Source organism: Myotis myotis, unplaced genomic scaffold (genome assembly GCF_014108235.1).
Source record: "Myotis myotis isolate mMyoMyo1 unplaced genomic scaffold, mMyoMyo1.p scaffold_m19_p_6, whole genome shotgun sequence".
Lineage (NCBI taxonomy): Eukaryota > Metazoa > Chordata > Mammalia > Chiroptera > Vespertilionidae > Myotis > Myotis myotis.
In genome coordinates this window covers 58830204-59118561 of record NW_023416368.1, presented here as the reverse complement: position 1 = coordinate 59118561, position 288358 = coordinate 58830204, and the positions used below count along the sequence as shown (strand labels likewise).

General features: G+C 40.4%; 3 protein-coding genes, 2 non-coding genes and 2 pseudogenes across 7 annotated transcripts in view; 5 read left to right on the top strand and 2 right to left on the bottom strand.

Annotated features, from left to right (window-relative positions):
- FGB (fibrinogen beta chain) overlaps positions 1-196 on the bottom strand; it is a 7337-nt gene extending 7141 nt beyond the window's left edge. The window contains exon 1 of the mRNA XM_036315205.1: positions 72-196. Coding sequence (XP_036171098.1) covers positions 72-134 — 63 coding nt within the window. The 5' untranslated portion in view covers positions 135-196. The remainder of the gene's footprint in view (positions 1-71) is intronic.
- Positions 197-9872: 9676 nt separating this feature from the next.
- Positions 9873-26244, top strand: PLRG1 (pleiotropic regulator 1). 3 transcript variants are annotated; one of them, XM_036314112.1, is made up of 16 exons: positions 9880-9995; positions 11472-11589; positions 11707-11813; positions 13254-13396; positions 14095-14148; positions 15101-15194; positions 15404-15470; positions 17980-18081; positions 19034-19126; positions 21282-21431; positions 21903-22004; positions 22520-22622; positions 23578-23686; positions 24639-24778; positions 25270-25463; positions 26041-26244. In XM_036314112.1, exons 3-16 carry the CDS (start codon positions 11767-11769, stop codon positions 26098-26100), a joined length of 1458 nt encoding a protein of 485 aa, XP_036170005.1. In that variant the 5' UTR covers positions 9880-9995; positions 11472-11589; positions 11707-11766; the 3' UTR covers positions 26101-26244. The 3 variants fall into 3 exon arrangements, with proteins under 3 accessions (XP_036170004.1, XP_036170006.1, XP_036170005.1); XM_036314111.1 differs by lacking the exon at positions 11472-11589 and having other exon boundaries at positions 9873-9995; XM_036314113.1 differs by lacking the exons at positions 11472-11589; positions 21903-22004 and having other exon boundaries at positions 9873-9995.
- On the top strand, positions 21492-21571 carry LOC118659499. The gene has a single exon (XR_004968609.1). It is a non-coding gene; the product is annotated as a small nucleolar RNA U2-19 (small nucleolar RNA).
- Positions 21736-21805, top strand: LOC118659498. Its single transcript, XR_004968608.1, has one exon. It is a non-coding gene; the product is annotated as a small nucleolar RNA U2-30 (small nucleolar RNA).
- Positions 26245-55205: 28961 nt separating the features above from the next.
- On the top strand, positions 55206-263235 carry DCHS2 (dachsous cadherin-related 2). Its single transcript, XM_036311800.1, has 20 exons — positions 55206-57864; positions 165887-166078; positions 179236-179467; positions 188600-188836; positions 189907-190923; positions 193524-193711; positions 195058-195157; positions 196190-196347; positions 197619-198462; positions 201143-201382; positions 211502-211636; positions 211850-212059; positions 218020-218877; positions 241038-241151; positions 246369-246580; positions 247156-247307; positions 255270-255400; positions 257591-257877; positions 258843-258975; positions 259908-263235. The coding sequence occupies exons 1-20, from the start codon at positions 55843-55845 to the stop codon at positions 262523-262525; spliced, it is 10080 nt and encodes a 3359-aa protein (XP_036167693.1). The 5' UTR covers positions 55206-55842; the 3' UTR covers positions 262526-263235.
- Positions 132583-133137, top strand: LOC118657601 (annotated as a pseudogene).
- LOC118657808 lies at positions 173062-173851 on the bottom strand (annotated as a pseudogene).
- Positions 263236-288358: the final 25123 nt, after the last annotated feature.

Genomic DNA, 288358 nt, shown 5'->3' with positions numbered 1-288358 from the left:
CATATGATTAGGATTGTTATTTTACATTAATAATATTAGTAATAATATAATAATAAATTTTAAAAAGTCACCTCAGAGTTATAGTAGGACTGAACTACAAGAGCACATAATAGTAGCAGTAATAGATGTTTCATGATTTAAAATTTTTGGAAGTTCCAAGAAACCGTCCTTTGCTTGTGAACTTAACTGAGAGCTCTTCAATCTATATATACCTGAATCCTCTGTTGGGTATGACTTTAGAAATGGTTACCTTCCTTAGTTAATATTTAATTTTTTTGTACACTTGTTGGTTGAACCATTTTACCACTTAAGCAACATCTTCCCGGCAAGACTTATTTACTTGTCATTCAACTATTCTCTGTTGACCAAATTTAGAAATACCAAAGTTCTTCAATTCATTTAATTGGACAATATGATGGGAAATTAGGACATTCCTAAAAGAGATGTGTATCACATTTCCTGTAAATTAAAGTGTGAGGAAAAATATTTTTAATCCAAGCACAACTAGACCTACTCACAAAGCATCCACTACCGTTGTGAGCTCACTAAAGGTATAGCATAAATGCTTATGTTTTGAAGAAATCATGTAATTCGGTTTTAAAAGAAGCCATTAAAATCAATAATAATATTATATCACCATGTGTTTATTAATAGACATTAATCAGAACAAAAAATTACAATTCATACATATGCTCTGATAGATAAACATCAAAAAGAAATGTCTTGCCCAGTCAGCATTGCTCAGTCATTGAGCATCGACTTATGAACCAGGAGGTCATGATTCAATTCCGGGCAGGGCACATACCAAGATTTCAGCCCGGGTTGGTGTGCAAAAGTGAAGTAACTGATCAATGTTCTGCTCTCTCTCTCATTTCCTCTCTCTCTAAAAAGTAATAAAAACCTGTCCTTAGGTTAAGATAAAAAAAAAAAAAGTCTTGTCTTCTATTTTGCTCTGACCAAATTTCATATTTTGTCCTTAAGTTAAAATACTTAAGTTAAAATACTCAACAAATTCTAAACATCATTAAAATAATTAGTAGATTACAGATACCCAGGTCAAAATCATTATTACAGTGACTAGATACATATTTGACATTTTAGTTATATTATATTATACTAGAGGCCTGGTGCCCGAAATCCGTGCACTGTGTGTGTGTGTGTGTGTGTGTGTGTGTGTGTGTGTGTGTGTGTGTTTTGGGGGGGGGGGGGTCCCTCAGCCTAGTCTGCACACTCTAGCAGTCCAGGAGCCCTGGGAGGATGTCCAAATGACTGCTTAGTGGGCCATCAGTTGGGCATCCTTAGCATTGCCACAGAGGTGGGAGAGGCTCCCACCACTGCTGCTGTGCTTGCCAGCATGAGCCCAGCTTCTGGCTGAGTGGCGCTCCCCTGTGGGAACACACTGACCACCAGGGGGCAGCTCGTGTATTGAGTGTCTGCCCCCGGTGGTCAGCGCGCATCATAGTGACTGGTCATTCCACCATTAGGTCATTTGCATATTAGCCTTTTATTATGTTGGATATGCTGTAGATGAGGCCCCCTAGAACCATAGAAATGCCAAAAATTCACTGTTAACTCATTCTCGAATTGCCCCCACTTAAAATCAAATTGCCCCACCCCACCGTGGTGCATGTGCTGCACCTTGGGAACCACTGGGTTTGACACTTTTCCTCTCTGAGCTTCATTTCTGAATACATTAGCATATACCATGGGAGTTGTAATCTCTTCTCCGCCTACCTCACTGGGTTGTCATGAGGAGGTTCTGAGCTAATAAACCTAGAAATGTTTCATCAAGTAAGTGATGTGTAAATGGGAAGGGATTGTTATTTTTAAGCTCACGGGTACCCTCACAGGTAGCAGGTGCTGATTAGGGGAGGAGAGTATGATTGTTTCCTGGGACTATAGCTATGGAAGCTTTGCAGAGGGTTCCACAGGCGTTGGGGCTCTGGCCAACAACCCTGTAGCGGTAGTCATCCCTGGAGGTGCTGATGGGGGGCAGGGAGTTAGGGGGGCGCTAGGGGGGCAGTGAGGCTCAAAGGGGGAGTAACTGTCAAACCTTCCCGCTTGGTGCCATTCTTTAAATTGCATGTGGCTGTTTTGCAGCTGTACCTGCTCAGGGCGGGGCTCCAATCTCCTGGAGCGGGGTGGGGGCCAGGCCAGGGCGGGGCCAGGCCAGGGCAGAGCCAGGCGGGCTAGGAGGGCGGGTTTAGCCGTGCCCCCAGCGAGGTTCAGCACACTTCTGCTGCAGAGACAGAGCTGCTGCTTAGGCCTGCCTCCACCCAGGTCTGGAGTTGTAAGGAGGAGAGGCGTGCCCAGCCCCAGCAGCAGTGGGCCAGACTTCCGGGTGCCTCGGTGTGCTGACAGGTGGTTGCTGGCGTGCTATTGTTGTGGGCGCCCCTGGCAGGGATGGCAGTGGAAGAGATCAGGAGTCAGAGGCTGCAGCTACCCCCGAGGCTGAGTCTTCTCCCCATCCAGTCAGCCTCCCTGACCCCTGGGGGTGCAGGGCTGGGGTAGGGTGTCTGTCCATCCCGGGGTGGGGGTTGAGGGGTTTGGGGTAAGGTGTCCGTGCAGGGGGATTGGAAGAGCTCCCCGTGGCCACTTCCTCTTCCTTCTTTGTAGTCCAGGCTCCTGTCAGGCACTCTCCTCAGACACCCTGGAACTTGGCTCTAGCCCTTGCCCTGTGCTGCGCATGCATCAATATGCAAATTGGTCATTACGGGGACACCATAAGTGCAATTAGCATATTACCTCTTTATATGTATAGATTATAATAGGGGCCCTTATAGATTATAAGAATTTGTGCACCTTGTGAAAGGAATTGTACGCCGTGAGTCTGTGGTGGGCACAGGGGCAGGTCTTGGCCCAACCTCCATGCCCCTGCTTGGATCCTCCTGCCACAACCTCTGGTCCCCTCCCTGCCAGCAGCCCTGCTCCCACCACCTCCGCTCCCACATGATGATGGTGCTGGCCCTGCTCGCATCCATTGATGGCGTGAAGCCATTGGGGCCAGCGCCAGCAGCAGATGCGAGTGGTGGCTGCTGCCCCAATTGCCCCTCAGGAGCAGGGGGAGATGGAGAAGCCCTCAGGTGCAAGTGGCAGCTGCTGGCCCCAAGCGATCAGGGCAGGAGCTGGGCGCCGGCAGCAGGTGTGAGTGCCGGGTAGGATCTCGGCGCAAGGGAGCAAAGAATTTTCAGTAACCACCAGAGGCTTGCCCTGATGACAGCGACTGGTGCCCTGCCTTGATCTGGCACCCCCACTCATCTGCTCCACCATCCTGCTGTGGCCGATGCCCACCATGTTCCGCACTCTGCCACCTGCTGCCCACGCCCACCATGTTCCATGCACACCCCCTGGTGGTCAGCCCACATCATAGTGATAGGTTGTTTGGTTATTCTGCCATTCAGTCTATGTGCATATTAGGATTTTATATATATATATATATATATATATATATATATATATATATATATACACACACACACATATATATATAATGTTTTTAAAATTTTATATTATATTATGTTGTTTACAAAAACGTTAATTTAACACTAGTGAAGCCTTCATGCATCTATTTGAAATAGATGCAGAAACACTAATTGTGGCCCATTTCTTTTCATTATTTCCTACCCGCCCACCGCTGCTGGTGGCTCTCCGTGGCTCATGGCTCACTGCCCCGCCCTCCTGTAGCTCTCCACCACTTGTAGATTGGTCGTGACATTATGGCGAAACAGATAATTAGCATATTCCTCTCTTATTATATAGGACTAGAGGCCCAATGCATGAAATTCTTGCAAGAGTAGGCCTTCCTTCCCCTGGCTGCCTGCACTGGCTTCCCTCTGGCACCTGGGACCCAGGCTTCCCTCACAGCCCCGGCTTCGTCCAGAAGGTCCTCAGAAGGATGTCTGATCTAATTAGCATATTACTCTTTTATTATTATAGATAAGCCACCAAATCCATCTCTCTCATCTTATTTGTTTGTTGCAATTAGGATTAACAACTCCTACAAGAATCAATAGGGAAACCAAAATCAACAACACATATCCCAGTAAGTACACTGCTTTGTAGCATTTTCTGGATGTTTTTGTACAGAACGTGAAACAGTCTTACTAAAATCTTTAAGTGATTTTATTAAAAAGATAGCAGGTTTGGACCAGGAGAGTATGCTTTAAACAATGCTTTGAAGTGGACTCTTGATAATGGTATGAGACCCACTAAATTTCTTTCTTCTCTTGGTAGCATAGGTTGCTTTCCCAAATTCCTTTGACTTGGATTTATAGAAACAAAGTATTATGTTTAAATTGAGTAAAAGAATTTATTGGATTTTTTTATATTTGTGTCCCATTTGTTACTTGTACTTTAACATTAGTTTAGTTTTAACTTTTCTTAGAAGAATATACAATCTGACTAAAAAAGCAAATGTGTGTATTAATTAAAATTAGATGCAAGAATACTTTCTTTCAAAATGTAACTGAGGAAAAGTTTATGTTAATAATCTAGGCAGAGTTTTATTTTAATAACAGATTCTTGCTGATTTAAAAAAGACTATTATATATCAATTGTACCTCAATAAAAATAAATAAAATAAAAAGACTCTGTAAAGAAGACTAAAGCATACTTTTTCTTTTGAGGTGACATTATCCTATTATTACTTTATTTTCACGTATTCACATTTCATCAACTATCAATAAAACCATTATTTAATTTCCAGAAGTTTAAGTTTCTTCTAGCATCTTACAAAATCTTGTACAACATTAAAATGTAAACTCCTTTGCATTCCCACTTTTTTCTACTCTGACTGGTCTTCTTGCCATGACCACTAGGAAGGTGGGAAGGAAGGGGATACATTGGTGAGCCAAACAGACATTCAATAAAAAATTGCAGAATGAATGAGTGCACTAGGCTTCACTGAAACATGTCTCAGAGACCAAGTGCTGATCATCACTTATCTGATTTAATTCTTGGAACCACCAAGGTTCATACAGATGATGAAATTGTGGTTGGGAGAAGTTAAGTAAACTACTCAAGACAAACAGGTAGTGAGTACTAGAACCAGGACTTGACCCAGGTCTGTCTGTCCCTCCAGTCCATGCTCTGTGCCCATTACACCATATTGCCTAACAAACACAAACATTATAAAGACTTTCCTGGTATCCTTTTGCTTTGGTGGTTGTTGTTGCTTTGGCTAGCTAGCCCATTGTCTTGGGACTACAGTGCCTCATACTGGCACACACATTCTTAGCCTTTATTTCCACTTACATTTCCACTTTTCCTATAAGGGTGTGGGTGTGGATATTCCTGTCTGATGCAGTGATAATAACTATGAGTTTCTTTCATTCTAGTCCTTGTTAGATATTGTTTTCCTATAGAGTTACTGACAGCTACACTAACACACTAAACTGCCTAATATTATAAAGTACATTACCATGTTTTCAAGGATAAGGAATATATTTGCAGAGAGTTTGCTTAACTAAAATACTTCATTTCTTTCAAATGCTGATGCCATTGGTGGAGGAGCAAGGGAGTACTATTTGTTCAGTTATGATTTCAGGTCAAGAGTGCAGTGTTCTTCATATTCGCTGATACTATTACCTAAGTCAAGGGCAGTAAATCAGTGACAGAAAGCATCTTTTGTCCTGCCCAGCAGCTCTCTGGCGCAAAGGGCAGATTTGCGGGCACTCATTGTCAATGCACTTGCTCTTGACAGTTTTACAGTTCATGCCAGGCCAAGTCTACAGAGCACAAGGCAATTTGTGTTCATCATATACAGCGCCAACTTTGTGGCCAGGTAGCGTGCTAGGGGCCAGGATACTTCGATGACCAGGAGAGACTTGCGCCCTATTTTCATGAAGTTTTATGTCTACATGGAGAAGGGCAAAGTTTTGGCACCCTACATCTGCATTTTGGGGTAGTGATTTTAAGCTGGTTATTAAAGAAAAAGAGACTAACCCCCCCCCAAAAAAAAACCCCACACCTTTAACCCTCCCCCTTTTCTTCCCAACAGATTCAGATGGAAAGGCCTGCGCCATGAAGGAAATCTTAGCTTTTTCACCTTTGCCTAAGCTGAATTAAATATGGTAGATAGAAAGGCACCAAGCAGGGACTGGTAGCTAGATCACCCTTGTCCCCCTGAAGCAAACACTTGCCTGTCATGTGTGTCCTACTCTTCCTCAATTATGTGTACATTGTCCATCTTCATTTTTGAAACCTAAAATCCCATTTTCCTTTTTTCTCCTTTGACCAAAATGACATATACACCCAATTTTGCCTCACTGTCTTCAGGAATTTTCATGCTTATGTATTACAATTTATTTCTCCCTGGTAATCTGTCTCTGTTAATTGATTAGCCCAGCTAAAAGCATTTAGAAGGTGGGAGGAAAAGTATTCTTTTTTAGCCCCCCACAAGGGGAAGACAGAAAATGAAAACTACTTAGAAGATGCACGTTGCCTCAGACAGGGACAGATGAGGCTTTGAGAACAGTAACTTAGGGACATAACCTCCTTCAGAAGGAAAAGAGATATAAATGGAAAAGGCCTTTGGACTTGAAACATGTGGTTTGAATGACTGTATGGTTTATATCATACACTTGACACATGGAAGATATTTGATAAATATCTGTTGAACAAGATCTGAGTGTATGAATCAGTGAGGGAATAAAATAAAATGCTGTTTCTTTCTAAATAGGCATAGCTTTTGAGTAACTTTACTAAATCATTGTTAGACTCTGTGTATTTTTCTTGTATCCTGAGCTACAGTTTGGAAACCACTATTCAAGGGGAAATTAATACTAAAGAGTTGGAGGCCTGTTTGCACCAGAGCTTTGATGGGCAAGCCTGAGGCCAGTGTGGTGGTGACCATTGTAATTGGTTAGCCATCCACAATGGGAAAGCCGGGAAGGTGAGATGGGGGTTAGCTAGTTCTGGCTCTTGTGGAGAGTCTCCCTCTATTGCCTTGGAAGATGCCACTTTGTCTTTCGTAAGGGAACCAATTGCTACAGAGCATGGCAATATGGGAAAAATGGGATATTTTCTTCTTCAACTCAATGCCAATCACAAGAACTAGAGAAAACGCAGAGATGCTCTCTTGCTTCTGTCACATTGGGACTCAAGACCACAAAGGTGTAATGAGCACCTGTTGGAGTTCTGCCCCCTTCTCTTGCAATGACCCCTAAAATGCAGGCGTGGGGTTCCAGTGGTCCTGTTAATATTGTGATACCTGACCTCTTACCCAATCATATTCACGGCAGCATTCTAGAGAGAAGTCTACCAGCCCCAGCAGCAGAAATAACCCACACTTCTAACTTGGATCATTTCATTCTTCTGTGAGACCCCTGATGTCCTTCTAATAGTACCCATGCCCTGTTAGGCTGAGATGGCTTCTTTCCTAGCATTAGTTTGCTAAGCTAATCCAAAGGGAAAATTAAGATCAAATTTTTAGGAATCAGGTTATTTTTTTATAGCATAAATTGCACATTAGGAAAGTAAGCTGTATTTTTCAAACAATAAATCATTAAAAGTTTTTATACTTAAGTATACAGTACCAGCAGTGAAACTGTAGAAAATAAAAACATTTATTTTATTTTAGAGTGTTTTACTGCTATTCATTAAAAGTTTTTTCACTAATAATTATTTCTTGAATTAAATTAACAATATTTTCTGTAAAATGCTCTCAGGATTAGATTAATGGCATAATAGACATATTTATTATTTTGAATCTTCCTATCCAGTTATAAAGTATGCAATTTCATTAATTCAAATATTTTTTAATGTCCCTTAAGTTTTTAAAATCTGCCTTGCACATTTTTCATTTAATGCTGTTATAAGATGGTTTTAAAGCCCATTATATTTTTAACTACATATATGAAAGCTTGTGATTTCTGAATATTATTTTTGTACTCAGATACCTTAGTGAATTTTCTTATTGTTTCCAACAGTTTCTCCAGTTGATTCCTTTTTTTTTTTTTTTAGGCATAAAATTATACCATTTGCAAAGACAAATAGCTTTGCTTCATTATTTCCTGTTTTACACCACTTATATCATCTTTCATCCAGTTGCATGATTAGTACTTTCAGAAAAAAAGTAAGTGTGGATAATAATGGTGATAGTGGAAATTCTAGTTTTGTGGCTGGCTAATGAGAATGTTAATATTCATCTATAACTGGAAAAAATTTCTTAAAATTTACTATCATTAGAAAGACAGATTGTCCAAGCATTCTTTTTTTTTTTGTTTCTGACCTCAGAAATTCCAAAAGAAATGAAAACTTTCACCATTCCTTCCTTTTGAATTAATGAGGAATTATAAATCTAAAAAAATGTGAAAAAAAGACATTGAACCAAACAACTCTAAGAATACTGTGCATAATTAGAGTAGTGTTTGATAAAGATTTTTTAATTGATTTTTAGAGAGAGAGAGAGACATCATTGTGAGAGCAAAACATCGATTGGCTGCCTCTGACATGCCCCCTCCCTCAGAATCCAGCCCACAATAGATGCCAGGGCAGAACCAACTTTTTGACACCTGACCAACTGAGCCACACCAACCAGGGTGGTTAAGATTTGTGATCAAGAAAGAAGAAATAATATTTATCATTTTTATGAGTATAAAAATGAGAAAAAGCTTCCTATAAAAAAAACACACAATAAAATCCGTATAAAAGTTGACAATGAAATCTACTCTTACGATTTCCTATCATTATTCAAAGGCAAAGACCACACATATTTGGAAGAGAATAAAGAGATCTCCGTATTGGTGAGTTTTTTAAAAAGAAGCTTAACCAAGAAGGGAGGACTTCCTTTAAATTTGTATTATTGGTTTCACAGGAACAGACTTAATGTTTACATTTAAGTTACTATTCCTATCAGCTTTAGGGAAAAATCCTCCTCCCCCTAGGAAGAGCAGCAGCGACCCCTACTGCTCAAATAAGACATCCTGGTGTCGGCGAGGACAGGGATTCTCAATCTGGTCCCAGATCCTTTAAAGAATCCGAAGAAACCTATAGATCCCCCCACCAGAACAAAATTTAGGTTTTTATTAACACAAAATTTGCATACAATAGAGGTAATTCATGGATCTCTGAGCTAGATATAAGGGTCACTGAGCTCTAAAACTTTCAAGTGTATAATTCTGTGAATTCAAGAGCTTTTTAAAATTTGGAGCACAATCTAAGTCCAAATTACCAAAATCATTACAATGTTTTCATGAGTCTGGATTTATACATTTTTTTGAGGGGGGGTGGGGAGGGGGTTAACAAGCTAATAGACCTAATAGACTATTATATTTCCAGATATATTAGAATCTGGCTTACATTTCTGTAACTTTATTGCCATTTAAAAATCATGTTCTATTGTATAGTTATTATTGCCTTTATAATTATATGAAATCTAGCACAGTATGTATTTTAGAATTATGGCATTTCCTTGCAAGCCCTGCCATCAGTGACCACTGTCAGAAAAAAAAAATGAGTTCTCGGCAAAACTCACACTCACATTCAGAGTGATTGCATTTTTCAAGTAGGACCTTAATGGGTTTAATGAATTAAAAACTAATGAATTTCTAAATGAGATCATCAGTGCACATCGCTATACTTTCGATAGATTTTTGTCCTCCCTCTCAAATTATACGCCGTACGCCCTGGGGACAAGTTCAGTGGAGCCGATTAGGTTGAGCAAAAGGCAAGGCCAGTGAAACGTTCGTCCATTCAAGTTTGCAGGCGCGCAATTCCACCCGGTTTTTCTTCATTCCTGGAAACGCACGTGTTGCAGGAGCCTGGGCTCCGCACACGCGGGACTCCGCCCCAGAGGAGGCCGGGAGGAGAGAGGCCCGCCCCCGCGCCCGGGCCGCCGGCGGGGACCAGCGCGCGGTGCGGAGCTACGTCACATCCGGCGTCAGGGCCCCAGGTTCCGGAAGAGGCTGCACCGTGGTGGCGGCGGCTGTGTCTGCCTTGATGTTTGGTGTCTTTGCTGCCGGAGCCACGGAAAACACGGCAGCATCATGGTCGAGGTAGAGTGACCCTTGGGGGCTCAGTGTTGGCTCTGGGGCTGCTTTTCGTTGGCGGCGGGCGCGGGGGATCGAGTGTGCTGCGACTCTGGGGGGGGTGGAGGCTGCGAGGGGGGCTGGTTTGGCCGAGGCCGGGTGTCCCGAGGTTTTCTGGAGGGAGAGAGGCGGGATGAGAGCACGGCTTGCAGGTTGCGTCCAAGCGGGAAGCCTGAGGTCCTGCCTGCCGCCCTGAGTCGACCCTGGGGCCCCGGCGGGGGGCACTGTGTTCGGGGGCGGGCCTTCTGTCCTCGTCCGACGGCTGGTGTTCGGCGCCCGCGGGGTCGTGCCAGGGGTTCTGTGTCCGATGAGACCCGTGGTCTTCTCTGGTGCTGTTCGCTGTGGCTCTTACTCCAGCCGATCCCCAGGAAAATCTGCCATTCTTGAATGTGAGCATCTTCCCCTCGCTGGAACAGTCATTGTATTAGCAAGCCTTGCCTCTGTTTTCTCAGAACTATTTCTTGACTTTAGTCTGTATACCCACTGCCGTCACCTCAGTTCACACCGACATCGTCTTTCACCCGGACAGGTGAATTAGCCCTCAGCGGGTCTCCTTGTTTCCATTTTTGTTACAACTCCCCTTCTCCCCAACGGGCATGTTTTAAAATGTAAGTTGGTCCTGCTTTTCTTGCTTAAAAACCCTTTACTAGCCCTTTGTTATGAGATCGAAAATACAGACGGTTGTAATGATCTTTAAAAAAAAAAAAAAATCCTCTGACCTGGTCTGTCCATCCTTGCAACCTTATCTTGCATCCCAACTCATCCTCTCATCAAATAAATGTAAGTGTTCTGCAGCTCCTGGCATTATTTGCGTTACTGAACACCTTTGTTCATGGCATTTTTCTCGCTGCCTGGATTGTTTTAACCTTTTTTTCTGTGCAAGGCTAACTTCCTTTCTGCTTAAATGCCACTTCGGAGAGATCTTTCATCATATCCTAAGTTCTTGCTCCGTTTTCTCGGTCCCTTGCTTCTTTCCTTCATAGTACTTATTAAAATGCGGAGTTATTTTGCTTGTTTTTATTTGTCTTGAGCATAGGGGCCAGATTGTCTTTTCAGCATGCTGTTGTTAGCTCCTAGCAGGATACCTACCAGACATATATTAGTAGCTCAGTGCATTTTTATTAGATGCCCGGTGCACGACATTCCTGCACTGGAGGATTGGGGCGGGGGTTGTTCCTCAGCCCGGCCTGTGCCCTTTCCCAGTCTGGGAGCCCTTGGAGGATGACCGACTGACACAGAGGCAGGAGAGGCTCTCGCCACTGCTGCTGCGCTTACCAGGCGTCAGCCCTGCTTCTGGCTGAATCCGGGAGCGCACTGACCACCAGGGGACAGCTCCTATGTTGAGTGTCTGCTGCTTGGTGATCAGTGCCCATCATGGCGACCGTTGTTCACCCGCACCCTCCCCCCTTCGGTCGATTTGCATATTAGTCTTTTATTATATAGGAGGATAGGATGACTAATCTTAAGCATCACTCACTTGGTCAACTTGGGGCTCTAGCCAAAGAGGAGCTTCATCTTTTCATCTGAACTTGACTGCCATAGCTTGCTATACGTAGCTGTGGTGAGTGGTGCAAAGTTTCTTACATTTTTAAACATGTAATAACTAATTTTTTATTTTAATTTAGGTTTGATATGTGTAGTTTGTAGCTAGACATGTAATTCCACTTTTTCTTTCTAGGAGGTACAGAAGCATTCTGTGCATACACTTGTGTTCAGGTCATTGAAGAGGACCCATGACATGTTTGTAGCCGATAATGGAAAACCTGTGCCTTTGGATGAAGAGAGGTAGGTATAGTTTCCTTCTTAATTGCTAGACTAGTTAAATTTCTAATATTGGGGGACGAGAGCAGGAGAGGGGAACCTTTAAAGTTTAGTGAGTGACACTAACAGACATAAGTGATCTATTCAATAACCAGTAGTGTTAGGGCATAATTTAAGCTGATTTGACCTTTTTTTTTTTTTTGCCTTATCTTGTACATTACTTAATTTAATTGCATTTTACAAATACTCAGTAATTAGGTGAGTCCCTTTTATGTGTAATGTTTTATAATTAGTCATTTTGAATGTACTTCAGCTTCTCTCCCACTGCTCTCAGAGCCTTGCTGAGCTGAACTGTACCTGGCCAGTACTTCTACTCCCATCTTTTTCTTATTAGTATGATGAAGATTTTTGGTAGCATATTTTTAGTTCTACATGTCCAGCTCCAGTATGGGATTTACATTATGTGCAATGTTCCTCACTTGCTATTTACCCTTCTTTTAAAATCTGCTTAATTACTCAAACAAGCATTTATATTTAATTTGTAAAGTGTACTGTTTTGTTTTTTAAAGAATAGTTTATTGGTTTTTTTCTCTAGAAAGAGAGGAAGGGAAAGGGTGGGGGGGGGGGGGAGAGAGAAATGCAAGCACCCATAACCTGGGCATGTGCCCTTGACTGGGAATTAAACTGGCAGCCTCCTTATGCATTGGACAATGCCAGGGCTAAAGTGGACTATTTTTAAAAGTAATATAGGTACAATTTAAAAATAATGTTTGAACTAATTAAGAACTTTGATTAGTTTTAACCTTTTTTGATATATCCAGTAAAGGTTACTAGAAAACTTTTACTATATTTTTATATTTAGGCATTTGAAGGAAAATATATTGACTTCCAGGGTTTTTTAAAGATACTTTAGTTCCTATATATTTTAAAATCAGATCCTTGATAACTCATGAATCATTGATTTACAAACTATAACAATATTTGGATTTGATGGATTCTGTGTGGTGGATTGTGAATAAAAGTGTGGAAATGAGCCCTGGCTGGTGTGGCTCAGTTGGTTGAGCATCGTCCCATACACCAAAAGTTTGCTGGTTCGATTCCTGGTCAGGGCACATGTCCAGCTTTTGGGTTCCATCCCAGGTCATGTTGCATACAGAAGGCAACCAATCAGTTTTTCTCTCCCATCAGTGTCTCTCTCTCTCTCTCTCTCTCTCTCTCTCTCTCTCTCCCTTCATTTCTCTCTAAAAATTAATAATAGCATTTTTTAAAAAGGGAAATGAACTTGGAAATTTTGAGCTTTTTAAAGTGCAGTTTTACTTTAAAATCTTTATAGAAAATTTTTCTACATGATTAGGCAAACCTAATAAGCTATTTAAGTACTTGTTTCCTGGCTACCTGTGAATGTGTTTATATTGGGGAATATATTTAAAGATACATTCTTATGCTTATAACTTTTTAAAATAGTCACAAACGAAAAATGGCAATCAAGCTACGGAATGAGTATGGTCCTGTGTTGCACATGCCTACTTTGAAAGAAAATTTTAAAGAGAAGGGTCCTCAGAATGCATCAGATTCATATGGTCATAAACAATATCCTGCAAATCAAGGTGAGTATGGCATTGTCAGAAATGTAAGGACTTATGTGTGAATTTTAAAAATAGATACATGAAATCTGTTAATAATACCCCTTCTGGGAGGACTAATTAGAGCCAAACCCTCTTTAACACCTATACCTGTATTGATTTCCCCATTGGAGTAGTGAGTGAGGTTATTGGTTGGCAGATTTTTTTCTGTAGGAAATGGGATAATGGTAGTATAATGATGGCAGAAATTCTTAGGATATAGAGAAGGTCATGATGGAGATAAAGAAAAAATTCTTAATATGTGGGTAGACTCACTTTTTTCAGAAAGATGACATTAAGTACTGAAATTGTAATGAATTAAAGATAATCCAAGATCCTCCAGGGAAACCATTTGCTTAGAAGAAAAAACAGTGGATTATTACTTTATAGGATGATCGCTACACATCATTGCCCTATGGTAATTGCACAACTTTCTTGACATGTTAGCAAATGGTCAGGGAAATCACTATATATGTGCTCTTTAGAAGTCAAAACAAAAATGATCAACTTACCTTATTTCTGAGGCTTGGGTTTAGTTGTGAAATTTTTAGAAATCTGGTTGCTAATTTAATATTTAATTTATTAAAAGAGATAATACTAGTACATAAGATAAATTTTGCCATTGATAAATCTCTCTTCCTATCCTCTTCCTATCTGTCTGTCTCTCTCCTTCTCTCTCTCAGGACAAGAAGTTGAATATTTGGTGACCGGTACACATCCCTATCCACCAGGACCTGGTAAGTGATCTGCATATTGAAAAAGCCTTACTGTCACATGTATTTCTGTGAATGAGCTAATAATATGATTCCCATAGCCTATAAAGTATAAAATAAGCTCAATAGCCAGGCATTCAGGCATAGCTTTTTAGATGATAATGAACTAATATTTAGTATCACAAGCATTTATTTGGCAAACATACTTAGCCAGTTAACTGCCACGATATTTTGAATTTAATTTAAAAAGGTCCGCCGCTTGCGTCTATAGACGCTTATGGCGTACACATGGTTAAGCATCTATATTTTTTTATTCACTGTGCTAGGAATTCAAAGACAATAAGACTGCTCCAGACTAAGACAAGCTTATTATTTGGAGGTTTAGGCAGACATAAATATCACTAAGCTTATAAAAATGATGCTAGAAGCATTAGTATAGAAGCAGCTCTGATAGAAATGTTTCCTGCTGTGTGCGTATGGAGGAATTGGCACACAAATGGAGTGGCCAGTATAACGGTAGAAGATAAAAAATCTTAGTATATTTAGGTTCTAGTAATTTTAGAGTACAGAATTCATGATAATGAAAGTATAGGAGAATTACTGCTTCTTGTTGTATGTTATACATTTACTCTTTAAAACATTCTGTTAGTATTTAGGGAACTGCTTAATTTTTATATCTGATGGTAATATCCCAAGATTATAGAAATTTAACTTTACTGTCTTAGACTTTGCTAATACCAAGCTGCTTGAGATTAAATTAAATTTGAATTATATATTGTTAGGCAATATTTGTGGTAAAATGCTAGTGACAAAAGGCATACAAAATGTAATCAGTTTTTGAAATGTCATCACTTGGAGATAATCACCGTTCCCTTTTTGGTATGGTTTCCTCCAGTGTTTTATTTTAAATGCATGTGAATAAAAGCAAAGATAGCTACTAAAAGGTTTTTTGTGCGTGTTTTTTTAATTTTAACAGGGGTTGCTTTAACAGCAGATACTAAGATCCAAAGAATGCCAAGTGAATCAGCTGCACAGTCCTTAGCTGTAGCATTACCTTCTTCTCAGGCCAGGTATGAAATATGCTTCTCATTATAAGGATTTTGCAAGCACAGTTCACTGTTCACATTTTTCCTCATTTTAAAATTTGTTTCTTTATAAGTGTGTATTACAGGACATTTTTCTTTGTCAGTGCTGACAAAAATTTAACATATGAAACTCATTCTGCAAAACATGTGATTGGAGGGATTAAGTACTTAGAATCTGATGTTTTTTGCTTCAGGGTTGATGCCAATCGTGCTGCACCTGCTGGAGGCTCTGACCGCTCACAGCCTGCAGGGATGACTTTGGTAAGTTTCTCTGTGTCTGATCGCACTGCAGGTGTCTACCTTTTGGAATATGTTGCCTGGTTTCCCTTTATTCTATTTAAATTTCCCCAAAATTTAATTTGCTAGTGAATTGACATATTTTTTAGAATTTAAAATTGTGTTAACTCTGTGTCTGTTTACACATTGTTTATGTTTATTTTGGTGAAGATAATGTGACGTTGCTCTTTATTATCCACTGCTTAAAATATAAGAAATTTTATTCTGAGACTTGTATAAGTATGTTTTAGATATGAAAGCCTTTTTAACACATTGCGTACCGCATAGAAATCTCTAAGACATGCTCCAGGGACCGCACGTTTTTGGGCAAACTGCACGTTATTTAAATCATCATAACTACAGATCATAATGCACTTTAGGTGTTGTTTTTCAATAATTATAACATTTTCATTTACATAAACAATTAAAGTTCCTAGTACTTTTTTAATGTATGGTACTGCGTAAAACATTTTCCTCTATGAAGAGGGACCAAACAAAATTTACATAAGTATTTAGATTCGCTCCTTTTTCCATGGGTGGCACAAACTCTGCAGGCTCTCATAGGAAATTTTTTCTTTCCACTCGCTGGAATACATGAAGGTTCATGCTGCTTCATATCACCTGACAACCTTTTGGGTGGATCTTTACGAGGTGCTCTCCTTGCACCCCCAGGGGTAGGGCTGGACAGATTTGTCTCTGGTTCCGGAGAGCCTTCATTATTGTCATCCGTTATCCAGTCTTTCGCCACCGATAGCAGAAACTGTTTATACTTCATTTTTGCTTGTGGATTGAGGACGTTGTACACTCTAAATGAATTGAAAAGTCCACAGTTTATAAGGTACAACACTGTGGACTGTGCCCCCCCAGCACGGCCAAGAGTGGGGAGCGGGGGGGAAAGGATTAAGGAAAGACAGACAGAATAATAGCTGGGTCTCGGTGGGACGCTGCTCCCTGAAGAGGAGACAACGCCAGCGCCCACAAGCCGTGTCTTTATTTTATAGCAGATGCCACAAGGCAAAGTAGGGGCATGATCACGTTGTTCACAGCATTCTCGTGAGTCTCAACCTCACTCAACTACATGCACCCAAACTCTATCACAAGGCACGTGGGGCTACGTGTTCGGACCATAGGTTCAATCATAGCCGTTGGCTATGATTGTGCTGGGAGGGCCCTGCCCTCCAGCTGGGACTTGCACGTGGCAGTGAGAGGACCCTGTCCTTTCATTAGTCCGAGGCTTGAACCTGGCCAAAACACCGTAACCGCGCCCCACAGTGGACAAGCCAGTGTGTTGACATCTAAGGTCCATAACAGATGGCCCTCGAAACACGAGAACACTCGTGGGTGGTCCTTAACAGATGGTGCTCGAAACACAAGAAAACTCGTGAGCGGTACAAAATGTGTTAAAATTAAACTCTCAGTTGATTATACAGTTGAGTACTAAAAGTTTATAAGTAAATGGCAACTACTGTTATTGGTAGAAGTGGTTAGAGAAAGAATACCTGGAAATATGCTGTCACTTGAAATAAGTGTCAGCTTTACTTCAGCATATTGTGCACTCGGTTTGACGTTAGGAAGTGAATAGCTCTCCCACCACGTCCTGTTTTTAGCCTCCATTTGCAGGTCTCTGTCAGGCTTTCTGCCTCCTTTGGAGGAAGTAATGTTAGCTTCTTGAGGTAGGAACTTTATGGGCTTAAGTATTTTTCAATAAATGGATACTGTAACAGTAGATGGTATCTTAGTATATTAGCTAGAATGTCTTTTAAAAATAGTATTGAAATATTTTGGGGGAAGATAGAAGGACCTATCAATGACTCCATTGCAATATTAAATCAATGATGTTAAAATATGACTATGAAGGGCAATGGCATTAATCCACTATGGTCACTTTAAAAATGAGGCACATAGGTTACATAATTTTTACCGAAGGTCAATAAGCTATTAATTGGTAGAGCTGGGTTTTGAACTTAGGCACAGTGATATATGCTCTTCAATGTTCTGCTTCTCTGATTTTTAAATTGCTTTTTTAAATTAACATAATAAAATACAGTTTTTATTAGAAATCTTAGGCTCATTTTCTAGTTATGCAAACATGTTTAGCTGCCCTTTCTCTTCATGGGGTAGAGGGAGCTGCTTTCAAAAATTCCCTCTTCGCCCTCACCGGTTTGGCTCACTGCATAGAGTGTTGGCCTGGGGACTGAAGAGTCCCGGGTTCGATTCTGGTTAAGGGCATGTACCTTGGTTGCAGGCACATCCCCAGTAGGGGGTGTGCAGGAGGCAGCTGATCGATGCTTCTCTCTCATCAATGTTTCTAACTCTATCCCTCTCCCTTTCTCTCTTTAAAAAATCAATAAAATATATTTAAAAAAAAAATTCCCTCTTTGAATTTCCATTTCTGAGAAAACCTTATAAATCCCCTCTTCGCATTTCTATTTTTGATAACATGAAAACTCAAGTGTGATATCTTTAATAATAATGAAATCTGTTCCACACGTAGGCTGTTATGGAGGGTGGCAATGCCAAGAACTCTGCACTCATGGCAAAGAAGGCCCCGACAATGCCAAAACCCCAGTGGCACCCGCCATGGAAACTCTACAGGGTGAGTGAATCTGTATATTATTCCACGACATGAAATGTGATCACTACTTTCCACTTGACAAAAGCTACGAATAGAATAAGGAGGAAAAGGAGTGAAAATGGGAACTGGTAAAGAGGTTGGGTGGGGGAAAGGACTTAAGCACTATCTAAAATATCTTGGAAAGCAGACTTGTATTTTGTATAAAATATTGATAGAAAGCTACTAAATGTGGAGAGCAGGTGAAATAAATGTAGTAATGTGCTTGAGGTATTTAATATGGAGCTCAAGGGGAAAAACAGTATTTAAGTACATTTCTTTAGCTCTACTGATTATCTTTTAAATTATAGTAAATTAAAATGATTTAAAATGTACCAGATCTAAAGTAAAATGTATATAGTAGGGAAGTTGCACAGCTACTTATAATTTAAATATGTTATATTTTACTTTTCAGAATATCATACAGTAAAATAGATTTTCTTTTGGTATACAGATCTAATAAATTTAATAGCTGTATAGATTTGGGTAGCCACTACCACAATCAGGATATAGAAGTTCCATTTTTTATATCCATACCCTTCCCTAACCCTGGCAACCATTTGTTTTCCATCACTTTGTCTTTTCAACTGCATCACATAAATGGAATCATTCAGTGTGTTCCTTTTGGGACTTTCTTCACTCAGCTTAATGCCTTTGAGATTCATCCAAGTTGTTGCAAGTATTAATACATTCCTTTCTATTGCTGAGTAGTATTCCATTGTATAGATATACCACAGTTTGTGCATTCATTCATGGATTGAAGGTAATTTAATACTTGTATCATTCAAAACTCTAATTGTCAAATAAACTTATATTCTTATCATTGAAAGATGTTGGAGGTCAATTTAAATTTGAATGAACTTTAACTTACATGTAATGATACAAAATTGAATAACCTTTAACTTACGTGTCTACGCGTTCTACATTCGGAATACAGGTGATCAGTGGGCATCTTGGCTGGGTTCGATGTATTGCTGTGGAACCTGGAAATCAGTGGTTTGTTACTGGATCTGCTGACAGAACTATAAAGGTAATAAGGAGGGAACTGCTTTGTATTTTCCATGTACTTTTAATCTGTTTTAAGTTATTTCCTGAGGGAATTGCTCTTGTAGTTCCTTTGACTTCTTAGACCTGAGTATGAAGTAAAACTTACTGTCTATACCAGTTAAAAGTTCCATGTGTTTGAAAAGTGGTATTTAAACAACAGTTTTTTCCAAACAATATGCTGACTACCTACCACAAATTCCTTGATATTTAAGTTTTTTCCTCTCTGGTTATAAAATTAAAGCATGGTCATCTATAAAAAATGTGGAAAGTAGAGAGAAATATAAAAAAACATAGACCCATATATAATCCTACCACTGTGAAGTATTTGAATGAATTTCTCTTTAGTTTTTATTTCTGTGCATATGTATCAGTGCATTTTCTTCTGAGTTTTTTCCTTCATGTATATATATGTGTACCTTTTAAAAATCATGCTTGGCAATGTAATTTTCAACCTTACTTTTTGCACTTAACATTATATCAAAGGCATATTTCTGTGAAAAAGCTAACATCTTTTTAAATGGTTCCATGGAAGTACATCACTTATATATCCTATAATCTATTTTCTTTCAGTTTTTTATATTTATTGATTTCAGGAAGAGAGAAAAAAACAGAGATTTGTTGTTTCACTTATTTATGCATTCACTAATTGATTTTTCTATGTGTCCTGACTGGGGATCAAACCTGCAACCTTAGCATATCGGATGAGCTACCCAGCCATGGCCAGCCTTTTCTATTTTTAAATTACTTTATTTTCAGTTCTCGGAAATGGAATTAATGGGTCAAACATTTGTTTAAGTTGGCACCCAAAGCACAAATTATTTTCTAAAATGGTTAATTGATGCAGTGTATGAGAGGATTCTTTTCAGCTTATTGTTTATGTTTAAAATTTCTATTCATATGATAAGCAGAAATGGTTATCCAATCTTTCAAAAATTGTTCATATAGAATTTTTAGTGAGGAACAATTTTTTCATACCTTATAAAACTACTTTTAGGGTTTTTAAAATATTTTTTTATTGAGTTGTAATTGACATATAATATTAGGTTAATTTTAAGTGTACAACATAATGATTTGCCATTTGTTTTATTGTGATATGATCACCAAAAAGTCCAGTTAATATCTGTCGTGGTACATAACTACAAGTTTTTTTTTCTTTTGATGAGAACTTTTAAGATGTACTCTCAGCAGCTTTCAAGTATGCAGTCTAGTATTATTAGCTGCAGTCAACATGCATACATAATGACATCCCCATAACTTACTAATTTGTAACTAGAACTTTGTACCCTTTGACTCCCTTCACCCATTTTATCCATCCTTCACCCTGGCTTCTGGCACCTCCAGTTTGTTCTCTGTATCTATGAGCTTAGTTTTTCAGGTTTTTGTTTCTGTTTTAAATTCCGCATATAAGTGAGATCACGTTCTATTTGTCTTTCTTTAACTTAATTTGTTTAGCATAATGCCCTTAAGGACTACTCATGTTGTCCCAGGTGGCAAGATTTTTTTTTTAATGGCTCAATAATATTCCATTGTATGTATATATGCCACATTCTCTTTATGCATGTATCAGTTAATGAACACTTAGTTTCCTTACGGGTTTTTGTTTTATTTTTAATCCTTACCTGGGGACATGCTTAGGGGGAGAGAGAGAAACATCAATGGCACATCCATAGGTTGCCCTTGGTGAACCTGCCAACCGGGATTGAACCCGAAACCCAGGTCTGTGCCCTGATCAGGAATGGAACCTGGAACTTTTCGGTGCACAGGACATTGCTCAACCAACTGAGCTACTGCAGCCAGACTCCATAGGGTTTTTTTTAAGTTGTTGCCATCCTTGGCTAATTTAATACTATAACATTTATACTTTTGTTAACAATGATATCCTTTCTTTATTAAGAATTTTAACTTTTTGTCATCTGTTACAAATATTTTCCCAGTTTGAGCTTGCCTTTTAATTCTGATTTCCCCCCTGCTTTTCTTTTTTTTTTTTTTTGAGGGGGAGGGGTTTTGACAAATTAAAAAAACAATTTTATATGTTCATAACCTTCACATTTTGGAGACTTAATTTTAATATCAGGATCATAAAATTTTTGTTTTGGGATAACCAACAAGGAGAAAAATGAAATATTCTTTGATTGCAGATCTGGGACTTGGCTAGTGGCAAATTAAAACTGTCATTAACTGGGCACATTAGTACAGTTCGTGGTGTGATAGTAAGCGCGAGGAGCCCATACCTGTTTTCCTGTGGAGAAGACAAACAGGTCAAATGCTGGGATCTTGAATATAATAAGGTAAGCTTGGATATAAGTTTTGAAAACAATGATTCTCTGAGATCTGCTCCTGTTGAAGTGGATCAGTGATGAAAATAGCCAAATCTGAGCATCAGAAGACCTTCCAGTCCACCTGATGCATGATCTCTCTAGTTCTGAGAAGCAAAAGTATAAAGTAATTTAACACAATAAGTGTGTGTGTGTGTGTGTGTGTGTGTGTGTGTGTGTGTTAAGGTGACAGTGGCTAACTGAGGACTTGGTGCTGGATGAATGAGATTGGGGTGGGGAGATAGGGACATGCCTGTTTGAAAGGCTGATCAGTTCTGAGCAATGATGAAAAGGTTTGACTACTGACCTTTGTAATTATGAAGGTTTCTACACTTGACCTGAGCTCAGACTTGAATTGAAGAAACAAATAAAAACTCCACACATTATGAGCCACAGGTTTTCTTTCTAATTATAGAAATTTTAACTTTCCTGCTATATTTGTAGGTTATAAGGCACTATCATGGACATCTGAGTGCAGTGTATGGTTTGGATTTGCACCCAACAATTGATGTGCTGGTAACCTGTAGTCGTGATTCAACTGCACGGGTAAATGGAATAGAGCTTGGTGTTTATCTTTATATAAATTTGGTATACATATTTGGTATTAGAGTCATATATTGTTTGGTAAAGAATTAAATATTGTTACTTTGACTCACCAATAACCAAGTCCCTGTGTTCCTGGCTTGTTTTTACACTTTCATCTTCCGTTCTGTGGCCTCACCAAGTTTATTGGAAATGCCCTGCCTCTGAAATGTGACACTCACAATCCGTTCTGCCATCTCAGGTTTCATTTAATAGTTCCATTATACCTATCCTTACACTTTCAGTCTCCCTACTCTTTTAGGCCACCCTCCACCCCCCAACCCATCAGCTGTCTCCTATCTATAACCCCCAGCCAGCTTTGAAATTATTCTCTCTCATTTAAGGCTTTCTTTATATTCAGGCACTGTTGCGTATTAAATTCCCAACCTTGAGTTCATTCACTTACCTGCCTGAGCTATGAATACCTATTCTCTTTGACAGTATGTCTATTGTGTGTGTGTGTGTGGTTTTTTTTATAGATTTGGGATGTGAGAACTAAAGCCAGTGTACATACATTATCTGGACATACAAATGCAGTTGCTACAGTGAGGTGTCAAGCTGCAGAACCACAAATTATTACTGGTAAAATTCATACTTTCAAGTTTACCATGTATTCATATCAATACATTATTGTACATGTATTTTTCATACTTGCTGTGACTCTCGCTTTGTATTGTGTATACCATGTTTCTGTGTGCATTTGAAATTTATTGTAGTAATATTTTATTCTGTTATGTCGGACTTTTTACATATCATAGACTATGTCATACACAGTCTTAGGTAATGTCTGATAGCATCAGAATTACTGGTATAGAAAAATTAGAAGACAAGATACCCTGACGTCAGTAATCTTTAGAACAGGTTTGAGTCTTGTTTTAATTAAAAGAAGGTTAATAACAATGGATCTTTACTCTAAGACTAGAAAATAATTCTGTGATATATTTTATTAACTAAAATACCATTTGAATTTTTTCCTCCCCTTCCACTAGGGGATAACATCATATATTTGTTTTATCTGTTATTGGCATTTGTTCAAGCTGTTCAGTTGACAGTGCATCAAGCATGTATTACATTCTTGTTGCTGTTAATCCTCACCCAAGCATAATTTTCCATTGATTTTATGAGAGTGGAAGGGAGGGAGGAAGGGGGGTGGGAGAGAGAGAGAGGGCGGCGGGGGAGAGAGGGAGAGAGAGAGAGAGAGAAACATTGATGTGAGAGAGACACATGGATTAGTTGACTCTCACATGTGCCTAACCGGGGCTGGGGTAGAACATGCCCTTGACTGGGAATCTAACCTGTGATCCTTCTGTGCACCAGCCAGTGCTCTATCCATTGAGTCATGTGGGCCAGGTCTACATTTTTTTAAGAATTAAATTTAAAACCAACCTAAAATTTTGGAAGTTCAAAGCAACTAGCCAAGAGTTTATATGACTTTCATTTAGTATATATGTGTCTATGAGAGAACACTTCATATTTTATTATAGTTTTGCATTCTTTTTCCTGATCTGTGTTTTGGGGATATGCATTTTCGTTACAGGAAGCCATGACACTACAATACGATTATGGGATTTGGTGGCTGGAAAAACAAGAGTCACATTAACAAATCACAAAAAATCAGTGAGAGCTGTGGTGTTACATCCAAGACAGTAAGTATGTCTTCCTAATTATTTTCTCCTTCCTTCAGTTTTTGGTATAGTACAGGAATACCAACTTTAGTACTACTTTGTAGTCATTTAGGCACTCATTTACAGGCCTTTTCCCTGTGTTGGTATTTTGCTTCATGCCCTGTATGAGATGAGATTTTCTACATGGTAAATAATGTCAAATGAAACAATATGAATAAGTCATATTTAAAAACTGGATGTCAAAATAGAAGCTAAGAGTAGCTAGATTTAATGTTTTGGACATAAGTGTTGTTTATTGTACACTGAGATATACATACAATAGTTGCGTTCTTAAGGGGGAAGTTAATATACATAGGAAAAAAGGTAGGAACTGTGAACATTATAGTCAGGGTATCCAAAGAGGTGGAGCATAATATCCCAAGCTGTTGTTTGTTATATCTCATCACCCTGGCATTTTTCTGGCCATTTTCATGTGTTTTCTCTTTTTCTTCTCCCTTTTTGCCCTCCCCCCTTCCCTCTCTTCTACTTTTTTCCTTTTCCTGTCTTCCTTACTCCCTTTCTTTCTCTCTCACTCCCTTTCTCTCTCTCTCTCTCTTCCTCTTTCCCTCTGTTTCTTTCCTTGAGTTGTCCTCTTATCCCCCTGCCCCTCCAAAATAGTTGCACAACCCCTCACCCTTTATGTGAATTTAGGGGTTTTCACATTTATTGCTCTAGCTCCGTACAGGTCATTGGGGAAATGAGAGGAGAATAAAACATTAATCTAGGTCTCAAAACACATTTAAAAATACTTTGAAAATCTGATTTAACTTGGAGTAAATGTCTTGATATTTTTACCTCTTGGTATGACAATACTATTTGGCTAACACTGCATAGATCACTGAATACACATGCTAAATACAACCATAATAAGCATCTTTAAATCTACCATTTTTTTACTTGGTTTACTTTGTTGCTGTTTTTAATCTTATTTCAGTTACACATTTGCATCTGGTTCTCCAGATAACATAAAACAGTGGAAATTCCCTGATGGAAGTTTCATTCAAAATCTTTCTGGTCATAATGCTATTATTAACACATTGACAGTAAATTCTGATGGAGTGCTCGTATCTGGAGGTAAAAAGATTTTTATGATAAATTTGCTTTAGTCTGTCATTGTTTGTTTTAGTGAATGAGGAAATATTTGTAAAATTTCTAAGCCCTCACACCTAAATATTATAGCAGATCTTGCCTAATGTATATTTGCATGTTTATATGTGTGTTCATGCATATTCATAATACATGTAGCATATTTCATAGTTCAGCCTTCTCTGAGTTTCCACATGATAAATCTAAGTTTGGGATTTATGCTGTGAATCACCTAAAGTTTGGTTGCATATTCTGGAATTGGATGTCATTTTGTGGTGCTTTTTGAGGTCTGTAATAAATTCTGAATTAAGCACAAATGAAAGTGGGCAAACCAATATTAAGAGAAGCTTGAGTGGCTGTGTCATATATATATCTTTTTAATTATAGTTATTGCCATTGTGCTCAGCTAATGGTTCGTGCTTAATGCTTGCCAAGCTGAATTGTTGAAGGGATACCCAATTTAGCTATTTCCCTTTAAGCTGACAATGGAACCATGCATCTTTGGGATTGGAGAACTGGCTACAATTTCCAGAGAGTTCATGCAGCTGTGCAGCCTGGGTCTTTGGACAGTGAATCAGGAATATTTGCTTGTGCTTTTGATCAGTCTGAAAGTCGGTTACTAACGGCTGAAGCTGATAAAACCATTAAAGTGTACAGAGAGGATGATACAGCGGTAAGTTCTCAGTTTCACGTAAGTTCTCAGTTTCACGTACATATTAAAGTAATTCAACTGTACCAATTTTGCAAGTATATGCTCATTTTAAAGTTACTGAAATTATCAGAAGGAAAAGAATCTTTATAGTGTTAAAGTATTTATCATCTTGAGTAGTGTCAGCTCATAGCTTTCTATATTGGTCTTATTGATGCCAGTGAATCCATACATTGTCTTAATTTTATTCCAACTTTTCTTATTACAGTTACCGGGAAAATGTTGCAATAAGAACAACAGCAAATAGATTGCTATGCAAATGAATTCTAGAATCATCAGCTTTGGTGTTACTAGAGTATCTACATAGCAATTTTATTTGAGATGAAAAGACATAAACTGGATTTGTAGTGAATCTACTCATTCTTTATTAGATTCAGATAATCCCAAAAGTTTGTCAACTGTTCCTGAAATTGTTAAATAACTTAAATATATAATGCCAAGTAATATAATGTAGAACAGGTACCTTATTTTTGTTAGGAAGGAAGTTACTAAATATGAAGAAAACTAATACTTTATTTTCTTATTACTTTCCTATTTTTAGACAGAAGAAACTCATCCAGTCAGCTGGAAACCAGAAATTATCAAGAGAAAGAGATTTTAATATGACCTTGTCTTTATGGCGTTTTTGTTTTTGTTTTTTGTTTGCTTGGTGGATATCCACTCATTTTGTGCTCTGGCTAGCAGAAACTCACATGTTCGAATCATTGCTGCTTCATATTTTACAATAAAATGTACTGTCTTCCCCTCCCCGTGTTTTTATTTCTAAAATAAACAATTTGAGGTCCTAGGAAGATGCAGATAGCAAGCATATGCTGGTTTGTTGACTACAACTATTGTATAACTATTCTAAAGATAGAATATTTTATCAATTTTATTAAAAGACTTTTTTTTTTAAATTTATCAAATTGCCTGCTATAATAGGATTTGTTTTGAGGGAAGCCGTTGGTGGGGTTTTTTGTTTGTTTGTTTGTTTGTTTGTTTGTTTTTTAATTCTTTAAACACTGATAATTTGGGATTAAAGAATTTGACGTTTTAATTTAAATTAGGGATGTTGATTCCACAGGCAGTTTTGCTCCTACACTGATTGACAGGTGCAGCATGCCTGCTGGCAAGTTACTTAACTTTTCTGATTTGTTTCCAAACTGGTGAATGTGGGCTAATAGTACCAACCCCACAGAGTGGTTGTGCCTGTTAAAGAGCAAAGTGGTCATAACAGAACCTGGCAAATAGTAAGCACTCTGTACGTATTAACTGTTATATCCCTGGATACATTGACTTCCATCATTCTTAGTTGCTGCTGCTTGTAAGACTTTATAATTGCCGAAAAAATGTTACTTCACTCTCATTTCTATCTGGAGTTGGTAAATTATTTCTACACTCTAGGGCAGTGATGGCGAGCCTATGACACGCGTGTTAGAGGTAACACGTGAACTCATTTTTTTGGTTGATTTTTCTTTGTTAAATGGCATTTAAATATATAAAATAAATATCAAAAATATAAGTCTTTCTTTTACTATGGTTGCAAATATCAAAAGATTTCTATATGTGACAAGGCACCAGAGTTAAGTTAGGGTTTTTCAAAATGCTGACACGCCGAGCTCAAAAGGTTCCCCATCACTGCTTTAGGGCATTGATCTCTCCCAAAGTCATTGGCAAAGCAGGTTTTTTTGTTTTCCCGCCCTTGACCTGAATCGAACCCATGACCCTACAGTCCACAGGCCACGATCTAAGCACTGAGCAACCAGCTAGGGTGAGACTTCTTTTCTTTAAAGGTTTGCTTCTTTCCATGTACTTTGCTGCAGCCTTTTCATGACTGTGTACCTTGAGTCCAGGAGTCATGTTCCTACTTTCTTTTCCAAAATGTGTCATCTTTTTTCCCAGCCTGCCTGCCTTCTAATGAAACTGGATATAAATATTCCTGTAGAAGAGCTTATTCTTTTTAGCATGTCTTTATTGGTGATTTTTTTTAAAAAAAATAGGGGACGAGCAAGAGAGAGAGAGAAACATCATTTGGCTGCCTCCTGCACACCGACCGCCTCCTGGGAATGGAGCCCACAACCCAGGCACATTCTCTGACTGGGAACCCAGCTGGCAGCCTTTGGATGCATAGAATGACATCCAACCAACTGAGCCACACTGGCCAGGGCAGTGTTTATTTTTTTTGGTGTTTTTTTACTAGTTAACAGAAACTCAAAAAGTGAAATGCTTAAAGCGTGTGTGCTACTTTCAGAGAAAAAAAAAGACATTTAGGGTGACACCTGGCAAATAATAGGTCCACTATAAATATGAACTCTCTTCCTTGCTTCCCGCAGTAACAGGCCCTTCACTACCTGGAAGGAATTTTGAATTGTCCATTTGCCTTTGAGTTTTATTTCTTTTCAGATTCTGAACTTTGACCAGCTTACTTTTAAAATAAGTCATATAAGAGAGTATAATTATTTTTTAAAAAGTTGATATTTTTTTCCTTACAGGTCATTCATTCACCTGTTTTGTCACTTAGATAAAACCCAAGAGAACACCCATTCTGATTTTCAAAATCATTTTGAAATAATGGGAACCCTGCCCAACCCTTTCGAGTAAAAAGCTTACCTTGATAGATTTTGAGGGGTATCCTAGCAACCACTCCATAGTGAAATTTATCAATTTCTCTCAGAATTTGCACTCAACCCATGAAAGGGACACTTCAATTTTAGCTTCTTAGAACCATTCTTTTTTCCCTCCATTGTTCCAAGTATTGGATCTTCTTAGATATCTTCACTCTTGAGATTTATTTTAATGACCATTTAAACCATATTTGATGTTATCCTGCTGAGGTTTGCTTCTTTAGTGGCATTGGATTCTACCAGATGATAGGTAGATAGATGGATGATAGAGATAATTTAAATTGTATAAGCAACCTAAAAATGAAAAAATAGAATATATGTGTGTGTTTTCTTGGTTTTATTTCTGTATATGCAAAATACAAGACAAAACCTTTCTTGATCCTAAGGATATATTGACAAAAGCTGAACCTTGGAAAGCACACTCAGACTTGATAATCTTGGATTTCCTGGGTGCTATAAATGGGAGAAGATTTATTTGGCTGTGTTTTCAGATAGCAGTTGTTTTCAAATTTATGATGTTTTTTAAAAAGGATTCTGAATGCAAATTAAAATAGAAATTTCTCCCAGGTGTGTAGGCAAGGCAGACATAAAAGAGCAGGAACTGAGCACACGTTCTGCAAGCAGCATTCAGAATTGAACAGGCTATTAAGATTAAGGAGCTTTGCAACACAGCTGTGAATAGCCAGGGACTAGTGCCTGCAGAGAAAGATAATATGCCTGAGCGAGACTTACCCTCATCCTTTTGCTATCTTGAAAAGCAGCATGAAATTATAATATGCATTGACCTGTGTGGATTTAGAATCCATGTATTGTTCTACTTGGAAGTCATTTGGTGCTGCCAAGGTATCTATGTGGATGTGTCTATGAGAACATAGATATATACCAGCAGAGACTTACTTTAATTAGCTTTATGATAATTTAGTTACAGGGAGAGAATTTCCATGATCTAGCAGGCTTACTAATAATGCTCCCTTAATGTGTTCTGATGAATTAAGCATTTAGAAGTCAGTATATACAACTAGAGTCCCAGTGCATGGGATTCACGCACTGATGGGGGGTTTGGCCTATGGGGATCAGCCCGCTCCACCGCCGGCTCATCCCAGTCAGCCAAGCGGCAGACCTGCCCTCTGAGCGGCTGCTCTCTGGTCTGGCATCTTCCATGGAGCCGGAGCACTCACCTCTCCAGGGGAGCTGGTCAGGGCTGGGCCCAGGGACAATAGCACTGAGAGGCAGCAGAGTAGGCCTCAGTCCTGAGTTGGCCACAAATCCGCCTCCCAGCCTTTGGGGTCAGCTCTGCAAGCCCAGGCCGGTGCTGCCTGGCCAGTGGGTGTCCAGAGGAGGAGGAACCTGGGGCGAGAAGGTAAGATCGCAGCCCGGGTTCCTGCCCATCAGCCAGGCCTGGGGTTTGCAGCAGGAGCAGCGGCTCATGCTGGTCAGCTGAGCAGTGCTCCCACTGTTTGTAGTGCCCTGACCAGCAGGGGGCAGCTCCTGCATTGAGCATCTGCCCCTGGTGGTCAGTGTGCGTTATAGCAACTGGTTGACCAGTTGTTCTGGTCGTTCCACGGTTCAGTCACTGGGCTTTTATTATATACTAGAGGCCCAGTGCACAAAAATTTGTGCACTGGGGGGAGGGGGTGTCCCTCAGCCCGGCCTGTGCCCTCTCGCAGACTAGGACCCCTCAGGAGATAACGACCTGCTGGCTTAGGCCTGCTCCCGGGTGGCAGAGGGCAGGCCCAGTCCCTAGGTGCAGCCCCTGGTCGGGCTCAGAGCAGGGCCGATTGGGGAGTTGGGGCACCGCCCCCTGTCATGCACAGAGCAGGGCGGATTGGGAGGTTGCGATGCCACCCTCAGTCACGCTCAGGGTAGGGCCGATTGGGGGGTTGGGGCACCGCCCCCTGTCACACTCAGGGCAGGGCCTATGGGGAGGTTATGGCTCTACCCCATCATACACAGAGCAGGGCCCGTGGAGGGGGGGTTGGGGCGCCGCCCTCTTATCACCCACAGAGCTGGCTGATCAGGGGGTTGGAGCGCTGCCACTCTCACACTCAGGGCAGGGCCGATGGGGAGGTTATGGCTCTAACCCATCACACACAGAGCAGGGCCCGTGGAGGGAGGGGGGTTGGGGCGCCGCACCCTGTCACACACACAGCCGCAGGGCGATCAAGGGGTTGGGGAGCTCCCCCCTATCAGGCACAGAGCAGGGCTGATCAGGGGGTTGGGGCGCCTTCCCCTGTCACGAACAGAGCAGGGCGGATAGGGAGGTTGTGGCCCTGCCCCCTGTCACACACAGAGCCGCAGGGCTATTGGGGGTTTGGGCGCTGCCCCCTGTCACACTGATCCCGGTGCTGGGAGGCATATTACCCTTTTACTATATAGGATAGAGGCCGGGTGCATGGGTGGGGGCCGGCTGGTTTGCCCTGAAGGGTGTCCTGGATCAGGGTGGGGGTCCCCACTAGGGTGCCTGGCCAGCCTGGGTGAGGGGATGATGGCTGTTTGCAGCTGGTCACACACCCTTCAGGGTGGGGGTCCCCAAGGGTTGCCTGGCCAATCTGGGTGAGGGGCTGAGGGCTGTTTTCAGGCTGGCGTGTGACTGAAGCTCCCAACTGCTCCTTTTTTTCTTTTTCTTTTTTATCCTGGGCCAGCGTTAGCTCTGGCTCCAGCTCTGAGGCCTCTGTTGCTGAAAGCAGGTATCTGGTTTGTTTGGGTTCTATAATCGAAACACTGTATCAACTCCAGCTCTGAGATCCCGGCGGGATGAAAGCAGGTTTCTGGGGTTTTGTTTAGCTTCTATATTTCTTACAATGTTTCAAACTGCAAGCTCAGAGGCCGGCAGTGGCAGGCGGGGAACGTTGGTTTCCTCCGTCACTGAAGCAAGCAAGCCTCATGTTAGCTTCAAGCTGCCTGGCTGCCGGCCGCCATCTTGGCTGGCAGTTAATTTGCATATCTCGCTGATTAGCCAATGGGAAGAGTAGCGGAAGTACGCTAATTACCATGTTTCTCTTTTATTAGATAGGAAGATGAGAGTCTTCTGGCAAAATGCCCATTAACAGAGTTGGAATTTATTGTAAATGCTTTTTTAAAATATTCCCATATTCAATAATATGGAAATATTGTTGATTTTACCATACTAAGTATACTTTATGAAATTTATTTCTGTATTGTCTGAATTATTAAACATTTTATTGTTTGAGTTATTTTTTAGAGGTATGTTAGCATTACCGTAGCTTTTTGCTTTTATTTTTTCATCCATTTTTTAACTTGATAGGTTTAAAGATTATTATTTCCTAAACTTTTGATGTTTAGCACATTGAATCCTGCTTTATTTGTTTTCTGTTACCTTTGGTTTTCTGGAGGGAATTGAGTATATTGTTGATCATTTTAAAAAGGAAGTCTGGGCGCATGGTGGCAGGAAATGCCCACACTTGGAGGTAGAAAATGTGTTAACCCATCCACTTCCCCCTATGGCCTTCTTCTTTGTTCTCTTTCATCCACAACTCCCTCAGTGTCCATTCTCCTAGCCAGGTTGATTTAAGAATCCTGGAGAGCAGTGGTTCTCAACCTTCCTAATGCCAGGACCCTTTAATACAGTTCTTCATGTTGTGGTGACCCCCAATTTCATTGTTACAAATTGAACATGACTGAAGCATAGCGATTAATCACAAAAACAATATGTAATTATATTTGTGTTTTTCCATGGTCTTAGGCGACCCCTGTGAAAGGGTCGTTTGACCCCCAAAGGGCTTGCGACCCACAGGTTGAGAACCGCTGCTGTAGACTAAGAAGGCTTTTCCATGCAAAACTATCTTATTGTTCAAAAAGCCCATTCAAATTCCTATCGCCTTAGGCCACCTCCAGTTTACAACTCACAGCACTGCAACTATTTACTGAATAGCTATGGTATGCTGAGTTTGTGCCATACATTTCCTGTAAAATGGCTATTTGGAACACAGGAACACTTTCCTCCAAACATTGCCATCTTTGTATCTGGTATCCTAGGTCAGTCAGTAAAAGCCCAGGGAACCTGGACCAGCTTAACCACTGTTTAACCCTTCTCCCTTCTTTTAAACAAACAAACAAACAAACAAAAGGCCTGGCTCCTGGCACTCTGAATTTCTGTATATATTTACAACACTCAAGAAATCAAATTCTTATACAGGTTAGTTTTAAGCCACTCTTTGCAGATTTAATTGAGATAACTACAGGGAGACCTAGAGGTGGCAAAACTTGCCTCAGAAGCCTCCTCTAGGGGCAGACAGATGGAGGATGGGGCAGAATTCCCGCATGAAGGACTGAGGCAAAGATGGGCACAAGCACTTGCTGAGGGAAAATTTCAGAAATCTGTTGGTCACTCTGACGGGAGAACAGATGTAGAGACCAATGCTTTTAGTATGCACTTTATTTTTAAATTTATGAACATCTTCCTAAAATGGCCTATGTTGGAGATCACCAAAAGATTCCAGAGAACACAGGATGATGAACAGAATTAATTAGTGATTAATATTACTAATGGGGTTTACTCTGAGTCTTGATGACCTCAACCAGTTTTTCCTTCGCATCTTAAATTTCTCTAACTCCAATGCCAAGGTAGATTGGACGGTAGACTGAGTACTGAAAGCCATGAAAAATAGCCTAGTGATGTTGCAAAGACCTTAATTCAATGACAAGAGCACTGAACTACATTAAAAATAATTCTGTGTTGTCTTGAATGCTGGTGCTTAAAGGGAGGACAAGTCTAATTGGAGGAGGATGAATTGATTCCAAATGGGACTTGTGGCTACTTTGAGAGCTTAAAAGGCTGGTGGCAAAGATTCCTTTTAACCCTTTTCTTTTTAGTGCTTCTATGAGTCTGGACCCTTGCCCCTTCCCCTGCCCAAGCCTTTGAGTTTGGCTCATAAATGTAACAAAAGAAAGATTCCCGAAATAAACTGGCAGAAAGTGGAAAGAGGAAGAAAAAGAAGGGGATCAAAAGATATTGAGGAGGGATGCCTGACTGGTGTGGCTCAGTGGTTAAGCATTGACCTATGAACCAGGAGGTCACCATTGGATTCCTGGTCCTCAGTGTGGGGGTGTAGGAGGCAGCCAATCAGTGATTCTCTCTCATCGATGTTTCCATCTCCCTCTCCCTTTCTGAAATAAAAAAATATATATATATTTTAAAAAGCTATTGACGGGGGAAATTTCTCAGAGCAGAACTGAAAGTAAGGGAGAGGAGACATGTGAGCAAAGGAGAGAAGAAAGTAGGGAGGAAAGAGAAAGAGCAAAATGGGGAGGCGAGGGGGTGGGGGGAAAGAGAGAAAGAGAGAGAGAGAGAGAGAGAGGCATGACCTGGAAAGAGAGAGAGGGAGAGAGAGAGAGACACACACACACATGAGCTGGGGCCACAGTGGTGCTGTGGACCTGGACATGCTTTAGTGCTGGCTGCACATTACATTGGCCCAGGCCTGCATGCTTTTTTTTTTTTTTTTTTGTATGGCAATTTATGAGAATGCATTTTATTGTATTTTTAAATGTTTCTAATTTATTTTTCTCTTTTTAATTGAATTTATTGGGAAGGCATTGGTTCACAAACCATACAGGTTTCAAGTGTACAATTTAACAAAACACCATCTTCACACTGTATCATGAACCCATTGCCCCAAGCAAAGTCTCTTTTTTCTTTCTGTCCCCATCCTCCCTCACCCCCTCACCCCCTTTCACCTACTTCCATCTACCTCCCACTCCCCTTTGCCCTTTGGCAACCACACTGTTAAGGTGAAGGGATCAGGCCTGGGTGTGTTTTAAAGCTCACTTGGTAGTTCCAGTGCACAGCTAGGGTTGAGAACCTCCTGATAGGTCTGAAAACATAGGGGCAGCATGCAAGGGGCTACTTGTGTTTGCGGAATGCTGTTCATAACCTGGGTGTTACCCTTAGGAACACTTCCGCATCTAAATACTTGATTTGTACTAGTTCCTTTGAGGAAGAGACCCTGGGGGTGGTCTCCAGTGCTATCACCTAAGCCTGCAGTGGTTCTCAACCTTCCTAATGCCGAGACCCTTTAATACAGTTCCTCATGTTGTGGTGACCCCCAACCATAAAATTAATTTTCGTTGCTACTTTATAACTGTAATTTTGCTACTGTTATGAATCATAATGTAAATATCTGATATGCAGGGTGTATTTTCAGGGGTTGCGACCCACAGGTTGAGAACCACTGTTAAGTTGGACTCTTCAGAAGCCATAGAAAAATATGGCATTAAATATAATGATCAAATAGCTTCTTTCAACCACATCATATGTCATTATAAATGTTCTTATTCCCTCTTTTTAATTCTAGGGCTTTTATCATTAGAACTCTTCTGCTGCTCAGAGACACAAAAAGGGAAGGAAGCTCCTTAGCTTTTGACTGTCAATTAACATTGTCAAAGTTCTGAAACAATATAGAATTCTGTAATTGGTCAATACAAAAAAATTACAGAAACTGGATTTTTTAAAGCAGGAGGGGGGGAGACAAGAAATTTGAGGGAAATTTGATTCTTACTAGCTAAGTTATCATCATTAGTATTTAATTAGAGGCCTGATACATGAAATTTGTGCACTCGGGGGGTCCCTCAGCCTGGCCTGTGCACTCTCGCAGTCTGGGAGTCCTTGGGGGATGTCCCTGCAGGGAGTGAGTCTAAGCTGGCTGTCACACATCCTTAGCGCTGCAGCCGAGGTGGGAGAGGCTCCTGCCACCACCACTGCGCTTGCCAGCCGTGAGCCCACTTCTGGCTGAGCAGTGCTCCCCCTGTGGGAGTGCACTGACCACCAGGAGACAGCTCCTGCATTGAGCGTCTGCCCCCTGCTGGTCAATGCATGTCATAGTGACCAGTCATTCTGCTGTCCAGTCAATTTGCATATTAACCTTTTATTATCTAGGATAGCTATTTTCAATGAGCACCTATTATGTGTCAGACCTGGGATTAGGTGAATTATATAGGGAATCTCATGTCATTCACAGGACTCCCTTTTCAAGGTTCAGATGTTGTCTTCAGTGATTACAAAAGTCAGCCTGAACATTTAAGAGTTTTGTGCACATTCCCTGAGAAATCACTGTGGTGCAACAGAATCCTTGTCTGAAAGTTAGAAACCTGTGAGAACTTATTCACTTCTCCAAGGTATGGTTTCTTCCTTTCTTGAATTATCTCTTCGGACTGCTTGATTGCTATAAATTTATGAAAATCATGGTAAGAAGACATAGTGGATGTAACTGAACTGTGAGTGCATTACTAATGTTTTTAATGGATGATGCCTTATACTTTCCACAATCAATGTTGTTATTTTTTATTCCCACTCACAGCTCCCTGTGAGGTAAGAAGGATAAATATTCCCTCAGCATCCTGAGAACAAGGCTGGGAATGTCATTCTTCCTTAAGAAATACCACAGAAGGAGCAGTCAGTTTTTTGTTTTTTCTTGCAGTGCGAGGCTGTGGGAAAAGTAAATGAAAGGTCCTATGATTGCTAAAACAAATACACAAAGAAATGTAAAAGCGTGACTTTTTCACTATGCATTGCAAACATTTTACAAATTGTCATTTTACTAAAGAAGAAAATCATCTTGAATGGTTTCCCTCTAAAATACTCTACTTGAAAAGGCAATTCAGTCTCCTAGCAACCAACACTTCTCCAAATGAGAAAAATGTCTGGAGGAAGGGAGAAACTACAATTACACATAATGAATAGAGCAGAATTCTCATGGGCCTGGAAGAGAATCAGAAAGGGCATCTGAGCCCATTTCCATTCTCCAGAGTGTCAGTTTCTGGGATCCTCAGAGACTCCGAACAGGGTTACCAGCAAGGTCAAATGTAGTGTCCTACCTTCCGCCTGTGCTTGGTACTAGGGCCTCTTCCTTTCATACCGTCTTTCTGAAGGAGCAGCATTTTTATAAGCAAGGTCTGGAAATCCTTATGGATTACATTAAAAATTTAATTTTAAATTTGAATGAATTTACATGAAATGAGGTTAAAAGTCAGTTCCTCATTCACACAAGTCCCATTTCAAGTACTCACCAGCCTCGTGTGGTGATGGCTACCATATTGCCCAGTGCAGACTTGGACCACTGCCACCATCGCAGGAGTTCTGTGCTGCTGCATTGCGCCACTGTGAGTGTCTGCAGAGCGGATTCAGATGGAGACACTTCAGTTAGAAAGGGCCTGGCTGGATGCGGAACCTTGCTATTGCCTCCCTGGGTTTTACCTCCAACTTTTGATTTTTCTCACTATTTCCACATTAGATATGCATTTTTCCTATCGTCCTCTTCAGTGGGAACAGTAATTTTCATAACTGGTGCATTATGTGATGAACGTGACTGAGGGTCACAGGGGGGAAATCCATGAGAGGACAAGCACTTTGCAATCATGCAATTGATGTTTTCTACAGGTTTAAAAGTTTCTAGCAGCAAAAGGAAACGCAGGTCACAAATCACAAAATTCTCCATCAAGATAACTCGGGGGGGGGGGGGGGTTGTCTGAGAGCCTCAGAAGTGGTTATTTTTGGTTCCTATTTTTGGATCCTGCTATTGGCTAGCCCAGCAGTTCTCAACCTGTGGGTCGCGACCCCTTTGGGGGTCAAATGACCCTTTCACAGGGGTCGCCTAAGACCACCGGAAAACACATATATAATTACATATTGTTTTTGTGATTAATCACTATGCTTTAATTATGTTCAATTTGTAACAATGAAATTGGGGGTCACCACAACATGAGGAACTGTATTAAAGGGTCGTGGCATTAGGAAGGTCGAGAACCACTGGGCCAGCCTGTGAGGTGATGCTGAACCATGCTTGGGAATTAACATGGATTTCCAGACAGATTGGGATTTCCTCCTGGATTTCTTCATCTTTTCTTCTCCGCTTTCTTTCTCCTACACTGACTTGATCAGCTCCTTCAGTGCCCCATTAATATAGCAACTTAGAGCCTTGGAGGAGGAGAGGAAGCAGAAAGAGAGTGCAGTGACCCTGTACTTGGAATCCATCTGCCCTGACACCCCAGGGCCCTGGAGCTCAGCACCAGTGAGTGCAGTGTCTGGCATAGACCACGGCCAGCACGGATTCCCCAGCTGGAGCCTCGACTCCCACGTGGCTATCAGGACCCAGCAGATCCAGTACATGCCGGCCCAAATGGACGCTCTCCTTCTTGACCAACTCTTCATTTTCGGAAGGAGGGGCTTCCCGAATGCTGTGATGGATAACTCCACTGAATCCACAGGCCACAAGTTAAAGAGAGTTCTCACGGTAAAGTTTTCCATTTTAACTCCAGAGCTTTCATCATTAAGATCACATTTATAAAAATGTGTCCTATGTCACCAAAACACACTTCCAGGCTGATATTTTCTTTTCTAATACAGAATTGAAAATTGGTTCTTCAAGAAATCTTTTCACTCCCATACAGTTCTCTGGAAGACTTTCAATTTGAGAAAGTCCAAGTCAGCCTGAGAGGTGGAGCAGTAGAAGGAGAAGTAAGAATTCCTGGAAACTGAATTAGTACTATAAAGTGTGGGGTTTTGAGGATGGACAGATGCAAGGGCTTTGTGAGCTGATGTGCCCATGAGAGGCTGGGGGCATCAGTGGTTGGACAGCAATGCCAGCAGGGGGGAGTTTTCTGACATGCTCAGCAAATAATACAGCACCCACATTTCTGCCCTCAGGGAATAAATTTTAAATTAGAATCTAAGCAAGAACTGATCCATACACTGGGGGAGGCTTAAGACACTCTTCTTTCTACATGGCTGCAACATGCAGAGGGGAGACCATGCAGAGAAAAACCAGATGCCTAGACCTGGTTGAGAGACTAAAAGCTGTAGGTTCCTGATCCTGTTTCCATAAAAACAAGTGCTGGCAGCCAGCAATGCAGAGCAAAGGAAAGGAGCACACACCACTTCCTGGAAATCAATTACTTAACAGTAACAAAAGGAGAGGAATTGTAGATAGTCTTTAAGACTCAGTTTGGTTAACATTTTTACACAAGTCAACTTCATCCTCAAGCCCCTATTTCTGCCTACTCCGGGGAAAAAATAATCTTGCAACTCAGCACAACTCAGTCACTTCTGGTATGAAATATAGTCAGGTCAGGATTTAAACAGATTCAAGTAGAATTTTTCTGGGCCCGCCCCCTTTATACACACGCCTAGACATGCTCACACTTCCTTCCCATGTTGGAGCTCTGGGCCACAACTATTCTTGTCTCCTGAGGCTCATGTTATCACAGGGTCCTCCATGAAGCTGTCTTCTAGGCCACAGACAGGAATTGGGGCAGGGGCCTGCTGTGCTTTTGGACCTAAATGTTTGCGGTTTCAATACTGCCTCTTTCTGGTAGTAAGATGCTGATGACAAGGAACGTGGTGGGGTGGGGCACCGACTGGCCATTGTATTGGTGTCTAAACACCTTTGTTCTCTCCCATCTCCATCCTTCTCCTCCAGTCCCAGGGGGTTGTCCTCTCTTCTCTGTGCAGAGGAACACTCTGTGCACCATGGTGTGTTCCTCCTCTTCATGTCATTTACGCATGAACCCAGTACCTAAGTCCTCCGCTCTCTGGGCTTTTGGAGGTACAGATCCTTGTGTCTCTTAACAAAGCCAGACTCTGGTAAACAAATGCTTTGCTTTCCAGTTTGTTATTTCTGGAACAGGTTTGCAAAAATTAATTTAGCACTTTAATTAATGTTAAATGATTAATTGTTCTTACCCACTCTCCTCCTGGAAACAATGAATGGCATTGATTCATTGGGTAACAAGCCCTGGGCAACTAGAAGCTCTGAGGAATCAATGGGAATGAAGAAAATACTTCGATTGTTAGGTGCCTCACTGACCTCCCAGACCCAGGCCGCCTTCACCTCTGGCTTTACAGTGGGCTACTTGTTTATTTCCTCTGATCGTTTATTTTGGCTTTCAACTCTGCCAGGCAAAAAAATATTTGTTTTTGGCCAGGGCTCCGCAGTCATAAAAACATCAGTTTCATAGAACCCAAATTGGGGGAGTTTTATTAATAAAGGAACTTCCCAGAATTCCTGGGCCAGCCAGCATTGCATTGTGTGTACAAGCAAGTCAAACTCAGCTCAATGGAACTGATGTGAGAGGGGCAGGGTGGGGTGAGCAGGAAAGAAGGACCTAGACTCCTTCTGGCGTCTGCCACTGGCCTGGGCACAGTCCTCACTGTGGCTGGAGTTGGCCCTTTGCCTTCAAAACTTTTTTTTTTTTTTTTGAGAGAAACATTTGGTTGCCTCCCGCAAGCACCCTGACTGGGGATTGGACCCACAACCAGGGTATGTGCTCTGACCGGGAATCAAACCCAACAACTTTTGGTGGATGTAACAACACCCCAACCAACTGAGCCACACCAGCCAGCGCAAATTTTTATTTTTTTTTTAATGGGAGAGTATTATGCTAAGTGAAATAAGCCTGTCAGAGAAAGATAAGTATCACCTGATCTCACTCATATGTGGAATCTAATGAACAAAATAAACTGATGAACAAAATAGATCCAGAGATGTAGAAGCATCCGACAGACTGTGGAACCTCACAGGAAAGGGGGGCGGGGGGAGGGCAGAGATTAACTGGGGAACTTAAATGTGTATATGCATAGCCCGTGGACACAGACAATAGTGTGGTGAAGGCATGGGAGGAGGGGGGGTCAGTGGAAAATAAAAACAACAACAACAACAAAACAAAGGGGACATCTGTAATGCAATAAAGGTAAATTTAAAAAATAGAAAATAAATAAAAGAATGGTAAAGATCCTTGAAGGAGAGCAAGGAGAATCGAGTTTCAGAGACAATGTTAAATTGTTTCAAGTACTTAAATTAATGGATTTACTGACAGGATCAGTGCCATGATTTCATTTTACAAATCCTTCTCTTTTTGGCTTATTGCTGAGTGTGAATTCTGTCCATGGAAACTGCTTCATCTCTCAACAACTCAAAAGCCAGAAAACATCTCGGATCAATAATTTTTAAATTCACATCTTTGGCTAATCTGGCCTACCTGCTCCATTTTCATACTTTATCATAATCATGGTGGACAGAGAGGGAGGCAGCTTGAAAAAGAAGTGGAAAGAGAGCAACTAAGCCAAGTAGTCATGCCGGGGTTTGCTGTCTGCTTGGTCAGCCGATCCGTTCCGTGACGAATTCACTTAGACTTACTTTTCAATATTGATTTATTTATGGGGCGTGAACTGGTAATTAGTTATTGACTCTGTGAAAAACAAATTATTTGTGAAGCGTTTATTCTATAATGGCCCACAATACAAATGAGCCTCAGAATGACCAATGACTTTTCAAAACAGTTTAGTTTATTTCTATGTTCCCAAAATCCCCCAGTGGCTGCCACACTGCTTATGAGAAATCCAGTTCTACTAGTAAGTCATTTGAAAGCAATCATTGGGAGAACAGACTTAAAAAAGAAGTATAGGGGGTGGAATATTAACTGAGAAAGAGTCAAAGAAAGAAAAAAGAAGAGTCTGACAAAGGTGGGGGTTTGTGTTTGCTTCAAAGCAGCACCAAAAAGAATTTGACACTTTCTGGGTTTCCCTTCTGCTCTATGCCCACTTGTGCCGACTGAGTCTTTGAACAGTTCCTCTCAACCTGTTTATGGTGTGTCACTGGGCAGGTCACTTCCCCTCTCTGCCCCTCCATCATTGACTCATTTATTTCTAATGATTGCTGGAGCTAGGTCAGGAATTTTCATGTATTATTCTTTCTACTTTTGTATAGGTTTAAAATGTTCCATAATAACAAGTAAAGAAAAGAAATAAATGGATTGGAACCAGATCATGGAAGTTTTTCTAGCTCTAACTTTTTTTTGCTATTTGGAGTGATAGAAGTGTCAGTCAGTGTTTACTCTGAACATTTAGCTTATATAACTGGTTTTGAGTTTATAACACTGATATTTCTTTAATTAATAAAGTAATGTGAGATAATTAGAGTAATATGGTTAATTATGGGCCTCCACTTCCTCCTTCCCCAAATTCTCACTGTTCCTACAGTAATAATGATATTTCTCCACCTTTTTTTCCCTGTGGTCCTATGAACACTTATAGACATATATAAACTTTGGTGTTTTGTTTTATTTATTTATTTATTTATTTTTACAAAATTTGGGCTACTTATCACTTAATTAAGGTAGGGTTGAAAAAAATAATAAAATTAGTTAAATCCATGTCTATTTACTAGGGGATGGCCTTGCTATATTAGGTAATTAAGTGAGAAATAAGCAGCCCAAATTTTGTGAAGAAAATAAAACAAAAACACCCAAGTTTATATATGTATATAAATGTTTGTATGACCACAGAAAAAGGGGTGGAGTGATACTGTTATTGCAGGTTCTTAGGTAATCAAGATGATACGGTATGCCAATATTTCAGGATGGACTGAAATTTCAAAACACAGTGGCTGTTATAAAAATATTAGAACACATTTGCCACTACTTTTGAGTTTGCCACCATATTTGCTGTCCAGTTATTCATTTATTCTTTCAATATGTAGTTCTGTAGGACTTTTCACATTTATATTGCAGATAAAGTCAATACATTGCTGCCCTTACAGAGCTGATAGCTCTGGTCTGAAACTCACGTTAGTTTCTTAAAATAAAAGACTTTAAAAAGTTTTCGAAACCAGTAAATGAACCTGCAAATGGCTCTTATATAAATGTGTCCTTCGATCTCCTTAGGTTATCTGATTTAGGGAAATCAATAGAACTCTACAAAAGAGAGTCACTAAAAGTAGAGACATAATTTAGTGTGTCGGTGGTGATCAAATGCTGTTCATTTTAAGGCCCAGGAAAGGGAAGTGGTGAGAGAATCTTCTAGACCTTAGCTCTTCTTTTTTATAGAAATTTTATAAAGGGAGGATCAGTTTGCTTTCCACCTTCTTCTGTGATCACAAGATGGCAGTGTTTCTGAGCTTTGCTGATACAGCAATTTGACTTAAAATGGCACTGGGCAGAATTGCTGTAGGGAAGTCAGAATAAATGATGTGGAAGAACTTTAGCGTGTGAAATAAAACTCGCCAGCAAAGAAAAATCAACTGACTGTTTAGGAGTTTGCATTTCTGGAGGAGTGAGTGCGTGCCTCCGTCCTGGAAGATAGCGATGCCAATATTTTGTAGGTTAACAGTGGAAATGAGGGAGCCTGTTTAGATTCTTAAGGCAGGCTAGGTAGTCAAGAAGCTATTCCAAAGATTTAAACAAGACCCAATCGTCTCGATTAAAGCAATGTCAGAGATGCAGAAGAGATTTGAACTGTAATTAAAAGTATAGCTAGTAGAACCAGTGATTGTTTTGAAGTTCTAAGTTAGGTGACTGGGTAAATAATCACATTATTTTAACTGAATGGATTCTGTCAGAGAGATAGAAAATAAGTTTAGGGGAGAAAATGGTTTATCGGAGTCAAGAGACCTATCAAATATCATTTGGAGAAGATTAGGCATCAGCTGAGAATTAGAAATTAGCATTTGAGGGGGAAAGACTGTGTAATCTTGAAAGCCACGGTTCGGGGTAACTTAGAGTCTAGAAAGCCAAAGCTATGGGAGTGGGCATGTGCTATCAGTAGTGGAAGACAGTTTAGCCCCCTAATAATAATCTCCTTGGTCATAAACAATATTCTCTTTATGGCAACTAATATATTTTCTGAATCACATGTAAGCCATGAATATATGCATTTTACAGTTGCTTTCCTATAAACTGTGTATAAGGGAATCTTGAAATTTCTTATGGTAGCAATTTGGGAACATGTAATCCAAGCAAAAGAGATGTGTTCACCATAAAGCAGCAGTTCTCAACCTGTGGGTCACGACCCCTTTGGCGCTCAAATGACCCTTTCACAGGGGTTGCCTAAGACCATCCTGCATATCAGATATTTATTTTATGATTCATAACAGTAGCAACAGTACAGTTATGAAGTAGCAACAAAAATAATTTTATGGTTGGGTCACAACATGAGGAACTGTATTTAAAGGGCCAGAAGGTTGAGAACCACTGCCATGAAGAGACAGTTATAAAGCAAGTTGTCTAGTCCCACCCCACCTTTATGTACTTCCCACCCCTCCCCCCCCAAAAAAAATTAAAAACCATCCCTGGACAAGAAAATGAGAAGAGAAGAAAGCCAGGGGAAGTGGTTGTTAACCTTGCCTGTGCACCAAAATACCTGTGGCTCTTAGACAAAAAAAAATGCACATGCTTGGGGCCTGTCCAAGGCAATTTCCATGCAGCAGATCTGGGAAAAGAAAACCAGGAAAGAAAAGTTTTGTGTAAGGAGACACATTTAAAGGAGGGCCTGGTGAGCCTTGTCAAAGGCAGCAGAGGTCAAATAAGGTACATACTTGGCAGTGCCTTAGATGTGGCTGCTGGAAACACATTGAAGCCCTTGTAGGAGCATTGCCATGCGGGGGGGGGGGAGGTGTCATTAACAGAAGGGAATGGGGAGGTGTTCTTATGACTTAAGGAATAAGATTTGTTGATTTAAAGTTTTGTTGAACACCTGTGAGCACCCAACTGAGGTCGAAATGTACAGATTTGAAATGGTGTCAACCTGCATTAATTCATAAGTCCATTCTCTACTGTTGTGGGCACTGATGACAGTGCAGTAAATAAAATACACCAGGATCTTGCATTTCAGAGGAAAGGCAGACAATGAACATACTTAAAGGTGTTCATTTCAGAAAGGGCTAAGTGCTACAGAAGGAAACAAACGGCAGTGATGTGATACAGAGTGAGGAGGCAACCTATGAGGCCAGGCAGTTAGCATCTCCAAGAAGACCACAGGAAAGGAAAAGGCCTTAGGATTAATCCAAAAAGATATGAGGAGTGGGGAGGCCCTGAAGGGGGTTGGGGCCTCAGAAGGATCAAGGCCCGGGGATGTTCAGGTTGTTGCTGAGGGATGGTTGAAGCAATGAACTGCCTTAGCTAGGTTGGGTCTGAGTGACAGCGAAGCTGTCCCAAGTTTCACAGGCTTTTCGGCATCCTTTATTGTAGCATTATCTATCTCGAAAGGTAATTCATTTTTCAGTTATCTGCTTTCCCTAGATTGTGAGTTCTTCTGTGGAAGGGCTTTTATCTTACGAGTTTATTCCTTGAATTCCTGGTGCATAATATACTTAATAGGTCTGGACGGTTTCTTTCTGGAATGCCGGCAGGAAGAATTTGGCTCTCACGCCCCCTCGTGGTAGTTCAGTAATAGCCCTATAATCTGCTTGTGTGGGGATTCCCAAAAGACCAGGGAACGGGTAGATAATTCCTCAAAAATAACAAAACAGAAGTCAGTGACTTAAACTGCTCTCCGTTATGTTGGTAAGATTGCTGGGAGAAACCAAAAGGCAATGAGGAATGGATTTAGTATTGTTAGAAGTCTTTGGCAAGAAGTGAGAAAAAACAAGTTTTATGCACATTTGAAGAAAAAGAGTTTTAGATCATTTAACAGGCAGTCATTTATTCATACAATAACATCGAAGACAGTTATGTATTTTTCCACCCTGCGACACTATTGTTACCGTTTCATGCCTCTGCCTGCAAGCTCAGCCCACCATAGGAAGCTCACTTAGATGCTACATCTTGGGACCAGCTTTGTAGTTTGATAGCTGAGCTTTCTGAAATTGATATAGACTTCAGACTTTTAAAAAATTCTGTTATTTATTTTAAGTCTCTTTAGATTTCAAAAATTACTCATCATAAATTATAAAAAAAAATAGCTGTCTCTAAAGTAAAAAAGATAACATTTAGCTACTTTTTGTATTTGTCTTTAAATGAGATGTCTTTCACTTCCATCAATTAAGCAGTCCAAGGGTTGAGTGTATAACACTTTCTAGATCTATGAGTCCAAATCATGGCTCTGGAAAGTTCTAGAACCTTTCAGTCTGAATTGGAGATGGAAGTTCCCCTCTGACAACGTGTCCAGCTGCTCATAATTTCTCTCAGCCTCATAAATCAGCTCCCTGTTTCCCTTCAGGGCTGCTCAATCCAAACTGTAGATATTAGAACTTCCCTTCAATAGGGAATTCCTTATTTGAAATTCTGAATGCACTTCTCCTAACAAGCCACATATTAAATGGAGTAGTATTTGATTGAACCAGACTAAGTTCTGGGCCCAGACAGATTGGACAGGTGACTTTTTTCTGGGTCTAAGACTGACATTTTCCTGTTGTATTGCTCCCTTCCAAAGCATAGGCAAAGCTTTCTTGGTATCTTCTCAGCTGCTTTCTTATACCCAACATATGCTTTCCAGCATCCTTCTTTTTGTTTTCTTATCCCTTTTTGATAAAAGAGACCACATCTTTTCAGCCCAAACAAAAAAACCCCACAACTTTTCAGCAGAATTTGATGGGACTTAAAAACAAAGTCATGAAGTATTTTTGCTCTGTAGTCCAAAGGCTTCCAAAAAAGTATGTTTCATACTGTGAAGCCTGGAACTGTGACCTGCCTCAGTTCCAAGGGATGCTTCTCCTTTTCTGTCATCTTTAATTTTTTATAATCAAAGTAGCTGGAGATACTCATTTACATTATCGTTTATTGACTTGCTGCATTGGGGGGCAAGAGCAAAGTCATCTTGATATACGGCAATTTAAACTAATTGCTCTTCGTACCGTGGAAGGGAAATTAGCTGGCCTGGTGAATCAGCCTATTGAGGCAATAAGTCTCCATATGTCAGCTCGCTGCTCTCCGCACAACCTGCTGGAGTCCCCTTCAGGGACACAAACTGATGAGATCACCACAGCAAGCTATAGATCTTGGGCAAGTTAAGGGGTTGGTTTTGCTTCGTAGTGAGGAGAGCGTCTTTGGAAAAGGGGAAATTGGAATCTGTCTCCGCTCTGCAAACTGATGAGTGATTGCTATTGTTTTGCATCTCGGCCGGGTAGGACAGTTTATTAACTATTCCTCAGCCCTGAATGTTTAGTGTCATTTTTATTTTATAGGCAAGAACCTGAGAAGTGTGTTGTGAAGCATAATCATTGAAGTCAAAGTGAAGGCGAGCAGATTTCTCTGAGTTTAGGATGCTAATATCACCTATGTGGAGCCAGTGTAGCGATGAGGAGGGAAGGTGATTTTCAAGGTGATATGGGCTAAGATCATAAATCAAAATGCTCTCAGGGAGTGACTCACAATGCCTTGTCCCCACAGAGTGACTGTGTTTCCCCAAATTCCTGAACTCAAAATTCACAAATGCCAATATGTCCCGTTCCCCCTACCCCCTTGCAAATGTGACAATACTTTTTTAGTAATTCCTGATTTGGGTTAGGAATGAATCATTAAAGAACAAAAAATGTCAAAATTATCTTAGAAAAAACATTTATTTATTATTTAAATAAATATACTGGAGGGAAGTTTCCAAGTTGTCCATCCTTGCTTACTCTATTGAAAAAGGAACTTTGGATAAAATAATGTTCCTCTTGAGAAAAACAAAACTACAAAATGATAAACTTGGGAAAGACCTTAAAGGTAAATGAAACTATTATTTCATTTAAAATTACTAGGTGATAATGAAAAAACTCTTTATAGTCATTTGGAAGAGAATTCTGTAGTGATAAAGAGTACCACTAAAATCTGTGCTTTTAAGCTGGAGGTCATGACCACTTAGTGAAAAATAATAATAAAATGAAATAATAAAAATCAGGAAACATTTGAGTGCATTTCACATTGTAAGGATAAGTAGGGTATCATAAAACTATTGTTCTAGTTACATTGTGTGTGTGTGTGTGTGTGTGTGTGTGTGTGTAGTGGCTTACGATATAAAATGTATTTCTTAGAGTGGGTCAGAAGTTTGAAAACCACTGCATTTAGAATGGGTATGAGGAGGCGAAAAGAAACAGATTCTCTCTGTGTGCATTAGCAGGTTTCCTATCTCTTGGGCCAGTGACCCCACCATTGAGTTGATTTCATGGCCCATTATATAACACTTAGACTGTTTTCACAGTCAGGATTTATTTCTCTCCACAATATAACCAGAACCCCATTTTCTGGCTGTTGGGCCAAGCGCTTTGCTTTAAAAGTAAACATCGTGTTCTTAACCCCTTTCTCAAAGATCAGTTGTCGTCCTTAGATAAACTGTGGCTACCTCTCAGTTGTACCCCAAATGCACGTCTAGTTAAGATGTTAACACTTGTGATTGTGTTTTCTGTGCACAGTATGTTTTAATCTTTTAAATGGGTTTTCTTTGCAGATATTTTTCTAAAACATTTTATAAAAGGACAAAACTTATGGAGAGTGTTTAAATCAAAGGAAAATAAACACCCAATGAATTGAAACAAATTCCCTGCAATGAATATGCTCAAATTGCCAGCTGGAACTAATCCCTTGAGATACTGTTGGCTGGAAGCAAGACCAATGCCATGATAACTTCCACCTTCTTTGTAATGAGCATTTCGATGTTTGAGAGATAGCAGGCACTGGAAACATTGCTATTTATCATGGAGGAGGCAGGAAAGAGGGCAAACTGTTCTTGACACTGAGGAGGGATGTATCAGTTTCTTTCTTTTTTAAATTTTTTTAAATATATATTTTATTGATTTTTCACAGAGAGGAAGGGAGAAGGATAGAGAGTTAGAAATATCAATGAGAAAGAAACATTGATAAGCTGCCTCCTGCACACCCCCTACTGGGGATGTGCCCACAACCAAGGTACATACCCTAAACTGGAATCGAACCTAGGACCCTTCAGTCCCTGGCCAATGCTCTATCCGCTGAACCAAACCAGTTAGGGCCGTATTAATTTCTTATTGCTGCTGTAACAAATTCACAAAAATCAAGGCGCTGTCAGGGCTGTGTTCCACCTGGGTGCCAAGGAGAATCCATTTCCTCGTCTATTCCAGCTTTTAAAGGTTGCATGAATTCTTCCTCTCATGGTTCCTTCACACTGACCTCAGCTTCCATTTCCTACTCTGACTCTGACCCTTCTCTCATTTACAAAGACTTTTGTGATGACACTGCACCCACCTGGACAGTCTCAAGATCCTTAACTTAACCAAATCGGACAAGTCCTTTTTGTCATGTATGGTAACGCATTCACAGGTTTGGGGGCTTAGGATGTGGAGATCTTTGGAGGAGCATCATTTTATCTGTCACAGGGGACTATGAGGATGCATGTCTAGGAACAAATAATTCACAAATTCACTGTTTTGCTGCTGATGACATGCTTACAGAGGAGGGACGGGAATCATATCCTGTGGGCCTCTACAAAGTTCAAGGATTGGCAGCTGTTTGCCTCTCTGCGGCCTTGGATGGCTCTGCATTTTTCCTCTTCGGCCACGCTGCACACTTGCTCAAAAATGAACAATTGCCTCTCTGATTGATGGTGGTTGCTTCCCAACATCCCCCTGTGTTTTTGGGTCTTTAAAGCATGTCCTCTATAGTGCATTTTTCTATGGCTGTCATTTTTAAGCTTGCCTGTTTTGCCTGGATTGGAGACCAAAGCTTAAAGAAAGAAAAGAACAGTGAACAAAGCCCACAGGTGAAGCAGGGGGCTGGGGGTCAAAACACATCCCCTTGAAGGCCTTCTGAGGGGATGTTGAAGATAAAGCACACAGCAAAAACTCAGAAGCTAGATTTATAAATAAAATGTCAGAAATAAAAGCCCATGAAAGCAGAGGAAAGAAACAACAGTGACAACACAAAAAACCCCTTATTTACAGACACAGGAAGTAGTAAATACTCTGGAGTTCGGTGTAATGGTGAAAACACTGTGTGCAGTGATCAGAACGGATATTATTGACCGTGGGACTTAGGCTTGCTTTCCAGAAAGACTATGGTTTATTCATTGAATGTATTTTGCCAGGCCAAGAGCTTCTGGAATTTCATCATCTGTTTTTCTCTCTGTTCACACTATACAAATAGTTATGGGAAATAAGGAATTGGCAATCAACAGAGGAAAGTTGAGGAGCGCCTGAGTTCAGGAAGCAGTTTCTACCATGGCCTCTCCAGGGATTGCAATCTCGTTTTCTGGGGAAGTCACTGGGTCGAGGAGACTCTGCTAAAACCTTAGTATTCTAGCCCTAGCTGGTTTGGCTCAGTGAATAGAGCGTCAGCCTGCCGACTGAAGGGTCCCGGGTTCGATTCCCGTCAAAGGCATGTACCTTATTTGCTGGCACATCCCCAGTAGGGGGTGTGCAGGAGGCAGCTGATTGATGTTTCTCTCTCATCGATGTTTCTAACTCTCTATCCCTCTCCCTTCCTCTCTGCAAAAAATCAATAAAATATATTTAAAAACAAAAGAAAACAAAAAAAACCCTTAGTATTCTAGAGCCCTCCAACTCCAATTTGTGATTTCTCAAAGCACAGGTGCTCTCCTCAGGATTAGCTCAGACTGCAATCGCAAAGCATCTTTAAAAATATTAAAGCACTTATTCACTCCTTCTAAATGATAGTAGCTATAAGAAACCTCTGCATGCTTTCAAGCGGGTAAATCACTCATTATTTAATTTGTGCAAATACTAGTATCTGCCTGATTTTCAGATTAGTTTCAGGGCCAATCATGGTATTTGAATTATAAATTGCTGAATAAAATATTTGGAAAATGTATTAGATGCAAAAGAAGTTTAAGTAAAAAAATAGAAACATGTGGAAAATATGAATTGTAAGATAGAAATAATGTTGTTTTTCCCCCCTCAATTCACGTGTGCTCAGAAAGACCTGGAACATTCCTATTATGATGATGCTACTGTGTTATTGATCATACTAAAGAAAAACAAGGTTGACATTCAATCTTGCATTTCTCTGTACATGTACACACTGCGAACTCTGAAGAATCAGGGCAAAACACTCAGATCCTATGTGATCCAGGAAACTTAATCAAGGAGCAGCCCTGCCATGTCCACATATGTTCCATGAGAAAAACAACTGTGATATTGACACGGCCAAGAATCTGTGGCACAAGTTCTCTTCCCAAGTGTCTGTGTATTGAAGGAGTTTCTCACAGATTGTATTTGTACCCAGTACATCCCCATCTGTGTGTGCAAATCATGAACTGTGTTCGGATCCAGCAGGATCCATTTATTTCCAAAAGAGCTGTGTCTTGATCAAATAGGATTCATGTGTGCCTGTCGTAGTGCGGAGACACTTCTGGCCGGATGTGGTTCTTTTCCCCGACGGCCTTGATTCAATGGGATCCAGGCATTTTCCAACCGAACAGCTGTGGCTTGGGGAGAATCCAGGTGTTTTTCTCACTGAATATTTGTGGGATTGGCAGGGTCCTGGGCATTTCCTTTGCTTTCTCTTGCCTGGAATTATTATAACATATATTACCTGTATGTATTTCAGTGAACTTTGCTTTGTCCCAGGAAACAGATCAGCTTCCTTTACTTCACACAAAGAGCAATTACACCTAGAAAAATATGGGCAGAATTAAATGCTACTTACCTTTTTCTTCACTAGCTATATCCTTCACGCTGGCTTATACAAATATGTGAATATTCTAAAAACCCCTCTGAGTGAAAGCAAGTGTTTTATCTTTGCACGCTGAATAATTATCTACTCCGAAGGCATTTCTTTACTGGAATTGGGGGTGTCACACCTGTTCTGACATCCACTTGTTAGGAACCTGTTGGACTTGGCTTTGGCTTCTGACTGAAGAAGTAAGCCTCCCTGGGTTTGGCAGTGTATAGACGCTGCTAGAAAATGGTGTGTGGTTTTGGTTTCCACATCTTAAACAATCAATAGGGAAATTGGAAAGAGTTCAGAGAAGAGAAACAAAATGATTAAAGGGTTGGGGAAATAAGGAGCTGGGATTATTTCATCTAAAGAAAGGCTTTTTGGGAAAAACAAGATGGTGTGTGTGCATCATGCACAAAAGAAAGACAAGCCAAATCTTAAAGGTTATGTGTTTGAGCAGGTTTGATTGGCCTTTGTAGGCCATCTGGAGTTGTGGAGGGAGTTGGGAGAAGTTCGTCTGCTTTAGCACTTATTGGTAAGGAGAATAAGCAATTTAGGAGAAAGAAGGGGATTTGGGGGAAATTTAGGCAGAAATTACTTTAGCTAGGGCTTCTGTCTCAGACCTATTTAAAGGATTATCTTCAAATGTGGGGGCACTTTAGTATCTGTAACTCTTACATTCCAGTTTTTACAGGATTTGAAAAATATGATTCGATACAGCATATCTAAATTTACTTAATGACAAGCTATTATACTTGTCTCCAACCATATGATAAAATGTCAGCATAAAGTTTTTCCCCATCTTCCCAGAGAGCCAGAGAAAATAATTACAGTTGATCCTTGAACACATGGGAGTTAGGGGGTCCAACTCCCACACAGTTGAAAATCCTTGTATAACTTTTGATTCCCCCAAAACTTAGCTACAGTGGTCCCCTGGTATCTGTGGGGAATTATTTCCTGTGGCCATTTTCCTGAGCCATCCACTATTCACACAAAGATGCTGTCCAAATTTTTTTTTTTCCCGTTGTTCTCCCGGGTCTTTCCAAAACTGTTACTCTTTAACTGTTTGATTTCAGTGAGAATTCAGAAGCCAAACAATCTGCTTTAAGCAGAAAATCACAGAGACAATAAATGACCAATGAAGAGCTCAAAAGGCCATGGACACTGGAGCAGGGCCACCTGGGCTTAGATTCTAACACTTACACCTGTGTTGTGACTTTGGTCAAGTTACTTGCAATGTCCTTGAACCTCAGTTTCACCTGTAAGATGGAGATAATAGTTATAATTATTTTCCTAAAAGGTTGATTCGAGATGCTTCAAACACTGCTTTGAACACTTAGTAACTTTTTAGACTATTTAAGTTAATTATTACAAAGCTAAGAACCATCTACCATCTGGGAGAAAATGTTTTGACAATGGACTTCCTGTTCTACTTCAACTGTGTCATTCTGGGTGAAGATCTGCTCTGGGCCTTTCTGCCCATGATAGGGTCTGTTCATGACACTGGGAATTTTACATTTTCCCTCTCCACACCTTAATAGGGGGCTAAAAAGTCAGAGTTTGATATTACTGAGAATCTCAAAACACTTCACCCCAAATATTTCATCACACAGAGAGCAAAAGAAATAATATTAACTGAATGACTTCTATGTGCCAGTTCACATACACTGCCTCATTTAAGGCTCGTAACATTCTCGTAGATTAGATATTATAACCACCATTTTACAGAAGAGGAAACTGAGCCTTAACAAGGTTGAAATAACCTGCTCAAAATTATAGATCAGAACCGGAATTGCTCACTTCAAAGCTCAATTCTTGCCAGTTTCTCTCTGACACTTCTCTCAAGGGTCAGACCTTCACCTATTTCTTGCAGGCTGATGGCTCCTGTGCTATCTAAAACTATTTCTTTTTTGCATATTTGATAATGCTCTTATTTCTTTTACTCAACTAAATTGAATTCTCTATGCTAGAATGCTGCTCAGGACACTCAATGAGGGGTATAGTATTGAGAAATGGGCAGCAGAGCTTAGAAACTAATGGAAAAATCAATGCTGGAAGTTCTTGATTTTTCTTTTGTTTCTAAATGAAACCACTGTTTATAAAGAATGTGTCATTGAAAGATGCAGAAACAATTAGCTGCTTTTCCTTTATTTTTAGACTCAAGTAAATATTTGATAATAGTACAGTTTGCAAAATACACTGAGGACGTTCAAAAATAAGTCCATGAAGCCCCCAGAGAATGGTTAAAATGAGTAAATTGTGAAGATACAATTCATCACAGTAAAGGATCTCATGGCAAATTAATTCTGAGCTATGGCTTCAAACTCCTCCTTTAGCAGACTTATCCTTCATCTACCCGTCAGTTCACTCAACCATTCATCCAGTCACCCAACACATATTTAGTGAATAGAAGCCCATGTGTATTACATGCTGTTGTAGGTTCTAGGATAAAATAGTGCTTAGAGTGTGTAAAGAAGGTTAAGGTCACGATAATCGAATACACAAATGAATAAAATAAGCTACTTTAAGGTACTGATAGGTGCTGAGAATGAAATGTATATAAAGATACAGAGTTTATGGTGCAGGAGCTGCTTGAGCTAAGGTGGTCAACGAAGGTCTCTAAGCATTTGAGTTGAGACCTAAAAGAGAAAGAGCCAAATATTCACAAAACAGAAGACATAACTCCCAGGCACAGAAAGGTTCGAACAATTCAAACTTAGGCTGCCTTAGTCCATTCAAGCTGCTGTAACAAAGTACCACAGACTGGGTGGCTTATACACAACAAACATTTATTTTTCATAGCTCTGGAGGTTGGAAACTGGAGATCAGGGTGCCAGCAAGGTCAAGTTCTGGTGAGGGCTTCTTCCTAGTTGCCACCGCCTGCAACTTTTGCATCTTACAGGGTGGAGGGCAGGGAGCAGCAAGCTCTCTCATAGCTTTTATAAGGACACTAGTCCCAGGACCTCCTCTGATCCTAACCACCTCCCAAAGGCCCCACCTCATCATCATACCGTCACATTAGGGGGTAAATTTCAACATAAGAATTCTTGGGAGACACAAACATTCAGTCCATAACAGGTACCAAGATCAGAGAGAAGGCAGTGTAGCTGGGTCCGGAGTGGATGAAGTCAGAAAGGTGGGTAGGGCCATGCTAGCATGAGTCTTGTACTAGTAAAAGGAGTCTGAATTATAATCTAAGCATAATGGAAATATATTGGCAAGTTCATTTTTATTTATTTATTTTTAAAATATGTTTTTATTGATTTCAATGAGGAAGGGAGAGGGAGAGAGAGAGATAGAAACATCAATGGTGAGAGAGAATCATTGATCAGCTGGCTGCCCCCTGCATGTCCCCTACTGGGGATCAAGCCAGAAACCTGGACATGTGCCCCAATTGGGAATCCAACCATGACCTCCTCGATCATATGTCTAAGCTCAACCACTGGGCCACACCAGGCTGGCAATATATTGCCAAGTTTAAACACATTCATCCAAATGCTTGGCTGAGAATTACTTACAAAGGAGCAAGAATGGAGGTAGGGGGACTAGTTAGGATGAGCCTGAAGAGGCTGAGGTGAAAGAAGACCAAAGAATCGTAACAAATCTCCTTCATGGTAAGGAGACTTTCCTGGTGAAAGGAAGCTGAATTTATTTTAATAACGTCTCCATTTACATGTAACATTATCTGCTATAAAATTGTTTATTATGATGAGGTGAGGGGTGGAGATGAATGATGTGGGTGTAGATTGGCAATAATATATAACTCCACGATGTATTAAAAAGGCATCTTATTGTTGCTTCAAGGAACCACTCACTACACAGGGCTTTTAGTCCTCCCCAAAGGGGAGCCACAGTATCTAGAAAATTAATTCTTCCCTCTAGTCTAGATGCAAAACTGCAGAAGCCATTTGCGGAAATGTGGCCCGCCATTCCTCAGAGGGCACGGAGCCCTTCTTCCGGCATTCTTTATTAGAGGCCATTGACCCATTTCTACCAATTATTATGGACAATTTAGGGAAACTTGCGACGATGGCCATTTATTGGCATTTTTTTCTGGGGCTCAGCCACAAACGACCTTGGAACTGGTATGGACAGTGGCTCTGCTTCCCGACTTCTTCGCTCAGAGGCGACAGTGGAGCGCTGGGAGGTGGTGGGGCCTCAGCCATCCTGTCTTTCAGCCCATAAATCAGCATCTGAAGTGTCATGATGGCGCTGAATATACAAAAAGTGTTCGCCAGCCCAACCCATTGTCGTCATTCCTGGGGGCAGAGGGGAGTGGCAAGACGCTGTCGTGTCCCTGAGCAGTAACGCGGCATAGTAAAGCGTGGTTTACACCACGTGTGCTACAGATTTCTCAGGGTCTCTCGAAGGTTTTTTCAAGTTCCACCTTCCCTCCTTTACAGTTATCCTGGCCCCAGCTGTGCACCGGCTCTTGACTCCATCTGTCCTTCCGCTGGGGACGAGTCTGTCTCCCCTGCCAAATGGAGAACACAAGTTTGGCTCCCCAAAGTGATTATAACCCCCGCCCTCCCTGCTCAGTCTGAGCCAAGCGTCTGGCCTGCGGAAGGGGCCTGACAGTCCAGGGGACGGAGAGGGACGGCACGGAGAGGCTGCCTCCCCCACCATCGGCACTTGGCACGCAGAGCCTGGGCAGATGCCCGCCTGGCGCCCCAAATCTCCGGGTCCTTTCTCCTTTGCTCCCCCCTCTCCTCCGTCCCTGGCCCAGCTGCAAACGCGCCCTGCAGCAGAGCGGGGATTCGCAGGTCGGAATTTGCCCTCGCGTGCGCCGCGTCACACGCCGGGGAGGAGACCAGAGGGGAGGCGCCCGAGGCGGAATCGCGGTGGGCGCCCGGCGGTCCTCCGCTCCCCAGCAGCCCACTGCGCTGCTGCCCGAGCCGCCGCTCCCTCCTTTATTTCCTCCCTTCCTCGCTCCTGCTAGGCGCCCCCGCTCGGCCTCCCTGCCCTTACTCCACCCCCTTCTCCTGCCCGACCCCTCCTCTCTCTGTGTGTGCGCGCATTAGATAATTCCATCCTTTTTGGCAAAAGAAACATGCACCTGACTTTACCAGGGGGAAACGAGCGGCCAAGCAGAAGGAACAGGAGAGGGAGGGGAAAAGGTGAGATTCCTTTAAGGAAATCCCGGGGCCGAAGAGGTGGCCGCAGCGCCAGTGGCATCCAGGGCGCCCCCTCCGCGTGAGCTGCGAGCAGAGGACCTTCTCACCAGTTGCAGATGTAATCTCGGCAACTCCTGGGTCTGTCGGTTTGCTTGACAAACAAAGTCTTTTCTTCGTTGGCTCAGACCCTGAAGAGGCTCCTGGATTTTGCTGTCATCCCACCACCAGCTGGCTGTTCCCCGGGAGCCTTCCCCGGGAGCTGGCGGAGCGATGAGCCCGTCTGCGCGGAGGATGGGCGAAGGGCGTCAGCGGCGCGGGGCTCCTGCCGGGAGGAGAGGGTCGCCCGGCCGGCGGCCAGGAGGCGGCGGGGGCGCCGGGGGCGCCGGGGCGCAGCGCTTCCTGCTCGGGCTCTTCGTGCACGCGTGGATGTGGGCGGCCTCGGGCTCGTCTGCCCAGGTGTTCAACCTCAGCCTTTCCGTGGACGAGGGACTGCCTCCGGACACTCTAGTCGGCGACATTCGCGCCGGGCTGCCGGCTGCGCAGCAACAGGAGGTGGGCGGCTTCTTTCTGTCGGAGGATTCGGACGACTCCCCGCTGCTGGACGACTTCCACGTGCATCCGGACACGGGCATCATCCGTACGGCCAGGAGCCTGGACCGCGAGCGGCGGGACCACTACAGCTTCGTGGCCGCCACCCTCCTGGGCGCCGTGGTGCAGGTGGAGATCCACGTCAACGATGTCAACGACCACTCGCCCCGCTTTCCCCGGGACTCGCTGCGACTTGACGTCTCTGAGCTCAGCCCTCCAGGCACGGCTTTCCGCCTGCCAGGTGCCCACGACCCCGACGCGGGGCTGTTTAGCACCCAGGGCTACACTCTGGTGCCACCGCCCGACCTCTCCGAGGACCCCGCAGGACCCTTCTTCCAGTTGCGCTATGGGGCCCCCGGGTCACCACCGTCGCCGCTGTCCTCGTCGCCCCTGGAGCCCCTAGACCTGGTGCTGCTGCGGCGCCTGGACCGAGAGGCGGCGGCTGCACACGAGCTGCAGATCGAGGCGTGGGACGGCGGCCGCCCTCGGCGCACGGGCCGCCTGCGCGTGGAGCTGCGCGTGCTGGATGAGAACGACAACCCCCCTGTCTTCGAGCAGGACGAGTACCGCGCTGCTGTGCGCGAGGATGCTCGGCCGGGCGCAGAGGTCTGTCGCGTGCGTGCCACGGACCGGGACCTGGGGCCCAACGGCCACGTGCGCTACCGCATCCGCTCCCGGCAGGCGCCCGGGGCGGGGGGCGGCGGCGGGCCATCGGGGGACGCCGCCTACTTCGCGGTGGACCAGCTGAGCGGCGTGGTGCGAGTGCAAAGGCCGCTGGATCGCGAGGCTCAGGCCTGGCACCAGCTGGTGGTCGAGGCCCGCGATGGAGGTGCGGAGCCCGAGGTAGCCACGGTGCGGGTGTCCATAGCCGTGCTGGATGTGAATGACAACCGGCCCGCCATCCACCTGCTGTTCCTCACCGAGGGGGGCGCAGCGCGAGTCTCTGAAGGTGCCCGGCCTGGCGACTACGTGGCTCGAGTGTCGGTGTCCGACGCGGACGGTGACCCGGAGAAGGAAGAGGAGGCAGCTGGGGGACCTGATCTGAGCCTTGGGGACAGGACCATCTCTCTGACCTTGGAGGGCGCAGAGGGGGCCTTCACGCTGAGGCCTGGCGGTTCGCCAGGGGTGTTTTTCCTTTGCGTCGAGGGACCCCTGGACAGGGAAAGCCGAGACCTGTATGACCTGCGACTGGTGGCCACAGATGCGGGGTCTCCGCCACTGAGCACGGAGGAGACGCTGCTGCTCCGGATCGCCGACCTCAACGACCAGCCGCCCCTCTTCAGCCAGGAGCATTACCAGGCCTCAGTATCCGAGGCCGCGGCCCCTGGCACCGCGGTCCTGCGGGTGAGCGCCTCCGACGCGGACGAGGCTGGCACTGGCCATGCCAAGCTGCGCTATGAGCTGGTCCACCTCCCTGAGCGCTGCAGCCCAGAGGCTCAGCGGCCCAGGGCGGAGTGCGCACCATCCTTCACTATAGACCCCGAAACCGGCCTGATCAGCACTACCCGGAGTCTGGACCGGGAAGCCCAGGAGGCTGTAGAGCTGCGGGTGGTGGCCCATGACCTGGGAGAGCCCCCGCTGTCCGCCACCTGCCTGGTGAGCATCACCGTGAATGATGTGAATGACAACGAGCCCATCTTCTGGAGGCAGGTGTACAACGCCACCCTGGTGGAGCACGCCCAGGTTGGACACTGCTTTCTGCAGGTGAGTGCCTCGGGCCTGTGGGTCAGAGGAGAAGGGATGGAGCGGCTGTGAGGCTGTCCAGGGAAGGAGAATTGTGATGGGGTGGTCCTACCCCAGGTTGATATCAGGGAACACAGGCTCTAGTTCCTTCTCTACAGTGAGATGCAGGGGTGGCTACCTAACCTCTCCGCCAGGGGCTTGGACTGAATGAATGATCTCTAGGGTCCTTTCTGTTTCACATGATACTTGGATCTTGCTTTTGCTTGTGGAACCCTGGCTTCCTGAATGCCAGATATGTTTACCCAAATGGGCAGGAACCACCCATTCTCAAGCAGTAGGTGCATGTGGCAATGTCTCACAGTTTTGAGCATCATTATGGGGCATCCTAGGGAAGTAAAGTGGCTCTCACAAATTAGGCTTTATTTTATTTTATTTTTTGGTTGACCCTCACCCAAAGATCAATGCCAGCCAGGGCACAATTAGTTTTTCAAACAAATACATGCCTTTAAATGCTGAAACTGTTTTTGAGTAACCCTTTCCAGAGACTTCCCACACTTTGTCCTACCTTCTTTAGAAGCCTGCAAAGGCTAGTTAAGGACATCGAGTGTGGGGGAGCACGGGACTTGGTTGGAATGTCTGTAAGGAGGATTCTCCGAAAGGTCGGGGGCCTCTGAGGGGACCTTGCCAAAGGCGGCAGCCCCTATCTTGACTTTTCCAAACAAGTCTGACCCCCTGGGGTGTTTTACTAGAATCTCCATGTTTAGTCTTTAAAGATCTGACCTTATAGAAGCATATACTTTTTCAAGGATGCTTAACCTGCTAATTGTATCTAGAGCTTAATTTTAGTTCAATCTGTTATGACAATAAAAGCTAAAGGAGGCAGGTGAACAAGGCTACTTGGTTTCGATAGCCAAGTAGCGCCTTAGCCCTCTCTTTCATAGAAACATGTATTGGAACAATCTGTTCATCCGTCGCTCAGGGTCTGTGGGTCAGTCCCGGCAATCAAGCCATTTTTAACTGTTGTGGGCCAAGTTCCTCCAGTGATGCCTTTCAGGACCGTGAAGAGTAGTGAGGCTCACATCAACCTTATAAGACAGGGCTCTTGTCCTGGCCATGGTTGCTCAGTGGTTAGAATGTCAGCCTATGCCTCATAGGGTTTGATTCTTGGTCAAGGGCACTTATCTGGGTTGCAGGTTTGATCCCAGCCCTCTCATCAGAGCAAGTACAGGAGGCAACCAATTGATGTCTCTCTCACATCTCTCTCTCCTTTTATTCCTTCCTCCTCCCCTCCCTTCTAGTCTCTCTAAAAAGCCAATGGGAAAAAATATTTTAGGGTGAGGATTAACAACAAAAAGGTGGGGTTCTCTAACCTTCTTTTTGAAGGTGTTGCCTTTTGGAGTTCTGATCTCTCCTTCACTCTTAGGATGTTGTGATATGTCCCCTTCTAGCACCACACCACTTATTGATTCCAATTTCCTATTTCTTGTCTGATGTGAAATAACAAGCCAGATTGCCAAGACTAGTTTATTTACTCCAAGAAAACTTGAGTAAATAAATAGAGCCGGAGAGGCTAACTAGTGAGCAAAGCTCCGAAGCTGTAGTTCACTCTCAGGCTGGGTTGTTTTAAGACCTCAAAGGCGTATTTCCTGGTTGAGGGGAAGAAGGGGCCGCCCTTTGGCTTTTATAAGTTACTAGAGGCCCAGTGCACGAAATTCATGGGGGGGGGGGGCGGCGGCACGGGTCCCTCAGCCTGGCCTGCACTCTCTCGCAATCGGGACCTTTCGGGGGATGTCTGACTTCTGGTTTAGGCCTGATCCTGTGGACATCCCTCTCACAATCTGGGAACACTGGCTCCTAACTGCTCACCTGCCTGCCTGATCACCCTTAACCGCTTGCCTGCCTCCCTGATTTTGCCCCTAAACCTCAAGCTTCTTCTTTCTTTATTTTTAATATTTATATTTCTTCTTTATTTTTTATTTTAAAATTCAAGCCTTTTGAGAACATGAGGCACTTAACATTATTCCATATTCCTTACAGAGAGCTAAGCATGGTAAACACAGCAAATACTTAATATTTATAGGCTTCTATATAAACACCTTCCAACCAGGAATGTTTTAATAGGCAGTCTCCAAAAACTTGAACTGGAAAACCTCTAAGTAGCGTGCTCAGATTTCAGGCATCAGGTGCTATTAGCAGGATTTCTATACCAATTAAACTCTAATTCTGAGCTCGCAACAGTTTGGACAAACTGCCCTTCACTGTCTCCAAAGTTTCTTATTCGTCACTATCCCATTTTCCTCCACTTCAAACCAAGGTAACAAACAAAACCTTTAATTCTGATCTTCCTCGCCTCAAGGGAACAGCAAACCTCAATTCAAATAATTTCCCGCCGGAAGTCACATCCAGATACAGTCAGACAGGACTATAGGGCTGACTATGTACATGTGCAGTAACAGGCTCACATTCTAGCTGCAGGCGCTCAGGCGTCCTCCACAATCCCACAATCCTCTAGTCGCACACTTCTGGTTTTTCTAGCTCCTCCTTAAGTGGTGTTTCCTTCAGTCGCCTTGCAACATCCAGGGCTTCTAGAGGGAGAGGATTTTTCTGTTCTTTGAGGTTGATAGCTGTTTACTATTTGGAATCAGTGAAGCTTCGGGAGTCCTGCCGCTGCCATGAACATGTTGGTCCCAAGCGCACTCATGAAACAACCACCCATTCAGTCCACGGCTGGTTCGCAATGAGAAAGGTACTGTGCTGAGCCCTTTTCCAATCAGATCTTCCTCTTCCTTCTCCAGCACACTCCAAACCTGCTCTGGGCCGACTACCCCAACCCCTGCAGACCCTTAAGACCTTCCTATTTCTTTGATTTTCCCCATCAAACTTGCTCCCATTGCCTAGGGACACCCCTAACTGCTCCCTGGGGGGCGGGGCCAGCCTTGGCGAGGGGCCTGGTGTTCTGGTCCCTGGTGTTCTGGTCCTTTCAGCATTCAGGTAGCTAGCTTTATATATATATATATATATATATATATATATATATATATATATATATATATATATATATATATATAGATGTATCCAATCACGTTTAGATAAGCGAGATGCTCCTATATTGTAAATACGAGCTTTCATGACCGCTTCTAATTTTTTTTTTAATCCTTTGGATGATAATAACCTCCATCCTTTGCTCTGGCACAACTGGCAACTCTTTGGGGAAAAGCAATGAATGCTTGCTGCTGCTGAAATGGACAAATCCACAAGTGTCAGTGAGTGACATAATGGAACATTATCACTCAAGCAGGGTCTAATATGGTGCAGGCTTGCTGGTCCTTCTTCATCCAAGATAGGGCCAGGCCCGGGAGTGACTTAAATCAGGTTCACCAACGTCCCATTGTTCAGAGTTTAGCCATGTGGCCTCAGGTGTACTGCAAAGGAAGCTGAGAAATGGAGGGGAGCACATGGATGCCAGGGTATGCTGTTAGTTTCTGCCACAGATTTCTAAAAGTAAAGTCATAATAGGTGAGAGGTTGGACTAGAATTCTTCCATCTGGAAGACCTTAAGGATCTTGATATAAAACAGCATGACTTGGCTCCATTTGAAGGAAAATAAGCAGGGTGGGTTAATTGTGATTCCTTTGACTAGCACTTGTCTTTAGAGCTATTTCTAAAACTGTGAGATGATTCTGCCATGAGGTGTGAGTTTATCCCATTGTTACGACTCGATTTGTGGCAGATCCATTATGGTGAGCTGAACTTGGCTCAAGTATAGGACTGCATCTCTAACTGCAAAAAACCTTCAAGGTCCCAGGTATTGCTGTAGGTACTATTAAATTGTGCTGATGGGAATTTCTGGACATGCCAGTGATCCAGCCCCACCAGATTGCAGAAAGCCTCCTGTTTATGAGGTTCTCTGGTGGCCCCTCCAAAGCAGTGATGTGAACTTTCTGTGTTCCATAAGCCCTCTCGCTGACTCTGTCCCCTAACTTCTGGATAAGCCTCAATGGAGTGTCTTCCATATACTTTTTTTTTCTTTAAAAAAAGTTTATATTAATTATATTAGTTTGAGGTATACAATATAGTGATTCAATATTATATTTAGTAACTGGAGGCCCGATGCACAAAGATTTGTGCAAGAATGGGCCTTCTTTCCCCTGGCTGCTGGCACTGCCTTCGCTCTGGCCCAGAGGCCCAGAGCGGCTGGGGTGGTGGGGAAGGCCTGCATCCCGCCCTGCCCCTGGCCACTGGGAGCCTGCAAAGATGGGTTAACCCATCTTTGTTGGGTTCATTTGCATACTCACTCCTGATTGGCTGGTGGGTGTTGCAAAGGTATAGTCAATTTGCATCTTTCTCTTTTATTAGTGTAGATCATCTGTCACCATTCAAACTTAACTCAGTATTATTCACTATATCTCCCTTTACCTTTTTCACCCATCCCCTATTTCTCTAGCAACCCATTCCCTTCCCTCTGGCAACCATCCCTTTGGTGTCTGTTTTTTTTGTTTTGTTCTGTTTGTTCATTTATTTTCTTTATTCTGTTTAGATTCCACATATAAGTGGAACCAGGTGGCATTTATCTTTCTCTGTCTGACTTATTTCACTTATCATAATAATCTCCAGGTCTATCCATGTCTTCAAGAATGGCAAGATTTCATTCCTTTTTATTGCTGCATGACACTCCTTTATTTACATATACCCCATCTTCTTTATCCATTCATCTATTGAAGGACACTTAGGTTGCTTCCATATTTTGGCTATTGTAAATAAGGCTGCAATGAACATAGGCTTTCTTTTTTACTCTCAAATTTTTTTATATCACTTTTTTTAAAAAATATATTTTATTGATTTTTTTATAGAGAGAGAAAGGGAGAGGGATAGAGAGTTAGAAACATCGATGAGAGAGAAACATCGATCAGCTACCTCCTGCACGTCCCCTACTGGGGATGTGCCTGCAACCAAGGTACATGCCCTTGACCGGAATTGAACCTGGGACCCTTGAGTCCGCAGGCTGACGCTCTATCCACTTAGCCAAACCGGTTAGGGCTTTTATATCACTTTGTAAAAACAAACTCTTTGGATCTCATAGCCTCGCCTTTCTTCCAGGGCTTTATAAAATTATATTATATCAATTCTTATAACTGTACCTTCTTTCTGTAGTGCTCTGCCAGTTTTCTCCTATTGACTTTATATAAGCTATATTCTCCTTTGTCAGAATCAAAACAAAATGAGAAACAACTGGATGAGAAATTTGTTTTCTAGATTCACTGTAAGTCAGTGGTTTTCAACCTTCCTAATGCCGCAACCCTTTAATACAGTTCCTCATGTTGTGGTGACCCCCAATTTCATTGTTACAAATTGAACATAATTAAAGCATAGTGATTAATCACAAAAACAATATGTAATTATATATGTGTTTTCCGATGGTCTTAGGTGACTCCGGGGAAGGGGTCGTTCGACCCCCAAAGAGGTCGCGACCCATAGGTTGAGAACCGCTGCCAAGTGAATACTATGCCATCTAATAAAACACACCCTTGAACCTTCTCGGTGTTTGGTAGTTTATCCACATCACTTATTTGCTCTCAGTGCTGCCCATCCTCCCGAACCCTGGGGCTGGCTGAACCTTTTTATATTGTCACACCCAGATAGGAACTTTCCAAAGACTTTGAATGTGGGGCATACACTCAGTGTGCCTCTCCCAACCTAGTATCTGGCTTGATAGATTCTCTTTTTCCTCAGATTACTATCAAAAAGACTAACTTCATTCTTCACCCACACTAAATCCAATGGTTTGAACTGCACTTACAGACTTTATCTTGTAATCAGGTCTTAAAACAATATAAATCCAGCATTGGTACCTGAATCACCCACACACCAGAGCAAGATTATTCTCTCATGTCCCTCACATATCACCACTGTATTCATGCACTAATTCATTTATTTAATCAAACAGCAGCATTTATTGAATAAACAGCATCCAATGGACAAATATTTATTGAGTACCTATTACATGCCAGAAATTGGTCTTGGTGCTGGAGACGCAGCAGTGAGCACAGTGGGCAAGGTCTCTGTGCTAACAGAGTCTTGGTTCTTTCTCTCCTTCCTGCACTGTCAGTTCTCATGGATGAATGGCATGTGCCCTGCCTCCACCTGCCTATCACTTCTCACCCCCTCTTCTGACCTTCCCCCATTACTATACTAAATTCTGCCTCTCAAAAGGCACCTATGTTCTATTTCAAACCCAATGAACTTTTATTACTCATAACCTCCTCCATTCTCTCTAAAGTATGCTGGACTGTGGCTCACTTCCTCCCTCTTGAGTGTGTCTTCTTCCCTGCCCTTATCACACTGCACTCTTTCTGGCTCTGCCCGCCAATTCCCCCTTTTCCTCTTGTTCCCACTCAGTGTGTAGGGGTATCACCAAGGGGTCTGTCTTCCTCTCGCTTCTTTCTGTACTTTCTTCTTATATATTTCCACAACTTCAACTTTTTTATTTTTTACATCCCCAGGGTCACCCTCCTTATAAACTCCAGAGGAAACATTTCTCTGCTTGGTTGTATCTCTACTTGGATGCTTTTTTGCATCTTAACTCTAACATTTCCCCAGTGAAACAAACCCATTTCCCTTCTAGTATTTTTTTCTTTCTTTCATTTTCAACCTTCATTAATCAGCTCCTTTTGGAACCTTTCCTATCTTTGTGAATGTGTGCTTTCTATAGATGTGTTTACGCACCCGGTGGGGTCTGTGTGATGTATTTGCTGTTTGTTGGCGTGGCTGTGTTTGCATTGTTGAGAGTTCCAAGGGTAAAGAGCGAGGGCATGTCTCATGTCAGTCAGCTGGACGAGAAGCAGGTCTTGAGATTCCAAACCCTGGCTGTGGGAGAGATCACTTGGCTGTGCTTGTTCACTCTCATGGTCTGATGTTGAGGAGAGGTGTCTGGGCAGTGGGCCTTAAAAATAGAATCTACCATCTGGAAAGACAGGAGAAATTGGAAGGCTTGATTCCCACTGTGCTTTATGGGCTGAAAAGGACTAAATTATAACTTTTTTTTCTGATTCGTTATATCTTTGGGGGTTATTTTCTTTTTATTGATTCCCAAGCCTTTAGTAAAGTCTTTCTAAGCGTGTTCGCTTTGTCTCAGTTGTGCTGTGGAAGTAAAAATGGAGAACCATGGTATGACTTAAGGGAAGAGTTATTAATTAGCTTTAGTCAAAGTGTCCAGGGCCAACAGCCGCTCTCCTGAAGTCTGAGTGGTGATGATAGCAAAGGATGCTGAGGTTAGGTGGTTCTTAGGAACAGAGGTGCTCCTAGGGCCAACTTCAGAAGTAAGAGACTTTATTAAGGAAGATGTTTCCTAAAATCTTAGTGTCATCTTTGATTCCTCCTCAAATTTGACTACAGTAGATAGAGTCCAAGTCCTACAGTGTTTCTGACATTCGTCACTTCATTTATACCCATGGAGGTCACCCTCGCTTTGTCCACCATCACTGTGCATGTTGTTCCAACTGGAGGGATTGTGGGTTTATCTCAGTCTCCTTCCACTCAATGTTTTATTGGTCAGTCTGGCTCCTTTCTTAATGGTTCTTTATGGTGCTACAGTTACTGACTCGTCTTAGTAAAACAGAGGTGTTTTAGTGCCTCGTGGGATTTAGCTTTAAAGATTAAAACTTAATGATATTTGAGTCCCTTGTAATTTCTAGTCTCATTGTACTAGAAGATGCATTTACTTTGTTGAATTGTATTGAAGAGCTACATAACAAGCACAAATATCTTCTGGATTTACAACTAGTCAAGATTTTTACTGTTTCAGCTAACACATTAATATATTAATTTTATTGTAAAGGTTATTTTCTCAATATATTTGATCATTGGCTCTTTGGAAATTTGTGGTCTGAATTGCATTGTGTATCCCATATTTTTGTCTCCATCAACTTAATACCAACATACTCTTACTGTTTAACTTACATACTAACAGACTTCCATAGTGTGCACCAGCTTTGACAGTCACATCATCATATTTCCTGTGTATGATTGTCTTCTTCTGACTGCTTAAATGGACTGGACCCATCTGTATGTATGCACTGAAAGCATGTCAGGTTTCCACAGTATAGTCATTTGTGCCTCTCCACAGGATGTATCACCAACTGCCAACTGTTGTCTTCCCTGAATATCTGACTCTTCCTGGCTTTATACCTTAGTTCCAGCATGGCTTTGCTTTGCTAAGCTGCTAGGCACTCAGGGTTCACTGTAGATTTATCTACCAGATTTCATTTTGACATCCCACCTCTCCCTCCCCCTGCCCTGCCCCCCCAACACACAACCGCTACCCAAGACCCATCAGCTGGATTTACTTCCTTTCCCCTTTTCCCACTTGGGCAAGGTGATCAGATAATACATTTGGATATGTAATAAGGAGGATATAACCTAGAATCTGTAGGACGTATCTCTAGTGACAGTCAATATGTAATTTACTGGTAATCTGTCTAATTCTTGGTTCTATAACTAAAGATACCTGATATTGCATGGTAGAGTGTTCATAGCTTTAAAGATTAAAACTAGGCTGTATGCAGTGGTGAAAAATATAGACAGACTACAGGGCTAGAGTGCCTGGGTTTGAATCTCAGCTCCACTGCTTACTAGCTGTGTGATCTTGGGCACTGTGCCTCACTTTCCTCACATGGAAAATATGGATAACAGTAGTGTCAGTTAGATAAAGTTTTTGTGTGAATAGTGAATCAATACATGTACGTTTATAACAATTCATGTTATACATTATTAAATGTTAGTAAATAAGACTTCTAGAAATGAGGAGGGAAACTATTTTGCCTGGTATAGTAAAGACTGAGAGCTAATTGAAAATGACATTTTGAATAAAGATTATCTTGGATGTAAAGATGGAAAAAGGAGCAGAAAATATTAAATTGCAGATGCATATGTTTATAACAATGAAAGCAGAAATCTGTTTTACTTACTTTGGATGCTTATAACATCTCCTTTGGGCTTACAGAATCCCAGCTGTCTTAGGACAGTTCAGATGACTTCTCAATAGTGATCCTCTCCCCCCTACCTAAATCCCCGCAAAAAAAGTACTGTGAAGGTCTTCGAGAGCCTGGGGAATGTGATACAAGTTGTGGTGAAGGCAATGCAGTCATGAATCCTCTGGGGTGCACTTTAGGGCGCTAACTACCATACTAGACTCGGCACCTGACCCCTCTCATGTGCGCAGGGTATGATTCTGGCCTATAGAGTGTCTTAGTGTCTTTTATTCTGTTTGCCAGTTCTTGCTCTTTAGAATCTTTGAGACAACATGGAAAAAGACAGCACTGTAGTCAGAAAACCTTAGTTCCAATTCTGACTCCACCATTTATTATCTCTATTAACTTTTCTGGTCACAGTTCCTCATCCATGGACTGTGTGTTAGTAAGGGCTCTCCAGAGAAATAGAACCAATAAAATATATGTTTATATATGTGTGTATATACACATATATATTATGGTGAGGAATTGACTGGAGTGATTTGATATATATATATGTATATATATATGAAATTTATGTTTATAACATATAAATGATATACATAAATTATTAAAATAAAATGTATATTATATAAATTTATTATAGTATATATTACATAAATGTATTATATATTATGAGACGTTTAGAATAAATTATACTATAATAAATATACATCTTAATAAATATATTGTATAATGTGCTATTATTTTATTTACTACATATGTATTATATTATGTATTAAATATATATAATCTATTAAGAGGAATTGATTCATGTAATTATGGAGACTTAGAAATTTCAGGGATCTGCTCTGTGCAAGCTGGAGACCCAAGAAAGTTGATGGCATAATTTAGTCCAAGTCTAAAGGCCTGAGAACCAGTAGTCAGAGGGCAAGAGAAGACTGATGTCCCAGCTCATGGCAGTGAATTCATCCTTCCTCCTCCTTTTTGTTTTCTTCAGGTCTTCAGTGGATTGGATAAGGCTCACACACATTGGTGGCGTGGGGAGGGGAGTGGTGGTGGAGGGGAGAAGGAAGTAGCGACCACTTTATTTATGCTACCAATTCAAATGTTATCTCAGCCAAAAACACCTCACAGATGTACTAATGTTTAGCCAGCTACCTGACATCCCATGGCCCAGTGATGTTGACACATAAAATTAACAACACATTATTGTAAGGATTTGAGGTAGCCTGTACTATGTAGTGGAAAGTAGCTGGTGTAGTAAGAGGTAAGGGACCCCAGAGATGGGAAAAATTCCTTTTGCAATGGATCAGGATGAAGGTTTCCCTAGATATGAACTTTCTAGGGATGTATATATTTACATCTTGTCATGGATGCCTTCTGCACATCTTTTTCCCCCCATAAAAATGTGCAAATTTTTAGGCATAGTCACCTTTAAAAGAGAATCACTCAGATGGATTTCTGAAAGTTATGATCAGTAACATTTCCTTTCTCTGAGGATTGCAATCTGGCGATAAATTAATTTTATTAACACCTACACAACAGACTTCTACTGAGACCCTCGCCTTCTAAATTATAAATTAAAAGTGAGCAACTGTAGAAGTAATTTATACTTTCATGGACCATTAGGGAAATTATGCTAGATCATTTTTACAAATACCAGGTTAATTGCTTAAAATCTAATTAACATCTTCATTTAAAAGGGATAGCTTTGTGGTGTAGGTAGATCAGGTGAACATCTTAACAAATCCAAATTTTAATTAAAAATCTGTTTAGGATTACATAGTCCAAGTGGGGATAGGATGAATTGAAATAATCATGGCATTTCTAGTTCCTGTTCTGAAGTAATGGGAGGAGTTTTGAAGACTCCGGAGGAGACAGCCCTTGATGGACTTGCAGTGTTTGACTAAAGAATTTGACCTTAATATATACAGATGATGCATTACAGAACTGTTCACTTGAAACTTATAGAATCTTATTAACCAACTAGAGGCCCGGTGCACAAATTTGTGCACAGGGGCACGGGGTGGGTGGGGGTGTCCCTTGGCCTGGCTGGCAATAGGGGCCAATTGGAGCTGGCTGGCGGGAGGAAGGGACCGTGGGGGGTTGGCTGTGGGAGCACACTGACCATCAGGGGGCAGCTCCTGCATTGAGTGTCTGCCCCCTGGTGGTCAGTGCGCATCGTAGCGAGTGGTTGACTGGTCGTTAGGTCATTCAGACACTTAAGCTTTTACATATATATAGATATCATCCAATAAATTTAATAAAAACAAACAAACAAGAGTTTGGCCTTTGAGAGATATGGGAGGTTTTTGAGTAGAGGTTGACCTGTGTAAAATAAGGTTTTAGGAGGATTTGTCTTGAATTAATAGAAAGAAGTAGGGAAACCCTGTAGGAGAGTCCTAATAATACTGTTATAATAATCTATATTTGGCGATGAGAGCCTGAACTAGGGAAATGGAATTGAAGTGTAATAAAAAGGATGGCCTCACTTTAGTTCCTTCTTTGTCCAACGAGGACTCCAGGATGCAGTAAATTGACCCTTGTTCTTCCATACCTGTACACATATTACTGAAAGTGGATTAATCCAGTTATGTGTGTCCTCCACCCCAACACTTGGACTGTGGAACATTGCTGAAGTAATTCCAAGTGACAGTAGGTTCTATTTTAAGTGTAGGATCAGCTGGGCCCACAATACTGCTGGGCAATTTTGTTGTATTCGCCTTAGCATCTTTCCGGTAACTTCACTCTCCTTAAGCATCATATTTTGGTCCCTTTACTTTTTATGGGCAATCATGCCTCCCACTCAGTAGAGACTAGGTGAGACCTTGCTTGTGTTTTGCCTCTAATCATCAGACTTTTCTGTGCCGTCCAACCTCTGAGGACTAGTTGATTCTCCTCTTACCAAATCAGTCATCCATTCATACCCTACATTATACCTCTATCATCTCCTCTGACAGTGCTTCTCAATGATCCCCTTTCTCCTCTATCTTTTACCCCTACCTCTATACTCCCTCTCCCATTGTTGACAGTTATTACAAGTCAAATCTGTGGGCATCTCACCCCTGTTTTCTCTATTTCCTTCCTCAGTGCCCTGTAATGATTGACTTTGCTACCTGTTGGCCCATCTTTACCCAGACCTTTCCCACTTAAAGTAGAGTCTGGGAATCTGCTATTGTCCTGTTCAGTGTCTGGTATCTCTTGCTGATGGATTCAGGACCCCTTGAGCTAATGTGGTCTTCTACAGCAGTGGTCGGCAAACTGTGGCTCGCAGAGTGTAGATCACTCTTCCTCTGTCCGAAACAAGGACAGCTGCAAATAATGAGCACCAGTAAACCTCTTCCATCCTCTCCACTAAAGAGCTTCCACACCCTTCATCAGTGGGCAATCTGAGATCTGCATTTTTATGGGAAAAGGGTAAAGCCTGAAATGAAGTGAACAGCATGGGTTTTATAAAAGTGACATGAAAAGAGTGATCTAGTTTGTACTATGGAGCCAGACATAACTGGGTTTAAATTTTAGCTCTGTCACTTAGTAACTTGACCTTCAACAAGCTCCCAAATCTTCGTAAGCCTCAATTTTCTCATCTGCAAAATAGGGATGATGATAGTAGGGTCTACCTTATAGGGTTATTATGATATAAAGGAGGTGATGCATATCCAGTGCCTAGAGCAGTGCCTGACACGGGTAAATGTCCAGGTAAGTTTATTATGTATAGCTTCAACTGAATTTAATCAAACTGAGCGAGAATGAAATTAAGTGAGGATGAGAAAAGAAATATCAGTTTATTGTTTTAAAAATCTCCATGACTAGTCACTTTAAATGGGTAGAAAAATGATCCAGAACCTCAAATGACACTCTAGGAAAGCATACTGTCGTCATTGTGATGTGGAACTTCAGTCCTAAATTTAGTCTGCTCCTTATCACAGGCTGCATATTGACCCTCTGGATTTAAAGTAAAGATTAGAGTAGTCTGTGCTCTGATATTTCTCAAAGGTTTTTCTGTGGCCATACTTGCCAGTTCCAGAGTTTCCATTACCTTGGATGCTTCTCTGGCCTCCCAAGGTCAAGGGCACTACCCGCATTTGTCTTACTGTCCTTGATTCCTAACATGTAAGATATCCCAAGAGAAGGAGAAAAACATTGACTTCAAAGTGGTTGGCAAACTGCGGCTTACAAGCCACATGCAGCTCTTTGGCCCCTTGAGTGTGGCTCTTCCACAAAATACCACGTGTGGGCGCGCACGTTCAGTGCGATTGGAACTTCGTGGCCCATGCTCAGAAGTCGGTATTTTGTGGAAGAGCCACACTCAAGGGGCCAAAGAGCCGCATGCAGTTCGCAAGCCGCAGTTTGCCGACCACTGTCCTAGGACATTACTGACTTGTACCTTCTTTTAAAAAAATATATATATATTATTGATTTTTTTACAGAGAGGAAGGGAGAGGGTTAGAGAGTTAGAAACATAGATGAGAGAGAAACATTGATTAGCTGCCTCCTGCATACCCCCTACTGGGGATGTGCCTGCAGCCAAGGTACATGCCCTTGACCAGAATCAAACCTGGGACCTTTCAGTCTGCAGGCCGACACTCTATCCACTGGGCCAAACTGGTTAGGGCAGTACCTTTTTTTTTGTTTTTTATTGATTATTCTGAGACCTTATTCTCATTCAGTAGTAGGAGTGAAGCAAAGAGGAGAAAGAGATGCTTTGAATTTTCCTTTAATTAAAGAGGAGCAATATCATTCATGGTGTCCTTTAACATATGTTTATTGATACACACCACTTTGAACATGGACTTATTATAAAATAAAGTCATTGAGTCATTTGAATAATTTAATTTTTTGCAGGAACCTTACTAACAGAAATAGGGTATCAATTACAATTTCTTTAGATACCTCCTTTGGCAAAACAAAACATTACTGAGAAGTTCTTTGCATATGAAAAAGGAACTGTATAGTTAACATATTATTTTAATATTACTATTAATTTTTTTCAGTTGTATTTTTGTATGTTGTGTGTGCACTTGATAAATTGAGATCCCTCATGTAATCAAGTAAATTATTCATTTATGTTCACTTTATAGAAATTAGAACCAATGTTTTCTATTCTAAATTATGGTAGTAATATTTAATTGCTGAATTGGTTTTGATGATCTTGTTGGTTTAGTTTATATGAAATCCTCAGACAAGAAAATAGCATCAACTTGATGCTTTGGTGGGAATGTAATGTGGCAAAAATCAAGAAAGACTTGAGTGTAGCTGTGTTCAAAGGATAGCAAAGAGAAAAGAAAAGAAAAAACCCTCAAAACAATTTCTCATCAGTTTGACAACTGACTGTTAATCCAAAAATTTTTTCAATACAGGAGATGATCCTTTACCTTTTAAACCTCTTCCTTTCAGATTATTTAGAAAGTTCTTTTGTTTTTCCTTGTGTAGAAATAGCCATTGTTATGGATATGGTTTCAGGAGATTAAATCTTATTTCTAGCCCTGCCTTAAATAGACTTAAATACTATTTGATTTTTAACAGTTGTCTAATCAGAAACTTCTCGTGTTGTATACTTCTCTTGATTCCTACATTTGGAAACACAGAGGAAGTTATTGTTTACATAGAAATTGGCTTGTCTAGTTCTTAAGAATGCCTATTACAAAAGGACCAAGTTGTGAGGTAGAAAGTGCTCTAAGCTTATGCACTGTTTACTTTCCTTTGAAGTACAGATTATTTAAAGTACCAAACTGTTAAAAATAATACAAAGGCTGTTCTGTTACATTATGCATAAACAAGAACATAATATTTCAGTGCTGGCAGTTGCTTTAGCCTGGACTCATCTTACAAGAATTTTTATGTGTTTTTTTCCTTGTGTAGAATCTAATTGTCATGCTTATGTCTATTCCACTTCCATTGCCTCTGTCAGCATCCAGCATAAAGAAGAGAGATGAGCCTGGCCAGCATGGCTCAGTGGTTGAGTGTCAACCTATGAACCAGGAGGTCACGGTTTGACTTCCCAGTCAGGGCACATGCCCAGGTTACAAGCTTGATTCTCAGTGAGAGGTATGCAGGAAGCAGCCAATCAATGATTCTCTTTCATCATTGATGTCTCTCTCTCTCTCTCTCTCTCCCTCCTTCCCTCCCTCCCTCCCTCTCTGAAAACAATAATATATATTGAGAGAGAGAGAGAGAGAGAGAGAGAGAGAGAGAGAGAGAGAGAGAAATGATAGGAAGGGCAATTTACTGTATAGATGAATGATGTTTATAAGTTAATTAATGTATTCTAGGTAATTTTCTTACTTGAATTAAAAATATAGATTCTTATATATTGCAGCATACTTCTAATACCACAAAAAGAATTTAACAAGTTCATCTTGAGGTTTTTTATTTTTTTTTATACAATAACTTCCCTTTTATTCCCTCCCCTTTATGTTTTTTTTTTTTTTTTTTCCTGGAAATACACAGACATTTTTAATGGAAGCAAAATGGGGCAACGGCGTCACAGCCAACAGGGATTGAGCTCAGGCGAGGCAGGGCTGGTGCTGTGCCGGGGTCATGGAAGTCACAGCAGGTGGGCGGGCTGGCCGTGGGGGGCCTGTGAGGAGCCCAGACTGCCAGCTTCATCCCGGGGAGGAGCAGAGGCTCTGGCCCAGCTGGTTCTGTGCAAACCTAAAGGGTGGGCACCTGGCGGGTCCGAGTGGCTCCTCAGCTTAATTACTTAATCACACACCGTGAGTAATCAATCAACCCATGAGTATTTAACCATAGCACGGAGTGAGCCTGCGAGCTGAGTGAGCAGTGAGGAGTGAGGAGGTGGGTCGGGTGGGAGCTGAAGAGGTGGGCCGTTATGTGTGTTTTAGAGGATCACTTTAAGTTTACTGTTTGGTTCTTATGAGCCTCATGAACTTGGATGTTCAAATCTCTCCCCTGGCTTGGGGAGTTCTCAGTTAATATTTATTTAAATAAGTGTCTGCCCCTTTCTTTCTCTGTTCTCCTGAACCTGCAACAATTTGCAAATTTTTCTTTTTGTTAGTATTCCATAGATCACTTAGGCTTTCTTTTTTCTTTGTTCTCTTCCAACTGGAATATTTCAAAATTTCTGTCTTCTAACTCACAGATGCTTTTTTCTGCTGGATCCATTTTGTTGTTAATGCTCTCTATTGCCACCCCTTTTTTTTTTTTTTAATTTATTCATAGTGTTCTTAGGCTCCAGAATTTTTCTTTGATTCTTTTTTATGATTTCTATCTTTGTTAAACTACTCATTTTTTTAGAGTTTTCTTCACCTTAAGAAGAAACTGAATAAAAGTAAATGTCCATAAACTACTCATTTTTAAATGTATTGTTTTACTGATTTCATTGAATTGTCCTTCGCTTTCTTTTTTCTTTTTTTTTTATATGAATCTATGCCTTTATAGTCAATTAATATTTGACAAAGGAGACAAAAAACATACAATGGACTAAAGATAGTCTATTATAAATGGTTCTGTTAAATTGGACAGACATGTGCAAAATAATGAAACTAGACCACCTTCTTGCACCACACAAAAGAATAAACTCAAAACAGATCAAAGACTTAGATGTTAGACTTGAAACCATAAAAAGCCTAAAAGCAAATGCAGGCAGTAAAATCTCTGACATTTCTCATAACAATATTTTTTTCTGATATATCTCCCCATGAAAGGAAAACAAAAGGAAGTATAAACAAATGAGACTATATCAAACTGAAGAGTTTTTGCACAGCAAAGGAAACCATTAACAAAGTGAAAAGACAAGCTACTTGGGTCCTCTCTCTCTGCTTCTTGGTGAGCCTGGCTAGAGGTTCATCAATCTTGTTTATCCTTTCAAAGAACCAGCTCTTGGTTTCATTGATATTCTGTATTGTTTTTTTGGTCTCTATGTCATTTATTTCTGCTCTAATCTTTATTATCTCCTTCCCTCTGCTCACTCTGGGGTTTTCTTGTTGCTCTCTTTCTAATTCTTTGAGATGTATAGTTAGATGATTTACTACCATTTTTTCTTGTTTTTTGAGATAGGCCTGTAGAGCTATAAACTTCCCTCTCAGGACTGCTTTCATTGTGTCCCATAGGTTTTGGATTGTTGTGTTTTCATTGTCATTAGTTTCCAGGATGTTTTTAATTTCTTCTTTGATCTCATTGGTAACCCAATCAATATTTAGTAACATGCTATTCAGCTTCCAAGTGAGTATTTTGGGTTGTTTTTATTGTAGTTTATTTATAATATTATGCCATTGTGGTCTGAGAAGATGCTTGGTATGATTTCAATCTTCTTGAATTTGGGGAGACTTTGTGGTCTATTTTTGAATATGTCCCATGAGCCCTTGAGAAGAATGTATATTCTGTGGCTTTGGGGTGAAGTGCTCTGAAGATGTCAACTAAGTCCATCTGATCTAGTGAGTCATTTAGGGTGGCTGTTTCTTTGCTGATTGTTTGTCTAGAGGATTTATTCAGTGATGTCAGTGGTGTATTAAAGTCCCCTACTATGATTGCATTGTTGCCGATCTCTCCTTTGATATCTTCCAGGAGTTTTTTATGTATTTGGGTGCTCCTGCATTGGTTGCATATATGTTTATCAGGGTTATATCTTCTTGTTGTATTGATCCCTTTAGTATTATGAAGTGGCCTTCCTTATCTCTTGTTATGGCCTTTACTTTGAGGTCTATTTTGTCTGATATAAGTATTGCTACCCCAGCTTTTTTTTCATTTCCGTTTGCCTGAAAGATATTTTTCCATCCCTTCACTTTCAGTCTGTGTGAGTCCCTTCTTCTGAGGTGGGTCTCTTGTAGACAGCAAATGTATGGGTCATGAGTTTTTATCCATTCAGCCACTCGATGTCTTTTGGTTGGAGCATTAAGTCCGTTTATATTTAAAGTTATTGAAAGGTATTTGTTTGTAGCCATTTCTTTTTTTGTGTGGCTGTTTTCTTTCTGAGCTTTTTATTTCTTCTTTTTACACTAGTCCCTTTAGCATTTCTTGCATTGCTGGCTTGGTGGTGATAAACTCCCTGAGCCTTTTTTTTTTGTCTGTGAAGCTTCTTATTTCCCCTTCAATTTTGAATGATAGCCTTGCTGGATATAGTATTCTTGGATTCAGTCCTTTGCTTTGCATCACTTTGTAAATTTCTGTCCATTCTTTTCTGGCCTGATGTGTTTCTGTTGAGAAATCATTTGATAATCTAATGGGAGGTCCCTTTATGTAACTTTCCGTCTCTTTCTTGCAGCCTTTAAGATTCTCTCTTTGTCCTGAACATTTGCCATGGTAATTATGATGTGTCTTGGTGTGAGTCTTTTCAGGTTCACCTTGTTTGGGACTCTCTGTGCTTGTGTGATTTTTTTCTTCCCCACCTCTGGGAAGTTTTCTGATATTATTTCTTCAAATAGGTTTTCTAACCCTTGTTCCTCTTTCTGTTGTTCTGGCATCCCTATTATTCGTATGTTGTTTCGTTTCATATTGTCCCATAGCTCCCTTAGGCTCTCCTCCTGTCTTTTAATTTTTTTCTCCAATTGCTGTTCAGTTTGGGTGTGTTTTGTTTCCCTGTCTTCTAATTCGCTAATTTGGTCCTCCGCTTTTCCTAGTCTACTGTTGAAACTTTCAATGGTGTTTTTTGTTTTTTTTTTAAAATATATTTTATTGATTTTTTTACAGAGAGGAAGGGATAGAGACAGAGAGTTAGAAACATCGATGAGAGAGAAACATCGATCAGCCGCCTCCTGCACATCTCCTACTGGGGATGTGCCCGCAACCCAGGTACATGCCCTTGACCGGAATCGAACCCAGGACCTCCCAGTCCGCAGGCCGACGCTCCATCCACTGAGCCAAACCGGTTTTGGCCAATGGTGTTTTTTATTGCAGCTATATCACTCTTCATTTCTTCTTTGTTCTTACATAATTTATTGATTTTTTTCATCTGTTTCTTCTTTCTTCTTGCATAAGTTGTTGATTTTTTTCCTCCATCCAGTTTATGCACTCTAGGACCCTTAATCTGAATTCTTTTTTGTCATGGTGCATGCCTCTGTATCACTTAGCTGCTTTTCTGGGGAGTCCTCCTTTTCTTTCCTTTGGGGGTTTCTTTGTCTACCCATGTTTGATCGTACCGCCATATCTAGATGTTGAGTCGTTCAGTGGCTGCTCCTTGGGTAGCAGTGGCTCCTCAGGCTGCGGTTGCTCCTCGGGTGGTTGTGGTAGCAGCTGCTCCTTAGTTGGTAGCTGCTCCTCTGGTGGGTGCTGTTCATTATAATACAGTAAGACAGTTAATGTTCTTTTAATGTTGTAATTTAGCACCAGGCAATTCTCATTTCATGTAAAAAACATGATTTTTATTAGTGCTGCTTTTGGCTGTCAGAATATGACATTATGAATTTTGCACAAAATATCACTAGTCTTTTTGCTTCTTAAATGTCTCAGGTTAACAATCTGCTGTTTTGTCCTTTGACCTGCCTTTAAAAGGCATCTCTGTCATTGTTATCCAGGAAATTTGGGTAGCTGATTTGAGAATATAGCAATATTTAAACTTTTTAATTTATTCTGTCTATTCTCTAACTTGAAAAATAAACAAACCAGTGCTCAAAACTTAAAAAAGAAAAGAACAATTATACTAGATATATTTCCCCTTTTGTTTTTGGAGGAATGCCAATATTGTAAAGCACTTTTCCAATCCTTTTAAGCAGAATGTGAGCTGGCTTATTAATAGTTATGTGCTCGGTGGGAGACATGAGTGGAGAGAGCACAGAGAGAGTGGGGTCTGGCTCTGCCTGGTATAAGCTGTGTTCTTTGAACCTCATTTCATTCATTTAGAAAACGGGATGATAATATGTACTTTGAAGGGTTATTTTGAGAACCAAAGATAATGTATTTCAAACACTAGCACACAGTAAGCACTTAAAAGTTCATAACTATTCCTTACAAGTGGAGAAATGGAAGCTCAACCAGACATTATTCTTAGGACTGGACCTCACTAGACTGGGTGAGATTTCGGCACAAAGCAGTGCAGGATATATGGGGTGCCCCCACAAATGTATACACATTTTAACAGCTGATAGCTCAATTGATGTTTCTTTCTTTTCAGATTTAACCCATTGGAATTAATAATTAATCAAAGTGTGCATACATTTTTTTGGGGCCACCCCTTATTTACTATAAGGCGAGTCTTCTGTCTGCAGGATAATTTTTCCTTATTTCATTTACTTACTATGATTTACTGATTTTGTCCTAATAAATGAAGTAGGGCAGGCCATAAATGATACATTGTAATCCTAGAAAAACTAATATAAGGTATGGCTGGTTAAATGTAAAAAGTGTTGCTAATCTAGTCCTTCAAGATTTCAGCTTATCAATTATATGACTCTACTCTTAACTTCATATTGCTCTCCGAGGATTAATTTATAGCTTTGATGGGCAGAACGCTGTATAACATCAGGCATCTATAGCTATAATAATAAAAGCGTAATATGCTAATTAGTTTGGACAGTCAAATGACCTTCCGGATGTCCTTCTGGACGACCTTCCAGACAAAGCCACAGGGGCTGAGGCAGAGGTGGTTAGGAGCTAAGAGGAAAGCAGGCAGAGTGGTTAGGGGCACTCAGGCAAGCAGGTGAGCAGTTAGGGATGATCAGGCAGGCAGGCAGAGTGGTTAGGGGTGATCAGGCAGGCAAGGAAGTGGTTAGGGGAGATCAGGAAGGGGAGATCAGAGGTGATCAGGCAGGCAGACAGAGGGTTTAGGGGTGATCAGGCAGGCAGGCAGGTGAGTGGTTAGGAGCCAGCAGTCCCAGATTGCGAGAGGGATGTCCCATGGCCAGTTTAGGCCCTATCCCTCAGGGATTTGGGATCAGGCCTAAATTGGCAGTTGGACATCCCCCGAAGGGTCCTGGATTATGAGAGGGTGCAGGCCAGGCTGAGGGACCCCACTGGTGCACGAATCCATGCACTGGTACTCTAGTTGATATATAACAGTGATTGTCAACCTTTTTCATCTAATTGAACATATAAACTATTTACTAAAATTCTAGGTATAATTTTGATTTATTTACACTGATGGCTATTATTGTGTTGGCTGTTGTCATTTTTTTATTTGACAACCTAAGGGAAAAGAGGTCAGTGCTTCTGACTAAACAGTCAGGTATTACATGTTTTAAAAATTCTTGTGGCACACCAGTTGAAAATCACTAATATATAAGATCCAGAAATACTATGAAATATCAAGGCTTCTATTTAAATTTCAGTTTTTCTCCTTTTTGATTTTTGTAGGTTACATTTAGAATAAATATATAAGTTTACAGAAGGAGTTAGATACGTTCATTCCTTTGATACTTACAAGGGATACAAAAATGATTTTATTCCCTTGCTGAGAAATAATTAACTTGGAAATTATGATAATGTAATAGTGATCTTAAAAAGTATTAACATATTAACTTTATTTCAATAGGAATATCAGAAATAATGTATGCTATAACTTATTACTTTTAGCTTCATTCTGATTTATAACTTAAGGGAAGCTGAAAAATATGATATTAACATAAAAATGAATTTATTCCTTTATGAATGTTTTTTTTCCTGCAGAAGAAAACATCCTCATAGTAACAGCTGGTAATAAACATTTACTGAATACTTACTAAGTGCCAGGCACTGTTCTAAGATGTTTGGATGGATGAACTTGTTTTATCTCACAACACTGCATGGAAGTCACTACTCTTATTTCTGTTTTGTGGGTGAGAAAACAGGAGCAGGGGGGTTAAGTATCTTGTGCAAAGTTCCCCAGTTTGTAAGTGTCCTAGGTCAGGTTCCCTGAAAATAGATGCTGAGGTGCAGACTAGCATGGAGCGGCTTCCTGGGAGCGTACTTGGGAATAATGCCGGGAGTGAGGGCAGTGGAATTGAGCTGAAGGAGGAGGTGACTCGCGCAGATGCAGCACTGACCTCAGCCTGTCCTCTAGGAAGCTCTGGGCTAGGGGGGCTCTTCAGGTCCATCTTGAGCTGAGACTTAGGGCTCCTTTGAGAAAGGGGCAGAAACTTTAGTGATGGCACTTCCTGGGAGAGACACCAGCATCTGGAGACAAGGGTGCCTGGGGCCGACGGGGACTCTGGGTGTGCAGCATCCACACAGCCCACCTGTGACTGTGACCCTATTTGGAAAGAGGGGCTTGCAGATGTAATTAAGTTAAAGCTCTCAAGATGAGTTCATCCTAGGTGGGAGGACCCTTAATGCAATAATTAGTATAAGAGAGAAGAAATGGAGGTTTGAGACACAGAGGGGAAGGCCACGGGAAGACGGAGGCAGAGACCCAAGTTATGCTGCCACCAACCAAGAAATGCCAGGAGCCACCAGGAGGTCTAGGCAAGGAAGGATGGCTCCTTAGAGCCTCCAGAGGGGGCAGGGCCCTGCTGATGCCTTAGTTTTGATTCTGGCACAGTTCCAGAAGCCCCCAGTTGGAGGTACTGTATTATGGCAGCCCGAGGAAACGATGACAATGCCCGTGTGCTCCTCCTGCCCACTTACTGCCTTAGGCAGTTTACCCCACCTGGGAACTGCTCCTCCAGGATTCTTTCCCTGGGGGACTTAAAAAGGGAAGGTCAGTAGGAAGAGCCATAGCCCTGCCCCTGAGGCTGGTTTGGAGACTGCAGCTGACACCATCATCTTCCTCCGCTCCTGCCCATTCTAGGATCCCCTCACACCCAGCTAGCATCTCTTCTGATCAAGGTGGTGTGACTTAGACCTCATTCCTGAGGAATCTTGAGCCTCTGATGACCACAACCCTTCTCAGCCTACAGCTGCTGCATTTGTCCATTTCTCTATCAAAATTGGGCAAGACAACACCAAAGAATGTTTCAGTGTATCGCCTGGTGACAAGTGCATTCCTCCCTGACCTCATCGTGTAACATCGGCTCTGCCTCCTCTTCATGGTCAGGGTCAGGTGCTCCTGTTGGGATGGTAACTTCTTCCTGTGCTGCTGGCCACTTGACACAAGGAGACTGAAGTGATAAGACATCAGCCTAAGCTTAGAATAATGGGATTCTTGCTGTGTCCCATGGGGAAGTGCACGGCCACCCAGGGAACTAGAATCTCTAGATACACAGAGCCCAGAGTTATGGTGTTGGTGGTCAGTTTTGTTTTTTAACTTGGAGGTGGATTGGTCAGTAGGACTAGCCGCATTGAAGGATTGCTGTGAAGTCACTATAGACTTATACTTTCTGGAGCAGTTACTGAAGCATTGATAGACCCCAACTGGTCTGCTTCCCCTGTTTTAGAGGCTCAGGGAGGTGTCTACTCATCCAGGCTGGCACAACAAAGTAGCAGGTAAGCTGGGACTCAAGCACACCTTTCCTAGCCAGTTGTCATGCTGCTGCCCATTACTTCACATGGATTCATTTTGCCTACTTGTTAAAACAAGTGGGCTGATATTTATATATACATTCTGTTGAGAGATTTTCAAATTTGTTTTCTAAAGTTATTGTATTAATATCTTTTCAGTTAATTTAATTCTGTGGGGTGTGTGTGCTTTGAGCAGGATTGGATCATCTCTGAAACATATGTATTTAATATCAATGCTGAGATCCAAGGCAGTTGTGCAATGTCTTCATGTTTCCATCAGTGTTAGCTGCTCATTAAAAAACAAACACTGTAAACTGCATTAAATTTTGGACATTTCAGTGAGAATAAAATCTTTCTCTTGCAGTAAGTCTTAATAAAAAATTTCTTCTAAGTGCTGTGTATGCCAAAACTTTAGGGGGAAAATGGGGACTTCCTAATATGTTGATAAAAAAAAGGGTAGTGTTGCTTAAAACCATACCTACAACATTAGAATACATGTGTATGCTCACCAATGATTCTAGTGTAAGTTGCATGTCGTTAAACTGGTTAAATCTGTGGTGGGTTGACATGCTGACAATAGTCTCATTTGTCTTTAAGCACATGACAGAGCTTATTTCTTGGAAGCTTTCATTATTGTAAGATTTAGAGAAAGTAATTGGAACCAAGATTACTTTCATACTGTCCTGTAATCACAAATGTTAGACTTGGAAGAGACCTCAGTACAGAGAGTTACAATCATTGTCAAAGGGATAAAACATCGAAGAGAAAGGGCCTTTTAAAACTGGATTATTTACACATGTGTGACACTGCTGACTGGCGGCCAGAGGGCTGCTTTGCGGTTTCACATCTCAGAGCTTTGCTGTCACATTAATTAATAACTCCGTGCAATCCAAATCACCTTCTGTGCCCAAAGCTGTACTTTAAATAGCAAGTCATCTTTTTTGGAGACTCCCAGGACATAAGACACACAAGAGCTGCAGTGGAATCCTTCATGGTATCCCTGTTTAAAAAAAGAACATGATTCTATTGTTCAGTCTGAACGCTCCAGCACTGTTCAAAGCACCCACCGGAATGTGCCTCGCCTTTGAAATCTGGACTGAGAGCATTTCTGTTCTCTGCTTCTGCCTGTATTTTTTATCTACACCTTTTTGTGAAGATTTGGCATAGATTTGCATGAAGAAGCACTCTTCTTCCGGGAAAAGTCCAATCTCAGCATCTAAAGCATTCTCTCAAGTTTACAGAATGGAAAAGACACAGAACAAACGCGAGGCACGTGACTGCACTGCGGCTTCAGTGCCCACCGCGGAGATGTGCGCTCCTGGAGACAGCGCCCTGCTAGGATTGTGCAGCGGGGCCTCAGGGAGGTCAGGAATCTTCAGTTTGACCCAGGATTTATTAACTGAAAAGTAAAAATCACCTGTGATTGAGGACAGCCACAAGGTCCTGAGATAAATCATTTCGAACTCAATTAGAAACATACCTCTTTGTACAGCCAACCTTGAAAATCAAGGAAAGCATAGATTGATCAAAAGGAGGGAGGCATCACCCAGTCACCCTCATGCTGCCATATGAAAGGAGCATGATCAGGAACACATTTTTTTTTTTTTTAAGAAAACATAATTTATTTCAGACGTGTGCTGGAATAAATAAAACTCATGAGCTTTAACAGATGCAAAAAATAGGGAGTAATCTTTGTATGAGTAATTTAACAGATTGTGGAGATCGTGGAACCATTCTGATACAAAACTGGGCTGTCAGGGACAGCGTGGAGCTGAGAGGTTTTGAATGTGGAACTGTAAGTGAATCCGTGTGTCCCGAAGCCCGCGACAATGGCTATAGCATCCAGCCAGCAAATAAATAAATAAATGCCGTTAAATTTGGGGCCAATAAATAGAAACCATTTGTAAGTTTCCTCTCTTCAGCCGCTGTGAAGTGGCCGAAAGTTTTGATGTTGGGTTTTAGAACGTAGGTACAAAGAGCCACCCAGTCCTGTGGGAACTTTTGTGGGTTACTTCTCTTGGTTCTGAGGTGTGCTTGTCCAAATCCAAAGTGTATACGTCACTCCATCTCTGCTGGAAAGGCCAGGCGTTAACTGTGTCCAAGTCTTACAATGGAAAGTGTGGTGATTAAAATCCCCTTTTGGAATCCTTAGCTTTATTAATTTTGGGCGGTGGAGTAGGGGTGGATGCTTTGAAAACATAAATTCATTATAAATCTAACCTACATGCAGGTTGTAGTGAAACTTCCAGGACTTTTCCAATATGATTTTTCTTGCGATATGTAGCTTATGAAATGTGTGACTATGTATATATATATACAGTGGCATCAAAGCTCTGAGCCCTAAATAGCATCTTTTGAAAATAGTGTATAAGCCATTGGTGTCTAAAAATGTTATGTGAGGTGATATCAGTTAGCTGACGGATCTTACTTAATATAAGCCACAGCAGTTTGGCTCTTGTTGAATATTTAAAAATTCCTTTCTTTCTCTCTCTTCATCCTTCCCTTCCTTCTTCCTTCTTTCATTCTCTTTGTCACTTGCCCATTCATTGTCATTCACTCATTCATCAGCTAATATTTATTGGCTATCTACTATGTTCCAAGTCCTGTTTTAGGCACTAGAGATACAAGATAGATTAGGGGACAACTTTTGGGGGTAGTTTTCTTGTGGGAGAAGACAGACAGAAAATAAAAATGACAAAAAAATAAAGTAGCAGACTGTAGAAAGTGCTATAAAGAATATAATATGAGCCCTAACTTGGCTCAGTGGATAGAGTGTTGGCCTGTGGACTGAAAGGTTCCAGGTTTGATTCCTGTCAGGGGCACATGCCCGGTTGCAGGCTCAATCCTCAGTGGGGGGCGTGCAGGAGGCAGCTGATCAATAATTCTCTCTTATCATTGATGTTTCTCTCTCTTTCCCTTCCTCTCTTAAATCAATAAAAATATTTAAAAAAATAATATAATATGAAACAGTGATGGGTTAAAGAGTGGGTGGGGTGCGGTGCTGTTGCTTTAGCGAGAATAGAGAGAGAAGGCTTCTGAGGAGGGTGAGAGTCTAGCTGAGACCAGAAGATGAGAAGGAGGCATCCACTGTGATGCTACCTGGGTACTGAAGGCAGAATGGAGCAGTAAGTGAAAGGCACCGAGACGGGCAGGAACTTGTTACACTCAATGGACAGAAGAAAGACCAACGTGGCTGGAGCTTCGTGATCAAGGGGGCGAGTGGGAGGAAGGATAGATAGGGTGTCACAGACTGTGGTGAGGGGTTTGGATTTATTCTTTTTTTAAAAAATATATTTTTATTGATTTCAGAGAGGAAGGGAGAGGGAGAGAGAGTTAGAAACATCAGTGATGAGAGAGAATCATTGATTGGCTGCCTCCTGGGCATCGAGCCCACAACCCGGGCACGTGGCCTTGACTGGAATCGAACCCAAGACACTTTAGTCCGAAGGCCGATGCTCTGTCCACTAAGCCAAACCGGCTAGGTCTGGATTTATTCTTATTCAACGGAAGGGCATTGGAGAATTTTAAGCCAAGGCATGATTTGAAACCCCATGAGTATGTATTTAAAAGATATTGCTGAGATTGCATTCACTGGATCACAGAATGTCCAATTAAGGAGTACACAGTAGAGAAGTTTCTCTCAGGTCTCAGTATTCAGCAACAGTTAAAAAATGTAAACTTATCCCTGATTCTTGTAACAATACAATCACCCCATTTGATTAGACTTGTGGGAATTTCAAAGCTAATTTCCAGTTTTTCTCTAGCAATTCTACACTATTGTATAGTATAAGCTTTTTTTTAAAAAAATTATGTATTTATTTTTTAAAATATATTTCTTATTGATTTAAGAGAGGAGGGGAGAGGGAGATAGAAACTGCCTCCTGTACATCCCCTGTTGGGGATCAAGCCCACAACTTGGACATGTGCCCTTGACCGGAATCAAACCCAGGACCCTTCAGTCCTCTGGCTGATGCTCTAGCCACTCAGCCAAACCAACTAGGGCTAAGCTTTTCTTTCTTTTTTTTTTTTAATATATTTTTTATTGATTAAGATATTACAGCCGAAACCGGTTTGGCTCAGTGGATAGAGCGTCGGCCTGCGGACTGAAGGGTCCCAGGTTCGATTCCGGTCAGGGGCATGTACCTGGGTTGCGGGCACATCCCCGGTGGGGGATGTGCAGGAGGCGGCTGGTCGATGTTTCTCTCTCATCGATGTTTCTGACTCTCTATCTCTCTCCCTTCCTCTCTGTAAAAAATCAATAAAACATTTAAAAAAAAAAGATATTACATATGTGTCCTTGTCCCCACGTTACCCTCTACCCCCCCCCTCGTGCCCTCACCCCCCCCACCCCCCCCGTTGTCCGTGTCCATTGGTTAGGCCTATATGCTTGCATGTAAGTCCTTTGGTTGATCTTTCCCCCTTACCCCCACCCTCCCCTACCTTCCCTCCAAGGCCCGACAGTCCAATCAATGCCTCTCCGTCTCTGGATCAGTCCTTGTTCATCAGTTTATGTTGTTCATTATATTCCACAAATGAGTGAGATCATGTGGTATTTATCCGCTCTCCAGTTCCATCCATGCTGTGGCAAATGGTAAGAGTTCCTTTTTCTTCTTCCTCTTCTTAAAGAATACCTTTCAGCATTTCATATAATGCTGGTTTGGTGGTGATGAACTCCTTTAGCTTTTTCTTATCCGTGAAGCTCTTTATCTGACCTTCTATTCTGAATGATAGCTTTGCTGGATAAAGTAATTTTGGTTGCAGGTTCCTGCTATTCATCACTTTGAATATTTCTTGCCACTCTCTTCTGGCCTGCATGGTTTCTGTTGAGAAATCAGCTGACAGTCGTATGGGTACTCCCTTATAGGTAACTGACTGTCTTTCTCTTGCTGCTTTTAAGATTCTCTCTTTGTCTTTTGCTCTTGGCATTTTAATTATGATGTGTCTTGGTGTGGTCCTCTTTGGATTCCTTTTGTTTGGGGTTCTCTGTACTTCCTGGACTTGGAAGTCTATTTCTTTCACCAGGTAGGGGAAGTTTTCTGTCATTATTTCTTCAAATAGGTTTTCAATATCTTGCTCTCTCTCATCTTCTGGCACCCCTATAATTCTGATGTTGGTACGCTTGAAGTTGTCCCAGAGGCTCCTTACACTATCTTCATATTTTTGGAATCTCTTCTTTTTTCTTTTTCGGTTGGGTATTTTTTGTTTCTTTGTATTTCAAATCTTTGACTTGATTCTTGGGATCCTCTTGTCTGCTGTTGGATCTCTGTAAATTATTCTTTATTTCAGTCAGTGTATGCTTAATTTCTAGTTGGTCCTTTTTCATGTCCTCCAGGGTCTCACTATACTTATTGAGGGACTCACTAAATTTATCGGCGGTTTCCATAAAATTCTTGAAAAACCTTATAAACATGGCCTTGAACTCTATATCCAGTCGTTTGCTTTCCTCCATTTCTGCCATTTGTGACCTGTTTCTTTGTCTCCGCATTTTGCCTGCTTCCCTGTGTTGATAGAGTGGCTTTGTGTGCTAGGTGTCCTGTAGGGCCCAGTGTCTCAGTCTCCCCAGTTACCTGAGCTGGACACTCTTGGTGCACCCCCTTGTGGGCTTTGTGCACAGTCTTGTTGTAGTTATGCCTTGGTTGTTGTAGGATCACTGGGAGGAATTGACCTCCAGGCCAATTGGCAGTGAGAATCAGCTCTGTCTGCAGTGGGAGAACTTCTGTGCTGGAGACACCCTTCTGGGGCAAGACTTGCTTCAGTGGGGTTTTGGTGCTCACTGAGTCTGCACCCTGAGTGTGTCCCTTATGGATCTGAGGAGTTGTGATCTGGATGGTCCCCCTCTGACCACTGGGTACAGTGGCTCTTGGATCTAAGGAGGTGCTAATTTAGCCTCTGCCTGAGGTTACCCAGCAGGAGCTACGAAGAGAACTGCAGATTCCCCTTCCTTTTTTGGAGTTTGTAGGTGCCCTGATGAGGCTCAGCTGTGAAGCAATGCAAGCCGCTGTGGGGCCTTGGGCCTTCTCTTGGAAGTTCTGGGTCTGTCTGGCCCGGCTGCAGTTAGGTAATTATCAGGTTGCAAAGGGCTGGGGCATTCATATGCAAAAGCCTCTGCCGCAGCCTGGGTGGGGCGGGGTCTCAAGGAATCAAAGGGCGGAGCAAGCAGCTATGGCAGATCCTTAGCCCTGCCCTAAGGAGTCGCGTGTCTCAGTGTCCCCGTAACGGCTGCAAGCACCTCTGAGGGAAAGCTGCCCTCAAGTTCGCCCGCTGCCAGACAGTCCAGTTTCTCCCCATATGAGTCCTGGGTCCCCAGAGACTTCCCGGAACCGGAGTTCAGAGCCGTCAGGAGCTTGTGACTCCCTCCGGATTCAAAAAGACAGCCGCGTCCTCAGGTGCCAGCCCCTTTCCGCGCACGCGAGCCCCCGTACCTCTGCACTTTACCTCCGCAGCTCCTCTGACTCTCAGTGTGCTTTTTTTTCCTTCTAGTTGTAGAATTTACACTCAGCCAGCCTTCCTGTAGTTCTGGATGATGTCCTCTTTGTGTTCCTAGAAGATTTTTCAATTGTTGTGGGAGGCAGCAATTTCCCGGTGTTTATCTATGCCGCCATCTTAGTTTCTCATAAGCTTTTCTTTTTAAAATTTTATTTAAATAGGTAATATATGTATGATGTACAAAAGTTAAAAAAAAGAAACATATATTGAGAAGGTTTACTTCCATTCCTGTCTCTGCCCAACTCACCATTCACCCCTGCCCCCTACACACAGCCTCTTAACATTAGCTTCTTAAGAGTCTTTCTAGTGTTTACCTAAAATAAAAAATATTCTATTTCCCTTCCACTCCTCCTTCATCAAAAGGCGTGTGTGCATATTTTTCTACCTCTTGCTTTCTTGACCTAATTGAATTAAGAGATTTTTCTACTTCAGCCCAGAGAGAGCTTTCTCACTCTCTTTTATAGTAGGAAGGTTTTTTTCACTGAGTAGAAGAGTAGAAATACTATATGCTATTTCACTGATGACTTCATTCATTGATGGACTCAAGTTATTTCTTATTTTTTGGTATTATAAACAGTGCTGTAGTGAATAACCTTTTTCAAATGTCACTCTGTATTCTGAGATATAACTGTATAAGATAAATTCCCAGGGGTGGAACTGCTAGATCAAAGTGCACTTTTCATGATATATAATTTTGGTTAGGTGTTTGTATTGGCCGAGTTGTGCCTTTGCGAACCTCCATTAGCAGTATATGGGAAGTTCCAGTACTCTTATGCTTGGCTTTGCTGCTTCCTTATCATTTACCCATACTTTTTTTAGTCCTGGGTCCCTAATTTATTTATTTCTATCCTTCTATGTTGTATATATTTTTGGACAATCATGTGTGGACCACTTTCAATTGTTAGTTGAAGGAGGCACTGAACAAGTAGATAGTTTTTTATGCTTTAATTATTGGACTTAACACTGTGTTATGAATATTCTTTCACATTTCTATCCCTTCACCCACTGGACTCTGAGTGGTTCACAAACCACAGTTCACGTTTTATTGCTCTTAGAACATCAGTATCTGGCAGATAGTAGGCAATGAATATTTGGTATATTAATGAATAGTTTGAAGTAGTAATATTACTACTAAGCCAAGTAGAGCTAACTAATACTTGATATGCAGAGAGTCAGTCAATAATTTAATGAATGAGTTAATAAATATATGATTTTTCTTTTAAAAGAACCCATTATGTCAATAACAGTTAAAAACATTATTATGAAATGGGCTGATATTGCTTTATTCAACTGTGTGCTATTAGAAACATAAATTAAAATGATACACCATCAGTACATGACTTTAGAGCAAATAAAATTTTATACTGTATGGCAGATGAGAATTTTAATGAAAACATAAGGAAAATTGTCCAGCGGATAAATTGGAAACGTAACAGAGAGAGTTGGCTAGGCAAAAGCATGATTCTGAGGGCGATTTGTCTGCGTTAGGGAGCTTTCGACGACAGAAATGCTCTAAGATGTCCTGGAAAACTTCTAAAGTAAAATGCTTACCCTTTTCTGTGTAACGAGATACGACTCTACCTTACGCATTCAGTAACCTTGTGACACATTCTGGTCTTGATTGCTTTATGATTTGTATCTAGATGAGCTGAAGAAACATTCTAAAACATTTAAAATGTAATACTACTGCTCATGAAACATGTATGTGCAATAAAAATCTGTCATTGGGTAAGAATGTCCAGCTGGAGTGCTGCTCACATTTAATAATTCTTTGTATATGAAACAACTAACCCTACACCAAACAGGATAGCAGGGGGATGAGGTTTTGCCTTTAGGGTAATGATGATCAGGCACTAAAACGAATTCTATGTGATCAGACTAATTGAAACGTGTACCTGCCAGGTATTACACATCACAATGACCAACCGTGCATGTATCCTCAGATTTTTTTCATGCTCATTCAATAATCTTGCCATGAACATATGACAACACTTTCATCACACTTTGGGAAACTCTGGTATTGAATATCACTCTGTAAACATTCAGAAAGCATGGAAAGACATAACCTCGCTTTAAACAAGTCTGATTTAGAAAAATTCACTTATTTTTATAAAAAGAGGACTTGCTTTATAAATGATTTCTTAAAAAAATTTATCTTTAAGTATCATGTTCATCATGCACTTGAATTATAATTCAACCTGTAAATATTTTCATTCATTTTTTTTTCTAGAAACATGTACATATCTTAAGTATTGTTCTTGAAAATAATTGTACCTCTTTGCTTCTGATAAATTACAAATATTTTAAAAACTTTTGCCCTAACCATTTTGGCTCAGTGGATTGAGCGTCAGCCTGCGGACTCAAGGGTCCCAGGTTCAATTCTGGTCAAGGGCATGTACCTTGGTTGCGGGCACATCCCCAGTGGGGAGTGTGAAGGAGGCAGCTGATCAATGTTTCTCTCTCACCGATGTTTCTAATTCTCTATCCCTCTCCCTTCCTCTCTGTAAATAATCAATAAAATATATTAAAAAAAAAAAAGTTTGACAGTTCTGCAAACTCCCTATGAGTATTTGGAAAGTTGGCTAATGCTTCTCTTGAATATTTTAATTATTTTAGCAATTTAAATAACTACAATGGATACAGAGTATATATATTTAGAATTAAAACCATTTAAAATATAGTCTTAATAAAAATAAAATATTGAGATATTCTTTATTTTGTTAATAAGTACAATTACATAGTGTCGTTTCATGCCTTGCAATACTCCCTTACTTGTTTGTACAAAACTCATTAAGTGTATAACAAACATAACAGTGTGAGCTCTATCTAGAGTATCAGACAACCAATACATATATGGTATATCAAACTTCATTTACTTTCATTCTGTATTAATATACTGCATAAAAATATGATTGGTTGCCTCCACGCGCCCCAACAAGGGCCCTGGCTGGAGAGGAGTCTGCAACTGAGGTACATGCCCTTGACCGGAATTGAACCAGGAACCCTTTGGTCCACTGAACCAAATGAGATAGGGCTTCCTCAAAACTTTTTAAACCAGCAATCTTGTGTAACCTTTATAGATGTTACATAAATACTTGGAAATATGTATTTTTGTGTCAGACACTGACATCATTTTTGTGTACAACATTTAATGCTTGTGAATATAGGAAAGGGAGGTAGTTAAGTTCGCAACAAAGTCAAGAACTTCGTTAACTATTACTTATGCACCAGTAAAGGATGTTCTAATAAAAAGTCATTATAATAAAATCTAATTAAATCTGAAATCCTCTTTATATAAAAAGTATAACATGCACTACCTATATTTCTTTTTAAAAAAATATATCTTATTGATTTTTTTACTGAGAGGAAGGGAGAGGGACAGAGAATTAGAAACATCGATGAGAGTGAAAAATCAATCAGCTGCCTCCTGCACACCCCCCACTGGGGATGTGCCCACAACCAAGGTACATGCCCTTGACTGGAATCGAACCCGGGACCCCTCAGTCCGCAGGCCGACGCTCTATCCACTGAGCCAAACCGGTCAGGGCATTCCCTATATTTCTTGAGCTAAAAACGTAAATTCCTCAAACTATAGCTCTAGCATTAATTCTCTTATTTTGTTAATAACTATTTTGTGTATAAATTGGTTTCTTCAGTTTCTTCATGTCCATGGGATGTATATGTGTTCTTTAGCTATTTCTTTCACCTTCTTTATCCAGTAACTCCACCACCTCCCCTTGGGCACCACATTTTTCACTTTGATGAAACACCCTTAGCTTTTAGACTAGGTCAGTTTTCCCACATGTTTTAACTGTCTTGGGTATGACAAGAATGCAAGGTCCTCACTGCTCTTTCCAGGATTATTTAACAGGCTTGTGCTTGCCCTAAGCAAACATGAGGGATAAGATAATGTCTCCACAAAGGACTAAGATCAGCTTACTGCTTGCTCTAAAACAATGGGTTCTTTAAGGTCAGGGTTCCTCTTCTGTAAAGCAACCTACTGTGTGTGCAGGCATCATCTGACCTTCTACCTCACCCTTACTAATTGGGCTTGAGGAACTGATATGAGTATGCTGACATTAGTATTACTGCTTTTGCTATGAGTAATGGACTTTCATCTCTGGTCTAGGAATCTTGTGTCTTATGTCTTTTCTTAGCTTCTAGACTGGGTGATCATAACAATCACCTTGTGGTTCCTCTTAAATTAGGGATCAAAGTTTTACACTGTTGTCTGATGTCTGAGAAGAGTTATTTCCTAGATTTTGTCCAGTTTTCTAGTTGTTTGTGACAAAATGGGGAGTCCCGTCCTGGTTATACTACTATGGATATAGACACTTGGTTTTCTGTCTGAGAACATTAATAATGATAACATCTTTTTTACCCACCTCACAGGTTTGTGATGAAGAATAAAAAGTAATATGCATGAAAGCTTTTGTAAGCTACATAAGAATGTGCAAACATAAGGTGTGATTATTTAAAGTCCTTGGAGTAGACATCTAGGGCTTTATTGAATTAATTTAAAAAAAATTTTTTTTTATTAGAGTTATCTGTTAAAAGTTGTCATCTTTTCTTTTTGTCCTCCATAAGCAAAAAAAGTATACAGTTTTTAAATCTTTTGTCTGATAACTCAACTCCAATATCTGGAGCTTTGTGAATCTGTTGTCCATTGTTTCCACTGCATTTTTCTTTTTGTCTTTTATCTTTGTGTTTCTGGTTATCTTTGATTATAGATGGATACTGTATTTGCAGAACTAGTTGTAAAAATAATTTGGGGCCTGGAGCAATGAGGCAGCCAGGCTCTAAGATGGTTCCCAAAGACCCGATCCTTGCATGGTGCCCTTGGTTGAGTTTGGCTTAGATTTAGCAAGTTGATTCTGACTAAGAGAAAATGGCAGAAGAAATGTTATGTTACTCTCAAGATTAGGTTATAAAAGGCTATGGCTCCCATATACATCTCCTTCTCTTGCTCCTGGATTCTCTGCTCTGGGAGAAGCCACACAGAGCAGCCCCGTGGTGGGAGAGGCCCACATGGTGAGGAACTGGGGCTTCCTGCCAACAGCCACGTAAGTGACCTTGAAAGTGGCTTCTCATCCAGACCCAGTCTAAGCTCAGATGACTACAGCACCATCTGGCCCCTTGAATGAAGCCTGTTTGAAGCATGAGCTACAGGGGTGGGCAAACTTTTTGACTCGAGGGCCACAATAGGTTCTTAAACTGGACCGGAGGGCCGGAACAAAAGCATGGATGGAGTGTTTGTGTGAACTAATATAAATTCAAAGTAAACATCATTACATAGAAGGGTACGGTCTTTTTTTATTTTTAGTTTTATTCATTTCAAACAGGCCGGATCCGGCCCGCGGGCCGTAGTTTGCCCACGGCTGAGCTAGAACCACTAAGCTGCTCCTAGCTCCTTGACCTACAGAAACTATCACATGAAAAATAGTTATTATGTATAGCCACTAAGTTTGGAATAATTTTTTATGCAGCATTTGATAACCAAATTCAGATCATGATCTCTTTTAACAATTAGGATTTCGATTTGCTTCTTCCATTTGGCTATGGTGCTAGCACTCTAGAACACCTGGGGAGACTTACAGCCCAGAATTTTAGCTGTTCTCAGTCTCAGGAATTGAGCTGATTCGAAGCTGAGCTGCCGCTCCTTTGAGGGCCTACCTGTGGTTCACCCTGTCTCCTAAGGGACAGCCCTTAGCAATGCCAGCCCAAAGTGAGGGAGTTCAGGGGGCTCTCCCCATCCCGCTTTAGGCCCTGGAGACCAATCTCTGTGACCTTAGCAGTAGGAAGTTGTTACAAATTCTGCTCAGCCTCCCAGGCTCTCTCTCTCCCCTCTGGAATTGGAGTAGTTCCAAACTTGGGATGTATTAACCTACCACCCTCCCCATAAATCTTTACTTTGTCATGAGCTCATTGATATCTTCAACTGGTTATTTCTTTAAATATTTTAATTAAGTTTTTGCTTGTCCTAAGAGGACTCAGTCTATCATTATTGGCAGTAGAAGTCAAACTTTACCTTCGTTTTTCTATCAGAGAAGTTATATACTTCTTAAGTCACAAAGCATATTCACTTGTAGGTTTCAGTGTGATAGTCGACTGAATGCTGTAGGAATTCTCTGTGTGCCTTCCATCTAAAACTCTGAGGTACTTTTCTGGTGACTAATCTAGTGGCCTGCTTGCAAAGTTTACATGGTGACATTGCTGGCTTTCCTGTCAATGTGGATGGGCATGGGTGTTGACTCTGCTGTTCACTCATTTTCTGGGATTTACTCTGGTAAGGCCAGAGCTGTATTTTGATGTCACTTGGGTAATGAATGTGGGAGGGATTATAGAGCGTATTTTCTAATATATTCTATCTCTGAGTTATTATCTGCAAAGTTAATTTATGGCTTATGGTTTTTATTTTTACATATGATTTCTAGTAAATAAGCTTGTATGGGTTAGGTACCAACTCCAAATCACAGGGAATGCCTATGTCCTTAGAAAAATGCTATGAGAAGAGAATTAATAGTTGGGAATCTTGAGACATTATGTTGTGGGGAAAGCCTTTGTAATTTTAAAGAGTAGATATGTATATATTAACTTAGAAAAATATGTCAAGATATAGTCTTACTGGGAGAAAAAAGCTGTATACCCAAAGCTCCTCTGTGTGTGTGTGTGTGTGTGTGTGTGTGTGTGTGTACGCGCATGCGCATGCTATTTGTAAATGTACACAAAATGTTTAAAAAAGAATACAGAAGAAACCGAGGAAGGGATTGAGGATTTGATATGGGATGAACTCTTAGTTTTTCCTTGTACACTCCAAATTACTTGACTTTTTATTATTTCATGTGTCATTTTCCCAATTGACAAACTAGTTCATTGAACACTTGAGTGGACACATATTGGCAGTGTAATTTTATATTAGCTGGAAAGAATGATATACAATTACTTTCCATTATCATCCTGTTTTGTTATCTCTCTTTCCCATTGTCTCTACTAGATATTATGTTTATACATTTATTTGTGTTAAGCTATGGATGGTATGCCTATTAAGTCTCTTAGACTTTTTTTTTGCTTCATCCAAATATTTAATACTTTTTGGTTATTTATATTTGAGTTGTTAAATCTCCCAAAGTCACATTTCAGACTCGAGCACTTGTCAATTTGTATATACAAAATCCAGAGGCAGGAATGTTGGAAGGAGTTTAAATTCTATCACTTAATAGCTGAAGACCTGGTGCAAAAAAATTTAACCAACTATTTCCCTCCATCTGTCCATGCTCACAGAATCAGTATTAACAACTATTTTCCAGACACTTAGTTTTCTGTCTGAGGACATGAATAATGATATAACATCTTTCTCACCTACCTCACAGGTTTGTGATGAAGAACAAAAAGTAATATGCATGAGCACTTTTATACGCTGCATAAAAATGTGCAAACATAAGGTGTGATTATTCAAAGTCCTTTGCTGCTAGATTGTAAAGTTTGAAGCAGAGACCCCCTGAGCTAGATGTCCAGTTTTCCATACGGTATCCATGAAGCCAAAAGTTTGAGGAAAAACATTGACTATATCATTTGTAATAAGAAAAAAGAACAAGAAGAGATCCTCTTTGGTAAGGGGCTGAAAATTGTGCATAGTAAAATAGGAAAATAGGTTGGTTGTACACGAGAGAAAGGAATGGAGGCGTCTCCTTCTGGGGGTGGAGGAGGGGGAGATCCTGCCAGGTGGCTTTGTCCCTTTCCTTCCTCTGAGTTTCAGGGGGCGACCTACTCTTCTCTTGTGCTTGTGATTAGTTTAACATCATGCTCGGGGCATTGAGTAGCCTCAGCTCCTGACCTCAGGGAGGGCTTTCTGGGAGGCTGTGGAAGGTGAACAAGTATGGGAAAGTCTTCCTCTGGAAAACTTCTCCTCCTCACTGATCCCTTGGACCATCCATTACAAATTTCCAGGTTCTTGGTCTCCATTTCTCTAAATGATAAATACAGTTACTTAAGTTTCTAACTGATGCGACCAGATGGTAACAAGTTTAAGAGCACAAGGGGGGAAAAGGCAACCTTTTAGCTCTTCTTACTATACCCAGATTCAAACCAGAATATCTATAGTAGATTCATTTATACATTAAAAAAATAAATGTATATTTAATAGGCTATGTATTCTGAGTTATCATGTACCAGTACAACATCACAATCTTTTCCATTTTATTTGTTCTTCCTCTTTCTTTTCCTCTCTCTTTGGAAGTATACCTAGTAGGACAGAGAAATGAATATATCATTTAGAAGGTGGATACATCTCAATTTCCTGCTGAAATACACAAAATACTGACCTGTCCTGAGATGTTAAGTAGAATTATTTGTTTTCATGGTTCTAGAACAAATGTTTTTTCTTAAAACTATCTCCATCAACTTTTTTTTTTTTTTAACTAGGCAGCTATCTATCTATAGGCTATACAGTATGAAAATGATACTGAAAAAGAACAGAAAATAATATTTCATAGAAGAAAGGATGAATATGTTTTAAATAAAAAACTCTAGATTCTTAGAAAATAGGCCTAAAATTTTAATTGAATCTTTGACTTGGTCAGCTTGAGCTGCTGTAACAAGCACAGTGGCTTGGTGGTGGCTTTAGCAGTAGAAATTTATTTCTCATAGATCTGGAGGTTGGAGGTGCAACAACGGGGTGCTCGCATGGTCACGGTCTGGTGAGGGCCTCCTCCTCCTGGTCTACGGGTAGCTGCCTTGCTATGGCCGCACCTGGTGGTGAGAGGGACACTTAGTTTCTCCTTCTCTTAAAAGGGCCTTAATCCCATAATAACCTAATCTAACCTCATTACCTTTCGAATGTCCCACCCCCAAATACCATCATACTGGGCCTTAGGAATTTTGGGGGAACACAAACATTCAGTCCATAGCAACTTTTAGTGATGCTGTTCTCAGCATAGGTCTGGGCCTGGGGTTGGCTAGGCTCCCACTGAGCCCCCCAGGGCTCCCCAGAACTGGCAGACAGAGCCTCCTGAGGATCTGGTGTTTGTCAGAGCCTCGTGCTTTATACATCATTCCTCTGCTCACTGAATTGCTATTCCTGTTTTCCTTGTAAGTAATTTTAATTTTTCTTAGTCTGAAAGCTCAGTTAGGTTACACTGACATACAGTAATTCAATTATATCTTTAATTGAAAGCTGAGGCTAAAAATAGGCTTATAAATATTATATGGAAATTTTAGGTTGATAGTTTTATTGTTATTGTTTTTATCAAATAATGTATAAGTCAGCAACTTTTTCTCATTATATTTCTTTTTTGTTACTGGCACTAAGTTGTATGCTGGCAATAAAATGATACCTAACACTTATTGAGTTCTTCCTCTGTGCTAGGCAATGCCAGGCACAGAGGAATATCTGATTTAATGTGCACTAAAACCCACGAGGCAGGTCCTGTTTTTAAGCCATTGTATAGATGTGGAAACTGAGGCCTCTAGCAATAGATGAATGTGCTTAAGGTCAAACACACTGTAAATGATAGAGTCAGATGCCTGTGCTGGGGACATTCCTGAGGTTGACAACTCTCTCAGGTGACAGATCTCTCTCAGGAAGGAGTTTGTGCTTTACATGCACAGAAAAATTTTATAGCAACATTGAGTAGATAATTCAATAAGATGTATGCCTAAGACGTGTGCGGGCTTTGAGGTTATCCCCCCACAAAAGCATTTCTAATTAAACCAGTGGAGACATTTGTAAATTAAATCTGTATGATTAATTTCAGATAAGATGGGGAAACTGAAGCTGAGATTTATAGATAAGATGAATTTATTTGTGACAGCAAAAATGTACCAGTGCTCTTTGTGCAGCCCTGGTTTTGCCCAGTATTCATGACAACATCGTTTTATATGCAAAGACAATCCACAGTCAACTATGAGTTCAACAGATATAAAACTGGTGACCTGGCAGGGAAGACACTACTAAGAGCCTCCTAAGTACCAAGTTAGTATCTATTGGGTTGATTGGGTTCATTTAGGTTCTGTAGGTTCTACTTTTACATCTTGTTTGGGTTTTGTAAGTTGGAAACAATAAGCGTGTGCGTGTGCGTGTGTGTGTGTGTGTTCATATGACCGTAGGAAAGACACAGCCATTGCTACAGACATCAGTGGAGGCAGACAGAAGGGGTGGAAGACCTTGGGGTTTCCCCTTCTTTGGAAAGTCTCCTGCCATTATGCAGATCTAATGAGAGCAGCTGGCAAGGGAGCCTGTGAAGTGTGGCTTGCAGGCTCCTCCTGTGAGACACAGAGCAGAGCCAGGGAAGGGGAAGTACAGTGTGAGAGTGCCCATGTGCAAATGACAGGCACAGCTTATGTAGGGACAGAGGTCTGTGTTCTCCCTTCTATCACAAGAGAAATGAATAAACTCCTGTCCTGGCGTGGGGAATTTTTTTATGGTTCTTTAGAGTCTCATTTGTTTCCTTTCTTAGGAATGGTGAGACCTTTGAAAGCAGGAGTCTAATCACTTGGGTGTCTGCTTCAATTCTAACCTTCCCTCTCAGGATTTTTAAACAAGGGTTTCTAGATAGACTCTGCCCTCAGGGATGTTTCGATAAGACAATGCATTAGAGCAGTGGTTCTCAACCTTCTGGCCCTTTAAATACAGTTCCTCATGTTGTGACCCAACCATAAGATTATTTTCGTTGCTACTTCATAACTGTAATGTTGCTACTGTTATGAATCGTAATGTAAATATCTGATATGCAGGATGGTCTTAGGCGACCCCTGTGAAAGGGTCGTTCAACCGCCAAAGGGGTCGCGACCCACAGGTTGAGAGCCTCTGCATTAGAGGAAGCACAATTCCCCTGACAAATCCAATTGTGAAGTCGTGTATCATTGATGGGAACTACTGCTCCTGTTCCAGCTTCTATCCACATGTGATGAATAGGAATTCTTCACAAGTCTAGCCTTCATTAGGTAACTGCAGAGATGATCTCCTCTTAGAAATCTCTCATATAATATACACATTTTGGCAATTTGGGAAGCAGTTATTACTATAGCACTTACTATTGTTGAGTATCCACTTGACATTTTTTTGTTGTTGGGGGGGGAAGATTTTAAGAACTCAAAGTATTGTAATAATTTTCTGTTGTTTTGTAGGGATTGGTTTAGCTTTGCATGCATCTGAGGAGTATGTGTGCGTGCATGTTTGTGTGTGCATCTGAGAAACTGCAACCTTAGAGAATAGTATTTGGACTGGTTATGTAACCAGTCCAATGAACTTGAGAATCAGTGAGCATTGTACTTGATCAACTCTTTAAATCAGAGGATGAAGTTTGTTTTAGCTTTTTTAGATTTTTCAGTATATACATATACATACATATTCATACATTATAGGTAGATATTTTATTGTAACATGAAGGGTCATTTAACAATTATCTAAATACAAATTTCTAGATTTTAATATGGTGTATGCAGGAGATGGCATTTTATCTCAAAATTGAGCTCATCAACTTTTAGAACTTCATGAGCCCAGACCTGAATAGCCAGTCATCACCTTTTGAACTTTAGCCCCCTGCTCAAAGTGAATTTCAAATTAGGAATACTGTGAAGTGTTAAATTATAAGTAATAAAAATTAGCTCCTCTCTGTGAAATTAAGGCCTAAAGAAAAAGGACCATAACAGCTGTTTTCCAGTTCATCCTTTGGAAGCATGAAGCTTCTACAGACTAATTTTGTGAACCAAGTAACCTGATTCTATAATGCAAATTCCATTCCTTTGGAAATATAGGTCTGATTTTCTATTTAAACAGTTAGCAAATTTTCTTTAAAAATTTAGCAAATTATTATTTTTTGGGGGGATGGGGGCAAAAGAAACCTGTTCTAAATTGAAAAAGTTAATTTTTAAATAATTAGTGTTATTCTAAGTTTCTACAGTTACCCACCCCTTTTGTATTGTGTGTTTTTGTTTCTTTGACACCTTTCAATTAGCAAGAGGATGAATTAAACTGTAGTTCTTATAAAATAATTCATCTGAAGAAACATTTATTTCTACATCTGACTGAAGATTGATGTGGAGTAAAAATACCCCCAAAAAGTTAAACATAAAAACACAAAGCATACCAATGTAATTGCAATAATGGAATTATACTGGTATTATTACATTTTTACATCTGGTATCAATAGACTGATTTTCCAGATCAGTTGTTCTCAAGGTGTGGTCCCTGGACTAGCATCATCGCATCATTGAACCTGTTAGAAATGTGAATTCTTGGGTCTCATCCCAGACCTACTGGAATGGAAACCTTTAGAAGGAGGTAGGAGGAGAGCAATCTGTGTTTTAACAAACCCTCTGGGTGATTCTATGGACCACAGAATAATTACCATAATTTGATACTGCTTTCCAAAAATTGAGATTACTCTATTATGAATCGGGTATAACAGATGACAGAAATAGTGTAAAAACCCCCAAAATCATTAACACTATTGTTGCTGGTTGTTTGGTTTGTAAGACTCTTTTCTTGTGGAGAAAAATTTGTGTGACTGTGTTTGGTATAAGGCAGTGATCGTCATGAAGGCAGGGACATGGATACCATTTGTAAGTTTTGCCACCGTAGCACTTCATGTCATAGTGACGGGACATAGAGGAGAGGAGCCGGGCACTGGGGAGTTAGTTAAAGGGGTACTTGACTTCATTTGTGTGATTAGTAGAATAAAAGAAGATAATATATATGAAAATCATTTGCACCTTGTAAAGCACTATATCAGTGCAATTTATGCATTTGTTCTGTCAACAAACATTTAAGTACTCTAGGTCCTAGGGAATAAACAGTGAAGAAAACACCAGCCCGTGCCCTCGTGGAACTCATGTTCTGGGGACTTGAGTTATATTTAACTATGTATTTGTTACATACGAAGCTATAAATGAATACTTACAAGTAAACTGAGGTTAATTTGCAGAAAATTTTTCAAAATTAGCACTAGTAGTTCACCTACTGACTGTTCAGGTAATGCCGGGGTGATAGCCAGCATCTAGAAGGGTTCATCTGGAGAAGGTGCTGCGTGTAGATTAATAAAGAGACTAGAAATATAATATAAATTTGTAATCCATGGGGAAGCCAGAGGAAGTTTAGCTATAGGAACCAACTTCTCCCTATCTCCGGAGCCAGGGCTCTTTTTATTCCCACACTTTGCCCTATAGCAAAGTAGATATACATATCAAAGGTAAGTTTGTATACAGTAGGCATTGTCAGGTTGGGGAACTGCCTTTGGCTGTTCACGTGTTTAGCCAGCAGGAGGCAATAACATGTAGATTCAAATGCCCTCAGCTGTCTGGTAGCAGGTAACAATATATGCAGATCTTTAGGTGTGGGGAAATGCCCTTAGTTATTCCAGCAGGAGATAATAGGTATTCAGCCCTGTTGAATCCCCAAGTTCCATCAATCTTTTGATGAAACTTCTTGCATTTATGACATGCTGGAATTAGCTTGTGGCTCTCAGTTGTATGGTAGTTTCAAACACATCTACCCACAAAGTAAGAAAATAGATCTATGCAAACCCCAAAGAGATGTCACCAGGCCCATGTACTAAGCCAGGGTTGACTTTAATCTTCTCTGCATTCATCTTCTGCTTCAGACTGTGGGTTCCTGGAGGACGGGGGCCACACCTCATGGAACCTGTATCACCAGAACCTTCCAGGCTGTTGGTGATAAAAATGAGGGGCTCCAATAATTGCTTGCTTCACTATGTATTTAATGTGATCATCTGGTTTCCAATCCCCAGCTGCTTTGAAATAGCGAGTGAAAGGCAGTTTCCTGGTGAAGACAGGACAGCAGGGAGGAGGGGCCCTTCAATGTCACCACAAAGGACAAAACAGAATATCTGTTTTTTAAAAATAAGCACAGCAGTGCAGCAATCAGGGGAAGAAGACTAATTACTTTATAACACAGAGAATTGATTTCCAAATGTGAAGAAAAGACTAACGTGCTTGAGCACATAAGATTGACAGACGTGGTTGCCCATAAAAGCCATAAGCCCTTCAGGACATTCGGCTCCCAGGCTCCAGAGCACCCAGAGAACCAGAGCTTTGGCGCTTTTTGTTTTTCAATTAGAACATTGTTTGACTTACTACAAATTTCAAATACGACTTTAAGCAATGCCATTGCCTATATTGGTATAGCTAGTATTCTAATTTTTCTTAATTTTAGTTTAATAGCATTCTCTTCCAGAAGAAAATATACCTTATAGGTCAGCTACAGGAAAAAAAAATGCACTCTCTTAGTTTTTAGAGAGATACATATGAATATATTCCCCATCGATGTTACTTTTAATCTTGTTAATTCTATAATATGGTAATTTTTTTGTGGCTAAGAAACACTTTCTTTAGCAGCCACTGATGCCTCTTTGACACACTGCGCTGAGAGGAAGGAGAGACTGCCTGGCAGAAGACAGAGTTGTGGTAGAGTTTGGGGTCCAGCCCTGGTCTGCCACAGGGTAAATGTGGGTCTCATCCGAGTCACTAAAATTTCATCAGCAGCTGTTTCCTTATCTGTAGAGTGGAGCCAATACAAACTTACAGCACAGAACTGTTTTGACAATTAAATGAAATAATGTGTGTGGAAAGCATTTAAAAAACAAGGATCACTTATGGAAATGGTGGGAACCTATATCACAAAACACATGTTAAAAGACAGGATCTAAGCAATTACCGAAAATTTAATTTTTTCCCCTTCCTATCTCTTCCTTCCTATGATATTTCCCAGGACAATTATGAAGTCAGATGATTCTTTGTTTATATAAAATGGCCCAGGTCCAGTTGTTCTCATGAGTTGGCCTGTACCTTTCTCAAGTAGGTTTGTGACTGAGCTTAATTGGTTGGTAAATCAATTATAAATTCTAAGGAGGAAATCAGATGTCAGTAAATGAGCATCAGTAACAGAAAGTAGGTCCAGACCTGGTGAGTTTAACAGTGGCTGGGATTTTTAAGACTTGTGGGAGATATTTACTACATTAGGCTCCTACCATAATTATAGACAGATTGAATGCTTTTCTATAGATCTCTCTCATTTGAATTTTTGCCTTCACACAATTCTTTAGCAGCTGCCTCATATTAATGTCTGTGGAGACAAAACCTGCAGGAACACATTTTGACAAGGAATCAAAGTGGGAGGCAGCTGCACGTCTCTTAGGAAATCAGTGGGGCTTTGCCTTTACTCCCTTTAGATCCAGGTCACAGGCTTAGTGTGGCAGGGCGGTTTAACTATAGCCCCGGTTATTTTCTTCCTGAAAAGCAACTGCACCATAGACTGCTATCACTCGTTAACGCCTCAGAGGACTCCAGTTGTCCTCACATTTATGAAAAAGAAACATATTCAGAAGAGAACGGGATACCTGGATTTGGAGACTGGCCGAAGGAAGACGCTTGAGGCCGGAAAGTGCTTTTGAAAGAGGTGAGGCCTGCAGGGAACACAGAGGTGAGTGATTGGAGGAGAGTCCGGTCACAGGTCACAGCCCCGAAGGAGCAATGAGGTGGAGAGAGAGGTGGGGAAGAACTTTGAGACTGAAAATGAATAGGCGGGCCCTAGCCAGTTTGGCTCAGTGGATAGTGTCGGCTGCGGACTGAAGGGTCCCGGGTTTGAGTCCGGTCAAGGGCATGTACCTTTGGATGCAGGTTCCTGGCCCTGGTCAGGGACATGCGGCAACCAACCAATCAATGTGTCTCTCTCACATCAGTGTTTCTCTCTGTCTCTCCCTCTCCCTCCCACTCTCTAAAAATCAATGGAAAAATATCCTCAGGTGAGGAGAAAAAAAAAAGAATAGGAGGATGTCATAGGCAACTTTACATGCTCTGCAGTTTGCCTGGTTGTTACATCCAGGATGCTGTAGAAACAAAATAAATGTTTTTTTGATAACACAATCCAAATTTCAAATGTAATAATTACCCAGTTCATCTGTAGAATATTATTTGTAAGCCTTGATTTGTAGTTAGTGGGTAGATTGCTGATGTATTTGACTAAAATCTTTTCCTTTGGAAGACTTGAGCACGTGATGCTGAGTACAGCAATGACCTCGAAAGTATCTGTGTGTATGTATATCGGTGCTATTTGAACCAGGAGAATGTACAGAATTATATGAAAACAACTACAGTTTCTACTTAATATTTCGTGCTTATCATATATGTGTCAAATAATTTAACTGGTAGTTTTAATGTATGAAAGCTAAGAACTACATCAGTATTTGTCACATGAATACTTTAAAAATAAGCAGTTGCTTAGCACTCATGAAATTTAATGTGTTATGTACCTACAAGAACAATATTCCCTTCTTTTAAAAGCTTATAAAAACCGATGCAAAATAGCATTGATGATTACATCAATTCAGGTACCGTGAGAACCAGACTCCATGGAAGAATAAGACATGCAAGAGAGTCATTGGGAGCCAAACCTGTAAAGGATACAGGGCGATGGAGTAGGAGGAGACCCCGACTGTGATCTCCTATGGAAGGAGGGTGCCACCTATGAAAGGAAGGAACGAAGGAGGGGCATTGGGTAGAAAGAGGCTCGAACAGAATGCAGCTCTGAAAAAGGCTTGGCCAGACCAATGGGGTTTCCCAGCACAAAGACTGCCCATTGGAGAGTCCACATTGGGCAAGAATGGCCAGCCTTAGTACCCAATCAGGCTCGGTCATTGGCTGGGAGCAGCCAGGGAGAGTATGGCCTTGGCCAGGTTGTGGCAGCTGGAGGCTGTTGGCTACCTCTACTCCTCCCATCAGGGTCTCTCTCTTTTTTTAAAAAATATATTTTTATTGATTTTTTACAGAGAGGAAGGGAGAGGGGTAGAGAGTTAGAAACATCGATGAGAGAGAGACATCCATTAGCTGCCTCCTGCACACCCCCCATTGGGGATGTGCCGGCAACCAAGGTACATGCCCTTGACCGGAATCAAAGCTGGGACCCTTCAGTCTGCAGGCCGACGCATTATCCACTGAGCCAAACCGGTCAGGGCCCATCAGAGTCTCTCTTGAAGTGAGATCTGAGCAGTCCAGTCCCACGGCTACCATAATTATGCAGTGTTATAAACTAACTTATCAAGCTTTTTAAAATTGACATTCTAAATATTCACTCATGTGAATATTGTTATTGGCAATTGGGGATTTTTAGAAACACATTGGAATCATGCAAAACCACAGACTAACCAACGTGAAATTGTATATTCTCTGTAAACCTAAGGGCTAATCTTATTTTATTTGAAGATTTACAACTACCATTTTAGTATTTATTTCCATCTACATCTGGGATCTAGAGAGCAATTCTAGCTTTCTTTAAAAGTTGTGTTAATTGCTTTCTCTAATTCTGAATACAATACATACTCATTTTAGACAAACTGGAAATATAAAAAAACTTTTATTTTATTATTTATTTTAAAAAATATATTTTTTGTTGATTTTTTGAGAGGAATGGAGAAGGAGAGATAGAAACATTGATGAGTCTTGGCTGCCTCCTGCAGGATCCCGGCCCCCACTGGGGATGGAGCCCCAGACCTGAGCATGTGCCCTGACTAGGGATCGAACCAGCCACCTCTTGGTTCTGGGTGGATGTTCAACCACTGAGCCACACCAGCTGGGCAAGAAACCTTTTAAAAAGGATATGAAAATCACTCTATTTTATTTTTTCAATTAGTTTACATTCAATATTATTTTGTATCAGTTTCAAATATATAGCATCTGGTTAGACAGTCATATGTTTAAAAATAACCCTTAATTCCAACACTGAAAATGAATATACAGTTAACTTTTGTGGTGTTTCCCCTGCGATTAAAAAAATGTGCGCATATAACAGGGATGCTAATAGGGTCTGCAAATAGCCACCGAATTAGTGGGATGAGTTGTTTCTGTGAGAAGACTCCAGCCCCACCCGATAGCACCTGAGCTGTGAGCTGGTGGCAGTGGCCTGACAAGTCTGCTAGTGCCTGGGCTCAGGGCCGAGCCCAGGGAATAAGACTCAACCAAGATGAACTTGTCCCATTAAGAAAGTCCAAGTCCACCATAGAAGATTGGAACTCCCTTGGTGACTGCCATTTATATCTGTCTGACAGTCCTGGAGCCATGGAACTCATGTCTGGGGGCCACAAAGACCTGTTTCAAAAATGTTATGGCTCAAAGAGTGTGGCTTTGGGATTATACCGTGTGCCTAAAGGGGCAAGCTTTCTTGTGCTACCATAGATCACCTTGAAGCTGGCACTTGTGCTGGTAGTGTTGGTAGAGCAATCACAGTGCCCAGTGAGACATGATGGTTCTGGAGAAGCGCAGCAGGCCAAGGGGGTGTTCAGCAAATGCCCAGAAGTTGCCTGGAAGTGCTTAGATGGAGCAGGAGTGTTTGGAAACACACAGCAGCTGATGATGCTCAGAAGTAATGGAGGGCTTAGAGCTCCTGCATGAGTAGGTGGGCCACAGCCAGTGAAGTTGGGCTGTGGCTATTACTAGTCTAACCCCATGTGTCCTGAGATATATACACATGAAGAGATGTGTGTGTGTGTGTGTGTGTGCGCGTGTGTGTGCATATGTGTGTATGTGTGTGAGAGACAAAAGGAGAAAAAGAGAGACATTGTGTAGTTAATGGATGTCATAAATAATTTTTAATTCTATATTTTTTATTTAACATTAGAGTGAATAGGTGTTTGCCCAAATTATTAAGTTTTCCTTGAAAACATGATTTATTTCATGATATATGTTTGCTCTCATGTTTTAAATTTTCTTATTGATACATATTGATTTTTGTGTTTTTTTAAAATTTCAGAGTGTGATGAACATGTTTGCACTTGTATCTTTTATCATATCTTTGATGATTTCTTTAAAATAAATCTCTACAATGAGATTGCCATATCGAAGGATATTCTTATTTTAAGATCTTTGATACATATTATGTACTTGCTTTCAAGAACATTTTTGAAGTTTACTCTTCCATTACTGGTGTATGAGATTGTCTACCTCATTAAATCCACTCCATGAGCATCTATTCAAAATAATATTTTCTAGTTTGTTATGTAAAAATATTAGATTGTTTAAGCTTTTTACCAGTTAGGTTAAATCTTTTTTCTGTGTTTTTCTACTTAGTCTACTGTGTGCTCTACCTACTTTTTTGTAGGATGTTAACATTGTTCATATTTATAGGGAAAAACCTTTTTAATATTATGTCTATCAACCTTTTGTATTTGTTCTTTTCCCCCCTCTTCTTGCCTTTTAATTTTATTTGCAATATTTTATTAATGCATAGAATTTTAAAGCTTTTTTTGTAGTTAGATCTTTCTTTTCCTTTGTGACTTTTGCATCTTCTATCCCTAGATAGAAAAAAAAATCAGTTAAGTGCTTGGAATAAAATCAGTTGGAATTTCAAATTAACCACATGCCAAAATTTATTCCAGCTGGCATAAGGAATTAAATATAAAAGGAGCCATAAAATTCTGTTTGCCAAAAACAGGGATTTGTTGGTCTCCTTCACTATCTGTCTTGTTGGCTGTTAATGTAATCCTTTCAGCTCACAGTGGGGGTAGGACTTGAAGTATGCAGGTCCTTCTTTGACTAAGTTTGAATGGTTGACCCAGGGGTCTGCCAGCCAGAAAAGCATCTCAAGGCCCTATTTTGGACGAGTAATTTATGCATGTGAAATCCCTAAACTCCATCACACTGGTCACCAAGAAAAAGATCTATAGCAAAAAAATTCTAAGAAAAAGAGGTAGTATTGATGAATATAGTGGGCAATGTAGTAAGTAGAGGTAGCTTGTGTATCTGTTGACATCTGTAACAGAGGGGCTGTGGGTTTAAGATAGAGGGAGGAGAAATTGCTTGGGAGCAGCAAAGAGGATATATACTTCAATATTAGCCCACTGGAATTAGGAGTATGGGAAGCAAATCCCTGTCACTCCAGAGGGTGTCATGGTAACTCACGTGCTAGTGTGGGGGGCATACTGTTTTAATTACACCAGGAAGGTGGAGGGAGCATTCAGAGAAGAGGGTCAGAGCACAAGGGGACTTAGATGATGACAGATCTGGATTATCCAAGGTGCGGGGAAGGGTTTGGGGGATCCAGGAAGCGCATGTTTGAGTCAGTTAGGGGATGTATGGAGCCATGTGGGGTAAGGGAGTCTAGTGGGTGTGGTTCTACCTACTTATTTAGACTGAGGTCAACAGGATGGAGGCATGATATAAGATTCATTCTGAAGGTCACTTAGGGGAGACTGATGCTCAAATAATTCTAGCCTCCTTCTCAGGACCTGCCATTTAGACTGTGTCACTGGGCACCATGAGGTAGGAGGGTTACATGGTGGTGTGAACTGGAAGAAGTGGAGCTCTGTGTACATGCCCCCAAATTCTGTTACTGGAGGTCACAAGGCTGAGAGGTCACCCAGATGAAGAGGCTGTAAAAAATCTTTGGGGAGATGGAAGGAGGGAGAACCAAGATGGCAGCATAGGTTAACGCCGGAGTTTGTTGCTTTGAACAACTACTTCAAAAGTGAAACCAAAAAACGGAAGGGACATCACCCAGAACCACAGGAACGCTGGCTGAGTGGAAGTCCTACAACTAGGAGGAAAGAGAAACGCATACGGACACTCAGAGGAGGCGCAGTGCTGAAGTCAAATTCTGAGGTGCGGAGTGCGCGAGCGGGCTGGCGGCGGAGGGCTCGGTTGGCGTTTTCAATCGGGAGGGAGTCGCAGACTCTGAGCTCCAGATCCGGGCGAGTCTTTAGGGACCCAGACTCAAACGGGAGAAGCGGGACTGTCTGGCTTCGGTCAGAGAGAGTGCAGCTTTCTCTCTGAGCTTTGCAGCGGGTGCTGGGACTCAGAGAGGCAGAGCCCCTGGGGACAGGACTGAGAGCCGCCATAACTGCTCTCTCTGGCCCACCCTGTTGATCCTGTGCGACCCGCCCCGCCCAAGCCCTGCACAGAGGCTTTTGCCGGATAGCCTCAGGCAAAGGCTAGATTAGCACCTCCCTAGAGGACAGAAGTTCTCTCACTGCTGACACAGCTGATTCTCATAGCCATTTGGCCTGGAGGTCAAACCCTCCCTGGAATTAGCTACAACAATCAAGATTTAACTATAAGACTGCGAACAAAGACCACTAGGGGGTGCACCAAGGAAGCATAACAAAATGCGGAGACAAAGAAACAGGACAAAATTGTCAATGGAAGATATAGAGTTCAGAACCACACTTTTAAGGTCTCTCAAGAACTGTTTAGAAGCCGCCGATAAACTTAATGAGATCTACAAGAAAACTAATAAGACCCTCGATCTTATATTGGGGAACCAACTAGAAATTAAGCATACACGGACTGAAATAACGAATATTATACAGACTCCCGACAGCAGACCAGAGGAGCGCAAGAATCAAGTCAATGATTTGAAATGCGAGGAAGCAAAAAACACCCAACCGGAAAAGCAAAATGAAAAAAGAATCCAAAAATGCGAGCATAGTGTAAGGAGCCTCTGGGACAGCTTCAAGCGTACCAACATCAGAATTATAGGGGTGCCAGAAGATGAGAGAGAGCAAGATATTGAAAACCTATTTGAAGAAATAATGACAGAAAACTTCCCCCACCTGGTGAAAGAAATGGACTTACAGGTCCAAGAAGCGCAGAGAACCCCAAACAAAAGGAATCCAAAGAGGACCACACCAAGACACATCATAATTAAAATGCCAAGAGCAAAAGATAAAGAGAGAATCTTAAAAACAGCAAGAGAAAGAAACTCAGTTACCTACAAGGGAATACCCATACGACTGTCAGCTGATTTCTCAACAGAAACTTTGCAGGCCAGAAGGGAGTGGCAAGAAATATTCAAAGTGATGAATACCAAGAACCTACAACCAAGATTACTTTATCCAGCAAAGCTATCATTCAGAATTGAAGGTCAGATAAAGAGCTTCACAGATAAGGAAAAGCTAAAGGAGTTCATCACCACCAAACCAGGATTATATGAAATGCTGAAAGGTATCCTTTAAGAAGAGGAAGAAGAAGAAAAAGGTAAAGATACAAATTATGAACAACAAATATGCATCTATCAACAAGTGAATCTAAGAATCAAGTGAATAAATAATCTGATGAACAGAATGAACTGTTGATTATAATAGAATCAGGGACATAGAAAGGGAATGGACTGACTATTCCTGGGGGGGAAAGGGGTGTGGGAGATGTGGGAAGAGACTGGACAAAAATCGTGCACCTATGGATGAGGACAGCGGGTGGGGAGTGAGGGCGGAGGGTGGGGCGGGAACTGGGAGGAGGGGAGTTATGGGGGGGAAAAAAAGAGGAACAAATGTAATAATCTGAACAATAAAGATTTAATTAAAAAAACAAAACAAACAAACAAACAAACAAAAAAAAAAAGAATCTAAAAAAAAAAAATAAAAAAAAAATCTTTGGATTAATGAGTGAGTATGGTGTATTTGATGGGGATGTAGAGACTTGACTTGTCTGATTAGCAATAAATGACATTTACTTATTTATTTGCCCAGTGGTTATTGATTACCAGGGGCAGAGAATACAATGAAAAGCAAGAATTGTTCTTTCCTAATAATGTAACTCATCAGAATATCACCTTGTTGTGGTCCTTATTCATGTCCTATTTTCTACCCAACCTTCAAAATCACAAGAGCTTATTGTCCATGCATGGGTGTTTATGCTTATTAATGAATAAAGAACTGTATTTTTTTGGAAGTAAAACAATTTTTTTTATAAGTAATCAGACTCTTTCTAATGGGAAACAAAACACAACTGCTGCCCTAGCTGGTTTGGCTCAGTGGATAGAGTATTGGCCTGCGGACCAAAGGGTCCCAGGTTCGATTCCGGCCAAGGGCACATGCTCCAGCTGTGGGCTCGATCCCCCCAATAGGGGGCATGCAGGAGGCAGCCAATTAATGATTCTCTCTTATTGCTGTTTCTATCTCTCTATCCCTCTCTCCTCCTCTCTGAAATCAATAAAAAATATATATTAAAAAAAACACTCAACTGCCTAATAAAGAATGACATAATCCTTTGAATACAAATTAAAAATTTAAAACAAATAGAGGTGTGCTAACTCTGATAAGTGTTGTATTATAGGTTTTTTGTAAAAAATCCTTATTGTTAAGAGTGTTACAGATGTCCCCTCTTTTTCTCCCTATTGCCACCCCCTACCAGTTCCCGCCCCACCCCAGGCCTTCACCACCCTATTGTCTGTGTCCATGGACAATGCATATATAAATACAAGATTTTCGGTTAATCTCTTCCTGCCTCCCCCTCCCCACTTCCCTCTGAGGTAAGTCTGTTCCATGTTTCCATGCCTCTGGTTCTATTTTATTTATCAGTATATTTTGTTCATTAGATTCCCTTTTATTTATTTTGATCTTTAGATTCAATTGTTGATAGATATGTATTTATTGCCATTTTATTGTTCATATTTTTTCTTCTTAAAAAAGACCCTTCAACATTTCATGTAATACTGGTTTGGTGACGATGAACTCCTTTAGCTTTTTCTTGTCTGTGAAGCTTGTTATCTGATCTTCAATTATAGGCTTTTTTTTTTTTTTTAAATTTGGAGAGAGGTGGTTCTGCTATAAAGGCTCTTAAAAATGAAAATAGGAAAGAACCTTTCTGAAAAACTACTCACATCAGCGTGCCAATGATCGTCACAGCAGATACTGAAGGCTTGACTGTTTTTCAGTGTACTTTTACTTTATGACATAGATTTGGTACTTGGTGTGATTTTAAAAATGGACTTTACATATATTCAGTAAGCTGGGAAAAATATAATCATTCATGGTATTTAATTAATTCATGAACCATTATAATATCTGCTTCCAAAACTGCTGACCCAGAGTGTTATTTATTTCTTTTTAGCTATCAACAAGTTGCTACAGTTGATGCAGAAATCTTTTGAACATATCATGTTATCATATTGAAGAAATCTTGGTGAATGTTTTAAAATATGATCAAACCAATTTCCACTTAGCTTTTAAGTCAATGAGGTTTTCCATTCTCTTTCAGTGCATGATTCCAACAAAGACTTAGCATCTTTCTTTTAAACACCCCCTAATATCAAAGGACTTCAGTGCTGCGGCGCCTCTTTATTTTTGTCTTTGCCAGCAAAAGTTTGTGTCATTTTTCTAAAATGCTGGCAAAGTTCAAAGAGACTTCATAGTAACTCTCAACTTACTGGTGATATATATGTGTGTGCTTTGTGCACTTTATAACTCCAGGCATTCCATGCTTTTTTTCCTAATGACATATGGGGTAATAAACATGTGAAAGACATTATTTGATGAAACAGAGAAAGTCTGAATTATGTGGCAAGGATGAGGTTCAATTGTGATTTTTAAAAATTGCCTCTCTTTATATCTTCTTTATACTGTGTTCTTTGGTCTTATAACTTCTTAGCCTGTAGGGATAAGGAGGGAAAAACCTAACTATTTCTGGAAAACTAATAGGATGATTTATGATTTTTTATGTCTCATAAAAGTAGAATACAAATATGTTCAGTTATTCATAGAATTTCATCTGGTCTATGAATCTTTAATGGGGGCAGTATCACCCCCAGGGGGCAATAACTGGTTTCTGGAGGAGTAAAAAAAGAAAAAAGATAATGGCAATGACTTTTGGCTTTTGAAAGCATCAGGGTACATAAGTAGATATACAGTATATCTGTAATACTTAAATTTCATTAGGGGGGATGAGAAAAAAAAGTCTTTAAAAAGGCTATTAGAGGAACAATACTTTCATAAAAGTTGAGAAACACTGATCTAGTCTTTGAAGATGGAAATTCAGCATCGACATAAAATGTGTATCACCAAGGAAATAATGTAGGTAGATTTTGAAAGTCAATTCCAATTTCATACTTTCCAAATACAATTTCATATGTTTGCAAACCATGGATCTTATACTGAGTTTTCAGCATGTCAGCCTATTCATGTATAACTCACGCTGGCTCTTGAGACACCAAGCTTCTGAGGCAGGGCATTGGCTGGCTCAGCCCTGCTGCCCTGGTCCTTTCCTCCAGGAGCTGTCTTTTGGGGGAAATGAGGGAAGGAAAGTGAAGACTTGGAAGGGAACACTCAGTAAGTGCAGGTGTAGATGGCTGTGAGATCACAAAGGAATTAATAGTTAACTTTGCTGGAAGGTGTTTAGGAAGGGATTCGACAAAGAGATTACTTTAGACCAAGGAGTTTACAAAGTTGGGTGGTAAAACAATTACATCTTTATTTGCAATGAGCTCCATCTGAAATGTACTATTTCCTTCAATTATGATGTGGCAAACCACAGGAGAATTACCAATATCTGGACTTTGTCCCCAAAAGAAATCATAGATATTTCCATAGCACATCATAGTTGTTGCAACTATCTTGAAATATTGCTTTCACCACAACATTAAAAGGAAAAGGACAATATGAGAGGCACATAGAACTGAGAAGATATACATATTCATGATAAAAACAGATCAGCAGAGTCATGGGATTAAGGAGAAAATTTATGGCTTATTAAAGAGAGGCTATGACAAGACAGGCTGTAGAAGAAGATATTGACATGGCCAATGCAAATATGAAAATATCTCTCAGATCCTCAAGGAAATAAGAATTAAAAATAATTTAATAAAATTTTGGCAAATTGCCTAAAACTAAAGGTAAAAATGTTCATTATAAAGAGTGTGGGAAAACAGACCTTTTCATGATGTTGGTACAAAGTGATAAGTCCTCCCCCCCCGCCCATGACAATATTATAATAGCTTTCAGTTTTTAAAAAAATGCTCATAACCATTGACCCAGAAATTCCATCTTTAGAAATTTCTCCTTTGAGAATACTGGCATGTATGACATTGGGATATATATACAAGAATGTTTGGCAAAATAATATCTTCATTGTGAAAAGCCAGAAGTGACTTAAATTAGTCCATTAGTGGGAAATTTATTGAAGACATTGGCAGCTTCTTATAATGGTGCCATATACAGCTGGATATAGCTATATCTACTGACAAGGGAACTCTTCTAAGACATACTGTTATATGAAAAGTCACAAGGAAAATATGTAGTGTGATCTTATTTATGTAAAATATATCAAAGCCAAAAACTCAACAAAATCCAGAGAGCATGGAAACTTGTCTCAATGGATATGAGCCCAATTCTTAATAGACAGACCTGCTGGTGGGAGGAGGGGTTTGACTGTTTTGAATGACAGGTTTGTTTTTACTGCTCTAAAATGTTTGGACTTTTTGTCTATGTATTACTGCAAAATTAAGTAAAAAGGAAAAGAATTCTGGAAGATGATTGCATTTACAATGAAAGCAAAAGGATAAACTTCTTAGGAATGCGCCCATCAGGAAATGTGCAGGACTTGTGGAAAGAGAACTATTAAATTTTATTGAGGCATATAAAAGAAAGCCCAAGTAAATGCAGAGACGTACCATGTTCTTGAATTGGATGTTTCAGTGGAAGTTTATATATTTGAGTGCAAATCTAGTCAAAACCCATGGGAAATTAAACTTGACAAAGTGATCCTGAAGTTCTTCGGCAAGAATAAAAAACAGGCAAGAATAGCTAAAGAAAAATCTTGAAAAAGAATAATGGAGTGTGCCTGTGCAGCCAGATTTTGAAGAATGTTCTAAAATTAAAATAATGGAAATAGCGAGCACTTGGACCATGCTTCGACGAAATGATCCATTTGACAGAATGGAAAGCCAGAAATTGGTTGGCTGTCCACTCCGATCTCCAGGGCACCGATTGGCATTTGTCTACTGGAGACTCAAAGTCAGCCTTCCTACCTCTTTATTGTCACTCCACAGGGCCACAATCAGCGTTGACTCCTTTACATTTTCCAGGGCACATTGTGCAATTCAGTGTTTGGTACTCTGTTAGTTAGGTACTCTGTTAGTTAGGTACTCTGTTAGTTAGGTACTCTATTAGTTAGGTACTCTATTAGTTAGGTACTCTGTTAGTTAGGTACTCTATTAGTTAGGTACTCTATTAGTTAGGTACTCTGTTAGGTACTCTATTAGTTAGGTACTCTGTTAGTTAGGTACTCTATTAGTTAGGTACTCTGTTAGTTAGGTACTCTATTAGTTAGGTACTCTATTAGTTAGGCAGAGGGTGCCATTTGATGGGGTTTACCTGGAAAGATGTTTGGGGAGAGTGATGTGGGTGTGAACCTCTAAGAAAAGAGGATTTGTGGAATAGTGTGCTTCTTGCTAATTTTAAAAATATATTTTTTAAAGATTTCAGAGAGAATGGAAGGGAGAGGGAGAAAGAGAGAGAAACATTGATGAAAGAGAAACATCAATCGGCTGCCTCCTGCACGCCCCCATGACATTCAATCAACTGAGCCACATGGGGCAGGGCTAAAAAAATGCATAGAGAGGAGTTGAGAGAGGTGCTTACTATAAGTCATCAAGGAAAAACAAACTAAGTCAGGTTCAAAGAATGTGCTACTCAAAATCCAAGGTTATTCCCAGGAACAGCAATAAAGTTAGAGGCTATAGCACACATTGCTTATGTAGATTCTGAAATTTTACTCCTTTAAAGAAACCTATACCTGGTACAAGAAAAGTTAATGATATTTACATTGTCTGATTACAAACAAAAGACTGTGTCTTAGTCAATTTGAGCTGCTATAACAGAGCACAATAAACTGGCTGTCTTATAAGCAACAGAAATTTATTTCTCATAGTTCTGGAGGCTGGATGCCTGAGATCAGGGTGCCAACACTGTAGAGTTCTGATGAGGGTCCTCCTTTGGGCTGGAAACTGTCAATTTTTCCTTGCATCCTCCCATGGTTGAAAGTGCAGAGAGAGAGAGCGAGCTCCCTGGGGTCTCTGTTATGAAGACAGTAATCTCTGAGGGCCCCACCCTCATGACTATTCACCTCTCCAGTCTCACCTCCAAATACCATTACTTTGGGGGTTAGGATTTCAATATGTAAATTTTGGGAAGGACACAAACATTTAGTTCACGACCAATTAATAGGCACATGTCTTTGTTTCATTGAATTACCTGACTTTATACCACTGCTCTGGGGAGTTTCCGAGGGTGCACTTGTGTGGAAGTTTGCCTCCACCTCCACTGAAGGGAAGCCTGGCTCAGGCTTGTTTTGTTTTAGATTTTCAATAGATTGCCGTCCTCCTTTCATGTCATTGAATCTCTCTTCCCTAGCGCTTTTCATCATTAGGGTGGTCAGTGGCAAGATCTAGTTGGCCAAATGTTGGATGTTTATCTGAAGCAGTGGCTCTCACTTATTGTGCATTGTAGTGTCCTAGGGGGTGTCATTCACAGATTCTGACTCAATAGTTCAGGTGCAGGGCCTGAGAGATTGTGCATTTTTAATGAGCTCCTCAGTGAACACCATGAGGCTGGTCTAGGGACCACACTTTGAGTAGGGCCTAAACTCACAAGGAGCCAAGGAGGCCTAATTTGACCTTAGAATCTAGTCAGCACTGTCCAATAGAAATGTACTGTGAGCCATAAATGTGAACCAAATATGTAATTCAGTAATTTTTTTAGTAGTCACATCAAAAGAAGGAAAAAGGACAGGAAAAATTAATTTTAATAATAAAGTTTATTTAAACCAATATATCACATGCTTCATCTTTCAACATATAATCGATGTAAAAACTATTGAGATATTTTACATGCTTTGGTTTGGACTGAGTTTTTGAAATAACGGAGGGAAGGAGAGAGCAAGGAAGAATATCAGTGAGTCTGTAGATACCTCCCTGCAGAACCTGGTAGCCCTGGGAGGATGGAGCCAGGGAAGAGGTGCCTGACTTCCCTCTCTTCCCTTCCTCTGATCTTCCTCTCTGCCTCCTGTTGGCTGAGCTCACTGGCAGTCCAGAGAGCAAAGGAGCATCAGGGTGTGATCCATTCAAGGTCATCCCTGAAGGGCACAGGGCCTGGCGGACAAGGGTAGAGACAGGATCAGGGGCCTGTTGGGTTGACAGGTATTTTTCCCTCTCCCTTTCTCTTCTTTTTTTCATATCATTTCCTCTATTGATCCTGAACACTTTATTCTCCATATGTGTTCTTTTTGTCATCAACCTGCCTATTTTAACATAGATATTTAACTTGAGGTGTAAAGTAGGTCCTTACCCTCCTACTGAACAGTATAAGAAAGTTAACTCCCATCTTCTCTCCCACCTTAGATGCTGTTATGGTTTGTTTGAAATAGATATTGTAACACATTTGTCTGATGAGGAGAATGAGGCTCTGGAGGTTATGTGGCCTTTTCTCAGTCAGGCAGTACTCCACTATGCTTGACTCTGAGGCTATGAAGGTAAAATATAATCCACATTATAACATCCAGTTGAAATTGTGAAAACATTAGACTGACTAATAATGTTGCACCTAGACAAAGTAGCTAAAAGCGTATTGGTTTTATTATGATTTGTCTTATGATCTCTTATAATTTCACACTTAAGTCATATATAGTGTGCTTTATTTAAAACATTTCCTATAGTCAAGACATTATAATGATGGTTGCATCAACTTCTGACAAGGGGTCAGGGGTGGTTTATAGCTTAATTAATTCTCTTCCTTACAAAACAATTGATGGCTGGAGAAATATTAAAATAGGAAACCTAATATACAGATCCAGGCTAAAAAAAGAACACCTTCCTGGAAGCAGGAAGTGTGGGTAGGAGTTCAGCTTCTGCAGGCAGCTTGGAAACTCAGAGCCAGGTGACAGAGCCAGGCGATCATTCCGAGCCAGACTTCAAGGCTAGGACTAGGACATCCCAGTGTCCCCATAACGAGTCCTAAAAGAGATTCAACTTACTAATGTTATCTGCAGGGAAAAACAAACAAACAAAAATATACACCAACTATAACTATTAAAGGATTTCAAGATTAACATAAAAACTCAGGGGCACTCCTACATACCAATAATAATAAGTAATGAGAAAACGTAAGAGAAGGCAACTAACCTTTTAACAAAATACATCTGACAAAAGATGTGCAAGACATTTTCTGAGAAAACAAGCTGGTATTGAGTGATACCATTGCGCAAGCATTGCCTGTGATATAATCCAAATGCAGCTTTAGTTGTGCCTCTTATCTTCCTTTTACAATATATACAGACAAAGAGATCTTCCCAGCACTGGGATTGCAACTTGAGAGGTCCCTGTCTTTTCTGGTTCCTCTCAGGTAATAAGCCCTATGTTCTCTTTAAATGGCACACACAGTCTTACAGTATTTTGGCAAATAGAACTCTCAGTCCCTTGTCATAGCCAAAAATCAGAATTTAATTGAGTGTTAAATCTCTTCCAGCTGAGGTCTGTTCGCTCTTTTTCTTTCTTAATATTGTGAAGATGTTAATGTTCCTCTAAATTGACCTGTAGATTCAATGCAGTTCTACTAAAAATCCCAGTGGGTTTTTTGGGTGGGAGTTGACAAGCTGATTCTACAGTGTCTATAAACATGGGGAGGGCCAAGAATCACTGAGACACTTTTGAAGAAGGAGGTCAGGGGACTTGAGATCCTAGGAAAGAAGACTTGTAATTAAAGCGTAGTAATTAAGATAGTGTATTGCTGGCATAGGAATGGACAAATCAATCAATGAAAAGAGAAGAGAGCCCAGGAACAGACTCGTGCATATAGACATTTGATTTATTTCAGAAAGTGGCACCACAGAGCCACAGGGCAAGATGGTCTTTTTCAATAAATGGTGCTGGGATAATTGGAAATTTATAGGGAAAAAATGAAATTGAGTCCTCCAAAAGCAGTTATATTAGATGCTGCTGAAATTGGATCCTTAAAAAGTTGTTTTAGATGATGCAAGGATGTATGAATTTTTGTAGACTATTGATAGATGCTACAGATTTTAAAGGACACATAATTCAGATGTTGGCTGTAAGAATAGGTCGAAAGAATTCTATAGCATCCCCTCCTCCACAGAAGAGACATTTGGGGGGCTAAAGTTAACCCCTCAGCCTGAGGATTAGTTCTTATGTTTCATCAGAAAGATTCCTATGAGGTCATATCTTAATTTTATTCTGTGTGGGATTCCATGTATCTGAATGGAGCCCCTAGGGGACACTGAAACAGAATTTGCTGGGAGTGCTTCTGGATTTCTGACATTGTTCAGGCTTGAAACAAATGTCCTTTGCTCATTTTCTCATTGAATCTTAACCTATTATAATTTCTTGGGTGAACCTTGAAATCTTTTCATGACCTTCTGGTATGGTCTAATATTTCTGTGGCCTAAATGTGGCTGGTTTAAGAAAGAACATTTCATAAACTGACAGTGATAACAGCGTTTAGATCCACATTTGTGTCCACACATGCATTCTCTGTCATCCTTTCCTACATATGAATTATTGAATATGTATGCCTCTTGCCTCTTCAATTAGATTCCACAGTGCTAAAGATCATGGCTTCTTTGATCACTGTAACTGCCATCTCATTGTCATCTCATTATCATAATCATTATCATCTCATTATCATAATCACAGCTGAACCTTAGCTTACTCTGATAGACACTTTATGGAATCCATTGACAAGACACCACCATGAGGTTGGCTACTATTACGATCCTTATTTTGCAGATGGAGAAACTGAGGCACAAGGTGTGAAGTGATTTGCTGAAGATCACACAGCTAGTAGGAAGCAGACCTAGGGACAAAACCAGGAAGTCCTATTCTGGAGTCTTGGCTGCTCTCTACTGTATAATACTTTTTATTATACACACAAGACATTGATTATAGAAAAGAAGTTTTGAAGTTCTATGGTAACAGACCCTGGCTAACTTATGTAGAAAAAAAATTCTTGGGAGGAAATTGGGCAGCTTTAAAAATTGAACTAATATCTAGGAAACTAGGAGTATGGTCAGAAACCCAGGGAGCTGGGTCATGTTGCAGAATTGGTTTGATAACTCTGAGGCTGCTGGGTGCCACTGCTAAGGCTGAGTACTCAACTGCCCCTTGTCATCGTCTCCCTTGCTCATCAATTTAAGTTGTCTTGTAGAAACTTCCCTTTGGCCAAGCCTCAGACACCGTGCATGCTCCATCTGCCAAGGGCGAGGACAGGGAGCATGTGTTCTGCTTTGGCTGTTGCAGTGAGAAGTAAGACTTGACTTCCCATCAAAACCCACACACTGAAGACTTTCACAGGGAGTAAGGGGGGTTTGATGTTGAGCAGCCAAAATATAATGAACAGTCATTACAGCTCTCCTGTGTACTATCTTGTGTTCACCCCACAGCGGCAATTCTGCTCACAGAGAATGGCCTCCTAGGCACTTGCATCCCATGCCCAACAACATGCTGGCAAATAGGAGAGCTGTCTGCATAAGTCAGACTCAGAACATTAAACGATAACCCTTTAGTGTCACACAGGAAAGTGTTAGAGATAACACTTTGTATTAGGTTCTTCTTACACAGGTCTTATGAGAAGCCATATGTGATGTTTCCTTACATTATCATGTGTTAGCACTGATGAATGAAATGCTTCTTGATCTAAAGAATGAAAAATGTGAAAATGGTGATTTTTAAAGGATCTATGTTAGTATAATGAGATGGCAGGGCTCTTTGGAAAAGACAATAATGCTGGGAAAAATAGAAGCAGCAGGAAAAGAAGACCAAATAGGAGATATGTTGACTCCATGAGAGAAGCCATAGGCACGAGTCTGCAGGCACTGAGCAGGGCTGGTGAGGACAGGGCACTGTGGACATCCCTCATTCACAGGGTCGCCAGGGGCCAGAGTTGACTCAACAGACATAACACATTAATATCACTGTCATTAAGGGTAACTTTTCTTCGTTAGCCATTCATTACTACTTTTTATTATCTGCCACTAAGAAATAATTAAAATTGCAGTGAGATATATCAGTGATTATTTAGATGAGATATGATATAATAGAACTTTCTGTCTCTCATTTGTCATATGAGAGCTTAGGTGACAACAGGAGAGCCAAGTAGGGGCTGAGGTTGAGGCAGGGGACAGGGCTGAGGCCCCAGGAAGGGTCTGCTGTATAATTCTGGTCTAGGCAACCTGTACATTAATCCTTAGGAAAAACAGAGGCCAAGAGGCCAACTGAGGAAGGAAACTGAAAACCAGGGCAGGGGATCAAAGAAAGGGCCAGGGATGCCCCTGCCTGGCCCCACGGTATCCCAACCCTAGGGAGCAGGAGGGTAACAGTTACAGAATGTTTCGGCAGTAAACTGGGGTGTGATGTGGAGTGTAATACTGGAGTGTGATACTGAACTCTTCCTTGTTTTTTGCCTAGGGCCAGAATGGCTCCCAGAGTGCGGGTGGGCCCAGCAGAGAAGCAATTAGACACACTTGGCTGGGGTGCGAGGGGCCTGTGGTGTCCGGACTGCAAAGCTGATGACAGTATTACTTTTTAAACGCCCTGTTTAAAAATTGGTCATGGTTCATTTAAGCACTGTGGCTTTGGGAGTTACCTCACAGCTATGTGTTTTGCCTTAGTTAAGTGGAGCCTGATGAACCAGAAATGCACTTTATATTATGCGATGCAGAGATCTAGTGGGATGGAAATTCAGTTCCTGCTAAGGGTTCAAATGCTAAATTCTCCAAATTAACTAAATAGCATGTCAGTTTCAGAGCTCCAGTTTTAATGCTTTAGGGGCCCTGCTAATTGGTATTTGGCTTCTAAGTAGCGCAGTGATTCTATATGGTCTTCAGCAAAGTTTGGGAAAGCAAGCCATCCTGGCCAATTCAATTATCCTATCTCAAAGAAGCATGGCTTTTACTTAGTTTGGGGCTTTTGAACAGAGAACAATCCTCTAAAAGACGCTTAGACTGAGGAACTGGGGATAGCCAGGCCTGCTATTTCCAAGTGTTTGTATGACATGGACGTACACAGACTACTTTTCCCTCTGATGGTGCTGAGCTTTTGTAAAGCAATTGCTGTTTTTTTTTAAAAAAATTATTTTGTATTGTTTTCAGAGAGGAAGGGAGAGAGAGAGACAGACACATCAATGATGAGAGAGAATCATTGATCTGCTGCCTCCTGCATGCCCCACACTGGGGATTGAGCCTGCAACCCGGGCATGTGCCCTGACCGGGAATCAAACAGTGACCTCCTGGTACATAGGTTGATGTTCAACCACTGAGCCATCCAGGCCAGGCTAAAGTACTTTGCTCTTTCATTCAGCTGTGACTTTGAGATGACTTTGACAGTAAATCTCTTTATTGAAGGGATAGAACCTACGAGGCCCTGTTGCATAGCCAGAGTGAATAATTGCCGTCACCTGTTACGTGGCCTTGATCCCTCAGTCTGGCCCCCCTATGCATCTGCAGCTGTCGAGGTATGCTTATCAGGGATCTGCTTTCTGCAGTGTGCTCTCGTCTCTCGCTTGGAAAAGATGTTAATTAAAAAATAAATAGAACTGCCAAAAGTGAATTATTGAGTTCCATGGTTATCTCTGGATTCTGGACTTATTGTAGATGTCAGCGTCATGGGGAGAGGAAGAGGTCCTCCGGCCGGAGTCCTCCAACGACCATTCATTACTCCGTAGAGGAGTGGCGGTATTTGCAGATAACGCAGTCCTGAATCTTAACTAGGATGGGCCTTGAATGAAGATTACCTTCCCGTTTTCAGCCAGACATCTGATGCGAGGTAGAGGCTTAGATACAGAGGCCTAATGAATTGACAGAGCCGGGAAGGTTTCAGACAAGTTGCAGCTTTTAAAACCCGAGAGTCAGTGTTCAGAGATTTCTTCACAGTGTGCATTTGTGCTGTTTATCCTGAAATCCAAAACATTCTAGTTTGATTTAGTAATTCAATTTAGTGTTTGCATGATTCATTTTCTCACAAGAAAATTCGTTTGGGTTGTTTAGATCTGCAGCTGGCTTTCATCTTCATTTTCCCGTTTCTTGTATGTATGGTTTTTCTTTCTATCCACTGTAAATTTCCATTTTTCTTCGGCCTATGTTTTCTCAAGCTCCTTATAATCATTGCATAAAGACAAGTGAAGCTTTTTTTTTTTCTTTTCTTTTCTTTTCTTTTCTTTTCTTTTCTTTTTTCCAGATACTAGATACATTTGCTTGGTATGTTAAGAAGTTCTTTTCTGGGTTCAGTTTTACTATTGTTTACACTCAACTCAGTGACTTACTTCTACTTCTGCCCGGAATTCTAGTTGGGATCCCATTTAACTCTTTCTTCTTCTTGAATTTGTTGCTTCTCAAAGCTTCTTGCATTTACCTGCTGTTTGATCTACATCTGCTATTCTCTGTAAGGGACATATTTTATAGCTGGATGCCATCTACACATATATTAAGTCATATTTCAACAAGTCTTTGTTAAGCTCTCAATCTGTGCATCTTAAGTACAACAATTCATAAAAAATGAGTTGAATATGCTTTTTAAATGCCCGCAAACTTGAGGAAGATAAGGTAGGACGCTGTAAGCCTCTGCTGCCCAAAGTGGGGACCCAGGAGCGGCAGCATTGGGACTTGTTGGAAACAGCATCTCCAGGCCCACCCAGATTTCTTGAACCAGAGTCTGAATTTTATTAAGATCCCAGGTGATTTGCACGCATTTTAAAGTTTAAGAAAAATGTGCAGAGGCACATAACAACATTTATTTATGTATTTATCTATTTATTTATAGTATGGTATACAATATTATAGTGATTTGTCATTTTTTTCAATTACAATTGACATTTAATATGATTTTATATTAGTTTCAGGTGTACAGCATAGTGGTTAGACGTTTATATATTTTATGAAGTGTTTTCCCTGATAATTCTAGTACCCACCTGGGACCATACATAGTTATTACAATATTAATATATTCCCTATGCTGTACTTTACATCCCCATGACTTCTTTGTAACTGCCAATTTGTACTTTTTAATTCCTTCACCTTTTTCATGCAGCCTCCCCTCTGGCAACCCTCAGTTTGTTCTCTGTATCTATGAGTCTGTTTCACTTTTGTTCGTTCATTTATTTAGTTCTTTAGATTCCACATATAAGTAAAATCATATGATATTTATTGCTCTCTGACTTATTTCACTTAGCATAATACCCTCTAGGTCCACCCATGTTGTCAAAAATGGTAAGATTTCATTTTTTATGGAAGGAGGCTTGGGAGAACCAAGATGGCGGCATAGGTTAACGCCAGAGTTTGCTGCCTTGAACAACTACTTCGAAAGTGAAACTAAAAACCGGAACGGACATCACCCAGAACCACAGGAACGCTGGCTTGAGTGGAAGTCCTACAACTAGGAGGAAAGAGAAACGCATATGGACACTCAGAGGAGGCGCAGTGCTGAAGTCAAATTCTGAGGTGCGGAGTGCGCGGAGCGGGCTGGCGGCAGAGGGCGCGGTTGGCGTTTTCAATCGGGAGGGAGTCGCAGACTCTGAGCTCCAGATACAGGCGAGTCTTTAGGGACCCAGACTCAAACGGGAAAAGCGGGACTGTCTGGCTTCTGTCAGAGCGAGTGCAGCTTTCTCTCCGAGCTTTGCAGCCGGTGCTGGGACTCAGAGAGGCAGAGCCCCTGGGGACAGGACTGAGAGCCGCCATAACTGCTCTCTCCGGCCCACCCTGTTGATCCTGTGCGGCCCGCCCTGCCCAAGCCCTGCACAGAGGCATTTGCCGGATAGCCTCAGGCAAAGGCTAGATTAGCACCTCCCTAGAGGACAGAAGTTCTCTCACTGCTGACACAGCTGATTCTCATAGCCACTTGGCCTGGAGGTCAAACCCTCCCTGGTATTAGCTACAACAATCAAGGCTTAACTACAAGACTGCGCACAAAGACCACTAGGGGGTGCACCAAGGAAGCATAACAAAATGCGGAGACAAAGAAACAGGACAAAATTGTCAATGGAAGATATAGAGTTCAGAACCACAATTTTAAGGTCTCTCAAGAACTGTTTAGAAGCCGCCGATAAACTTAATGAGATCTACAAGAAAACTAATGAGACCCTCGATGTTATATTGGGGAACCAACTAGAAATTAAGCATACACGGACTGAAATAACGAATATTATACAGACTCCCGACAGCAGACCAGAGGAGCGCAAGAATCAAGTCAATGATTTGAAATGCGAGGAAGCAAAAAACACCCAACCGGAAAAGCAAAATGAAAAAACAATCCAAAAATGCGAGGATAGTGTAAGGAGCCTCTGGGACAGCTTCAAGCGTACCAACATCAGAATTATAGGGGTGCCAGAAGATGAGAGAGAGCAAGATATTGAAAACCTATTTGAAGAAATAATGACAGAAAACTTTCCCCACCTGGTGAAAGAAATGGACTTACAGGTCCAAGAAGCGTGGAGAACCCCAAACAAAAGGAATCCAAAGAGCCAAGACACATCATAATTAAAATGCCAAGAGCAAAAGATAAAGAGAGAATCTTAAAAACAGCAAGAGACAGAAACTCAGTTACCTACAAGGGAATACCCATACGACTGTCAGCTGATTTCTCAACAGAAACTTTGCAGGCCAGAAGGGAGTGGCAAGAAATATTCAAAGTGATGAATACCAAGAACCTACAACCAAGATTACTTTATCCAGCAAAGCTATCATTCAGAATTGAAGGTCAGATAAAGAGCTTCACAGATAAGGAAAAGCTAAAGGAGTTCATCACCACCAAACCAGGATTATATGAAATGCTGAAAGGTATCCTTTAAGAAGAGGAAGAGGAAGAAAAAGGTAAAGATACAAATTATGAACAACAAATATGCATCTATCAACAAGTGAATCTAAGAATCAAGTGAATAAATAATCTGATGAACAGAATGAACTGGTGATTATAATAGAATCAGGGACATAGAAAGGGAATGGACTGACTATTCTTGGGGGGGAAAGGGGTGTGGGAGATGCGGGAAGAGACTGGACAAAAATCGTGCACCTATGGATGAGGACAGTGGGTGGGGAGTGAGGGCGGAGGGTGGGGCGGGAACTGGGAGGAGGGGAGTTATGGGGGGGGGGGGAAAGAGGAACAAATGTAATAATCTGAACAATAAAGATTTAATTAAAAAAAATAAATAAAAAATTAAAAAAACAACAAAACAAAACAAAAAAAAAGATTTCATTTTTTATGGCCAAGTAATATTCCATTGTATATGCAGGGTGGGCTAAAAGTAGGTTTACAGTTGTTCACATGGACAATAATTAATAAATAATAGTACAAGAATAAACTGTCATGCATACTAATAACTGTAAACTTACTTTTGCCCCACCTGTATGTACCACATCTTCTTTATTCAGTGAGTTGGCATTTTTATATCTTACAGTGTTGGTTATCCCACTAATTCTGGCAATCATCTGTCACTGTGCAAACTTACCATAATATTACTGACTAAATCTCCCTTCACTTTTTCCACCCATCCACCCACTTTCCTCCCCTCTGGCAACCATACCTTTGGTCTGTGTTCTATGAGTCTGCTTTTATTTAATTTTTGTTTGTACATTTGGTTTGTTTTTTTTATAACAAAATTTTAAGTATGCATTAGTACAGTGGTTCTCAACCTGTGGGGTCACGACCCCTTTGGGGGTCGAACGACCCTTTCACAGGGGTTGCCTAAGACCATCGGAAAACACATATATAATTACATATTGTTTTTGTGATTATTCACTATGCTTTAATTATGTTCAATTTGTAACAATGAAATTGGAGGTCACCACAACATGAGGAACTGTATTAAAGGGTTGCGGCATTAGGAAGGTTGAGAACCACTGCATCAGTAGATTTAATTATTTAATAACTAGAGGCCCAGTGCATGAAATTCATGCACTGGGGTGGGGTTAGGGTCCTTCAGCCCAGCCTGCGCCCTCTCGCAGTCCAGGAGCCCTCAGGGGATGTCCACCTACCAGCAGTCAGACATCCCTTTTGCAGTCTGGGGCTCTCGCAGTCCGGGAGCCCTCGCTCCTTACTGCTGCTGCGTTTGCCATCCGTGAGCCCGGCTTCTGGCTATGGGGCGCTCCCCCTGTGGGAGCACACTACCAGGGGGCAGCTCCTGCATTGAGCATCTGCCCCCTGCTGGTCAATGTGCATCATAGCGACTGGTCGTTCTGGTTGTCCCGCCATACTGTCGCTTAGGCTTTTATTATATAGATTGTGGCTAAAATGTACACATATAGATCACAGCATGAGTTTTGTTATTTTAGTGATGCAAAGAAGCTCAGTTGGATTCTAAGCCTTGGAAATTGGAGTGACACACTGCAGAAGCTTTGAGCCAAGCTCACTTTTTTTTATTTGTTCACAATACACCTTGGAGAATGCAGTGTAAATGGGAAAGAATGACTCTGAGTCTTCCCATTCCTCTGACAAGCCACACACTTGAGACTGTCCCAAGAGGTCAAAGTATGCTCTGCATGTGTTTTTTAGCCATGTGAGTCCCATTCGTATGGCTTCTAACAGAGGCTGACCTTCTCAAGGGTGTGCTCATGTAAATAGTATAATGAAAATATTGTAATAAAATTCGCCTCCATGATCCAGGCAACTGGGGTGGCTGTGATGGGGAGGGGAGAAGTGACAGGGACAGATGGAGTCGGGGTCTGACAGGGAAGGAGCGATTCATGCTTGTTTGGCCTTGGAGCATAAAAACATCTGGGAAATAAAACGAGTGAAGTTGACTGGAAATGTGAACCTTTGCCAAGATTGTGTAAGAAAGGTGCAGTGAGGAACTGGAGCAGACGCTTACTTCCCTCTTCTCATCCTCCAGCTTGGAGATTAAAAAAAACAACAAGAGAGAAATCATATTGCTGCACACGGGAAAATTGGCGATCCTCAGAAACATGTATGAAGTTTGATTTCCCCAGTTCCCCTTCTGTGTAAGCAGTTGGTTGCCCAGGAAAGGGGGTGGAGCTACTGTGTGATGGGAGAGCATGTGCCCGGGCAGAGCATTAAATTGCTTCTGGAGTCTTCAGATGTCGGAGAAGTCCTTTCTAGAGACAGGGACAGGAGGACTTTTGAGGATCAGATGGAAGAAATGAAGAAACAGTAGGAAGACCCATGCCTCACTGGGTGGGGAAGAGCATCACAGGTCTTAGGACAAGTGCTATTGGGCAAACACTGCCTCTCCGGCCCTGTCAGCTGCTGATGCCCAGGTGCCGCGGTGACTGTGAGCTCAGCCAGGCCCCTCGGCTTCTTTGCATCTCTTATCCCCAACAGAAATAGACAACCGGGCAGTGGGCAGTGGCACTTCCTCTTCCTAGAGACACAATCCTCCCATATTTCTGCTGTGGGCCCTCCTTCCAGGCCATTCTTTAGATCCATGCTGCTCCTTCTCTCTGCAGTCTCTTCTCCTCTTATGTACTGTGGATGCTCCCCAGACCCCACTGCATGATCCTGACAGTTTCACTTAGCGCTCTCTTCCTGTTCGTTCTCCTGTGTCCATCTTATTTCTAAGCATAGCCTTCAAGCACCCTTGATTGAATAATCATCTCCAATATGTGTTTCTAAGCCATATTCAAGAATATATATGTATGTATAAATGTAAATATAAAATATATGAAATATAAATAAATATGTAAGATATAAAATGCAATAAAATCTATAGATAAGATAAAATATTAAATAATAAAAGTGAAAAAAATCATTAAAATAAATTTGTTTTCTTCCCACTACTCTGTCTATTCCAGTGATGGCGAACCTATGACACGCGTGTCAGAGGTGACACGCAAACTCATTTTTTTGGTTGATTTTTCTTTGTTAAATGGCATTTAAATATATAAAAATAAATATCAAAAATATAAGTCTTTGTTTTACTATGGTTGCAAATATAAAAAAAATTCTATATATGACACAGCACCAGAGTTAAGTTAGGGTTTTTCAAAATGCTGACACGCCGAGCTCAAAAGGTTCGCCATCACTGGTCTATTCCCTTTGCCAGATCTCGGAGTGTGCCTGTGCCTTTAGGAGAGCCCTGCTGGACAGGAGCTGCCCTTGTCCTGAATCCCACCTGCTAGTCATTGCCCTGACCAGCTTCCCTCACCTCCTGACTGGCTCCACCTTAACATGCAGCGCCCGGAGAGACGGATGCTCCAGTTCCCCAGTGCCCAGGCTCAAACTTACTTCAGAATCTTTAGCAAAAAGCACTGGCTTTCTGGGCTTTCCCTCAGTGCCAGAATCAGGTATTGAATAACCTCATAACTTCTGGTTGCTTCTCTGAACAAAGAGGAATTCTGTCAAATACCAGCCCATTTAAGAGCAGATCTGGGAATCGGTATGCCTCTCAGTGATAATATAGTGACACACCTAGAGGCAGGAAATCCTTGGGAACTGGTCTCTGAGATACGTGAGGATACTGAAAATAAGAAGGAGGTCAGGAAGTTCTATTGCAAATGAGTCACAGGCTCCAGTCTAACGTATATGCAATTACACTCATGTATAGGTCAAAACAAATTATGAAAGGTTTCATCAGTATTTGAGAGTGAAGATTAGAAATGAATTTTAAGTGATGGGAAATACCATTCAAATTACCACCAAATTTCTGAAAATACTCTTTATCTTTATGCTTAGTTTCCTCATCTGTTGTTTTGCAAGTAATAGCTTCATTAGGTCCCTCATGGTTTCCCTAGATAGTTCAGTGATAATGTATTTAGCCAAAGAAAATAGCCATTTGTTAAGCAGTTGAACAGCTGCTAAAGTTTGTTGGAGGACATGTTATAGGGGACAAGCCTTTTGCCACACCCATATGAGCTCATTTTGGCACTGTGGACCCAACCTCACCCTGTTAGCAGCTGTCGGGCTGGGGAGCACTCCCACTGTTGAGCTGCTGCATTCCCCAGTGACATGGCTGCCGTGCACATTCTGACCTCTCTGACTGTCCCCTGTTGTCCATCTATTCTTGGCTGCCCCATAATCCACAGCGTCTCATTTAGGAAAGAGCTGGGCAGGGTCTCCCTTCCAGTCTTCCCTTCACTTCTTTATCTTGCATACTTCATTAATTTTAGGTATTTGTGTAAGAAGAGGCTTATCCACCATTTCGGTAGGATTAATGTCTTAATACTTTAAAAGCATAGCTTTAGGCAGGAAATGGGGAGGCAGTGGTAATAAATTTTTGTTTTGAGTAGGGAAATAAGTGTATAGTGATGTCAGAGATGCTTCCTGAATTATGGCCTCATTTTTTTCGCAGGTATCATGTTTCTCCTCCCCCCCCCAAAAAACAACAAAAAAGGTTGTCTGGAGATGTCTTTTTGCCTTCATTCTATATTGCATTCTCTGGGATTTTTCTGCTTTGCTCCCCTTAGTGTTAGAAACTCAGCTTCAGGAAAATAATGTACAGAGTTATGCATTTTTTCTTTTGATTGGGCTGAAAAAAATACTACATTTAGGCTCTGAGTTAGTACTTTGTTCTAAACCTTGAGAAGTTAATTAATAACCAACTTAGTATTTTGGAATCATCTTTTAAACATATAGATATGTTACTCTGAATTTGAATATATCTCTATCTCTGTCTCTATCTCTATCTCTATCTACATCTACATCTATATCTATATCATCTATCTACATCTATGTTGTGTTCAACAGATCATTTATTGACTGCCTCCTCTCTGTGTGGTACTATTCTAGAAGCTGAAGGTAATAGTGCTGAACAAGACAAAATGCTTTTATATGGAGCTTACTGTTATTTTTTGGTAGGGGAAGAATATAACATAAATAAATAAATAAATAATTTCAAATATTAAGGCAGAAGGGAAAATAAAGTAGATGTATTCATTATGGTCCCAGCAAGAAACAGAGGGAGCACTTAAATTATGATAATTTGAAAACAGTTTAATAGAAGTTCTATTTACAAAGGTAAGGGCAGGGGCAGGGTAAGGAGACCTTATAAATGAATGCAGCACTGAGGTTAGTTAACAGAGGCAAACCCTGCAATGGAGGAACCAGTTACTCAAAAGCCAGACAGGACCAGTGGAGAGGGCTGCTGTGCAGGGGCTCTGACCTTCAGCGAGGTCTTGGCCAGCTCTTGTCTCTGCAGGAAGGAAACTCGGGGAAGTAAGTTGCCAGCCTCACGGCTCCCCATTGGCCTGATGCATTAGAAGTCACATGGTGAAGCAGCCGCATGATGTAATCCGCACATGTCAGTTTTCTAGGGCACAAAGCAGGTGGGAGAAAGGTGGGCTCTGCCAGTCTCAAGGGGCAGGGGGACATCCCGCACCAGAGGGAAATGGAACATTACACGGAGTGTACAATGGGTAAGGATCTATTCTAGAGCATGGTTCTCAACTTTGGCTGCACATTAGAATCACCTGGGAATCTTTTTAAAATCCTGATTTCTGGGCCTCATCCTCTGGAAATTCTGTTTCTTTGTTATGGGGTGAGGCCACATTAGTAACAAAGGAACAGAATTTCCGGAGGATGAGGCCCAGACATCAGGATTTTAAAAAGATTCCCAGGTGATTCTCATGTGCAGCCAAGGTTGAGAACCACTGATCTAAAGTGTCGTATTGTTTCTGCCATAAGTGTGCTTACAGTTTATTTGCAATGATCAAAATTAAGTTTATGAAAAGATAACTAGGAAAATAAAACTGGTTATAAATGATACAACTGTTATACACCAAAACTCTGACATTTAAGAACAGGAACCAATTGTTTCTTCTTTGAAGGATGAGGAGATATTTCATGGAACAAGTGTAATTGAAACTGAACTTCAGGAATGGATAGGCCGTTAGTAGTTGGGAAACAAGGAGGAAACATTCCAGGACTGGAAAGTGTCCTGGGCCAAAGTGCACAGATGGGACACATTTTAGGAACCATTTGGCTGAAGTGGTCGGATGATTCTACAATCCTTCTAGAATCATAGACTTGTACTGAAAATAAACCTTCTCTCTTCTAAACTCCCACGCAGTGTAAAATCACATCTGTAGGTACTAGTTAGCTTCCTTTCTTCTTCCCCATTTCCCTTCCTGCACCCCCCTTACCTCGGTGCCTTTCAACAGGCATTTATTGAGCACCCACAATTTGCATAGATGCAATAGCAAGCCAATAAGACGCTGCACTGAACAAGACCGTGCACCCAGTCAGTCGGAGAGTTCAGTTTCAATCTCATATTCCAGAAAGTCTCTCAGTAATTTAACAAGATTGTAATACTGATAGCTAACACTTACTGAAGACTTTTTATATACCGCACACTATTCTTATTCAAGGAAACTTGGTTTGTCTTATGAAGAATGCATTCAAGACTCAGGAGAAAGGATTACTGAAATGATCTTTCATGTTTTGGCCTACAAAGGTGTGTTTGACTGTTTTAAAAGAAGCACTCGTTTGCTGAAGTAGTATGTTCACTGGATAACCTACTGCCTATCAAGTGTGCACGAGACTTTAACTTTGCACAAATTATGGAAGAGGGAGATTTTCTTAGTGAGAGACCCGTAGAGATTGAGTCTGGGTCCAAAGTGATTTCCTTCTGCTCCACGGGAGCGTCTCCTACTTTTGGGATTTCTTTCTGGGATTCCAGACCTCAGTGCAGCAGGAGACCGGGCAGGTGAAGGCCTCAGGCAGGATGGCAGGACATTGAGAGAAGCAGCCAGACTGAGAAGGAGCCACCTCAGAGGCCCAGCTCCGGGGAGGCCCACGTGTCTGGGGGCGGAGGCTGGTTCTGCCCCAGAGGAGGTGAGAAATCTGACTTGCACGCTGTCCTCAGAGAGATGTTTCCTTAGAGGCTTGCTGTTGTTTCTCTTCATTTCCGATGTTGACAAGACAGAATTCATTTGGAAAAAGAGTGCTTCGTGATTCACAGTTAGCTCTGTGTGTGTTTAATAAGCTCTAGGAATTACCCTTATAACTTTTAAGTCTTTTCTTTTTAACTTCAGACTGGTTTAAAGAAATGCGTTATGAGCGTGTGGTGCCAGAAGGCGGCGGCGAGTCGCGGCAGGATTGTCCCTTGGCTGGCGGCTGCCATAGCGTAGTCCGGTGCATTGCCATGGAGACGGGCGAGGCCAGTGGAGTGGGCTGCGCGCTGAGCCGACCCTACTTTTCGACCAGGACTGCTATGGCCCCCGAGTGATGGTGGGATGGGTAACCGGTTTTCCATGGACACAGCCTAGCAGAAAGATGCCGCCTGTATGTCTCCCTGGCCGCTGACCCACCGGCCTGATGACAGCATCTCCAGGTTCCTTCCTGGTTCAGTTCAGTCAGCGGCCTCTCAGGGATCACCAGGAGCCTGCATATCTGCAGTGGGGTGGCCGCCAACATAAATTTATGCTCTCCAGCAGCCACATCACCTCGGTTGTCAATGTCTCGGGGGAGGTGGTGAATACCTTGTATGAAGACATCCTGTATGTGCAGGTGCCTGTGGCTGGCACACCCAGGTCACACCTGTGTGACTTCTTTGACCCCATTGCTGACCACGTCATCCATGATGTCGGGATGAAGCAGGGCCGCACGCTGCTCCGCTGCCAGCCGGTGTGAGCCGCTAGGCTGCCCTGTGCCTCGCCTACCTCATGAAGTACCACACCATGTCCCTGCTGGCCGCGCACATGTGGACCAAGCCGTGTCGGCCTGTCGTCCGGCCCAACGGGATTTTGGGAGCAGCTCATTCAGTAAGAGTTCCAGCTGTTTGGCAAGAACACCGTGCATATGGTCAACTCCCCTGTGGGAATGATCCCTGACATCTACGGGAAGGAGATTTGTTTAATGATTCCCCTGTAAGCCATGCCACCAGCCCCTGCATCGGGGTCAGAGGTGCAGATCTGCCGCTGATCCTACACTAAGACCTGGACTTAAACATTCCGCTTTTGTGCTACAGAAAAAAACAGGTGATGCCTTTTATCAGAGCAATAAAAAAGGAAGAGTGCGGTAGTTTTTAACTTGTAATTCTTCTCTTTTAAGATTAAGCTCACAAAGTGTAAAATGGTGAAGATAAGTTTCCCACCCTGTGAGTGACAGGTCATGGCTACTGGCCAGAGGGGAGAGTAAGTAAGGCAGGTGGTGCCTGAGTCAAATGGACCACCACCCAAAGCCATACTGGAATCCCGCAGCCTTCCCCCAGACCAGTGGTCGGCAAAATGTGGCTCGCGAGCCACATGCGGCTCTTTGGCCCCTCGAGTGTGGCTCTTCCACAAAATACCACGTGCGGGCGCGCATGTACAGTGCGATTGAAACTTCGTGGCCCATGCACAGAAGTCGGTATTTTGTGGAAGAGCCACACTCGAGGGGCCAAAGAGCCGCAGGTGGCTCGCGAGCCACAGTTTACCGACCACTGCCCAGACCAACTAACCCAGGCCTGAGTGCCACAATTCCACTCGTTCTTTCAAACCCAAGAGCCTTAAGCACCGTGGCACCTCCTTGCTTAACAGTAAGTGCCCACCTACTGGATAAGTGACTGTCCAAGGTGCTCTGGGAACCCTAGGGTTCTGGGCCAGTGCTGCTCCCACCTTCAACCACAGGGCCCAGCTCTGGTTTTCTGGATTGGATTTATGCATAGGTAATTTTCAAAAAAACATTCTACCGTATAACATTTTTTTAAACTTTTTTTTTTAAGTGCTGTTGTACACGGTAGGATCTGAAAGTGCCCTTGGCAACCCCCACTAGCCTTTGCTGAAAGGTGGCATTAGTTTTCTCTGGGGCACCTGTGGAGATAAGGCCTGACATCAGGCCTCAGAGGTTCCTCTCACAGGCCTTGGCTCAGAAGGCTGGAGCTGCAGACCCAAACCTAGCCTTGTCACCTTCTCCCATGTGATTTTGGACATCTTGGAGCCTGTTTCCTTCAAGCAATGACCGCCCTTTTACCACAGGGCTGTCATGAAGATTCAGTAGTTCCTTAGCACGGTGCCTAGAACTGCTTCGAGTAACCGGAAGTTCTCACCATGAATGATGCTGTGGCTCTGCTGGTCCAAATCAGCACGGTCATCCTCCTAATGGCATTTCCACATCGTGCATTTCTTTTTATGTTTACAAAGCGTTCTTCCAAAAGAAACCTTTTCAGAGTCCCCCTGGTGTTTAATCCATGTGTCACCTGGGGGTCTCAAAGCAAGGAGCACACTGCCAGCTTCCCCCCAAAAGGCCTCATTTAGATCACTGGCCATGAGAGCCAGTGCCCTGGTCTGGCTCACCCACTGGGGCCCACAGGGGCATATGCCAAAGGGACCAATGAGTGGGCCCCACCAGTAGGCCCTGACATCCAGCATTGCTCAAATACCCCAGGGGCCTGAGGAACTGGCTCAAGACCAGCTATTCTGATATAGAGGTTTCCAGGCAAACAATATATGAGACAGACAAAAGCACAACTGCTCTGTGGGTCAAGAACCCAGTGCCAACCAAATGCCCCTTCTCTCTGAAACTACCCACTCTCGCCTCCACAAAGGGCGTGCCCGGGGGTTCAACTTTAGGCTGGGGGGAGAAGGAAAACTGCTCTTGCTAGACTGATCTCGTTTTACAGTTGAACAAACAGACCCACAAACACCAGGGCTGGGGTGGAAGAGCCCTCCCAAAGCAGCCTTTCTGGAAGAAACCTCGTTGGAAAATTTCTTCTAAAGTGTTTTTAAAGAGAAATTTATTTGAATTTTGTTTTCACTTTTAAAAATTTTAAATTAGCATACCATAAAATTGCCTTTTTTTGTATGTATAGTTCTGTGTGTTTTAGCACATTTGCCTAACCACCTCCACAGTCAGGACATCGCAGTTCCATCGCCCCCAAAATCCCCCTTTGCTGCCCCTTTTTAGTCAAACATTCACCCCACCCCAGCCTCTGGCAAGCACTGACCTCTTCCTATAGATTTACCTTTTCCAAAATGTCAAATACATAGAATCATAAAGGATATAACATCTGGAGACTGGCTTCTCCCAGTGAGATGTCTTTTGAGCTTCATTCTTTTCACAGTGCTGCTTTTTATATTCACCTGTTGAAGGATATTTGGGTTTCCAGTTTGGGGCAATTTTGAAAGAACGACAAACATTTATGTGTGTAGGGTTTTATGTGAACTTAGCTTGTCATCTAGGATATCTACCTAGGAGTGAGATTTTTGCTCAGTCATATGGTAAAGGTTATATTTAACTTCATAAAAAGCTACCAAACTTCCAGAGTGGCTGCATCTTCTATGTTTCACTATGAGATATTCAGTTTCTCTGTTTCCTCGCTGCTATTTGGTACTGTGGATATTTTTTATTTTAGCCATTCTGATAGGTGTGTGGTTTTAATTAGCATTTCTTTAATGGTGAATGATGTTGAGCGTATTTTTGTGTGCCCAATTGCCCTCCACATACCCTCTGTTAAAAAAATGTCTACTCAACTCTTTTGCCCATTTTTAAATTGGATCATTTTCTCACTTTTGAGTGTTGACAATTTGTTATATATGCTGGATGCAATGCCTTTGTCAGATACGGATTTGTAAATATTTCCCCCAATTTAGCTTGTCTTTTCATTCTCTTAAGAGTGTCTTTTGTAGAGCCAAAGTTTTTAAATTTGATGAAGTGCTACTTACCATTTTTTTCTATTATGGATTGTTATTTTGGTGTCAGACGTCAGCCTACCCCCAGATCATAGGGCTTTTCTTTAATGTTTTAAAGTTTGAGAGTTTAAAATTTTCACTTATTTCTATGATTCTGTTTTATAAGCTGTGAGTTTCATACATTTTCATATGGGTCTAATCGTTCAATTTCTTTTGTTGAAGACTCCTTTCTCCACTGAGCTGCCTTTGCACCCTTGTGTAGGTCTATTTTGGGACTCTTTATTTTTTGATATATGTGTTTTTCTCTTCACTAGTAGTATACTATCTTGATTTACTGTAACTTTATAATAAATCTTAAAATAGATGCGAAAAAAGAAATATGTTATTAGCAAAGGGCAGTATATTTTATTTTCTCTGCACAATGTATATGAATTATAGATTGGTCTCCTACGAAAGTTTTTCCTCAAGAACTATTAATATTCTTAGGTAGAGTTTTAGTGCGAGGCTTAATTAAATTTGTTCACTAAATGTAGCTCAGACACCATCATAATACTGAAATTGAAGTAATCAATGGGCAGCAAATGAGATTATTGTGATTTGAAAATGATCTAGCTGAATGTATTTCACACATGAAAGAAGTGTTTTAAATTTGCATTTTTACCACAAATACGTGGAATCTAGGTATTGGAGAAGTTCATCCTAAGGTGATACTAGTTTAACTTTCTCATTTTTTAACTTGCATCCCACGGCTAATTCCATATCAATTACATATGGAGATGAAAAATACTGTTGAGCTGAATCTGAAGGGCTGTCCATGACACGGGTGGGCTGAGGGTGAGGGATGGACTGGCGTGGGTGGGAGGCGCAACAGCAGGGCTCCGGTTCAGAAACTCTGGCTTTGGAAGGAGATGGGGGAGCGAAGCGGTCAGGCACGAGGAGAAAAGGCAGGATGTAGTCATGGGAATGCGTAGAGACAGGTTTTTGCCCAGTCCCACCACTGGAAAGTGGTTCCCCTTGGGACTGCTACGATGGAGCTTGCAATGAAGCCGGCTTTGCGAGCACTGGTACTGCAGCTTTCTTCCAGGTCCTGGAGAAAGGGAGCACTGTACAAAAGACCAGGGGGAGAGAGACTCAAGTTTGTGTGGAGGATCTCAGTGACCTAGCCAGGGATTCTCAGAGTGTGTGTTCTTAGCCTCTGATGGCAAGCTACCAGGACTTTTCCTGTGGTGGATCTCATGACATGCTCTAAAGCATGTGGGAGGGCAGAGCATCCCTAGGTCCTTTAAGTTCCTAGCTCAGCGGTTCTCAACCTGTGGGTCGCGACCCCTTTGGGGGTCGAACGACCCTTTCACAGGGGTCGCCTAAGACCATCGGAAAACACACATATAATTACATATTGTTTTTGTGATTAATCACTATGCTTTAATGATGTTCAATTTGTAACAATGAAAATACATCCTGTACATCAGATATTTACATTATGATTCATAACAGTAGCAAAATTATAGTTATGAAGCAGTAACGAAAATAATTTTATGGTTGGGAGTCACCACAACATGAGGAACTGTATTAAAGGGTCGCGGCGTTAGGAAGGTTGAGAACCACTGTCCTAACTACTTGTCAACAAGAAAGAGAGAAAGATTTCCTACGGACATTCGGTGTGGAGTGCCTGCTTGGATGAGTCTGTGCTGGAGTCATTTGTTGTTGAGTTACCACATAACCTCTGCTCCACCGCACACCTGCAAAGCCTCTGAGTGTTTGCTCTTGGTGAAGTAGATTGGGGTTGACAAAAAACAGAAAGAAAACAGAGTAGCCTCTTTGCAGCGAACTAACAGAGATCAGATAGGAACAGTTGTTGAACCAGAAATTAAGTAGATATGACTCAGCCTCTTAAAGTCAGATCTGTAATAAATGAGCAAGCTCGCCTGATGGAGATGGATGGGGAAGGGGAAACAGAGCCCTCAACTCCAAGCGAAAGACCACGCGGGCCCAGAATTTGGGCCTTTGAGTGTGTACCCTGTCCTCTGTCACATTGTCATAACGGGGACTTCTGGGATTACATATTCCCTGACTCATGGCAGACCCCAGTATGTGGGGGGCAGTGTCAGGACTGCCGAGGACCTTGGGTGCATGGGCACCTCCATGTTTCCGGTGTGTTTGGTATCCAGCTGTGCTCATGAGGAAAAGGATTAGGGGAGCTGGCATCTTTCTTCCCTGGTGACAGATGCAGATCCCAGAAGAGGGGAAGATTGGAACCTGATGCTGACTGCTTCCTTTCCAAGACAGACACTCAGATCCTAGCTCCAAAATTTGTCAGAAGAAACTTACGGGTATGCAGTCATGTGCAGTCGGGAAATTGGTAATGTCACCCAACACAATCGCCAAAGAAGAAAGGAAGATGGGATCTGTGCTGCAAGTCAGAAGAGATTCACTTGCCACAAGCAAATATAACACATGATCCCTCGGAGAGAAAACTGTGTAATAGATTTGTCAGGATTCCAGAAAGTTTTCTTGCAGTGAGAGGTAATGAGATCAAGGCATTTAGTCATTAACATTCCTGTGTGGTGTTGACTCGCACAGGAAGAACATTAAGGGCTATCATTTGCTCTTCTGGCCACAGAGTAATCCTCCCATCATAAACAACTATAAAACCAGATAGAATATACGAGACAACTGTTTTCAGGTGTTATGTGATAGGCAGAGTAGGACAGATTCTTGAGCAAAGAGAGACACATGAGATGAACCCCTTGCTTGCCCTGCCCTTTGGGTTCAGGCACTTCTCTCATTGTGGAGAACGGAGGAGGCGCCCAAGAGAAGCGGTGGGATTGCTGAACTGAGAGGCGGTGATTGGATCTTGGGGGCTGCTAAAACTTGGTGGGTAGAGCACTAGAAGAGATGGATTTGCTCAGAGGGGACCCAAAAATCTGTGTGGATGCTGACCCTAGGTCTGTGGCCTGGGCCTGGGCTGTGCATATGCAGGCCAAGACTGTGAGGGGTAGCAGTAAGCAGTTGTTGTGGGGATGAGAGAGTTTATCCAGTGCTAAGAGATACTGGAGTTTCATTGCAGATGTGGGGAGACCTCGCTGAACAACTTGGATATTCTTTTGAAATCACCGAAAGGTCACACCTTAGGAATAAGAACCATGCCCTCAAGTAAGGGCCACACCCTAAAAACTAAAACGACAACTCCTTAAAGGAAGACAGCAAAACCCAGGGTCTTTACAGTGTGTCACACACAATACCCAGTGTACAATAAAAATTTTCCAAACATGTGAAGAGGCAGGAAAATGTGACTCAGAGAAGTAGACCTCAATATGACCCAGACGTTAGGTTTTGTAGACAAGGATTTTAAAATAGCTATTATAAATATGTTCAAGGACTTAAAAAAAGAAAAAGAGGATGGTTTGAATGAAGGAACATATGGGGATGTCAGCAGAAAAAAAAACACAGTAACTATAAAAATGATCTAAATGGAAACTCTAGAAATAGAAAGGACAATATCTGAAATAAAAATTCCAATATGAAGAATGGAAAGAAAAATGATTTTTAAAAATTGAACAGAGCCTTAGTGATGTCTGGGACAATATTACAGGGTAGGGCAAAAGTAGGCTTACAGTTGTTCGGATGGAAAATAAAACAATTAATAAATAATAATGTAAGAATAAACTGTTTTGTGTACTCACAACTGTAAGCCTACTTTCCCCCCACCATGTAATTTATTATTCACATAAGTGGAGTCCCTGGGGAAAAGAAAGTAAATGGGACAATACAAAATATATATAGTTGAAGAAATAGGTCTAAAATCTTTCCAGAGTCAGAGAAAAACATCAATTTACATATCTAAGAACATTAGTAAATCCCAAACAGGATAAATGAAAAATGAAATACACTTATATCACCATTTAACTACCAAAAATTAAAGATAAGGAGAATATCATGAAAGTGGCCACAGGCAGTAAGGGAAGAAAATATATATAACAAGGAACAACAATGAAAAGCTAAACTATATCGATAATAAGCATAAGAAAGTTGATGTGGCTTTGTCTTTTCAGATGTAGACAAAAACTATTACCACAGATCAAGGAGGACATTTCATAATGACAAAAGGACAATTAATCATCATAATAAAAGCATAATATGCTAATTAGACTGGACAGTCGAACAACCTTCCAGATGTCCTTCTGGATGACCTTCTGGACAAAGCCAAGGCTGCGAGGGCTGAGGCAAGCTGCCATGGCTGTGAGCTGTGAGGGCTGAACCCCTTGCACGAATTTCATGCATCAGGCCTCTAGTGAAGATATAATGACCCTAAATGTGAATCCATCTAATAGAATTGCAAAATCTGACAGAACTAAAGGGAGAAATAATAAAATAGACAAGTTGGAGATTTTAAAAGCCTTTCTGAGTAATTGATAAAGTAGATTTAAAGCATACATATTTTTAAATTTTTAAAAATTTAATATGTGCCATCACCATTTAACCCCCCTATACCCTCTTCCACCTCCCCGCAACCCCTTTTCCCCACAATCACCACACTGTTGTCTGTGTCCATGAGTTCTTTCATTCTTTTCTTTTTTTTCAATCTCTCCACCCTCCACAACACTCTCTCCACCAGAGCTGTCTGCCTGCTCTCTATTAGCTTGTTTCTATTTTGCTTGTTAGTTCAGTTTGTAAAGCATATAGATTTAAACAACTCTTTTCTCCACTTGGCAGTTATAGAACCCTATTTCCAACAGTTGCAAAACACATATTGTTTTCAAGTACACATGGAATGTTCAACATCATAGATCATATGTTGGGCCATAAAAAAGCATCAACACATTTAAGAGATTGAAATCATAGAGACCATGTTCTCTGACAACAGTGAAACTAAGTTAGGAATCAATAACAATAGAATTTCTAAGAAAGAAACCCAAATATTTGGACATTAAGTAGTACTCTTCTAAATAATCTATAGGCCCATGAAAAAATTGAAAAGAAAATTAGAAAATATTTTTAACTAAGTGTTAATAAAAATATAGCATTAAAATTTGTAGGGTGCAGTTAAAGCAGTATTAGAGGAAAATTTATTGCTTTACATAATTCTATTATAAAAGAAGAAAGTGCAAGATAGAGCAAAGTAGTAAATAGAAGGAGAATTCCATAAAGTAGAACATATATATTAGAGAAAATTACCATATAAAAGTTTCTTTGAAAAAAATTAATAAATTGATTAGCCCCCAACAAGAATAATAAAGAAAAAGAGAAAAAATGAATTATCAATAATAAGAAATAAAATGAAGATATTATGGTAATTTCTATATATGTAAAAAGATTGTTTTGCAAAACTTCATGTCAATTTCATAGCTTCTGTGAAAAGGACAAATAACCAACTTCACAAAACTGACAAAGAGAAGTGAAAAATATTAGTAGCTCTAGATCTACTCAAGAAATAGAATTTGTAATAACTACCTACTTCTGTCTCTCAAAATAAAAGAGCTCCAGGCTCAGATAGTGTTATGAGTGAAGTCCATTGGACATATAAGAAATTAATGCCAATTATAAATAAACTAAAAAAATAGAGGGTGGAGGAATATTTTACAACTCATGTTATAAATCCAGGATAATTCCAACATTAAAACCTAATAAGTAAACAAAGTTACAATGAGTATATTTTATAAACATAGATTTTAACATCTTCAACAAAACAGAAAACTAAATCTGATAATAGTTGTTCAGCATTTGAAAATCAATGCAAATTATCCACATTAACAAAATAATTTCAATAATTGCAGAAAACATATTTGACAAATTCAAAATGTATTCCAGATTAATAAAACAAGCAGAACTGCTGGCAAGAAAATGGAAAGAGGGCTTTATAAAGGACATATACAGAAAGTTATAGTTAACTTCATACCTAATCAGAGACTGGACACTTTTCTTCTAAGAAGAAAAAAGCAAGAATGCTTATTTTCACCACTTCTACTTAATATTGTACTGTGATGGTCTTTACCAGAGCAGTAAAGCATGAAAAACACACACAAAAGATTGGGAAGAATGAAGTAAAACAGTTTTTATTCATAGGTTACATTATTATTTATGTAGAAAACCCTAATAAATGTATAATTATTAGTATGTGAATTTAGCAAGATCCCAGGATAAAAGGTTTATATACAAAGAGCAATTATTTTTCTACATATTTGCAATAAAAATAGTAAATTCAATTTTTAAAATTCAATTTGAAAATATTATAAAAAATAATATACTTAGGAAGAACTGTAATAAATGATGTGTAGGACCTTGAAAAACAACAGAACTTTGCAGAGAGGAAAAAAAGATCTAAATTAATAGATACATTGTTCATAGACTAGTATAGTTAACTAGAGGCCCGGTGCATGAATTCGTGCATGGGTGGGGTCTGGCCACCTGCCCTGATGGGGACCACTAGGGGCAGGGCCAGTGGGGGGAAGGGGCTGCGGGTAGTTGGCTGGCCAGCCTTGTCCCTGATCGAGGTGGAGAGGGCCAATCAGGGGCCAGATCAGCTGAGGGGAGGGGCCACGGGTGGTGGTGGTGGGGCGATTGGGGCCCTGATTGAGCCAGTTGGCCGTTGCAGTGCACGTCATAGCGACCAGTCATTCTGGTTGTTCTGTCATTCCGGTTGCTTGTCTTTTAAATATATATATAGATACTTTTAAAATATCCTTCCTTTCCAAATTGATCTACAGTTTTATCAAAGTCCCAATTAAGATTCCAACAGATTCATTTGACAAAATCTGCAAGTTGATTTTGTATGGTAATATATAAGATCTGGAATAGCCAAACATCTATCCTATATAATAAAAGGCTAATATGCAAATTGACCCAACAGCGGAATGACCGGTTGCTATGATGCACACTAACCACCAGGGGGCAGACGCTCAATGCAGGAGCTGCCTCCTGGTGGTCAGTGCGCTCCCACAAGGGGGGTGCTCCCACCTCCGCAGCAGTGCTAAGGATGTCTGACTGCCAACTTAAGCCGACATCTCCCGAGGGCTCCCGGACTGCGAGAGGGTGCAGGCCAGGCTGAGGGACCTTCCTGAGTGCACGATTTTAGTGCACCGGGCCTCTAGTCCTATCTAATAAAAGAGAAACATGGTAATTAGCCGTACGTCTGTTACCCTTCCCATTGGCTAATCAGGGCGATATGCAAATTAACTGCGAGCCAAGATGGCGGCCGGCAGCCAGGCTAGTGACATGAACAGGAGGCTTGCTTGCTTCAGTGGTGGAGGACTCCAACGTTCTCCGCCTGCCGCTGCTGGGCTCTGAGCTGCTAAGAAAAATTGTTACAAATATAAAAGCTAAACAAAACCCCAGAAACCTGTTTTCAGTCAGTCGGGATCTCAGAGCCGGAGTCGCAACAAAGTTTCAAATACAGAAAGTACACAAAGCCAGAAACCTGCTTTCAGCAGCGAGGTCTCACAGCTAAAGCTGGCTCTCAGCTCCAGTGACAGCCATAAATCCAAGAATACAAAGGAAAAAAGGAGCGGTTGGGAGCTTCAGTCACCCACCAGCCTGAAAATGGCCCTCAGCCCCTCACCCAGACTGGCCAGGCACCCAAGTGGGGACCTCCACCCTGAAGGGGGTGTGACCAGATGCAAATAGCCATCATCCCCTCACCCAGGCTGGCCAGGCACCCCAGTGGGGACCCCCACCCTGATCCAGGACACCCTTCAGGGCAAACTAGCCGGCCCCCACCCATGCATCAGGACTCTATCCTATATATTAAAAGGGTAATATGCCTCCCAGCACCGGGATCAGCGGAGCCGCGAGGCCTCCTGGCCCCTGGAGCAGCGTGACAGGGGGCAGCGCCCAAACCCCCTGATCACCCTGCGGCTCTGTGTGTGACAAGGGGTGGGGCCACAACCTCCCTATCTGCCCTGCTCTGTTCATGACAGGGGAAGGCACCCCAACCCCCTGATCGGCCCTGCTCTGTGCCTGATAGGGGGGAGCTCCCCAACCCCCTGATCAGCCCTGCTCTGTGTGTGACAGGGTGAAGCCGCAACCTCCCCATCAGCCCTGCCCTGAGTGTGACAGGGGGGAGTGCCCCAACCCCCTGATCGGCCCTGCTCTGTGGGTGACGGGGCGGTGCCCCAACCTCCCCATCGACCATGCCTTGAGTGTGACAGGGGGTGGCGCCCCAACCCCCCAAATGGCCCTACCCTGAGTGTGACTGAGGGTGGCATCACAGCCCCCTGATCGGCCCTGCTCTGTGCGTGACAGGGGGGAGCTCCCCAACCCCCTGATCGGCCCTGCTCTGTGTGTGACAAGGTACAGAGCGCCAACCCCCCTGATGGGCCCTGCTCTGTGTGTGACAGGGTATGGAGCCCCAACCCCCCTGATGGGCCCTGCTCTGTGCATGACAGGGGGCAGCGCCCCAACCCCCTGATCGGCCAGCTCTGTATGTGACAGGGGTGGCACCACAACCCCCTGATCCGCCCTGCTCTGTGTGTGACGGGGGCGGCGCCGCAACCTCCCCCTCGACCCTGCCTTGAGTGTGACAGGGGGCGGCGCCCCAACCCCCCAATCGGCCCTGCCCTGAGCGTGACTGAGGGTGGCATCGCAACCGCCTGATCCGCCCTGCTCTGTGCATGACAGGAGGCAGCGCCCCAACTTCCCAATCGGCCCTGCTCTGAGCCCGACCAGGTGCTGCGGGGCAGGCACTTAGGGATTGGGCTTGCCCTCTGCCACCCGGGAGTGGGCCTAAGCCAGCAGGTCGTTATCTCCCGAGGGGTCCCAGGCTGTGAGAGGGCACAAGTGGGGGTAAGGGACAACCCCCCCCGCCCCCCCAGCCAGTGCACAAAAATATATATATATATATATAAAAGCCTAAGTGATCAGCCGGCTGTCTGGTAGCTATGACATGCAATGAACACTAGGGGGCAGACGCTCAATGCACAGGCATGGAAACATGGAACAGACTGATGAATATCAGAGGGAAGAGGGGAACGGGGAGGGCAGGAAGAGATTAACCGAAGAACTTATATGCATACTAGAGTGCATATATCCGTGCACCGGTAGGGTTCCTCGGCCTGGCCTGCGGGGATTGGGCCGAAACCAGCTCTCCAAAATCCCCTGAGGGGTCCTGGATTGCGAGTGGGCGCAGGCCAGGCCAAGGGACCCCACTGGTCCCTGTAGTTTTTAGATAAAAACAATTGAGATACTTGCTCTAACTGATTCATGACTTTGTATAAAGCTATAATAATCAAGAAAGTGCAGTATTGGCATAAAGACAAAGAATAAATTGTTGGAACAGAATTTGAGTTCAGAAAGAGATCCTCATAATTGATTTTTGACAAAGGTGTCAGGGCAATTCAATGGTGAAAAGAAAGTCTTCAGTAAATCATTGTGGATAACTGTATATCTGTAAGGGGGAAAAATTGACCACAATCTCACACCATACACAAATATTAATTTGAATTACTTATAGACTGAAATGTAAAAGTGAAAATTTTCAAACTTCTAGAAGAAAACACAGGAAAATATCTTTGCACTCTTGAGGTAGATAAGATTTCTCAGAGGACACAAAAAGGCCCAAACCATTAAAGAAAAAAGAAAAAAAACTGGTAAAATTGAACTTCACAATAATTAAAAAGTTTTGTTCATCAAAAAACACCATTAAGAAAATGAAAAGGTAAAATGCATATTGGGAGAGTATATTTGCTATCTTGTCATCTATAATAATAAAAGCGTAATATGCTAATTAGACTGGACAGCCGAACAACCTTCCAGATGTCCTTCCGGATGTCCTTCCGGATGAAGCATCAGTGTGGGGGGGCGGGGGGCCGAGGCAGAGGTGGTTAGGGGCGATCAGGCAGGCAGGCGAGCAGTTAGGGGTGATCAGGCAGGCAAGCAGAGTGGTTAAGGGTGATCAGGCAGGCAGGCAGGCAGGCAAGCAGTTAGGAGCCAGCGGTCCCGGATTGTGAGAGGGATGTCCAGCTGCCTGTGGGATTGGGCCTAAACCAGCAGTGGGACATTCCCCGAGGGGTCCCGGATTGCGAGAGGGTACAGGCCAGGCTGAGGGGTCTCCTCCACCACCACCCTCCCCCCCCGTGCAGATTTTCATGCACTGGGTTTCAAGTAATAATAAAATTTCAAACAAGCCTATATAAAACAAAAGTGTCTTGAAAAGACACTTCACAAAAAATGATATGTAGGAATGTCTAATAAATTTATGAAAAGTATTCAACATCCTTAATCATTAGGGAAATGAAAATTAAAGTCATAATGTATACTACTTCACATCCACTAGAATGGATAAAATTAAAGTCTGATAACATCAATCCAAGTTAGGATATGGGGTATCTGGAATTCTCACATGTTGCTGATAAAATACTTTGGGGAAAGTGTTTGGTAGTTTCTTATGAAGTTAAATATACACTTGCCCCATAACCCTGTAGTTCCATGACTACATGTTTACCCAAGGAAAATGACAACATATGTTTACAAAAGGAAGATATGTACCAGAATGCTCATCGCAGCTTCATTTATAATAGCCCCCAACTGGGAACAACACAAATGCTCATGGTGAATGGAAAAATAAATTGTGCCAGATAGATTTAATGTAATACTACCCAGCAGTATAAATGAATGATCTGAAACATAAAATACTATGTATGGATGCATTTTAAAAACCTAATGTTGAGTGAAATATACCAGACACAAAAAAGCACAAACATTATTTCATTTATGTGAAGTTAATAAACTAGCAAAATTAATCTATGGCAACAGAAATTAAAATAGTAGTTGCTTAGGGGGGTAAGAGTGATTGGGTGAGGATTGGAGTGATTGAAATGCTGTATATTTTGATTTGTATGTTGGTTACATAGATCTATCTCTATCTCTATCTCTATCTCTGTCTCTATCTCTATCTCTATTATCTATCTCAAAACTCATCTAATTATGCCTTAAGATCAATGCATCTCACTGAATATAAATTTTAGTCTAATAGGAAAATGAGTAAGATAATGGACTCCTTCATTTCATTTTTGGGGGCTGCACACAGTCGGAAGCTGGCAGGTTAGGAGCATGGAGAGGTGGGCAGAGAGTGATGGATGGGTAAGGAATAGGTAAGCACAGCAGAGCATTGGAGATGTGTGTGTGTGTGTGTGTGTGTGTGTGTGTGTGTGTATGTCTGTCTGTGGAGGGGGGGGCGGCGGGGGGCAGATTTCCTAGCCAGCATGAGTATGAAACCTGGGGGAAAGGAAAGAATGTTTAAGAAGGATGTTTAGGGAAATCTGTTTGTTTGGAACAGTGTGAAGGCTCATGTCTTCCCTTCAAGAAAACCTAAAGCACTCCATTCTTCTCCTTGGCTTTCAGAATGATTCCTGTTGCTTTTGAAAGTGTCACCATACGGAAGCTAGGTACAAAAGGACTCAGTTCCTGAGGATTTCAGGTAGCATGCCCAAGAGTGTTTAACTCTCAATACTCTGACAGCATTGGGGGCGGGGCGGGGCGGGGGGGGGGGGGCGGGAGGAGAGAAGTACTGAGGAGTGTAGTGTAAATTTGTAAATTTCTGGTTTCCTGAGTGAGAAGGGCCTTTGAAGTAAGTTCTGCAAGGGTTCTTATATCATCAAACAATAAGCACTGGTCCTGAGAGCCTAGTCACATTAAAGGGAAATCTTACCAGTGTTTTATAAATGAACTGCCACGCCCACCCCCCACCCCACCCCCACCCCCCACCCCGCCCCTTGATTTCTTCACTGGTTGCTTGCACAGCACCGCACCACCCTGTGGATTTATCTTCTCTTGCAACTTGTTCAGGGCAGTTTGGAATTGCCTCTCTATTTCTTTGTTCCCAAGGGGACGTTTCCTTGTTGTGAAGGAGCCGAGAGCTGTGAAACCTTAGCAGGACATTCTGGGCACAGTTGGAATTGACTTTGTTTACTGTTTAGCCCCTAAAGACCCATATTAGTTAGGGATGCAGCTTGGGTGCATGAATCCCTTTGTCACCATCTCCCTCTGCTGGCCTGGAATTTGCAATCTTGTTACTCCACCCCCCTCCCCCTCGGTTTTGGTCTGATTTTTTAAAATCTTCTTGGAATATAAAGATAGCAACCCCAAACAAAACACATTGTCAATGTTTACTTATGAGTAAGCTCTGGAAAAATTATTATTATTCCCAGTTCTCATCATCCTGCTCACGTTCCTGTCTTTACCCATCACAACTCTAGTCCTTCTGTGGTCACACTGTGACACTCTAGCCCTCAGCATCACACGCCAGTATATCACTGTACAGCAACGAGCCATGCCTCCAATAATGCGTTTTCTCCTAAATGCAAAGTACTTGAAATAGTTCCATAAAATATTTCTTACTGTGAACAGATTTGTGCTTACTAGTTTTTCATTTTGGAGGGCAGAGTTTAATGTTAAAATATTGCATGCCATCTGACTGGGGGGAAGGATTAAGGGCAAAGGGGGAAGGGTGGGTAGATAGAAGTTGAATTTTTCTGAACAGTTCTGGGAATGATACCATATTTTAAAATCAATCCAGAATGGAAAATGGAAGTTGCTTCCAGGCATGACAGTCTAGCATGTACAGCTCAATTTCTGTTTCCAGTTCTCACAGAAAACAGATATCATGAAATCTTTCATGAAACTCCAAATCTCCTCTTAAGATGATGTTTTTGGAGGCATGGAAAAAGCCCACAAACACCGAGGGCTTGTGGAGGGAAAGGGGAAGTAAGTCTGTTTTCTATTCTCCTTGGGCTGACTGAGAAGGAGGCAGGAGTGGGCAGTGGAGTCTTGACTAAGAATTTGATCACATTTAAAGGAAAAACTGTCCTTCTAAAGGCTCTGTCAGTTTTGTGCTCCCAGACACAGAGACCTGCAATGAATGGCCTCTATTAAGTAGAATACCTTAATGAGTTTCTGAATATGCAAATCTAGACTCAGGCTTTAATTTTGAGTAGGAATGTAGAATTAAACTTCTTCTAGTAAATTAATATGACTTTAGTGGTTGCGGCTGGCAGTCATATGGGAGAAAGGGTCCTACTGGGGAACTTCCTAGAATGAGAATGTCTGAGTGACACTCTCATGGGGATAGCCGTATAGGGATTGGCATCGAATAACATTTGGGTTCTAAAAGTCATTCAGGCACTTTGGAAGTTACTCTCTATCTTAAGCACATTATTTGAAACATGCTTCGTTGCTGAGTCTTGAGTGATGTATTGGCCTGTGGTGGTTGAGAACTCCTGACCTCAGAGTGACAGCGAGGACTGGAGTTGTGATGGTAAAGACAGGACAGTGGGCAGGAAAATGAGAACTGGGAATAATAATAACTAAGTTTTATTGAGTGTTTATCACATGTCAGGCATTGGACACTTTCTGTACATTATTTTATTGAATCTTCACCCTGGGAAGGGGCTATTATTCCCATTTGACACAATTAGTAAATGGTGCACCCAGATTTAAATTCCTATTTAGTGTTTGTATTTTTTATAGAGCATAGAGAATATTTACCATATATAACTCTTTGAATGAAATTAAAAGCAAACCAACAAATAGCCACTTGTCATAGTATAAGGTCTTGTGAGGACATAGATTTTAAGATTATTCAACTTTAAGACAAGGAGAATCTGCCATTTGTGACAACATGAATGAACCTGGGGGACATTGTGGTAAACGAGATATGCCAGACAGAAAGAAAAATATTACATAATCTCATTTATATGTGGAATTTAAAAAAGACACATAGAAGCAGAGAGTAGAATGGTGGTTATTAAGGACAAGGAGGTTTTGTGTGTGTGGGGGCGGTGCTGGTCAAAGGGCACAGAGTTTCAGTTATTAGGATGAACACATTCTAGAGATCTAATGTACAGCATGATGCCATACTATATAATAAAAGCCTAATATGATAAGTGTCCGGTCGGCCGGTCAGCCATTCAACCAATCACAGTATAATATGCTAATGATTTGCTAAGGCCACTCAACCGCTTGCTATGATGTGCACTGACCACCAGGGGGCAGACAGTTGACCAGTTGACCAGTCACTATGATGTATACTGACCACCAGGGACAGACATGCTCCGACGGGTGAGTTAGCTTGCTGCTGGGGTCAGGCCGATTGGGACTGAGCAAGCCGGGTGGACATGCCCTGGAGCCAGCCCTCCTGCAATCCCTCCTGGCTGGCCAACCTCCCACGTCCCTCCCTCGCCCCAATCGTGCACTGGTGGGGACCCTTGGCCTGGCCTGTACCCTCTGGCAATCTGGGACCCGTTGGGGGATGTCAGAGAGCTGGTTTTGGCCCAATGGCAGAACAACTGTTCACTGTGATGCGCACTGACCACCAGGGAGCAAATGCTTAACACAGGAGCTACCCCCTGGTGGCCATTGCACTCCCACAGGGGGAGCACTGCTCAGCCAGAAGCTGGGCTCATGGCTGGTGAGTGCAGCGGCGGTGGCAGGAGCCTCTCCCGCCTCTGTGGCAGTCGGGACATCCTCTGAGGGCTCCGAGACTGCAAGAGGGCACAGGCCGGTCTGAGGGATCCCCCCCACCCCGAGTGCATGAATTTTGTGCACCGGGCCTCTAGTTAGTTAATAATAATGTATACTAGAAATTTGCTAAGAGAGTGGATATCAGATGCTCTCTCTCTCTTTCACACACACACACATACAATGGTAACTGACATGGGTATGTTAATTAGCTTGACTGTAGTAATCATTTCACTATTATATACCAAAATATGCTGCACATCTTAAATATATACATTTGTTATTTAAAAAATTAAATTAAATTTAAAAAAAAGATAGAAAGGTAAACACATCAGATGTGACTTCTCACCCTCCCCAAAGCAAAAACCAAAACCAAAGCATATCTGCTTCTGTACCTATTCATATCACCTTTTCCAGTCTCAGTCCTTGGTCTACTCATCAACATTTTCTTTTATATCTTCACACTTTCCTCTTAGTAGCTGCAGCCCTTCTACATTGTATTTCTCTGCCCAGCCAAGAGATGAGCAGATATTCTGAGATGATGTGCCAGGTTTTCATTACTCATTTTTTTGAGAATGGCCGAGAAGGGAAAATTGCTTCTCAGCGCTTCCCTCACCTCATCGTGAGAGGCTGTTTGTGTAAAAGCAGTGTATGGAATTTGTTGGCAAAGGTGAGATATGGATCCCAGGAGATGCTATTTTTTTTTAAAAAAAGCTCTTGTAAAAAGTAAATGTTTTGTCTATCCTTGAGAGAGTTAACTTTGGAATGAGTAAAACTTGGACCCTTGGGCTTGAAGAGTAAGAGAAAGAGTACCCATTAATGAGAGGCAGTTGTCTAGAAAAACCAGAGGACACAGTATCATGTAGTTAAAGGTTTATGGCAGTTTTGTGAAAAAGCAAGTTTTATTTTATAAGAAGCTTAAGAAGTATAAGTGAACTATTTTTATTTTATATAATGCATTATTTTGTTTAAATGGCGCTCATATTTTAATTTGGACCATTTTCAGGAATACAAATGGGCTCCTTCTTGAATGTATAATAGATACCCTAGACCTAGACATCCCTAATTTCAAACATTTGGCTTAATTTATGAAAAAACTTGAGGACAGAAATAGAGAAAACAACTAGTCATTATGTCCTAGCCCAAATTATGTGTGTGGTGAAATAGGATTGGACAAATATATAAGATACTTTTGCCTAATTAATGTTCACTCAGATAACCATTTATGTCCCTTTGCTATTCCAACTTTTATGTAGAAGAGTACCTGGCACATAATAGGAAGGAAAGAAGGCAGGAAGGGAGGAAGGGACGAATTAATTGAATAGTCCCTGCTGTCTGCTGCGTGGCAAGAGGCCTACCCCTGCGAGAGAAACCTTCCATTGCCCAATACTTCCCATGCCTGTTTGGTTATTCTAATTAGCAAACCCACTTGGCCACCAGTATGAAAAAGCAGTGTCGAATCAGCGTCAATGGTAATAATGATGGCCTTACAATCCCAATTTGCTGACTCCTGAGATCTTTTAATTGGCTCTGAACTCAGGAAGAGAATAGAGTTTTTTGAAACTCCAATGCCAACATGCTGCATTCACAGTTTCCATGGTGTCCCTAAGCCAGCTTTATAACCTATTTTGGTCTTAATGCATGTGTTCTTGTCAAAAAAGACAATCAAATGTTTCCGACACTTCTTGCTCCAGGATTTGTTTCATGATGTTCTTTCTGCATGGAATTCCTCCCCCATTCCACTTCAATATGATCAAATCCTACTCATAATTCATTCATTTATTTGAGGCCTTAGCTGATTATGCTCAATATCTTATCTTAAACTCGGGATCCTCTATAACCACAAAATGACAAATGTTTACCTCACCCCATTTTCTAACCTATAAAATGGTAGTAAGAATTCATCACTTGAATAATTCCTTAAACTTTAAAAAATTTTTTTCTTTATTGATTAAGATATTACATATGTGTCCTTATCTCCCCATTGCCCTCTCTCCAACTCCCCCACTCATGCTCTCACCCCCTGGTGTCTGTGTCCATTGGTTATGCTTATATGCATACATACAAGTCCTTTGGTTGATCTCTCCCCCTTACCCCCACACTCCCCCACCTTCCCTCTGAGGTTGATGGTCTGATTGATGCTTCTCTGTCTCTGGATCTGTTTTTGTTCATCAGCTTATGTTATTCATTATATTCCACAAATGAGTGAGATCATGTGATATTTATCTTTCTCTGACTGGCTTATTTCACTTAGCATAATGCTCTCCAGTTCCACCCACGCTGTTGCAAATGGTAAGAATTCCTTCTTTTTTACAGCAGCATAGTATTCCACTTGTAGATGTACCACAGTTTTTTAATCCACTCATCTGCTGATGGGCACTTAGGCTGTTTCCAAATCTTAGCTATGGTGAATTGTGCTGCTATGAACATAGGGTTGCATATATCCTTTCTGATTGGTGCTTAAACTTTTTAAAAAATTAATCTTTATTTTTTTTTATTGTTGACATTATTACAGATGTTCCTCTTTTTTCCTCCCTAGCTCCCCTGTACCCAGTTTCCACCCTGCCCCAGGCCCTCACCACCCTATTGTCTGTGTTCATAGGTAATGCATACATGCATATAAGATCTCTGTCTAATCTCTTCTTGCACCCCCTGACACCCCTTCCCCTCTGAGAATTGTTAGTCTGTTTCATTTCCATGCCCCTGATTCTATTCCATTCACCAGTTTATTCTGTTCATCAGATTTTTTATTCATTTTATTTTTAGATTAAATTATTGATAGATATGTATTTGTTGCCACTTTGTTTTACCTTTTTCTTCTTCCTCTTCTTAAAGAATACCCTTCAGCATTTCATATAATAGTGGTTTGGTGGTGATGAACTCCTTCAGCTTTTTCTTGTCTGTGAAGCTCTTTATCTGATCTTCAATTCTAAATGATAGCTTTGCTGGGTAGAGTAATCTTGGTTGTAGGTTCTTGCTGTTCATCACTATGAGTATTTCTTGCCACTCCTTTCTGGCCTGCATGGTTTCTGTTGAGAAATCAGCTGACAGTCATATTGGCACTTCATTGTAGGTAACTAACTGCTTTTCTCTTGCTGCTTTTATGATTCTTTCTTTGTCTTTAGCCTTTGGCATTTTAATTATGATGTGTCTTGGTGTGGTCCTCTTTGGGTTCCTCTTGTTTGGGATTCTCTGTACTTTCTGGACTTATAAGTCTATTTCTTTCACCAGGTAGGGGTGAAGTGACAGTTTAGTCATTATTTCTTCAAATAGGTTTTTAATATCTTGCTCTCTCTCTTCTTCTGGGACCCCCATAATTCGGATGTTGGTACTCTTGAAGTTGTCCCAGAGGCTCCTTATACTATCTTCATATTTTTGGATTCTTTTTTCTTTTTGCTCTTCTGATTGGGTGTTTTTTTCTTCCTCATATTTCAAATCATTGACTTAATTCTCGGGATCCTTTAGTCTACTGTTGAATCCCTGTATATTATTCTTTATTTCAGTTGGTGTATGCTTAATTTCTGACTGGTCCTTTTTCTTTTTCTTTTTTGGCATTCTCACTAAGATCCTTGAAAGTCTCACTAAGTCCCTTGGAGGTTGATTGAAGATTCTTGAGTAACCTTATAACTGTGGTTTTGAACTCTATATCCAGTAGTTTGCTTCTTTCATTTCTTTCATTTGTGACATGTCTCTTTGCCTCTGCATTTTGGCTGCTTCTCTGTGTTTGTTTCTATGTTTTGGGTAGAGATGCTAAATCTCCTTAAGTTGATAGAGTGGCCTTGTGTAGTAGGTGTTCTATAGGGCCCAGTGGAGTAAACAGAAATGGCTGCCAGTCAGTCCTGCGACCTGGGAGGTCCCAGCATGGGAACAGTGATCCCTGTGAGCACCTTGGTCTGGAAGAAAGTGGCCCCCGAGTTCCTGCCCCAAATCCAGACAGTCCAGTTTCTCCTCGTATGTGTCTGGGTCCCCCAGAGCCTCGCTTGGCACTGAAGCTCAGAGGAAGCAGGAGCTTGTAAGTTCAGTGGTGGTGCCAGCTTGTTAAGAGAAGCAGCTGGGTATCCAGCAGCCTTTGTGTCACTCAACCCCAATCCACACTGGTTTTTACAGCCCGTAGTTCTTACTGCCCGTAGGAACTTCTTTTCCCAGCTCTGGGTCCCTGGGCAAGAGTTCTGGTGTGGGGCTGGGACCCCTTGCTCCTCCAGGCAGCCTCAGCAGAGGCGATCTCCCTCCTGATTACAAAAGTGGCACACATGGGTTCAGGACCAGCCCGTTCCTCGCCTCCGCACCTCCTACCAGTCTCAGTGTGCTTTCTTCTTCTCTAGTTGTAGGACTTCCATTTAGCCAGCTTTCCGGCAGTTCTGGATGATAGTTATTCTGTATTTTAGTTGTAATTTTGATGTGGTTGTGGGAGGCAGCGAGTACAGGCATTTGCCTATGCCACCATCTTGGTTCTCTCCTTAATTTTTAAAAATATATTCTATTGATTTTTTTTTACAGAGAGGAAGGGAGAGGGATAGAGAGTTAGAAACATTGACGAGAGAGAAACATCAATCAGCTGCCTCCTGCACACCCCCCCACTGGGGATGTGCCCGCAACCCAGGTACATGCCCCTGACCGGAATCGAACCTGGGTCCCTTCAGTCTGCAGGCCGACGCTCTATCCACTGAGAGAAACCAGTTAGGGCATCCTTAAATTTTGAAGTCAAATGAAAACACATTGCAAATGTTAGCATACTAGTCACACATAAAGAAATGTTTAGTCAATGAGCCTTAGTGTTTTCTGCTTATGTGCATTTTCCTCTCCTCTCTTAGGAACTCATTACCTTAATGCCTCTTTTTCTTTTGATTCTTTTTTTCCCCACTTTTCTTCTTAACTTGCCTGCTTGTCTTCACTATGAATACTTGAGTACTTTCCTAGAAAACCCAACCCTGAATTGCTTTCTATAATAGTCCAATAGCTACTCTACATTGGAAAGAAAACATGCTTGCATTTGGAAATGTTTTAACTCATCATTTAAATTTGGTAAACTTCTGAGTTTACAAACAGAACTTGGTCAATGAGAAGAAAATATTTCTATTAGAGCAGGGGGCTTTATCAAGTGTTCATGCCAGACTGTGCTGGACCAAACACTGTGCTGGGCAGTGGGACATAACTGTGAAAAACAGAAATGGTCCCTGTGTGGGAGAGAAGACAGAAAACCAGTTCTCCCTCTAGGAATGAACTGTAATTGGTCTAAATGAATAATAATGGTATAAGTACTACTAGCCTTGATGAATAATTGGTTAAGCCTGTGTGGGCGATGCAACTCTGAGACTTGAGGGAGAAATTGGTGGAAACCTCTAGGGGGAGGTTTCTTGCTCTAAAATATGGATGCAAGGCAAACATGTTCTCCTTCTATCTCTAGATATTATCATTAGCAAGTGATGTATGTGATGTATGGCAATCAACAGCAAACTTGGTCCAAAGTGAGGACCAAGACCAAGAAAACAAACTGATGCACCAAGCATGTGGTAGGCAGTGGAGAGAATGAGGTGCAAAACCTAAAGCCTCGATGATTGTTGAGTTGCTGAATGAATCAGTCCTGGAATTGCTTCTCCCTCAAACTTCTTGACAAGGGTAATAATAAATGCCCTTACTGTTTAAGGTGTTTCAGGTTTCAGTTACTTGCAACTCAAAGCATGCCCAGAGAGAGATTATTACCTTTTCACAAAATTGAGGCACAGGAAAGGTAAGTTACAGCTCAAGCTGACTTAGGTGCAAAGAGAGAAAATCAGATTTCAAAGCAAATCTGGCCTTTGAGAGGAACCTTGTGCTTAGTCACCAGCTGTGGTACCGCTGCACTGATCTCAGCATTTCACTTCTATGTACGTGGAATAGTGCTGACTTAAGTACATCCCCGTTTCAAAATGAAATGTGTTGTACTGTATTAGCCTGGATTGGAGGAAGATATTGGTGGCCCTAAGTTCTTTTGGGACTCTAGCTCATTCATTAATAACCATTATGGAGTAGCAGGAGAGAAATATGAGTGGGTCTTCTACCTTTCTGTTCCTCACAACACTTTTACCTGTGAGTACAAAAGAAAGTTATGAGTGGATATCTGTATAAGCCATGTTTTTAAGTGCATGATAAATCTTACTTAGATTGATTCTTAAATTCTTGGGCATGGCTATATCTGAGATCAAGAAATTATCCCACACATGCATCATAACTATTTTTTATGAGTCCTATCATCCTGGGACTACAAACAAGGACAGCTTAATCATCTCTACTCACCTTTATGGAGATACCACCAAACTATGGTGTATTTAAATCTGGGAGTCCCCGGGCATGCTGTTGGGAGTGGTGAGGAGGTGCTTTGTACACTTCAGGGTCATGGAGAAGACCACTGTTCAAGTCAGAGTTAATGGTGGGATACTGGCTTGGCAGAACATTTCTGGGAATCTGGAAAGTTTAGACTGGCATATGCCATAATGAAAAACATTGCATGCCCCCATGGGATCCCTTTTAGTCATAGCCAGCCTTTAGATGGGATTCATGGCATTGGGATGTGGTAAACATTGTGAATATGCCCTCATGAGATCCAACAGCTAATTAAGTGAGGAGACACTGTTGTTGTTTTTTAAATTTTTTCCCGTTTATTGATTAAGATATTACAAATGTGTCCTTATCCCCCCAATGTCCCCTCATCCCCCCAATCCTGCCCTCATCCTCACTGCCTGTTGTCCACATCCATTGCTTATACTTATATGCATGCATACAAGTCCTTTGGTTGATCTCTCACCCTCACCCCCAACCTTCCCTATCTTCCCTCTGAGTTTTGAGCATATGATCGATGCTTCTCTGTCTCTACATCTGTTTTTGTTCATTGGTTTATGTTGTTCATTATAATCCACAAATGAGTGAGAGCATGTGATATTTATCTTTCTCTGACTTATTTCACTTAGCATAATGCTCTGTTTGTTTTTTAATTAATCACTTACTATCCTCATCCTGTCTTTGTCTCACCTGTATAAGTATTAAACTGTGAGGTCAATTTGTTTTCCCCCAAACAAAAGCTTTCAAGCCCAAATGTTGACTTGGAACATTGTGTGATGAGTTGAACACCATGTGAGTGGGACTTGAGTCAGCCTGCAGAGAATCTAATTCACAAGAAGTAGGCTTTGCTTTTAATTCATTTTAGTTGCATGTTTTGAGTGATCTTTGGCCTCTCCTGGCCCAAAAATACCTCTTAAGTTTGCATTCCCTGGTCATTTATTATTCATACAGCTGTTATAATTTACTAGAGGCCTGGTGCACAAGATCCATGCACTGGGGGGGGGTCCCTCAGCCTGGCCTGTGCCCTCTCACAGTCCAGGAGCCCTGTGGGATGTCCGACTGCCACGGAGGCAGGAGAGGCTCCTGCCACCACTGCTCTCGCCAGAGGTGAGCCTGGCTCAAGGCTTCTGGCTGAGCAGAGCTCCCTCTGTGGGAGCGCACTAACCACCAGGGGCAGCTCCTGCATTGAGCATCTGCCCCCTGGTGGTCAGTGCGCATCATAGGGACCAGTAGTTTCGCAGTTCAGTAGATTTGCATATTAGCCTTTTATTATATAGGATAACTCCATTTCTGTAGGATGTTATGTATTAAGTAAATGTATTTTGTATTCTACTTAATTAAAAGATTAACAAAACTGCTAACAAAATGACATGAAATTCAGAAAGATGAAAATAAAATTCAGGAAAATGGGGCAGATGAAAGTGATGTGGTAGAGTAAGAGGGAGCCGGGAAGAATTTAGTCCATGGAATTGGAGTCTGCAAGATCACACACTTGCATTCAAGCTGGTCCAATTCCCCAGAGGGACAAGATTCCTTAATGTCTGCATTAAGACATTCCTGCTGCTCAGGAGAAGGTTGACTTTTCTGGAATGAAAGCCTGGGGGAATTGTTTTCCAATAGGTCTTTCTAAAAGGGGATGCTGACATATAATAGGATTTCCCCTAAAGGGTGTGCTCACATAAATACACAGTTCTGTAAAAGTATTTGGACTGGGGGTAGGGAGGCAAAACAGTGCAGCCCACACTTCCACTAGATCTACACGCACTGTTCTCTTTCCCCTCAGGAAAGCAAAGCTGCTAAATAGAGTCTCAGTTTCCAAACCTTAACATTTTCCTGCTATGATTATGATGACTTTGCAGGTGTGAAAACAGCAGTAAACTATGTTTTCGTAAGTCAGAGTCAGTATTGGAACTTACAGCTTTAAGTTATATTGTGGATGTAACCTCAGTTGGCCTACCCACTATTTGTTTTCTCATTAGAATTTTTCCACCCCCTCCCCCCACTTGACTTTAGAGTGTGACTGTTTGTGTTTATATCTGAGAGCACACCATTCCACTGGGAAGATCTCTAGGCATAAATTCAAGGTAGCTCTTTGTTTTACAAAACATGTACTAGAGAAGTACAACTAAAAAATAAAAGTCACATGGTTCTAATTTATGGTATTCATTCACAAAGGAGACTGTGACACTTAAAATTAATCCTTTAAAAAATTCAACAACCAGCTCCCCTTTCTTGAATCTGTGGGCTTTCAAGGTGTCCTTTGTGGGTGGAATAGAGAGAAGGTAGCTCTTAAGATCACATAATAGAGAAGAGATAGATAGATAGATAGATAATCAGGCTCAATAGAAAACACTATTTCCAATAACATATTTAAAAAGTCAAGTTTTCCATGACTGCATCCCGAGAGAGAACACCTGTTAGGAGTTCGGGGTATATTCTGCAGATTTTTATTTTCTCTGCAAATAACAACATTTATGTAACTCTACACAATAGTATTCTCTCTTGAGTTAGGAAACTGGTCAAAAGGAAATAAACCTTACCTTTCAGCGGTCCCAAGGGTAACATGTGGCCCATCACCTTCATCTCCTGTCTTTCATGTTGAAGGACTACAGGTGTACAGGTGCTGGCAAGAATAATCATATCTGATTTTCTTCTGCTGTCACATACACAGGTGGAGCCACAAAACATGTAAAGTCACCTTTTAAAAAAGTTTATTTTTTTATTTTTCAATTACAGTTTACATTCAACAGTATTCTCTATTAGTTTCAGATGTACAGCATAGTGGTTAGACAGTCATGTACTTTACAGGATGGTTCCCCCACTGCTTCAAATACCCACCTGATCCCACACATGGTTATTACAATACTAGAGGCCCGTTGCATGAAGAAATTCATGCAATAGGCCTTCCTTCCCCTGGCTGCCGGCACCAGTTTTCCTCCAGCACCCGGGACCCAGGCCTTCGCTCAGGCCGCAGCGGAGAAGCCAAGCTTGGAGGCTGCTCCGCTCTGGCCACAGAGGAGCAGCCAAGCCTCTTCAATCTTCAGTCATCTTCAGTCTTCAGTAGTCTTCAGTCTTCGCTTGGTGGAGCCTTCAGTCTTTGCTCCGCGCCTGCATATGCAAATTAACTGCCATCTTTGTTGGGTTAATTTGCATACTCATACTGATTGGCTGGTGGGCGTAGCAGAGTGACACCAATTTGCATGTTTCTCTTTTATTAGTGTAGATTATTAACTATATTCCTATGTTGTAATTTATATATCTGTTAATGTAAATAAGAAACAATTAAAAAGAGGCCTTGCAACTCATGCAGTTAGAATTTGTGAAATGAAGTCATAATTGTTTTTCAGTTGTATCTGGAAGTAAAAGATAATGTGGCTATATTTTAGGCTAGTGTGTGTGTGTGTGTGTGTGTGTGTGTGTGTGTGCGCGCGTGCATGTGTAGGAATTATTACTTACCATATTAAGGTGAGTTGATTTCTGAATGTTAGTGTTGAATCAACTAGTTTACTTAAAATTGCTCCCAGAATTTTTGTCTATTCTCTTGACATAAGATTATTATGAGCATCAACAGCCTAATTCAGATCACTGAAGTTAGTTAATAAATCAGTGAAACATGATTTTTAAGTTCAGTGGATCAAAGACTGACAAGCTAATTTATATACCATAAGTATTAGTTAATTATTCTTTAAGATCAGTATCTTACCTTTAAGGAAGATTTGACCTAACACAGCGTCATGGGTGAAGAGCTCTGGATGAACACTTCATGGGCTGTGTGGGTGGTTGACTCTGTTCCTCCAACTTTAACTTCTTTGTTAGGTACATTGGAGGGTTTTGGATTCTAGTTCTGTTTGAGTGTGTGTTTTTGTGTGTTTAAATATAAGGTAAAAGGATCTTCATAAAAGAGTTATTGCATCATGGCTACATAATTCTATCTTATGGATGAATTATAATTCATTTAACAACTTTTATTGTTGGACATTTGGGTTCTTGAATAAATAATTCTACACTATGTATATATTGCATACAAATATCTGTCTACAGACACTCCAAGAAATATATTAATTAGTGCCGGGGTCCAACCCCAGTGGGTCCAGGGGTCCCCAAAGGCGTAGACGGAGTCGGCGAAGAAGGAATGACACGGAGACAGTGTTCAGTTGATCAGCAGCCTAGCCAGGATCTCCAGCCAGGATCTCCAGCCAAGTTCTGGTCTGGATCTCCAGAGAGGTTCTGCTTCAGATCTCCAGCCAGGTTCTGTGTCCATGTTCTCTTGCTAGGTTCTCCAGCCAGGTTCTGTCCAGGTTCTCCAGCCAGGTTCAGTCACCAGGTTCTAGTCAGGTTCTCTTGCCCATTTCTGTAGTCAGGTTCAGTCCAGGATCTTTTGCCATGTTCTCTCGCTAGGTTCTGTCTCTAGGTTCTGAGGCCAGTTTCTGTCCAGGAACTTTTGCCATGTTCTCTCCAGCGAAGTTCTTCTGTCTCTAGAGAACGTTCTGTGTAGGTTCTGTGCCTAGGTTCCGTCTCTCTCGGTTCCGTATTCTAAGTTCTGAGTCTTGCTGTCTTATTACATCTGTATTTATACCAGTTGATTCAATCCTATCAATCTCTATTACAAAGGTTAGGGCATTTCTTATCTCCATTCCAGGGAGTAAAGATTATGTAGCTTAAGCATGATTGTTCATAGTTAAAGTGATTAATTACCCGCCTGGCACTTAGTTGAGGGGTTTTATTCCCTCCCTAACTTCAGGGGAAAATCCCTACCTGGGGAAACAACCTTTCTCAGAGACCTTGGTTAAAACACATAGTGCCAAGAAGGTGAGCAAACATATTAAGAACAGTATGCCATATATGCCAGGTCCCTTGAAACAGCAAGCATGGACCGGCTCCCGGCAAATTAGGTAAAAGAGATGGAATATTTTTAGGTTTGGGAGAATGTTTACCATATGTATATGGTAAAAGCAAAGTTACTTTCCAGATAGGCTTTTAAAAATGATATACTTACATGCATAGCCAATGGACATGAACAATAGAGTGTTGAAGACCTGTGGGGCAGTATGGATAAGGCCTGGGTGGAGAGGGGGAAAATGGGAGACATCTGTAATACTGTTAACAATTAAAAAAAAGAAAAAAATATGAGTACATATTTATTTTATCCTTGCCATCACTTAATATATTATTTTTATGGTTTCCAATTTGCTATTACTTTAATAGTTCCCAAAACACTGTTAATTAAATGGTTAAATACATTTATTCTTCTATGAATTATTTGTTCATCTCATTTGGTCATTTACCCATTTTTTTAATTAGGAAATCAATACTTTTATTTTTAAAGGACTACTTTTATATTAAGGACATTGACTTTTTAATATATTTGTTGCAGATAACATATCTAATTTTCCTTTAAGTATTTTTGTGTATTTAGTGGAGTTTTACATTATGATATACTCATTGTATTGATATTTTTGTGTGATTTTTGTCCATCTGTTTTAGTTTTGTAATTCCTTCCCAATGTAAGAATCAGCCAAATATTGCTATATATATTCTTTGTGTGTTACATGATTTCATTAGTTATATTTAACATATCTGTGTAGATCTTATTTTGGTGTGAGGATAATATCAAACTTGATTTCCCCCCCATGTTCTTTGCCATCTTTCCCTAGCAACTTATGTGGATGAAACCCACACTTCTCAGGGGTTTATGATGTTTCCTTTGTAATATAAAAAAAAATTAGATTTGCCAGCATCTGTTTCAGGTCTTGTTTTCGTGTTCAATTGATCTGTCTGCCAATTCTATTTTTAGATCAGACTTTTTAAATTGTTTACTTTGTAATACTGCGCAGGACAAGTTATCCCTTACTCCCACCCATTGGTCCCCTTTCACAAAATTTCCTTTGGTTGCTTTTTGGGAGGAGGGTGGAGCAATAAGTAGTAGGATTAGTTGTTTCTTAATCCCATTCTTTAGCTAAGGCTATACAAATATGTTATTAGAACAGTAACTTTTTACTATAATTTGAGGGTATATAATTAGTTTATTCATTTAACAGCTCTATGAGTTTCTCTGAAAATACATTTTAAAAGGTGTAAATGAAACAAAGTTTTGTTTCCAACCATTGAATAGTTTCACATGCCTTAATGTAATTTTTTTTCTTTTGCTGGTTTTAGCATTTTGTATTTTATCTTACGATGGTATAGCTTGGTTAATAGGTTTACGTTTCAGGAATAAAAAGTTAGTCCTCAATGAGTATTTGGTGGGTATTATGAAATATATTGTTCTTTTATTGTTGTTCTTGTTTAGTTTTCATTTCTGAATCATAAACTTGACTCTACAATCCAGCAAGAATTGGAAGAGAATAAGGAAAATATGGAGCCCACACAAATGCAGCAAGAGCACAAGCCTTATAGGATATTGCAAGCAGACAAGGATGAAGGGTGCTCTCCTGAGCTACAGAAGGAATGCTCTGATGGTTAAGACAAGATGCAAGTCAATTTGTTAGAGTTGTCCATGGTGAGCAATGCCCACTACATGTGTGTGGATTGAAAAGAGAAGTGGTCCAAAGACTGAGCTCTAGGGGGCTACTGTGTTCAGAGGCCAGGAAGAGAACTCAGCCAGTAAAGGAAATTTAGGTATAGGAAGAGAAAGAGAGTTAGAGTATTGTGTCTGATGAATAGGTTTTTCAATAAGAAGGAGATCATTAACTGTGTTAGGAGCTGCTGAATTGTATAAAAAATAAGAACTCAGCCTTGATGATTAGTCTTGGTCAGACATACGTTGTTGGTGAAGTTGCCAAAATTGTGTTCAGAGAGTGGCATATTGCATGTGTAGCCCATTCGTCGTGGTCCCAATGCTGACTCCAACTTTTCACTGGAATATTTTAATCCTGTTTTAACTGTAAGATCAGTGCTTGGCCAAGTGCTTCAAATGTAAAAGTTATTTTGTGATTTCTTTTTCTTTTTTTCTTCCTTTTGTTTGAAGTCCTATGTGTGAGTGTGTTGAATCAATAGCTGTTTCTTCAAACAAACTGTTATATGCTCATGGATATAGCATATAATTTTGGAAATTATAATAAGAAAAAAAATAAAGTGAGCTACTTAATTTGAAATTTAGTCTAAAGTGCAGCCACTTTTCTCTAGGACTTTTTTTTTGTGTGGGGGAGCACTGAGGCTTTTCTATAAACATCACTGAATTAAATGATGTGATTGACACTATGTCACCCTATGACTTTGGGTTGGCTTTTGGGGTTGGGTGCTGATGTAATTGCTGGGCAAGCGACCTCCAACAGAGCTGCCCAGTTGTTGCAGAGAAGACCTTCCTAAATGGGGACAGGGGTATTCTGATGAGGGAAATGCAAATATAATTATTCCACTGGTGGAACATGCAAACATGCTTTCGAGAGCCAGTGTTCTCAATCTGTCTCCTGTCTCCATGACACATTCATATGGAGGAATCCTTACCCAGATGTAAAAGGAATATCTTTTATTTAACACTCAAGGAAATTATAAAGATCCTTTAAATTTAGGAAGCTAATGATGGAATCAGGGAGATATTTTGCATTTTTATAACATCTCCATTAAATTTGTGAAAGATCAGGCTAAGGGAGAACATCTCTGAGTCAGTATAATTTTAAAATTAAATCATCAAGGTAGACTGAGATTGAAATAAGGAACGTGGGATGGCACTGAGAGTGCTGGAATGTGGCTCTTTGAGTAGATTCAGGGGTAAAACCTCCGGAGTTCTAGATACCTCTTTTAGCACCAGAAGATTATGATAATAGGTGCTGATCAGAAGCTTCTCTGATTCTTTGATTTAAGCAACTAGCTCAGAAGAAAGGACCCACTGAGCTTATCTACTAAACAAGATTTCCTCTTGAAGATTTGGCAAAGCCATTTCTATTTTACTTAAATCGCCTACATTTTATGTGTCTCTCAATGGCTATTGGGAAATATAGACCTTAATGATGCCAAGTTAATTATAGGTGGTTAAGACCAAATATTAGTAGGTGGACTATGTTGTTCTGAAATATTAGGTCAGTATTTTGAGGAAGTTGAGTAAAAACAGGGAGGAATACATTCTTATTTTATGATTCTTATTTCAGAAACTCAGAATCTGAACTACTAACATAAATTGACATCAGTACTCTTGTCCCACTTTTGACTCCTTATATTTTGCTTTGCCAAAAGTCCAGATGAGAAAAAAGTGGAAATAAGGAAACTTGTTTTATGTGAGCTAAATTACTTGTTAATATGTGCTATTAAAGGCTGAGAATGAGTTTTAGAATTTGAAAGTTCATTGTACTTATTATCTTCCAATCAAGCCAAAGTTATTGAGAATACCATATGGTTTTAAAAGATATATTTGGTGTCTTTGGGAACTGGAGGCTACTAAATCATTAACAGCTGCCAGAATGGAACAGACCAAATGTACTTGGAATTTAGTCCTTTGTAGTGGGGAAGTTTGTGGGTTTCCTGGTTCAGCCCATCTGATGAGAAGAATAACTCACAAACATGTTAGCTAGTTGTACAGGATGAAATTTTGCCAAAGAATATGATAGATGAGAGTGAAGATAAATTTAAAAGACTGTGTCATTAGTGGAAAAAAATTAAAGACAATTAAAGAGAAAAGTAATATTGCCAATTGTTAAGAGTTTCATCAGGTGCAGGGGTTCTCAACCTAGGAATTATTTATATTTGGGCCAGAGAATTGTTTGTTGTGGGGTCTGTCTTGTGCATTGTAAGATGTTTAGCAATATGTCTAGCTTCAACCACTGGATGCCAGCAACATCCTCTCTCCAGATGTGACAATCAAAAATGTCTCCGACATTGCCAAATGTCCTCATGAGACAAACTTGTCCCTGATTGAGAGCCACTCGGCTAGACTACACAGTAGCCCCGAAATCAAGTTGTTAGTATGTAGATGTTTTTAAAATCTCGAGATTGGGTAAGATCAGTTAGATGTAGTGAGAAGAATAAGGAGGCAAAAAGACCAAGGACTGAGCCCCAAGGAGCTCAAACTTTCAGAGACCCCATGAAAGTATAGGAGTGGGCAGAGGAGACTGAAAAGGAGAAATCACAAAGGGAGGAGGAGAGTGGGGAGAGTTGTCACAGAAGGTAAGAGAAGAGAACGTAAAACTAAAGCCTACACTCGGTGAATAGCTGTGGGGGTTACTCGGTTGTGCAAATCATGATAGTAATTCATGACCAACTGAAAAGTGATGCTCGCATTTCTATTTCCTCACTGGTCAACTCCTGTCTCATAGGTAAAAGCGTCTGATGCGGATGCAGGACTCTATGGCTTGGTCGAATATTCTCTTTATGACGGATTCCAAAGCTACGAAGCACCTCGAGCCTTCCAGATTGACCCACATGATGGGCAGATCTGTGTTTCTCAAGATATTGACAGAGAAAGGGACCCAGCCACCTATGATCTCTTGGTGAAAGCAAGAGATGGGGTAAGTCTTTGTGTATGAAATTTTAAACAGACTCAAAAGTGAACCACTATGTATACATTACGGAGTACTAAGGATTGTCAATGGCCAATACTGTTTCATAAATCACTACTTCTTTCCTTTTGCTGGAGAATTTCGAATCAAACACCAGACATTCTGTTATTTCATCCATAAATAATATCTCTAACAGGTAAGGATTTTAAAAAAAACATAACTGTAACAAATTAACATTAATTAATTAATATCTCATATGTATTCCATTAAAAATTTTGGGGGTATCCAAAAATGTATTTTAAGATTACTGGGATCAAGATTCAAATAAGCTCACAAATTGATTTCATCACTGTCTTCCTTAAATTTCAATCTATGTTAGCTCCCCACCCCCTTACCTTTTCTCTTAGGATATTTATTTTTTGGAAGAAATCAGGTCATTTGCCCTTTAAATTTTCTACATTCTGAACGTGGCTGATTCCATCCCTGGGATTCATTTACAATGTTCTTTTATGATATTTCCTATAACTGTCATTTAGAGCCAGAGGTGATGCTGTGAGCTTTTTATTGCATCAGCAGACACACATCATTATTTCATTACGGGTAATGACATGGTGATTTTTGAATTCTCTTACTCTTTTGCATTTATTTTCTGGAATCTTCAACTAAAAATAAAGTACTCTCATTAACTAGTTGATTACCCTGCAATATAATTTATACAGTAAAGGCAAATTATACTTGGTTATTTCTCTTTATCAGCTTTTAGAATATTGAGTTGGTGCATTTGCCATCTCCAAGGAATACTAATGATGTTTTTTCTAGTTTTATTATGAAGTCTTGGATTTTAATATATTTGATCTGTTTCATACATTACCAACCTTATCCTTTCTGATGTCCATATTGACCCATTAGTGAAGGAACCTTCAAATTGGCTCATATGTCTTTTTTTTAACTTTTAAATTGACATTTTTTAAAAATACAGAAGAGTGTATAAATTATAAGTACATCTTATAGGATTTTTGCAAAATGACAATGGGCATGGAAGCAGATGAAGAAACATTACCAGTGCCCTGGAAGCCCCACTCTTGACTTCTTGCTGTAACTATCCCTTCCATCCTCGTACCCTTTAAGAATAATCATTATTGACTTCTAATACCAAACATTATTTGCCTATTTTTAAACTTTTCACTGAATGGATTCATACAGTATGTGTTTTTGTTGCTTTTGCACAACATCATTTGTAAAAATCATTCATGCTATTGTGTGCAGCAATAGTTCATCCATCCTCATTGAATTATAGTATTCTTTTCTGTGAATTCACAATAATATTTATCCTATCTAATAAAAGAGAAACATGGTAATTAGCGTACGTGCACTACCCTTCCCATTGGCTAATCAGTGAGATATGCAAATTAACTGCCAGCCAAGATGGCGGCCGGCAGCCAGGCAGCTTGAAGCTAACATGAGGCTTGCTTGCTTCAGTGACAGAGGAAACCAACCTTCCCCGCTTGCCTTGCCGGCCTCTGAGCTTACAGTTTGAAACATTGTTACAAATATAGAAGCTAAACAAAACCCCAGAAACCTGCTTTCAGCCCGCTGGGATCTCAGAGCTGGAGTTGATACAGTGTTTCGATTATAGAACCCAAACAAACCAGATACCTGCTTTCAGCAACAGAGGCCTCAGAGCTGGAGCCAGAGCTAAAGCTGGCCCGGAATAAAAAAGAAAAAGAAAAAAAGGAGCAGTTGGGAGCTTCAGTCACCCGCCAGCCTGAAAACAGCCCTCAGCCCCTCACCCAGACTGGCCAGGCACCCCAGTGGGGACCCCCACCCTGAAGGGTGTGTGACCAGCTGCAAACAGCCATCATCCCCTCACCCAGGCTGGCCAGGCACCCCAGTGGGGACCCCCACCCTGATCCAGGACACCCTTCAGGGCAAACCAGCCTGACCCCACCTGTGCACCAGGCCTATATCCTATATAGTAAAAGGGTAATATGCCTCCCAGCACCGGGATCAGCAGAACTGAGAGGCCTCCTGGCACCAGGATCAGTGTGACAGGGGCAGCGCCCAAACCCCCTGATCGCCCTGCGGCTCTGTGTGTGACAGGGGGCGGGGCCACAACCTCCCTATCCACCCTGCTCTGTTTGTGACAGGGGAAGGCGCCCCAACCCCCTGATCAGCCTGCGGCTCTGTGTGTGACAGGATGCGGCACCCCAACCCCCCCCCCCCCCATGGGCCCTGCTCTGTGTGTGACGGGGTAGAGCCATAACCTCCCCATAGGCCCTGCCCTGAGTGTGAGAGTAGCAGCGCCCCAACCCCCTGATCGGCCCTGCTCTGTGTGTGACAGGGTGCGGAGCCCCAACCCCCCCGCCCCCATGGGCCCTGCTCTGTGTGTGACGGGGTAGAGCCATAACCTCCCCATAGGCCCTGCCCTGAGTGTGAGAGTAGCGGCGCCCCAACCCCCTGATCGGCCCTGCTCTGTGGGTGATAGAGGGCGGCGCCCCAACCCCCCCTCCATGCTCCCTGCTCTGTGTGTGATGGGGTAGAGCCATAACCTCCCCATCGGCCCTGCCCTGAGTGTGACAGTGGCAGCACCCCAACCCCCTGATCCGCCCTGCTCTGTGCATGACAAGGGGGAGCTCCCCAACCCCCTGATGGGCCCTCCTCTATGCGTGACAGAGTACGGAGCCCCAACCCCCCTGATGGGCCCTGCTCTGTGCGTGACGGGGTGACGCCGCAACCTCCCCATCGACCCTGCCTTGAGTGTGGCAGGCGGCGGTGCCCCAACCCCCCCATCGGCCCTACCCTGAGCGTGACTGAGGTGGCATCGCAACCTCCCGATCCGCCCTGCTCTGTGCATGACAGGGGGTGGCACCCCAACTCCCTAATTGGCCCTGCTCTGAGCCCAACCAGGGGCTGCACCTGGGGATTGGGCCTGCCCTCTGCCACCCGGGAGCAGGCCTAAGCCAGCAGGTCGTTATCTCCTGAGGGGTCCCAGACTGTGAGAGGGCACAGGCTGGACTGAGGGACCCCCCTCCCCCCTGAGTGCACAAATTTTTGTGCACTGGGCCTCTAGTCTATTCTATAATTGAACATAACCATTTTTTGTTACAAATAGTGCTTCATGAACTATCTCATACATGTAATTTGATGAACAAACATTAGAATTTATAGCAAGTTTATATTTAGGCATGGAATTGTTATACCATAAGAAAGCCTAACAACTTTTCAAAATGATTTGTACCATTTATACTCCCACCAGTAAAGTATGAGAATTTCATTTGCTCCACGTTGTCTAAAACATTTGTGGTTTTTAAAATGCTGTGCATTTAGATGTTTGTTTGTTTGTGTGTGTGTGGTGTGTGTGTTTGAAATATTTTTATTGATTTCAGAGAGGAAGGGAGATTGAGAAAGAGAAACATCAATGATGAGAGAATCATTGATCGGCTGCCTCCCACACACCCCCTACTGGGGATTGAGCCTGCAACCCGGGCATGCGCCCTTGACCAGAATTAAACCTAGGATCCTTAGTCAGCAGGCCAAGACTCTAGCCACTGAACCAAATCAGCTAGGGCCATTTGTTATTTAATCTCTTTTTAATTATAGCAATGCAGTTACCTATGTAGTGGTATAGCACATTGGGGACTTTGCACTACCTTGAAGAATGATGAATTGAGTACATTTTCAAATGTTACTGGATATTTGTTTAACTTGTTTTGTGAAGTGTCTATTCAATTCTTTACCCATTTTCTATTGTACTGTTGGCTTCTTTTCTTATTGTTTTTTATTAATTCTTTATATTTTTGGCATTCAAGTTCTTTCTTGGATATATTTGTTGCATATATCTTCTCCCATTCTGTGGCTTGCCTTTCACTCCCTTATTGGTGTCTTTTGAGGAACAGAAGCTTTTAATTCTAATAAAGCTCAGCTTATCTATATGTTTCCCTTTACAATTAGTACTCTTTCCCTTTACAACTGTCCTTTAAAGAAATATTTGCTTATCCTAGGCACAGAAGAGTATTCTCTTATGTTTTCTTTCAGAAACATTATTGTTTTACCTTTTACATTTATTTTTTTCAATATAGTGGGAGGAAGGTTTATTTTTTCCAGTATGGGTATTCAGTTGACCCAGCGTCCTTTGCTAAAATGATCATTCTTTCCTCACTGTACTGAAGTATCACTTTTGTCATGAATCATTTGACTGTGTATGTGTGTGTCTATTTCTGGACACCCTATATTTTACTTACTTGTCTAACTTTGTACTAGCGCCATACTCTTTTAATTTTTTTTATCTTTATAATAGGTCATGATTCATGTATTCTTTTAGCTTTGTTCTTCATTTCCAAGATTTCCTGGGCTATTCCTGACCATGTACACTGGCATGTACATTTTAGAAACAGCTTGTCTAATTTCCATGACATTGCAGCAAAGATAGCCTGCTAACACAGTTTTACACTTTTCTTCTCACTAAGTCTATTTTGGAGACTTTCTTTGTTACTGACTATTCCCTTATGTAGATAGGTACCGCTAACACCTTTCTGGTCTAATCCTTCTCTTTTGAAATTAGTGAGAGAATCCGCCTACTTAAGATATAAGTCAATGAGGAAAAATGAGTCTGAATATATTTATTACAAGTAAACATGTATAAACTAACATGAAAGTATTCAGTAAAATTACTGTGAACTATTACTATATTCAGTAAAATTACTATGATCTATGTGGTTAGATTTTATCACCCCCTGACTATGTGATTGCAGGAGGCCTTGAGTCTATGTAAGACATCATGTAGTAAACAAAAATAGGAGTAAACAGAGGAGTTTAGGTTAATTCAAGTCTCTGTAATGGTTTAAAACTAAACATATGCACACACAAATATTTACCCAAAGCTTCAGAAATATATTCTCAGTAGATTTTAAGACAATTATAAAAGGCCATCCTAGGATTGAATAGCCAGTTTAATTCTAATGCTATAGTAGTCAAACATCTGTTTCTAATTAGTTGGTTTCAGATGACTTTGTAAAAATGTACCTAGAAATTATCTTAATAGAAATAAGATCATTTGATGCCAGAAAATTTTTTACTGATAAAAAAAAAGCAGTGTACTAATTAGGATTATTGGCAGAGGAATAAAAAAAAAAATCAACCCAGATATTTAATTTAAACCTCCTTTCTTACTTCTTTCTGTTTTTATATTGAACATACTCTGCAGACTTACTCTATGGAAAGGCCTGCCTTTTCTCAGTTTACCAGTTTCTATGGCAACATTCAAGTATAGCTTTAACCACAAAGCTTTCCCAGCTTGAACAAAGGGGATGCATTTTCACCCCAGCCAAAAGGTATTTTCTTTTCTAGATAACTAAGAAAGGGTTTACAGGCTGTGTAGCAGCTTTTGATAGCTTTTAGAAGTCAAAGAGGAAACATTCTTCAGGGTGGTGATTGCTATGGTCTGAATGTTTGCGATGCTCCAAATTCATATGTTGATGGTCTTAGAAGATGGGGCCTTTGGAAGGTCACCAGGGTGGAGCTCTCATGAATGGCATTAGTGCTCTAATAAGAGACCCCACAGAACTCCTTAGCCTCTTCTCTCATCTAAGGGCACAGCCAGAAGTTGGCAGTGTCTGGGCCATGCTGGCACCTTGACCTTAGACTTCTAGCTTTCAGAACTGTGAGAAATTTCTGTTGCGTATTAATCTCCCAGTTTATGGTATTTTGTAAAGCAGTCTGAACGAACAATGATGTATATGAATCAGAATATTCTTGTGTAAAAACTCCTTCTTTTGTAGAAAGGAAATCCTCCAACAAAGCACAACATAGTCTAGATTATTAGAACAGAGAAATCCTCCCTGCAGGTACTTCATATTCAAGGTGATTCATCATAAGCCCAGCCCTGGCGCAGATGGGAACTGGTCTGCACCCTGCTACGTTTAACGTAGGTTTTATTATTATTTAGGCATGAGTAAGGAGATAATTGCTATTTTTAAAACAGTTTTTTTTTATATTCACAGATCCCCAGAGGAGGCACCAAGGGAGGGAGTGTGTGTACACAAGGGAAAACCCAGGGTCAGGAGGCAGAGGGAGAGAGGAAACACTTCAGGCAGGGGTTTCCAAGGGAAGGAAGGCGAGAGGCAGAACAAGCAGGCTTATGATTGGCCAGTTTGAATAGATTCAGTGGAATCTTGGGCATAGAAGCTGCCTCTAGTTATCTGGTACCTGACTGTGGAGTGATTAGGGTAAGTGCATTGTGTCCTGGAATGTGAAATCCCCATAAAGTCTGTGGTTGGGGTGTGGGCTCTGGAGTGGTTGGTTTGCATTTGAAAAACATGCTCACCTGATCCTGGTCAGTCCCTCCAGGATCAGAAGGTCCCAGATGTCAAAGTATCAAAACACAGAAAATAGAAAACATGGCCAATACACTGCTCTGGTGCAGAGTTCCCTTGAAGAGGAAGGCAAAGGGCTCACCAGAACTCCCGGTATAGGTAAGACTATGCAGAGGAAGCAGCTGCCTTGTCACTCCAATTTATTGGAGATAACACCCAGTAATACTGAGGGAATTCACTACTCAATTTAACTGTTGGCCCAGGGTAGCATCGTAAATCACCAAAGAACGCTTTTGTCATAACGTTGGCCACTTTCAGCAACTTCTTTTTTTTTGTGTCAGGCCCCATGTGGTCCCATACAAGCTTCCTTCAATTCTGCTCAGTCCTGGGCAGATAGTCCTCATACTCCTCCTCAGGCACCACCAACGTGCACTCTTCCTCTTCCCCACTTTCCTCTCTGGTGTCATCATATTTCTCATATTCACTTCCTCATTTTGCATCTTCTATCTCATCTCCATTCTTTTACAAGTTTACCTCCTCCAGATCTCTTGAGTGTTTGGATCCATCTCCACCCCCGTCTTCTACTCTTTTATCAAGTCACCGAGGTGAACTGCTTCAATCATACTCCTGCAGACATAAAGCAGCTCGTCCTTCATGGCCAGTACAAAACTGGAGTGAGAACTAGGCTCTATTAGAGGGCCACCGGCTTGTCAGAATCACCTTCCTCTTTCCTGGTGTCTGGGGCAGAGGTACATGTTCAACGGTGATCAGAATTGCATTCTCTGTGGCCACCACTTTGACCACCTCCAAGGGCTCCAAGGTGCCAGCTTCCCCACATTCCTGCTTGTCATCACCTTCAGGCTGTACTTCTTTTGGCCTCACCTATATTTTCTCTTCTCTGACCTGGGTCCCCTTAGCTGTCCCACAAATCAGCAGTTCTTTGAGGTGTCATAGAATACAGGTCATTAAAGAAGTTGTCCTCCAGGCTTTCTTCCTCTTCTTCACCACAGACACCCCTGAGGAACAGTGTCTGATGGTTCCAGGTCATAGCCACTGAAATGCCAGAGGTTGAGTACACTCTATGCCCCATGATGCAATCTGAGTCCACACCCATTTGCCTTTCCTTCCTTCCTCGTTCTTGAGTCAGAACATATTTGAATGCAGGGTGAATTTGTCCACCTTAGTTGACTATTTCCAGTAGCCTCCATAGATGATTATGCTCCCCTGGGGAGTGGTGGACATTTGGCAGCCCAGTCTGGGTGTCGTCCCAGTCCCTCATGGGGACAGCTTGCTCCACATGAATGTGTCCAGGTTAATGGCATACATGCCATTGTAGAGATGTAATCCCTTCTACACTCATGGAACTACTAAAAATAATTAGCTATGTCTTCCAGGCTCCCATCCAATACCCGCATTGACCTAAAGAATCCCCTATTGATTTGACTTACTCCTAGGTTTTGGTCATCAAATGCAGGACACTTTAATGATCCGTGTAATAAAGAGGATCAATTCATCTGCCTCTGTATGAGCAGAGATTGACACATTCAATGTGGATGAAGATGCGGACATGGTGTTTCTACAGTCTGTCTTGTTTAGCATCTAGTGTCTGGAAATGGGCAATCAGAGCTTCAAGGTCTCCTCCTTCTGCAGTGTTTGGACACCTTCTTCTCCATTTTGGTGGCCTTCTTCTCCTTCTTGCCCATCCCGTGGCTCCAAGGAGGTGCAGGGAGCTCAAGGAGAGAACTTCACATGCAGCCCACCTGAAAACAGGTTCTCCTGAGGGCACGCCTGGCCATGCATTTCATAAAGGAAGGGAGATAGAAACATCAATGATGAGAGAGAATGATTGATCAGCTGCCCCCTACACGCCCCCTACTGAGGATCAAGTCTGAAGCCCAGGCATGTGCCCTAACTGGGAATTGAACAGAGACCTCCTGGTTCATAGGTCAATGCTCAACCACTGAGCCACATGGCTGGGCTGGCCATGCATTTGTAAAGACAAATTTTAGAAGAGTCGTCCTTATCCCCTCAAATAATAAAGTTTTTAACAACTTCCTAACCTTCACCTTGTTTGGACCTAAAACTGCCTTCAATGTTTGTCTTAGAATGTATGAGAGCAAGCAACATACCACTGTGTGTGTGTGTGTGTGTGTGTGTGTGTGTGTGTGTGTTCCAGTGTGCAGTGTTTATTCGGTTGTCTGCATATTTATAAATTTCTTCTGTGATACACCGTGCATTTCTACAAGGTGAAGTCTGCATCTGTCATGATTGTTGTGTGCAATGTCTACCAGCAGCATGTGTCCCTAATCAGAAAGGTTAGTAGAGATGAAGATAACAATGTTGACAATCACTGGATAGGCTGTCTTTTAAATACAATCTAGACTGAGTCAGAAGATTAAATGAACTCAGACAAGATATTTTAGGTTCAAGATATTGGGTTCTAGGCCATAGTGAATTTATTTAAAACAATGAACTATATTTTGACAAAAGACTTTTAACTTTATAGAATTGCCTTGATAGTTTGTGGTTTTTCCTCTGACCCTTTCTCTTCCTAACGCATGTCTTGAAAGCTCTTTGGAAGAAAATTGCTGAGAACCCGTTTGCTGGTGGTTACCAAGATATTTATCTGTCAAAAGAAGAATTTTTTCTTATAAAATACCTAGATGTTTTGGGCTTCTTTTCTATTTATTCTTGTGATGACTGTCAATATTTTAAAAAATTCAATCATTCCTCCTATTTTACTGGTATCACTTTTGAAATAACCTATTTTTTGCTGCTACTGTTGCTGCTATTTATCTCACTCATAGAAGCCATCAGGATGTTATAAAATCATACAATGGAAACAAATAATTGGATTGCATTGGAATCAAGAGGGTTTTCACAATAAAGCCCCATAATTTAATTACCCCATGCTTTACCTAATTCCTGTTTCCTCTTCCCATTTATTTTCATTAAGTGAATGTCTCCTTTTTGGTATGTATGTCTGTTAACATTCTATTCCTATTTTCTGTGACATCCTGAATTCTGTAGCTGAAATATGTGTCTGAGATAAAGCTATTTCGTCTCTATCTCACTATTCCAGGCTTAGGGCAGGGATGGGGCAAACTAGCAATATAGAAAGTAAATTGATTTAGCCCGTCACCATTACATGCATTCATGATAAAAGTTGGTTATTATTTGTGCTACATGGTTTGTGTGTAAAGCAGATAGATCTCTAAAATAAAAGCAAACTTGCTAAATAAGAAGGCATATTCATTTTTTCCTTTTTACTGCAGCTTTATTGAGGTATGAACCTTTATAATAAAAGGCTAATATGCAAATTGTGCCCTCAACCCGGAGTTCGACCAGGGGGCAGTGCTGGCCGGCTAACCACCTGCGGCCCCTCCCCTGGCCTGTCTGGTCTGATTGGCCCTGATTGGGGCGGGCCAGCCAGACCCTACCCGTGCACGAATTCGTGCACTGGGCCTCTAGTTAATAAATAATATTGTATGTATTTAAGGTATTCAGCCTGATGTTTTGATTATACATATGCATTGTGAAATGATTACCACAATCAAGAAATTAACATATACATCAGCTCACATACTGAGTGGTGAAAATCCTTAAGACCTCAGCAAATTTGCGTTTAATATTATTAACTATAATCACTACACTGTCCCTCAGGCTTCCATTCATTATTTCAGTTATTCATTCTGCCTAACTGAAATTTAGGTCACAATTATTTTAATTTTAACAGATTATGTTATCTCACTTTCCAAAACATATTCAAATGCTTATTGCTATCTTACATTTCATTGACCCTCACCCCCACCCCAGTTTAAGGAATAAGCCTTTGCCCAGTTGCTCAACTATTTTTTAGCTAAATTGTCTGAACTATGTCTCAAATTGATTGTTTACAATTCTCTAATATACTATCAGAACCAATCCACAATGTCTTCAATATCACTTTACCTCATTCTTGTCTCTAAAGTTTAAGCCTGCCATCCATCCATTATCCTCCATATTCTTATCCTCATCCTTCTTTTTTTCATCCTTTAAATTGAATTAATCTCCTACCTACCTTCTGTACCCTCCCAAGCTCTCCTACCATGGCCTCTGGAACTCATAGCCCATCATTTAGCCAACTCCCTATAAACTCAGCCTGGTCTATGACTACTCCTGTATCTTCTTGCCCTGATTAAAACAGTTCTTCCCTCAGGATACCAACCCCTCTCTGATTCTTTTACAGAGAAACTGACATTCTGCTAAATCAGAAGCCGGGAGGGAGGTGTCCAGGTGGATGCCCTCCCTGTTGCCCATTGCAGCATCCAGATCACTTCGACTCCTTTCTCCATCAAAACCCAATTCACGCCTGGCCATTGTGGCTCCCTGGTTATGATTGACTAGAGGCCTGGTGCACAAAAAACGTGCATGAGGGAGGGGTGCCCTCAGCCCATCCTGCACCCTCTCCAATCTGGGACTCCTTGGGGGATGTCCAACTAAACCAGCAGTTGGACATCCCTCTCACAATCCTGAACTGCCGGCTCCTAATTGCTCACCTGCCTGCCTGCCTGCTTGCCCCTAACTGCCCCCCCCCATCCCGGCCTGATCGCCCCTCACTGCCTCTGTGTGCCGGCCTGATTGCCCCCAACTGCCCCTTCCCTGCCGGCCTGGTCACCCCCAGCTGTCCCCCTGCTGGCCTAGTTGCCCCTCACTGCCCTTACTGTTGGCCTAATTGCCCGCAACTGCCCCCTCTGCTTGTCTGGTCACCCCAAACTGCATCCCCGTCCCCCACTGGCCTGGTTGCCCCTAACTGCCCCCCCCACCCCCGCCAGCCTGGTTGCCTCTTACTGCCCCCCTGCCAGCTTGGTCACCCCTAACTGCCCCCCCTGTTGGCCTGATTGCTCCCAACTGCTCCACCCCCCCCCCCCCCCCCCCGCTGGCCTGGTTGCCCCTCATACCGCCCCCCTCCACCAGCCTGGTCGCCCCATGCAGCTTGCTGTTCAGTTGTTTGGTCATCCCTCATTAACCCCCCTGCTGGCCTGGTTGTAGGCAGCCATCTTGTGAGGGTGTGAGGGTTAATTTGCATATTATCTCTTTATTATATAGGATTCCCAGTCAGGGCACATACCCAGGTTGAGGGCTTGATCCCCAGTTATGGGAGTGCAGGAAGCAGCTGATCAATGATTCTCCCTCATCATTGATATTTCTCTCTCTCTCTCTCCCTCTTCCTACCTCTCTGAAATCAATAAAAATTATATTTTGTAAAAAATAATCCACATTTGAAATTCCTATTTCAGACTATACCATGGACACTGTTGTTGCCATCACATTCTCAACATCCTTGTCACTCTGGACCTTTATACCTTACTCACAGTCTTCCTCTCCACCATTGTTCCCTCTCAGACACTTCAGTGTCCACTGATTGAACAACCCAAGCCAGTCTGCAGTGCCCTCTTATTTCACTCTACCTGGGAAATTTAGGTTTGCTGAAGATAGACAGCCAACCTGCATTTTGAGCATACAGGCTAGATGGAACTCCCATTGTTTGTATTAATTTGTTGCTGGCATGGCCCTGTAATTCAACTTAGAACAAGGAAAATTACATTTTTCTAAGGATGTATTTCTTTCTTTCTTTATCTTATTTATTGATCTTAGAGAAGAAAGGAGGGGGTAAGAGAGAAGAGAGGAAAGAGAGAAACATTTGTTGTTCCACTTATTTATGCATTTACTGGTTGATTCTTGTATGTGCCCTGACTGGGGATCGAACCCCCAACCTTAGTGTATCAAGATGATGCTATAACAAACTGAGCTAACTGGCTAGGGCTAAAGATGTATTTCTTAACTTAGTTTTAGTCCCCAAAGTCTGAGATATATGGGACCTCAGAGCCTGAGTGTCACTTTCAGATCCATCCTTAATGTCATCCCAAACAATACTCTTTCTGGCCCTCCTGGCCCTCACATGAGCTTCCTGCAGACCTGCGCTGTAGCAGTCCTCCTTTCCTCTCCTGCCAAAACTTCTTTTCCACTGCCTTTCCTCCTCAGTGCTTCTCTACCATAGAAAAAGAAAAAAAAATTAAGAGAAAGACAGCAAGAGAAGCCGGACGCTGAGTGAGTGAGAAAACCCAGGCTGTGACTTCCCAAGGATTTTTGTCAAAGATGAAAGTATCAAAATGTGCCAGATACAAATGGTGCTTTAAAGTAGGAACATATGTTTCACTTCAGAAAAGTGAAAAACCACAGAGGATTATTTTCTTCTATTATAGTCTCTCCCCTTCTCCTTGTTTTGAGATGGAGGGGACACAAAATAAACAGCCTCAGATCCACTGCTCACTATTTTGTGTAGTATATTACTTTCCCAAAATTTGAAAAATTCAGAATTCTGAAACAGATCTGGCCCCAAATATTTAGGATTGCTACCTTCCCTGCTACCATTGCCTTCAGACTTGATTCTAAATAGCCTTCCAAGTGGTTTCCCTCCTCCCTGCCTTGCTGGTCTTCAGTCTGTTCTTAATACTGCAGCCAGAGTCCCAGTGAAAATCCAAGTCAAATCAAGCAACCTCTCTGTTCAAAACCCTCCAGTGGGTCAGAGCCATGGTTCCTTCAGGGGCTCACAGAGTCCTCCATGCTCTGTCCCTGCCTCGCTGCCCCCTGAACAGGCCTGGGATGAACACCACACTCCTGCCTCAGGGCCTGTGCACTCGCTCTCCTGTTTCTGTTATGCTTTTCCTCCCGATGACTGAGGTCTCGCTCCCTCATATAGGTCAGTCTGTGATTCAAATGGCACCTTCTTAGTGAAGCTCTCACCGATGATTTTTTCTAACATCGTGCCCTCCACCAGTGATCTGTTTGTAACGGCTTCTCATTCCTCAACAGGGTGGACTAAGCGCTCAAGCTTTTGTTCGTGTGGATGTGGAGGACGTGAATGATAATGAACCTGTGTTTAACCCGCCCACCTATGTGCTGAGCATTAGTGGCCAGACCCAGCCGGGAACCGAGATCATCCATGTCCTTGCCACGGACAGGGATGCTGGGGCATACGGAACAGTGGCTTACGAGCTCATCGCCAGTGACCTGTCCTCCCTTTTTACCATCGACTCTACCACAGGTATGTGATCCTGGAACAGTTTGCCTCTGGAATCAACGTCTTCTGTGAAACAGCCAGAAAATGAACAAGAGTGATTTCTTTTATTAGCAGGGATGTTGCAAGACTTATGTCACCTGCCAAATGGCAGGGAGGTGTATTGAGAAGAGCAAGGGCTTTGTAGTTTGGTTATACTTGGATCTCAGTCCCAGCTTATGATTTTCACTGGCCCTACTCTCCTTACTTAAAAAAAAAGTAGTGCTTATGATCCCTATGTTGCCAAGTTTTTGTGAGGATTAAAGGCAATAATTTAGGAGAAACAACTAGCCAATATGTTTCTTCCTCGTATGCCATCTAAGGGTGACTTGCATGATTTCAGGGTGCTAATCATATTAGTGCTAAGAGCCTTATACAGACATCCTTTTCTAACACTAGGTCTCGAATTCCCTTAATCTCTTTGCTTAATTTCCTTGTTTTTTTAAATACCTAAAGCTCCTTTTAGTTCTCTAATACAACAATTGTGCTTCTGCCAAAGAAGTCCAATCAGCAAACTGAGTTTTTTAGAAACAGTCATTATTTAAGTTGGTACCCTTCCCTTCCTATTGGATTCTTATTAACAAAATAATGTTTGAAATAATTATTTCTAGAAAACATAAAATTACAGGTATATTACATTATAATACTTTTGAGATATTAGAGATATTCTGGTCTAAAATTTTTTTCTTTTACCTTTTTTCTTAAAATTTTTTTTTACATTTTTTTATTTTGTAGTAAGAACACTTAAAATGAGATCTGCCCTCTTAACAAATTTTTAGGTGCACAATCCTTTATTGTCAACTGTAGGTACAGTGTTGGACAGCAGATCTCTAGAATTTATTCCGAAACTTAATTGAAACTTTGTTCCCACTTTTTAGCAGTTTCCCATTTCTCCCTCCCTGTCATCTCCTGGCAACTACAATTCTACTCTTTGATTCTAGGAGTTTGACTATTTCAGATACCTCATATAAGCGGGATAGACATTTGTCCTGTTACTAGCTTATTTCACTTCAGATAACGTCCTCCAAGTTCATCCATGACGGCACTTCCTTCTTTTTAAAAGCTAAGTAATATTCCATTGTGTGTACATATCATGTTTTGTTTATTCATCTGCTGATTGACATTTAGGTTGTTTTCACTGCTTGACTATTGTGAACAGGCTTCAGTGAACATGGGAGTGAAGCTAACTCTTTGCGATTATGTTTCTTCTTAAAGCCCCTGATCTGTGCATGGGCAGAATGAGTATCTATTGTGATGGTGATGATAATGTCAGATGCCCTGGTAGGCATGCTCTGTACATTGTCCTGTTGGATCTTTACAACACTCTTTGCAACAACCATATTCATTAGCAACAAATAATAATTTACATGGGATATCTAATCTGCCAAGTTAGTTTGCCTTCTCACCCAGCCCCAGGTAGAGAGCCACTGCTTCTTGCCAGGAAAGTGTACTTTATCTGGAGTGTGTGGCTGCTGGGGGATTCACTATTTACAATGACAGTCTTTATAAGGCAGAACTTTCCTTGCTCAAAATAACCCACTGATGTGGCCCCTTTGACATTTAAAAGATCAGAAAAACATACTGTTTTAGGATATTGGTCTGCTTATCTTGGCTTTCTCAAAATTCCTCTACACTGAGGACCTTAACTGCTTGTCAAAATGCCAGGCCCTCTAGGACAATAGCATTGCCAAATTAGATAGGTCAGCCAGTAATCGGGGCACAGCATCAAGAAGCATTCAGCAGATTGTTTTTAGAAGACATCAACACACTCATCATCTAGTTTCCCCTGGAAGATCTTGAAGAAGGAGCTGTGCAGTATCCCATTTTTAGAAGAGATCTCTGTTGTGCTGGCTTCAGTCAGCCACAGGCTCCCATTCCTGGCACTGGGTACAAGACAAATGCCATTGTTAATCACGGAGAACACTTTATGTGAGTCATTATCTAGGGAGGTATCATGGTTTTGCTTTGTTTTTTTAAAAGGAAAACCAATTTTGTAATGGAAGTGGCTTTGGGTTATTGTTGGCCGGTGCCCATATTATTTTCATGTCAGTGCACTTAAGTTGAAGACATTTATCAGTGTAACAGTACTTGGAATTTAGTTGCACTTAATCACAACTCATGAGAAATTCATGAAAGCTGGTAATGCTTTGCTTTAACCTTTAGAAGAGAATTGAAAAGCATCATGACTAACTCTGGGGAAAAGGTTGCCCAGTGTACCGAAAGTCTTCAATTTGCACAGTTGCGTTCAAGTTCATCTGTTGGTTGACTGCCACCCCACATACATTTTCTAAATTGCACATGATAGACTTCCAGGCCATGCCATTAAAGGTCATCTAACTATTGATGTAATCAAAGAATTGAACAAGAAGTAGTTTGGAATATGGTTTTTTTCTTCTTCTTCATCTATGCTTTTGTTGTAACCTATAGGAAGCGGCTCCTTCTTGCTTCTCCTTTAAGGCCTATCTCTACAGAAGCTGCCAGTGCAAACACAGTCTCAAGGAATTGCCTTTAGCCATACATTTGTGGAATAAAAAAAAACAAGTGACATTTAGAAATAATTGAAAATTTATTTAAATCCTTATTACATTCTCATAAGAAATTGCAAGAGAGTGTCATTGATAATACAGAGCAAAACTTCATTTAAACCCTCTTCCCTCATCACAGCTTGGTAGGGGATTTGTGGCCTACTTCACTTTTCTTCAAAACTAACCCAAACTTTCTCATTTCCTCTCTAGCTTATCTGTGCTAGCTGGCACTTTTCCAGATTTATGTACTAAATAAATATATAGAATGTATATACAGGGTATGGCAAAAGTAGGTTTATAGTTGAAGTATGTGAAACAGAGTTTATTCTTGTATTATTATTTATTAATTACTAGAGGCCTGATGCATGAAATTCGTGTGAGGGTAGGCCTTCACAGCCGGGGCGGCTGCCTCGATCCCTCCCTCGTAGCCAGGGCGACTGCCTTGATCCCATGGCTGCAGCCAGCTTCTTCCGGAAGGTCATTTGGAAGGACGTCCGGACAGCTTTTTAGTCGATTTGCATATTACACTTTTATTATTATAGATTGTATTATTTTCCATATGAATAACTATAACCAATTTTGCCCCCACCTTGTATGTATATATAATTATATAATTATATAGATTATAGTTTTTATATAGTTGATTATATAATTGTACAGTTTTATAGTTATATACAGTTATATTGCATGAGGACAATATTGCGAATTGATTAGCACATTTCTGCATTGTCACTTCTTCCTGAGTTACTCTAAAATTCTCTCTTTGAGACATTCATTAATTTGCCTACTGGTCCATTTGCCCTTTCATTTTGATGCTTCCTATATCAGATGTGCTATTCTATAAGCTTACATAGTGCGTTATTAGGCTCGTGTTTTCCTGAAGACAAGAGATTTTTCCATTGACCTATTTGTGCCACAACCAAGACTCATGCATTAAAAATAGAGCTCTGTGATTATTGTGTTCATCTGGTAAGAGCGATGTTTTGAAGAAAACTGAAGGGGAGTGGGTGTGGCGATGTCATGGTTGTTTTCTCTTATGGGTTTATCTTCCTGGTCTGTTTCTGGTTTTCTAAGTGTGTTGTTAATTCAAAGAATATTTTTGTAAAATGTGTTTAGGCACAGGAGAGAGATATTGAATTGAGCCTTCATTTCTCTTATTCTCTGTTAGTCATGCTTCTTTGATGTGGCCACGAGGTAGACCACAGTGTTTTGAGTTTTAAAAGAAGGAAATACAGAGACACATGTATTAATAGCTCTTTTTCGTGTATTTTTAATCCTATTTAATGAACTATATGTAGATTTTTTTCCTACATTGTTTGAAGTATCCCTTTAGTAGCATTAAAAAAAACAGTTCTTTAGCCTTTCTGTTTGTGGTATTTATTTAGTCACTTCCCGCTGAAACAAACATAACTTCTAATTCAGATTATTTTAAGGTGACAGAGATTACAAGCATTTGTTTTTGCAGAGTAGTTGAGCAACAATAAATTATGCTGCCTTGCCCATCATCTGCTCTGTGTTTAGTTATAACATATACAAAATCCAAGCGTAGCACTACAGAACAAATAATTAAAAGGGTAACGGAGTGAATTAAACTGCCAGCCAAGGGCAGCTGTGCCTCCATGTTTAGCTTCCGTGTTGCTCGGGTGTACGGATTTTAACACGGACTTTAAGTAATGTAGCACAGACTCTGTTTTTCTTTATTTCAAGGGCAGATTCTTTTCTAATGTTAGTTTTATGCTCAGATTTGATACCATGTAATGATTCTCATAATTCTTCATGATTGCCACTTTTCTACATATAGAACATTCTGATATGTAGTTAATAAATTAATACCACATCTCATTTCATAAAGGATGTGAGCCTGCTCATGCCAAAACATTCTTTCTTTTATTTGCAAGACAGAGTCTAAAATTAATCACAGGCACCTAACCAGTGTATGTCACTTTTATAGGAAACAAAAGCATGTTGGAGAGTTTTCTCATTCATTTTTTCAGTATAACATCACTGACTCTTGGAGATGAAAGGGACCTTACAATTTAGCTCCCTCATTGAGTGGAGAAAGAAATTGAGGCAGAAAGGGATTCAGTGTCTTGCCTAAAGTGCATGGTTGATAATATGGCAGACCTGAACTTGAACCATTTATAAGTTTGTTATAAATTTGGATAATTGTTTTCTCTGTCAATATCAGATAGAAATTTGAATCCATTCTATTCCTGTCAGCTGCTACAACTTAGTTAACCCTGATTCATGTGCAAAATAAATAGCATAATGTCATCTATTTGGTAAATAAGTTTTTATATTCTCACAAACTGAATATAGGAAAATTATCATAAATATCAATAACCAATAAGAAAGTAGTATTGATACCCCATCGTTTTTGTCCTATTTTTTGAGAAAACCACACTTACGGACTTCATGTTTGGTGAAGGTTATGACTTCGTGCTTGTTTTTGTTTTTAACTATTCCATAGCTTACAATTTTAGTAATGACCTACAGATTATTTGCTAAGTAGGAATTACCATGTTGGTTAAGAATATCCCATCTTTTGCGGGAGGTTTGATTATGAAAGTAAGTATTGCTTAATTAGTAGAACATGATTTTATATATACTGTTTTTAAATTTAATTAAGAGGACCTTTGTATTTAAGTGTTTTTATTAGTCAATCAATTAAAATAAATTTATTCCAGCAGTTTCCTCCTTTAAATAAAAAGTGACAAACTAAAGATAATAGCCAAACATTATTGCACATTAAAATTAGTATGCATAAACCCACACACCCAGTAATTAAAACATAAAATAATCAGTGATCTGTATATGAATCTGTGTCTGTTTTAAAGTTAAAGTTGGTTCCCTGAATGGATGACTAATGAAAAAAATGAGAGCCAATTAATCACTGTACTTTGAAGTATTAACATATAGTGTCATAAACTTAAAGCTGACAAAATATATAGGCAGATAACTATTTCTTTTATTTACTACTTCATTATTATATATATTATGCATATTTATATGTAATATATGTTATAGAGCTTCATTTTTGGCTCCTCAACTTTAATAGACAGCTCAGTTTAAGAATGTTGGATTCAAGTAAATAAGTTTTCTAGCTTACTCTTTATATTCAAATGTAAGAAAAAGTGAATGTTTTGAAATATTCAGCATATGTAAGGACAAGCTTAATCTTAATACTTCCCTCTTCTAAGTGGTGAGTGTTCAAAGAAACTCACTGGTCCTTCCTGGTCTCTAGTAGGAATTGTTTTACTATACAACATTGACTTTAAAGGCCAACTAAAGTAACCATTGGCTCGGAAGAAGCCTAGTAAAATGTATATATAGGCATTAAATGAACCATGTTTAAGTATAAAAAGACAGATTTGGCCATTTCTCTCCCCTGCCTAAATCTTTAATGACTTCCTATGGATCTTTGGCTGAAGACCAAATCCTTGTTATGGTCAAACCAGGCCCTTCAGGATCCGCCTGCTTTACTGTGTGTCCTTATCTCCAACAACTCCTTCCTTTAATCTCTGTGCCCCTTCCTTATACCAACTTCTTCTCCTTCTCCTCTTTCTCCCTCTTCACCCTCCTCTTCCTCCTTTTTTATGCCATCTTCCTTCTGCAAGTACATTACATTATTTTTCTTCTCCTGAGATCAGTTGATTGTTCCCTCTCCTCTCCTCTTCCCATCTTTACATCTTTGCCTAGTTAATGACCTAAGTCATCTTTCAGGTCTCACTTTATGAAGGATTGCCGAAGGAGGTACTGGAAAACCAGTACCTTTATATCCAAATTACTAAATTGAGACTGTTTTGTGACTTAAAGTAACAAAAATAATTTTAATTGGTTGATAGTGATTGTGGAAATTGTAGGAGCTTCCTGAATTTTGACTTAGGGGGAGGGGAACAACCATTTGCACAAAAAATATAAATTTCAATAAAAGAGAAAAATAGTCTCTCTATGATTGCATTCCATGAGCTTTGCTTTGTATCATACTTGTTATCCATATTTATGACAGCCAGAGATGATCATGTCTGAAGTGGAGAAATGGGCTACATAGTGATGAAGCTACATTAAGTGGGGTGGCTTATGAAGGAACTTAAAAGCATGACAGAGAAGCTTAAACTTAATTATTACAGGAAATGAGGAATGACATAGGGTTTTGAACACTAGCACATTATGGTGAACATGACATTTAAGGAAAATTACTCTGGCAGCACTGTACTAGGTGAATTACAGGACTAGAAAAGTTGAACAGGAAATATAAATTAATTAACAGAGACTATTAATATATTATTATAATCTAGGGATAAAGTTATGAAGTTTATACTAAGGAGGTAGTAATAAAAACAGAGAGGAAGGAACTAATTGAGGATATTTAAAGAGGAAAATAATACAAGAATGGTGACTGGTTTATAATGAAAGATGATGAGTCACACACAGTTTCTTAATTTTAACTAAGATGATTGATGGTCCAACTGATGTCAAACTGATAAATACCCCAGAAGAATTGCCACCTAGAAAGAGGCATAGAACTATAATTCAGGTGGGAAGACATGGGAGATACTAGGATAAAGTAACTATTGAAGAACATATAAATATTTTGACGGCGAGAGTATACAGAAGTGGTTTTTAAACTTTAGAGTAAATAAAAATTACTGGTGAAGCCTTTAAAAAATAATCCCTGGATCCTTCCCACATCTAGAAATCAGAATATCTGCATAAGAACCTGAAAATTTTGAGTTTACAAGTATCCATGGTGATTGGATGCAGGTGGTCAGGAAACACCCTTTGAGACCCTCCAGTGAATAGAACAAAAAAATGCTTAGAATAGAGAAATGCTTGGAAGTGTAAGGAGGAGGAAGTTTGAGGAGGAGATAGAAATCCCAGGAATTTTTAGAAAAGCAAAAACAAAACAAAACAAAAAACTATCATACAACCAAAGAAAGAGTTCAAAAGCAAGAGGATATCATGTGTCAGATAGATTGTAGAAGTTAAGGAGCATGAGGTTGGTGTTAACATCTAATTGCCTATCTTTCACTTGCATCTGTCTGTATCCTCTTCTTGCAGGTATGTTTCTCATAAATATATGTTTGGATTTATCTTGAAATTCATTCCAATAAATTTTGTCTTTTAAGTAGAGCACTTTGTCCATTTATGTTTTCTGAATTCCTTCCTAATCATAGTCTGCTGTTGATATTCAGTCTCATTCATATTAACATATTTCCTCAGGTGTTCTGTGATTTTTATTAACTGTGGGCTGGCACCTTTATCTGAGAGAATTCTTTGAACCCTGGGGATGGAAGGGGGTTCCTCTGGAAAATGTGCTTCTCTTGCCCAAGTGTCTTCCCAGTCTATACCATGTTAAATTAAATTCTTGGCTTGGCAATTGATGAATTGGTTTCTTGTTCATACAGTATTGACTATCCCATTATTACAGAAGAATTTGGGGTAGATCAGCAATTGTATATATGTTTGTATATTTCTCTCTCTATATATATATTCACACAGCACACACATGTGTAAAGATATGTGCATATATACATATATACAAATATATGTGTATATGTGTGTGTGTGTTTAAAATACATTAATGCAGACACCTAGTGTGAAGGCCTTACTTCTAAGAGTGCTATGAAATGCGACATGGAGAAATAAGATAATGAGCATTTTCTTTTCAAAACCTAGTGAAAAACTGAGATTGGAAAAATTTACCTTGCATGGTCAGGCACTGTTTTAAAAGGCTTGGAAAACAGTTTTGTAAGTTTTAAATATTATTTTATTGATCTTAGAGAAGGGTGGGAGGGAGGGAGAGGGAGAGAGAGAGAGAAACATCGGTTGGTTGACTACTGCATGCACCCTGACTGGGAATTGAGCCCAGTCAGTATATGGGATGATACTCCAACCAACTGTGCCACTGGGGCAGGACTGGAAAACTTTTCTTTCTTAACAAGGCACTTCCCTATGAGAAATGGGACTCCTGACCCTCCCTCCAATAAATTCATTCTCTGAATGACTACTATATATGCAAGATTCTAAGCTAAGCACTCTTTATAGTAGTTAACATTGGTGTAATGCTTCGACATTGACATGTAACGTTGAAGTGTGTTGTTTTAGGCTCATCTCTGTCATTTTTTACTAATCGACTTTATTGACATTACATCTGGGTGAGTGATATGGTATTCGGGCCTAACAAATGCAACACCATTTATGTTTTTCTGTTGAATTGACTTAGTTTCAAGATGCCCAGTGTTTAAGCTCTAGGAAAATGTTATTTACTTACTTGTCAGATTTTGGAGCATCATTTTGCAAATATACTTAAGTCTTTGTTTGGAAAGTGGATATATTAGGGTTCTCCAGAGAAATGAAACCAATAGGAGCTCTGTATCTGTATCTATATCTACATTTATATCTATATCTACCTAGAAACACTCTTACACAGACACACAGAATAATGTTTGACCAAATACCTGGGCACTCCATGGCCCAATCAAGTTGGTATAAAATGAACCATCACAGAAGAATCAACAGATCAGATGTTCGATTGCTCATCAGTATTTATTGCACATTATCTGTGTCTTAATTCTTTCTTTCCCTTCCCCAGGAATTATTTACTTAACATCAACTCTTGGTCATTTGGAATCTACTACACTTCTGTTGATGGTTTGTGCTCGAGATGGTGGCGGGCTCACATCTGTCGTTAATGCCGATGTCACTATACACATTCTTCAGACAACTCTGGCACCTGCTGAGTTTGAAAGGCCTAAGTACACTTTCTCAGTTTATGAAGATGTACCCGAAGACAGTCCTGTCGGAATAGTGAAAGCAAAAGAGTCCTTGAGTAAGTACTTCTTATCCTGCATTGAAATTGATTGTTGGAGCATTTCCTGTGTTTTCTTAGGCTGTACAGTCTTACATTAAATCTTTTCTTCTCTCCATGCAAGAAGAGTGGAGACCACACGATCTGTGTCTTGCTCATTGTTCTTCAACATTATTTCTATCCCACAATTTTTTTCTAATCAAAAAAGCAATAGGTACTTTTAAAAGAAAGTTTTAAACAAAAAAACTCAATGTAAACAACATACATCTCCATATCCCACTGCCCAACACACACACTTTTACACATATGCTTCCAACATTTTTTACAAAAATGTATCCTAATATCTTTGTTGTCTTACAACTATCTTTTTTTCTACTGTATAATTTCTATGTATTTTTTCTACTGTATATATTTTTTCCTACTCTTTACTGCACAACTTTACAGGTAACTGTATATCATTTTGTCTCATGATACAAAGTTTGAATGGTTTTATGAAACATCTCTCTGTCGCTATCAGTTTGAATGATTTACAGTATTTTGCTAGTCTGCATAGTACTCAAGCAATGTCCTTGTGAGACTTGTAGAAGTTTCTCTGTAGGAGAAATTCCTAGAAAAGAATTATTTGTTCACAGGCCTTGCCCTACCCTGGTCCTAGCTCCCTCCTTTCCCTTCCTCTGTCCCTTCCCTCAACTTTTGTGGAGGATATTTGCCGTTCATAGGTAGATATTATAGAAAAATATCAACATAAACTTAACTTGGCTCCCTCAAATATATTTAAAAGGCATTCAAATAATTTTCTGAATGTCTTCTTTTAACTAATGCAAGAGGAATGATGACCGATAGTGAGCCTGTGCCTTGCTTTGTGTCCATTGGACACTAGCATTATCCACTAAAGCATCTTAAACCATATGTTCACTTTTCAACAGACTTTGGAGAGGTGAGGAAGATGTAAGACGTTGCATAGTATTCTCTGTAGATGTAGTATACATTAATATGTTCAGATTTCACTGTTTCCACAGGTACATTCTTTTGACATACAGGGATTGCTTTATTTTTTATTCTTTCTTTTTTTGTTTCCTTTTTTGATTCAGATTCCTCAGAGCCAATTTTTTACAGGATCTCCTCTGGCGATCTGCATGGAACGTTCTCTATCCACCCGTGGCTGGGCACCGTTCGAACCCGGAAGCCTCTGGATCACGAAACGCAGCCCATGGTGGTGCTCACGGTCCAGGCGCAGCTTGGCAGCTCCCCGGCCTGCGGCAGCACGGAGGTCAACATAACTGTCATCGATGTCAACGACAACCATCCAGTGTTTCCCAAAGCCTCGGACGAGGTCAAAGTGTCGCAGATCACACTGCCCGGCACAGCCCTGTACCGCGCACGCGCAGAAGACAAGGACAGTGGTTGGAATGGATTCGTCCGATACTCCATTGCAAGCCAGAATCCAGGCATCTTTTCCATTGACCCGGGGCTGGGCGTGGTGTACCTCAATGCCAGCCTGGGCGCTGCTGTGGCCCAGAAGCACACGCTGACTCTCATGGCCCAGGACCTCGGTGTTCCTCCTCTAGCATCCTTGTTCCTGCTGACAATAGTTATCGAGAAACAAGAATCGAGCCCATCCTTGATTTTTGGAAATTTGGTCTATCAAGTCGAAGTTAGTGAGTCTCTCTCACTGATGACCCAAATACTGCAGGTACAGGCCTACGCGCTTGGCCCACAGCACAAAACCTCCCAGCTTCTTTACTCGCTGGAACCCGGCGCAGACGCTGCCGTGTTCGCTGTTCACCCTTACACAGGTTGGCTTTATCTGCGGCGACAGCTTGACTATGAATCCACCCAAACATATCATTTAAGAGTGTTTGCCTGGATCCCGGAGGACAGATTGTCACAAAATGTGAGCACTTCAGTAATTGTTCATGTCCTGGATGAGAATGACAATTCCCCTACCTTCTTGCATGATGTGTTGTTTTTGAAAGTGGAGGAGAGCCCCCTGCCCCAAGGGGTAATAGGAAAAATTACAGCAATTGACAGAGACTCGGGAAAGAACGGACAGCTGTCATATTTCCTTCTGTCTGATGGAAAATTCTTCAAGATGAATCCTCATACAGGTAGCATTTTGTAGCTTCCCCTTATTCCTTTAAAATTGGAATTGACAAAACCCTAATCTTTTAGTTATCACACTAGTGCAAACATATAATTAAAATTATAGTCTTTAGTGTATACCTTATTGATTACAGTACTGTGATTTTATTTCTAATGATTCATACTTCTCATGCCTCTCACCCACATCCTCTATAATAAAAGGGTAATATGCAAATTGACCCTAATGGCAGAATGATCAGATCGACTGCTGGACCAGTCACTATGAGGCACACTGACCACCCCTTGGTCCCTTCCCCCCCCCCCCCGCCATCAGACACCAATCACCCGATGGCAAACGGGGAACCGGGGGTGGGTGGTGGCAGGGGGCAAGGCCAGCTGTGGGCAACTGGGGAAGATGGCCCTGATTGCAGGCAGGCCAGTCCTAGAGACTGTACCCATGCATGACTTTTGTGCACCGGGCCTCTAGAATTACTAATATATGGCTCTTATTCTAAATTAGAGATACAATCAGTACTGGGTTGAATAAAGCCTTTTATAAAGTCCAATTTTTTACCAATCTTCTTTTTTCATTTGTATATTCCTAAAAAGTTAAATAACATTTTATAAAATATGAATGCCATTGATGAAAACTAGAAATCAATCCAAGATTTCAATACCACTCTATTGATATATTTTCCCATTCTCATTTTGATAAGGGAACCATAGGGAAAGAAAGATATTTACAATGATTTTTTTCAAGTTTTAATTATGAAATTAATTAAATTTTTACAATTTAAAATTTTAAAGTATGAATCATTAGAAATAAAATTTATATTGTATAAATTTACAGGGACTTTATTTAATCTCTGAAACCATCTACACACAAAATATGTTTATGCTACAACTTTATAGCTGGGGAACTTAGACTTCGGATAGCTCAAGTAACTTGCCCAAGGTCACAGAGCCAGAAAGAGATGAGAGGAGTTCACCACTTAGTACAATTCCTGGAGACACCATGTATAACGTAGCCCGTGTAAATGAGGCCCCATGCCCTGTAATGTATGGAATTTGAATTCAGTTCTGATTAACTTTATTCCAAAGATCCCTGTTGTGTGAATTAGGAAAATATTCCCTTTCTTCTAGCAGGTGGAGCACTTACCAAGGCACAGCGCTCTCCAAGAAGCCTGCAAGCTCCCGTTCACTCCCAAGCTGGTTCTCCTCTGCAGGGCACATACCTAGGTTGGAGGTTCAATCCCCAGTTGGGGCACATACCAGAGGCAACCGATCAATGACTTTCTCTCTTTCTCTTTCTCTCAAAATCAATAAATTATCGGGTGACGATTTAAAAAAACAGTTTTATGTGTGTGTAATTTTTGTTAAAAATCATACTTATTGTAAATACTATATAAATATAGGTGTCCCTAAAAATGTATACACAAACTTTGAATAATTATAAAGGCAGTGTTTATTAAAATACATTTCATTTTCAAAATTGAGCTATCAGCTGTTAAAGTGTGTATACATTTTTGGGGGCACCTTATATAATATAGTGCTGCAATTAAGTTCACCAATTCAACATACCCAAATATGAATTTTCTTTTTTTGTGTCTCATTTCAACTTCTTGCTTTGTTTTATACATCATTTTATTTGGACAAAGAGGGAAAATTAAAAAATCTTAGAAATAGCAATGTTAGGCAGTAGTTGCTTCGTTTACTTTCTCACAAATAGGTATTTTCATAAATAGTGAGTCACTGCCTGGCAGAACTCTGCAGCAGAGGACAGACTACCAGAGAGCACACTTGGCCTCCAGTGGCCCTTGACCAGAGGTAGAGGCAGTTTCAACTTTATGCCTGAGTCTCCACGGCTGAAATGTGAGGGACATTGACTAGGAGTGAGTAGGTTCTAAACAAGAATATGTGAAATAAGGCTTGTAAACATTAAGAGTTATTTGGGAAGTCACTATCCATCCCTACACATATGTTTTGTGAGATAACGATAAATAACTAACTGCATATGTAAAAGAAAAACCATAGCCTGAGGAATCTATTTGATTCTCATGGAGATAGTTCCCATTATTTTAAAGTGATGATAACCACTGCCATGTGTATAATGATTTACAGCCTACACAACAATGTTAACTTTATGATTGCGTGTTTCTGACAGCCCTAAGGAAGTAGGCTCCGAGAGGCCCTTCTGTGCCTGAGATGGAGAAACTGAAACCCAGGCTCAGAGCTCGTGATGCCTAAGCTGAGCTGAAGTGCTTCTCTCCTTTATTCTGCATGGCAAGGGGGAGAGGGACAGGCTGCCGTTTAAAGTCTTCTGCGCTATTACTAAGGTGCCAAGGAGTATTTTATCATTGGTTTCTATGAATTCAATTTTTAGTTCAAATTGAATTCATAGAAATACAAGAAATGGCAACCTTAAAGTGGCATTTTTGGGAAAAACTTCAGAAAATCCTTTCAACAGTAGAATCAACCTACTCACATACATGGTCTTGGAAGTTGTGCTTTTACTCAGAGCTCTATAATGTTTGCTTTTCCTTTCCACAGGTTATTTTGGAAGTGGTTCACAATGCCAGCATTCTAGTGCACAGTGTCACCCTCTTTTGTCCTCTGTGCCTTTCAGGCGAACTGATCAGTTGGGTGGCGTTGGATCACGAGCATCAGGTGCACCATCAGGTGACTGTTCTAGTGACCGACCATGGCTCCCCGCCACGAAACGCCAGCATGGTGGTTTATGTCGCAGTTACTGACATCAATGATAACAGGCCGTATTTCCCACAGTGTCTCCCTGGAAAGGAATTACACATCAAGGTTTGTGGGTTGAAATAGCCTTGCAATGGACTTGTAGTATTCTTAGTTATTTGAGCACCATCTTGTGGCAAAAAGCATGAATTTATCAAATCAGTCATGGTATGGCAATGCATTCTTTTCTAGAAGACCTAGAAATTGTGCATATGTCCAAAAAAAAAAAAAAAAAAACAACTCATCAAAAAATAAAATGGTTGTATGTGCAATTTGAGATCTCATATCCAGTTGTTTTAGGATTAATGTAGTTCTGCCTTTTGTATACAAACAATGATTCACCATTATCAGCAATGCTCAGACAAGGATTGTTTTTCTAGTAATTTGCATGCATCTCTTTGTGCAGAGCTCCTTATGAGTGACTGATACACATCTCTAAGATGGTTCATTAGAGATAGGGGAATAATCTGTAGCTCTAAAGTGGAGAGACACATATCCAGAGATTATAAAAGCTGATCTATTGGGGGCACATGCAAGAACTTCTAATTATAGTTATATTATCTCATCTATTTTTATTCCTATGTTTTTATATATTTTACAATGTACATAATAAATTAGCATATTAGTTTACACACACAATTAATTAATAAGTGTATCTTGGAGGTACTCAGATTTTTTAAAGAAATGAATAGGTTGTATGAATAAAAAGTTTGGAAGCAGTAACTCCCAAATAATTAAATTGGACATTCAAATTGTGCTCAGATGTGCATAGGGTATTTAGGAAGCTAATAACTTTAAACTCATCTACCAAGTCCTTATTTAAAGAAAATTTTACCAAAGCTAAATGTTTTGTCATTATGATTTTAGTCGTGCCATTAGAATATCCTGTGGTTTCCTTGCACAGTAAGACTTTTAAATATGGAGTTCAACTCCACATGTTGATTTCAATAGTCTAGGAAAGTTTCTGTTAATTATCTCTCCTGTGTGAGGTATGTTTCCTGAAATAAAGATTTATGTTTATCTTTAGCATGTTTTCGACCTTAACAACAACCTTTTAAAAAACGTCCTGAGAAGGTGATGATTGAAAAGATGCTAGAATCCTTAAAATACACTTGAAATCCAAGATTGTTTAGTTACTTTGACTTCTTTTTCCACCCTCCTCAGAATTAGTTGAAAGGCTATAGATAACTACAGCCTTTTTGTTTAAATTGAGTAAAATATTTAAATTGTAATGTGGATTCTTTTCATGGGTTTACATCCATATAATTTTTATATGGTAGACACTAAAATTATATGTGGATTTTGAAATAGTTTTTTAAATGCTTAGTAGTAGTGTGTGCTTTCACTTAAAGTTCATTGCTTTTTATTTAAAAAATTTTACTGAGAAATTTGTAAGCCGTTTGTTTTATTGACAGGTTTTGGAAGGTCAGCCAGTAAATATGTTGGTGACAACTGTGTTTGCAAAGGATTTTGATGAAGGAAACAATGCAGAAGTTATATATTCAGTATCTTCAGGTAAATGTCACTACCCATAAAGGATTATGAGCGTTTAGAATTTCCTCTTTCATTTATCAACTATCTACCTCCTTCTGTGGACATAGTTAACATTGAAAATAACACCAAATTACAAACAAAATACACTTGTTATGGTCCCACAGTGATGGTGAACCTATGACACGCGAACTCATTTTTTTGGTTGATTTTTCTTTGTTAAATTGCATTTAAATATATAAAGTAAATATCAAAAATATAAGTCTTTGTTTTACTATGGTTGCGAATATAAAAAAATTCTATATGTGACACAGCACCAGAGTTAAGTTAGGGTTTTTCAGAATGCTGACAGGCCGAGCTCAAAAGGTTCGCCACCACTGGTCTAGAATCACCTTTATATTAAAAAAATAATAGAAAAGTTTAGTTAAAAGTTATAGTAGTTTTTTTGTGCCCTAAATAGAAACCAACCCATCAATCATCCACCTTACATGAATAATTTTCAATAATGTGATGTGCAAATCAATTTCTTTAAAAAATATATTTTATTGATTTTTTACAGAGAGGAAGGGAGAGAGATAGTTAGAAACATCGATGAGAGAGAAACATCGATCAGCTGCCTCCTACACATCTCCTACTGGGGATATGTCCGCAACCTAGGTACATGCCCTTGACCGGAATCGAACCTGGGACCTTTCAGTCCGCAGGCCGACGCTCTATCCACTGAGCCAAACCGGTTTCGGCAAATCAATTTTTATTGAAAGGAAAGTAGCAATTAGTGGATAACAAGTGGTATTAATATAAAGAAATATGATTTGAATAATAAGATCCATGAATCTCTATGAAGACTAAATATTCTTACGGTTAAAGTAAATCACCCCTAGAAAATGTCCTGTTTCCTCTGTATATTTTTAGTGCTATTTTTTTACGTTCATTTTCTCACAGAGCTTAAGGCAAATACATCTTCCAAATGCTCGATCACAGATGTATTTGGATTAGTTAATTCTGATTTCTGCATTGTCAGTTAACATTAATTTCCTAATTTTTGTGTATGTATAGAAGATCGATCTGATCACTTCAAGATTGATGCCAACAGTGGTGAGATAAGAACAACCACAGTGCTTTTGTATGATTATAGACCTTCCTACAGGATGACTGTAATTGCCAGTGACCAGGGAGTGCCTCCTCTTCAAGGACAGGCAGTTATTAACATTCAGGTAATGTTCTGTCATCGCCATAACATGTAGAAGGGTGTTTTAAGGTTCTGTTTGATTTTTATACAACTTTATAGAGTGAAGATACATTCAATATATGAATACTGCTTTTAGAGAGCACTGCAGATGTATGTGTGCCTTTTTATTATCACTAGAGAAATTACTACCCTCAAATAACTTTTTATTTGAACTTTGCACAGTTCCTGACAAGATATGTACCTTCATCTTGTATAGGCATTAATGTTGCTTTATTTTAATAAACAAAAAATGTCTTTACTTTTTTCTAATTGCAAAAACTTGGTAAATTTGCAGAAGTAACTTATATGTAAACAAATGGCCAAATAATAAATCACATTGCTTTTTGTAATTTTTAAATTTAGAAAAGTCACTTGGGATCCATATTCTAAGGCTTTACTTTAATCAGAATGTGAAAACAAGTTGTGGGAAGTCTTCTTAGTAGGAAAAAATTACACCACTGAGTCAAAGATAAGATAACTGTGCATGGCTATTTTTCTTTGCTCATGCACATGATAATCTGTAATATTGATACTGGTATGTATAAAAAATAAGAACATATACCCCAAAGAATTCTTTATTGATTGCAGATATATATTTAGGAGAAAATTCTATGTCAAAATTCCTCAAGTCTCTGGTTTTAGATACACAAAGACACATGATACATAAATGTACACAGATGTTGTCATTATGGATATATTGGTCTCTAGGATTTAAAGTAATTTGGAGAACTACGTATTCCACATTCTCATTGAAGAATCACAAGACTATAGTTCAGCTTATCAAAATATAGCATGGCCTCACATTAGAACCAATAATATCATTTCCCAATTAGAACAAATGGGAAGTGGAAATGTACTTTCTCATCTCCTAGATATTATGCAATTTTCAATCATCAGAGGCATACTGGAATCTATAATAATTAGACTGGACGCCATTCCGGATGTCATTCCAACATCCTTCCGGATGAAGCCAGGGCCAGAGGGAAGCCCGTGTCCTGGCTGCCTGCTGGTGGCCAGAGCAAAGCCCAGGTCCCGGGTGCCAGAGGAAAGCCGGTGCCAGGGGAAGGAAGGCCTACTCTTGCACGAATTTCTTGTATCGGGCTTCTAGTTATGTAATAAAAAATAATGCCACCAATTACCATATGTATTTCACACAGAAAGAAGGGATTAGTTTCCAAAGTAACATCATCACATATACTGGTTCAACTGTTTAAAAAAATACTCTAAATTAATAGCTCCTTTTAATTCTTATTTCAGGTGATACCACTATCCAAAGGGAGAGCTGCCATTTCTCAGAATATTAGACATTTAGTTATACCAGAAAACTTGAAGCCTGCAAAAATAATGAGCTTGATAAAGTCACCTGATCACTTTCAACAACACCAGAATGGAAAGCTACATTTTAGTATCGCTGCAGATGATAAGGATGGCCCCTTTGAAATCGACAGCTCAACGGGGGACTTGTTCCTTTCTAAGGAACTTGATTATGAAATGACATCACATTACCTTTTCAGGGTGGTTACTAAAGATCATAGCAAAACTCCTCCCTTGCATAGCACAGTCTTCCTTAGCATTGATGTGGAAGACCAGAATGACCATTCCCCATCTTTCCAAGAAGAGTTCATTGTGATAAGCATAGAAGAGAATGTCCCTGTAGGAACTCTGGTACACGTCTTCAATGCCAAAGATGGAGATGGCAGTTTTTTGAACAGTAGAATACAATACTTCATGGAATCCCACCACCCTGGAATCAATCCATTTCTCATCCACCCCTCGTTTGGCACATTGGTCACTGCATCCCCCCTCGACAGAGAGAGAGTTCCTACTGTTGTCCTGACAGTGACTGCATCCGATCAGGCTGTGAATGTGACAGACCGGCGACTGAGATCGCTGATGGCCAAGGTAGTGATTTTGGATGTAAATGACCACAGCCCCGCTTTTATGTCTTTCCCCATCGCTCATGTCAAAGAGGATGCCACAGTGGGCTCCTTGGTGCACCACGTAACTGCTCACGATCCAGATGAAGGAAGGAATGGAAGAGTAACATACAGCATTCTGTCAGGAAATGAAAACATGGCCTTTATGCTAGATGAGTCATCAGGTATTTGTCACTGTCAATTAAAGCCTCTGACCACTTGCTTACGTTGATCCTTTTCAGTTTCCTCTGTTAAGATGATGGTTCTAAATGAATGGGCTTTAAAGAGATGTTACTTAATTTTGTGTTTAACTTCTATATGTGATAGGTACAGAGGTTGTATTCAGAGAACCAACTGTAATTGGCCCGTTCGTTGATATTGACTATGATTTATAACTAGCTTACATTTCATGAGATGAATCTACAGTAGCAGCAGACTTCTTTGCTCCCATTGTGGGTAGTCACAGAGTTGGAGATGGTGCCAAAAGTACAAAAAGGTAGAATATGACTAACCAACATCATTATTCAAAGGCTTTAATATGGAAATTTATCTTTAAGATCATACATCATACAAACATGCTTTTGTAAATAGTTGGAATTTATTTATTTATTTAGTAGAGGCCCAGTGCACGAAATTTGTGCACGGGTAGGGTCCCTAGGCCTGGCAGGCGATCAGGGGATCAGTGCCAATCAGGTTCCCCACCTCCCCGCCTTCCTGCCTCCTCCTTCCCTCACTCTCTCAGTGCCCCTGCTGGTCGCCCACCATGTTCCATGCCACCCCCTGGTGGTCAGCGCACGTCATAGCGAGAGATCGAACTCCCATTCTCCCAGTCTCCCGGGGGGACACTTTGCATATTAGCCTTTTATATATATATATATAGATTTTAAAGAGAGCAACATTGATTTGTTGTTTCGCTTATTTATGCATTCATCGGTTGATTTTTGTATGTGCCCTGACTGGGGACCAAACCTGCAACCTTGGCATATTAGGACGATGCTCTAACCAACTGAGTATCTGATCAGGATAGAAATAATGTACTTTTAAATAGTTGCATTGATTTGGATATAAGACCCTTACTTCTCATGTCAAGTGTACCATTTTTTTTTCCAGAAGCATTTATTCACTGTCAAGTTCTCTGTAGAAATGTCACTAACTGCTACTTTATTTCTCTTGTTCTTATGACATTGCCAATTAACATCTACTAAAATTTCTGATGTTGTGTGATGTATGAAGTGTCATTCTTATAAAACTGGAAATGAACTTCTCATGGTCTGATTTTCAGGAGATACTGAGGAGATGGATTACCATCTCAACCTCTAAAAATAGTCATTTCTGCATGAGCCTTAGAAAAAAAAAAATCTCAGATGTATGCCAATTGGCCCCACCATTAATAAGGCCATAATTTGGAATGGGACTTAATGTGTAGGATTTGGAAGTCATGATTATAGTCTGGCTATATACTGCTGAAAAATTTTTATCAAAATATTTATTGAATACTGTACATATGGTTTCTTTCTGAGGCATGCGTGAACATCACCTAACAGCCCAACTGACAGAGAGATAGTCCAGACCTGGTTACTGATTACTGTTAGAGCTGGGGTCTCCAAGGACCTGTTTCAGTGATGTTTAAAATGTTTTCCACAATGGCTAAGGAAGGTCTATTTCAGATTTTTAACAAGGATGGATAAAATTAGAACTGTGTCTCATATATAGGCCTCATGAATCTTGAACAATTGCAGTGGCTGTTTCAGTTGACACATTTTTCAATGACATAAAATGATAATTGCTGAATGCTTTCATGTGAGATGGGCTATCGTTTCTCTCACGGGGCTCATATTTCTTATAATGATTTTTTTTCAATGGCTTTTGGCTGCAAGTAATTACTGGAAAACTGTTATATAAAAATGAAGCAGTAAACCTCTTTAATTATTTGAAGAAAAGTTCTTATAGGATGAGCATGTTTTTAGAGAATCAAACAGCAATCCTAAAAGAAAAAGTGTGACAGTTGGACTCATGGGAGCTATATGTGTGCACGGCTTTTTAACATTTTGCTTCCATGAGTTATATGCTCCAATCGCAATCGGATGGAGACACGTTTTATTCATGAAATTTGCTGTCTGAGTTATAAAGTCTGTACTATTTTTAGTTAATAAAAAGATAGTTAACAGAGCAAGTAGAGGAGATTATAAGTCTTTAATAAGTTATTTAATAAGGCTAAATATATTAAGCAATGCAGCTGTACTCATTTTTTTTGTTACTTGATCACTTTAAACATGAATTGTCATTTGACCTGAAGATGTATACTGTTAAAACCTAGTGTCTTAAATAATGAAGGTCAGTCCTAGGTGGTTTGGCTCAGTGGATACAGCATCGGCCTGTGGACTGAAGGGTCCCGGGTTCGATTCCTGTCAAGGGCACAGCCCAGGTTGTGGACTCGATCCCCAGTAGGGGGCATCAGCTGATCAATGATTCTTATCATTGATGTTTCTAACTCTCTCTCCCTCTCCCTTCCTCTCTGAAATCAATAAAAATATATTTTTTTAAAAAAAGAAGGTTGATGTTGGGTAGAAAAATCATTTTGATATCATATTCATGGGAAAGAATGGTTTATGATAGATTATTTCTGAATTTTCATTCATCCTTATAGTTTAAATTAGGGTGACTTTTCTGATGAAAAATGCTCTCATTTTATTTTAGATAATATATAAATTTAAAGTCAGTCTAATCAGATTTATTATATAATAAAGAAAGTTTCTGAAGTTTTAGCAAGTTAGATAAGTTAGAGTGAGCTAGACTTTTCAGAATAATATTTATTACATATTATTTTTCTTTATTACATATTATTTTTCTCCACTTTCAAAACAGGCTTACTAACTACAGCATGTTCTTTGGATTATGAAATGAAAACTCAGCACGTTCTGACCCTGCTGGCCCTGGATGATGGCGTCCCAGCACTTTCTTCGTCCCAGACTTTGACAATTTCTGTTCTTGACGTAAATGATGAGGCACCAGTATTTAAGCAGCACCTGTATGAAGCTTCCGTTAAAGAAAACCAAAATCCAGGGGAGTTCGTCACAAGAGTTGAAGCTATGGACAAAGATTCAGGTAATTTAAAATACGGAAACTAAGTAATTAATGCTAAAAACACAAATAGACGTAATTTCAACTAGTTGTGTCCCAGAAAAATGAAACACTTGTGAATCATCTCAGACTTCTCATAGGAAAACCCATCCATGCCTAAAGATAATGTGTGTTTTTGTATAGCATTTTCTTATATTGATCTTTATCAATTGATCTTTATAATAGAGTGATGCACACCTAATTAACATAGAAGTTATTGATTTGATCTTGATGATAAGCAGAACTATGACTAGGTATCACCTTTTTTTCAGAGTATAATGGATACATTGAATACAGGAAGGCAAATGGTTAGTTCCTCTCTATATAACATAATGGGAGAGATAGGATGCTGTCAGACTGCCTGGGTTTGAATCCTAGAACTGCCATTTGCTTAGCTCTGTAACCTTTAACAGGTTACTGATCCTCTCTGTTCCTCTGTTTGCTTATCTGTAAAAATAAGGCCTGATTTACAGTTCTAAGTATGAATGATTATTACATGTAAAGAACAAAGACCAGTGTCTAGCACAATACATAGTTAAGAGATGTTAACTTCTATTATTATTATTATTATTACTATTATTAATGTCAACCACTGTGTTGAGGAAATGACTTTGAAGTAAACGGTTACTATGGCTAAGAATTTGTAAATTCCTAGAATTTGAATTACTTTTCTTTTTTGTTGTTGTTAATCCTCACCCGAGGATATCTTTCCATTGATTTTAGGGAAAGTGGAAGAGAGAGGGAAAGACAGAGAGAAACATCGATGTGAAAAAAACACATCGATTGGTTGCCTCCCACACGCATCCTAATCAGGGTCCTGGCCCGGGAGGAGCCTGCAACCAAGGTATGTGCCCTCGACCGGAATCGAATGCAGGACCATTTGGTCCACAGGCCGACTCTATCCATTGGGCTGGAATTACTTTTTGATATCACTGACTTTTTGGCATTTAAATTTCAGTAACTTTAATAATATCCTGTTTTTATTTTAAACAAAATAATTACAAAAATTACAGTGAAGTATTTGCCATTAACAGCATATGCAAAATTTCCCACCTGAATAAATATGAATAGTTTAATAAACCAACCTTTCGCGATTCACATTTTTATATAGCAAGTGGTGTTACATAATCAGCATAATATTTTTTTCTTTCCTTATAGAACTAACAATAAGATGTTTCTATGGAGAAATACTGGTAGTTTTAATAGCTTGTTCCTCCTGTTTCAAAGGGGCTAAAAGATATATTTCCTTCAGCTTTTAATCTAAATTATATACCATTCAGATGCTTTGCTCTTTAGGAAAACATCGTCTTTTAGTGAAATGTATTTTACATGAACTTGGGTGTCATGCTACAAAAACTTCCATTTTAAGGGCTACCTAATCTCTCTTTTGACCAGAGTGGGGCAGTGCGATCAAACAATTTTTCTTACTGCGCTCGGAGCCGCAGGGGGAGCATGCTAACAATTGCTTGATCCAGCCCGTGCTTAGAAAATGGATTTAGCACATTTCCCACAGTATGGCTTTTAGGGTGGTAGAAACAAGAGAGAATATACATAAGCTTTGTATTTTACCATAATTCTGCTTCAGTGAAATTCTTTCAGTGTGTGCTCTGGTATAAATGGAGCAACGCAGGGCTTGGGACACCATAAGGCACTTCCCAAAGTACACAGACGTATGCAAACCTGTCACTGATGTGCGATGGAGCCGTCATTAAAGTCTGTAAAATGCTTCCTCCCCTTGACTTGACTTTAGCTTCTTAATTTTATTTTTCTGTAGTGGATTCTACTGAACGGATCTCTTGTGCTTTAAATGTTTGAAGAGGGAGGAAAGAAGTTCTCTTAAATTTGCATATGTCAACTAAAGATGATGACCATAAATATGCTTTCCAATTTTTATTGTCAAGTTGCCCAGTATTCGTGTTATTTTCTTTTAGAATCAATAGTCTGCAACCTGTTACTTGAACTGGTTGTTCATGATTCTGGAGATTATGGCTTGCCGGATGGAGAATTCAGATATGAAATTATTGTTTTTCTGGCTCTGCATTTATGGACACTTTAAGTACACATTTAGCATCTTCATGAGTCTCATGTACCTGCACATGTTTTAGAGACAATTTTGGTTTATTGGAAATTTCAGTGTTTTTAATGAGGCCAGATCTGTTAAGCAAGTGGTTATGTAAATGCATGTGAATTTGTGTATATGTTTGTGATGTTGAACATATTTTCTCTCAATATTTTTTTTTTTGGCTTGTTGTGTTAAAGCAATGAAAAAGGATTATGCAGGAGAATTAAATGACGTAATCAAGATTTTAACATACTGGCATCACATTGGAATTTATGAATGGTTTACTTTATAGTATGTATTTTTAAAAATACTACAGCATGACTTAATACCAGAAAGCTTAACATATGTTTTCTAGCATTCTACAATGTAGTTTTAAAAAATGTCAGCTTAAAGTGTTGGCCTTCAAAACCCATGGGAATTCCAGCACTGAATGTTTATGATGTATGACTCACACTAGTTCTAACAGAAGTTTTTCTTATATTAAAAGGGAAAAACAACTACCAGGTTTTAACTAAGATATTAAAACTGCTACAGTATTTGGAGCCACCAACAAGAGCTCCATTGTTAGTGAGAAAAGACCTTCCCCCCTGGACCCCTCTCCACTGCTGAGAGGAAAGGGTCCCCCTCCAGGGAAGATGACTCGCTCCTGGCTGATACCTTTACTTAATAGTGGCAAATATCAAATAACTTAACAGTACATTGCCATGCAGAAAGTGTTGAATTCTACAATGAGTTCTTATTGTCTATTCCATAAAAATGTATTCTCTATCCGGGTTTACCTTGAATGAACTCCACATCTGGTTTCCTAGACAACATCTCATGCTAGATGAACAACTCCCAACATCCTACACTCAGAGCGAGGGGCAGTGTGGCAGTGACAGTATTTTATCTATTTCATGGGGTCTAAGGCACCCTTACTTGTAAAGTGTATCTCAATTTAGAAATGCTAAAATGTGAAAAAATGTGTCTTAGAATTAATGAAATAGTAAACCGCAGGAAAAACAAAGAGAGAGAGAGAGAGTAAGGAGCACTGATAACCTCACTCACCCAGAGAGAATCGCTGGTGAAGTTGATATAGAGTCGTATTTTATTGACAAGCACCTGTGATTGTATACTGGTAATTGGTTACTGTGTGCCTGCCGATTAGGCTGTGAACTTCTCATGGATTGAGGACACAGTTTAGTCACTTTTATCCCAGGACCCTTACATAGTACAAGCTGTGACTTGGGAGCTCAGTAAATATGTTTGGCTGTGTGATCTGAGAAACTGGAGCATCTGTGAAATAAGCTGCTTCAAGTTGCCTTCACTTATTTATCCGTTCATTTATTTATCTCTTCATTCAGTCAACCAGGCATGATCCTGTTTTTGCTTCAGAAATGTCTGAGCTGCATGGCATTGCACAATTGAGGGGTTCTATGAAAAATTATCTTCCTGAAAAAGCATTTCTGAAAAGAGCACGCCCCTGGTCAGAATTCTTGATGGTAAAGTTCTATTGTTTTTTAGCTTAACAACCAGTCATTTTATGACATGATTTCAGCTTTCCTCTGTCCTCAACTCCTACCATGCTCCCACCCATTACTCTAGGATAGGGTTCTGCCAACTTTTTTTAAAAACAATTTTACTTTATTATTATTTTTATATATTTTTTGTTGATTTCAGAAAGGAAGGGAAGAGAGAGCTAGAAACATCAATGGTGAGAGAGAATCATTGATTGGCTGCCTCCTATACACCCCCTACTGGGGATCGCGCCTGCAACCCAGGCATGTGCCCTTGACCAGAAATGAACCCGGGATCCTTCAGTCTGCAGGCCAACACTCTATCTACTGAGCCAAACCAGCTAGGGTGGGTTCCGCCAACTTTTCTATGTAAAGGGGGAGATAGTACAGGTTTTAGGCTTTGCAGGCCATGCGGTTTCTGTTACTCAATTCTTTCACTGCAGCAAGACAACAGCAATAGATAATACATTAGGAGGTGAGTATAGCTGTGTTTCAATAAAACTTTTCAAAAGCAGGGGCAGGCTGGATTTGGTCAGTAGGTTGTAGTTTGCCAACTACTGGTCTAATACATGTATCTGGTTAACACATCTAAGTTACTTGCTACTTGCTGCTCATCAGTTCTGATTTTGATGACATCATAGTGGTGACTCAATGTGGTATTCTACCAGATGCCAAGATGATCAGGATCTTTGCTAAGTAAGTGATGGATGACAGTGGAAGAGTTTACCCTATAGATGTACTCTGCTGGTTGAAAACCAATCACTTCTGCTAGTCCTTATAAATCTGACCACTCAACTTGGTCTGATCTTCAGGAAGATTAATTTTAGAGCTCCCATAGAAGCCTTCTAGTGTTCAACTATGCCTGAGCTGCGTGTACAAAGCCGCAGCTTGTAATTTTCTTTTATTAAAATTTAATTTTATTGTTTAAAGTAATACAAATAGTAGTACATATGTCTCCTTTTTTCCCCCCATTGACCTCCCCCTGGCCTCCCCTAACCCCCGGCACATGCCCTCACTCCCCACCCCCAGTGTCTTGCATCCATTGGTTCTACTTATATGAATGCATACAAGTCCTTCGGTTGATCTCTTACCTCCCCCCACAACCCTCCCCTGCCTTCCCTCCTTAGTTTGACAGTCTGTTCGATGCTTCTTTGCCTCTGTATCTGTTTTTGTTCATCAGTTTATAATGTTCTTTATATTCCACAAATGAGTGAGATCATGTGGTATTTATCTTTCACTGACTGGCTTATTTCACTTAGCATAATGCTCTCCAGGTCCATCCATGCTGTTGCAAATGGTAAGAATTCCTTCTTTTTTACAGCAGCATAGTATTCCACTGTGTAGATGTACTACAATTTTCTAATCCACTCATCTGCTGATGGGCATTTAGGCTGTTTCCAAATCTTAGCTATGGTAAATTGTGCTGCTATGAACATAGGGATGCATATATCCTTTCTGGTTGGTGTTTCTGTTTTCTTGGGATACCATTTCCAAGAAGTGGGATTACTGGGTCAAATGGCAGTTCCATTTTTAAATTTTTGAGGAAACACCATACTGTTTTCCACAGTAGCTGCACTAGTCTGCATTCCCACCAGCAGTGAAAGAGGGTTCCTTTTTCTCTGCATCCCCTCCAGCACTTGTCCTTTGTTGATTTTTTGATGATAGCCATTCTGGCAGGTGTGAGATGATACTTCATTGTTGTTTTGATTTGCATCTCTCGGATGATTAGTGACTTTGAGCATGTTTTCATATATCTCTTGGCTTTCTGTATGTCCTCTTTTGAAAAATGTCTGTTTAGGTTCTTTGCCCATTTTCTGATTGGATTGTTTATTTTCCTTTTGTTAAGTTGCATGAGTTCCCTGTAAATGTTGGAGATTAGACCCTTATTGGTGATAACATTGGCAAATATGTTCTCCCATGAGGTGGGCTTTCTTGTTGTTTTGTTGATGGTTTCTTTTGCTGTGCAGAGCCTTTTATTTTGATGTAGTCCCATTTGTTTATTTTCTCCTTAGTTTCCATTGCCCTAGGAGTTGTATCGGTGTAATTTTCTTTCTGTAAGTTCCTACTACACTCAGTAACCGCCATCTCACATCATAGTCCTTTTTACTATTATATGGCCGAAGCCAGCACCATTTGGTCCTCTAAGGAATTTGAGTCCTTTAATAGTCACTTCATTACAGTGGGACAGGTGATAATTTAATTGATTTTGATATCACAGCAAGTGATTTTCCATGGGCCAGGAACTAAGCAGTGCATTCAAGGCCAGAGACATAATCAAACCAGTTTCAGAGTTCCTGTTACCTGGGACCCGCTGCTGGTGCCAAGTATTGCATTAGTCAGGTACAGGCAGGAAAATGAGAGGCTGGAAGGCTGGATGAGCAAAAAAGGGAATCTTGAAGTAACCCAGGCAAAATTCTGGAAAACAAGAAGAGGTTGAGATGATCAGAACCTAGGAAGAAAATGAGAGGAGCCTTGCAGAGAATGATCCTGGAGTACCCAGGAGACTGAAAGCTGTGGGCAGTTGTTGCAGAGGTGAAGTGGCATTTGTGAAAGAAGCAGTAAGCAAATGGAAGGAAGGAAGTCCTGTCTCTTCTCCTTCTGACTCTCAGTCTCCCGAGGATGTCCCTTTGGGGTCGATACTCTTTCTTCCCTCTTACCAATTAAATGCTATTCATCTGCAGGGTCTTGGCTTATTCAAAAGGCAACTTATACTTACTCAGTCATATCTTATCATGTGAAATCATAATTGCCTGCTAACTTATCTGTATCTAGTGCTATACTGTGAGGGCAGACAAATTGTCTTCTTACTATCAGTTATTTCTTAGCACCTGGCAACTACTATCACTCTCTCTACATGTTTATTGAATGATATGATTAATAAACTATCTACCCATGATAAATCTTCCCTGATCCACTTCTTCAATGATTTAATATATTTTACTGCATTGTCTATAACATTGATTTCATTGTCTTCCCCACCAGCGGGTAACTCTGAGGGTCAGGATAATTACTTATTATTCACTGTTACCTTTCCAGTGCCTGGCACTCAGTAGATGTGCATTGCATAAAGGAACACATGAATGAATGCATCCATGCATGCATAAATGAATGAAACAACCAAATAACTGAACCCCAATGCAGACACATGGTGTCATCTGTTTATGAGTGTAAACTGAATTCCTTTTTCCTCCTTCCCTTCTTCCCACTCTCCTTCTCTACCTTTCTCCCTTTGTTCCTTTCTGTCTTTTTTTTAAGATCAATGAGCAATATCTGAAGATAAGAACTAAAAATGACCAGTAGAGTTTATAATATAACCAGATGGTCATGGGTGACTGTAGAAAGAGTAGCTATGTATGGCAGTAGTCGCTTTTCAAGCTAGTTGCAGAGAATGGGTAGTATATTTTTTAGAGACACTTGACTAAAAAGAAAAGGAAAAAAAATGTTGGTTCTTATAGCTAGAGAAGAATATAATTTTGGGGGGAAAATGAATGAGAAAGTCTAGAACCAACAGGAAAATTCCAAGGAGGAATTTGAAGAATTCTTTTGCCATGGAGACAGAAAGCAGGAAGTGGAGTGGAGTACAGATGCAGAATGTTGAGGGAGCTTTTTACTAATGTCCCCACTTTATCCGGGAGTAGGAAGGGGAGAATCTGTGAGAGTGAGCCAGGAGGTGTTTGGGTGGCAGACACGAATGAGAGAGAGTTGACCAAGAGATTTGGAAAGATCACCAGATAACAAGGACGTTTCTATGCTCTCAGTCTATGCTGTTGTGAAATTTTCACCAGCTCCGGGTATCTGCTAGATACTCAAGGAGGGCAGAGAGGTGGCTGGAAGGATCCTGGGTTGGAGTTTTGCTGCTCATCTTTGGCAAAAAGTGAAGGACCTGAGGAAATGTGCGATATAGCTAAAGTGAGAATTCGTGGGGCTGGCCTGGATAGGAAAAGAAATGAATTGAGGAGGAAAGTTATCCTGGAGTAGGAGCAATTAAGAGCTCATAAGGTTGTAGGTCTTGAGGTCTAAGAGCAGATGTGTTTATGTGTGCACAGACATGGGTGGCACACACACATCCTTTACTCGGCGTGTGCCACGTTTTTATATCACAGAATAGGTTCAGACCCAGATCAGATTGCTTAGTAAGGTAATGGTTTTGACTGAATAATCTGTTTTCTTAATTTTCAAGTTTGGTGATGGTCTCTTTGTTCTGGTGGGTTATAAGGGTGTGTGTAGGAAGAAGCAAGGAACTGAGCTCTAAAAGAGCCAAAATAGAATACTTTAAATTTATCTCACACTATTTAAGTTGTGAAGGTGTGAAGTTTGGAGTGAAAATGTATGTATGCAAACTATAGTTATAAATAAATATCTTATTTACCTTTAGTAATGCACCAGGTGGATTTCAGGTGAATGGGTTAAAGCCATATAAAATAATAGAAATAATAAAACCAGAAAGTTTCTGAAAAGTCAGGAAAATATTGGTTATAGTGGCAAACAAAGCACATTAAAGAACAATGGGAACAATGGAAGAAAGGAAAAATATAAAGAGTTATGTTTAAACCTTTAAAGATACTTATAGGTTTGACAAGTGTTGGAAATTTAAAGTCTTTAACATGTAATATATAATATATATGGGTAATGTATAGTAAATCATATAGCAAGTGAGTAAATTTATTCAAAAATAAAAAGTCCAAAACTTAAAAGGCGCCTTTCTGAAACCATGTCAGCTCCATGAAGGCAGATGCCATACTTGTTTGACTTACCACTGTCTCCTTGGCCAGTTAGCACCATGTTGTCACCTAATTTTGCTCACTAAATATTTGAGGAGCAAGCAAAATAAATGTAAGATGATATTGTTCCCATTTTCATAATATCAGAAGTGATAAACAGGAATAACAAACTTTTAACAACCTGGAAGTTTTAGAAATTCTTTCTTAGCTAGAGAGGAGATTATGTGATCATTATGAAATCAAAGTAATCACTATGATATTAAATAATTATTAATGTAATGTTATGCCTAATGCTTAGTGCCTAATGACAGAGTGAAATATTTTGGTGACTCTGGCTATAGCATGTCAAATATATTAAACCTATTTTATTAAACTTTAAAAAAGTCTTTTAAATGCTTATAGATTATCTCAAGTATCTTTCCTCTTTAAGGGACATGGTAAGAAGACATACATATATTTATTCTTTTATAAAACTAGCATTCTATTCCACTCCTTGCAGCACTCAGTCCTATATCACAGTCACTAGATCAGAGTGAAACTTACATTTTAAGACTGGCAATATGGAAATTTGTAATTGAAGTTTTTTCATTAAGGTCAAAGAACGGTATTTCATCTTTTATTAAAGTATATATCAGATATTCTAAGTACTATATCTATGCATAGATTCTTGTCAGTTAAGAAAAGAACATAGAAAAATGATTAAAAGGAACTTGTGGAAAGTGCAACTAAGCTACAATGTCATGGGATTAACCCGTTCACATTAATGGTATGAATGATCTTCACAACCAGTGATGGAAATGGCCTGATGTTTTTCTCGGGGGAGAAATGAAACCACAAAAATATGGGAAGAATTCTTTCATAATATTGAATAATGCAGCACTGCATTTCTCACTCCAGAGAGGAGATGGAATACTAACTAGAAAACAAAACAAAATAAATGCAGAGAAGCAACTCTATGAGCTTGCCTTCTGCGCTGGAGAGTGAAGGGTGGCATAACTGAGTGCAAACTTTGAAATAGGGTCAATCTGCCAGGGCTAACCGGCATGGATGAACAGATTACTCTGACATATGTTTCTGTGAAAGAGAGGCTAAGGGGCTGCTTTGCTTTAGGAGCAAAGAGCCCTGTTCGCCTGCCTCCTTAGGCTTTTGCTGTCACAACAGCTTGAACTAAAATTAACCTCTAGATACAATCAGCAAGGTAAGCATCCTTGAGAAAACACATGCTTCTACAAGTGCATTTTAGGTATGAATCCGTGGCCATAGAGATTCTAATAAAACACCCCGAGGGATCGGACTTGTTTGGAAAAGTCAAGGTAGGGGCTGCTGCCTTCAGCAAGGTCCCTCTTAGAGGCCCCCAACATTTTGGAGATTCCTCCTTACAGACTTTCCAACCAAATCCCATGCTTCCCTATATCAATCTACCGAAACTGTCCCTGCAAGCCTACAATTATGTCATTAAGTCACAAGGGGTATTAGAAGGAATAATTAGAAATATGTTGTAGAGTTGCATACTCACTAGAAATTTTTATGGGAGGGAAAAGATAGTAAGCATTTACTCTGAGGAAGTCTCATGACTTGAAAATCAAGTATTTCAGGTCACGAGGCTTTTATTTAGCAAGGATGGGCAACAGAGTTGTTTTGGGGTGTGTGTGTGTGTGTGTGTGTGTGTGTGTGTGTGTGTATGTGTGTGTTTTAACCTTAATTTGAAGGTTGTTTAAGCATTTTGCCCTTTTCATCCATCACCTAACACGTTCATAGGAAAAAGAATGGGAAAACAGAAGAATGGATTCCAAAGGGATAATCGCTAATTTTTTTTTCCCTTAAGGAATCAATTCCAAGCTTCAGTTTGAAATCATGCCGGGTGCATCGTCTGGGCTGTTCGAGATAAATGCTGACACTGGCGAGGTGGTGACAGCCACCACACTTGACAGAGAAGTTCAGGAAGTCCTCACCCTCCGAGGTAAGGGATCCCTTGACTCTGCTGAACAAACAAACAAAAATGGGTAGGAGAAAGTTCAGTGCTGAAATTTTACATTTCAGTAGGGTGTCTTTAAAGAAAACATAATTGAGCCAGGGCTACCTGTCAGTTTGGTCTGATGCTGTCTAGTTAGAGCAGTGCATTTTAGGTATGAATCCGTGGCCACACTCTGTGCCATTTTTTATTCCTTGTCAGTCCTTGTTCGAGATGGAGGAGTCCCTTCCTTGTCCGGCACCACCACCGTTCTCTGTACTGTAGAAGATGAAAATGACCATGCTCCGAAGATCATTGTCCCCGCCCATGACATTGAGGTTCTGGAAAACCAAGAGCCAGGGGTTGTCTACACTGTTTTGGCCTTCGATATGGATACTGGCAATAATGGAGCTGTCAAGTATCATATAATTGGTAAGTGTTTTTATTATTAAAATTCCCCCCAGGGTACTAACCCAGTTGACACACACTGCATGGTGATTATTTTGTATTTGGTATCTATTGGAATGCCTACACACCCAGTAAGAACAGATTGGCGCCCTGGGCATTCTCTCCACCCCTTCCTACAGCCATTTGGAACCACTGCCCTCCAAATTCTTTAAAAATCTGCTGCCAAAGCTGACCGATGTTTCTTTCTCTCTCAATGTTTCTAACTATCTCTCTCCCTTCCTCTCTGTAAAAAAAATCAATAAAAATATATTTTAAAAAAATCTGCTGCCAAGTACTCTTGTAAATTTTTCTATAGGGCAATGCATTTTAGTGCCCTAAATTATTTAACATCAGTGGATGTACAGATGGACAGATAGCTTTTTCCTCCCTACTTTTGTTTCTTATAATCACTTATTTTTAATATTTTGAGCAATTCAGACTTTTTTCAGGTCTTTCTAGAAGGACCTAGGACACATAAGTGGGCAAACAATTCCAAGATCTGAATATCAATGTAACACCTCAGATCTACAACATACCCTGTGGATCGCAGTCTTTAGGCACTTCTTCTCTAGCAGATAATTTTGTGATATGGCCCCTTTGGATCGGAGGCATAAGGATTTCTGACAGAATAACTTCCGCATCAGCACAGTCAGCTTGAGAGAGCCATATCTTACTCACCTAAAAAAAGAGTGATTGAAGAGTCAGCTTTTTAGCAGGCATCAGAGAGGACATGGAGTGGTAGGAGTTGAGGAGAGAATAATGCTTCTGATGTAGAGAGGCTGTGCTAAGGTTTTGTGAACATAGTTTTAAGACTGGCTTCTGGAAGCGATTACTCTCTATGTGGTAAAAATTCTATAACCAGTCTACATTTTCTTTGTAGCACCCATTGTACTCCAAAATGAAAACAGTTTTATTGTCTTTACCCCTGATTATAAAATGATATGTAATCATTGTAGAATATATGTACAATTTATTTAAAAAAAAAAACAAAACAAAAGTAATAACACAAAAAGTCTTATGTCATGCAGAGATAACTCATTTGGTATTGTGGCAAACACTTTTCCATGAGTCTAGGGAACACAGACACCAATTTTAAATGTATTGACCAATTTGTATGTGCTAGTTTGTTTCTTCATTTTTTAAGCTAACATACTCTGTAAATCTTTCATGTCAATGAGTACACACATTTCTAATGATGTTTCATATACATATGCATAACACTTATTTCACTCATTCCTTTTTGTGGTCACTTAGATATTGAAAAGTCCTACTATTATAAAAGTGCTGTGCTGAATAATATTTATATTATTTCCTCAGGATAAGGTAATATACTGCCATCCACAGAATAATACTCCCTGCAACTAACTTATGTCAGCAAGCCCAATCCTTTTCTCTTCCCCTCCTATTGCAGTCGGATAGATATTTTCCTCCTCTGTAAACTTCACTTTTCCAAAACGTCTCAAACTATTTGTGGTTAAGGGCCAAGGTTTATGTTTTTTTAATTTCTATCTTTTGTGACTGATACTTTTATAAAATACAATAAGAATAAGTTACTGGGGGGAAAAATCAGAGACATGCAAAATGCAAACCACAGTTTTTAAGAACTATTATTGTAATCCGCAGGCATAAAATTATTCTCTTGAGCTGCTATAAAATTTTCTAAATGCTTACTCTCAATTTCTGTATTTATCTTGGTGAGGACCAATTACAAACACTTTCCAGACTGCCACCTGTCCCCATCTATGGCATCAGGGACATTCCTTGTGTCCATTCACTTCTTTTTCCTGAATTGCCAACTTTTCTCCTTCTATTGGCTTTCCCATCACTTTTTACCAGTCTTTTCCATCTTGAAAAACATTCCCCCTCAGATATATCCCTTTACTCAGGATCTATTTGTCTTAACAATTAAGCTTCTTAAAATCATCTGCACTCTGGTGTCTGTGTCTTTACCTCATTTTCATTCCTTAGTTCATTGCAACATGTTGCACGGAAGTCACTCGGTTGAAACTGTCTTTGCAAAAGGCACTAAGGATCTTGTTGCTAAACCCCTTGGATCCTTTTCAGTTCTTAATTTCATTGTACTGCTTTATGCCTTCATGCTTCAGGCCCTGGACACTTGATCTGACCTTGACTTCAGAAAGCCACTTTCTCCCTAATCTTTAGACAAGCCTTCCCAATGTCTCTGTTCTCCTGGTGGTCCTCTGACTTGGAGTTCCCGGGGTCTTTTGTGCTTACCGGGGTATCCTTTTTCTTGTCTCATAGATGCACTCTTATTGTATCATTTGAATAAGAATCAGAGCTTGAATTAACCAGCTCTCCACTTTGGATCCACTGGTTCCATCACCCCAATAAATGAGCTCTTTCATGGCGTCCGTGAGTGTGAATTATTTTCTAGCTATTACCAGATACTCCATTGCCAATGCTTACCTGAAAGTAAAACATGATTTGCCACACTAAAAGGCTAGAAGTGGAATATGACAGAATTTAAACCAGCAGATATAAATGCAGCACCTATCTGTATTTTTAAAAAAACAACTCATCAAATATTGGCAAAATCAAATACTGAGGAAGAGTTCTGGCCATAAGCACATCTCACCTAAAAACCAACCCGAAAGCCAGTCCATGATTATTTTTTAAGCAATTTGCTGTTGGTTTTTTTTGTTTGTTTTGTTTTATTTTTTGTGGGCACACTCACGGATGCCATGAAAGAGCTCATTTATTGGGGTGATGGAACCAGTGGATCCAAAGTGGAGAGCTGGTTTATTGGGATGAAGGGATCGGTGGCTTCCAGTTTCAAGCTCTGGTTCTCAGTCCCTGTCTTCAGCTGCCACTGGTACCCCAATATCTCCCAGTCTTTATCTGCACCCTAGATGTCAGGCCACTAATGGATTTTTTTTAAGTCAAGTAATGACTGTCATATAAATATAAAATTAATGACTGCCAAAGAAACGTATTTAACTCATTAATTAATGAACAAACTAAAAAGATGTTATATTAGTTCAAGGAAAATTCTAAGAAACACACACACACACACACACACACACACACTCACACACACACCAAGAACCACGTAAAAAATTTAGAGTGTTAAAGTAGCTGAAAGATGGTGAAGGTGGAAGGTAACTCTAATGTCAAAGCCACACTGGACACCCAGTAATCTTTTTTTTAACCCCAGGATATCCACTTACCCGTCTTCTTCCCAATTCAAATTGTTTCAGTTTTTCCTGGCAGCCTCAAGGACCCAAATAGTTATATATAACAGCATCGGATTATCAGAGTGTCCAAAAACAAACTTAGCAGCACCTCCTTCTCATTCCCCCATTATGGTCTGGCTTCTCCTACAGTCTCTGCTGGTGGTCATCAGCTGTTTTTGCTCAACTTGCCCTTAAAGAATCTTGTTACACATGTAAGCACTGAAAATGCTTGTTCACATTTTTTACATGGGAGAAGGATTATTGGTAGAACAGTAATGTTTCTGAGTTATATAATGCTATATCAACGATTGATCTTTATTTTTATTTTACAACTTAGAAACTTGAATAGGTCCTACAATTTAGTTCATCGCAAAGATCGTGCCCAACTATGAAAAGATACATTCCCCAGGCATGAAAGTCAGTCACTGTTTCAACACCGAACGCCAACATTGGGAATACCCCTGTGCTTGGCAGGAAGTTTTACATTTTGGGGTGGTACACCTTGGTCAGGTTAGGATGGGTGAGAAGTGAGCCTTTCTTTTATAATACGAAAGAAGGGTGATTGCAAAAATAAATGTGGGAAAGGCAAGTCCACGTGATCCTAGGTGATTAGGCAGAACAATTTTAGGAATGAGGATATATAAACTGAGCTGGAAATCACCTTAAAACTACCCATTCCTAGGTACTCCTTGGAAAGCTTCATATAAGCCTGGGAACACTCAGACCTCACTGTAAAGAGCTCTGGTCTAAACACTCTTGTCTTTCACCTAAGCCCATCATGAAGTCTTCCTTACTCCTTATTTTTTCCTCCTTAATATTTTTGGAATATGTCCACTTCCTCTGTACACATGATTTCAGAACCTCCTCATTGCTCAAGTCAATTACCATAGTTATTGCCGAACCTCCTGTATTCTATTTAAGCTTTGACACTGATGTCCAATACTCATTCTAAAACAGAAATGTGATTCCTAACACTTTCCTGCCTGCAATCCTTCAAGGACTCCCATGGACCCTAAAGTATAGACCCTTCATCAGTGCACACAGAGCACTTCATGATTAGACCCCTTGCTTACCTCTGAAATCCATGGCCAACCCTCTCCATACCCTTGACATTTAAATACCTAGGGGACCACGTGTTCACTAAAACATTTGCAACTATTAATTTCTCCTACTCCTAGGACTTCACACACGCTCTTCCCTCTTCCTCCTCCTCTTCCCTGTCTTTGAAATTTGCAGCCTGTCTTCCTTCCCTTTAGAAATTAGTTTTAATGTCAGTCTTTCTAATAAGCATATCTTGAACATCCTAGCGCAGGACTGTGTACCCTTCCCCTGTACTCCCTAGTGTCCTGTGTGTATGATTTTCACACCACACTTTAATATCCAAGTCCTGACCCACATTTCCTCTGAACTATAAACTCTTGGAGGCTGGGATCATGTCCTAATCTCCTCCTATTCCAGCATCCAGCACATACTTGGTACATGACAGGTGTTCCTTAAATTGATACTGAATGAATGAATTGCTTTATTAACCACAAACCCCACAGAAATGTAGTCTTTCTGGCCCTATATTGGGTACAAATTAACCATGTCTTGTGAATAAGTACAAATGCAAGTCCCTTCTCCTCAGCCTCCAGCACTACCTCTGGCTATTGTGTTCTCTGAGTGCCCATCCACTTCTTCCCCATATGCCTCTGGTGGATTCCAATCACTTCCCACATTATTGGGAATAATGTGCCTCATCCAAGAATATGCCCCTCAACCAAAAATTGGCCGACCATTCAAGAATATGTCCAGCAAGTCATTGAACCACATTTTTCCTGACTAATGCTCAGGGTAACTTTCAAATATCTTTGAAAGCTTTTTGTCCTGTGTTCAGCTTTAACTTACATTCCACTTAGTACCAGGGACAGTAGTAAAGGAAATATTTTTTTGAAGGATATAGAGATGAATGAAACATCCTCCTTGTTTATGCTATGGAAGAAATAGACAAGTGTTCCACTAACAGAAGTGTTATGATTCATGCACAAGGTGCCATGGAAAAGTAGAACTATTGCTGTTGTATAAATGGCATACAATCTGTAGTGAGTAATGTTTGTGAAAATTACTGTTATCAATTTGTAAATTTTTTGCATTTATTTTTTTTAATTATCAGAGAGAGAGAAAGAGAGAGAGAGATTTGTTGTTCCACTTATTTATACATTATTTGGTTAATTCTTGTATGTGTCCTGATGGGGGATTAAACCCACAACCTCTTAGCATATTGGGACAATGCTCTAACCAACAGAGCTACCTGGCCAGGGCTTGTCAATCTGTTAATCTTTGATTGGAATATAAAAATGGACATTATATCCTGTTTCTTATCTCTGCCAACTATTGTTTCATTTCAAATAAAACATACATTTTCATCCTCTCAAGAGGAAAAATATATGAATATAAAAGTTGTACACGCACATATACAAAAATCATACAAATCAGTTAAAGCAAGTGTTCTAATTATTGATTGAATTAAGATACATATTGAATTATATAATTTGTTTATCTCCAATAATAGAAGCTTCATGAGGGCAGGGACTTTATCATTCATGTTCACTGTTATAGCCTCAGTACTTACAAAAGCACTACAATGTAGTAATCAGGAAATAAATATTTATTGAGTGAACGAATCAGTGAATATATATATGTGTATATTGCTAGCCAAGGGCTGCTACTTTTTTTAACTCGAGTGAACTTTGAATTTGTTTTCTTTAATAGATGGCAATACTGATGAGTACTTTTCTATTAATGAAACGTCAGGAGAACTCTCAACAACTCGTGCTTTGGACCGAGAGCAAGTCAACAATTTTGCCCTTGTCATCCTGTGCTCTGATCTGGGGGACCCCCCGAGAAGCTCTCTAGTGCAGTTGCAAGTTAGAGTCTTGGATGACAATGACCACAGCCCTTCCTTCCCCAAGCTTCAGTACCAGTCCTTCGTGAGAGAAGATGCTGACGTGGGAACAGTGGTTCTTGTGCTGTCCGCTGTGGACAAGGATGAAGGCCTAAATGGGCAAACTGAGTATTTCCTGACAGATGAGGCTGCTGGTGCCTTCACCATCGATCCCGTGGCAGGCATTTTGAGAACTGGCCACGCCCTTGACCGAGAAGCCAGATCTCAATATATATTTCGGGCTGTGGCCAGAGACTGTAGCGTCCAGGGCTCAAGAAGCACCACAGTAATGATAAAAGTGCATGTCACTGATGTTAATGACAATGATCCAGTTTGGGAACAGAACCCCTTAGATATTTTTCTTTCCCCTCAGTCACCTATCAACCAGACGACTGCCATTCTGAGAGCCAATGATCCAGACTTGGGGCCCAATGGAACTGTCATTTTTAGTTTTGCAGAGACCCAGTCAGTCTTTTCTATTAATAAATATACAGGAGAGATTCACCTTCAGCAAAATCCATCTTCAGAATATTTTCCGATCTGGCTACAGCTTAAAGTTATGGACCAAGGGGTCCCAGCTAGGACAGCCATTGGTCTCTTGATTGTTCACATGGAAGGAGAGGATGTAAAGATGTCCTTCAGCCACCGTCTGTATAAAGGAATTGTGACTGAAAATTGTGAGGCAGGTAAGTGTCCCTTTGAGGGTTTTTTAAAATTTTATTTTGTACTTATTTTGGCAAAGGGCTTAAAACTAAGGATCACACAATAAAAGTGCTATTGTAGATTTATAAAGTTTTAAACTAACCAATTCTTTTTAAAAATATTTTTATTGACCTCAGAGAGAAGAAGGGAGAGGGAGAAAGAAATAGAAATATCAATGATAAGAGAGAATCACTGATTGGCTGCCTCCTGTATGCCCCACACTGGGATTGAGCCCACAGCCTGGGCATGTGTCCTGATCGGGAATCAAACTATGACCTCAGAGTTCATGAGCAGATGCTCAACCACTGAGCAACACTGGCTGGGCAAGCAAAATACTTGGTATGCTCATTTTCATCCAAAGTATATCAGGGAGATATACTCAAATATGGTAAGATACACATGTGACACTTTTTCTCATAAAGCTAATTGTTTTACAATAATTTTCACACAAATTTATGCCATCATGGAAAATACAAAAAAACCCCTACCAAACAGATTAATTTAAAATAGCTTTCTAAACAAAAGAAAAAAAACTTCTCTGTAGAGAGTTGTGAATTAAATTCAATCTAGGTAATCATATCCAACTGGAGAAGAGAGAAATGAATTTTCTGATCCTTTTATCCACCAGAGGGCAAAGCTAAGGGCCTCACGGGTTTGGGAGAGGAGCGTGGTTGCTAAAAGTCTGATGAATGTTGTATGGTTGCTAATGTCATGTTTTTGTTTGTCATTTTATTATGATTTAATTTCACTTTACACCTCCTAAGTCACTATTTAAAAGGCAACCTGCCATTTTTCTGAAATTGATTTATTCATTTCATAGTGAAAATATATTTTACACATTATATACTGCTTCATGTATGAAAAGAGAATATTCAGTTTAATATTGAATATCAAATTAGATTATTAACCTGACTTCCACCCTCTTTTGAATTATGGGTTGCTTATTCAGAAGTCCTGTTATTGATTCTTAACACAATTAAGAGTAAATTGCCAATTATCTTCATTACATGAAATAACAATGGCTTCCTTCCAAAGTAAATCAGAAATTTCCAACCTATATATGTATAATGAGGCTTCCACAAAGGTGTTAAGTGTTAATTCTTAAAAGGTGTTAAGTAAAATTCATAAATACCAACCTCACAGCAGAGTCTGATAGAAAGTAAAATTAACATGTTCTAAATAATATAGCACAAAATACAGTATCTTAATCAATCTTGAAACTAATCTGATAAAATAGTACAATCAAGCCCAGCCTTTGTCTGGAGCGCAGATATAAACATTTCTCCCTAAACATCTTTGACACATGGTGGTCTTTGTCTTTACTTGAATATTTCAGTGATTGAGAGTTTAGGACAGTGGTTCTTGAACTTGCGTATAAAACCAGTAATCTATGAAACTCCTTCCCTCTGCTGCAGGTTCTGCTTCCCAGCTCTTCCAGGTTCTGCTTAAGGCTGGGGTCCAGACCCTGTTGCAGGGTTGGAGGAAGTAGGGAGTGCTGGAGGAGAGAGACAAATTGTGATTTTAAATAGCAGGTAAGATCAGGCATCATTGAGCAAGTGACATTTGGGCAAAGCCTTAAAGAGAGGAGGTAGGGAAAAGTGTTTCAGAAAAAAAGGAAGAGCTTTGTTTGTTCAAAGAACAGCAAAAAGGACTGCGTGATTGCAGCAGTAAGCAAGGGGGAGAATCATAGGAGATGAGGTCACAGCACTAGACGTTGGGAGGACTTTGGGTTTTACTTGCGATAATCTTCCCTTTTCCAGTTTGTTCACTTACCCTTCACATAAGAGAGTCTACAACCACTGCTAGAGAACATTCACACCCAGTATAAATTTGGCAGAGCAATAGGTATTAAGTATGTTATTCCTCAAAAGAATTGTCATGGAAGTCATCATTATTATTACAACTTTTTACATTAGTGAATGAAATTTCTAAAAATACCTAAGGCCCAAAATAGAAATTTTTATGATAATGAAAAAAGGGGGGGAAAAAAACCTTATCTGTCATTCCTACTTCATTATATAAGGCCAGTCTCCTATTTGGAATGGAATTCAATAGAATGAGTAGCATCTAACTGACTTAGCCATTTACAATGATATTGGATTTCATTATCTTACCTCTGACTCTAAGATGGCTCTGGAGGAGACTGAAGGAGAAAGGCCTTAGGCAAGGTCAAGTTTTCTCAGAAGACAAACACCTCACAAGACAGTTTTCATCTTTGTGAATTAACCCCAGTACCACCTCTGGACCTCAGCTGTATAGGCTCAAGACCCCATTTTATTAAATCAGGGAATTCTTTCCCCAGGCTGAGAGTCCTATATGAAAGAGACATATATAAATCAGAGCTCACGTTCTTTTATTCATATTAAGAACCATGTGAACTAGAGTGGTCATGTCAAGATGACTAGCTCTCTCTAAGAAAAAAGAAGCCAAATTGTAATTAGAGAGTTGCTCGCGAATCCTAACAGTTTGAGCAGGATGTGATTCACATATTGAATGTCATCAGCCGATGTTACTCTTTCCTCACAAAGAACTCACACAGCAATACTTAGTGGGATTTTGTGATGTCATGACTTTCATAGCTCATCAACTTCCTTTGGACTTACACATTTTTCCCTTTAAGTGTCTTAACACTTAGTCAAGGCTTCTGCCCTGGGAGTGATTCTGCTTCTTTGTTTTCTTTATATGTAACAGGGTTAATGTATTTTTGAAGACTATTTTTTTCCAGAGAAATTTAGGTTCTTGGCAAAATTGAGAGAAAGCTGCAGAGATTTCCCATACATCCTCTGCCACCACACACACACAGCCTCCGCAGTTACCGACATCCTGCACCTGAGGGGTTACTTTTGCTACAGCCGGTGAACCTACATGGACACATCATAATCATCAGAAGTCCATAGTTTACATTAGGGTTCACCCTTTGTGTTGTGCATTCTGTGGTTTGGATAAATGTATCATGACATGGATCCATCATTATGGTATCATAGAGTAGTTTCACTGCCCTAAAAATCCTCCATGCTCTGCCTGTTCATCCCTCCCCCACTTCTGCCCCAACCCCTGGCAATCACTGATCTTTTTATTCTGTCTTCATAGTTTTGCCTTTTTCGGCATGTCATATAGTTGAATTCATCCAGCATGTAGTCTTTTCAGATTTTCCTTCACTTAGTAATATGCATTTAGGGTTCCTCTATGTCTTTTCATGGCTTGATAGCACTGAATAATATATCATTGTCTGGGTGTAGCACAGTTTATTTATCCATTCATCTACTGAAGGACAGCTTGGCTACTTCCAAGTTTGGGCAATTATGAATAAAGCTGCTATAAAAATAGCAACTATAAAAATACCCCTGTACAGGTTTTTGTATAGACATAAGTTTTCAACTCCTTTGGGTAAATTCCAAAGAGTGTGATTACTGGCTTTTATGGTAAGAGTATGTTTAGTATTTTAAAGAAACTGCCAGACTGTCTTCCAAAGTGGCTGTACCATTATGCATTCCTACCACAGTGAAGGACAATTCTTCTTGTTCCACATCCTTGTCAGAGTTTGATGTTGGCAGCATTCTGGATTTTGGCCATTCCAATAAGCGTGTAGTAATACCGCATTGTTGTTCTAATTTGCATGTCCGTGGTGACATATTGATGTGGGGGGATCTATTCATGTTCTTATTTCCCTTCTGTTTATCTTCTTTGATGAGGTGTCTTTTTAGGCCTTTGCCCGTTTTTTAGTTTGTCTTCATGTTGAATTCTAAGAGTTCTTTGTATATTTTAGATACTAGTCCTTTATCTTTTGTAAATGTTTTCTCCCAATCTGTGGCTTGACTTCTCTCATTTTCTTGACAGTGTCTTTCTCAAAGCAGAAGTTTTAAATTTTAATGAAATCAAGCTTATCAATTATTTCTTTAATGAATTGTGCCTTTAGTATTTATCTAAAAAAAGGTCACTGAACCCAAGGTTATCTAGGTTTTCTCGTATTTTATCTTGTAGGAGTTCTATAGTTTTTTTTGTTTGTTTTGTTTTTTATTAAATCTTTATTGTTCAGATTATTACATTTGTTCCTCTTTTTTTTCCCCCCATAACTCCCCTCCTCCCAGCTCCCGCCCCACCCTCCGCCCTCACTCCCCACCCACTGTCCTCTTCCATAGGTGCACGATTTTTGTCCAGTCTCTTCCCGCATCTCCCACACCCCTTTCCCCCCCAAGAATAGTCAGTCCATTCCCTTTCTATGTCCCTGATTCTATTATGATCACCAGATTATTTATTCACTTGATTCTTAGATTCACTTGTTGATAGATGCATATTTGTTGTTCATAATTTGTATCTTTACCTTTTTTTTTTCTTCTTCCTCTTCTTAAAGGATACCTTTCAGCATTTCATATAATACTGGTTTGGTGGTGATGAACTCCTTTAGCTTTTCCTTATCTGTGAAGCTCTTTATCTGACCTTCCGTTCTGAATGATAGCTTTGCTGGATAAAGTAATCTTGGTTGTAGGTTCTTGGTATTCATCACTTTGAATATTTCTTGCCATTCCCTTCTGGCCTGCAAAGTTTCTGTTGAGAAATCAGCTGACAGTCGTATGGGTATTCCCTTGTAGGTAACTGGGTTTCTTTCTCTTGCTGCTTTTAAGATTCTCTCTTTGTCTTTTGCTCTTGGCATTTTAATGATGATGTGTCTTGGTGTGGTCCTCTTTGGATTCCTTTTGTTTGGGGTTCTCTGCGCTTCCTGGACCTGTAGGTCTATTTCTTTCACCAGGTGGGGGAAGTTTTCTGTCATTATTTCTTTAAATAGGTTTTCAATATCTTGCTCTCTCTCATCCTCTGGCACCCCTATAATTCTGATGTTGGTGCGCTTGAAGCTGTCCCAGAGGCTCCTTACACTATCTTCATATTTTCGGATTCTTTTTTCATTTTGCTTTTCCAGTTGGGTGTTTTTTGCTTCTTCGCGTTTCGAATCTTTGACTGGATTCTTGCGCTCCTCTGGTCTGCTGTTGGGTGTCTGTATAATATTCTTTATTTCAGTCAGTGTATGCTTAATTTCTAGTTGGTTCTTTATCACAACATCGAGGGTCTCATTAGATTTCTTGAGGATCTCACTACATTTATCGGCGGTCTCACCAGTCTTTTCGAGGGCCTTACTAAGTTTATCGGCAGCTTCTAGACAGTTCTTAAGAGACCTTAAAAGTGTGGTTCTGAACTCAATATCCTCCATTGACAGTTTTGTCCTGTTTCTTTGTCTCCGCATTTTTTATGCTTTCTTGGTGCACCCCCTAGTGGTCTTTGTCCGCAGTCTTGTTGCCTTTAAGCCTTGATTGATGTCGGCAATACCGGGGTGATTTGACCTCCAGGCTAACTGGCTATGAGAGTCTGCTGTGTCTGTAGTGGGAGGGCTTCTGTGCTGGATCTCTAGGGTGGTGCTAATCTAGCGTTTGCCTGAGGCTATCCGGCAAATGGTTCTGTGCAGGGCTTGGGCGGGGCGGGTCCCCGGGGATCTACAGGGCGGGGGGGAACAAGCAGTTATGGCGACTCTCAGTTCCTTCCCCAGGGGCTCTGCCTCTCAGAGCCCCAGCAATGGCTGCAAACCTCGGAGAGAAAGCTGCCTTCGAGTTCCCACCGAAGCCAGACAGTCCCGTTTCTCCCGTTTGAGTCTCGGTCCCCAGAGACTCGCCCGGATCTGGAGCTCAGAGTCTGAAACTCCCTCCCGATTGAAAACAACAACCGCGCCCTCCGCCGCCAGCCCGCTCCGCGTGCACACTCCGCACCTGAGTATTTCACTTCAGCACTGCGCCTCCTCTGAGTCTGGGTATGATATTCTCTTTCCTCCTAGTTGTAGAATTTCCACTCAGCCAGCGTTCCCGTGGTTCTGGGTGATGTCCGTTCTGTCCTTTAGTTATATCTCTGAAGTGGTTGTTTGAGGCAGCGATCTCCGGGGTTAACCTATGCCGCCATCTTGGTTTCTCCAGGAGTTCTATAGTTTTTTGTCTTACATTTAGACCTATGATACATTTTGAGTTAATTTTTGTGAAGGGGATAAAGTTGGTGTTTAGATTCATTTTTATATTTGCATGTAAATGCTCAGTTGTTCCAGCGCCATTTGTTAAAAGGACTATCTTTGCCTCATTGTACTGCCTTTGCTCCTTTGTCAAAGATCAGTTGACTCTCTATATGGGTCTGTTTCTGGGCTCCCTGTCTGCTCCATTGATCTATTTGTCTATTCTTTTCCTAATACCACACTGTCTTAATGACCATAGCTTTATAGTAAGTCTTAAAGTTGTGTTATCTGTGGGTTCATATTTTTGTCCTTTGTTGTTTCTCCAACTGTGTTCTTTAACGGTTAGTATTTGTGAACTACATTTCCACCCTTTTCTCTAGTGTTGTCTGTGCATAAGACCTTCCACCTACTCTGCAAAGGTGTCCACTTACTTTGTATAGCTTTAGGATAATTGCAGCAAAATGCAAAGAAAAAATATTCTGCCTTTGACAAACAGAGGTAGTTCATAAGGAAGTCTGCCACAGGGAAAGAAAGGAAAGCCCGCGTCTTCTAGTTGCTGGCGAGTGTAGGTAGGGCAAGGGCAGAAAGGTATAGGAAACAAGTAGCAGGATCATCCTGGCCCCTCACTTTCCTGAAGCTATAATCCTGAAGGTGGCCATTGAGAGAGACAAGGAAAAGCGGACAGCAGAAGATACTCTGCGACTCTGGGGGGGACATTGCTTCCTATGCTAATACAGGACAAGTGGCAGCAGAGTAAAATGGGCAACATGTTTAGGTAAAGAGAAGGCACGAGTGAGCTCTCCATCCCCGTTTGGCTTTGGCAAGGCCTAGAAGACATCTATCTCATGGTCCCAGCATTTCTACTTGAGAACTCAGATTAACACAGAGTATAGGCCAGCATACCTGCCAGGGGCCACTGTTGCGAAGGATGAGATGAGCCTATACTCAGGTCTGGGGGGCTGGATGACCCTCCAGAGGGTCTGCAGTATCAAAACCAGCTGTGGTAGGGCCAGGTAAGCAGTGTGCAGTGCTGAGCCTGAACATGTTGACAAGAGGGAGGGAATCTCAAAGATGAACATGCTCTCAAAGTACATTGTTACCCAAAAGTGCTGCTGAAGGGAGAGAGATCAAGAATACCCTAAATAGGGCTTGTAAGATGATCAGGTTTTTTACTCTTGTCCATCAGGGTAGGGTTGATAAGGAATATTAGAGCAATCATAAACATTTTAAAAACAATTTTTTCTTTGCATATCTTAAATTGTGTGCAAAGCTGTAACTCTGCTTTGTTCATTATTAACTCTTAAAGGATACTCTGACCTCTGTTCTTGAGATGCCCCTCATTTTTATATCCTTCCCCATCATACTTCCTATTAACGTTGACTGTATACTCAATAGTGTCCACTCAATATTCATTTTTTAACAATAAAGGAAACAAGGGGTCTGTCCTATTAAGGGCCTTGAGCATCTCTTCAACTATTCTATAACAAGACAGTTTTGATGATTAAATGAGTGCTTAAGGCATTTTGCCATCATGATTACCAACAGTGTAAGTGGAAGACATGGAGATGAATGTGCAGCCAGAAGGAACTGGGAGAAGTTCCCCACTGTGGATGTCAGAGCCAGAAAAATCTTGCTACTATGAGGTGTTCACCAAATGTTTGTTGAAATAATTTCACCATTTAATCATTATACTTTGAAGTAGCAAAGGCCATATGCCCAAATGAGAATAAAACCAGGCACAGAGAAGGTGAGGCAGATACTTAGTTCCAAGCAGGGGAAATGGCTCACACAGAAGTGTGGGGACTTAGGAGCAAGGTGGTTTTACCATTAGAAGCAGCAAACCATCTGCACAGAGGCTCTCATGAGCTTTTTAGTAATGAGCTGGAATGGAGAGTCATTGATGGCCTTTACATAGCAGAAGAGTGACAAAAAAAAATTTATATTGTAGAAGATGACTTTGAAGGCCTTGTGAAGGGTGGTGGAAGGGGAGAGAGTTAAGTTAGGAAGGGACTGTGGCAATGCACATGACCAGGGCCCGAATAAAGCCATGGCGCTGGGCGAAGACAAGTGGGATCATATATTATTGTTGTTAAGTCAGTGTCTCTATGGGGGATGAGTACTAGGTCCGTCTATTCTGACATCTTGATAAATGTCACTCCCAACTTTCCTTCTTAAGTGATTGAAATATGCTTAACATTTCAGTGGCTGGACATTTAAAAGATAATAGATAATTCAAAATCACCCAAATGTTTGAAAAATACATTTCTTTCAAGTTAACCATCAATTTAAAAATATGCTTGCATTGCTTAGAAATATCAAAAATAAAACTCTGGAATTATTCACTCATGGACAATTCATAATAAAATGTTTTCATAATTATTTTAACTAAGTGTTTCTATGATTATTATAGTCATCTAGCATTAATAGAAGAAAAAAGCCAAGAATATTAAATGTATCATACTTTTCAATGCAATGTTAGACATGAAGTGAAAATCATAAAAGCCTGAAAATATAAAAAAATAAATTCTTCTATATGTTTTACTTACCTCACGGAAACTGAAGATACCGTGTTGGTTTTTCTATTTTACCCTTTCTATCTTGATGTGAAATGAGAACTAGTTGTGAATTTCCTCTTGGTGCTTGAAGACAGACAGGCTTTTATTTAAAACGTGCATAGTGCCCAGCTGGTGTGGCTCAGTGGTTGAGTGTTGACTCATGAACCAGGAGATCCTTTCTTCTCTGTCGATTTCCAGTCAGGGCACATGCCAGGTTGCAGGCTCGATCCCCGGTGAAGGACATAGAGGAACCAGTTGATCAATGATTCTCTCATCATTGATGTTTCCATCTCTCTCTCCCTCTCCCTTTCTCTCACTGAAGTCAATAAAAACATTTAAAAAAAAATAACAATAAAACGTGCATAGTTGGTGGCGGGCTAAGGGGATGGGAACGAGGACATCTGTAATAGTGTCATCAATAAAAATAAAGTTTAGCCCTAGCTGGTTTGGCTTCGTGGATAGAGCGTCCTGTGGACTGAAGGGTCCCAGGTTCGATTCCAGTCAAGGGCATATGCCTGAGTTGCAGGCTCGATCCCCAGTAGGGGGCATGCAGGAGGCAGTCAATCAATGATTCTCTCTCATCATTAATGTTTCTATCTCTCCCTTTCCCTTCCTCTCTGAAATCAATAAAAATATATATATTTTTTAAAGTTTAAAAAAAGAATTTAAAAAATGTGCATAGTAAGCCAAGACCAAGAAGGATTCGTGGCTCTTTAGTTATTTCCTTTTTTTTTTTTTTTCAGGCTCTCTCAGATGTAAATTTTGTCAGAGGTAGAAAGTGTATAAATATTTGTAGCTCTTTGCTGACTTAACATCTAGTTTGAGGTATTTTGTTGAAAGAAATACCATTTCATTGATGTTATGAACATTTTATTTGCAATAATGCCAGGATCAGTTCCCTTTGTGGGAGAAGCCATGTGTGATTCTTATTTGCAATTCCGTACTCATCTTTGCTCTTTTACATGTAAGTGATCTCTGTTTTCTTCTGTAATTGGGCATGTAATAAGCATCCTAGCCCATGAAGAAAAGGCCGTCAGCAAGATTGTACATGTTGCCTGCATAGCTGTTTTTCTTCTGACTGCCATTCTTAAGAATAGATGACAAGCCACTTGAAATAAAATTTCCTGTGTTTAAAAAACCAATTGTATCAGGAAGCACAGAACTGTGAGTGAGCACTGAAGATAAAACATACTGCCCTACTGTGAAGTTTGACTACCAAAACTGTAAGACATTTTTATATTGATAATACAGTCCTCTGAATTGTATCAAAATAAGCATCAGATTATAATGAAATTTGAAAGAGTTCTCAACATGTGTGGTAACTTGATTCTACCATGATTGATTAAAATCCTTTGTCACTAAATGATTTCATACTTGCTTTGAAAAGACCAACAATTTGGAAATCTGATACATGATTTTTAAACGTCACAATTTATGTTAGCATAATGTTTTTAAAGAGAATAATGGATCTAGTTTGGTGTTGCTATTCTTTCTCCATTACAAATTCTGTTTATGCCTTTTTCACTGAATTTTCAGTTTTGCAGACAATATCACATACTGTTTCTTTTAATATTTATAGCACTCGTTGCATTTTTTTTATATTAAGTGTTGAAAAGGCTCCTGGGGAAAATATTGTCCATTCTAGCTTTTCTTCCTTCTTTTCTTTTTAATGAAACACTTTAAGTATCTAGAATATACCCATTTGGCTTAGTTTAGGGATTATTTTTACCATGACCTCTAGCAGGAGGGTTTCAAGCCTGTTGCCTGGGCCTGCAGTGTAAGATTGAATGAAGATGCCCAGCAGAGATCTTGAATAGGTGCTATTTTTTTTTTAACTACTGCAATTCCCATTACCAGATGTGGTATTACAGCATTGAGTGATTTAAAAATAATAATTGCTGCTGTTTAGCAGGGTCCCATAGGCAGAGAAGCATTTTCCTAACCTTTCAGGCTAGAACACTTTAATGACCACCTCCCTCCCTTAGTTCCTTTCTCTTTCTTTAATAACTCCATTCCCCCCATACTTACTAAGCATTTACTGTGTAACAAAGACACAGGCTTTTTAACATATATCTTAGTGGTTTTTTTAAAATTCTTTTTTTTTTTTTTATTAGTTAAGGTATTACAAATGTGTCCTCATCCCCCCCATTAACCCCCAACCTCCCCCCCACCCACAAACTCATGCTCCCATCCCCCTGTTGTCCATGTCCATTGTTTTGGCTTATATACATGTATACAAGTCCTTTGGTTGATCTCTTCCCCTTACCCCCGCCCTCCCCTACTTTCCTTCTGGGGATTGATAGCCTGATTGCTGTTTCTCAGTCTTTGGGTCTGTCCCTTTTCATCAGTCTATGTTGTTCTCTATAATCCACAAATGAGTGAGATCATGTGGTATTTATCTTTCTCTGACTGGCTTATTTCACTTAGCATAATGCTCTCCAGTTCCATCCATGCTGTTGCAAAAGGCAACCTTTTTTTTTACCGCAGCATAGTATTCCATTGTGTATATGTACCACAGTTTTCTAATCCACTCATCTACTGATGGGCACTTAGGCTGTTTCCAAATCTTAGCTATGGTGAATTGTGCTGCTATGAACATAGGGGTGCATATATCCTTTCTGATTGGCGTTTCTGGTTTCTTGGGATATATTCCTAGTAGTGGGATCACTGGGTCAAATGGGAGTTCCATTTTTAGTCTTCTGAGGTAGCTCCATACTGTTCTCCACAGTGGCTGCACCAGCCTGCATTCCCACCAGCAGTGCAGGAGGGTTCCTTTTTCTCCACATCCTCTCCAACACTTGTTGTTTGTTGATTTGTTGATGATAGCCATTCTGACAGGTGTGAGATGATAACGCATTGTCGTTTTGATTTGCATCTCTCATATAATTAGTGACTTTGAGCAGGTTTTCATATGTCTTTCGGCCTTCTGTATGTCCTCTTTCGAAAAGTGTCTATCTAGGTCCGTTGCCCATTTTTTTATTGGATTGTTTATCTTCCTTTTGTTAAGTTTCATGAGATCCCTGTAAATGTTGGAAATTAAACCCTTATTGGTGGTATCATTGGCAAATATGTTCTCCCATGTAGTGGGTCTTCTTGTTGTTTTGTTGATGGTTTCCTTTGCTGTGCAAAAGCTTTTTATTTTGATGTAGTCCCATTTGTTTATTTTCTCCTTAGCTTCCATTGCCCTAGGAGCATTATCAGAGAAGAAATTTCTTCGGCATATGTTTGCGATTTCGCTGCCTGTGGATTCCTCTAGTATATTTATGGTTTCCCGTTTTACATTTAAGTCTTTTATCCATTTTGAGTTTATTTTTGTGTATGGTGTGAGTTGGTGATCTAGTTTCATCCTTTTGCATGTATCTGTCCAATTTTCCCAACACCATTTATTGAAAAGACTGTCTTGACTCCATTGTATGCTCTTGCCTCCTTTGTCGAATATTAATTGGGCATAGTGGTTTGGGTTGATTTCTGGGGTCTCTATTCTATTCCATTGATCTATATGTCTGTTCTTGTGCCAGTACCAAGCTGTTTTAAGAACAGTGGCTTTGTAATACAGTTTGATATCTGGTATTGAGATCCCACCTACTTTGTTCTTTCTCATGATTGCTGCAGCTATTCGGGGTCTTTTTTTATTCCAGATGAATTTTTTGAACGTTCGTTCTAGATCTGTGAAATATGCTGTTGGTAATTTAATGGGGATTGCATTGAATCTATAAATTGCTTTGGGCAGTATGGACATTTTGATGATGTTGATTCTACCAATCCATGAACACGGTATATTCTTCCATCTGTTTATGTCTTCCTCTATCTCTTTTTTCAGTGTCCTGTAGTTTTCAGCATATAAGTCTTTTACCTCCTTAGTTAAGTTTATTCCTAGGTATTTTAATTTTTTTGGTGCAATGGTAAATGGGATTGCTTCTGTAGTTTCACTTTCTGTAAGTTCACTATTGGTGTAAAGAAATGCCATGGATTTCTTAGCATTAATTTTGTATCCTGCTACATTGCCGAATTCATTTATTAAGTCTAATAATTTTTTGATGGAGTCTTTAGGGTTCTGTATGTACAGTATCATGTCATCTGCAAATAAGGACAGTTTTACTTCTTCTTTTCCAATCTGGATGCCTTTTATTTCTTCTTCGTGTCTGATCGCAATGGCTAGTACTTCCAGTACTATGTTGAACAGGAGTGGTGAGAGGGGGCATCCCTGTCTTGTTCCTGTTTTTAGGGGGAATGGTTTTAGTTTTTGCCCATTGATTATGATGTTGGCTGTGGGTTTGTCATATATGGCTTTTATTATGTTGAGGTATGATCCCTCAATTCCTATCTTGCTGAGAGTTTTTATCAAGAAAGGGTGTTGGATTTTGTCAAATGCTTTTTCCGCATCAATTGATATGACTATGTGGTTTTTCTCTCTCAATTTGTTTATGTGATGTATCACATTTATTGATTTGCGGATATTGTACCATCCTTGCATCCCTGGGATAAATCCTACTTGGTCATGGTGTATGATCTTTTTGGTGTACTGCTGGATCCGATTTGCTAGGATTTTGTTGAGGATTTTGGCATCTATGTTCATGAGGGATATTGGCCTATAATTCTCTTTCATTGTATTGTCTTTATCTGGTTTTGGGATTAGGGTGATGTTGGCTTCATAGAATGAGCTGGGAAGTGCTCCTTCCTCTTGGATCTTTTGACATAGTCTGAGGAGGATAGGTTTTAGGTCTTCCTTGAATGTTTGGTAAAACTCCCCTGTGAAGCCATCTGCTGGAAGCTTTTTGATTACTGCTTCGATTTCCTCCATAGTTATTGGCCTATTGAGATTTTTAGATTCTTCCTGGTTAAGTTTTGGAAGGTTGTATTTATCTAGGAATATGTCCATTTCCTCCAGGTTGTCTAGTGTGTTGGAGTAGAGTTGTTCATAGTATTTTCTAACAATCCTTTGTATTTCTATGGGGTCTGTTGTTATTTCTCCTCTTTCATTTCTGATTCTGTTTATTTGGGTCCTCTCTCTTTGTTTCTTGGTGAGCCTGGCTAGAGGTGTATTAATCTTGTTTATCCTTTCAAAGAACCAGCTCTTGGTTTTGTTGATCTTTTGTATTGTTTTTTTGGTCTCTATGTCGTTTATCTCCACTCTGATCTTTGTTATTTCCTTCCTTCTGCTTACAGTGGGCTTTTTTTGTTGCTCTCTTTCTAATTCTTCGAGTTGTAGAGTTAGGTCATTTATTCTCATTGTTTCTTGTTTCTTGCAGTAGGCTTGTAGAGCTATGAACTTCCCTCTCAAGACTGCTTTTGCTGTGTCCCATAGGTTTTGGATTGTTGTGTTTTCATTGTCATTTGTTGCCATGATGTTTTTTATTTCTTCTTTGATCTCACTGGTGACCCAGTCGTTGTTTAATAGCATGCTATTTAGTCTCCATGTGTTTGATTTTTTTGGATTGTTTTTGTTGTAGTTGATTTCCAGTTTTATGCCTTTGTGGTCTGAGAAGATACTTGATATGATTTCAATTTTCTTGAATTTGAAGAGACTTTGTCTGTGACCCAATATATGGTCTATCTTTGAAGATGACAAATGTGCACCCGAGGAGAATGTATATTCTGTGACTTTGGGGTGAAATGTTCTGAAGATGTCAATTAATTCCATCTGATCTAGTGAGTCATTTAGGATTGATGTTTCTTTGCTGAGTTTCTGTTTAGAGGATTTGTCCAGTGGAGATAATGGGGTGTTAAGATCCCCTACTATGATTGTATTGCTGTCAATCTCTCCCTTGATCTTCTCCAGAAGATTTCTTACATATTTGGGTGCTCCTATATTGGGTGCATATATATTTACCAGAGTTATTTCTTCTTGTTGGACTGCTCCCTTTAGTATTATGAAGTGGCCTTCTTGATCTCTTTTTATGTCCTTCACTTTGAGATCTAATTTGTCAGATATAAGTATTGCTACCCCGGCTTTTTTTTCACTTCCATTGGCCTGAAAAACCTTTTTCCATCCCTTCACCATCAGTCTGTGTGCGTCTTTTTTTCTGAGGTGGGTTTCCTGTAGACAGCAGATATATGGGTCATGTTTTCTTATCCACTCATTTACCCTATGCCTTTTGACTGGGGAATTTAATCCATTTACATTTAAAGTTATTATTGATAGAAACTTGTTAGTCGCCATTTTTGTTCTTTACCGCTGTGTTCCTTCTTTGTTTCCTGTTTTTTCTATTTACAGCAGACCCTTTAGCATTTCTTGCATTGCTGGTTTGGTTGTAATAAACTCCCATAGACTGTTTTTGTCTGTGAAGCTCCTGATTTGACCCTCAATTTTGATTGATAGCCTCGCTGGGTATAGTATTCTTGGATTCAGACCCTTCCTTTGCATGACTTTGTATATTTCATTCCATTCCCTTCTTGCCTGATGTGTTTCTGTTGAGAAATCGGTCGCTAGTCTGATGGGGGATCCTTTGTAGGTAACTTTCTGTCTCTCTCTGGCTGCTTTTAAGATTCTTGCTTTGTCGTTGGTGTTTGCCAATTTAATTATTATGTGCCTTGGTGTCGGTCTTTTCAGGTTCATTTTGTTTGGGACTCTGTGAGCTTCTTGGATTTGTGTGAGTTTTTTCCTCCCTATATCAGGGAAATTTTCTGTTACTATTTTTTCAAACAGGTTTTCTATTCCTTGCTCAGTTTCCTCTCCTTCTGGCACCCCTATTATTCGGATGTTGTTTCGTTTAGCATTGTCCCATAGTTCTCTTAGGCTCTCCTCCTGCTTTTTAATTTTTTTTTCTAGAAGCTGTTCTGTTTGGGTATTTTTTTCTACCTTGTCTTCTAGCTCGCTGATGCGGTCCTCTGCTTCTTCTAGTCTACTGTTGATGCTTTCTATTGAGTTCTTTATGGCAGTGATGTCGTTTTTCATTTCTTCTTGGTTTCTCTTCATTTCCTCTTGGTTCTTCTTCATTTCCTCTTGGTTCCTACACATATTGTTGAATTGGTCTTCCATTCTTTTCATCCACCTTATGGCCATTACTCTGAATTCTTTCTCTGACAGGTTGCTTGCCTCCATTGCCTCCATTTCGTTTACTTCCTTTTCTGATGATGCCTGTTTTTCTTTCATATTTGGGTTGGTTCTTTGTTTCACCATGATTTCTCTTCTCAAGGTGTTTGGTTATGTAGTTCTCTCTCTGCTGCGCTGATTCAAAGGCACAAAATACAACACAACAAGGCACAATGTACAAGGCAACAAACTAAATGCATTCACGATATTAATAACCCCAAATAAAGGTGACCCCCCAAGCGAAGAGAATTAGGGGATAAAGAAGAAAAAAGAGAAAAAGATTAAAGAGAAAAATAAAAAACAAAAAGGAGTGCCAAAATGAGATTGGGAAAAGGGAGAGAAGAAAAAAACAAAAAGACAAAAAAAAAAAAAAAGTAAGAGAATGAAATAGAGGTGGGGAAGAGGCTATTTGTATGGGGAGAGCGAGGGATTGGAAATTAGATATATAAGTAGGGTGAAATTTAGACAGTGGGTAGAAAGAAGGAATAGGTAAAATCCAAAGCAGGAATAGGGTAAGAGAAACAGGACAACAAAAGGGGAAAAGTGAGGAAGAGAGTTTTGGCTTAAGGGTAAATGTGAGCTAGAGAGAAATGATGCTAAAGGAACGATGAAAATAGTGTGTATAACACTAATCCCAAAATAAAATAAAGAAAAATAAAAAAAAATAATAAAAAATAAAATGACACTTGAAAAAATGGTAAAAGGATAGCAATAATACTAGTTAAAAAAATGTAGTAATTAAAAAGGTAAAATCAAGTGATGAAAAAAATAAAAAATAAAATAAAAAAATAAAATAGGTTCTTAATGAAATGGTGAAAAAAGAATTAATATATATATATGTATAAAAATATTCGGAAGTGAAGGTGCTTCAGATCTTCCACTCTTCTTTTTGGCACGCCTCAGTCCTCCCAGGCATTCAGGGGAGTGTTGAACTTCCCTGCGATACACTGTCCTTCCGTACAGTAAACCACAGACCTGATTTTAAGGCAGCTTGTATTTGTTTACCAGACTGCCTTTATTTGTGATCGCAGAAGAGACAGTTCGTGGCTCTGCCTCTGGGTGGCAGTGTGTCTGGATTGACCTCTGAGGCTATAAGTCCTCTCTATCAGTAGGGTTTTGTTTTTTGTTTTTTTTCCTCTATGGTATTTGGAACTGATTCGGGAAAGACCACTTCCCAGAGCTGGTTCCTTGCCACTGCCCGCTGTTTCCCAGGCTCCCCAAAAAGAACTTTCCCCTACAGGCTTTGCGAATGACCCCAACTGGGGAATCCCATGCACTGGGTTTAATAATCAAATGCACGGATCTAAGGGGAACTGTAACAAGAGCCTGATAGTTGTGCGAATTCGCAAGCCTCCACCTTCCAGGTCTGCGCACAGTCTCCGCGCACAGTCTCCGCGCGCTCACTCGCCCCCTGGCACCAAGCAGCCAGCAGATTGGCAAAGTCCAAGGCTGCTCCTTTACATCCAGTCCAGCTATGGGCTCATTTTTCGCGTTCCCTTCTGCCAGCAGCCCTGTGGGGCCCCTTCCCCACTCGCGGGTCACGCTGGTCCCAAAGGCTGCAGACTCTGTGGGGCGCAGATTCCGCCCCGCGCGCGCGAGCTCGGTCCTCCCTCCAACCCGAACTGCAAACCGCACCTTTAGGGGATGTCCAACCTTTCCGTGAGAAGAAGCAGTGCTCCTCTGAGTTCACGCAGTCACGCTGCTTGCGATCCCTTGTTTCCAGGTTAGTAGCTGGTCTCTGGATGCCGGCAACAACCACCCAAGATGGCGCAGTCTCTGCTGCTTAGCTGGCGCACCACGAGAGGCTTCAGCCGCAGTCTCCAACCGTCCTTTTTTTCCTGGGGGTTCTCAGTCTTTCCTAGCTGCAGACAGTCTCTCAGCTGAAAATCCTCTGCCTATTCGGGCTGCATGTTACCCGTTTCAGCTGCTCACCCTTATCTGCTCCAGGACAAGGCACAGGACACGTCCGTTTATACCGCCGCCATTTTCCTTTCCCCTTAAAATTCTTTATTATTTAAAGTATTAAATATAGCATTACATATGTCTCCTTTTCCCCCCATTGACCTCTCCCCAGACGTCACCATGCCCCAGCACATGCCCTCACCCCCCTAGTGTCTGTGTCCATTCGTTATGCTTATATGCATACATACAAATCCTTTGGTTGATCTCTTACCCCTCCCCTGCCTTCCATCTGAAGTTTGACAGTCTGTTTGATGCTTCTCTGTCTCTGGATCTGTTTTTGTTCATCAGTTTATGTTGTTCATTATATTTTACAAACGAGTGAGGTCATGTGATATTTATCTTTCTCTGACTGGCTTATTTCACTTAGCATTATGCTCTCCATGTCCATCTATGCTGTTGCGAATGGTAAGAGTTCTTTCTTTTTTTACAACAGCATAGTATTCCATTGTGTAGATGTACCACAGTTTTTTAATCCACTCATATGCTGATGGGCACTTAGGCTGTTTCTAAATCTTAGCTATTGTAAATCATGCTGCTATGAACATAGGAGTGCATGTTTTTTCTGATTGGTTTTTCTGATTTCTTGGGATATATTCCTAGAAGTGGGATACTGGGTCAAATGGGAGTTTCATTTTTAATTTTTTGAGGAAACTCCATACTGTTTTCCACAGTGGCTGCACCAGTCTCCATTCCCACCAGCCGTGTATGAGGATTCCTTTTTCTCCACATCCTCACCAGAACTTGTCGTTTGTTGATTTGTTGATGATAGCCATTCTGACAAGTGTGAGATAGTACCTCATTGTCGTTTTGACTTGCATCTCTCGGGTGATTAGTGACTTTGAGCTTGCTTTCATATGTCACTTGGCCTTCTGTATGTCCACTTTTGAAAAGTGTCTATTTAAGTCCTTTGCCCATTTTTTGATTAGATTGCTTATCTTCCTTTTATTAAGATGTATGTGTTCCCTATGAATTTTGAGGATTAGGCCCTTATCGGATGTAACATTGGCAAATATGTTCTCCCATGAAGTGGTCTTTCTTGTTGTTTTGTTGATTGTTTCTTTTGCTGTGCAGAAGCTTTTTATTTTGATGTAGTCCAACTTGTTTATTTTCTCCTTAGTTTCCATTGTCCTAGGAGCTGTATCAGAAACGATATGACATGTCTGATATTTTGCTACCTATGAATTCTTCTAAGATATTTATGGTTTCCCGTCTTGCGTTTAAGTCCTTTGTCCACTTTGCGTTTATTTTTGTGTATGGTGTAAGTTGGTGGTCTAGTTTCAGTTTTTGCATGTATCTGTCCAATTTTCTCAACACCATTTATTGAAGAGACTGTCTTGACTCCATTGTATGCTCTTGCCTCCTTTGTCAAATATTAATTGAGCATAATGGCTTGGGTCAATTTCTGGGTTCTCTGTTCTGTTCCATTGGTTTATATGTCTATCTTCTTGTGTCAGTACCAGGCAGTTTTGAGATCAGTAGCTTTGTCATATAGCTTGATATCTGGTATTGTGATCCCTTCAACCTTGTTCTTCTTTCTCAAGATTGCTGTGGCTATTTGGGGTCTTTTTTTGTTCCATATGAATTTTTGTAGAGTTTGTTCTAGGTCTATGAAATATGCCATTGGTATTTTAATGCATTGAATTTATAGATTGCTTTGGGTAGTGTGTGGACATTTTAATGATATTGATTCTACCAGTCAATGGACACAGTATATTCTTCCATTTGTTTATGTCTTCCTCTACCTCTTTTTTCAGTGAAAGACACAAACTTTTGGTACACAGAACAGCATGCTTGATTCTCAAGTATGCTAAACAAGGAGATAGCCACTTTTTAAAAAAATATATTTTATTGATTTTTTTACAGAGAGGAAGGGAGAGGGACAGAGAGTTAGAAACAATGATGAGAGGGAAACATCAACCAGCTGCCTCCTGCACACCTCCCACTGGGGATGTGCCCACAACCAAGGTACATGTCCTTGACCGGAATCAAACCTGGGACCCTTGAGTCCATAGGCTGACGCTCTATCCACTGAGCCAAACCGGTTTGGCGAGAGAGATAGCCACTTTTTATTTGCAGATGCTATTATATGAAATTTTAAAGGCAACATTAATCTAGAGTTATAGAATGCAGATCAGTAATTACCTGGAACCAGAAGTGAGATAAACTGACTATAAAAGAGCATAGGGAACTTTTTGGAGTGATAGAAATATTATATATCTTGATCATGATGGTAGTTATATAGGTGTATATAGTTATCAAATCTCTTAGAACTGTATATTGAAATATATGTATGTTATATGTAAATTTTAACTTAACGTTTATTAAATAAAAAATATTTTTAGCCTTGGCCATTGTGGCTCAGTTGGTTGGAACATTGTCCCGTACACCAAAAAGTCGTGGTTTTAAATTACAGTCAGGGCAAATACCCAGGTTGCGAGTTCAGTCCCCGGTTGGGCCATGTACAAGAGGCAACCAATTGATGCTTCTCTCTCACATCCACCTCTCTCTCTCTCTCTCTCTCTCTCTCTCTCTCTCTCCCTCCCTCAGTCTCTCAAAAACAAACAAACAAACAAAATAAACAATCAAACATATCCTCCAGTGAGGATTAAATATATATGTGTGTGTGTGTGTGTGTGTGTGTGTGTGTGTGTGTATTAGTTATATAGATAGTCATATGAGGGTGACAGATGGACAAGTAGGAGAGGAAACAAAGAGGTGAGCAGCAACAAAGCTAACTTGGGGCCCAAATGGATTCTTGGGAATCCTTCCAGTGAAGTCCAAGTTCTTTTTTTTTTTTTTTTTAATATATTTTATTGATTTTTTACAGAGAGGAAGGGAGAGGGATAGAGTCAGAAACATCGATGAGAGAGAAATACCAGTCAGCTGCCTCCTGCACACCCCCTACTGGGGATGTGCCCGAAACCCAGGTACATGCCCTTGACTGGAATCGAACCTGGGACCCTTGAGTCCACAGGCCGACGCCCCATCCACTGAGCCAAACCGATCAGGGCAAAGTCCAAGTTCTAATCACACCAAGTATCATATTGCCATTATCAGTCCTTGATATTTCTTCTTCCATGCTGGTAATCAGTCTGTTTCCAATAATCCGAAATGGCTTCCTTCTTTCCTCTCTAATTCCTACATCTAACTCCATTTCTGTGGAGTTTTGTTTTTTTTTCCCCTCTAAGTTCTCTCTTGACTACTGCAGTACTTAAGCAATTCTCCAATGAATTGATATTATGCAATTAAGAACTTGGTTGCCCTCTAATTAGGTTGCTTTTACCTAAAACTGTAGTGGAAACTGGTTAAGGGAAGATTTCTAATATTTATACTCCTGTTACCTCCTTTCTCACATTCCACTTAATGTTTAAGGAAGTGCATCAAAATATGTCTTTAATCTCTGTAGTTCTTTCCATCTATTCTCCCACAATCCTAGGTTATTGTCTCTTGTTTGGACTATTGCAGTATTACCTTAATTGGTCTCTCTGCTCTATTCTTACCCCTCTTTGTTCTTCACACAGCATTCAGAATGACATATTTTAAAAGTAAATCAGATTATTTTACTTCATTCCTTACAATGCTTCCATTACTTCCCACTGTACTTAGATTAAAATATGATCCCTGCCTATCTAGATGCTATCTTTACCTTCTTCCTTTTCCCCTACTCACTGTGCTTCACCAAACTGAGCCCTTTCCCAGCCCAGGGTTTTTGTAATTGCTATTCTTCTCCTGGAATCCTTTTCTTCCAGTTCTTTTGTGGGGCGTGGTTACGGTGTTTTGGCCAGGTTCAAGCCTCGGACTAATGAGAGGACAGGGTCCTCTCATTGCCATGTGCAAGTCCCAGCTGGAAGGGCAGGGCCCTCCCAGCACAATTATAGCCAACAGCTATGGTTGTAAGCTTGAACCTATGGTCTGAACACGTAGCCCCATGTGCCTTGTGATAGAGTTCGAGTGCATGTATAAGTGAGGTTGAAACTCATGAGAATGCTGTAAACAACGTGATCATGCCCCTACTTTGCCTCGTGGCATCTGCTATAAAATAAAGACATGGCTTGTGGGTGCTGGCGTTATCTCCTCTTCAGGGAGGCAGCGTCCCACTGAGACCCAGCTATTATTCTCTTGTCTGTCTTTCCTTAATCCTTTCACCCTCCCACCTGGGATCACCCTTGGTCATGCTGGTGTGGCAGATTCTTTCTATGGCTTCTCATGCTTCAAGGGTCAACTACAAGGTCACACCTCTGAGGCCTCTCCAAAAGAGTATCTGTATCCCTTTCAACAGAAGTGTTTCCTATCATATAATCTTGTTTATTTCTTTCCAAGGAACTTAGCACATATGAAATCTACCTTGATTATGTATTTGTTTACTTGGCTTGTTGCCTGGGTCCTCATCAGTTAATAACCACCATACATAGAGATCTTTTCTATTTTGCTTGTCACTAGCTCCCCAGCAGCTAGCATCAGATTGGCTTATTGAAGACACTCAGTAAGTAATCACTGAATGAATGAACACATGAAAATGTAGTAGGCAAATAATAAGTACCCGGTGTTTGTTTTTGTTTTTCCCTGAAATTTTCTTTTCCTAAAATTCTTTTTTTTACCTCAATTTTACAGGTAGTTCTGTCATGACTGTAAAAGCTTTTGCTTCGGAGTCAATTCAAGACAGCATTAAATATTCAATTTTTAGTGGAAATGAAGATGGAGTTTTTTCCCTGTGCTCCAACACAGGTAGGTCTTCTCTCCCCAATAACAACTTTACTTCCTGCATCATGTAATGTTACGAGTAATAAATACTTCTCCAAAGGAAACAAAATTGGAAAGGTAGAAATTGTTATAGGTAAATAATTTAAAAGGTAAACAAAGTTTTTTATGGTAGCAGATGAGAATTTGTGGGAAATCAAGAACTATTTACTTGTTCACATGTTCTTGCTAAGAATTCTATTCTTTACATTTCCAAATTAGATGGTTCCTATCCTACTCTGAATTTTTTTAGATAAATTAGTCTCTACTCATAATGAACTCATCTGTGTGGGAGAATTGGAGATATAGTCGAAAGATCACTAATATTTGCATCGAATTGAAAATAAGCACATGTCTAGCCTGAGGGAATCATCATCAGATTCTTCCAATTTGCCACTGAATGTCAATGATGCAGCAAGAGAGGACAGCTGGAAAGGTTTCTATATCATGGTAAAGAAATTACTTCCAAATACAGCATGTATTAAATTTAGCTTTAACAAGACCATTATTGTGTTTTAAATGAATACCAATTGATTATTTAAAACATATTGTTTTTTACTAACAACTATGTAGTAGATACGTATCTACAACTTCGTTGTCAACCCTCAAGAAGTATGTTTTTAATAATTTCTATATTACCATACAACTGCCTTATTTCATCTGTAATACATGCACATGGGAAGCATTGAGAGAGGGTAATTTCTTAAGTAAATGCTTTCTTGTCCAGGGTAGTGGTTTGACTTTTTGATCCAACAGCCTTTAGTCAGGAGCTTTCTGAGGTAGTCTGCTAGGAATCTTCATCTCTTCACTCCATCATTTGGTTAAAGGGTGATACAGGCAAAGAGCCATTGGAAGCACCATCAATGAAGTACTGGCAGACACTTTTCCCCCCACCCTTCCAGTCAACACACAGTCAAGAAAAGCAAGTTTCTGTGCATCCACTTTTAATATATATAACATTGATAACATTGATCACTCATTTGGAGCCTTTGGATTTATAGCTTTATTCTGATTTTCCTATTAGACTTTTCACCTTTTATAGTTCAGGCTTCTTCCCTTGTTTTTCTAGAGTCTGTGCAGCTATCAGAGATTAATCTCAAAGAAGGAAGTTGTGTTAGAAATCCTTTTAACACAAATGGGATTTTAGTGATTGCTTACCTTCCTGGGTTACTGTTTTCACTTATTTATTTATGGTTTGTATTTTACTTTTTATTAAATTTATTGGGGTGACATTGGTTAATAAAATTATATAGGCTTCAGGTATACAATTCTATAAATAAATCATCTGTATATTGTATTGCATGTTCGCTAGCCCAAGTTAAGTCTCTTTCTATCACCATTTATCCCTCCTTTACCCTCTTCTACCACCTTCGTCCCCTCTGGCCACCACCAGACTATTGTCTGTGTCTATGAGTTTGTGGGTTGTTGTTTTGTCCTCTGAGGATTCCCTACTACTGTATCAACTCAGTAATGCATTTCAGTACACACACACACACACACACACACACACACACACACAAATTTATCAAGCATTTTAGTTTTTTTATCATGAAGACATTTCAATATATATTTTATCATATTGCTGCCAAGAAACATTTTTTAAAATTATTAAGTATGATATTAATTTTATCTTTTATGCTACTTTTGTTGAATAATCATTAAACTTATATCTAAATATTATATGAATGTATGTACATTAAATTGCATACCAGTTAAAAGAGAAAACTGGTATGTATGCTAAATCAACGGCATTTAAGTTGTGGTCACTTGACGGTAAAAATGGGAGAAAACCATTTTATTAGTTATTGGCTACATAAGTTATGATTAGATGGACCTCTGGTGGGCACTGTGTTTTCTGTCCATCCCTGCCAGAGTTTTCCCTGTGTTCGTAGTCACAAACCAAAGGTTTACTTTTGTATCCAAACTTCTTGTCACTTTAGCTTAAAAACATCTACTACTCACTGTCCAAACCAGCAGGAATTTGGGAGTTTGACTAATGTGTATGTCAATAACAGATGGTAGTATTCATTTCATTACTTGGTAGATTGACATAAAACAAAAATGATCAAACTTTCAATGTTTCACGGGCGTAGCTTTAACGGGAGAGAGTTTAAAAGCTTGGGGATAACATAAATATTTATCACACTCTGGTTGTATATACGATATTCTTGTGCACCATTTGTAATGGACTGAAGTCACCTGAGTGTGCTATCAAACACTTAGCATTTGAAGACTCATAATCTCATTTTTATGTGCATTTTGTAACTTGGACAAAAAGCTATATATGTACATATATCAGAAGGGAAATATTCCTACAGTTTCATTCTCAAGTTGTGTAACTGGCGCTCTAACATATGAGAATGAACATGAAGTTGGTGTTGTGAGGCCCTTCCTCTAAGGAAAACATGGACTCCAGCCCATCCTCTTAGACAGAGCCCAGGAGGACTTTCATCTCACCAGTGACAGAAAAACCCTTGCTGTCTCTGAGAAAAATATGCACATATCATCCAAGGCAAAATGTGGATCTGGTAGGAGCGCCAGCCGTGAATTATCTCACAGACTGGTTATTGTCTTTTCCACTTGCATAACTTTCGCAGCATATGCCAATTATTATGCCAAAAATAAAAATCAAGCAAGGAAAGCATTAGAGCTGCAGAACCATTCCAAGTTCAAAATTCCAATTATCAAAGCCCAAACACAAGCCTTTTATTAAAAACCCCACTTTGATCTGCACTATAATTGGCACACTTTCTACTCAGTGACACTGGCAATTTAGTGTTGCATTTCCATTGTGTTTCTCCTTTACCAGTGGTAACAGCACATGATAGCAAGCTGAGTGCCCTGCTCGGTGGAGACAGAGCTCCAGATGAGACCTTTGCACCCACATCGGACTGGGGTTCCTCTGCCATTTGGGGGTGGGGGCTCCTCCCTTGTTTCATGAAGGTTTCTAAAGACCAGCTTCCTTCATTCCCTGCCCATCAAAATGCACCTTAATGATTCTCCAGCTGCCAATGGTTAAAGCTGTTCTAAATTTTGTCAGGGGTGTTGGTAACATCAGACTGTGGTTTGTAAAAGTAATTTGCCTTTCGATCTGAATTGGTAACTAAATCTGATGATAATAAATGAAAGTGATTTTATGAAATTTTAAATTTGATAATATAGTGAGTTCTTCATATAGAATATAAATATTTAATTTCTCTTAATTACAGAATAGAAGCTATAAAACCCCCTCCAAAATACCCAGTATCAAAGTTAGCATATTTCTTGGGTTAGGATGGTTACCTAGGAAACGGGTTCAGCTAGAGCACTAAGAACTGTGGCTTCCAGAAGCAGGCTGTTTCACCAGAGATAGAATTTTTCTAATAGTCTGAGGCTACTTAATTTTCTCTTTCTAAATTCAGACCTTGTAAAGATATTAAATCTATGTCTAGTGATGAAGGGAAAGAGAGATGTGGGTACAACACTGGGATCTACACCATCCGACTACAAAGAAACATTCTAAGTATGCACTGTGTGACTTCTCAGAGCCACCCTGTGAAGTCATTATTCATATCCCCATTTTACAGAAGGGGAGACTCGGCTCTGGAGAGCCTGAGTAACTGACTCCAGGCCACAGAGTTAGTGGTGGTGGAACCAGGTAACTTGCCTAAATTAAGTATACAGGTCTACGATCTACGCTTGGTTTCAGGTTCCTCGAACTCCAAATCGGTGCTCATTCAGCAAATCCCCATTCGATGGAATCTCTGACAGTGAGAACCAAGTAAATCAACTTAATAAAAGTAATAATAATAACATTAAATTCAGCAAGCAATTTAGTTGAAGTGGCGGGGGCGGGGGGGGGGGAGGAAAAGACAGAATAGAAACCAAAGGAAGATATTATATCAGGATAGGAATTTCTTAATTTGATGGAGGAACTTGAACATGGCATAACCACCCAGGGCCACTTTCCCAAGCCTGGTTATGCTTTGCATACAAGGGCTTGCTGTAAGCCAGACCTTGAGCTGGGTACTGGGGATATGATGGTGTAAGAGGCAGGTAGCCCTCCTCACCTTGCAGAACCCTAAATCCTGAGGAGTAACTAGGCTGAAGCAGGTGAACAAAGCACAGCACGTGTTTGTGAGAGTCCATTGGGGGCTGACAGTGATGGCACAGGGATGGGTGGTCTGGAAAGATCTCTGAGGAAGCACAGGCGTGGGGACTGTTCGAGGCAGATGGGAAAGTATACATGGCAACTCTGAAATGAGCATTTGAGGAACAGAATACTTATGAGTGTTATGACCAGAGCAGAGACAGGTGGAGAAGGACATGATGAGATTTCTGAGGTGGGAGAAGTCCTTTGGAGGTTAAAAATGCTGAAATTGATCATAATCACTGTGGAAAGCCATTGCAGGGTTTTATACAGGGCAATGACAATGTTGTTTTTTATTATTTAACTAGAGGCCTGGTGCATGAAATTTGTGCACTGGGGGGGGGGGGGGAGTCCTCTCTCAGCCCAGCCTGCACCCTCTCACAGTCTGGGACTTCTTGGGGGATGTCTGCCTGCAGTCTGGGACCCTCACTCCTTATTGCCCACCTGCAGCAGAGGCAAGAGAGGCTCCCGCCATCGCCGCTACGCTCGCCAGCTGTGAGCCCAGCTTCTGGCTGAGCGGCACTCCCCCTGTGGGAACACAATGACCACAGGGGGGGGGGGGGGGTCAGCTCCTGCGTTGAGCATCTGCCCCCTGGTGGTCAGTGCGCAACATAGCAACCAATTTTATTATATAGGATTCAGAATGGGAACTGGGTTGATGGGGAGACCAGTTAAGTGATTAATTCAGGGGACAAAATGGGAAATGCCAGTGGATAGAGGAGGGCAGCAGCAGTGGAGATAAAGAAAGGTAGATTCAAGAAATATCTGGTAGATTTCCCAGGCACGGTGATGGACCAATTATGGAGAGAGAAAGAGGATTTAAGAGACAGCTTCAAGAGTTCAGATATTTTACAGTTTCTTTCCCTCCTACATGTTTGAACCTTGAATATCTGCATGCTCTCAACCTTTTTCACAATGACTCCAGTCAATAGAGGAGGGAGGCCAGCCAACATGGGGCTTTGAAAAGGGACAGGTGCACATAGGAGTACATAAGGCAAAGATGATTTGGAACTTTTAAAATAATAACTACAATATCAACTTCTTTTATTTTGTTTTCTCCCTGGGAATAAAAATAGGAGAACTCACTGTGAAAGAACCCAGGCTTCTTGATTTTGAAGTCAGAAATGAAGTACAACTCATCGTTTTAGCTGAAAGCAGCGGGCATAGAGCCTACAGCAAAATAGTCATCTTGATACAAGATGTGAATGATAATTTCCCACGCTTTGGGCAAAGCATTTACCAAGTATCAGTGCCTGAAGGCCAGTTTCACAATGCTCCTATCATACAGGTAACAGAAAGACGTTTGTGCATGTGTGTGTGGATTACCATGAATCAATGTACATCAGAATAGGCCTAAACGATATCTCTTCATGGAGGCTGATGCAAAACTTCCATCCTCAGCACTACTTTGATAATTTGTCACCTAAAAGATCAGGGGGACTTTTTTTAGCACTAAATCTAGACTTTGTTTCCTCTATTTAAATATCCTTTAAAACAGAGACTCTCAATGTAATATAAAAAATCCACATATGGATTCCTTTTCAGGCAACACTTTAAGCAAATTAGATTTTTTTCAACTGTATTTTCCTCTTGCCTAAAATTGTAGCTGTAGACATATGAGACTCTACTGAAAGTTCCCTGGAAATCCTTTGAATGAGAACACGGACTTGCTTCCTAACCCATTATTTACTTTATTGTAAAGTGAAATGTAAGCTTCAGCAGTTTGTTAGTGTTGCTTTAATGGTTGTTTTTTAAATGTATTTGACATTCTATAATTCTGTCATAATGCATTTCTCTGAAAAACAGACTTAACCCCTGCTGCAGATGAAATCCTTATCTAAGGCAAGAGTTGCTTCCTCACAGGTTTTTGCTGCCGACCTGGACAGCGGGTTGCACGGCCTCATTGAGTATTCCATTCTCGCTGGCAAGCAAGCACAGCTGTTCCAGATTGACGCGCAGAGCGGCGTGATAACAGCAAATGGGATTCTGGATTACGAGTTCACCAGCTCCTACAGGTTTGTCCCAGGTTCCAGTCCATTTGATAAGCTATCTGCTTCCTTTCTGACCACAATGTTGTTGCTTTGAGCTTGACTGCCTATTTATTGTACAAGCTTAGTTGTAAAATGTGTTTTCCCTCTGATCCAACTTATGATCACTGGGAGAGTCTTGGGAAGCATTTACAGCTTCGGAAAGGTGATTCAATTAGAATTTTAAGGTTCCTTTTCATTTTGATATTTCTTGAATTTATGATGCTGCTAAGTACTAAATCAGAGACTTTTAAAAAATCAGTATTCGTCAAATGTCTAATGAGCCATTGAGCACTCTGCTGATGTTTGTTCTTACTATTTTTTAGAATGGTGAAGACTGAATGGCATTGCTCTTTTTAATTCTTTATTCTTTTTGTGTATGAAATTATAATCCTGTCATCAGGACCCTTGAACTGTGTTTTAATAGACATGATATTATTGAAAGCACCCATGGAACATTAAATACTTTTTTGCCTAGAGTCCAAGATATGCCAGACTTATACAGAATTCTATAAAAGAGAGAATCATAGTGTTACAAGTCTCCTAGGTATTTAAAATGTCAGTGCTACAAAAGTCTAGCCAAACATACAGGGATATTTATGGCACCTCAGTCTGGAAAAGAAAAAGACTGGGGAACCTAAAATGGCTGTGAATGGGGGCTGCTTTAAGAATGACAGCCACATCTTCTGTGAAATACAATGAAACTGATTTTAAAAGAGAAAGCCCTGACCTGTGTGCCTTAGTTGCTTGGGCGTCACCCTGTGCATGGAAAGGTTGCTGGTTCCATTCCTGTCAGGGCGCATGCCTGGGTTTGGGGCTCAATCCCCAGTAAGGGGCATGCAGGAGCAGCTGATCGATGTTACCCTCTCACATTCTCTCTCTCTCTCTCTCTCTCTCTCTCTCTCTCTCTCTCTCTCTCTCTACCTCTCCCCCTCTTCCTTGCTCTCTCTAAAAGTCAATTAACTATTCTTTAGAGAGAGAGAGAGAGAGAGAGAGAGAGAGAGAGAGAGAGAGAGAGAGGTACATTTCTACTGCTAATGAGGATAGAGCTCTAAGATATGTGTCTGTGTGAATGAAATAACAAGGTGCACTATAGTGCTATTTGAGCAGAAGCGCACACACATGACTGGACCATGTCAGGAAGAAAATATAAAAAACTGTTAACCTCGTTTGTCTCTGGAGAAGTGCTCATGTGGGAAGTCTGGGGGTCAAAGAGATGCTTGACTTTCTTATTACTTATTTTAATATGCTTCATATTTTTGTCATATTTCCTGTATGTTCTTCCAAAAGTCCTTGCACATATAGTGCTTCCGTTAATCCTCCCAGTTATCTCCCGGGAGGTTAAGTTGAGTGTTTTCTTATTCACTGAAAAGTCAACAGACGTAGAGTGGGTTGCTTAGGGTCACAGAACCATTTAATGTTCCAACATGGACTCGCAGCCAGGGATTCTGATTCTGTCAGTTTCCACTGTACTAGCTGACTTTCTATTGGGGGCTGGGGGGTACAGGTTTACAAAAGACCTAAGTGTCAATATTCTCCTAGGCTTGGCTACATTCATACTTTACGAGGAGCATGTAGGATATTCCTGTGGTGGAGCAGTGAGAGCTGATTACTGAGATCTGTTACTGGGAGTATTGCATTAATTAACCTCTGAAAAACTTCCAAACTTTAAAAGTTCATCTTCAGTTCTTTTTGTTTAATATTTCAAAACATTACTAAAAAAGTATTTTAAAAGTTTAAGACTTTACCCTGTATTAACTAGTCAGATTTTTGGTAATATCTTACTATCATCAATTGTTATGATGCTTACTGCATAAATATGTTAACACTGATTGTATAACTCTGTTAAACCTATCTCTGCCATGATTATTGCTATAGTAATTTTAAGCATTAGCCTTTTCTTTCCGTAGATGATGGCAGGTAAATCTTAGCCTAGTTGCTATCTGGGTGATTACAAATTCAGAGACTGTCGAAGGGCAGCTGTGTGACAGGAACTAAGCATTTTGATTGTAGACTTTCTGTTACTCAATGGAGTCTAATTAGCCAATAAATCTAACTCCTTCCAGTTTTTCCTATGTATGTCATAGTTTCAATGTTCCCAATATTTAAATTGGTCCCAATATTTAAAAGTGCCCCTCCCCAGTTCTCTATAAAGAATTTAACTCAAGGCTGGAAGAACTGAGAGAAGGTGAATTCTACACATACAGCCACAGAGATACACACACATGCACATACACATACACACAGTCTCCAGTAGCACCACAGCAAGGAAATAGTTTATAGCTTCTGCTTATCTAGGTCAGGGCCTCCCCTTCTCCCTTGTAGCTGTTTTTCCTCTTTAGTGCTCTTTCTTGATATTTAAGGAAGTCGGAAATATAGGATGATTTCTCCCTAGTCTACTTATATGGCCAGTGAATGCCTTGGGAAAAGTGTCATTTAGCTTTTAACTTTACTTTTGAAATATTGTTATTTTGTCTGATGAGGAAAATATTCTCAATTCCCATCCTCTGTCTTACAATATAAAACAAGGGGAAAAAAGATATTGTCAGTTATGATTCTATTCAATATAAATGCATTAAATTAAAATTAAATAATTTTGCCCTCATATTAAGCCTCATATAAGAAAACTCAGTAGAAAAAATGACAAATTATAAAACAGACCGTAAGTTCTGTCTGACCGCTATTTCCTTATTTTAAAAACTGTTTACTGAGCTTGAGAAGTAAAGCCAAATGAAACAGTTCTTGTTTCCAAGGAGCTCAAAACATTGAGTGCCCTTATAATCCATGGCAGGAAGCATAGTAACAATCACAATAATTTATGGTGCACCTGCATTACATGTTGAATTCTCATAATAAACTCTAGATTTACAGAATAAGGAAACTGAAGTTCACAGGGGTAAGGGTTGCCAAGACTATGTAGCCAGTAAATGATAGAATGAGATTCTTATCCACTCGAATAGTCGTAGTAGGGATTCCTATTGTATTATGTGAATGAATCTTAAAAGTACACACCTGCCCTAACCAGTGTGGCTCAGTTGAATGAGCATTGTCCCATGTACCAAAAGGTTGCCAGTGGATTCCTGGTCAGGGCAAATGCCCAGGTTGCGGGTTCCATCCCCAGTAGGAGGCGTGCAGGAGGCAGATGATTCATTATTTCTCACATCCATGTTTCTCTCTCTCTCTCCCTCTCCTTCCTTTCCTCTCTTTTTTAAAAAAATTAAAAATCCATTTAAAAAGTACATACCTGTATTTTTATAAAACAAAAAACAGAAAAAAATATTTTAGAAACTTAAAATAATAATAAAATAAGTTTCAGCTTGCAGTTGTGAGATAGCACATGTGTAGGAATGAGCATGCAAAAATGCACTTTGAATCATTCGAAAGCATTTCCACTGCTTGACTTATAACTGACAAGGAGAGACTTATCCCTTTTTAAGTTGATAATTGGATATTCCTGGGAGCCTTGTAACGCTTTAGGGCCAATGTTTTTATTATCAAGCTATATACTTTTAAAAAACCCAGTAGTAGCATAGAGTATATCAACAGACTAAAAAGAAAGCCAGCCACCATTGCCTCACCCATCCCAGCACCAAAGCCCCCTCAGAGACTGACATTTTAAATTGGTTTTCTCCATTATTATAAATACCAATATGTCGTAATTTATCATTTTAAGCATTATCTATCAACTTCTTGTCATAACAGATGTGTATTTAATATTTTTACTTTCTCTTATCCAATTCTGTCTTTGTATTCATTCACTGGTTTTCATTTACTTAGTAATCAGTGGTTACATTATATAATTCTATAAATGTTCACTTCAGAGCCATGTCATACTCATGTTTCCTTTCTTAACCTCCCCCTGCTCCAAAGTTAATGAATTATCTTTCTTTTTGCTCACTCAATTCCCTACATCTATGTATTCCTTGACAATGCTCCAGTAGCTCCGTCATGCCCAGCCATCTTTTCCGCCTCAAATGCCTCCCATATCGAATATTCTATCAAGTCCTCTTTGTTGCTTCCACACCTGTTCCTGCTGCTTTCTGCCCTCCTGGTCTAGCATTAACAATCTGCAGTAGCTTTCTAAGCCTTCAGCAAAGCTGGGTATTTCATGGCTTTGCTTTATTGCTCTCCTAAATTAAGCTCATGTTCCAGACCCCAGGTCTTTGTCTTTTTTAGTTTTTTCTTCCAGTAGCTTTGGCCAGGGAAGTAAATTCTGTGAGTTCTTGAGTATCTAAGAGCACCTATATTCTACTCTCACATGTGATTTATACAATGGATAGTATAGAAGTTGATTTTTATTTTTATTTTTTTAGAATTTTGAAGGTATTTGCTTATCTTTTAAAGCCCAGTGTTGCTGTTGAGAAGTTTGGTGCCATCCTAATGATGTGTTTTGTACAGGGTTTGTTTTTCCTTCTCTGTGGGAGTTCTCAGGTTATTTTCTTTATCTCTAATGTTTAGAAATTTTGTGATTATATACTGTAATTTGGGCCTTTCCTTGTGCTGAACACTTGGTCTGCTCTTTGGATAAGGAGAAATCTTTCTATTTTTCTCTTATTTCATTAATAATTTTTCTTCTTTTTTTTCTGTTTTGTTTTGTGTGCTTGCTTTGCCCTGTTCCTTTGTCCTAGACCTTATTCAATCAATAGTTGGACTTCTGGATCAATTCTTTGTCAATAATATTTTATTTCCTATTTTCTATTTTTTGTTTTGTGTGTTGGTTTATTTTTGTTATTTTTTTTTCAGGGGGAATACCTTAATTTTAACCTTCTAAACTTTCTTTTTGCTCTAGTTAAACATTTTTGGACATTGTTCATATTTTTATTTCCAAACGTTCATTCTTGACCTTTGAACTTTCCATAGCATCTCATTCTTAATGTATATGTACATGCATTATCTTCTGATGCCTCTTAAAGGACATTAATTAGAATTGTTTTTACATTTTCTTTTGTTCTTTCGGGATCTCCGTTTCCTTTGGGCTCATTTCTTCTCTTTGTCTATTTCGCACTTGCATTTTCATGTTGGAGACTTTCTGTAAGTAACTGATGATCTTTGGTTCTGAGTGAGGCAATAGCAAAGTCACTGAAACCTCTGAGTGGGCTGGAGGGGCTTACTGACCAACACACTTTACTTTCAGATGAAGCAGAGAGGAAGTAGACTACTTTTAGGATAACATACAAATGACAATACATGTAGAGAGTTCTTTTTTCTTTGAGAGGGGCCAGTCTCATTGATAGTCTCTACTGGTAATACTCATTAGGGTAGCAGCCCTAAAACATGGAGCCAGTCGGACTGGCTACAACCAATATTCCACAAAGGCTGCCAAGGAGCTATCATAAGAAACTTGAGGTCTCACACAGGTTGTGTGTAGAATCTCAGTGGATCTGCCTTTATAATTTTTAATTTTTTTAAGCCATTGAGAAACCTTTTAGTTGTCCTTTCATTTTGAAACTGAATCATATATTTTTCTCTATATCAAAGAATCCCAGTTTTTTTTTTAACCTGACATCAGAATTACATAGAACCCCTGAAGTTGTAATGTTGTGAAGGGCGGTTATGGCTTTGGTGGAAGAAGGAGACATAACTTTGATGTCTTGGCCGAGACTTTAGTATGACATTGGGGAAGGGCAGGCAGCAGGGCCAGAGAACATTATGAGTTCATTATTTTTAGTAAAACACTTCCATATGTATCTGACTTATGTTCATACTAACAAAACAAACTTTCCACATGGAATTATTCCTAGGCTCCAGAAGTGTGAAACTCAAGTCATTGTATACTGACTAGAGGCCCGGAGCATGGATTCCTGCACATTGGAAAGAAATTAATTAGAAGGTGGTCGGCCGGCCGCACCTGGGGTGGCGCTGGGGCTTAAAGGGTGTCTGGAGTGAGTGGGGTCCCTCTGGTAGGTAGGGTCCCTCGGCCTGGCCTATGGAGATCGGGCAAAAACTGGCAGTCCAGCATCCCTCGAGGGGTCCCGGAATGTGAGAGGGCACTCTGAAAAGTTGCTGTCGCTCAGCAGCTCCTGTGTTGAGCGTCTTTTCCCTGCTGGTCATTGCGTGTCATAGCTACCAGCTGGTTGGCTGGTTGGCAGGTTGCTTAGGCTTTTATATATATAGTTGTTCCAACTTTGATATTGTTAAAGGCAGCCTGTGTGCTTCATGAATGGTAGATAAACAGTAATCGTTTGCTATTAAGTGGAATTTAAACCAAGAAAGAGTTGATGCTTATCTTACATCATTTTTGAATATAAGGTTGAAAAGAAAGAAGACTTATTAGGTAAGCTAACAATGGAAAAGAGAGTAGAAGTGTGTCAACTTCCAAGACTCAGTTTCTCAAAAGGTAGCATCAACAGCTGGCTAAGACTAATACCGCCTCTGAAATAAAGATCATCTTCTGATTGACAACTCACTTTATTACTCAGCTACCCCCGTGCACCTCCCAGTGTTTAGAGGAGAGTGAAAAATGAGCTAATGGTTACACATTAAGGAGTTATATATACACAGCAAGAGAGGGAAGAAGAAAGAGGATCATACCAGTCTATATAGTAGAACACAAGCTATCCAGTCAAGCAAGACCTGGGCTTAAATCCTGGCTCTGTGTTATAGTACACTTATAATCTTGAAAAAATCTTGAGAAACCAGTACTCAACATATTTTAAAGAAAACCAGAGAAGGTAGCCAACTGGCCCTCTAAGCAGTTATGGGAAAGGCTGAAAAATAAATCATTAAGAACAAAGGCTAATGATTGTATGGCAGAAGAATGTACAGGGTGCTATGGGACAGAGAGGGACATCCAAATAAAATGAGAGGTCAGTGAAAACTACAGACCAAAGGGTGTAGGGACAGGATTCCAGGCAGAAGACAGATCATAGAAGGGCCTTGTACATGCTCAAGGATTGGACTTCCTCTTGGAGACATGGAGAGACAAGGAAAGGTTTTAAATAGGGAGTCGGGTTTTTAGATAGAACAATTGAGTTGCAATGTGGGGTTTGGATAGAAGCAGTTGAGACTTGGAGTGGGGAGATTGGTGAGTAAATAAGCACTCCAGATGAGAAAGGGTATAATGAATACACACCATTCCGGTAAAGATGATGAAGCTCCAGAACCAACTTATCCTGGTTTGCCCAGAGCTGTCTGGTTTTAAAAAAATCTGAAAGTCTCATGTCCTAGGAAACCCTTTAGTCCCTGGCAAAGTAGGATGGTTGATCAGCCTTTCTGAAACTCTGAAGGAAGGGGTGAAATGGATGAGATCACTAATTCAAGTGATACGTAGGAGGTAAAATCTATAAGACTCATAATTAGTTGGGTGTTGGAAGGGTGGTGACAGAAAGGGAGAAGTTGAAGACACTAATAAATTTTCTAACTTGGTTGCTGGATAAGCTAGTTGTATCATCATCCAAGAGAGGTTGAATCATGACGTGTGAATTCTTTCAGATCATGTACTTTCACGTCTACTTTATAGTCCTATCCAACCATGCATTTTTTTTGTATGTGTACTAATCACAGTGATTTCCTCTTTCAATTCTACAATTTTGATTTTTTTTTTTTTTTTTTGCTATTTGAGTCTGAAAAAATATCAATATAAAAAAATCACTTGGTGGCTGTAACTTTTGTTGATACAGTAAAATAAAAATATGTAGCAGGTACTGGTTTTTGTATGTTTTAGGTTGTTCTTAGTAAAAAGGACTGAATTTGACGTCTGTTTCCCAGAAATGGTGCATTGTTTTGATCCAGATGCCTCAAGAGGACTGGTGGTTTGCTGGATTTGCCTCTCTAAACATGTCAAAAATAAATAAATAAATTTCAGACTACTATTCTTATGAAATAAATTTGAAATGATATCATTTAGAAAAAGCCAGGAAGAGGAAGAAATGTAGCTAGTCAGCTCATTTTTAAATTTTCAACTGGAAATTTGATATTTATGTTGTTTTTCTTGATTCTTTTCCAAACCAGTTTGATTGTGCAAGCCACAGATAAAGGGATGCCCAGGCTTTCGGGTACAAGTGTGGTCAAGATACAGGTGACTGATGTAAATGACAATGCCCCGGCTTTTCTCCCCCTTGAAGCAGTGGAAATTGCAGAAAGTGAGTGTGGCAATGTGGAATAGTGGTTTTGATTAACTTGTATAATCTCATCTACCATATTTTCAGCCAGGTCCTGTGTTAAGTATGAATACTAATTCTAAACAACCATGCAACAGAGTTTTCATCTTTATTTTAAAGAATAGAATACGGATGGTCAAAAGTTTATCAAATGTCAAAGAAGTTAAATGCTGAAGCTGGGATTTCCATTCAGATAAGCATGATGTTAGTCCCCATGCTCAGACCGCCATTGCACTTGGGTTCTTTGTGTGCACATATTTAAGAATGAAATTTGCTCTGTGAAGAAGCACATTTTGTTGACTAATAATCATCCTAAAACTCCTCTGAGAAGAAGCAATCTCAGACTGATAACTTTGTCAGTCTTTGCCATATATTAATAAGTAATAAGTGAAGGGGATTGGTGTTCATCATACAAAGTCATCATTTTCCTCTCGTGTAAACATCTGCAGAAAAATTTTACACCATTAGTGGAAGAGGCTGCAAATACAAAATTGTATGTGATATGCTGATTAATCTTAATTGTTTGAGCCTCTGGGATATATGATGACTCAATAGATTATTATCCCAAAGTTGCCTGTGATCAAAGGCTCTAGTGATAAAATGTAACCCAACTCTTTATAATTTAAGTCCCAAATAGTGTGGTCCCTCACTTGCCTCTCTCTCCTTGTACTATTAATACTAAATTTAGTCCTCCAGTGTTCCTAACATTTTATGTCCCCTTTCCAAACAAATTATAACCATCACCGCTCACAGGTGATAATATTCTCGAAATTTCTATATATAGGGCTATCTCCAGATATTCTAAATATCTTAAAATATTCTATCAATAAAAAAATTCTTCAGTTTTGTTTCCTGCCTATTTGATAGATTTTCATGTGCTTTTACTGAAGGTACTATTCTAAAGTACAGGCATTAGCATAAAAATGCAGCAGGGTGCCCAATATAAACACAGGGTATCCCAAAAAATGTATAGACACTCTAACAGCTGATAGCTCAATTTTGAAAATGAAATGTATTTTAATAAGCACTGCCTTTATAATTGTTCAAAGTGTGTGTATATATTTTGGGGGGACACCCTGTATATCACAAGAACGAACAACATAAACCAAAACATACTGAACGGGTTAAGATGTGGTTGGTGAACATCAAGAATGTTCATGCTTGAATATGAAAGCCAGGAGTCTTATATGCAGTGGAATTATTCTGAATACCTTGACATCTTCTTTCTACCTGTACTATACATGTAAGCTAAAAAACAAAATCCCTTTCACAGCAGTTTAGGCTAGAGGATACATACAGTGTGAGGCATTGAGCATGTCATCTCTTTTGTGATTATTTTTGTGTGTAAATAATACTAAAGATTTGTTTTCATAACTAGTGCTATGTATACTTTGGCTTTCTATAGTATTGATCTTTTTTTCTCTCTTTTTATTTATTTATTTTTTAAAATTTTTTATTGATTAAGTTATTACATATGTGTCCTTATCCCCACATTACCTCCCATTCCCCCCACTCATGCCCTCAACCCCCTGTTGTCTGTGTCCATTGGTTAGGCCTATATGCTTGCATATAAGTCCTTTGGTTGATCTCTCCCCTTTACCCTCCCCTACCTTCCCTCTGAGGTTTGAGAGTCATATTTTAAGAAAAGGAAGCAATATATGTGTCACTCCAAAAGAAATGTTTGCAAGATAAGTGCCAAAGAACTAAGCATCTATTCCTAACTTTGGTATCCAAACATTTTTATTTCAATCTTGTCTACTTTTCAAAATGTTGTTTTTTATTAGTGTTTTTGGTAATAATCTTCTTCCCACCCATACTCCCATGAATATATGATTTTGATACAGAATCTATATAGTACAAATAAGTGGCTTGGAATGTTTCTTGGTCCTGGGAGTATGTTGTAAGCATACAAGGAAAAATGTAATATAAAAATTGACTCTACCCTACCTCCTCAATTCTCAATTCAGTGGTAAAATTTCACTTTTATTGGGCTTATAAATTCTTCAAAGTTTTTGTTTAGTTTATAATGAGCTTTGTATGAGAAATCATGCCAAGAAAAAGCAAATCGTGTTGGACTTGAAATAAATATAAAAAAGCTTGGATTGAACTATTCAAGAGATATTTCATAGGATGAATTTTAATGGAGACTGACATTGGTCATGACTATTTCAGATGCTTTGCCTGGTGTAATTGTGACTCGGATATCAGTTCATGATGTGGATTTGAATCCAGCTTTCATCTTCAGTTTCGCCAAACAGAGTAATCCTGGAACAAAGTTTGCTATTGATCAGCACACTGGGGTGGTGGTGCTAGTGAAAACATTGAATTTTGAAGAAGCTACTGAATATGAGCTGCTTATCCAAATTTCTGACTCGATGCACCACACAGAGGGAGCACTCATTGTCCATGTGTTGGACGTCAATGATAACCCACCAGTGTTTTCTCAAGATTCTTACCAGGTAAATAGCTTGCAGAGATGCTGAAACAGCCCAAGCTGGAAAGAATAGGAAACAATGTAAGCCTACCATTGTGGACAGACTAATTTAGACAGACAGCAGTCCCTGTTTTTAGAGCTTAAGTTGATACTGAGGGTTTTTTATTTAATATCATGGAGGATAGAAGTATATATGAAATTGCATATATCATTCCACCCAGTTTCTTAAGTATGTATAATATGTCATCATATGAAACTATGTTATCATTTTTCTAGTTTTTAGGAATCGGGATCCTGTTGTTTATAACAATTGGAACTTTCCAAATGTTTTCAAGGCCACAAATAAGACAATAATGTGACCTATTGTAGCCTAAGGTAGATTATCTGCAGTTAATTTGGAAAACCTTTTTCTTTCCTAGGCATAGTTTTAGAATATTTTGGGGTATTGATTAACATTTTGCAGAAAAAAATTATGAACAAAACTGTAAAGTGGAAATTTTAGTCTTTAGGGCATAGTGTATGTTTATGGAAATGAGAACAATGATAGCATTCAGCTAAGTACTTGGAAATGGGCTTTAGGACTCTTGAATGTAGCACATGCTAGGTTTCTGTGCAAACCCAGGAGAGAAATTAACCTAAGTAATGATCTCCTATAAAGGCTAGTTAAATCAGATAATGTATATAAGTAATAATATATTACTGACTGTATTAACTATCCTCTACCACACAGAAACAATTTAGAAGGAAATTTTTTCATAATGAAAATAGAAACTGAATTAATCTTTTAAAAATATTTTTTTCTGAATTCTGGGACCACAACATAATCGTCTTAATATGTCAACTCTGTAAATAAACATAGCTAATAAAGTCAGGTTCACTGTGAATTTTCCACAAGCAAAATAAATAAAATGATCTCACATTTTGGCCCTGTGCATGAGAATATCTGTAGTCATGTAGCACAACATCCATTTCTCTGTTTTTGTTCCTCAGGTCACCATTCCAGAATCGGTGCCTGTGGGGTGCTCTGTGCTGACTGTGGCAGCCACAGACTCGGAGAGCAGCGAGTACATTTCTTACAGAATTATTTCCTCTTCCACAGAATTCTCCATTGATCCTAGGAATGGTGAGTTATTTATAGTGGCTTTAGTGTTCAGAGCCTGAGTTACAGGCTGGAAACCTGAAATAATCCTTTCCAAATGCTCCTAAAATAGCTCCCCATCCCCACCCCCTAGTATTATAAACACCACCATCTTATTTCTCTTCATGTCAAATGCTGTGATAGCAAATACCAGTGTTGTTTCTCTTCCCCAGCATCTCAGTGGCTGGCAAGCAAAAGGAATTGATTAAATGCTGGCAATGGCTCAGAGGTTCAGAGACCCCCTTATAGTAAACACCCAGTCCGTCAGTCCAACCAAGCACAGTTCAAGTAGTTATCCCAGGCTTCGAAAGAGTACTGAGGACGTTGTGTTACTAGAGTTTGAAAGCTTTCATTGACACCCAGGTACAGAAAGCTCAGTAATAACACTCAATAAGGACCAAAGAAAATGGGAAAAAATTATTTGAGCATCTCTACTGAGTAAGAACATTGTGGTGTTCTGGTTTATTTGATGCCTTCCAAGGCTGTTTGTGTTTTTATAGAGCAAGACATTTGTGGCTGTGAAATGCATTTAAGCAAGTGATTTCAGATTAGAGCAGTTAAGCATTGTACAGAGAAAGTTTAACAGTGGGTAGACATTATAGCTTAACTTGATAAAGATGAATAAATAGCAATGGAACAACTTACTACACAAAAAGAAAACTAGGACAAATTTATGGCAAAGTTATCTGCAAGCAGCACACATATTAAGTAGAGAGAATGTCACGAATATTATTTCTGACTCTTAAGTGTTACAAAAGTATAAATATAATTTAATTTTCTATTTGGAGTTACTCTTGGTTATAAATTAAGTAACAAATAAGCAAACACATTAGTAAATATTTGATACACATTTGCTAACTAAATGGATCACGAAAATTTAATTTCACAGCATTGAAATGCTTCATCTTATTTTTCAGGCACGATATTTACAACCAACCCCATAGTACTTCTAGATGAAAAATCAACAGTTCAACTTCTTGTTGAAGCCAGTGATGGTGGAATTCCTGACCTGAGGGCTCTTACCTTAGTGGAGATAGAAATACAAGATATGAACAATCATCCCCCTGCGTTTGCAGTAGAATATTACAACCTTAGCTTGAGTGAAGATGCTCAAATTGGAGGCACGCTTGTCACCTTCTCAACCACTGACCATGACTGGGCCCCTGAAAACAAACATGTTGAATATTCCATCATCAGTGGTAATTCGCAGAACAATTTCGACGTGGAAACTGCTTTCCTTCATTCAGAATATCCTTTTAAGCAGGTTGGTTATTTGGTGTTGCTTCACAATCTGGACAGAGAAGCATCTGCCAGTCACAAGCTTATCATTCTGGCATCTGACCACGGCTGCCCTCCACTGACTTCCACCGCCATGGTGTCCATAGAAGTGCTTGATGTCAATGATAATCCACCTACATTCCACAGTCTGACGTATCACGCGCATGTCAAGGAAAGTACCCCTCTGGGGAGTCACATCACCGTGGTGTCCGCCAGTGACCGTGATGTGGGTTTACATGCAGAAATCATCTACCACATCATCTCTGGGAATGAGAAGGGGCATTTTTACTTAGAAGAGAGAACTGGAGTCCTTTATTTGACTAAGCCTTTGGATTATGAAGAAACGATAAAATTCACTTTAACCATCCAAGCTTCAGATGAAGAAAAGAAACATTTTTCTTTTGCAGTTGTGTTTGTCAGTATCCTAGATGATAATGATCATGAACCTCTGTTTCTGTTTCCAAGATTGAACTGTGTTGTTCCTGAAAATCTGCCTGTGTTCTCCACCGTATGTTCTGTAAATGCTTTGGATTTTGACGCAGGTCCTTATGGAGAATTGACCTATTCTATTTTATCCCCCTGTCCTGCCACTCATGGAGCACCTCCTGACCATGATCCCTTCCTCATTGACCCTCTGACAGGGGATATTCATGCTAAGCAAGTCCTTGACTATGAAAATGACAATAGATACTGCCTCACGATTCAGGCAAAAGACAAAGGTGACTCCACAGCCTCCTTAATGGTTTGGGTCGAGATTGAGGGGATAGATGAGTTTGAACCCATTTTCACTCAAGATCAATATTTTTTCAACCTCCCAGAAAACTATAACATAAGACAATTGATTGGCAGAGTGGAAGCATCAGATGCAGACGCTGGTACTGATGGTGTTATTCTTTACTCCCTTGAAACTCCATCTCCTTTCTTTTCAGTAAATAAAACGAATGGAAATATTTATTTGACTAGAGCCCTTCCCCTCATAAGAAGTCAAGTCAGCAAAGAAGACATGATTGAAATGAAAATAATCGCTCATAGCCCTAAACAGGACTCTAAGGTCGCATCTTGTACTGTTTTCGTGAACGTGTCTTTTGCCTCGGAAGGAAAACGCTCGGCGGTGTCAGCTAGCCGCTTCTCAATCAGCCTCGCCGTCTCCTTTTTAGTGTTTCTGTTACTCGTCATCCTTCTGACTATCCTGATTGTAAGACATAAACAAAAAGATGCAGGCAACAGTTACGAAGACAAGAAAATGTCATCATCCTTAGATATCAGTTTGAGACTGACCAGGGATGCCAGCATGCTCAAACCCTTCCAGACAACAGATGACTGCAGTGAGGAGGCGGTGCCTGCGGACTCCACGCCGGAATGGTTGAGTTTAATAAGCATCATGGGAAAGGATGTGGGACATCTGTACCGGCACTCACACTCCAGTGGCCGCTGCTCTGTGGAAGCAGAAACGGCAGAAGACAAGGAGATCCAGAGGATCAATGAGCACCCTTACAGGAAGGGCTCTGGCTCAGCTCTGAGTGACCGCGAGTCCAGGGTGCCGGACTCCGGAATCCCAAGGGACTCAGACCAGCTCTCCTGCTTGTCTGGGGAAACCGACGTGGTGGTCTCTGTGGTAACAGCAGAAACCAGCCATGCACTCGAGGAAGGAGATGGAAGAGAAGGCTGTGGCACGGCCTACATTCAAAATGATACGCTGCCCCAGACACTAAGCAAGAGAGAGGTCCAAGCGGACATCCCGGCCGAGGTCAGGAAAGAGCCAGTCTTTATTTCAGGTGATGCGGAAGCAAGATGCGCAACACAGAGAACCTCTGGTCATGATGGGAGAGGCAGCTATCACTGGAATTATCTCCTCAGTTGGGAACCCAAGTTCCAACCTCTTGCCTCGGTATTTAATGATATTGCAAAACTGAAGGACGAACATTCACATGAACCTGGGACTCCCAAGGAGAAGAAGTGTTTTGTTTTCCCACCCCCTTTGATCACAGCAGTAGCCCAACCCGGGATTAAAGCAGTTCCACCGAGAATGCCAGCCATGACCTCAGGGCAGGGCCTTCACAAATACCCACACTCCCCCCTTCTCTACCATCTCAGTTCCCTGCCTGAAGCCATGACTCCCAGTTTTTCTCCATCTCTTTCCCTGTTGACAGCCCAGACCCCTGCCATGACTCCACTGTTGTCGCATGGAGATTTCTTAGGAGCACATCTAAGTGATACGTGCCATGAACTTAAAGCAGAGGATGAAGTTCAGATATAAACCAATTGTGATGCCAATTGTACTGCTCAACATCGGTCAAGAATGGTTGAGCAGAACATTCTTAAGCAAGCTTCTCCAGACCAGGTTCATTTTATCCACACGGGAGTGATATCATTTTGTCCGGGTTTTTAGAACCTCCCCATTTAAGTTTCTCAAATTTCTTCTTCCAGCCTTAAAGAGAAGTTACCTCCTCCTTTAACCTTTAATGTTTTGCTCTCAGGACTCCTTTGTATATATTAAGTAGTATATATTCTGTCATACCTGGTTTTCTGTATGGTTAGATTTCCAGAGGACACAGTGAACTTGACTGACTACCAACGCGTTTATATAAAAACAAATGGAAATAAAGTCCAGGTATAGTCACTCAGCCACATTGCTGCTGATTACCTAGTAATTTGGAAGGATAAACTTAAGTTTTAAAGTGAAGCCATTTTCTGTGTACCTGACATGTTTAGAGTTGCATTTCTCCACTTTCACCATCAGCCACACTGGCGGAGTTAGCCATAAATTGAATTTTAATGTGGTGTCTTTTGGAAATTTAATTAAGTATGAAATTTGTCATAACTCTGTGCCAAATAAGAAAATTATTCTTTTTTAAATGAACCAGGAATGTTTGTTCTTGACGGAGGGCCAGGGTTGATAAAAGCAATAAGCGTGTGTTTGGCTGTCCCTGAGACACATTTCCTTGACCTTTACAAATAGAATGATGATTTTTTTTTAGCATCTGTCTTGTAACATTGTAGGGATACAGACATTAACATTTGAAGATTAATTCATAGATATTTTAAACTTTTATTTTATTCTAGATATAGTAACTTTTGGTAAGTTATGTTATTAGCAAATAATAATTTTATGGAGTAATTTAGCAATATATTTTTCAATGAAGTTTTTTACATAAATATTTCTACTATAAAAGTTAAGGATAGATATCAGAAGTCTTTCTTCTATTAGTTCATGTTTAGCTTTAACTGACATTAGATGGAGCAGTTGGACAACACAGTTAAAATAATTCTGGTTTGTACGGCTGTTTCAGAAATATAGTGGTGTATGGGGACTCACATATATGCTATCCCTCCTCTCTGGTGAGCCTGAGGATCCATCCAAAGTTCTTCTCTGTTCCAGGAAAGCAGAGCACTTCCTGATGTGAGGGTCCGGAAGTCATCCATGGTAGGCGACCTGGGCAATCTTTGGAATGAGTTTAGATTCTCATGGGCATCTGGTGTGGTTTTCTTGGTGGTTAGTGTGAATGTCTGCTATAGAAATACTTCCTCTTTTATTTTTCGATAGACCTCATCTGTAAAATGTGAGATAACTCATTTCTCTTTACTGGAAAACATTGCAAGATGCTGTGTTTGATATCCAATTCTGTAGGTAAATAATTCTAAGGCTTTCTATGCTGATTCGATCAATTATATATCTCTGCTGACTCTTACATTGAGAACAAGTATGTAAAACCACATTAGAAATTGTATGAAACATGAAGGTTTTTGGTCAAGCCTAGAATCCTAGAGAATGTCATTTAGGCATGAGATATTTAAATATTAAAGGACAATTCCTTCCTTCCTTCCTTCCTTCCTTCCTTCCTTCCTTCCTTCCTTCCCAGGAAAGAAGTCTTCATGATTTTTCTAAAAAAATTAATTCTTCCAGTGTTCCAATATTTATTCTCTCTTTGACCTCTTTCAAAAGATTACTTTGAGCCTAACAAAGAAATTTATACTGACTTTTTAAAAAATATACATGGAAGTTGTGTTTTACAACAGAATTATTTCTAAGAATGAAGAACATACTGTTGTTTTTAATTAAACAGGTTCTTTCTTTACTTATGCTTAAAAAGAGATATTCGTCTAACTCTTCAAGCTATTTGCCTGTGACTTATTACTCCTTCTGGACAAGATTCTGCATTTTTTAGACATTTAATAAAAACAGAAGACACAAAGTATTTAGAGCCATTCCTTACCAATATCTAGTGGATTTTTAATTCATGACTTTATTAATACTGTAACCAACACCACACCACCACCAAACAAATGCTGCAAGTGGGGTTAAGAGCAAAAATGTAAACATGCTGGTTAAGTGTTTGCAATAAATCATATGTAAGCCCTTTTCAACTAGAGTGCTTTTTTGTTTATTTAAACAATATAATTTGTATAGTTTTCCTTCAAGTTTAATATTAACTTGCCTCATATGTTCTGTGTTACTTTGCTGATCTACACACTGGCTTTAGCACTCTGGAGGGGGTACAGAACTTGTTAGTGGAAAATCATATTAAGCCCCAAATTCATAAGCTATAAAATAAAAGACAGTTGTCTGTTGTGGAATTTTGGCTGCCTGAAATTCTGGACTTTCTTGTTGGCAACCTTAAAAATACTGGTGTAAATCAATACCAAATGGATATCAAAATTCCATGTCCCAGTAGTAATCATTGAATTGGCTTCCAAAACAGATTCCTGGGCAAAAAAAAGGGCGGGGGGGGTGGGGAGAGGGGAGAGGGGAGAATGCTGTATCTTTAAGGATTGGATCACTTAAATGTTCTCTGAAAATATTAAAATGTGCTATAAACTACTGGCTGCTTACATGTATACATACTTAGTCTAGAATAAATGTCCAGTTGAGACAGGAGTTGAATTTCTCAGCATGTTTACCAGCAGTTTCAGTGACCCCTTTGCTGTGTTTTCTAGAATTTATCATGATGCAAGTTAATTACTAATTTTAAACTTATTTACATCCAAACATATCTTTTGTTACATTTGTTTTGTTTTGCCACTTTACACATTTTTAAACTTTAACTAAAAAAAAAAAGCAAGACATAACTAAAAAGATCTAAAACAATCACTCACTTCAAAGCAATGAAGTATATGGAGTGAATATGGTTAGTGGATTTGCACAGGATTATTACGGATAAGCTCCTTGGGTTTACGCTCACAGCATGCTTTAGTTGAGCCTGGAAGTATAGAGCCATCTGTTTGGCTGTAGCTGAGGAGAGATAATATGGAAAATCATTCTGTTCTCAGGGAACACCTCCATCAGTGAAGTTGTAGAGACCTTGCTTATGACCAAAACCAGCATTCCCGTGTGAGTCACTGAATGAAGGTAGCCTTCCCCCATTATAGAGATGGAGGTAGAGAAGCAGGGAAGAGAAAATAGAGGATTAAATCGGAAAAGGAATAGTTTAGGGCATTGGTAGAGAGCAAGAAGAGAAAAAATAATTTTTAAATGTAAAAATTTTGCTGAGTCATTTCCCTATTATAGGTCCATCCTGTCAAGGAATCTTTTTCTTTTTTTTTTAGGAATATTTTCCCCTCCTCCTTCCTTTCTGTTTCTTTCAAGTCTCTATCTCCATTGCTCCATTGTCTGAAAATTTAGGTTTATCAAGTTGTGGGCCTAAAGCTAGGCAACATGCACTAAAGTAACTTGACTGTGAAACTTAAATTTCTTTTTGGCGAATTACAGGATAGAAAATTTGGAATGATTACCCTGCCTTACTTCCCACTCTACATAACTTGGGCATTGAGAGTGCCACAATATTAAGTAGGTGAATTTACACAGATACCAAGAAATGAAAGTTCAGAAGGCAGTTGGGACAGAATATGGAATTTTAGTACCTGGTCCTTTTTTTCTGGTAGCTCATCTTTTTTCTTTTCTTTTTTAAAATATGTTTTTAAAAATTGATTTTAGAGAGAGAGAGGAAGGAAGAGGCAGAGAGAAAGAGTAAAACATCAGTGTGAGAGCATAACATCAATCTTGGCTGCCTCCTCCACGACCCCTGCTGGGGATCGAGCCTGCAACTTGGGCATATGTCCTGACCAGGAATCAAACCAGTGACCTTTCCAGTCATGGGATGACTCTCAACCAACTGAGCCAGTCGGCCAGGCTGGTGGCTCCTTTTGAAAAATGAGTGCTTGCTTGATAGTCACGATTTTATATTAAAATATTACATTTTATATAACCACAGTATTTAACACACAAACATAGTTGATAGTTGTCAAATATTGTCAATTTTATTTGAATTCTGGTGTCATAAATTATTTTGATTCCATATAGTTCAAAGAAATTTATCCATTAGAAACAAAATTGCCCAGCCAGTGTAGCTTAGTAGTTGAGCATCAACCCATGAACCAAGAGATCATGGTTCAATTCCCGTCAGGGCACATGCCTGGGTTGCAGGCTCAATCCAAAGTAGAGAGCAAGCAGGAGACAGTCAGTCAATGATTCTCTTTCATCATTGATGTTTCTATCTCTCTCCCTCTCTTCTCTCTTCCTCTCTCTGAAATCAATAAAAACATCTTTTTAAAAAAAATTATGGCAATCTTACAAAAATCCAGCAAAAAGTGGCTGGAGTATCAAACTATACCTTTCTCTTATAAACTCGGCACTTGGTTATTTGATGACAATTTAGCACTTCCTACTGTTTGGGTCTACATAATTTTCCTCATTTCACTCAATATATTTGCTAAACCAAAACTGTGAAGTGAGTAACAGAGAGCCAGAAAGCATGCCAAATAAATAGCAGATGCACAAGTGCATCTCTTGAATGAGAAAGCATCATTTTGGTTACAAAACTAAATACATGGATTTCGTTGTTAGATAGTAAACCCTCAGGGCAAAATCCTGGTCTCAACTTGCATTATGAAATACAGATGTTTCTTAGAATGAATGAGCACATATGTGAATGGGCACAGAGGGTGCTATAAAGTGAGAGTGTGATACACAGGCCTTGAACCCATTAAGTGTGAATTCTAACATAGTTCTGTGATTTTAGCCAATCACAGGGCAGAGGGAAAGTGCAAAGATCTTATCAAAATACTTTAGACTATCTTAGACAAAATCAAATGACTAGAAATTCTTTCTGTAATCTGGTTTGTCTTCTCTTTATCCTTTCTTTATACATACATTCCTTATGAGTTTTAGACACAATAGAAACAAGTTATGGGTGACATTCAAAAGTACATTGTTTGAGAAAGCTGACCAAGCACACTGGTTTAATTTAATTTCAGATTCTGTAATAAATTTTGACTGCCCCATAGCAGAATGAACTTCTATCAATAAAAGAAGAGTATGTAGTTTAGCAGATATGTCTAGAATATTTACATCAAAATGCATTAAAATTTTTTAAAAATAATGAGGAATTTATGAAGGATATTATATATGTTCACATACTAGTATGTGTTAAAATGCTCGTCTAAATAAGTTCAGGCTATTTAATAAATGCATACTGGGAGATTGGGGAAGGAGGTAAATATGAAGTTATTTCTCATTATAAACAAAAATGTATTCTACTTGGATTAATGAGTAAAAGTTAAAGCAAAATCATAAGAACTGGAAGCACAGGATAAAGGTATAAAACACCTTTTTAAAATATAAAAGCAAAGGTAGAGGGATAAAGTTGAACTTGTGACAATAATAAGTACCATAACAAGTTATAAGAAATTATAATTAGGAAATGCTTCATACAGCTAATCAACAAATATTTACTTAGTACCTATTGTGGACAAGGCATGGATCTGGCTCTGGGAATATAAGTGAATAGAGTATATAAATCCAGTGTATTTACAGTGCTTATATTTTATGGTGGGAGATAATAATAAGAATATGCTCTCAAATAACGGTAAGTATTGTGATAGGAAGAAAACTAAAGTATATTAAAAAAAAACAAAAAAGAAATTGATAAGGGGTGGGGCAATATAGCAGCCCTACTTGGATAGAATGTTTAGGGGATGTCTCTGATAGGATGCTATTTGAACTGAACAAAGGGAGTGAGCTGTGCAGAGATTTGAGGGGGAAGCATTTAAGGTATGTGTGTGAGCATGTTCAGGAGCCACATGGAGTGTTTGGGAAACTGTAAAGCCAGTGTGGCCTAGAACTAGTGTGAGAGGAAGAATAGTAGAAAATAAGATCATCAAGGTAACTAGGGTTCAGATTATGTAGGGCATGTAGGCTATGGTGAAACACTTAGCTTTTGTTCCAAGTGTTATGTGATGCCTTTGGTAGTTTTTGCTTGGAGATACGATATTATCTGATTTATATTCTTAAAGAGTAACTGGGTACTTTGAGGAAAACGGATGAAGGGGGAAGGTTAGGGTAGTAAGAGTAGCCCAGCTAATTGACTATTGCAGTAATTTCTGATGGCGATGATTGTAGCTCAGCAGGAGTGTTATAGGTAGAGGTGAACAGTCAAGGTATTTACTGGAGGTAGTGTGGCTTGTTCTTGATAATGAACTGGATGTGAGGTATGGAGCAAGCTATACATAGGTCTATGGCTTAAGAGAATTTGGGGCTTTAGAGAGAAATTTTGGATTTAATGAGATTACAGAAAGTACGTGTATTTCTGGAAGCTCTTGGAACTTGGCTATACCAGGATAATCTGATTTTATTTTAATCTTTCTACACTCATCTAAAAACTGCATGCTCTCTAACTTCCCCCAGTTTTCAGTTATTTTCAGGCCTGCCTGCTAGGTGTCCTCTCCACGGATAGACCTGTCCTTGAGTAGGTGAGGCCTTGTTAGTCGTTCCTTATTCTCTGGCTGAAAGAAAATTGGAAATTCCTTTTTTTTCTTCCCTCCGCTACTGCCAATAGTTGGAGCTTTTGTTTGCCTGCTCTTATTCTAGAATGCGTAGGGATAACTTTTTGTTAAAGATGTTGTCCATGAGATTTTACTTTCACTGTTCTAGATGCTCAGAATGTTTTGTAAGGTGATTTGGGAATATTCAACAATACACTGATGATGCTCACTTTCTCCAACTAGAACCTAAACACTTTCTCTACTTGGCTTTTGGGATACCACACTACTCTGTTTTCCTATCCTACCTGAAGAGTTGTTTTTCTGAGAATTATTTGCTGGATATTCTTTCTCTTTTTGACCTCTTGGTCAGTTTTCCAGGGGTCAGTCCTGGGATCTTTTCTCTATTTACACTTACTCCTCAATGATCTCCCCCAATTCCATAGATAGTTATTAAAATATATTTTTATGCTGTACTTTACATCAACATAACTATTTTTGTAACTGGCAATTTGTCCTTAATTACTATTACTTTCACCTTTTTCACTCATTCCCGCAAGCCCCCTACTATGTAGCTACTATAGATTTGTTCTCTGTATCTGAGTTTGTTTCTGTTTTGTTTGTTCATTTGTGTTTTTTTAGTAAAATCATATATATATATATATATATATATATATATATCAAGATATATTTTAAAAATCTATTGAGATTAAGAAAAAAATATATCCTTTGGGCTTCCTGATTTAAAGAAAAAGCCATACTTTTCAACAACGGTATTTTAAACCAGGAGACTATAGAGTAGTATATTTAAGATACTCAAAGATAATGTAAGCCAAATTTTAAATCTAGCTAAGCTTACCTTTTAGTATATATATATATATTATAAGTGAAGCTACAAACATGCATGACCTCAAGGAATATTCCTAAAGAATCACTAGGAAATGAATTCAGACAACTGAGAAATACTAGGGAAGGCTCACCATATGGACAGTGAATATACTTAACTGTAGAGCTGATGGTAGATGTTAAGGTGATAGAATAGTATTACTTAATATATGCCCTAACAATGTAAATAAATTTCAACTACAAAAGTGGGTGAATAAAAGAAGAGTATTGGAAATAAAATGTTTGCTGCTTGCCTTATATATACTAACTGGGAGTAGAAAAGTATTAAAATTAGAAAGAAGAAATTAGAAAGAAAAGAAATAAAAGTAAGATAGAAATTAACAAGTTAGAAAATAAACCAAGAAATATCCACAGAGCTTATGAATAAATAAATCTGGTTCTTTAAAAATCAATTAAATTAAGTCAGTTAAATGTGAGAAAATGCAAAATAAGAAAATAGCAAAGGGGAAACAATGATAGCTGTCAAAAGAGAGGAAGTTTAATCAAGAAACTTTTCTAACAATGCTATACAAATATATTTGAAAATCTAAAAAAAAAAAATAGACAACTTTCTGGGGAAATATAATTTACTAAAATTGATCCCAGTAAATATAGAGTCTAAATAAAATGAATTTTAAAAATTAAATAAAAATGTAAAGACTCTCCCACAGACAGTTCTATAGTGAAATTTTACCAAACTTTTATATATTACATTATACAAATACTATTTGAACTACTTCAAAGCATGGAAAAGTAAGAAAAATAATGAATTGAATATAAAATTAATATCAAAACCTAAAAAAATTGTATAAAACAAAAACTACAACCTATTTCCACTTATAAATAGGTATATAAAATTCTTAAATAAAATATCAGCAAAAATAGTTAATAATGCATTAAATAGTAATACATCATAACGTGGGAGATTTCAGAAATACAAAGATAACTAAGTATTAAGAGATACATTAATATAATTCATATTAATGGAGCTATGGAAAACAAATATGAACATTTTCTTGAATGGGAAAAGGTCACTGAACAACATAAACCATCCATTTATGCAGTTTTCATTAGTGAATACTTCCTTAAAAATAATAAAATGACTGACAGCTCACTGAAAAGCCAGTTTCCTCATCAATGAGGATATTCTAGACCAGTGGTTCTCAACCTTCCTAATACCTCAACCCTTTAATACAGTTCCTCATGTTGTGGTGACCCCCAATTTCATTGTTACAAATTGAACATAATTAAAGCATAGGATTAATCACAAAAACAATATGTAATTATATATATGTTTTCTGATGGTTTTAGGTGACTCCTGTGAAAGGGTCCTTTGACCTCCAAAGGGGTTGCGACCCAAAGGTTGAGAACTGCTGTTCTAGACCTTTTGTTATAAGAACCAGGAATAAGAAAATGTCTAATATCCCCACCAAAATCTAATACAATTAAACAAGAAAGCAATTAGAAACAAGAATTTGAAAATACCAGGTAAAACTATTTCTATTTGTAGACTATAGTTAACATATTCCTGGAAAACCCAAAATAATTGATGGAAAAATATTATAAACAATGAAAGAATTCAGTAAGGTTGCAAGATATAACATCAAATCAATACCCTTCACATATGTGAACAATAACCAGTTAGAGGATAAATGGAGAAGACTCTATTATATGTAACAGAAATAAAACAAAGTAAAATCCTGAAAAGAAAAAAAAGTCTAACATCCATATGAAGAAGGCACAGAGGAAACTGAAATAGATTTTTTAAATAGGCAGTACTACACTCAATGGTAGAATGATGTACATTGTTCCGAAGTAAATTTACAAATTTGACCTGATCCCAATACAAATATCTCATTTGTTTTCTGGAGTTAAATAACTTTATTATACAGTTTATTTAGAAGAATAAACAAGAAAGAATAGCTAGAAGACACTGAAACATATGAGGTATGTGTGTGTGTGTGTGTTGGTGTGTGTTCAAGTATTCACATGCGCATTAATCCTACCAGATATAAAAATATATCATGAAGTTGTCTATAATTAGAATAAGGTGGTTTTGGCATGTGACAAGAGACTAATGGCATGGAATAGAAAATCCAGAGCTGAGTCCATGTGCTTACAAAGGCATCCTGTAAAGATGGATCAGCCTGTCGTATACCAACTCTCCTGCTGAGAATAAGTAAAAACCTGATTAAGAATAAGGACAGAAAGAAACAGTTTTGTGTATGTTTGTTGAAAGACATCAGAGGACTACCAAGACTTGAGAAACCATGACCCTTGAGAGAGCAGAAACACAGAGAAGTATACCTGATATACTGTGCCTGAACCCCCTTGAGGCTATGCAGAAAATGTCCACTGCAAGGTTGAGAAGCTAAAAAGAGATACTGGAAGTAGTATGTAAATTATATCTCAATAATTGTTAAAATATAATAATTGAAATAAAGAACTCAAAATGTTTAATATCAGATTAGACACAGATGAAGAGAGAATCAGTAAATTAGAAGGTAAATTTTAAAAATATAAGAATTATAACAGAGAGATGTCTAGAAAATACTGAGAAGAGAATAAGAGATGTGTGGAACTTGATTTAAAAGATCCAATATGTGTAATGAATCCCAAAAAGGAGAATGGAGAGAATAGACCAGAGGAATATTTAAAAAGATGGTGGCTGAGAATCTTACAAAACTGACATTAAATCGCAATCACAATTCAAAATGTGCTACAAACCCCAAACATAATTTTTAAAACACACACAAACACATCACAATAAAGCTGCTATAAAACAAAAGAAAAATATTTAAGATATTCAAAGAGAAATGACACACTATCTTCAAACTGATGAACATGAAAATACAATAAAGGCAGCACATCAAATTAGTGAAGAAAGAAATAATTTTTAATAAATGGGGCTAGGATAAGTGGACAGCCATATGGGAAGAAGATTGTTGAAAATACTAGACACCAGGATAAGCCATACAACTAAATACAATTAAATACTATAAGAAAATATGAGTATATACTTTTATAAACTAGAAATGGAAAATGTTTCTATAAGAGTCAAAATCCAGAAGCAATAAGGAAAACGAAAAGTTTGACTAAAAAACATTTTGCATAGCAAAAAGTCTCTAATCTAATCACAGTGTTCAGGAAGATGGTTCTCTGCTCCATGCTCAACTTTGTGGTCAGACAAGCAGACCCTGTGATTGGTAAGCACCTGATAGAGTAAGGCCAGTTCCTGAAATGAACAGATGCCTGTCACCATAACAACATGAATCAAGTGCTGTTGTTCACATTGCATGCTTACTTGTAAACCCAATTTGTAAATATACCACATTGGCTAAACCATGAGTTTACCAGTTTAAGTGCTATTTCACAGATTAGCGTGCACTTGTATACTAAGCAGAAGGTTAAAACCCTATAACCTTAGTAAGTGAATCTTTATTTGGTCTTTAAACTTGAATTTTTATATTTCATTTTTATGTACCTTATTTTCTTTCCTGTCATTTTTAATCTATCGTTCATTGTTCTCTTCTGCTAATGTAAAGCAAATAATTTGCTGAATGCTTAAAGTAGTTTTCAACAATAAAATCAAACTGATTGGACTTTAATTATTTTATAAAGTTTTATTTTAACTATTTTAATTTATTTAAAAGTATAATTTCTATTTCTTATCTAAAAACTCTGGGAAATCCTATACAACATGCTAATTACTGAAAGCATATATGCTTAAGTGTGTGATATGGACAAATTGAAACTAATGAAAATAAAAGACTTCAGATTATTGTCAAATTATATGTCATATAAAAGGGAAATATATTAACCTTTGTGAACTAAAATAAATAACAGCTAAATTTTATTGAGTGTTTATTATGTGCCAAATATTATACTAAATGTTTTATGTGTACTTTATTTTGTTTAATCTTCAAAATGACCCTTTAGAGTAGATATGGTCCCTTTTTACCAATAAGGAAACCATGGCTTAAAGAACTAATTAATTGGTGAAGCCTAGAATCCAACTCAGTGGTGTTACTCAAAGCTCTTCTCTTAACCCCTTCCTTACATTTGCCTCGCACTTGAAATTTCCTTAAGAATATCTGTTGTCTTTTTTTTAATCATAAACTTCTATTGGCTCCATTTAAAAAATCCTTTAATATGTGCGGATCATGTTCAACAAATGGCAAAAAAGCCATGTGGCAACTGGATGAATGGTTTCCTTGTGTAGAGATCTGTAATCACAGGCAATTCATATTTTAGAAATTATTCTACAGACATATAGCAAGTATAATTTTTTTCTGATTCTCACCTGTTGTTTGTAATATTTTGTTCCTTTTAAAACTCTGAAACAAATCAGGCAAAATATTAAACCTTCGTGAAACTGCATTGCTGGGAATACTTTTAAATTAAAAAATATGTAGTACTGAGGACAAATACCAGTATCACATAAGAAGACTTTAAAGACCTGGCTTCCTCTAAGTTCCCATTGCTACTTCTAACTTAGCTGATTCGTCCGCTGAAGGAGAGCAGTGCGCTCCCCATGCAAACCGTGGCAATGAGTCTGTGTGCTCAAGGGCTGCGGAAGATGTTTCAGGCAGGATGCTTTCCTCAGCATCTTCTGCCAATGATTTTTCTTTGCTTTCTTTCGCATTGCAAAGAACGCCAGTAGGGTGAACGCAATCATGTAACTGCACAACTTGACTAGGGGGGAACCACAGAACCTGAGAACTGCCAAGGTTTTTGAAATACACATTTTAATTCTGAGCAAAAGAGCCCCTTGTTTCTGTGATGAATGTGATGTGGCATTTTCTGATTGGCAAGTGACCCATAGAAAGGACCCCGGGAATGATCGTGTCACAGTCCAACTTCGTCATTAAGTGGAGTTTTGTTTGTGACCTTAATTGCATTTGTTGGAAGCCGAGTCCTTGATTTCCCAATCACGTCTGCGTTTTTACTTGCCCGTTGTAAAAGTGAATAAGAGGAGGTATGTCTCCAAAGCAATAAAAACTTGGGAGATTTGTTTGGTACGGATAGCAGTAGAATGTTTATTCCATTATGTAGCCGCCATAGTTTTCTCAGGAAAAAACCCGAGTCTTTGTGTCGTCTGGGGATTTTAGCTATAACCAAGAATTTGTCCTTTCAGCTAAATGCTGCTAATCTGATACTTCTTCCTAAACGGAATAGCTTCAATTAATAAATGGGCTGGTTTAAATGTCTACCTCCTTGACCTCGCTTTCTGTATACACAGATGTTTTATCCCAGCACAATCTCACATCTTCCCTCCGGAATAATACGTGAGAGTTGAAAAATATGAAAATGCATGTGGCAGTGCTCTGTATGCTAAAAACTGTCTTCCGAGGGTAACAAGACAACCCTGGATGCAGGGAAGAGTCCCATTTATTGTAGCTCCGTGGCCCTTTCCTTTAAAGGAAAAGAGATGCTTAGTGGCTCCTGGCTCTTCATGCATGAGGTTTCCTTCAAGGAGCGGTGGATGGAAAGAAAGGACAGGGCACTCGCCATGACCAAGCAAGCCCCAGTTTGCTCATGAGCCCACAATCAGTATCTGGCAAGGAGCAGGTTCCCAGTGTACCCATGGTGATTCCGGAGGCATGGCCATGCACTAAGGAGCATATTGGCATGGGCAGTTCAGCACGCCTGTCTGCGAGCAGAGACAACGGGGCTCCCCTGCAGACAAAGGCCTGCAGCACCACTGGGCTTGGAGAGTTAACGCTGATCATGTCTAACGCTGGAATGTCTCTGTGGACATGTCTGCCTGAAATTAGATATTAACTATTCACAATAGCAGTGTTCTTGGTGAACCCATGGGGCTGACAGGGATTTGTAATATCATTGTGGCTTTGGGAGAAGGCAGAGAATAGTCCCAGTGTGGACTGAGGGAGGGCCCTACACATGAAAATGAAAAGGTGTTAGCTCCCCTCCTTTTCCTTTTTGCTTTTCAAACTTATTTCTGTAAAGCTGAAACCGAGAGTGCACCAAAGGATGTAAAGGATATACAAAAGCTTGAGCCAAAAATCTTTATACGCACTCTGTGTCACCTTCACAAGAAGCTCTGCTGACTGATTTCTTCCCCACCCCACCTCACCACCACCTCCATGTCCACAGGAGACCTCTTTCCTAAGAATTAGCAGATTAGCATAAAAAAAGAAGGAATTCTTACCATTTGCAAGAGCATGGATGGAACTGGAGAGCATTATGCTAAGCGAAATAAACCAGTCAGAGAAAGATAAATATCACATGATCTCACTCATTTGTGGAATATAATGAACAACATAAACTGATGAACAAAAACAGATCCAGAGACAGAGAAGCATTGATCAGACCATCCAACCTCAGAGGGAAGGTAGGGGAGGTGGGAGGGAAAGGGGGAGAGATCAACCAAAGGACTTGTATGTATGCATATAAGCCTAACCAATGGACACAGACAACAGGGGGGTAAAGGCATGAGTGGGGGGTGGGAGGGGCAATGGGGCGATAAGGACACACATGTAATACTTTAATTAATAAATAAAAAAATAAAAAGAATTAGCAGAACTGAAAGGAAGAAATACAGATGATAAACAGCAGAACATTTTGCACCCTAGAACACTAGTGCGCCTGGAGGAAAGCTGGTGATACCTGCTTAAGCTTTAAGTTGCCTGGGGTGGAGGAGGAAAGGAGGAGTCCAAGAGGAAACCGTGTCCACCTCTAAACCCTGGAAAGTGTCCCGTTATCCATTTCACAAGCCAATTTAATCATGTAAGTTCATTTATTTTACTAACTCCTTGAGAGTACTGCTTCTCTGAAATGATGTCATTTTTCCTTAATTGAGACAGAAATAAATGCATCAGGACTCAGAAATTTGGTCCTCCTGGTGTGCTAGTACCTAACAGAACACAGGAAAGGCTCCCTTTGAGTCAATTTAAAATTTTTAAATAATTTTGTTCACATTTTTTTGTTTGTTTCTGCTCTCCCAGCTTTTTTCATCTCAAAAACACTAACATACTTCAATGCAGGGTATAGGGGGATGAGAAGAGATAAACCAAAGAACTTATATACTTACTAGAGGTCCAGTGCACAAAATTTGTCCACAGGAGGGGGGCGGGGGGGGGGGGCGGATCCCTCAGCCAGGCCTGCACCCTCTTGGAATCCAGATTGCTGGCTCCTAACTGCTCCCCTGCCTGCCTGCCTGTGGGTTGCGACCCCTTTGGCAGTCTAACGACCCTTTCACAGGGGTTGCCTAAGACCATCCTGCATATTAGATAGTTACAATTCATAACAGTAGCAACATTACAGTTATGAAGTAATTTTATGGTTGGGTCACAACATGAGGAACTGTATTTAAAGGGCCAGAAGGTTGAGAACCACTGCCCTAACCACTTGCCTGCCTGCCTGATCACCCCTAACCACTTGCCTGCCTGCCTGATCACCCCTAACCACTCTGCCTGCCTGCTTGCTGCCCCTAACTGCTCGCCTGCCTGCCTGATAGCCCCTAACCACCTCTACCTTGGCCCCCACCACCACAGCTTCATCCAGAAGGACATCCAGAAAGTCATTCAGCTGTCTGGTCTAATGAGCATGAAGGGACAGAACGGAACTTGAAAGAACTAAGCAGAACTAAGCAGAAATGCACCCTCCTCCCTCTTCAAGGACGAGGCAGAGACATGCTCTTCTCCCTCTCCTCTATCTTGTCTTGCAAGGCTGGGCCCTCAGCCCAAGCCGCCCCCCCCCCCCCCGAGAGTGACCACAAGAATGCTGGTATTGTCCTAACTCTCCCAACCACCCACCTGAGTGGACCAATGAAGCTCCAGAAATGTAGCCAAGGTCCTAATAAGGCTATAGTGGAGGACGGCTCCAACCTTCAGAATGTGATGGTCACTTCCTGACCCTTATGCTGTAAAACCCTGACCAATCTCTGTAACTCACGTCACCCCTAAAGCCCACCCCAAATAGCTAGCCCTATATAACCTTTGTTCTCCTGGGACACGCTCTCTCGCCTCACCGCTGCGCCGGATAGAGGCTGGGAGCCAATTCTAGAATTGATCAATAAAGACTCGTTGCTTTTGCATCGGAGGAGGCTCCCTGGTGGTGGATTATTGGGGACCCCGAACTCTGGGCATAACAAGCATATTATGCTTTTATTATTATAGATGTGTGTAGCCCATGGCCATGGGCAGTAGGGTAAAGGGGGAGAAATGGGAGATATCTGTAATACTACCACCAATAAAAAGTATATTTAAAAAAACAAAACCTTCCTTTTTCTGGGGGGAAAAAAAGCAAAGAATGCTATGGGAGTAAATAAATAAAGTTGTCATAGAAACAGCTAGAAATTCTAGAGAAGGAACCTGATTTGTAACGCCATTTTTTGTTATGGAATTTCAAAATACATGTTTTCCTACAATTTCCCTATTTCATAAAATTACTTCTTCTATTTGGTGGACCTTCAAAAGAAGGAGTCTATACATCTCCCCACCGCCCAGTCCCTTCACTCCAGCCAGGGAGATTCAGATGGGGATGAGATTTAGGAGTTGACTATCCTTGTCCCTTCCTCTAACCTCGTGGCCTTAGGCAAGTCACTCAACTTCTAACCCTGGTTCCTCAACTTACAATTAGGGGTTGGGAAGTGGTTATCTCCAAGATATCTTCCAATGCTAGCATTCTATAAACTTACTATTTTTAGATGTCTTAATTAGCTGCTCCAAATCAGCTAATACAGGAATCATTTATATTTGCCTTTGAAATGTGTTTTTGTTCTTGTAACAGAATCTGTTTGAAATGTTGCCCAGCCTATCCAATTACAAGGCCACTTTTCTGGCTCTTTCTCTCCAAATACTCCCCAGCCTCAAAAAAAAAAAAAAAAAAAAAAAAAAAAGGCACATACTACCCAGGAGAGCAGCAGAGTTTGAGGAGGAGATAATGAACTGTTAGGGTTCAATGACTTTTGTTAGAATTTATCACACAGAAGGATATAAAATGATAAGAAATTTTAATATCAACAATTCATTTTTTATAATTGATTTTATCTACTCTGTTTAAATTTTTCAGTACAATATCTTAGTATAAGGTAGACACAATTGAAACAAAAAAGCTGTCTTATATTTATGAACCTCTAAAATGGGCTTAAGGATGCACTGGAAACTCTCGCACTCCCTGAGACAACATTAGAGAAGTTGACTGACCTGCTTAAGTTCCAGGCACATTAAGTGGAAAGCCTACAGCAGTGGTTCTCAACCTTCCTAACGCCGCGACCCTTTAATACAGTTCCTCATGTTGTGGTGACCCCCAACCATAAAGTTATTTTCGTTGCTACTTCATAACTGTAATTTTGCTACTGTTATGAATCATAATTAAATATCTGATATGCAGGATGTATTTTCATTGTTACAAATTGAACATAATTAAAGCATAGTGATTAATCACAAAAACAGTATGTAATTATATATGTGTTTTCCGATGGTCTTAGGCGACCCCTGTGAAAGGGTCCTTCGACCCCCAAAGGGGTCGCGACCCACAGGTTGAGAACCGCTGACCTACAGCAATGATTTCCTTGTTCTCAGCCTTGGGGCCAGGGACACAGATGCTCTGTGATTTGTACCCATTTTCGTAATTGGCCTCTTGTCTGGCTTCCCCGGGGTCATATCTCATCTTGTACCCGGCTCCAATGACAACATCAAGGCCTTTTTCTTGGGTGCTCTCCTGAATTCTAGCTGGCTGTTGGGTCTGTCCCTGCCCACCACACGTTTCTAGCCTCCTGAAAAGTGATGTCATTTCCTGGCAGTTTGGGTAACTAACTGCCTTGGCCTTGCCTCTCAAACTCTTCAGCTACTGTAATCCTCCCTCCGAGGCCCTCGTCCACATCTGTCTGGTCCTTTTGTTAGACTTTATCTATACTTCGCTGTTAAAAGAGCAAAACTAACAATCTGTCTCGCCCGCAAATCCTGCGGGTGTCTGGCACTGCTCTAGGACTGGGGGTACAACAACAAATAAGGGATTGGTCCTGTCTGGAATTGCTAACAGTCCAGGGCCAGGACTCCTGTCTGTGGCCTCGGGCCATCAGAGGCTCCTGATGACCCTCAGGTCCACAGATACTCTGGGCATTTACAACTGTGGGGTCAGTTCTGGGGCTTGAAGGGTTTTATTTGCTCGCTTGTTTTTTGCCTGGCTGTTTAGCATCTTTCTTGAAAACATAGCACACACACTGACCTAACATGGTTCCGTGATCATAATTGAGATTGGAGCTTTTTCTGACATCTTTGGAGAAGATGTAACTGGTAACTGAGAGCATTGTCATTTTCATTTCTTTTTCATCTGTCACCGTTTAAAGGGAGTACTTGTAACAGTAGACTCGTGTTACACAATTAACATGTTGTAAGTCATTTAATACGCTGTCCCCAGATGCGAGATGCAAAATAGGATGTTTGCCCACAAGTGCTCTGCCAAAGCTTAGCAAACAAGTGGGTAGGAGGGAGCGGCAGGGTTTGCCAGTTCTCTGGATGTGTTTTAGTTCATCTGTATCTCGTTTTTTAAAATATTATCCCAGGAAGAGATTGAGAAATAAGTTATAAAATTGCCACTTTACACACGAAGAAGGTGAGGATAGCTGAGTCAGAGTGGCTCCCAGAAAGGCCACTGTGATGCTGAGCCCAGGGCCTGGCACTCTGACGTGGGTGGGAGAAGTGCCTATAGGTGTGTGATATTGTAGTATATAATAAGAATTATATATTTGGTTTTTGTCCAAGTTCCTGGCACAGAGCTCTGAAAATTCTTGCAATGTCCTATGTGATGAGAGCAATAGAGATGTCTTTTGTTTTGTTAACGAGGGGACTTCTGGACCACACCTAAGGATGGGAGCCAAGCATGTGATTAGAGGGTTGGAACTTTCAGTCTCAATCCTGATTTCCAGGGAGGAAGACGGGGCTGGAGGTCAAATCGGTTGTCTATTGGCTCATGCTTTAATCAATCATGCCTATGTAATGAGGCCTTCCTACAGCCCCCAAAGGACAGGGTTTGTAGAGCTTCTGGGGTGGTGGACGCAAGGAGGTGCTAAGAAAGTGGCCCCCTGGCAAGGGCATGGAAGCCCTGGGCCCCTGCCCACATACCCTGCCCCACGCGAATTGCTTCCGTCAAGCTGTTCCTGGGATGATTCTTCTAGAATAAACCAGTAATATAGTAAGTAAAACATTTCTCTGAGCTGCTCAAGCAAATTCACTAAACCCAAGGAGGGATTCATGGAACCTCCAATCTATAGCCTGTCAGTCAGAAGTCCTGGTGACCACCCAGACCTGGGATTGGCATCTGAAGTCGGGGCAGGGTGGGGCAGCGTCCTGTAGACTGAACCCTTAACCTGTAGGATCTAATGCTATCTCTGGGTAGATGGTGTCAGAATTCAGTTGAATTGTCAGACAAAATCCAGCTGATGTCCAGAGCATTGCTGAGTGGTGTAAAAAACCCCCCACACAGGGGAATTGGGTGTCAGAATCTCAGGGTGTTTTACAGTTCCTCTTTCCATCCCTGCGCTTGGTGGTCTGGGCGGTCCTTTATTTTCTGGTCTAATAAAGCTCTCATTCATTTTTATTTACTTTTTTGTTACATTCTGCCCACTTCTGTGTACAGCTCCTAGGGCACCCGGATTGGTAGGCCTTCCCCACTCAATGAGAAAGTGGCCAGACTCCAAGGAGAGCTCCCGCGATGCTCTGAATGCTGTCCCTGGCAGTATTTTCAGGGAGCAGAGGTGAGGGAGAGTCCATGGAACTTGGACTCTGTGAGCAGATACACCCAGGAAAGCACATCTCCATCAAGGCCAGACAGAATTCTCACCTTCAGGGAGCGGATGGACAGCGCCCTGGGCCTGCCATTGACACTACCCTTTGAGCTCACTGGGCACTCCCCTTGTGCACATTGGTAGCTATTGCCCCTCTGTCCCTGGTGGTGACAGGGGTGGTGTAAGTGTAGAGAATAAGCATAAAAACAGGTCTGATCCTGATCACAGGGCACAGCTTCCAGAAAGGAAAATAACTTGGACTGTTTGTGAAAACTAACAAAGCAAAAGGATTAATTGATCTAATTAATGGTCCAGAAAAGATCAGAGAATCTCAAAGGGGATTCTTTGTTCATTGCTCACTTGAGTCAGGGAATAAATGATAAATATGTCATAATCTGACAGGGTCCCACCCACATCTGATGAAGGTGGGTGTCCTTGCTCACAATGCTTATACTTTTAAATTGGAGATGCATACATTTTTCTGATAACATAAATCATTTTCTTCGCGTATTTTTGCCTTTTGTTATCGTAAGGGTGGAAGTAGAGCACAGGATTCAGGACAATTAAAAGGAGTGGGAGAGCAGGAAGACCATCCATAGTCTATACTGGCATCCTTGAGCTCCTACCTAGACCCATTGCTAATAGAAGTCACCCTATATTTCCTTTGCCTGCCTCCCACCCCCCCCCACCCCCCCCACCCCCAGGGCTGGGACAGGGACAGATCCCATGTGGAAGCCAGCTGGAAGGGTCCCTGCCACCCTGTGTAGGAAAATAAACCGCAAATCAACTACAGGAGATTTGCACTCAATGAAAGAGATTCTTAAAATAGTTCCCAGTTCCATTAGGGAACCAAGTGCATCAAAACCGAATGATTTCATTTGGGCTGATCTCTGAAGTGTGTGGGTATGTGGGGGGGTGGAGGGGGTGGAGGGACAGAGGTAGGAAAGGGGGGGCATGTGATTTGCCACATTCTGGGGGATTGGACAAAGCATTTTTATCAACCATACACATGTCCACGACTCTTTTTAAAGAGAATATAAACTTGTCCAGCCAGTGTGGCTCAGTGGTTGAGCATCAACCTGTGAACCAGAAGGTTGCAGTTTGATTCCTGGTCATGGCACATGCCTGGGTGGCGGGCTTGGTCCCCAAGGGAAGGCATACAGGAGGCAGCTAATCAATGATTCTCTCTCATCATTGATGTTTCTATCTCTCCCTTCCTCTCCCTTCCTCTCCCTTCCTCTCTGAAATCAATAAAAATGTTAAAAAATAAAATAAAAAGAGTATAAATACTTTAAACAGCATAACAAGGACAACTTCAAAGCTGACTAGCGACTTCATCCTTTTAACCCCGTGGGTCCTTTAGGATGCAACCTCCAAACATTACTAACTAAGGAGTTGCTTAACAATGGGCAGGTCTCCCGAGGAGCAAGTGTTGCTTGTTTCAGTGAGGCGCAGGTGTTCGGGATCTGGCTAGTTGTGTGTGAGCCTGGGTCTGTTTTTTTCTTACCTCCCTTCTAAGTATCTATCACTGCTGGGTGCACAGCCCACTGTGTCTGGGAAGTACTTTAAGGGATCATATACTATGAGCATCTTCACGCTCACACCAACCTTTCCAAGTAATGGAGATTGTAAAGGCACCTCAGTGGAGAGGCCACATAAACTCAAATTTCAAGGCAGATGGCCACAGAGAGAATTAGCTTTGCAAAGACAGAAGGTGCGAGACAGTCACGGCACTGCAACACTGTGTAGACCGGTGCCCACAAAGCCTTCAGGCCGGGTCAGAATCGCAGAGAAGGGCTGGGAGTCTCTGCAGCTCTTCCTAGGAATGGAGACTAACAAAAAGGTCAAGGCTCTTCTGGTGTTGAAATAGGTACTTAATTGAAAGACTACCTGGTAAGAAAGCCTAAAGGAACTGGAAACAAACCTACCACTGGGTGAGAGTACTACTAAGGATAATGTTTCTCAGCTAGTTGCTGCCTGGTGAGTTATGTGGGCCTTGCATTTATTTCCTTATAATAGTAGCTTAATAAGAGTGGAGAAGAAGCCCTGGCCAATTTGGCTCAGAGCATCAGCCTGTGGACCAAAGGGTCCCAGGTTCGATTCCGGTCAAGGGCATGTACCTTTGTTGCAGGCTCCTCCCTGACCTGGGCCCTGGTTGGGGCACCTGCAGGAGGCAACCAATTGATGTGTTTCTCTCACGTCCATGTTTCTCTCTGTCTTTCCCTCTCTTTTCCACTCTCTCTGAAAATCAATGGAAAAATATCCTCAGGTGAAGATTAAAAAAAAAAGAGTGGAGAAGAACTAAATGGCAAAGGATCCTACAACAGTAGTGGATCTTAAAGGGCGCTCTCTCTCTCTCTCTCTCTCTGCTCTAAGCCATTCTTTGAAAAAACAAAGCAAACAAACATAGTGGTAATGGTTGGACAACAGTGTGAATGTATTGAATGTCACTGAATTGAATTGTACTCTTAAAAATGGTTAAAGTGGTAAATGTTATGTTATGGATATTTGCCACACAATAAAAAATTTCAAAAGCATGCAAGTATGTAAAAATGAGACCATCTTGGGCAAAGCATAAATTGTTTAAGACCAAAGTGGGAGAATCAGAGGGCTCTGTCCAGTTCAGTTTGGAAGCTGGACAGGAAGCAAGAAGAGCTCATCATCTTGGAACCACAGTGATTGTACTTTACAGTGGAGATGGATACTCATTTCTATTAATACCAGAGGCCCGGTGCACGAATTTGTGCGTGGGTAGGGTCCCTTGGGGTGGCCTGCGGGGATCGGGCCAAAACCCAGCAGTCTAATGCTACAAGCCACTCCTGCCTGCCACTCCCGCTCATCCCAGCCCCTCTGCGCCTGCCAGGGGCTCCCACCAGTCAGTTCCAATTGGGAGGGGCTCTTGCAGCTCCAGCAGCGTTCACTCACCAGCTATGAGCTCTGTGTCTGGCACCTGTCCAGAGGAGGGCGAGGGGGGGGGGGGGGGCGTTCGACGGGACATGATTGGCCCTCCGGGCAGGCGGTGGGACGCCCATGCTGGCCCAGGATCTGGATCCGTCCTGCTGACATTTGTGTGGGTTGTCGGGAGCCACCTGGCAGCTGCTTTTATATCATTTCTTCCTTGTGGAATGTTTAGGGAGGGGAAGTGGCCATGGTACCAAGGCCGACTTCCAGGAGGCTGGTGCAACGCTGTTGGGATTGTGCCAGTGGTGCCAGTCCATCGGTGCCTGGCCCATTCTCTGGAGATTGGACCTGCAGGACTACTGAGGGAATGAGTGGCTGCTGCCAGGCTGGTAGGCCGCCAGGTGGGTCAATCAACTGAGTGACGATCCCGCTGTGGGAGCACACTGACCACCAGGGGGCAGCTCCTGTGTTGAGCGTCTGCCCTTTGATTGTCAGTGCACATCATAGCAACTGGTCGGCTGGTCATTTGGTCTCTTCGGCTTTTATATATATAGATAAGTCACTTTCCTCCTCTTTCTTTGGCTTTTGTTCTGATGGAGATGGTAGGTAGAAATAGGGCCTCGGTCTCAGGGCCATCACTGGGGAAGATAGAGGTGTCCAAAATGATGCTTTAAAAAGAGCTCATCTGCTCTTCACTAAATTTTAAAATAAAAGTAGATCTGAAGCTATTTTCTCTAAATAGCAGAAGTCACTTGAATAACCTTTATACTTGATTTTCTATGACTTTGTTCTATTTAAAGGTGCTTGCTGTCTAGGAGATTGGGCTGGGTGAGGACCCAGGAAGCTTGGTTCTGGCAGCAGGAATACCAGGAGACTAGACCCAGAAACAGCAAGTGAGCCCAGACAGACACATAAGATGAGAGAAATGGGTCCAGAAAGTAGGCCATGAACATCAGGAAGTAGAACACAGCTGGTGCAGAAAAGTCAAAATGGAATGGGACTCCACAACCAAGGCCTGTTGCCCCGGAAAGAGCCAAGGCCATCAATCTAACTTACTGAGAAGGCAATTCTCAAGGCCTGGGAAAACTGTGAAGGTGACTGAGAGTTAAGGAAGATTTAAACAAAGGAAATATATGTACCAGTTAAGAGTAACAGGGACTCCCTCCATATATGGAGCAACAACTGTGTGCCAGGCAGAGTACTGAGCAAGATGCATAGATTATATTTAATCCACAAAGCACATATGAGAAGGTATCATTGCTCAAACCCAGATTATGGGCAGATACAATTTGAGTGGTAAGACCTCTCATAGTTTTATTTGAAGGAGAAGCAACCTTATCCTCTCTTTCTCAGTGATTTTCAATGGTGGCAGGGGCCAGACCACTTGAGCATTTTGCCTGAGACAATCCTTTGTTGTACTGGATTGTTCCATAATTGCAGGATATTTGGCATCTTTGGTCTCTATATGTTACATGCTGTGTATTCCCATCTCTATGACAACAAAAAATAACCTCATGCATATCCAGTTTACCCCACCCCATCAGAGGAGCATGGTACCCTCTCCCTCACATGTTTAAATGAAAGCTCAGCTAAGTCTACTCTGCCTACTTATTTCAGAAAAAAAAAATAGAAACATGAAAGCAGCCACAGTTATAGAGGAAAATAAATAAGTAATATTTATTGTGTGTGTGTTCTGTTTCAGGTAGTGTTCTAAATGCATCACACATATTGAATATTTTACTTCTTTTAATCCTATGAAGTAGAAACTGTAACTTTCCATTTTACAGATGATGAAACTGAGGCAGAGTGGTTAAGTGGCATTATCCAAGGTCATCCTGCTAGTAAGTAGCTAAGTCAGGAATGAACCCATGCAAGTCCAATTCTAGAGCCCAAGTAGCCCCTTGATCACTTCACTACACTTCCTTTTCTGATGCTGGGTCACACCAGGGGCCCTCCAGCTCACAGCGTTGTTTTTATTATTTGTGATAGAGGTGGCTTGTTCATTGTGTTGTTTTGTTTAACTAATACCACCCCAAAAGTTGGTATCTTCTCTGAAATCAGCCTTCACGGTATATCCCAGGTTCCCCTAATAGCTATTCTTCCCACTGTTAACAAATAACTACCAAATTATCTTTAATAATATAATCTGCTAACTTAAGAACAGGCATAGGACTCCCCTGGCCGCGTCATCTCTTTCTCAGAGGTCACAATTTTGCTCTGCTTGTTCTCTTCAATCCAGTCGGACTGTGAACTTTCTGGCCAAGTCTCAGACACCCCATCTGGCATGGAGTGGGATCTGCTTTCAGGGAAAACTTTGAGAAAAAATGAGAAACTCATCCTTTAGCATTTCTTTCTCCCAAGTATAAACTGCTACCGAGGTTCTGCCCGTTTTCGTTTGCTCTCCAGTGTCTTTAGGTAGTTGTTATATTTTCTCCAGAGTTCATGGTTGCTATTTGAAGGATATTTGGTCCAATAGAGCTATTCATCCATGACCAGAAATTAGAATCCCATTTCACTGGCATGGATTCTTTTAATGTACAAATACAATGCCTCGTGTTTGTCCAACATCAACAAATTTTCTGTTCATGTTCACAGAGAAATCAGATCTTTCAGGAGCCTTGTTCATCTCACCTACACAAAATGACAGTATCATCTCCAAATATGAATATTGTGCTGTGTAGCTTCTCCTCCAAATAATTTATTAATCCCTGATGTACGTACAGAACTGTCTTAGGACCATTGCTATTCAGAGTTCATTTACCTACATTCTTTGTTTCCTATCTCTAAACTCTTTCCAAGATAAAATAGCCTCTTCACTACACCATGACCAGATTTTTTAAATAACTTATGTGGAACTCTGTCAAAGGCCTTTTAAAATTCACCATAGACTATAGCAACTAATTGTTTATGCTCATGCCTTTTTAGCTCTTTAAGGAAATCAGTAATTTATTAATAACATATTTTAAAATGTTCCTTTGGAGAACCCACATTGTCCCAAGGGTTACTTTAAGGATTGATAGACCAATCCTTTACTAATTATAACCTCGTATCAGCTTGTCTGGAATAGAACTGTAGTGTAATGATGTAAGGTCCTTGGATTCTCCCTGGATTTCTTCTTCTTCCTTTTATTTTTTTTAAACTGAGATTACATTCGCAATCTTCTAGTCTTCTGGCATGAGAGTCATAACAAGTCAAACTTTACATTTTGGGCACACATTCCTGGTTTCATACCTCAGTTGCTCCAAGAGTGCCATCTGATTTTGGTGATGTAAACTAAATTTATTTTGCTAATAATAACAACTATTTATTGTGCATGTCTTAGGTGCCAGACAATGTTCTAAGAAGTGTATGATCTCATTTTGTCCACTAATAACTCTATAAATTGCCTTTAGTCCCATTTACAGATATAAATCTGTTGGAGCACATCATAGGTATTGACCAGCAGTTGATCTATTGCTTCTAATTTTTTTTCTACTTGGAAGAAATTTCAGAACTGTACATCTTCTTTCTCAGTAAATCCTCAAAACACAAGGTTGCTTGGCCTGTTGTTTAAACTGGTTCTACAAGGAGAATATCAGTTTTCTCTGGGGAGGAGGGATTTTGAAAAAGTAGGAGAAATGGCAATGATAGGAGGTTGTCACTCAAAAAAAGTTTCTTTGCTGAATTTGCCAGCAGGGACAGACAGCATGTTGTGGATAATAAATCACACGTTATTACTCTCAGAGCCTCACTCTTTTACTAGTATTAATGTTTGAACAAAACAGGCATGTTTTATGCCTTTTTCATGTGTTTCTGGCT

Excerpts from the sequence above, each read along its gene's own strand:
- PLRG1 (XM_036314111.1), top strand. Across the intron at positions 18,082-19,033 it reads CGCCATGGAAACTCTACAGG|GTGATCAGTGGGCATCTTGG; the intron begins GTGAGTGAATCT and ends TTCGGAATACAG. Across the intron at positions 22,623-23,577 it reads AGAACCACAAATTATTACTG|GAAGCCATGACACTACAATA; the intron begins GTAAAATTCATA and ends TTTTCGTTACAG.
- DCHS2 (XM_036311800.1), top strand. The coding sequence starts at position 55,843 with ATGAGCCCGTCTGCGCGGAGGATGGGCGAAGGGCGTCAGCGGCGCGGG. Across the intron at positions 198,463-201,142 it reads TATGCTAGATGAGTCATCAG|GCTTACTAACTACAGCATGT; the intron begins GTATTTGTCACT and ends CTTTCAAAACAG. Across the intron at positions 257,878-258,842 it reads TTTCTCAAGATTCTTACCAG|GTCACCATTCCAGAATCGGT; the intron begins GTAAATAGCTTG and ends TTTGTTCCTCAG.